This window comes from Canis aureus, chromosome 1 (assembly GCF_053574225.1).
Source record: "Canis aureus isolate CA01 chromosome 1, VMU_Caureus_v.1.0, whole genome shotgun sequence".
Taxonomy (NCBI): domain Eukaryota; kingdom Metazoa; phylum Chordata; class Mammalia; order Carnivora; family Canidae; genus Canis; species Canis aureus.
This window is the reverse complement of record NC_135611.1, coordinates 59593451-59830374: the sequence shown is the minus strand read 5'-3', so window position 1 is coordinate 59830374 and position 236924 is coordinate 59593451. Positions and strand designations below refer to the sequence as shown.

The 236924-nt window shown below is 38.2% G+C and overlaps 1 protein-coding gene, 3 long non-coding RNA genes and 1 pseudogene across 14 annotated transcripts; 2 read left to right on the top strand and 3 right to left on the bottom strand.

Moving 5' to 3' along the window:
- Positions 1-22111: 22111 nt before the first annotated feature.
- Positions 22112-63435, bottom strand: LOC144315977 (uncharacterized). Of its 3 annotated transcripts, XR_013381719.1 has the most exons (4): positions 63195-63435; positions 40233-40424; positions 23843-23896; positions 22112-22411 (listed from the first exon to the last, which is right to left on the bottom strand). It is a non-coding gene; the product is annotated as an uncharacterized LOC144315977 (long non-coding RNA). The 3 variants fall into 3 exon arrangements; XR_013381713.1 differs by lacking the exons at positions 22112-22411; positions 23843-23896 and adding an exon at positions 33940-39110 and having other exon boundaries at positions 63195-63434; XR_013381726.1 differs by lacking the exons at positions 22112-22411; positions 23843-23896 and adding an exon at positions 33940-39107 and having other exon boundaries at positions 63195-63434.
- LOC144294826 (large ribosomal subunit protein uL6 pseudogene) lies at positions 43845-54369 on the top strand (annotated as a pseudogene).
- MAN1A1 (mannosidase alpha class 1A member 1) lies at positions 62335-236532 on the top strand. Its single transcript, XM_077901305.1, has 12 exons — positions 62335-62976; positions 101761-101857; positions 104392-104507; positions 123740-123820; positions 161215-161309; positions 208582-208705; positions 210632-210725; positions 217608-217723; positions 222933-223152; positions 223883-224055; positions 233255-233370; positions 233772-236532. Exons 1-12 carry the CDS (start codon positions 62350-62352, stop codon positions 233896-233898), a joined length of 1986 nt encoding a protein of 661 aa, XP_077757431.1. The 5' UTR covers positions 62335-62349; the 3' UTR covers positions 233899-236532.
- Positions 147688-160927, bottom strand: LOC144315960 (uncharacterized). Of its 8 annotated transcripts, none has more exons than XR_013381708.1 (6): positions 160837-160927; positions 157909-158118; positions 154817-155033; positions 154387-154586; positions 151776-151983; positions 147688-147984 (listed from the first exon to the last, which is right to left on the bottom strand). It is a non-coding gene; the product is annotated as an uncharacterized LOC144315960 (long non-coding RNA). The 8 variants fall into 8 exon arrangements; XR_013381709.1 differs by lacking the exon at positions 147688-147984 and adding an exon at positions 151241-151514; XR_013381698.1 differs by lacking the exon at positions 151776-151983 and having other exon boundaries at positions 147692-147984.
- LOC144315981 (uncharacterized) lies at positions 206490-216014 on the bottom strand. 2 transcript variants are annotated; one of them, XR_013381728.1, is made up of 4 exons: positions 215805-216014; positions 215403-215552; positions 214092-214267; positions 206490-206666 (listed from the first exon to the last, which is right to left on the bottom strand). It is a non-coding gene; the product is annotated as an uncharacterized LOC144315981 (long non-coding RNA). The 2 variants fall into 2 exon arrangements; XR_013381727.1 differs by having other exon boundaries at positions 215444-215552.
- Positions 236533-236924: the final 392 nt, after the last annotated feature.

Here is a 236924-nt window from a genome sequence, read left to right as displayed (position 1 = left end):
ATTCATGCAGAAACCACTGTATATGCATCATGGTGTTTTCATAAAGACTCTCTTATTTACTCTAAACAGTGTTATGACTTTCACTGTACGGCCACATAGTAACTGTTTAACCTTCTTAAGTCTTTTCAAGAAACCTTAAAGGAGAAAAAGGAGAGCTTGGCCTCAAAAATACATTTTCTGTTCTTATAAAAATCGGCTCCTCTCTGAATAGCTGAAATGAGGCAAAGCTTCAAAGCGGCAGCCTAGAGTGCCATAAGTACTGTTCTGTAGAGACGGCTCTCCAACCATGTCTGAGTGGGCAAAGAAAGGAACTTTCTGCCAGCTGAATGTATGTTTCCCAACGTCTTCCCCTCATGCAGATCTAAGAAGGATGCTGGACTAGAATCCCTAGTCGGTTTCCTACTTCAGGCTTGTTAGCAAGGGATTCCCACAGTAAAATCCGGATGCACACACACACACCCCATCCCACTCCTTTGCTCACTCAGGATTATCAGGACTTAGCCCTAGGCCAGCTCTGCTATCTGTGCTGCCAAGACTTCTAGAGACAAAAGAAGTTCAAATGAGCCGATCATCTGATTGAAAAGGCCTCCCTTTGCCCTTATTAAATGGGATCATGGTGGGCAAGACTCATCCACGCTGATCAAGCCTTTTGATCCTATAGACCAAACCACCTTCATCCTCTCCATACTGTGAACACACCTACCAGGCACCAACACACACAGGCGCACACGCTTATGCACACACATGCAGTGACAACGGGGGTGGCCGTCCTTTCTCCCACATGTCCACTTACCATATGACAGGGAGAGCAACAAGGGGAAAAAAAAAAATACTTCACCTCCCAAAACCAATCCCAGTGCTCTCTGTTTAGTGGAAATGGCACACATTTCTGCATGGGGGCTTCTCTGTAGGAGCCAGAAGCTCTGCGCTTCTCCAGACATGCTCATCTAGAAATAATGAGCACAACTGTACAGCGGAGAATACAGATAAACAATCACGGTACAGTTGAAAACTGCTCTGTGCAGCCTGATTATCCACAATGTACCACGCTCTACCAGGATCAGTGTGGCAGAGGGGAGCTGTCTCCCCTGTGCCATTCATCTAGGATCAGCTGTCCCAACTCATGTAGAAAACTTCTCATTAAAACCAGTTGGAAAGACTGATATTCCACCTGAGAAGACTAAGGACGTGCCATTGGTATGCTCACCCCTGGAGGTCTTTAGCACAGTTTGTCCATAACCTGCTTACCATACTCCTCAGGATGAATTTTGAAGTGTGATCAGGTTGTTTTAAACATTTCCCCTCATTTTAATTCTTCAAAATAAATTTAAAAATTTTTGTGACTATTCCTCCAATGTTTCTATAGATATATCTATGCAGGTTTTTTAAAGGATTTTATGTATTTATTTGAGAGAGAGAGAGCAGGGACAGTGGCAGAGAGAGGGGGAAAGAGAGACTCTCAGGGAGACTCTGCTCTGAGCACGGGGCCCGATGCAGGGTTCAATCTCGCAACATTGAGATCATGACCTGAGCCAAGATCAAGAGTCGGATGTTTAACCAACTGAACCACCCACACACTCCATAAGCACTTTTTTTATTAAGATCGAACTGCATAGACTTTTGTTAAACTTTTCACTTAAGCATTTTATTTTTTCATAAAATATTCTTTGGCAAGAATGGTTATAATTAAATACTCTGACACAACTTTTTTTTGACATTTATTAATTTAACATTAAACATTTAGATATAATTTATGGGTGAATTCACCTGTGGTATGGATCTGATATAAACATTTAGGTGTAATTTGGGGATGAATTCATCTGTAGTATGGATCTGATAAAGCCTGTGGAAGTCCAGACCCCATTGAATACCAAGAATTATTTTTCTGTTTTATAATCCATGTTTAAGAAATGAATTCTTCTTTTCTCACTGATTGTTTCCAAATCTTGAGAACTTATGTGTTGATCTTTATTAAGTCTAGGCATGATACTCACTGGCTAAGTGTAAAATATTATTATCTCACTTGCAAAAATAAACAATCCTTAACTCTCCACAACTACAACCAACCACATTTGTTCTTAGATACTCCGTATCACCCTAGTTACGATTTAATTCTACCTCTTACACTTAAAGAGCATGAGCAGAGCTGAGAATCTGCAGCATCCCCTCTCTCACCGAAGGACCTGTTACTCTCTAATCGTCTTGTGAAGACATTTGTCAAGACAAAAGTAAAACACAGTATTGGCCACATGAGCCATCATTTTAGCACAAATGAAAGATTGTTGACTGTCTTTGGCCTTTAATTCTGCAGGCCAGAAGCAGTTACAGGTTAAGCTGTACGTCCCCAAGCTGGTAATTCTTATATAAAATCTTCTCTTTAGCACCAGCATGAGACTGTAGATCTATAGGAAGGTCCCTATATGGTCAAATCATAATCCGAATTTTTCTTAAACATGTGCTTGAATAAAATAAAACTTCTTTAAGATGCTTTGAAGCACATTCTTCACTAAAGAGAGAAAAATATCCCTCCTCAGTGCTGAGGACATAGTTTTATTGTCATGAACTAACAGCAACAATAGACAATTAATTGGCTCAGCTGTCTACTGATTGTTAGAAAGAATTGGTTATGACCAATAATTCTGAAGGTAAAAATCATTATTTTTGGCAGCTATTCCCTGGCTCAATTAGTTTATATTTAATAATTCCATCTAACAAATCATTCATGTGGTTACTTAGGACCTTGGCAGTTTCACTGGGAAGCTCTGTTGCTCAGTTTCGCCAAACCAGATGTTTCTTGAACAAACTTAGAACTCTCTATGATTGTGACAGGCAATTGGCAACTCCTACTTTGAAAATGTTCCAGGATATATTATATCCACTGCATTCTATAGTATGCAGCTTTGAGACATTGACCATTCATGTGTTTTTGTTAGTGGTGCAGATACAATGGTGCAGAAAGAGGAACTTTCTATAGAAAATTATATACTCCCCCCATAGACCTTCTTTTGTGCCATTTCAGTGGAGTATTGACCGTTCATTCAGGCATAAGTTTTAGTTAGATTGCAGCAGGAGCATCAACAATGAAACTGGCTGATAATGGAGGAAAATAGGGTCCAGAAAGACTTCTAGAGAACGTGACCCCTGTTATGATCCGGAAGGACAAGTGGGCTGGGGCTGGTTGGGGGAAGGGGAGGAATGGCATTCCAGGCAGGGGGACTACTGTGTGGAAATAGCACTGCAGCGTGGAGCAGCATAATGTACTCAGGAACTTGCTTGTGGCTGAGCAGGAATGAGGGCCAGAGCTGGAGAGGGCACAGGAAACGGGGCAAACGCCTGGTCAGAAGACAAGCCATGAAGGACATTCTGCATTACACTGAAAGTTTGATCTTTATTTGAAGAATAGGAGAGCTCATTCAAGGATTTTCAAAGCAGGCACGTGACATGATATGATTTCCCTTTTAGCATGGTTACTCTGGCAACAGTGTGAAGGAGGGTGGGTAGGACTGGAGGCAGAGAGGGCAGTTTGGAAGCTATTGAAGTAATACCAGTGAGAAAGGGCACGGTAAGCTAGTGAAATGAGACCGAAGAGCAGGACAAGGATGTAAAATGATATTTGGGGAGCAAGGGTAACAGCATAAATTGAAGGTAAAAAAAAGAAGAGAGAGAGAGAGCGAGAGGGAGAAAGATATTGGAATTAAGAACAGTACTCAGGTTTCTGGCTTGGGAGATTATGCTGGATGTTGAATTTGAAGTGCAGATAGGACATCCAGTCCATCTTCCAGGCATTTGGGTTATCTGAACATAGAGTTAGGGAAAGAGGTCTGGGCTGTGGGTATAGATTTGAAAATCATGAACATCTAAGTGGTAGATAAAGGCCCTTGGGTTGAAGGAGGTCGCCCAGGACAAGTGACAAGGTCATGGATAAAGAGCATTGTCCCTTAGTGTTGTCAGTAACCTTAATGACAGCAATTGCTCTGGAGCAGGGGGCTCAGAACAGTGATTTCAAGGTGAATGGCAGGTAGAGAGGTTGTCAAGCTTTTGGACTTTGGTATAAACAACCAGAGCAGAAGCATGGGAACAAATGGGTTCCTTATCAGGGATTTCTGTCATCATTAAGAAAACTAGGAATCTAGAATGAAGTCAGTAAAATAACTGTTGTTATTCTAGGCTGGACTAAAGATGTGTTATGTCTGTGACAAAGAAATTGTCACATGTACATTGTTATACTCATTTCTGGGCATCATGCCTTAAATTCTAGCTTAATGGGGTTTTAAATTCAAGGATTCGCTCCTCTTTTTCAGCACTGTTGCAAAGGATGAAGACAAGATGTGAGGAATTAAGCCAAAGGAGAAACCAAAGAATTAGACTAATTACTTGTTATAACAAGTATTGGGCTCTCTAGATAAATGGGAGGAAATGGTGATGTCTCCTCCCTCTCATCCACTCTAACCTAAAAACAGCCGTGTTTTACAGAGCATGCCTGACCCGACCTACTCACCTGGAAAGCAGGGAACTTGAAAATTAAAGCAAAATAAAGGCATTTTTTAGCTGCCTCTAGAAGACAAGCTCTGTCCTGCTTCAGTGTGCTCACCGCCTAGAAGCAAGAGTGGGGAAGGAGGAAAAGTGGGTAGAGAAACAACAGAAGTGCTCCCACCCGTTGCCCCCCTACCCTGTTCCTCAGCCCTGCATGGAGAGGAAAGGAGGATTCCTCTCTTCTAGGGAAACATGTGGACAGAAATGAAAAGCTCCTTCCCCCCCAACAGAGGATAACACATTCTGAGGAGATCATGTGGAAAATACAGTATTTAGAGCTCTGCCAGCTGAGATTTTTTGGAGCAAGAGAAATGTACCTGAAATGTGTCAAAATGAATATCCTCCGAAGGAAATAATAGCACATCTTTGCATAGCCCAAGATGGAGCATAGGGCCAACAGATGGCAACTAAAGATGGAGTGACCAACCGTCCTGGTTTGCTCAGGACTGCAGGGTCCTCCAGGACACAATTTTCAGTTCCAACCAAGACATTGCTGGGCAAACAAGAACACTTGGTCACTTGGGATGACAGATTGCGATTCAATGAAGGGAAGACACTTTTAACAGTCAGGACTGTCCAACGGGAGGTAATGAGTTCACTGTTTGGAGATGCTCGCTCTCGGCTCAGCATGAGGCTGACACTAACTGAAAGGGAGGTGGGAATTGGTGACTTTCCAAGGCAACCCACCTCTGGAGTCTGGGACTTCATATATGCGGAAGGCCTATGTGAGATGAGGAGCTAAATTCTGTGAGCCACGGAGGAAAAGAGTTTCTTTAATTCCAAACAATGCATTATAGTCTCAGTAGTCATAGCTTTTCTTTCATGGGTTGACCGCTCACAACTTAAAGCCAACACAGAGAACAGTGCTGGTGCCCTTTCCCGGGGCCAGCCTCAGGGCCTCAGTTAAAGGTGAATAGCCAGTGTCGCTCATAGGGGTCACCCTAAAGGAGGGAGAGCATCCCAGTGCCCCTGCCTTTTAAAAATTGTATTGGAATATAAAATTAACAAAGTCATAATTGGTTTGCTTTTAGCATGGATATAATAACCTTTCTCTAAGAGATTTATTTTTTCATGCGTTTCATATATATATGTTTGTGCTAGAAACATATATATATATATAACACATATATATAAACATATATATCATACACACACACACACACACACACACACGTTTTGCTTCTGCTAGAAACTGCAAGTACATTGTAAGTACGATGCTCTCTGAAAAGGATTCGATTTGGGATCCCTGGGTGGCGCAGCGGTTTGGCACCTGCCTTTGGCCCAGGGCGTGATCCCGGAGACCCGGGATCGAATCCCACATCGGGCTCCCGGTGCATAGAGCCTGCTTCTCCCTCTCTGCCTGTGTCTCTGCCTCTCTCTCTCTGTAACTATCATAAATAAATAAAAATTAAAAAAAAATTAAAAAAAAAAAAAAGGATTCGATTTTACTTGCCATGGTAGCCTGTGTTGAATTACACAGTGGTTAGGCTGGTGAGAAGGAAGTTAGTTCATAGAAACCTCTCTCTCAGTTCCTTCTTTCTCAAAACTATGTAACAAGGGCCTGCTTTTTTTTTTTTTTTTTTTTTTTACAAGAGGTAGGGGAGGAAACACCAGAAAGGATATGGTCAGTGTCACCACAAACTTGGATTATTTAAATGCACTTGTAACAAGAAAGTCCCAAATCCATGAGTAACAGTTCCTGTATACCTTAAAGCCTGTGGACCTAGGGCAGCAATGACTTACAGCTGCAGGAGCCAAGGCCTCCATTTGGCTCACAGGGACTGGCCTGGTCCACAGTCATCATAGGAGCTTACGATTGGAATGACTACATGTTTCCATTTGCTCAGGACAGCCCTGGGTTGTTCATGTTATCCCAGCATAATTATTTTTTAATATTTTATTTATTTATTCATGTGAGACACACAGAGAGAAGCAGAGACATAGGCAGAGGGAGATCCTGGACTCTAGGATCATGCCCTGAGCCAAAGGTAGACGCTCAACCTCTGAGCCACCCAGGCATCCCTCCAGCATAATTATTAATAGTATTCCGGTTTGAGTGGTAAATTAAAGGAGCCCTGGATATGGCTCCTTTACTGGGGATGGTCAAAGTAGGAGCTGAAATTGGAATAGCCAATAGCACTTGATTGTCTCCTGGGACTTGTGTTTCTAGCACACATCCATGCTGAGTCCAGATCTCAGGGAGATGGTTATACCTGTGGGTATATGGCAATATTTTTATTATCATTAAATCTTGACTCAGAGGAATTTATGACCACTTGAAGAAAACATATAATAAAATTAAAATTCAAAATGTTACTCAGTAATACCTCTGTGGGCTTCATTTTGTTTTTATATTTGTTCAACAATAAGAGAAAAGAGAATAACACTGGCTGGAAGTCGGTGACTTTTTAACTGCATATTTTTTTGCACTGGTGATGCTTTCCCCTGTTGCATTGGCCCAACCTATCCTTGTAAAACATAAAGGTTGGACTTTCCTTCTAGCTTTCACTATCAGTATGCTTTACCCGGTGACCACAATTGCTACACAGTAGCTACACAAAAAAAGTCGAGTCTGCAAATAACTTTGACAGAGACACTTAGGATTTCAGACGACTAGAGACAAGTTCTGAGACTTATCTAGCTGGTCCCAAACAGGGAAGTTTTTCCAGACGTACAGAGCAAGTGTGGGACTGCAACATTCCAAACTGGCTCGAAGATGCCCACCAATCGCCACCGACACAGCAACCTGTAATTAGTGTTTAGGAAGAAGGAGGTTTTAAAACTGAGGATCTTATTGAAAAAGAAAAATGAGAGACTAGAAATGCGTGGCCAGAGTGGTATGGGTGTGTGGGAAGAGAAGGAGGAGGAGAAAAATGGAAAGCACAGACCCCAAATGAAGCTGGTCCCACATGGCTTCAGACTGATCTGGAATGAGGCGTCCCACCAGGAACTCTCTTTTTAGGGGCAAGACAGCTCCCCCAATATTAGAGAGAGTAGTCAGACAAACTTCATCCAGTTAACAAAAGCTTAGTTGTTAGAGGGAAGAGAAGATTCTAAGTACGGCATTGTGTCTATCACTCAACAAATCCTCATTGAGCATTTGTGATGTGCCAGGCACTGTTCTAGGTGAGGACATGAGATGCACAGTCAACAAATGAACAAATAAATGAACATGATCAATTCGGATAATAAATGCTATGAAGACAATAAAGCCGAGTGATGTACTGGCACCGTTATGGGGGAAGGGAGAAGTATTTCAGCTTGAGTCATCAGAGCAGGTCTCTCTAAGGAGATGCAATCTGAATAAAAACAACAGAGCCATCATGTGAGTGAGTCAACTCAAGAATGGATAGCATTCATTGGGTTTGACAGCGTGGAACTCGTTGGTGATCTTAGAAAAAGCAATTTCAGTGGAGAAGTGGAGATGGTGAGCAGCGGCATCCTGATGGGCGGGGATACAGGGGATGTGGGATGTGGAAGCAGAGATAAGGATTGCAGAGAGCGGTCCCCTTCAGATCTACACTTTCTAGAAATCGCAAGGGTTTGTGCAGCTATGGGAGGGTTCCATCGTGGAACATCACTGAGAGGGAATTAGCTATTCAGAAAATAGCATCAGGAGGAGGGAATTGGGTCTGACTGGTCCCTAACAATAGAAGGGACATTTTCTCTGTATTAGTAAGAAGGGACGAAAGGAAGAAACTAATGCTGGGGTGGTTTTATGGGTCTGACAATGGGAAGTTGGAGGAGTTCCCATCTTGTTATCTCTGTTTCCTTAATGAAGTAAGAAATGAGGTCCTCTGTGAGAGTGAGGGTAAAGAAAGGGGGTACAAGATGTGAAGTAAGGGGGGCGGGGGAGTATAAAATAAAAACTTTAAAAAGAAACTTAAAAATTGAAAAAAATAAAAAATAAAAATAAATAAAAATAAAAATTAAGTGACCTGGCTATTGATCTGTCTCCAGCCACCCACAATTGCTCACACGTAGGAAGAAAGGAGGAAGATAGCTGTGCTCAACCAGTGCCTAACTTCTGCCAAGTAAGCCTGGGGGCCAGAGAGCTGAGTAAGGAGTTGAGTCTCTACAAGGACATGGTTGTGATTTCAACCGAGAAAACTAAAATGGGCAAGAAAAAAAAGAAGTGAAGGCTCATTGATGAATAATAAAACTGTCGTGGCATTTATGGAGTAGGTGTCTCAGTGAGGATGCCCCAAAGGGGCACGCAGGGTGTGGCGGGATAGTGAAATACACTAGTAGTGACTGCAGAGGAAGTGAGAAACAGGATGTGTTGTGGCAGTGGGTGGCCAAGGTAATGTGAAGAATTAGATGCCAGAGATCTTATCTCTAGTCTTCTGAAATCCTAAGTATCTAGGTCAAAGTTATTTGTACACTTGACGTCTGTCATCTAGCCACTAAGATGTTGTGGTCACCTGGGGAAGCATCTTAAGAGTGAACATTAGGTGTGTCTCTGTGAGAAGCCCAACCTCTAGTTTGACAGAGCATAGTGTCACCAAATTTCCACCTCACTCTCACTGATGACCTCCTTTCTTATTTTATCAAGAAAATACAGATAACAGGATGGAAACTCTTTCAACGTCCCATTGTCAGATCCATAAAACCACCCCTACATCAGTTCCTTTTTTGCCTCCCTTCCTACTGCTACAGAGGAAATGCCCTTCTTGTAAGAGACCAGCCTCTCAATGTGTTCTGGATCTGATTCCCTGCTAGGAGTTGCAGCAGAGGAGACAGAGGAAATGGGAGCAAGCCCTTGCGCTATGAAAAAGCCCAGGGGAACTGAAGTGGATCTGGCTTTAAAGGCTGTGACCCAAAGATATCATCATTGGATGAGGAGAGGTCAGTAGAAGTCACCGGGCCATGCATAATGACTATGGATGTGTGTTCTGGAATAAGACTTTGAGGATCTGAATCCCTGTTCCCCCACTCTTTCACAGAGCCCCCTCGGGCAACAAAATAACGGAAAACACCTGCACGGTTATTTACTGAGCACCTTATAAATACTGATATCTCACAGTAACCCAGTGAATTAGGCACTCTTAGATGTGCATTATACAGATGAGAACAAGTTTCTTGGCCCCTAAAAACCTCATGATGGTAGGATAATGATAGCTTCTACCTAAATGGAATTATTAAATGGGATTATTGTGGGTTTTCAGGTAAATAATCTAGGCATGATTATTACACTCCCTGGCTCAATGGAAGTGTTCAATAAATGTTAACTGACAGGGTTAGATGAGAGGGAAAAGGTTGGCCTCAAAAGAGTAGGGTTTCATTTTCTTTTTAAGATTTTTATTTATTCATGAGAGACACAGGGAGAGAGAGAGAGAGAGAGGCAGAGACATAGGCAGAGGGAGAAGCAGGCTCCCATGGGGAGACTGATATGGGGCTTGATCCCAGGACCCCGGGATCAGGACCTGAGCCAAAGGCAGACTCTCAACCACTGACCCACCCAGGTGTCCCTAGAGTAGGGTTTTAATGGGAAGGAGTAGTGGCCTAAAAGCAACATTGAGAAGCAAAGAGGACACTGAGCCAACTTCTGGCCTTCGAGAACATGGAGCACGAAGCAAACAAACAAAGACTACATCAAAGTTAGAGAATTTCCTGTGAGTAATGTACTGTAACGTACAGAATTGTTAAAGCAGTATGTTGTATACCTGAAACTAATAAAATGTATAAAATAGTATAATGTTAATTTTACTCCAATTTAAAAAATACAATACAATATAATAAAAATCCTGACTCAGAGTTCCCAGCTGGGAGTTAGGCAAGGAAAGGAAGAAAAGAAAGAAAAAGCTACAAATATTGAAGAGTTTGTTATTCAAGAAAGAGGAGTTTGAAAGCATGGAGCAAGAGTGAGGGTAATGGGAAGTGTTGGGCTGAGCTGGACTAGAAGCCTGCAGAGGGTGGTAGGGCTGAGTCCAGTGGGGACTCATCTCACACACACACACACACACACACACACACACACACACACACTGATCTCAGGCTGACTTTAGATCCTAACCCTCCACTTAGGGGTCATAAGACCAATGCCCATGAATGTGACAGCTGCTCACAGAGGAAAAGCAACTTGGAAAAAAACAGGAAACAGGTGGCCTGTTTCCAAAGAACAGTGTATGCATTGATCTGACCAAGCAAGATTTAGCCTTGATTCCAACAAATATTTTTTTGAGCATTTACTATATGCCAGAGCCTGAACTAGGTACATTCATGTATATTATCTCCTTCAATCCTTACCACCACAAATCAAACCAGATGCGTATTAAGGTTGTAAAGGCCCAATATTGAAACATAGTGGATTCATCAGCAAATAAACTGGAACACTTCAGAAACCTCCACCTGTTTACCACCAGGGATGTAATTATTACCTTGAAGGAGACAAGTCAGATACACTTGTTTGTATTTTTCCCCTTTGTTCATTCCTTTAGTCTACCTCAGTGGTTCTCAAAAAATTGCCGTATGGAACTATATCCTCAAAACCGCAAAACTGTACCATCCTGTGTGGATAATTTAAAGGATTTTCAAAAGTAATTCTGGTTTTGCCTTAAACACTACCTTTATAACCCAACCCCCAAGTAAGATGTGAGTCCTCTGTTGCGGAGTCTGTTGATACATGGAGAGGCTTGCATTTTGAGTGATAACCCATATAACAAGGACAACAGGCAAAATGGAATTTTTTTCTAACCCCGTCTCCTATGGTCTAAGAGCTGGCTGCCCTAAAAGCCTCATTGAACTTTGGGACACAGGCAGTGGTAATTTAGCAACTTTCTAACAGAGTCTTACATCAAAATAAAGAAAGGATGTCTCCCCCAAACTGGCTTAAAGAAGACAAATCTTGGGGCAGCTGAGGTGGAGCAGTGAGGATGAGGCTACTTAGGAACCGATGAGTGTGTGTGTGTGTGTATAGGTCAGGACTTCCAGAAATTCTTGGGAAAAGGAATTTATAAGAGGCTAGCATCCTACATCAGCAAGTAGGATAGGGTTACCGGTGGAAATTCTCAAAAGCAAGAGACACATTTGGGTGGGGGATTTTAGAAGGATTTGTGGTGGCTACTTATATTTTTGTTGTTTACTTTTTTCACTTTTTAGATCAAATCATCATTAGGCATATCAGTCTATTCAACTATTCAGATTTACTTTGAATTATAAGAATTTTTTTAACCATTCCACAGAGATCCAATAATTTCTAAAGAACAGATGTGTGAATACATACAACTGCAACACCTAACAATACGTTTTTAGCCCTTAAAAAATTGCACAATATCAAAATTACTGGCTGATTTACTCGTGATTCCAAGTAATAGAGGCAAAAGTCAAACCCTTGTCTTACGTTAAGTAGACAAAACATTTGAGGGACTGAATTGGTTTCTCTTTTAACCATTACATTTGACAAAGGAGAGACAATATTAAGATTAGGACATCAATGAAAACTTGCTTGTGGTTGATAAACTTAAGGAATTTCAGAAAACTAAAAATAAAAAGAGGGAACTTTCTTCCTTTGGATTTTGAAACTATGTAGTTACAAAGATTATTTTGCTCGCTTTTACATGCAATACACCCCTCAAAATGCTTTAATAAGCAAGTATGGTTTCAAGAGTAATTATCAGAGAATCTTGCATCTTGTCTTTTAATAATATTTATACACTTGTATATTATTGGACATTATAAAACCTGAAGTGTGTGTGCTAGTAGACACAGTCTAAATTTTTAAAGCACATTCTTTTTTTTTTTTTAAGCACATTCTGATTCTAATATTCTATTCTTAGGAAAATCTATTGTCAAAACCTTTCAGAAGGAAAACTGGAAATCATCATCACAATAGATTCTATCTCCTAGATAACAAAATTGAGTGGCTCTCTCAAATCTCAATATAAGCTAGAACAGGATCTGAGTTCTTTATTTGGCTCTAACAAAACAGCTAATTTTCTTTCCATCTTCATTTATTCTTTTTCCATTTATTGAGCACCAACTCTATCACTTACTGTGTTTCCAGCCACTGAAATATCAGAGATAAAGGTCCCTGACCTCCAGGAGCTTGAAGAGGAAAATAATTTCAATATAAATGAAAAAGTGCTATGAGCTAAGCACAGGATTTAAAATAGCTCACAAGAGAGGCAACTGCACTGCTGGAAATTTTCTCTGAGGAGCCCATGTCCCGTCTGGGTTCTGAAAGATACATGCATGTCAAAGGAACAGGAGAGATGTACCAAATAGCAGTAAAAGGATTCACAAAGATCCAAAGAAAGGCTTTGGTAGAAGGACAAAGGCAAAGGTAGAAGGACACTTGGCCCTTTCACAAACAGGAAGTTGAACATGATTTGAGTGAAGGTTGCAAGAAATAAATGGCAGAATGTTTTAAGAGGTGAATTCAGAGTCAGGAGCCAAATAAAGGAACCTCTTTACTTTGCTAATAAGTCAGGATTTTTTTTCTACAGGTATTAAAGAACTATTGAAGATGTTAATGTGTGGGGTGCCTGGGTGGCTCAGTGGCATCTGCTCAGTGGCTTGGGTCATGATCTTGGGGTTCACTGGGATTGAGCTCCATATGGGCTCTATGCTCAGCAGGGAGCCTCCTCTCTCTCCCTGTGCGCCTCCCTTCCCTCTCACTTGTGCATGTGTGCGCTCTCTCTCTCTCTCTCTCAAATAAATAACATATTTAAAAAGATGTTAAAGTGAGAATGACATGATCTGATTTGTATATTGGAAAAATGACTATGTTTTAAGATAAAGAATGGATTTTTATGACATCAGGACTGGATTTAGAAAGAGTAGTAAGGTGACTGTCTCTACCTAAGGAGGAAAATGGTGAAAATTCATCCAGTGAGCAGAAAAGGGGATGAATTCAGAAGATTCTAAAAGCATAAAATTGACAAGACTCTGCCACTAATAAGCCATGACACAAAAGGAGGAGGTAAAACCTAGGCTGTGTCCCAGTTTATCTTGGGTGACTAGATATCTGCTGGTCCATTAAACAGGAGAGCACACAGATGGGAACAAAATTCAGAGGAGACTCCACTTTTGACCAAGTTAGATTTGAGGTGCCTGTGACACAGTCAAGGGCAAAAGTCCAGAAGAGAAATCGAGGATGTGATGTGGGTTTGAGATTCATCAGCATGCAGGTCACAGCTGAAGGCAGCAAAGTCAAGAAGGCTTTTCATAGAACGTGTGTAGATTAAGAAGCAAACAGGTCTGTGCATAGACTACTAGGGAGTACCAGTGTTTAGAGGAAAGATAAACAAAGAAAGATGCCAGAAAGATATGCTGAAAACCATGAACGTTTAATAGAATGGAAAACAAGATGAGAATTTTCATAGACAAAATGGACAATAATGCTGAACATGAAGGAGCAGTGAAGTAAGAAAAAGAAATGTCTCAAATTTAGCAGTGAGGACCCTGATGACTTGGAAAGGAATTGCAATTGCAATGAATTCAGCTGCAAAAAAAAAAAAAAAAAAAAAAAAGAAGAAGAAGAAGACATTTCTTGAGAAAATTTCAGCTATACATTAATTCGAAAAATAAGCTAGTAGATAGAGGAAATAGAGGATTTGGAGGAGAGGGTGGGGTGAATGTTTTTCCTTTGTTTGGTTTGATACTGAGACTTCAGTGTCTTTTCAGGCTGAGGAGGAGAAAAGGGAGAAGCTCGGTGTACAAGATATTTGAGTGCACATAGAGGAATGGGACTGAGGGAACAAATGGAGATTAAATTTCTGGAAAAATTTTAAAAGCAATTCCTCTAAGATGGAGGGAGTAAGTTATGTCCTGGTCTAGACAGAGCTATCTTAGTAGAAGGGGGTGAAGAAAGAAATTAAGAAGTTGAGGAAGTTGCCCCCACTAGACTCTCTGTGACTCAGGAAATAAGAAAATCACTTGTTGGGAGCAATGGGGAAGCCATGGGATCTGGCCCAAGGAAGAATGTTAAAGGTCTGAAATAGCTGAACAATACTATGGATGTGCTTGCCTGCTTATTGCAAATAGCAATGCGTGAAAAACAATAATTTCACATACACACACACACACACAAAATTGTCAAAAGGAAAGAGTTAAAAAGTATTCTTCTGCATATTTTCGTTCCCTAACTCTTGTACCTGAATTTCATTTGAGTCCTTATTTCCTGCCAGTAAGTGGCACCGGCACTATTAGGATACTCTATACAACCAGCTATAGTCTTTCTTTGAGGCAAATTGCAGCATTATTGGAGCAAACATTAAAAAATATTGTTTACATTTACTGTAAATTCCATTCTTCTCTAAGACAGTGGAATTCCCTTCTAATACTACTTGGTGGTGGGAGACGGCCCTAAGTCTATGGTAATAGGAAAACTGTATATTCAGTTTTTGCAGGAAGGGAATACAGTGTAACTGCAATATACCTAAATCCTTAACAAAGAGCTATATTATAATATACTTGCACTTGTAATTTTTTTCTGTTATCCTGTCATTCTGTTTTAATTCTACTTTAATTGCATTTTGATTATCTGAAAGGGAAGAATAAAATAAAATAAATGACACAGTGATTTAGACACAGCAGTAGTTTAGCTTGGATTGCAGATCGATGATACATAACTGAGGTCATTGAAATATGGTACATGAGTAAGATTTTAAGAGGAAAAAAAAACCTGTATTTTATATGTGGTTAATAGTTGAATTCTTATGGAGTCACATTCCTAAGCCAAAAGTAATGATCTAGATCTGAGCAAAACTTTTGGTGGAAGTCTCCCAATAATTCATTGGGAATGTAAATGCAATGAACTGTAAATTAATATCACCTACAAAGATTGAGCTGGGCATTTCTCAAAGTAATAAACTGGCTCAATACATTTTTTTAAAAAATCTGTTTCATTCCTATAAAAGACAAATGGCCACTGAGAATGACAAAAGAACAGTCAATCAGAGTAATACTGGTACAAAATAATATAGCTGTGCCATGTAAGCTTGCCGTTAGATAGACTAATTTGGTGTTACCCCTCCAAAGCAATTCTGTAATTGGACTATATCAACTTGAATTCAAACCATTTTCATTTGAAAACAGGCAAGGATTAGTCATTAGCAAATATTTTTAAACATTTAACCCACTGTCTCTTTCTAGTCTTTATAGGAACTGTACTAGGTTGGGGAACAGAAAGCCTACACAAACAATCCCCTAACGATAGTGCAGTGTCTGGTAATAGAAAATGAATTTGTCGTTATAAAATGGGCGATCCATTGGTGAACTTTACCTATTAAATACTAATGCACAGTGTAAGTAAAATAGTTAATTTCAACTAACATTCCCTTTTAATGCCCTAATTTTTATTATTTATAAATGTAAGATACTTTTTTTAAGTGTCGAAACAATCATTTGAAAAATTTTAAAGCAGAAATGAGAGGAGAATGGGGAGTTTTGTTGTGAGTTTTCTTAATCTTTACACTCAGGAAAATTAAATAGCTGTGCTTTTGGCATATTATATAGCACTAATTGTGAAGTGTTTAGCAAACGGGTTATCGTTTAGGTTTATAAAGCTGTCAAAAAGGTAATACCGTTTAAACGTTCAGCCCAGCAGCAGTGCTTGAAACATTGGGTAAACATCCAGAAAACAGGTGGCCAAACTCTACACTCTAACCCGTGTAGTATCAAGACATACAACAGAGGGAAAGCTAACTGGCCCAGAGAAAGACAAATAACTGTTTAAGTTTTGGATTGAAATTCTTTAAGGCCAGGGTCAAACTTTATCGCCTGCTCAACTAATTGCACTAATCAGCCATCATATAGTTTTTACTTTAAAAAAATGTTAAATTTAATTGTGGTTTAAAAAAACAATATTAAAAATTTAGCATTTTAATCATTTTTAAGTGTCCAGTTCAGCAGTGTTAAGAGTATTCACAGTATACAACAGATTGCTAGAACTTTTTCTTCTTGCAGACTGAAACTCTACCCACTGACTACCTCTTTCACACACCCCTCCTCCATCCCAGCCCCTGGCCACCACCACTCTACTCCATTTCTATGACTAGATATCTCATGTACATAGGAACCACATATTATCTGTCTTTTTGGGACAGGATCATTTCACTTAGCATGATGTCCTTCATGTTCACCCATTTTATATCGTGTAACACGACTTCCTTCTTCTTTAAGACTGAATCATATTCGATTTAATGCATATATCACATTTCCTTTATCTTCCATCCCTTGATAGACATTTGGGTTACTTCTACCTCTTGGCTATGGTAAATAATACTGCGATGAACCTGAGTACACAAATCTCTCTCCCAGATGGTGCTAGTGTTTACCTTTTCTTTTAACCAAATAACTATAAACTGCATAAAATCTGCTTAATAGAACTTTATATTTATTCTTTAATCACCAGGAATCAGGCAGACGTTTTACAGAAAAAAGGGCCCAAAGTTATAAATAACCACATCCATAAGCCATTAAACTGGGCCATAACGTCAAAAACAAAAAGTACATCTCAGATATTTGTGTAGTTTTGTTTGTTTGTAGCTCTTAGGCTTGTGTCCAGTTGTTTGATGCACTTTGTCAATAAGGATAATTAGTACGGTTCAATTTGTTTCTCTGGCCTGTGTCCTGGCAAAGCATCTGCCTGAATGCCATTCTGGGAGAGGTTTGAATGAAGCTTGCATTTAGGAAGAGGCTCTTTGCGAACAGCAGGACTGAGAGGCTGCCCACCACCCTGAACTTGAAAGCAAATCAATCAGGAGGGAAACACAGAAACATGCGAAGCTCCCAAAAAAGTCATTCATCACGTTTGTCTTTGGGGTCTGATTTACAGGGTTATGACTTATTTTCTCAATCCTCTTTAAAGAACTTACTGATCAAAAGACAGTATAAAGTTCAGGTTTAGGGACGCCTGGGTGGCTCAGCGGTTGAGCATCTGCCTTCGGCTCAGGACGTGATCCTGGAGTCCCAGGATGAGTTCCACATCGGGCTCCCCACAGGGAGCCTGCTTCTCCTTCCTCTGCCTATGTCTCTGTCTCTCTCTGTATCTCTCATGAATAAATAAATAAAATCTTAAAAAAATAAAATAAAATAAAAAATAAAGTTCGGGTTTAAAAGAATCTATTCCCAAAAAGAATGACCTCCATCCTAAAACATTTTCATTTTAAGTCTAACCTCATACAATGAGAGAAAATCAACAATGGTAAAGTGCCTCAATTAACAGTCTTGGTAATCAACTTCCAAAAATTATTATTCATATGTTTGAATCAAAGATGAAAGCCATCTATCATAAATCTAAATATTAATCAAAATGGATTCAGGAAAATATAACTTCAAAAGTCATCAAATGTTTGTCCAAAAACACATGGCTTTTTTTTTTCCCTCTAAGTTTTCTCCATGAAACTCTCTCATTTTCATAAGAAGGAAAAAACGTAATAGATGTTACTTTTATATACACAGGGAGTCAGTGAAAACTGTCTATTGACTCAGCAAGTGTCTAGGAATATGGATTAGAAAAATACTTCGTAGTCACAGCTTGAGCTTGCTTTGGCCGGAAAGAATGAAATTTCAAGCCTGGACCTCAAACAGCACTGCAATCAGATGAGTCAGGGGCTTTCTGGTGTCAGGTAGACTTTTCGTCACTAGAGCACTGGCTAAAAATGTGTTCTGTGTACTGTAATGAAAAGCTGTCTCTTTCCAATAGCTCTATGGTGAATTAGCCTAGATTAAATATTTAATGCTACAATCTTAGCACAACAAACACTAATTATCTTCATGTTTGCAGTCCCAAAAAGATCCACAAAAAGACAACAGTCCTATCACCCTCAATCCAGGGCTTGGACTTCGAGCCAGTTTATCATGTGTTGGTCAAGTTGTCTGGCAGGCTGAAGCTGTTTCCTATTTTAGAATTAGTCTGGAATAAAAACTAAATATATATGCCTGCAAGACTGTCAACTAGCACTTCTCAAAAACTTACAAGTCATGGATAAGGACTCCACCTTTCCTAATTTGTCAGGGTGGTGAGGGGATTGGAAGAAATTTTTGAAACCATTATCAGGGCAATATTACTCCCTGTAGTGGGTCTAATTAGTTAACAAATAGGGGATGCATTGCCCTGACTTAATGGGAGATGAATAAAAATAAACATAAATAATGCTAGATTGAACAAAGAACGTGAGAATCCTTAAATCCACAATTTAGGCATATTTCCAAATAATTAACTTGGCAATAAGACAAAACTGCCTAATATATTTTACATAAAATATTTTTAATTATGAATGCTTCTTTTTTTCCCCCTATTGAAATAAAAGCCAAGAATTCTGTTTTAAATCTTTCAGCAAGCAAAGCTGCCCAAGAACCTGATACCTTGACTCTCTCCCAGTGGTTCTCTGGCTTTGCAAACTTTGTGAAAGTATTAATTGGATATTTTTTTAAATGCTGATTCAGAGATCTTAGTCCTAGTGGGCCTCATACAGTAGGAATCTGATTTACATGCATATACTAGGTAATTCTGAGGCAAACAGTCTAGGGAGGAGATCCAGGTACATAATTTGTGGAGCCCAGGGCAGAATGAAAATATGAGCCCCTTGTTCAAAAATAATTAGAAATTTCAAGATGGCAACAGCAGAGGGTTAAACCCAGAGCTAGGCCCTTCTAAAGATGTAGAAGGGCCCATGTAACTACATGGGCTGCATGCCCATGAAGCTGGCCCTCCCTGCAGGGGAGTTTACAAACACTGTCCCAGGTGATGTCTAAACCTAATGTCTCCAGAGCCCTTAGAAACTGGAACAGAAACTACTCCCACTGCACCAAAACCAGGCCTTACTCAGAAGAGACAGGCCAAAATGGCTTTTCTTTCTCAAAAATCTTCAAGAAATGATAGCTTAGGACCTTCTAGAATGGAAAGATACCTTTTAAAATCCAGTTTGGGGGGAAATTCAAGAAAGAGCCAAATGTCATAGCCCCGTTAGGGACCACATCTGTTTATTTTCATTATTCTCTTTAATCGCTCTTTTCTAATTCTATCTCATCAATGAGACCATTATGCAGTATAAACAGACACAGAGGATTTGTGGGAAGCTTCTCTCCAGCTGTACACAGCCCTGGCCATGAGCCTCAGCATGGTTTCTATTCTCTGGGGTCCATGTGGAAAGGGGGAGAAAGCAGAAAGTTACTATGGACCAGGATGCCCAGGTTTCCTGAAGAACTGTCTGTCCAGAGGCCTTCTGCCTAGAGGCGGTTCCTCCCCACCCAAAGCCCAGGCACAGGGTAACGGCTCCTCTCTTTATGGTAAGAGGAGAGTCCATGTGCATTGCTGGATGCAGGTCACAGTAAAACACCACAGAAGAGTCTGAGCTAAAATGGTAGTGGCTGGCAACCGAATCAAGGAGGCCTCAGATTTGCTTTCTGAGCTCAAGAGGCCAAAGAGAACGTGCATACTTAGGTTACATAGCTCAGCACAAAACGAGCCTGAGAGAAACCAAGACCACACAGGGCTTGCAACACACAGCCCAGGAGCTCAGAACAGGAAGTAGCAGCAATGACAGCAGACAGTTTATTTGAGGGATGGTAGCAAGTCATCATACTAAACCAATCAGGAGGGGGAAGGGTCCACAGGAAAAGTAAAATTCTATGTCAACGGTGCAAAGCTTGTGAGGACCAAAGGAGAACAAAGAGGGCCTGTCTAGTACTCAGAATTGGCCTTCAGTCCTAGGACAAGGAAGGTGGAGGGGAATGGAGGGAGAGGGAGGGAGGGGAGAGGAAGGGAGATAGATGATAGATGGATGGATAGATAGATAGATAGATAGATAGATAGATAGATAGATGATAGAAAAAAATCTGCCTATCTTGAGGAGAAAATAATAATTAAATTAGACCTTCTCTGTTATATATATTGTACTGAGTTCTCAAATAGTTTCTTTTGTTTTCTGACGTCCTGAGTTTAAAAGAAAGAAAACCTCAAGCATTATAAATGAATATATTAGACCAAAATGGACCTCAAAGGCTATATCATGCTCTTGGTTCTGAATTGGGGAATTAAATTTTCCAGGTCACACACTGTACATAATCCCTGCTACACTGTTAATTAAGTCAAACCAGGTGTGGTCTGATTGAGCATTTCCAGATTATTTTGTTCTATACATTGTGTCAAAAGAAAACACTCCAATTGGGTTTTATCAAAGCAAGTCTTTTAGATATGGACATCAAAAAAAGTACATGGTTGAAAGAGCCTGCATGTGATACAAGTTAATTAGATGAAAAGAGAGGAAGTGGCAGATGGAAGAGAGGAGAGAACAAAGCATTAGAGTTACACTAGAATGTGGACAGAAAAAAAGAATTGCAATAGAAAAAAAAATCTCGTGTTTTTCTACTTGAACATAGACTTCAAAGACCCCATCTCACTGCTCTTCAGGAGAAGGAAGCATTTCATTAGAAGGAGGCACTTGGGGTTTTTTTCAAAAGATCACCATCAAGCCACTTAATTTTTCTGAATTTCTGTCTCACCAATAAAATGGGAATAACTTTTTGGAATTGTTAAGATTAAATTAAATAATACGTGCAGTCAGTTCTTTAGAGTTTTAGGGGGAAAGCCTACTCTGGTTGCTTCATCCTTGACAGCTTATGGCGCGAGGCCTCCTGGCCAGAGAAGCAGCTGACCTTCTCAAAAGCCAGAGCCCCTGCTCCCTCACTTAGCACCCACCTCTAGTAGTGACCTCTCCCAGCTTCTCTGTCTCGGCCTCCACAGCATTTTTCCCTCTGATCTGTGACTTTCTATCTTCTATTAGCCTCTATGCTCCAGGGCTCCTGCTTTCTCTTGTCTGGGTACACATGTGCTCTAAACTACTTCCACCTACCCTGGGAACCTACATCCAAGCTCTGTCCAGAGAGAGCTAGCTAGTGCGTGGGTCAGACAGCATCCAGAAAGAGCATTCTTGCTGGACAGGGTTCTCTTAGCCAGGCTCACTCAAGGCCACTGACATGTGCATGGATGGTGCCTGCAGATCAGTCCTTTGTCCAATCAGCTGCTGGGAAATTCATGAGACATCACCTGTAATAACTTTCCTTGGAAGGAGCAATCATTGGCCAGGCACTCAGAGCACCCAGTCCTGCCCCACAGGATGGGTACCCTCAGCACAGTAAGGAGCAGTGGGTGTGGATGCTGAGCTGGGCCAAACCCCTAAGTGAAGGCGTACTGAGGGAATCAGACACTCTGCTCTCTCCATTTTCAAACAGCACAAACCAGAGCTTGATAAATACCAATCTTGATGAATATTAGGACGCGAAGCACAGTGGCGCGGGTGGGCTCCGGGGGACAGGAGAGCGTGAACAAGAGTGAACAAGTGATGAAGGAGGAGGAAAGAGAAGTGTGTGTGAGCAGGGATGAGAAAGTCAAAGAAGAAAAACACCGCAGAAAACGTGAGCAAAGAAATGAAGTGGGGGCACGTGGGGGGCTCAGCAGTTGAGCCTTTGGCTCAGGTCATGATCCTGGGGTCCCTGGGATCGAGTCCCATGTCGGGCTCCCTGCAGGGAGCCTGCTTCTCCCTCTGCCTGTGTCTCTGCCTCTCTCTGTGTGTCTTTCATGAATAAATACATAAAATCTAAAAAAGAAAAGAAATGAAATGAAGGGATAGACCCAGAGAAAAGTGGAGAGGAGAACAGTCCGAGGGGAAGGGATGTGAAATAAGAATGCTTGACTCTAACATCCCAGAACACAGCTCACAGCATAAGGCCAGCCGCCTAGACGTCACAGGTGCTCCCTTTTCCATTATTATTTTTCCATTATTCCCGACCAGCCTCAGCATCACATGAAGGTATAGACCGAAGGCGAGAGTCCCAGGTGGCTCCTCTCTCCCAGGTGCTTCTCACCTCCTGCCACTTGAAATGCTGCTGCTCTTCTCAGCTGAATCTATTTCTCTGACGTTACAAACATCTCATAAAAAAAAAAAAAAAAAAAAAACTCATCAGCTGTGTGTTAATTAAAGGAAAACAAATAATTTCTTGCCTCTTTGCTATGCTCGGGAATCAAGGACATAAGGACACGGCTAACAGTGTAGACAGAGATCAAAAACCAAAGGCTACTTCTCGGGCGCTGAGTGGCTCAGTCTTTTAAGCACCTGCCTTGGGCTCTGGTCATGATCCCAGGGTCCTGGGATCGAGCCCCTCACCCGGCTCCCTGCCCAGCACGGAGGCTGTTTCTCCCTCTGCCTGCTGCTCACCCTGCTTGTACCTTCTCTTTCTCTCTGTCAAATAAATAAATAAAATCTAAGAAAAAAAAAGTCTACTTCTCTCTCCTACATTCCTTCCTTCTCACCTTCCTACTCCCACCTCAGTTCCCCCTAAATTTAGGGATTAGCAGAGCAAATAGGTGCATATACCAACTCCCTTGAGGGCAGACATAGGGATTACAGCTGCAAGAGAGCTGGGGTATCTTCATGCCACGTCCTTCAAGGACGGTTTCTGTACAGTGTCCCATTTGAGAGGTCAACCTACCGAACTTCCAAAGACAAATGAAAAGTAATTAAAACCTTTACTGTAGTCTTTCAAAGATGCCTAAGAGTCATTACATTTATAATATCCAGCAAAACTTCAAATGAACCCTCTTTCTCTCCTTCTCCCAAGGCTTCACGTAGCATGAAGAGTGCTTCTCTTCACCCCTAACTCCCAAATTCCCCGAAATAATACCCCCCAAAAAACTAGTCCCTGTTGATCTATTATTTCTCCTTTCTTTCCCAGTCCCAATCTTCTTTTATCCTGAAGAAATTTTCTGCTGTGTCCATTTTTAAATCAAGTAAATCTAGGTCACGTCTGTGTGTGACCTAGGACAATTACCTGTTGCCCCAATTCTGCACAAAGCCCCCAGGGTGACCTAGCCAAGGCCACATGGCAGAAAGGAAGGGAAGGAATTAGAGGGTATTCAGATATCAGTTATATTCTCCATCGTGGCCACCATATTATTCCATTTCTAATCCCTGACCTTACAACTTTAGATGGCTTAGAGCATGGAAAAGACTTTTGTTCTATCCCTTCAAGTGGTATAGGCTCAGAGAACAAAGGTCACCACTAGCAAGTGAGCTCAAAATAAGAATCTTCTTCAAAACCTGGTTTGGGAAGCATAGGTTTTATTTCCACTCCAGCTTCAGATTTATGCAGCCCAACAAAAATTATGGCTCAGGCTTTGTGTTTTGTTTATGTGTTTAAGAAATCTCATTGTGCAAGTAGTTTATTTGAGAAACTGTCGTCTTTCTAGTGCATTTGTCCTCTCTACAGAGGAAAAGTAGCAAACCTTGTCTCTCTGGTGTCTTTTACAAGAACAAATAAGTCAGGAAAATGTAACTGCTAGTCAGGTCTTTAGCAAGCTTACCAAACAACCAGCTGGCTCAACTAAAAATGTTGCCCAATTTTCAGAGAAGATCTACTAGATAAAGCAAAGCAAATAGGTTTAGTAAATACGCTGTAAATGATGATAAAAAACATTTCACGTTATTTTTTTATTTGAAAATGTAAATCTATGCTTAAAACTTTAAATTCACTATGCTTACATTCATCAATCCATAATCTTCATTTTTTACTTTTCTTTTTTATCATCTTCATTTTTCCAATAAAATAGGAAATTCCAAAATTTTCCCTCTATCCTATAGACCAAATTTGCTACTAATGAAAAACAAATCCATTATTATAAGAGAAATAAGAATGTAGAGTAAAATGAACATGTTTAAGTTAGTGAAAATCTACAGAGCTTTCCATATCCGCTCTTCTCTTTAGACAGGACAAGAAGTAAGCTCTCTACAGGCGTGTATGCAGGACCTTCTCCTCCTCCAGTTCATCAAATTATATTTTGTTGTCAGAATTCACAGGATTCACAGATTCCCAGGACAGGAGGACAGGAGGTATTATTCCATTCTCATCTTGTCCTGTGTACTAAGTACTGAAGAAACAGCAGTTCGAGGCTTCCTGGACTCTCAGATTGTAGTTCCCTATCACAGATGCACCACTTGCAGAAGCCAAGGTTGGTAGGGGGTCCCAGCAACCTTAAAATGTGCATCTAAGCCAAGGCTTTCCCATGGTGCAGATGCCAACAGCTGCCCCACTGCTGGGCAGCCACATCCACACCCTAAACTGGCCTCTGACCCTCGCACGCAGCAGGTCAGATCTGCCTGCCAGGTTGTGTGATTTTAAGGATGATGTTGCCATCATGCTTGCAACAGAGAAAGTGATTTTTTTTTATTGCTGATGATAATCAATCAGGATGATCTGAAAGTCTTTTTGATAGCTTGTTTTACCTTTTAAAAAGGAAAAAAAATTATAGTTTATTTTTAAAGTTTATCATTATAAATACAGCATACTCTTTTTTTAAGTTGAAATAGAAGGAGGAAAAAAATCCATATTGTTAACAAATAATGATAAAGCGTGAGGAAATCTTTGTGATCCAAATTAGGTTAATCGACTAAAACAGGAAATAAAGTCACTGATGCTGCTTTTGCTTCCTTCATTTCACATTCAAATGGACAGAAATCAGATGGAAAGTCACCCTTCAAGGACAACTGGTAACATTTTGGTATAATTCTAGCCTTCTCTGCTGTATGTTTTTAAAATCGAAGTAGCAATATGCCAAGCAAACAGTATTGCACCTCTACCATTTCTCTAGAAGTCCCTAGATAATGGTCTCCAATCACATCTTCCACCATTCCTCCTCAATTATGTGACTACGGTGTTCCTCATTCCTTACTGTTCTTGATAGTTTTGCCATATGGTAATTATCAGTAGACAATATTGCTCAATTTTGCCTCAATTTTGAAATCTATTTCATGAACTCATATTCCATATATTCTTTTGTGGCTTGTTTTCCCTCAATCCTTTCTTTCTGAGATTCACCCATGTTGGGACATGTTATTCTAATTCATCCTCACTGCTGGATAGCATTCCATCACACAAGTAATGCCCAGTCTATACTATCCATTCTAGCATTGATGGAATTGAGGTGGGCTGGTTTTTGCTACAGTGAACAATGCTGCTATGAATATCCTTATACATGTCCTCTTTTGTCACATATTCTTTTTTACTTTTTCCTTTATTTTTATTTTTTTGCAACTTTTAAAAATGTTGCAGACTGCACAAAACTGACCTCAGGGTAGATTTAGCACATGGACCTAGTGCACCAGCTCCAGCTGTACTGGCCATGGGTACCCAGCTTTTCTATACCCTCTTGAGTCAATTTGATAGGTGACATTTTTCTAGAAATGTGTTCATCTTTTTAAATTTTCAATATAGTAGGATGTTCATAATGTCCTCATTATGTTAATTCCTGGGGCCCTGAAGTTATGTCCCCCTTTTTATTTCTAATATTATTTATCTGCCTTTTTCCCATTTTTTTTTTCTGATCATACTTGCCATAAGTTTATCAATTTGATTAGGCTAACAAATATCCAGTTTTCGTCTTTGTTGATCCTTTCTAAGGAATGTTTGTTTGATACTCCACTAATTTCTTTTTTTGTTTTAAGATTTTATTATTTATTTGACAGAGAGAGAACAAGGACACGAGCAGAGTGAGAGGCAGAGGGAGAAGCAGATTCCTCACTGAGTAGAGAGCTCAAGGCAGGGCTCCATCCCAGAACTCTGGGATCATGACCTGAGTGGAAGGCAGACATTTAAGCAACTGAGCCACCCAGTGCCCTGGGACTTCATGATTTCTATTATTTTCATTATACATTTCCTTCTTTCTTGGGGTTTACTTAGTTCTTTTGCTAACTTCATCTTGATATAAATGCATAACTCAGTAGCTTTTAGCCTTTCTAATAAAAGTCCTTAAGGCTATGTATTTTCCTCCAGTAATGCTGTAGCCACTCCCATAAGTTTTTATAGACAGTGCTTTTGTTATTATTCAATTCTACATATTTTCTGATTTTCTTTATGATTTCTCCTTTAGTATATGAGTTATTTAGAAATAGGTTTCTTAGTTTCCTATCTAAAGGATTTTTTATTTGTCAGATAAGCTTTTTATTAGAATTCTCTAAATTAATTGTAATGTGGTCAAATAATATGGTCTACAAAATGCCAATTGTTAGAAAATTTTGACACTTACTTTGGGGCCCAGTATGTAGTCAATTTTTTAAATATTTCATGTGTGTTTTAAAAATTGATGATTTAGTTGTGAGACACCCTGATCATTTGTTTATAAATCCATTATTCAACTCTTCTATATCTTACTCTTTTTTTGCTATATTTGTCAGTCACTGAAACAGGTATATTAAAATCTCTCCTTTTTTATTTTTATGCTTTTTTGACTTAAAAATCTACTTTGTCTGATAAAAATAATAAAGCTATACTAGGTTTTTTTTTATTAGGTTTTGCCCAAAGTATGTTTCTCTTCTTTAACTTTTTTAAAATATTTTATTTATTTATTTATGTTGAGAGAAAGAGGGAGAGCACATGAGCAGAGGGGAGGGGCAGGGGGAGAGAAAGAAGCTGACTCCCAGCTGAGCAGGGAGCCAGCCCTCTGAACTCTATCCCAGGACCTAGGATCATGACCTGATCTGAAAGCAGATGCCTGACAGACTGAGCCTCCCAGGCACCCTTTCTTTCTTTACTTTTGAGCTTTTCTTTTTATTACTATTATGCTTTTAGTATGTCTCTTGTAAGCAGCCTATATCTCAATTTTACTTTGTAAAATTTCTTCATAATCCAGACTAATAATCTTTGACTTTTTAATGGGAGTATTTATCTACGGATACTTGAATCTCCTTCTACCCCCAAATTTTAAGATTTATCCTATCTTTTCTGTTTTCTTTTCCTTTTTTTGTCTTACTTTAGATTGCATAATGTTTTATCATACTATTAATTTGAAAATTATGTATACATTCTATGATAATTACTCTAGAAATTTTAATATGCATAGTTAGCTTAGCTACATTTAAAGTTAATCTTTTCTTTCCATTAGAACGATACAAGAGTCATAGTGTACTTCAATTCCATTTAATCCCCTCCAAATTTATATGCTATTACTATCTAGCATTTTATTTCTATCTTTAAATTTTTACTTAAATTTTTAGTTTTTTTAATACAATCAAATATGGTTTTAGAGGCTTAGATTTACTCTCTTATTCACCATTTTCTCTGCTTTTTTTTCTTGCATCGCAAATCTTCTATTTGTTTTCTGACCGAAATAAAATGTTTCCGGTATCCTTTAGTTAAGCTCTGTTGGATGCAAACTTTTTCAGTTCGTATTGTTCCCAAATGTCCCTATTATAGGACCCCCACCCAGAGGCAGCCCTTCATTGCCCCTGCTTAAGGGAGATGCTTTTGTGTTTAACGTCACATCATGGATAGGTCCTGAACATTTTTTCCTGGTTTCAGAGCCACAGTCCAAGATTATTACCCCAAAATGCAGATTAAAGTCCAAGTTCACCTGATTATACAAACACCCTGGCTTCAATTCTTTGCCCACTTTCCTGGGTTCCTGATCTTATTTTCCTTAAATTCTAGCTCATGGATTTTTTTTAAAGATTTAAAAATATATAGGTACTCCAGTATTTTTTGGAATGTCAGTCAAGTTATTGAGCGCTAAGTTTTCATTCACTCACATGATATGAATTAAAGAACATTTTCCCATGTTATTTCACAGCCTTTGTAAATATAGTTTACAACGAATTTATGTTACACAGAACAAATGTACTGTAGTTTACATATCATTCTTCTACTGTTGGTCTTTGGTTTCCATTTTTTATAACCATAAATAATACAAAATAGGAATCTCTCATAAAGCAATGAAAGATAAAAAGCAATGAACAAGATAAAAAGATATGAACATTTTTAAAGACTTTTTAAAAAAATTTTTTTATTGGATTTCAATTTGCCAACATTTAGCATAATACCCAGTGCTCATCCCACCAAGTGCCCCCCTCATTGCCCATCACCCAGTCACCCCATCCCCCCACCCACCTCCCCTTCCACTATCCCTTGTTCATTTCCCAGAGTTAGGAGTCTCTCATGTTTTGTCACTCTCACTGATATTTTCACTCATTTTCTCTCCTTTTCCTTTATTCCCTTTCACTAATTTTTATATTCCCCAAATGAATGAGACCATATAGAGTTTGTCCTTCTCCGATTGACTTACTTCACTCAGCATAATACCCTCCAGTTCCATACATGTCGAAGCAAATGGGGGGGGGGGTAATTTGTCATTTCTAATGGCTGAGTAATATTCCATTATGTACATAGACCACATCTTCTTTATCCATTCATCTTTCGATGGACACCGAGGCTCCTTCCACAGTTTGGCTATTGTGGACATCACTGCTATAAACATCGAGCACCTCCAGGTTATTAAAAAAGTTTTCAGTGAATCTGGTTGAATTCTCCATACCTTCCAGAATTGATTTCACCAGTGATTCTAAGGTTTGATATATCTACAAGAATTTTATGTTAAGCTCGCTTCCACTAAAGATAAAAAGAAATATAAGGAAATAGAATCCTTTCTAAAGAGTGAACAATGGGAAATTATATGCATAGCATCTTTGTTATCTGGATATAAAAGGTGGGATTATGGAAATCTCCCCTTCATCTTCTCTTCTAGAATAAAGAACCTGAATTCTTTCAAACCTTTTTTGACAGAACCAATTTTTCTTCCTTCCTGCCATGTTAGTGATTCTTCTACTTCTGTCCTTTCTCCCCATCTTTGTGATAACATGGCCGAAATTGGAGACTGGACCCAATAAGAGTCTTAGTAGGTCTATATGAGGCTCTCTTTGAAACCCTTTTCGTGCAGGCAGGTCCAGAGTCCCCCTAGATTTTAAAAGGCAATACCCACCCCTTCATAATCACTTATACTCCTGAATGTACCCCCTGTCCTTCTTCCAAGAGCTGGTTTTGGGGCCCCTTCTCCTCCCTGGCCCCTTCATCATTTTTCTTTCTTGCCAATTCTTCATCTATATGTTTTGCTTCAATTCTGTTCTCAATTTATTTCTGGTCCTGTCTTCCTTCTCTTCCCCTCAGGCCCTTATCATTACTCATTGAACATTGGGGTGCAGGTGTCCTGGCGTTTCACTGCATCTGTACGTTTGGGGTCAATCCCCAGCAGTGCAATTGCTGGGTCATAGGGCAGATCTATTTTTAACTCTTTGAGGGACCTCCACACAGTTTTCCAGAGTGGCTACACCAGTTTACATTCCCACCAACAGTGTAAGAGGGTTCCCCTTTCTCCACATCCTCTCCAACATTTGTGGTTTCCTGCCTTGTGAATTTTCCCCATTCTCACTGGTGTGAGATGGTATCTCATTGTGGTTTTGATTTGTGTTTCCCTGATGGCAAGTGATGCGGAGCATTTCCTCATGTGCTTGTTGGCCATGTCTATGTCTTCCTCTGTGAGATTTCTCTTCATGTCTTTTGCCCATTTCATGATTGGATTGTTTGTTTCTTTGCTGTTGAGTTTCATAAGTTCTTTATAGATCTTGGAAACTAGCCCTTTATCTGATACGTCATTTGCAAATATCTTCTCCCATTCTGTAGGTTGTCTTTTAGTTTTGTTGACTGTTTCTTTTGCTGTGCAGAAGTTTTTGATTTTGATGAAGTCCCAATAATTCATTTTTGCTTTTGTTTCCCTTGCCTTCATGGATGTATCTTGCAAGAATTTGCTGTGGCCAAGTTCAAAAAGGGTGTTGCCTGTGTTCTCCTCTAGGATTTTGATGGAATCTTGTCTCACATTTAGGTCTTTCATCCATTTTGAGTTTATCTTTGTGTATGGTGAAAGAGAATGATCCAGTTTCATTCTTTTGCATGTGGATGTCCAATTTTCCCAGCACCATTTATTGAAGAGACTGTCCTTTTACCAGTGGATAGTCTTTCTGGCTTTGTTGAATATTAGTTGACTATAAAGTTGAGGGTCCACTTCTGGATTCTCTATTCTGTTCCATTGATCTATGTGTCTATTTTTGTGCCAGTACCACACTGTCTTGATGACCACAGCTTTGTAGTACAACCTGAAATCTGGCATTGTGATGCCCCCAGATATGGTTTTCTTTTTTAATATTCCCCTGGCTATTCGGGGTCTTTTCTGATTCCACACAAATCTTAAGATGATTTGTTCCAACTCTCTGAAGAAAGTCCATGGTATTTTGATAGGGATTGCATTAAATGTGTAAATTGCCCTGGGTAACAATGACCTTTTCACAATATTAATTCTTCCAATCCATGAGCATGGAATATTTTTCCATCTCTTTGTGTCTTCCTCGATTTCTTTCAGAAGTGTTCTGTAGTTTTTAGGGTATAGATCCTTTACCTCTTTGGTTAGGTTTATTCCTAGGTATCTTATGCTTTTGGGTGCAATTGTAAATGGGATTTACTCCTTAATTTCTCTTTCTTCAGTCTCATTGTTAGTGTTTAGAAATGCCACTGACTTCTGGGCATTGATTTTGTATCCTGCCACACTACCAAATTGCTGTATGAGTTCTAGCAATCTTGGGGTGGAGTCTCTTGGGTTTTCTATGTACAGTATCATGTCATCTGCAAAGAGGGAGAGTTTGACTTCTTTGCCAATTTGAATGCCTTTTATTTCTTTTTGTTGTCTGATTGCTGAGGCTAGGACTTCCAGTACTATGTTGAATAGCAGTGGTGAGAGTGGACATCCCTGTCTTGTTCCTGATCTTAGAGGAAAGGCTCCAAGTGTTTCCCCATTGAGAATGATATTTGCTGTGGGCTTTTCATAGATGGCTTTTAAGATGCCCTCTATCCTTACACTCTGAAGAATTTTGATCAGGAATGGGTGCTGTATTTTGTCAAATGCTTTCTCTGCATCTATTGAGAGATCATATGGTTCTTGGTTTTTCTCTTGTTGATATGATCAATCACATTGATTGCTTTACAAGTGTTGAACCAGCCTTGCATCCGGGTCATGGTGAATAATTTTCTTAATGTATTGTTGGATCCTATTGGCTAGTATCTTGTTGAGAATTTTTGCACCTGTGTTCATCATGGATATTGGTCTATAATTCTCCTTTTTGGTGGGGTCTTTGTCTGGTTTTAGAATTAAGGTGATGCTGGCCTCATAGAATGAGTTTGGAAGTACTCCATCTCTTTCTGTCTTTCCAAACAGCTTTAGTAGAATAGGTATGGTTTCTTCTTTAAACGTTTGATAGAATTCCCCTGGGAAGCCATCTAGCCCCGGACTTTTGTGTCTTGGGAGGTTTTTGATGACTGCTTCAATTTCCTCCCTGGTTATTGGCCTGTTCAACGATTTTGATATGTATTACTTGATGCACTGGCTTTTCTTTGATTATTCAAAAATTGAACATTTTTCCATATGTTTCATTTCTTTTTTTTCTTTATGGATTTATCTATTAATGCCTCCTTTTTTTTCAAGGAATGAGTAGGAACTCCTTTTCAACATTATTATTTCTTGTAAAAAGATTGAATAAGAGCAAGCTGAATTCAAATGATTTGTGTGAAGCTGTTTGTTAAAGTTCAATTTCTATATTCATCCTACCACTTTACTCCTAAGCACAATGCAATGTGGGTGGCAGCATTGTCCTGAAGTATTTGTCACAGCTCTATGAATGGATGGGTGAGATTATCACCTTGTTTTTCATGGTTAGCTAAAACTGAAGGCTATGCATACAACAATTAAAAAAAAAAGGAACTGAATGTGCAGATGCCTCTATTTTTAGACATCTTATATTATCTTGTGTTAATTATTCTGTTCATATCTATAATAATCAATAAAATTATAATATTGGAAGAAACCTGGGTTACATTTTGTGGTCATGTATATATATAAATACATTGTTGTGTATGTATATAAATAAAACAATTAGAATTAATCAGTACCTGTCCTCCTAAATCTGTGCATTTCTAACATTACAACCAGCCTCTTGAAGTTGCAGTCACATACGATTAGCATCGGACGGTGCCTGGCTCACTTTGGGAGCCAAGCTAAAGATCAGTTTGCTACAGAAAACAGACCTTGGCCTCCTCTCAAGAGCTAGGGCCAGAAGAGACCATTGCAGGCAAAGAGGACATGTCTGGTAATCATAATGCCTTAGTTGGTCCCCAGTCTGAGCAGAAAGAACCTTAAAGAAGAGTTAATATCTGAATACAAAAGAAGAAAATGAAATGAAATGACTAAACCTAGTCACATACCTAGAACAGAATCGAGGTTTTCTGAGTGCTAGTCTAGGGACCTGCTCCACACCACTTGCTACCTTCTTAACCTTCTGTGAGCTATAAGATCTATAATATGCAGAGGTTTATAAATTGAAATCTGTCCCCTTATTTGGGATAGAGTAAGAATTATAAATTTACAAACCAACTACAATAAAGAGAAGTTGAAGAAATGACTTAAACCTGCTCAGCTCAAATCACTTTTATTAAAACCCTCCTTGTAGGGGCACCTGGGTGGCTCAGAAGGTTAAGAGTCTACCTTCGGCTCAGGTCATGATCTCAGGGTCCTGGGATCAAGCCCCATGTCAAGATCCCCGCTCAGCAGGGAGTCTGCTTCTCCCTCTGCCTCTTCCTCTGTATTCTCCTTCTCTTTCTCTTAAATAAATAGATAAAATCTTAAAAAAAAAAATAAACAACAACTGCAAATCCTCCTAGTAGTTGGTGACTTTCAAAATGTCTTTGAACGTAATATTATCCCTAGTGGATCCACAAATTATATTAAAAATGATAAAAGTTGGAGTACCTGGGTGGCTCAGTCAGTCAAGCATCTGACTTAGGCTCAGGTTATAATCTTAGGGTCTTGGGATTTGGGCCCAAGTCTGGCTCCATGCTCAGAGGAGAGTCTGCTTCTTCTTCTCCCTCTGGTCCTCCCCACCTTCATGCTTTCTCTCTCTCTCTGCTTCTCTCTCTCTCAAATTAATAAATAAGATCTTTTTTTTAAAAAAAAAAGAACATAAAAGTTAAAGGCACCTGGGTGGCTCAGTTGGTTAAGTATCTGACTCTTGATTTTGTATCAGGTCATGATCTCAGGGTTGTGAGATCGAGTCCTGCCTAGGGCTCCGTGCTGGGTGTGGCGCCTGCTTAAGATTCTCTATCTCCCCCTTGCTCTGCCCGTACCCCCACCTCTCTCTCTTTCTCAAGAAAAAAAGATAAAAGTTGTACATATTTGTGAACTGAGAAATAAGCATATATAAAAGGAAAATGATAGCTCTGTTCTACTAAAGACATTATGCTAATTTAAAATAACACCAGCCTAATAAACTAGTTAAATAGTTTCAAAACCAAACCTTGAGACAGCACCTTTAAAGATCTCTAAAAATTAATTTCTATATATATACTTCACAGGCTTCACAGTCATAATTGTAAAAATTTTAAAATAGGGCACTGTATTAGAAATGCAAAAGTATATTTATTAAAGTATAATATTTGATCAGAAAATTGTACCACAATTCATGTTAAATGGTTTAAAACAATAATTGATAAGTAATAATTCATGCAGATTTACCTGAAAATCCATAGGTACCATGACAGAAAAATCATCAAATGTTTCTTTTAATTTTGTAATTTATTGTTCTTATAGAAGTAATGGTCACTCATTATAACCAGTGAAATGATGAAAAAATAGACTTTTTCATTTCCATCAACAGTAATGTATGCTGACTGCTGGCGTCTTTCCACAACCTTCTCCCTGATCATATAAATATATAAACTAACTTATACATAAGGGTTTGTTGTTTGTTTTTACAGAAAATGGGATTCTATTATATTACCCTTGAATGTTCTTCTTTTGCAACATTACAGTATGGATATTCTTACAGGTCTATAACTTATAGTCCTAATTAATTCTTTTTAAGAATTGTGTGATAGTACATGGAATAAATGTATTGTAATTTATTCAGCTGACCTATTAGATTATTTCAAACCAAAATTGAAAAGTAAAATAATCTTCAAAATGAGAAATGCATGCAACAAAACAGACATGGATAGATGTAAAAGGAAGTAATAGCTCATGTTTTTTTTTAATAGCTCATGTTTTAACACTTCAGTGCAAAAATTATTAAGTATGTAACTCTGCTACTATATAATATTCAGGTAGAACAACTTATTTTACCCCCAAACAAACCAAAGGTACATTTATCACAGCTTTATTTAATTATATTTTTAATCACTATATTGAAGTATGATTAACATATAATAAACTGCACTAATTAAAATGAAGGTTGATAAGTTTTAACATGCACTAAAGACATCACCACAATAAAGATAATGAACAAAACCATTTCTCCCAGAAGTTTCCTCATCCCTTTTGTAATTCCTTCATCTCTCCAGATTTATCCCTAAGTAATTCACTTTTTTTTTATGCTATTATCAATGGCATTGTTTAATGTCAATTTCTGATTGTTCATTCCTGATATATAGAAATGCATTGATTTGTACACCAATCTTGTATTCTACAATCCTGCTAAGCTCGCTTATTACTCTCAGTATCTTTTTTGTAGACTTTATAGAATTTTTTTTTACAAGATGATCATGGTATCTATGAATAAAGACAGTTATTCTTCTTCGTTTCCAATCTAGATACTCTTGTCTTTCTTGCCTTATTGTCTGATTAGAACTCTAGGAGAATGTTGAATAAAAATGATTGGTAAGTACAATTCCTTGAGCTGTTAGGGGAAGGCAAGCAGTATTTCATCATTATGTATGATGTTAGCTAAGTGTTTTATGGATGCCCTTTATCACTTTGAGGACATCCCTTTTCTTTCCCAGTTTGCTGAGATCTTTTTATCAGGAATGGATGTTGAATTTTGTGAATTGCTTTTCTGCATCAATTAGGATAACTATATAGTTTTTTCCTTTTTAGTCTGTTTGTGTCCCCCAAAATTTATATGTCAGAGCCCTGCCTCCCCCAATGTGACTGCAGTTGGAGTTAGAGCCTGTAAGGAGGTGATAGAGGTTAAAAGAGCGCTTAAGAGTGGAGCCCTAATCTGATAGGACTGGTCCCCTTGTAAGAAAAGGAAGACATACAAGACCTCTCTTTTTTTGCTACATAAGGACACAGAGAAAGTGGCCATCTTCAAGCCGGAAGCAAAATTGGCTGGCAGCGTGATCTTGAACTTCCTAACCTCTGGAACTGTGAGAAATAAATTTCTGTTGTGTAAGCCACCCAATCTATAGTATTTTGTTACAGAAGTACAAGATGACTAAAACAGTGTGTTAATATATTGAATTTCCTTCTTTAATTTTTAAATGTTAAGGTTGCCTTAAACCTTGCTCTCCTGGGATAAATATCACTTGGCCATGATGCATTGTCATTTTTATATACTATATGATCAATTGGCTAAATTTTTCCTAAGAATATTTTCATCTCTGTTCATGATGGATATTAATCTATAATTTTCTTGCCTTGTAACACTTTTGCCTGCTTTTGGTTCAGAATATTAGCCTCATAGAATAAGATAGGAACTATTCCTTTCCCTCTGATTTTCTAAAACAATCTGTGTAGAATTTATATTATGCCTTCCTTAAATGTATAATTCATCAGTAAAGACATCTGGGCGAGGAATTTTCCTTATGGTAAGTTTTAAATTGCAAGTCCATTTTTATATCAAATTTAGGGGTATTGAGGTTATCTATTTTTTCTTGAGTGAATTTTGGTAGTTTGTATTATTCGAGGAATTTAAACATTTCATCTAAATGGTCAACTGTATTGTTAAAAGTTCTATCTGTAAAATCTGTAGTGATATCAATTCTCACATTCCTGGGGTTTATATTTTCTATCATTACCTTGGCCAATCTAGCTGGAGGTTTATCAATTTTACTGATCTCAAAAATTAGCCTGTAATACCATTGATTTTCTCTATTGACTCTATTTTCTAATTCATTGATTGCCTCTCTAATCTTTATTATTTTCTTTCTTCTACTTTATGTTTCATTTACTGTTAGCTGAGGCCCTTGACCCAAAACCTTTCTTTTGTCTAATACAAATATTTTATGTTAGAAATTTCCTTCTAATTAGTGGAATAGCTACATTCCACAATTGTTTTGATATTTTAGTTTTCATTCAGTTCAAAATATTCTATTTTCTTTTTTGACCTCTTCTTTGATCTATATGTTATATAGAAGAGTATTTTTTTTTCCAAATGTTTAGTGGTTTTCCTAGAGTCTTTTTGTTTTTACTTCTAACTTAATTCTACTGTGGTCAGAAAACATACTTTGTATGATTTGATTTCTTTTACATTTTTTTAATTTAGTTGTTCTGTGGTGCAGAATGTGGCCAATCTTAGAAAATTTTCTCTGTGTACTTGAAAACAATGTGTGTGCTGTTGTCTACTGGAATGCTATATGTATGTCAATTAGGTCAAGTTGATTGACAGTACTGTTCTAGTCGTTCTAATTCTCTATCGGTTGATGGAAGAGGAGTTAAAATATCTCTGAATATAATTGTGGATTTATATATTTTTTGTTGCCGTACTACCAGTTTTTGTTTTATGTATTTTGAAGTTTTGTCACTAGATGCATAAACATTGAGGATTGTTATGTCCTCTTGATGAATTAGCAGTTCTTTATTCTTCTTGTTATTTCTTGCTTTGAAATCTATCTGAATTAATATAATCATCCTAGCTTTCTTTTGATTAGTCCTAGCATAATTTATCTTTTCCCATCCTTTTCTGTGTAACCTATTTGTGTCTTTATATTTAAAATGGGTTTTTTATAAGCCACATGTAATTGGGTCTTGCTTTTTTATATGACAACCTCTTCCTTTTATTTTTTTTAAAGATTTTTTATTTATTTATTCACGAGAGACACAGAGAGAGAGAGAGAGGCAGAGACACAGGCAGAGGGAGAAGCAGGCTCCATGCAGGGAGCCCGGCATAGGACTCCATCCTGGGTCTCCAGTATCATGCCCGGGTTAAAGGCAGTGCTAAACCCCTGAGCCACCTGGGCTGCCCAACCTCTTCCTTTTAATTGGAATATTTAGACCATTTATATTTGATGATTATTGATATGGTTGGGTTTTGATATACCTTATTGCTCTTCATTTTCTATTTTTCACGTATGTTGCTTGTTCCCTTTCTCCTCTTTATCTTCTGAATTAATTGGGTTTTTTTTTTTTTTTGTGGTTCCATTTTATTTCCGTTGTTGCCTATTAGCTATAATTTGGTGGTTTTTTATTTTAGTTATTGTTCATGGCTTATCGTGTACATTTTTAAGTTATCAGTTTACCTTCAACTACTATTTTGCCACTTCACAGATAGTATAATAATCTTATAACAGCATACTTCCATTTTTCCTATCCCTATTTTAGTGCTGTTGTTGATGTATTTTTTCTTCTATATAAGTCATAAGCTCCAGAAAATATTTTGTTATATTTGCTTAAGTGAACTTTTTCAAAGTTTTCAATATTAAAAAAATAAAATATTTTATATGTAGTCATATAGATATCATTTCCGTGGCTCTTCACTTCTTTGCATAGATCCAAGCTTCTATCTGGTATAATTTTTTTCTGCCAGAAGGACTTCCTTTACAAGTATAAATCTGATTATGTCACTCTTCCACAAAAACTCTTCAATGGATTCCAATCACATTTAATATAAAACCCAAAATTCTAACCCATGACATATTGGATTCTACATGATCTGGTCCCAGGCTACCTTTCAGATTTAATTTCTCCTCTTACTCGTACCTTAAGTCTTCTTCAGTCACACTGGCCCCCTGCCAAGTACATGCTCCTCTCAAAGCTTTTATAGTTGCTCTACCATTTATCTGGAGCTTTCCCCAATTTATCACTTGTCCTGCTCTCTCATTCCATGGAATAAATCTCCTCCAATATCACCTCATCAGAAAGGACACACACACACACACACACACACACACACACACACACACACTTCATTTCTTATGCTTTATATTACTTTATTTCTTTTCAGAGCACATAATGCTACTTGAAGTCATATTATGTTTTTGTTGATTATCTCTTATCTCCATCATTAGAATTAGGTTCCACAAAGATAAGAATTTTGTTGTGTTCATCCACCTATCCCCAGTGCTTTGAAAGTGGTGCCTGACACATAGAATTGGCTTAGAAAAAAATTGCCCTTCAACAACTGCCGGAGTTGATTCTGATAACCATTATTATCTTATATCAAACAAATTAGGAAAAAGAGGATTTAGAGTAGGCTGGATTCTGGAAAGAATTCAAGAATAATACATAAGTTTGGCAATCTTGAACATGCAGTTCCTTTTCTATTAATCCAAATAAGCTAGCTTTTAATTTCAAAGCTGTAATTAAGTACCTCAGGGCAGTAGAGGGTAAAGAACAAAGGACAAGAGAGCCTTGTTTCTTCTTAATTGCCCCTTCATCTCCTCCAAACCCTACATATTTACTGAGTATACAGGGGCACTAGGAAAGAGGGAGGGTAGGGTGAGGGGGATGAAGTGCCAAACCTCCTTGGAAGAAGGAGGGAGCTGCCAACCTACCCACCCCCCACCATCATAACCTGACAGCTTCAAACAGATTTGAGTCCAAGGATTTTGGATGTGGATAAAGTTTGTAGAGCTGATTCATGCTTGAGAGGCTTGTTCAATTATTTTATCCACTCAACCGGCTATGAATTAAGTGATGACCCAGCTGAAGGACCCAGCACCAACATCTTCTGTAATATGGCATCTACACCCATCTTTTCTGTGCTCTGGGTCCCCTGCTAACACAAAGGAATATTATTTAGAGTTATATTATTAGTCCCTAACTTATGCTTTATACTTAATATTTTTTGGCTTACACCATTCTCAGTCATCATTTTCTATGACATACAGAGATGAGTTTATGCTGTATAAATTGTGTCTAATGCAAATAGCGTCCTATTTTATGTTTTTTTACCCACAAAAATATCCATACTTATAACCATTATAAAATACTATGTAGTAAATTTGGGGTAGGGTTCCATAAGCAAGAATTATCTCCCAAACTCCTTTTACTACATTATATTTTCATAATTTATATATTTCAGAAGTGTTATGCAAAATAACTACAAGACATAAAGATACCAGTTTTAGATTGGAATCCATTTTCTCTATGTTCCAGAAATATTCATGATTATAAGAGGAGTTAGATATTTTGATGACCCATTTTTGTTTATACAGAAATAGTCTAGAACTATTCCTATACAAACCAGTTTACTCATGAGATTATTTTGAAAATTAAAGATGTAAAGAATTTAAAGAATTTATGTAAAGAATTTAGCATATAATAGGCAGTAATAAATATTAGGTATCGTTGATTAATAAGTGATAGCAATCCATGTAGATAAACCTATCTTATGCAGATATTATAAAATGATTCTCAAGACACTCCTTCCAATTTCCACAAACCTAAATTACAAGGAATTGTCAGTCAAAACAATATACAATATACAATGGAGGACAATAGAATAAAGCAACTTTTTAGGTATAACAATAATTCTATTATTTCCTCAGTTTATTCTACAGTGTGAGATTAATAGAAACATCTTTCATTGATCTAACAAGAATGTACTGAGCATCTAAAATAGACCAGGTACTGAAACAGTATCAAACAACACAGGCAAGTTCCCTGTTCCCGCTGAGGTTCTAAATTATCATGAAATAAAAGTATTAAGTGCATGTCTTACAAATGTGATGAATATCAATAAGAAATATAAGCAAATAACTGGCTCTTAAACTAAATTTGATCTGGATCAAGAAAGGACTCACTGAGGAAATGACATGACTTGGTATTTTACCTAGATGTATAAAAGTGCATTTCTTTAGAGATTTTGAAATACGAGGAACTGAAATTTCAAACTTACATATGTGGTTATAAAAGTCATCTTAGGGACGCCTGGATGGCTCAGCAGTTGAGCGTCTGCCTTCAGCTCAGGGTGTGGTCCTGGAGTCCTGGGGTTGAGTCCCGTATTGGGCTTCCTGCGAGGAGTCTGCTTCTCCTTCTGCCTATGTCTCTGCCTCTCTCTCTGTATCTCTCATGAATAAATAAATAAAACCTTTAAAAAAAAAAAGTCATCTTAAGCAGTAGTTAGAAACTGCAGTTGCCACCTGATTATGGTACATAATTAAAATTACCTTGGGAAACTCCTTAAATTACCCCCTAAAATTCAGTATATTTTGTAATATTCATATGTTAGTGACAATATTGAATTTAACTGAGCTTTGTGCTTCTGAAAAACAGCAAAGGTTAAGAAATCACCTGTTCCTTTGTATTCTAGGAAATAGAAGGGTAAAGAAGGACCCTTCCCCACATGACTTAAATAAAAATTATAGGTGGCCCCCAGTTACCTGGAGTGAAACCAGACAATGTCCCCCCAAATTCCCATTCTTTGTTTCATAAATGATCAGCAGAACTGCTCATCCCCACTGATCAATGTGAACAGATGCTTCTTTTTTATTTTTAATATTTTATTTATTTATTTGAGGGAAAGAGTGCATGAGTGGAGGGGAGAGGCAGAGAGACAGGGAAAAGTAGGTTCCCCTGCTGATCAGAGATCCTGATATAGGAGCTCTATCCAAGGACCCTGGGATCATGACTTGAGCTGAAAGCAGTCGCTTAATGGACTGAGCCACTCAGGGGCCCCTGAACAAATGCTTCTTAAACTTTGGTTAAACCCTTCTTCTTTCCCAAGTTTCCTGAACTTGGGCTCACTCTCATCCTGAGCCAACAGACAACATTCCTCAAACAGGCTGGTCTCAGGGTAAAGCATTCTCTGAACTACCATCGGATCATGCCTCTCATCCACTTCTCTCCCCCTAATTCTTTCCAGCCCATTCCTCTTTAAAAAATAAAAACCAACCATTTTTTTTCTCACTCTTGAGATGCTTGCCTTCCCCAACTCAACAATAATCCTTTCAAATTAAGTCCTTATTAATCCAAATTTGTTTTTTTTTTATTTGACATTAAACACTGGAGCCCAATACAGAACCTCTCTTTTTTTTTGTTGTTGTTGTTTATTTTTTATTTTTTTTTAATTGGTGTTCAATTTACTAACATACAGAATAACACCCAGTGCCTCTCAATAAGTACAATACAATCAAGTTTTACTCCAGCATTTGAAGAGTTTAACATTTTCTCAGTTGTTCAACAGATAAAATATTTTGTTAGCAATGGGGCACAAAAACATACGTGCCTTCAGACACTGTAATCACAAAGCAAGATACTGGCATAATAAAAGCTCTGAAAGTAACTGAGATTGAAGTTACAGCATAAGCCTGTCTTCCCTCCCTGACTCCTGCCAAAATATGTGCTCACTGAGTGGGATGGCTGATGGAAATCCCACCTAGATCTTTTTTCCTCCTTTTCTTTCCTTTCTCTCTCTCTCTCTCTCTCCCTCTCCCTCTCTCTTGTCCTACATACATACATATAGTCAAATTCAGATAAGTGAAATATTAGTGGATATGTCTTTTCCATACTTTAAAACACTAAAAAATAGAAAGGGAGACAAAAGAAACAAAATGAAATGAAATCTCATCTATTAGGAACTCCTAAGAGGCTGCGTCACTCTGAAGTATTGAAGATTTGCTCTCTTAAATCTCTTTATAGAAATTTTTCTGAATCGCATTGCATATCTTATTGCTTTCTTCAACAAAGTAGTCTAAATATAACTTAACCTTTTCTTAAATGATGTACAATCATCATTGTTTGAAAATGAAATTCCACTCTAGTGTAAAGTAATGATGCCTGCATGGCCTACTGTGGTGCATAGGACTATGTACTGCTGAACTTCGGTGTTCTTTCTCCTCCTCCCCTCTCCCCTACACCCTCCTTCTCCTCCCACTCTTTCTCTCTTCCTTTCTTTCTCTTCCCTCTCCTCCCTCTCTCTTCTTTCTCCTTCTTCTTTAATGGCTACTGTCTCCTTTGAGTTGCAAGAGGCCCAAGATTTTTTTAACCTCTGTCATTTCATTTGCCTATGATAGGAAACTCTTCCTCTTTCAAATGCTGCTTTTTATATGCTTTAGATTCTGGAAGAGGTGGAGGAAAGAAAGAAATTTCCGTACTTCTAGGACCTGTTCCAGAGTGTTCCAACTCTCAGGGTAAGCTCCAGGAACTTCTCTCTGTGAGAGACTATTTATCTATGAGTAAATTGTGTAAATTTTGGCATTTTGATTTTGTTGTTCCCACCTTGGCTGTGCAGAGCTCTCTTTATTTCCTGACTTCCAGCCATGTTCCAAATGTCAAAAAAAAAAGTAAAATATACAGAAAAGAACATCTTAGAAGAGCATCGTGATGACACGGTGAAAGCTGTTTTTTAGAGAATTTGAAGGAGCAGGCTGACAAATCATATGAAATGATTTGACTGGAAAGAGCAATTCCCTATTAAATTTCCAAATCCATATTTTTTAATAAATAGAAAGATCTGGAAATGTCATTTAATGGAAAACAAACACCAGACTTGGAGCAAAGTACTTTGTTCAAACTAAGGACCTGTCATGTATTAGCTGTGTAACTTTAAATAAGTGATTTTTCTATACTAATTTCTAGTTTCTCAACTATAAAGTGGGAATAGGAATACTTGCTTTACACATGACAATGCTGCTGTCAAGATCAAAAGTAGTAACATATTTTCAAAGTGGCTTCTAAACTGTAACAGTATTAAAAGTAAATGGTCTATCTAGCTAACACCATCTGTCATGGACAAAATATCTATTTACAAGTTTTCTGTGACTCAAACCTAGCATATCCTCCATATCCATGTCCCTAAATTCCCTGATGATATAAGCACCTAGAGCAGCGGTTCTCAAATATTAATTGACACAAATCATGTTAACATGCATTATGAAATGCAGATTCAGATTTGGAGGCCTGGTGACCAAATGGAGATTTTCTTAACAAGCTTCCAAATGATGCAAACATAATCCACCTGGAGGCAGTTTGCAACTGGTCTGGTATTATGTTAGAACTGCAAAATCCTCAACCTTGCCCAGACCTATAGAAATAGAATTGACATTTAGCAAGATAACCTGGGATTTGCATGCAGCTTAAAGTTTAAGAAGCATTTTCATAGTTTATAATAGTGACGCTCAAAGTTAGACATGCAAATTCTCAAACCCTCCTCCACCTAGACTGCAGAGGTCTCAGAGGGAAATGAGGAACAGATTACTAGAAACTGGAAGAAAGGTGATCCTTCTTATAGAGTGGCAAAGAATTTGGCTGAATTATGTTCTAGTGTCTTGTGAATGATAGAACTTTTGAGCAGTAAAATTGGACATTAGTGGAGGAGATTTCTAAGCAGAGTCTTGAAGGTACAGCTTGGCTCCTCCTTACTGCTTTAATAAAATTTGAGCAGAGAAAGATGAATTGAAGAAGGAAGTGTTAAATATATAGGAACAAGAACTTGTAGATTTGAAATACTCTAAACCTACTCACATTGCAAAAGAATGAAAAAGCTTGTTCTGAAGAGAATGCTAAGGGTATGGCTGAGCAGCCACTTGATAAAGAGATCATAGATGTGGCTCATGGATTTAATCAGTCATCTCAGCAGAAGCCAGGAATAGAGATGGGATTATGCCAGCAGAGATACTGCCAGTTTGGACCAAAAGAACAAAGTAGAATAGAATGAAGGAAGTCTATCATACTTCTGGAATTCTATAAGGATGCAACCCTTGAGCTATTTGGCTATAAACATGCTTTATCCTTCAAGAAAAGAGAAAATTGGCGCTAATGGAGATTCAGAGATCGTCAGGGTCACTAACTCAATTTCAATAAGTCAAATGGCCTCTGCCCGATATAAAGATGTGACCCCTGATTAAGGTCCAGGAGGCAGAGCATCAAACTAGAGAGGATTATTCTCAAGATTTAAGATCTAATAGAATTTGCCCTGTGAGGTTTTGGACTTGCTTGGGATTCCTTCCTTCTTTTTCTACTTTTTGGAATGAGAATGTCTATCCTATGCTTCTCCTGTCACCATACTTTGGAAGGACATAACTTGTCTGGTTTCACAGGTTCACAGTGAGAGAGAAGAATTTTGCCACAGGATGAATCATACCTCACGTCTCACCCATATCTGATTTAGATGATATTTAGGTGAGACTTTAGAATTTGGAGTTGATGCTGGAATGAGTTAAGACTTTGAGGGCTGTTGGGATGGAATAAATATGTTTTGCATGTAATAAGGATATGAATTTGGGGGGTACCAGGGGAAGAATGCTGTGGACTAAATTGTGTCCCCCAAATTCATTTGTTGAAGTTAGTCAATGTGACTATATTTGGAGATAGGGTCTTTCAGAGGTGCTTAAGATTAAATGAAGTCTTAAGAAAGGGGCCTTAATCTAATAGGATTTGGAGTCAGAGGAAGAGATTTCCCCCCCACCTACAGGTATGTGCAACAAGGAAAACCATGTAAGAACATGATGAAAATTCAGCTATCTGAAAGCTAGGAAGAGGGCCCTCTCCAGGAAATGAATCAGCCAACACCTTGATCTTGGACTTCCCAGTCTCCAGAATTGTGAGAGGTAAATGTCTGTGTTTAAGCCATGCAGTCTGTGAAATTTTGTCATAGCAGCCTGAGCAGACTAAGTCAGCAATCAGGAGGGAGATATGATGAGGTGTGAAGGATGAATAGGAGTTAACTATGTGAAGGGAATAGAGGAAGAAGACAGTTCCAGAGGGAGGAAACAGCATATGCAGAGGCCTGGAGGTAGGAAGCAGCAAGGCACATTCTCAGGGGACTAAAAGAAAGAGGATTTAGCTGGGTAGTGGGGCAGTGTGCAACATGATCAAATTTTAATATTTAAATATTTAATTTATTTGGGGGGGGGGTATGTGCAAGCAGGTGGAGGGGCAGAGAGAGAGGGGGAGAAACAGAATGTGAAACAGACTCTGCTCTGAGCATAGAGCCAACACGGGCCTTGATTCCACAGACCTCAAGATCATGACCCCAGTCAGTTGGGTGTCTAAATGTTTAATTAAAAATTATAAAAATTAAAACACCCAGGTACAGGATCAGATTTTACATTTAGAGAAGAATGGGGAAAAGTGCAGGTAGACAAAATAGATTGTTGTGGTCTCAGTGAGATATAATGGTGACTTAGGCTAAGGTGTTGATGGTGATAGTGATAAAGCTGGAGAGAAGTGGATAGACTCAAGGGATATTTCAGAAGGAAAATCAATAACATTTAGTGGTAGATTAGATGTGGGGGAGAGAGAGAGGGATTATCAAGGATGTACCCTGGATTTTTGACTTGTTCAACTGGATAAATGATGCTGCCATTCACTGAGCATTTAAGTGCTGTGTCTGTTAAGATACAAGTAACATATGCAAGTTATATAAGTGAACTCTGACTAAGTGCAAGAAAATGGAGAAGAGATGCTGTGATGAACTCAACCAAATCAAAGGCTGCTGGAGCACAAGACCCAGAAGCCAGACAGGAATCAAACCACGTCCAGAAGTCCAAGAATCAGTGATAAGAAGAAGTGGCTTTTGACAAGAATCATCTGGCCAGAATACCCCGGACACTGCAAGAATCATCCCACCATAACCAAATATGAACTCTCATCCCATCTTTATTTATATGCTCCATTTTCAAATTTACACTCCAAGGTAGTAGTCTATCTGGAGAACTCCAGATAATGTCTCTTCCCACCTCTAGTTCCATTGTGATATATATTCTTTACCCCGAAAGCTAAATTTTAGGACTAACCATCACTGATAAGCCATATATATTAGACTGTAGTATAGAGTAGTATAGAGAGAAGAACTCTTCACCAAACCAGTAGATTTGGGCTGGAGAAATAAAATATGATCTTAAGGGACTGTTCTTCTATTTAAACACTGAGGATTCTGTGATCAATTATTCAACTGGCAAAGATTCCCATAGTCACCCCCATTTTATACCCTGCTGCCATTATAGTAGCAGGCATCATTCCTCTAGTGGTGAGTGACCTATCTGGCTTTTACCATCTTCGGGACTTACTGTTCCTACTGAAATCAGAAAACCCATTTCTATTTTAGCTACTCCCATAGCCTCTAAAGGATAACCTCTACACCCCTTTTGCGATATGCCAATGGATGTCTCAAAACCCTAGTAAGTGGAATGTCTTCTAGGATTGATTGAAGAATGTATTTAATGGATAGTTGAACAGGACACCTATGATAAATCGAATCCAGCATTCCAATCTCCCAATTATTTGAATTATTTTCTCTACATTATTCTAAGACATTTCTGACATCTCAAGTTCATTTTTAAGTCTAGTTTAGTGTTACCCAGACCAGCTTCTTTCCATCATACAGTGTCAGGAATTAGGAATCTCCTAAAAGTGAACTTGTATCAATAATTACATTCAGCCTAATTTAAAAATGTCCATTTTTGGTCATATACATTTAAATTATCTTATTATATATATTCTCCAAATTATTGCTGATGTGAATTGGTAATGTCCTCTAATATTTTGATGTCTAAGCCTTCTCTTTCTGGATTTCACTTTTATAATTGGTATCCTGGGGCTTTCTGTGTTCTAACTCTGAATACAAGTCTGCAAATAATTCTAATTCCCTCTAGCAGCATAACTGCCTCATTTAAGGGAATAACAGTAACACGTTGATTCCATAAACTCTTTGTATCTTTCTAACAAAGCTGTCCCTTCCCCTTTTGTTATTAGCTGAAGGAGACCAGTAATGCTTTCTATTATTTGCAATCAGAAGCATCTTATAAAACCAAAGAATTTAGAACCAGGAAATAGAGTATTATAGAAAAGCATGAAAGCCTCTTTTTTTTTTTTAGATTTTATTTATTTATTTATTATTTATTTGAGAGAGAGAGGGGCAGAATTAATGACAGAGATAGCAAGAGAGAGCATCAGTGGGAGGGAGAGGGAGAAGCAAGCTCCTCACTGAGCAGAGAACCCAATGTGGGGCTCAATTTCAGCACTCAGGGATTATGACCTGAGCCAAAGGTAGATGTTTAACCAACTCAGCCACCCAGGCACCACTGTATGAAAGCACCCTTGATGTTATCGGAAGATAATCTGAAAGCTCATGGTATACAATGACCAAAAGGTAATTAAATTATCATCTTTAGTCACTTGCCCTCTGGTACCCAATAGGGATAAAATCTGGGGGGACATTGTTGCCACTACCAGTGAAGGATTTGACCAAGTCAGTAACTATGGGTAGAAGTTAGGTTTTTTTAAATAGCATCATAAATCTTTAAAAAAGAAATAAATTCAAATACCTAAGTATTTGGCTCATGGTATGAACTAAAACCTGGGAACATCTGGTGACTGTTCTAGAAGTGACTATTCTAGTTTTGACTGAAATAACCTTTCATCTCTGGCAAAACCTAGGCCAAAATCAGACTTTCATCACTCCCAGCTTAATGTCAGAGCTTAATGTCCATCTATCTAGTTCTGACATGCAAATAAGATAGTGAACAAGTGGTATCAAAAGAATTTGGATGAGAGCATAAGGAAAGACCCCTCCCAAGTAAGTACCCTTGTCTTCAAAAGCAATCCCTACTTTTCTGACTAATCAAGCTTCAGAAACCAACAAGAACCAGATCATTCTGGAACTCCTAGTACCATAGAGGATCAAAAACATCTTTTAAGAGGAATAATTTGGCCAGAATCAGTTACTTGAGAGACAAAGAGGCAATAGGAAAGGCTATGTGCTATGAACTGGCTGTCTCGACATGGAAGAGGATGAGGATCAAACTCTTTTAGGTTCAATTATGGAAGGTGGAAAATTTCATCTTCTCAGGACCTGGAAAGGCAATGTTGGAAGGAGAAGAGTCTAAGAAAAGAGGCAGATGTCAATTAGAGATATGTTGAGATTGAAATGTTTGAGACATATGAAAAAAAGAAGCAGGTAACTAGATCTACAGATCTAAAACTGTGAGAGGCCCAGACCAGACGTATTAATTTAAAAATGTCTTATATATTGAGTTGCCCGAGTGGCTCAGCTCAGTGTCTGCCTTTGGCTCAGGTCATGGTCTCAGTGTCCCGGGATTGAGCCCTGTGTCAGGCTCCCTGCTCAGCCTGCTTCTCCCTCTTCCTCTGCCCTAACCCCCCACCCCTGCTCATGCTCTCTCTCTCTTTCTCTCTCTCTCAAGTAAATAAGTAAAATCTTTAAAACTATGTATCTTGCATATGTATGTTAAATGAAGCAATGGTTCTGAACGACAGTAAGTAGAAAGAGAGTGAAGATAAAGAAGATGTGGAATTCCAGCACTGAGCCTTAAGGAGATGCCTACATTTAAAGGCCAAGAAAAGGATGAATAAGCAAGAAACAAAAGAATTGATCAGAGGTGTTGAAAACCAAGAGATTGTTGTGTCACAGAAATCAAGGGAAGGATGTTTCAAAAAGCATTGTTGAATGCTTCTGAGATGTGAAGTCAAATGAAAATTTTAAATGATCTCAGGACTTTAGGATGTGGAGGACATCGGTGACCTTCATTAGAGCTTGTTTTCATGGAGTGACGAGCCTAGAAGCCAGACTGGAGTAGGTTGAGCAATGAGTGGGAGGTGAGGAACTGTAGACAGCTGGTGTCATTAACAACTACTTGAAGAAATGTGGCTGCAAAGAGAGAGGACAGAGTAATACCTGAAGGGAGGGGAGGGTTTTTGTGGATTTTTTGTTTTTTTTTTTGGTCTTTATAGTTGAAGAAACTTTATTGCATTTAAAATAAAAAAGGAAGCATGTAGAAAGCAAGATTGAATATACACAAGATAAAATGAATAATATGTAGTATAATATTATAGAGAAAAGAAAGAGGCTTTGAAGTCCAAAGCACAGGGGGTGGGTTAGTCTCAGCCAGGAGGAGATAGTCCCTCTGTTGGAAGAAGATGGGAGACCCTGTGCAGAAATGTATATTTTGTGTTTGAAATAGAAAAGATGAGAGAGTGCTGAAAAGTTGGCTGCTATTTTCTCTGTAAAGGAAGAATAGCATCTGCTGAGCATGAAGGTGCTAGAGTTGAGTTTTTCAGCCTCAACATTATTGACGTTTTGGACCAGATAATTCTGTGTTATGCGGGTCTTTCCCGTGTATTATTAGATGGTGAGCAGCACTACCCCACCCCTGTCCTTCCAGCTATGACAATCAAAACTGTCTTCAGATATTGACAAATATCCCCTAGGGGCTGGGGTTGGGGGGCAAAATCACCCCCAGTTGGGAATTACTGGGCTAGAGAGAGTAGAAGAAAATGGAAAAGGTCTGAAAGTGTTGTGTCAGGTGGGATAGTAAATTGACCAAGTAGATTCAGGAGGCTCGAAGGGCAGTCTCCAGGCCCAGTTGAAGTTGTATATGGATCCCGGTGCAATCAGTCCACCAAATTGTACTTTTTCTACTAAGGACTGGCAGCTGGGGCACAGGCACTGAAAAGGTAGAGATTTGTGTTTCCCAGGGATTGAGGTTTTTGCCAGAGAAATGTGACAAAAAGACAGAAGGACAAAAGGTTTATAAGATATTGGCAAAATATTTATTGAAATTATGAATTACAGAATCGAAGCAGGTTGAGGGGCAAAGGGCAAATGAAGAAATTATCTTTTTAAAGAAGAATGTTGCAGGGGGGCCCAGGTCGCTCAGTTAGTTAAGCATCTGCCTTTGGCTGAGGTCATGATCTCAGGGTCCTGGGATCGAGCCCCACACCTGTGGGCTCCCTGCTCAGTGGGAGTCTGCTTCTCTCTCTCCCTCTGCCCTTCCTTCCACTCATTCTCTTTCTCTCTCAAATAAATAAAATCTTTTTAAAAAGAAGATGTTGTAATAAGTTTAAAAGCTAGAAATGAAGTTTTGGCCTAAACACCTCTGACATCCACAGATAGACAGACATGTGTGCCTGCACACACACACACACACACACACACACATACATATTTATTTCAAAAAACAGTTTTACATCATCACTTTTTCCTGTGTTAAATTAAGGACATGAGAATAAATAAAAATAATGAGTTCCATTTACTTTGTATCCCAATTTCAACACATTGTTTCTGTGTTCAGTTTCTCCTGAACTTGATCTGAAAGCTGCTGCAATTTTACATTTGCATTTCAAATTTCCAAGTCCCTTATTTTGCTACAGGTAATGCATAAACAGCAAGGCACTCATGAAATGACAAAGGACTCTGTTTTTACTTAAGATTGGTCACTAAAATGTCTTGAAAGGCTGTTGTAGAACACTGCCCAGAATTAAATCTTTGTTTTTTAGAAAGACCAGTAACAGTGAAGAAGGAAATTAACCACAACAAAGTCTATTTTGAGGAGTAGAAAGAACCAATAAGCCAATTTCTTTTAACTGTAGATACCATGTGAGTGGTAAGGCAAAACAAAACAACAATAGCCAAAAAAAAAAAAAAAAAAAAAAAAAAAGCCAACAATCCTATTTTAAATTGAACTAAAAACTCCCAAAGAGGAAAGCAATTCATAACCAAAACTAAAAAGTAGGTACATCTTTTAATCAATCAAACCGGGTTTGGGTAACCTGAACCTGCAGAAAAAGAGCTGAAGCAGTATGGAGAACAGCTAATGCTAAGAAAAGTTCTCTTTGACCAGTTCAGATAATTCTTTCTACATGCCAAATTTCTGTAACTTGAAAAAGAAATTGTTTAACTGTTTTACATTTATGTGTTAAAAATTCTTTTGCCTTTAGATGTATGTTTTCTAACGACAAGGAAGATGTAAGATATATTAAATATGATTGTGAGGAGGGAAGAATTGGTTTCCTTTTTCCTTAATTTCTCCCCAAATTTTTGCAAAAAACATGTCTCTGCACTAAAATAGAAGTTACCACATTTTAATGATTTGGCATCAAGAGGAAGTAGAGAAATAGGTGGTCAGCATAAACAGAAAACTGTAGTGACTAGAAAGAGAGAATCAGTGATAAAACCTCTTCCATTTCCCATTGTTTTCATGTTAAGTAAGAAAATTTAGAGCTTTAGCAAATGCATTACACATCTGCTTTCAAGGTCAAGTGGGAAAGAGGGGTATTACTCACTACAAATAGTTTTTAAGGGCAAGACGGAGGAGAAGGGAAGAAAACCAGAAGAAAAAAAAAGTTTATTGGAACATACTGAAAGGGCACACTCTGCTGCTTTATGAGACATGAGCACACTGTTATTGTAAAAATTTTTGGTTTTTCTTCTTTTGTTGGTCCATATCTCCTAAGTTTTCTATAGTAAATATGTTTTATATTTGTGATAAGAATATAAAATTGTAAAAATATTAAAGGCAGAATCAATTTAAGAGGGAAAAATTTAAGTTTAATGGGAGTATGAATACTATAAGAAAGCAGAAAAATTTTAAATTTCTCAGGATGTCCTGATTTTTACTATTTCTTGAAGGCATACAGCATACTGGTTTTTATTTTGGTAGGATTAAATGAACACAGAAGAGCCATATATTGATTCTGCTATGAATTTGATACTAGGTCCTATTAAATATCCATAATTTCTTTACAAAATTGAATAGTCAGTTCTTCAAGATATTTTTCAGCCAAAGATATTGCTGATGACAGATAGGTAGATAGAATAAATACAAATTCTATCTCTCTCATCTTCCCAGTGATTCTTGCATTAGAATTCTCATCATAGGATCTCCAAGTACTTAATAATAATTAACTAATATTAGTAAATAATACTATTATATTAATACTCAATATTATTTTAATACACACATAGTATTTTATTGAATTTAATATAAGTTAATATTGAATTAATCATAACAAATATTTAAATATATGATATAATGATTAATACTATTGATTATTAATAGTTGTTATAATATGTTATAGTTGTGGAACATTTTCTGATATGCATATGATATATAATTTGATCTTCACAACAACCCTTTCAATTAGGAGTCCCCATGATTTTACAGAAGAAATTGAGGCTAAATGTTTGAATAATCCACAGAAATGAGAGCTACTTTTAAAAATAGGTCTTCTGATTCTTAATCTAACTCCTGTGCCCCTGAATCATTTTGCTTAGTTTAAGCTGCCTACTCTGAGCAGCTTAAATTCTCAATTCTCCTGTAAACATTTTGGTCACTACAGTGCTGTGAGGTACAGTTAACTTAATAGTAATTTTCCACACATCAAAAAATATGAAAGCTATTACTTGTCTATGTTTTACTTAATAGGAAAGAGTGTGGAGTATAGAAGTGATTCATAAGTTAAAAACATTCCCTTGGTTTGACTACTCAATAAAAGTATGTATTTCTCAAGCTGAGGAACTGTAGCATTTTCCTTGTGGTCTTGAAAATGTTTCCTGACTTTATACACTCTACTTGCTACTTTTTAAGCTTAAATATTTAATAGTACTATTTAATATGATGTCAACTTTATTTGTTATTTTTATTTATTTTTGCTTAAGCTATTCCATGGCTCTTGAAAAAAGATTTCTTATAAACTTGCTCTGAAAGGAAAACATTATTTTTTTAGTAGTTTTATTTAAATATAATTCACATACTATAAAATCCATACCATAAAAATCACTCATTGAGAGTGTACAATTCAGTATTTTTTAACATATTCACAGAGCCATGCAACTGTCATGACAATTAATCTTAGAACATTTTTTTCATCTCCCAAAAGAAATCTCTCACCCTTTAGTGGTGACCTTCCATTCCCATAGGACCCCAGCTCAAGACAATCACTAATTTACTTTCTGTTCCTATGGATTAGCTATTCTGGACACTTCTTTAAATGGAACCATAGCATATGTGGTCTTTTGTGATTGCAATCTTTAACTTAGCATAAAGTTTTCAAGGTTCTTCCATGTTGCGGTTTGTGTCAGTAGTTCATGCCTTTTTATTGCTAAATCATATTTCATTGTATGGATGTACCATATTTTATCAGTTGATAGACATTTATGTCGTTTGCACCATTGGCTGTTATAAATAATGCTGCTTTGTGTGATGAATAGTGCTATTATGAATAGTCATGGACAGATTTTTATGTACACAGATATTTTCATTTCTCTTGGGTATATACTTAGCACTGAATTGCTGGTTCATTTGGTAACTCTATATTTACCCTTTTAAAAAACTGCCAGACTATTTTCCAAAGCAGCCACACCATTTTACATTCCCACCAGCTGTGTATGTGAACTTAAAACACTTTTGCAAGGAGAGGGAAATGATGATGCTACACACACTTAATAAAAGGTACTTAAGGGAACATTATATACAGCCTATTAGTTAATTGAAAAGTTTCACAAATTTACATTTATTTCCTAACTTTCTTCTTATAGTCATTTATTCTACCTTATGAACTCCCATGGAATAAAAGAAATTAGCTCTAGGATTACTTAAGTAAACTAAATTCCTTATAATGGCTACTTACTTTTAAGAATATTGAAATTAATTTCTTGATAGGGATATATGTGAATTTCAATTTTAAGAATATAAAATGGTCTCTCTTTGCCACATCTACTGCAAGAATAAAGTCCATTCTCAGCAATTAGACTGTTGACATTCCAGAAGATGTTGACATCACTCTGAAGGGACGCACTGTTATCGTGAAGGGCCCCAGAGGAACTCTGCAAGAGGACTTCAATCACATCAATGTAGACTCAGTCTCCTTGGAAAGATAAAGAAGAGACTAAGTTGACCAATGGTGGGAAATGCAAAAGAACTGGATGCTGTTCCCACTATTGTAGTCATATGCAAATTATGGTCAACGTGTTACACTGGCCTTCCATTATAAGATAAGGTCTTTGTGCACTCACTTCCCCATCAACACTGTTATTCAGGAGAGTGGTTCTCTTGTTGAAATCCAAAATTTCTTGCATGAAAAATACATCCACAGGGTTTGGATGAGGCCAGGTGTTGCTTGTTCAATATCTTAAGCCCAGAAAGATGAGTTAATGCTTGAAGGAAATGACACTGAACTTGTATCAAATTCAGTTGCCTTGATTCAGCAAGCCAACAGTTAAAAACAAGGACATAAGAAAATTTGGGGATGGTGTCTAGGTTTCTGAAAAAAGAACAATTCAGCAGGCTGATGAATAAGATCTAAGTTGTCCAGCCAGAGAAACAGCAAGATGCCAGATGATTTTTCAGACTTATTTGTGATATTTTAAAGATGCAATAACAGCTGGATTGATTTGGGGCTTTTTCTTAAACGAATATTCTTTCCAATTTGGAAAGTCAGCCATTCAGAAGTCATTTGTAGTGTGCCAAGAACAGTAACAGAAATAATAGAACAGGAGTTTTTTTTTTTTTTTTTTCAGTAAAACTTCATGAGAGAAGTGCTTTTAATTTGTTTGTTTTTTTTTTTTTTTTTTTTGATGGAATATTAAGGGTATTTCAGCAAGAGAAATATGGTACCAGCAACAGGCAATACCATGTGGCCGTTCATCATTGGATGTAGAACTTTTGGGGGTGATTTTGAAGGTATCTAACTTTGCAGAGGCGTGGATTTGAATATTTGTGAGGTCAGTGTGCCTGGGTCATTTGTCTATATACCAGTAGCTTTCTGTGAAAAACAGGTGAGGAGTGGAACAAAGTGATAAGCCTTAGTAAGGTTAATTTATGTTCATGATAAACGTGGTTGTTGTGTCCAAGATCCTCTCAATCTTAGTCTCTACCCTCCCTCAGCCATTTATTCCCATATGCTAGCCCTTGATATTTTTAGAAACTGACAACCTTTCCATAATCTCCTAATTCCATGTGTCATTTTTAATTTTTTTTATTTTTTATTTTATTTATTTTTATTTATTTATGATAGTCACAGAGAGAGAAAGAGAGGCAGAGACACAGGCAGAGAGAAGCAGGCTCCATGCACCGGGAGCCCGACTTGGGAATCGATCCTGGGTCTCCAGGATCGCGCCGTAGGCCAAAGGCAGGCGCCAAACCGCTGCGCCACCCAGGGATCCCCATGTGTCATTTTTTAAATATGTTACCATGCTACAGTAATTTAGCAGTGGTTCCCCTCTCCACCCCCCCCCCCCGCCACCCCACTTCCTGCAGTTTTCCCCATCTCACTTGATGGAAACTCCAACCTTCCAATTTCTCAGGCAAAATAACAACATTCAACCTTGATTTCTTTTACACACCACACATTCAATCCATCAGTAAGGTGCAGGCTTTGCCTTCAAAGTAAGGTGTGTTTAAAGACTTAAAGAAATTAAGAAAAAGAGCAACCACCTAGAATATATAGAGAGAACTTGATTTAAAGTGAACCAACTGGATTTTTTTTTTAAGGAGTTAATCGGTATTTGTTGAAACTGGAAAAAATAAAGAAAGAATATAAAATGGATGACAAGTTTAGGCACTTGATATTTCATTTCTTGTTCATTACTGTTCAAGCTATGATAGCATCATAATAGTGAAATAAATTATACACATTTCATATGTAGGAGAAACTGGAAACCTAACAATCTCAGTGGATGTTGGAAAACTATTTATAATCTAAGAGCCAGATTAAGTATCTCAAACTCAACACATTTTAAGTTTAGTAATTTGTAGAAACCCTACCTGCCAGTTCCAGACCATTAAATCCACCAGATTTGTGGGTCATTAGTTTGGAATTCTTCCCTTCACTTTTCCTATGTTAATTTCAAAATGTCCCTCTCTTTCCCACAGTCCAGACCAGTATTCATTGTACTAAACAAATAGACTACTGGTTAAAAAAATTCAGCAGATACAATTTGTTCAGGAACAATCTGCAACATAGATCTGCTTTAACCTTAGCCCCCAGTGAATTTACCTATTGCAGAATGCTCCAAGTGAACTTGAAAAATAAGCTCAGTGGACAAAGAACCATAGCTGAATTCCTAACCATTTACAGAAACCCAGGCCTAAGACAAAGTTCTGCCTGGAAGGACAATGTGCAAGTCCGAATATGTAGTGCAAACAGCACAATTATTTTGCAATGAGATTGGGAAGCCAAGTGCTGTTGTGTCATAGTTGTAGATCATTTCTCCAAAACAGGAACAAGCACATGTGGTTTCATTTCATTTTATTTCATGAAAAAAAATTTCAGTTGGGCAGAATAATGTGTTGTGACTTTTCTCTTCTGGAGTTTACTTGGTCTTTCTGGAACACTGTATGATCTTTTAAGGGACAGAGAATGAATGAAGAGGGGGTTTTGTTTTGTAAGAAAAAGAGATTTCTTTTAAAATGTATCTAATGAATTTAAAACTGAGGAAACATTTTATACTTTTCTCTGGCCATGGAAAGAAACTTTTTCCTTTCCTTTCACTCAGTTGAAATAATATACTCCCCTCAAGTCATAAAATTCAAAGGTTTTTATATACAAGGGCTCTTTTTGCCCTGAATCCTTGGTTTCCTGATTCTTCGTGCACTGAGCAGTAATATCATTCTTCTCAGTTTGAGACTTTGCCATCGTTCACATTTTCTAAAGGCTTAAAGGACTATCAAGTCGGTTAGTTGGCAAACTTTTGGGTCCTATTTATATAAAGATTGGAGACACTTGTAGGACTCTCTGCCTACCAAATCTGAGGCTGTTCCTCTGACTTTTCTCACGGATTTTACTTAAACAGAGTACAGAAGTTGGTAAGTGACAACCATGTGAAGAACCACATAATCCTAAATTTCTTGCTTACCACACTTTTCTGGTTCTTCCTTTTAAGAATCCTCTAGACACGGTTCTTTGACTACACCAGACACTAAGTCCCTTTTTAGGAAAGGAGAAAAATTGAATTAAATTTCTTGAATGCCTATTGTGCCAGACACATCAGTTATATCATTTAATCTAAGAGCCATAGCAATGCTACAGATGAAGAATGGGAGATGTAGAAGGTCAGTGACTTATCACCCATGGTCACACAGCCAAGGACATGCATGTCCTCTATAATAAATCACTCTCTCATTCAAACTTTTGCCCACTTCACTCAGAAAAATCTCTCCTTGTACTTCTCTCTTTTAGTCCTTTTGTTAATCAAGTCAAAGCAAAACAAAGCAAAAACATCCTAAAAGTAATTCTAGTGATAGACTTGAAACCAAAAGAAAACTTTATGTAATGAAGGAAAACTATACCTAAGAACTTCCATGAACCTTTCTGACCTTGAAAGCAGGTTTAGAATCTTTCTGAAATAATCATTCTATCTCCTTTTCTTTCAAATAAATGTTTGTCCTTAGGCTCCAACATTCAAGATAAATAAAACACTTTCTAATTTAATGCTACTTTGATTACTACTAGCATTGCAACAGTGTTTTTCCAACATTTTTTTATTCCCTAGAGTATTAGATCTTTGTAGAGTAGACTACAACCCAAAAGCACCATTTATAACTTTGTTTCTATGGAGAGGAGCACTCTGAAAGTTCCAAAGAGCTAATGTACAAATACTCAGTGGAACACAATGTTTTTAAGTTGGGGACTGCTCATATTTATGAAATGAGTGTTTAAAACAAAAACAAATATTTTAACAGGGACATGTAGGGACAGAGGGGTCTCACTGATTCAGCCTCTTACCGCCCCCTCCCACACATACACAAAGATGATTGGAGTCCTATAAAAATAATCTATTATACAGCCAGTTCCAAAGTAAATTGAGGAATGGGAGAAAAGAACCAGAGATGTAACTGTAGCTCGTGAAATGACCACAAATATTACTGATAGTTTATTTAGTAACTTTGGTTAATTCCTATCTTAATAAACTTCATGTAAAATTCAGAGTTGCCCAATTGGGGGGAAAAAAAAGAACTATTTTTTTTTTTACATATTACATTTCTTTAAATTTTTTTTTACATTTTTTTAAATAAAGGCCAAAACCAAAAAAAAATTTTTAAAAATAAATAAATAAATAAATAAAGGCCAAAACCTATTCTGATCTGAAATTTGAAGACAATTAGAAAATCAGCAACAGGAAAATGTTATCAGAAATCTGATGCGTCGGGTAATTTCAGTAGTTACACGTGTATGTTAAGTGTGTTTCTTTTGTTATACTAGTCTTTATTTTAAAGTAAAAGAAAAATTCTCAAAAGTATTCTTCTGAAAACTTCTACCTAAGACCTTCTAGAAACTTCCTATTTAGAAATATTTTTGCACTTTAATTTTTTGGAATTTACAACTTTATAAAAATATTCATTCACCGTACTTTTTATAAAAACACTGTCACTTCCCCCGCCCCCGTAACTCTGTTTATAATTATTATTGTATTTAGTCTATGGCCATACCACCCTGAACGCGCCGGATCTCATCTAATTGTTACTATATTTACTTTTCTGCATGTTAATATAAAAGATAAATGAAATATTATTTTAAAAGCACAGAAGTCCAAGCAACCAAATGACTTGGGAATTTTTGGTTGGATATCTCTAACCAAAACCAGCTTTAAAAAACTTAGTTGACTCTAAAGATTTTATCTTGAAACACAAAAATTCACAAATTCTGAAAAAAAGATACAGAGATGTAAGCATTGGAAAAGAAAAAAGTAAGAATTAGGTTTGCAGGCAAACTTGCAAAAGGTGCAAGGAAGTCATACGTCAGGACTAGCTGGCCAACTTAGAAGACACAGCAAGTATTTAAACAGAAAAACCACACAGAACTACTAAAGTTGCTAAATTTGCATTGGATTATTCGTAATGAAAAAACAGCAGCTCTGTCACCATCATTGTATTCACAAAGATCATGACATATCTTCAAGTAGATGTGGTGGGTGAGTATGGATTTATGGGACACAGTCAAGGTTTATTATTTGGGGACCAGAATGGTCACCTGTACTTTTGCTTTATCTCAAGATATAGAACATCATTTTCCCATCTGTGGAACGAGAAGTGCTTATGGTATTAAAATCAGGGCAAAGTGTCGGATTTCACTTCAACAAAATGCAATTTCTAATTTATTGACCATCCGGTATTCCTCCTCTACCATGAATATACAGGATTTTGTGTGGTTATTTTAAAAGTTTTTACATGGTTAATTTAGTTGGTATGTCTCTTTAAATACCTTTTCTCTTATTATTATTATTATTTTTTTAATTTGCTGTAGTCCATATATGAGCACTCCCACATATTTCTCATCCTACCTAACACAGACGACTGTCCCCATGTAAAATATATCCTATAATCAGCCACCCATGCTATTCTCTTGTTTAACAAATCATTAAAGCCAGGCTTCATTCACATTAAATCTCTGTTTTATAAGAAACATAAGTATTAATAAAGTAATCTTAAAGTAACCTTCATAAATGGGAGCAGAAAGAAACAGCAGTTACTTTAAAAGATGTAAAAACTATAGATAAATCCAATTTGAAGTTTTTAGGGGAAAAATGGTCTTTAAGACTATATGCTAGATTTTTAATATTTCCACTACAGATGTTGGGTTAAATGTCCACACTGGTCTGGTATCAAAATTCAAGAGTGCCGGAAGTAGAACTAGGTCTATACCCGCCCCCCCTTCAACACCCTTTTAACATTGGCTTAAAAGTAGTTTTTATTGCCTTTCTGGAATACTAGTATACTATTTTTAAATTAAAGTTGTAAAATATTTCTGTGGGTGTAAGAAATAATTCCTTTCCTAAAACATAATAATTAAAGTAATAAGTCATTAGGGGAAAGATGATCATAAAGGGATTACCTTTTAGGGCATTAACCCTAATTATTACCTAACTAGCCATGAGGTAACTGAATTTTAAAGCTGTTGAAAGTTAACACTATTATTTCACACCGATCCAGACTTTTCAGCCTATCCACAACTTGCAAATGTATTTTGGGAAAAAAAAAATTACCATTTAATTTTTTAAAAATCGTTTTCCTTTTTGGTCCTTCTAAACTTTGTTACCCTGCTTGGATATGCTGCACTCTTCTGGGCAGAGAATTTCATAGCAGTTATCAGAATAACCGAGCCCTAAGACCAGTCTCCTCAAACAATCTCCCTTTACCAGAAACGTTGGAGGTGTAAGTCCTCTTACACAAAACAGATGCACAACAAACAATGACGATTTAAGTGAAAACTGTAATAATGACTTCTGATTTAATTTTGCGTCTTCTCGCACAGTCTACACCTGAAACAACTGTACCGGAGGCACCGTCCTGGAAACTGCCAGCTGCTTCCTTTGTTTTAAAAATGGCAAGCAGACACAGAGCTAAAAATCAACGTTTCCAGAGAAGGTTGGGGGGGGGGGGGGAGGAGGAGGAGGAGGAGGAGGAGGAGGAGGAGGAGGAGGAGGAGGAGGCGGCATAGACGACTTCTAACAGACCAGCTTTCAGAAACGAGAAGTCGGTAGTCAACTTTTTCCTGATAACGGGGGGAAAAAAAAATCACAAACACATTTTAGAAAATAATGCTGTCTTGAAAACCATCTCTGTTGGACCGGGTCCTTACTTCCCTGGAAGTAATCACACCCATAGACTTCATTTCAGCACAGGGTTCTAATTCTTTTTTTTTTTTTTTTAAATTTTTATTTATTTATGATAGTCGAGAGAGAGAGAGAGAGAGAGAGGCAGAGACACAGGCAGAGGGAGAAGCAGGCTCCATGCAGGGAGCCCGACGTGGGATTCGATCCTGGGACTCCAGGATCGCGCCCTGGGCCAAAGGCAGGCGCTAAACCGCTGCACCACCCAGGGATCCCTCAGCACAGGGTTCAAATGTATCACTCGAAGCTATGGGCATAAAGCTGCCTCCTTCAAATGGAAAATTTGACCAACCCCTAGGAGATAAGTGAATTTTGAAAGTGGGAGTGGGTGGGGGAGGTACACAACTTTTTTTTTTTTTTTCTTCAAGTGGGTGGGGAGAGGATGCAGAGGAAGCATCCTAAGCAACCACAGAACGATGAGTATCTTAGGGCATAAAAGGATGTCAGCCCGGAGAGCTCAGATGCTCTCGCCTCGCAGCTTCTCGACGGGGGACTTTTGCTCGGACCGCTGCCGGGCCCCCGGGGAACCCCCGCCCTGGGTAACAGGCGGGAAGGCGCGGGAGAAGACACACGTTCGGAGCGACCCCGCGCCGGAGGCTCCCGCGGGCCCCAGGGGCGGGGAGGGGTGGGGAGGGGGTGCGGGTGCGGGTGCGGGTGCGGGGAGGGCGCCTCCGCGGCCAGCCAAGGCCAACGAGCCCCCCTTGCCCCGGGGTCGCGGGCCGCGCGGGACACGCTGCAGCACCGCCAGCCTCGCCGGGCCCCGCGCGCCTGCACGGCCTCCCCGCCCCCGCCCCCGCCCCCGCCCCGGCCCCCGCCCGGGCCCCGCGGGGGCTGCGCTTCCCGTCAGCTCCCCGCCCCCGCCCCCCCCCGCGCGGCCCCCTCCCCGCCTCGGCCCCGCCCCCGCGGGCCCCCGAGCGGCGCGCGATTGGCCGGGCCGCGCCGTCACTCTCCGGCCGCGTCACCGCCCCCGTCTCCCGACGCCCGGCGGCCGGCGGCGCTCCCAGTGCGCGCGGGGCGGCGGCGGAGGGCGGAGGGCGGCGTGCGGCCCGGCTCGCTGCCACTCGCCCGCGGGTCGGCGCGCTAGCCCGGGCGCAGCGGCCGGAGGGGCTGCCCGGGAAGCCGCGGCCGAGCCGGTCCCCAGCTCCGACATGCGGGGCGGGCGGAGTTGAGCAGCCTCCCCTCCCCGGGACCCGCGTGCGCCCCTCCTGCCCCGGAGGCGCGCTGCTCCCCCGCGGAGGCGCGGCTCCAGGTGCGCGCAGGACACCCCCGCGCCCCGGGGCCCGGAAACTTCGCCCCAAGTCCAAAGCGTGAGCTCGGAGGGCGGGGCCCGGGAGAGCCGTGCCGGGGCAGCTGTCCCGGCGGCTCGGCCGGCGCGGCCGCGGGAGGGCGGGGACCCGCGGGAAACTTTACGCGCCCCGCTCGCGATGACATTTCTCCGTTTGTGTCCCCGCAGGGGCCGCGGCCGGCCGTGTGCCGCGCCTGCCTGCTCGCCGGAGGAGCTGCCCCTGGGCGGAGACCCGGAGAAGAGCCGCTGCCCCGGGGCGTACCTGCGGCGCAGCCCGGGGGCTCGGGCGGCCTGGATGCGCAGGACGCAGCCCCGCGGCCGCTGACGCCGCGCGGCGCCGAAGTTTGGCTGCTGAGCGGCGCGGGCGCCCCGGCGGCTGCGGGGATGCCGGTGGGCGGGCTCCTGCCGCTCTTCAGCGGCCCCGCGGGCGGCGGCCTGGGCGGGGGGCTCGGCGGCGGGCTCGGCGGCGGGCTCGGCGGCGGGCTCGGCGGCGGCGGCAGGAAGGGCTCGGGCCCCGCCGCCTTCCGCCTGACGGAGAAGTTCGTGCTGCTGCTGGTGTTCAGCGCCTTCATCACGCTCTGCTTCGGGGCGATCTTCTTCCTGCCGGACTCGTCCAAGCTGCTGAGCGGGGTCCTGTTCCACTCCAGCCCCGCCCTGCCGCCCGCCGCCGACCGCAAGCCCGGGCCCGGGGCGCGCGCCGAGGACGCGGAGGCGGAGGGGCGAGCCCGGCGCGGCGACGGGGACCCCGCGGCCGCCCTGGAGGACAACTTGGCCCGGATCCGCGAGAACCACGAGCGGGCTCTCCGGGAAGCCAAGGAGACCCTGCAGAAGCTGCCCGAGGAGATCCAGAGGGACATCCTGCTGGAGAAGGAGAAGGTGGCCCAGGACCAGCTGCGCGACAAGGCGCTGGCGAGGCGGCTGCCGCCGCTGGACTTCGTGCCCCCGGTCGGCGCGGTGGCCCGGGAGCCGGCCGACGCCGCCGTCCGCGACAAGAGGGCAAAGATCCGGGAGGTGAGTGCCCCGTGCCGCAAACCCGCCTTTCCGGGAGGGAAAGGCAAACCCTTGAAACTCCAAAGACTAACGTTGCGGTGTCTGGGGACGCGGAGGTAGGTGTTGCGCTTCCTCCAGGTGCGGTGGCAAAGGCTCCTTCCTTTTCCTTCCCCTCCCCCTCCCACTATCCTAGTAGATGTGGCCAGTTACGAGCTGAGGTCGGACCCCCATGCTTTTACCTGCGTGCCCTGGTAAGCGTGAACCGCGAGAGCAGGTAGTAAGTACGTGGGCAGGTGAGGCGCTGCGCAGACCTCCGCTTTCGCGGGCCGCTGCGCGCCGAATCGCCCCTGAGGACGTTGGCAGTGACGGTCCCAAACCGCCCCCTGTGAAGGCTTGGACGCGCCTGGAAAGGGAAGGATGAGTGCAAAGGCAAAGCATTAATCACGCGGGATAGAAAGGTGCTAACAGCGAGCCAGCACGCCCCGGCCTTGGGTCACGTGGCCTCGTCCTGCCAGGTGACCTCCTGTGTGCACTTACACATTATAGAGGTGAAACTTGAGAACTTCCTATCAGAAGGGGGCACACTGTTGTTGGCATTCTTAAAAAACGAAAAATTCAGAATGCCGGACCTCCTGTCTCTTGCAGTCAGGGGAAAAAAAAAAAAAAAAGAGTATTTTATGGGATGCAACAGGTTGGCCTCCATGCGGCACAGAGATGACGAACTTTAATCCAAGACAAACGTGGACTTTGATAAGCCTTCCATCATTTAGTGCTTGTAATTTACAAGGTGGCACCTGGAGCATAAGGCTACTTCCCCGGCTTAAAGCTGAGGGGGACCTGGGAGGTCATTTAAGAGTGTCAGTTTAAAGATGACATTTGAGGAGCCCAAAGCTCCAGAATCCGTTAGTGACCAAGTCAGGACTTGAAGCCAGAACTTCCTCCCTGTCACCTGTCACCAGTCCCCAAGGCTCTTTGTGGACACGCTTCCTTCCACAGCTAGTGTCCTGTGTGAAACTCCGCCAGCCTGGATTTTTAACACGATTCAAGAGCTGTAGGAAACGTATTAAGAAGCACTTCTTCCCAAGTCCCCTTGCTTCCGATTTCTGAAATGCATTATAAAGTGGAAGTAGTATTTTGGCATTAAAAAAAAAATTCAGAGTCTCCGTGAAAATACATTTTGTGTTTTGCCATTGGGTAGGTAATCAGAAGAGGAAGCGTTCTCCTTCTCCCGTTTTCAGAGAGTAAACAGAATTTTGAGTTGGCGAAGAGGTGTTTAGCTTGAGTAGCTGCAGAATGGAGGCAGCTTGATTGTTAGAGGATTTGTGACTCTAGTATAAGACTAGATGAATTTGGTTAAGCTGTAATTGAGCAACTTAAAGTGGATTTGGGTCCCTTTCAGTTTGCCCTAGACCCACAGAGGTGCCTTCATCCTCCTGTGCAGATAGCTTCCTTCCAGTCCATCAGCTTTTCTGCGTTGGGACCCTCCCTCAAGGCATAGAAGCCCAGACTTGGAGGAGTGGATTTTATGCCCTCAGACAACTCTGTCTAGGAGATTCCCTTCTCCATGAAATCCTGTCAGGGATACCAAACCAGGAAAGTGGATAAAAAGCTCAGTTTCTCACCAGTTTCCCTCACCTCTTCATCTCCCATCCTCCTTAAAAAGATCCAAACAGAACCCATAGGTAAATTAACCCCAAATCTCTATGTTCATGTTTTCCTTACATTTAAAACAGTGTCATTGACACATTTCATGCCTCTAAATTCCTATGAAGCTGCCAGTTAGGGCGGATTACAGTTGTCCGAGGAAATTATTTTAAATACTAAAGATGCAAGAATGTTGAAAAGCTATCGGTACCAACCAATAGTGATTAAAAGTGCATTTAGAGCAGAAGCAGTGGGAATTCAGGACAGCACATTCACAGTATGCCTATCTGCCCCTATTAGATCCGTGTTATCTGTCTCCGTAAATCAAAAGGTCTTAATTAGCCATGTAAAGAAAATTTATGTAGCCTTCTGTATCTGTGTGGTGCTAACATCTTAGCACTTAGATGTTTTGAAACTGCCCAGTCTTGCATAAAGTGGTGGAACTAAATGTGTTCTTTAAAATTCCATGTTGCCGTGAGAACCCAAAAAAGCTAGCATTAATTAGCTTCAGTATTTAGTCAAAAGCTAATGGGAAGAAATGGATTATGGTTTTTCATCAGATTAGTTCAGGCAGATGTGTTCCTTTGTAAACCAAAAAAAAAAAAAAAAAAAAGTAACTAACTCCTGCTACTCTAAACTGTGCTGAAAATGCTCAGTTTTAGAAAGGAAAGAGTGGTTACCTATTGTGACTAGAGCACAGCACTTTTAACTTCACACTTTTATATTTAGTTTCTGGTACCACCATGGACTTTTTGTCATGGACCAGTGGGTCTTTGCCTTGTTTTTGATCTTTATTATTCCTGTATTTTCTAGTTCTCTCTATATACTTAGGTTCTCTATCACACTTGAATGTACTAACAGTTTTATACCTAAAATTTAGAAAGTATGGGCAAGTCTAACATGTTGAGAGCCTAGACTATAATTTTTGAGCCAAACATTTATTTTGTAAATTTGGTTTAAAGACAGCTAATACTATTTTTATATTGCCAACACAATTGTGTTACTGGTACTTTGGTAAATTTTTAATAAATTTGTGCCTAGAGAAGACAGTCATAATTTCAAATAGGATATTACCTAGCTCCTTTCACAAAAAGGTATTACGTGCTTTCCAGTACTAATTTGATGGATGGTAAATCTTTGACGTAAAACTTAAAATTGAAATCAAGAATCCCCCCGCCCCCATAAAAACTTGTAAATAAATCAACTCCGGAATTTCCCTGAATTTTTGTTTTCACAAGTTTAATCTTTTTAAAACTGTATTCAGGTTATCTTTAGCATTAAAAAGCAGTGTTAAAAATAATGAAGGACAGAAGTTAAAATAGCACGATGAAACTTTTAAAAGAATAGTCTAGTTTCTCTTCTATCTTAACCCTTTTTTAAAATCAGGAAGCTTTTTACTTTTTTTGTGTGTGTTTTGTGTTTTGTTTTGTTTGGAGCCTGTACAAAGAACTTGGCGCTGTCCTTTAGCATTAGAGCCGTAATATTAATTTAGAGGATGAATAATTTTGGTTTTCATCTCCTGGAATTATGGGGAGTCATAGGGGCTGAAGACAAGTTGTCAGAGGCGATTCCTCCCTCCTCAAGCTGGAATCTCTTACCAACCTAAATGGGGTAGGAGTGAAAGGGCTGACAGTCAGCTTTGGGTCTCTCAGGTAAGGCTTTAGACTTGGTCAGCCATGGAGGTCACGGTTGTCTTTAGGTTTCTCAAAGCATTCTTTAGTTTCTTATTCCGGACCTATTTATATGATCATAAGTTTAAAGAAAATGTTCGTATTGATGGCTAAAGGTTAAAATATATTTTTATGCCTTACACTAGCCTTACGTGGTTCTTGCGTCTGTCATTTATGTCAACCATTGGTGATTAACCCTTTTATTTAAGGTTAGGAATAATCTACCATGACACACTAATATTTTTATTTTGAAAACTTTCAATTTATTTGTATGGATAGTTCTGGCATGGAAAATCATATTTGCAAAATAATAAAAGCCAGAATTTGAAGATCTGGCTCCAGAGGAACTTAAATACCCTTGGGTTACCTTACCTGTTCTGCTCATCCTACTCTGTAACATACCTGATGTTGACAATAGGCAAATGCAAGATTCCCCCGCTCTTAGGTCTTTACCCAGAACATGTAGGTCGAGTATTTCTAAAAATTTTTTCTCTTTAGTGAGTAAAGGAATAAGTTAAGATTTCAACAGTGTGAGTGCTAGAATAGATGCTGACCGTTGAACTTTAATACATGAAAGCATGAAAAGATTGTTAATGGATCAATTTCGTTCAACTTAATTTTTTCTAAGCTATTGATAATTTGAGGGGAATATTCTCTTTCCCTCTTATCAGGTAACTTAAGATTCATAGGCCTTAGAACCTAGTTAAGGCATGAAAAGTGGTAAAAAAAAAAAAAGTGCATTTTCAAGTCAATGCTTCTGTATTTTTTAGGGGAGCTGGTAAATAAACCATCCTGAGGAATTTATCTTAGTATTTCACATGTAGAATAAGTGCCTTTGTATGAAATCTGAGTTTGTTGGAATTCAGTTGAAAATATTCAATATCTATATTGAATTATTCTATAAAGCTGTAGTAGCACAAATTCTTCAATAGAGTTTAAAGTATGTGTCTCAAGGTCAGAGGGGAGGAATATCAGCAGATCAGTGAGTGATGAGAGAGAAATAAATATACGTGGGTAGGTCAGAACTATGCTGGAACCTGCTTCTACTCCAAAGTCCAATAGAGAACCCGTGACCTGTTAAGTTCTTTATAACCTACAAAACCATAAAAATGTATGTGTTTGTCAAAGATAAGTTCTGATTGGTCAAAACAGGATCATCTACCCCATGGATTCCAGAGATACTACGAAATGCTTTTCCCCTAAGCAGACAAAAATGGTAAAGGAGTAATCAGTATTTGGTAGTTTAAGGAAGAGATTCTTTCTTTGGCAAAATTAAGTCATGACTTCTTTCAGTTCTTAGCCTAGTGTCTTGTTTAGTGTTACGTAATTGAACCACCTCTAATCAACACCCCCTTAACCCTCCCTCCCAAACATGTTTAAAAATCCTTTACACAATCTATACAGATTTTTTCTGTTACCAACCATATTCCATAAAAATTATAACCCTCTGAATTTTAAGAGTTAATAATGTACACTCTAAGTCATAAAGTATTGTAACTGTATGCGTCCTTAGAGATAGTTCAGCTTGCTCATTTTACGGGAGATGCAACTGAGGCAGAGATTATTCTGGAAATCACATTAGAGTTGAGTTGAGGATGGAAGCCCAATCCTTGGTGAGTGTTGCTCACAATCTTAACATGGCTTGCCTCCTAAATAAAATGCCACAGAAGTATATAAATGGACTGGCCATATTCATTATTTGCAGACTCCAATGTAGAATGAGTACAGAACACAACTCTGCAGTATTATCTGACCTTATATTAGTTAAGTTATATTAACTCTAGTCATTCATTTTAAAATCTCATTAGTGGCATGATTTAGAAGACCTCTTCGTTTTGAAGCCACCCAGGAAAAGTTTGATATGACATTTTTTTTCCGTTTATAAAGATCTCGGCAAGAAGCAGAGGCATTTGCAATCATTCAGTTGGACATTCTTTACAAAAAGAGGTGGGGAAGCAAAAGGGAAGAAGAAGAGAAGAGAGCTTAGGGAAGAGGAGTGTGACAGCATGGGGGGAGCTCTTTAAACCATAAACGTTCATAGTCTTTTGACATTGCGTGATGTATGATAGAGGAATTGACAGCTAGCCTGGAGGACTATATTTTTTAAAAAGTAGACATACGTTTAAAAATTACAACAAGCTATGGGCTCTTTATAGTAGGAGCACAGGTCTCCCAAGTAGGTCCTAGAGAGTCTTGGGATGCCCTTGACTGTTTGGGCCTCATCCACTTGCTTGCAGCACCGTGGTGTAGTGTGGTGTGGTGTGGTGTGAGAAGGGCTGGTGTGGAGGCAGGTGACCAGGACCTGAATCTCTTCCATTTACAAGCTTTGTGACCTTAGGCAAGTTGCAATTGAATCTTTCAGAGCTTCAGTTTTCTCATTTGTAAAATAAATACGGTAATGGGCACCCGTTTTTGAATGTGATCCGTCCACAATGGAGCACTTAGAATGGTATCAGGCAGGCCCTGAATGTAGGATAAATGCTACTTGCTGTTATTACTGTTATTAGTCACTACCTAAAGCCATCAACCTAAGATTACTTTGTTTTATAACCTTTGGTAAATCAGGAAGTGGATAATGAATTTTCAAAAAGTTACCAAAAACAGTTCCAATTCCATTTGGTGCTTAAAAGGATACATTTCCAGTTCATCAAGATGATCTTTCCAGACAGCTATGATTTTATTGTGTCACTGTCAACTCTGATTTTCTCGGATTCCTTCCCAATTCCAAAAAAATTGTAGGTACCTTGAAAAAGATATACCTCTTCAGCTTCTCCACTTCAAGGATTTGATAATTTGTCTCTCTGATAGTCAGAGGTTCTTGTTCCTAAAGTGCTACCTTCTCATACTAATCCCAGTGCTTGACTTACTTCCTTGGACATTGAAACCGCTCCCCGAAATAGAAAGAGAAGTCGAGTAAAGTGCATTTTAACCGGTTTTATCCCTGGAGGAATGTTTTTAAGAAGTGAGAGGAAAATTATTTCAGACTTGACAGAAGTTTACTTAATTATGATCAATGCTGTACTCAGAGCTCAGTCGATCACCTAAGAATCAAAAGTCACGTACGTCAGTTGTACTTTGTAACTCAAAGATGTTGCCCATCTTTGAGAGCCGTGAATGGAGATTTATTAGGGTTTCCAGCCCACAAAGACCTCTGAGATCCTGAAGCCCAGTACTCATTTTCCACGTGAGAGACGGGGCCCAGCGAGCTGTGACTTTCTGAGATTTCCCCCAGTGCACCGGCCACGTCAGAGTGGGAACTACCTCTTAGCCTGAAGGCCGCACTCCGCCTGTGATTTTTTGACTCTAATGAGAACATATGTTTTGGAGGCTGGCTGGCTGGCCCTCCCTCCCTCCTCAGCCCTGAGTGGCAGGCCAACCATCCTAAGAGAGAGGAACCTCTCCTCTAGGTGAGGACTGCCTGAGAGAGCAGTGACCCCCCCCTTCCCCCACGGGTCCCTGATCAGGACTTGTGTGATCATTAGGTACTTGAAAGGAAACGAAATGAGATTAAGGCTTAAGAGCATTTAAAAGGCGCAGACAGCCCTCCTTTCCATCCTGAATGCCTGGCAGTTGCTTTAGGTACATTAGAGCCCAGCAGTCCTGCAGATAATCCAGAACAGAGATAATAAAATTAAAAAGCTCGCCATCCTTTGTATTCACTTGTCTTTTGTAACTAGAGCGCGTCGCTCACTTCCTCTTTCCTGTCAGTCCATTTGTCTCCCTGGTTATTAAGCTCATCAAAGGGCCAGGCCCGAAACTGCCCCCCTGCCTTCCCATCACTCTCCCACTGTAGCCTCCGCTTTAGCAAGCGCGGGCCTTATTATAGTAACTCTTATTTGCACTTCTTCATGCTTTTGTGTGGGGGCCCCCCCTGTGTGTGGATTGTCCCGTCCTCAGTCCTTACTGTGAGGGCGCTGGGTGTGAGAGGAAGCATGGAAGAGAGAGGTGAGAACCCGAGGAAGGACGCCAGCCTGCACAGGGGCAGTCTAAGAACGGCACAGCGTGCGCTCACAGCGTTTTTGCTGCCTGTTTGCTGAGGCTGCGGGTTATGAGGAAGGGTGTGGCCGTGGGGCACGTTCACAGGCCTGTGGTGGAGAGTGAACTCAGACCGTGCAAAGGCCATGCGCTCCTGCGGGAATCTCCATCTACCAGCCCTTTCTCACTGAATGGTCTTTTCAAAGTCCTGTGAGGGATGCCTGGGTGGCTCAGTGGTTGAGCGTCTACCTTTGGCTCAGACGTGATCCCTGGTACCGGGATGGAGTCCCACATCGGGCTCCCTGCATGGAGCCTGCTTCTCCCTCTGCCTGTGTCTTTGCCTCTCTCTCTCTCTCTCTCTCTCTCTCTCTCTGTGTGTGTGTGTGTCCCTCATGAATAAATAAAATCTTAAAAAAAAAAGAAAAGTCCTGTGAGGAGCAATTGATTCTTCTAAGGGACCAAGATGGCCCATGGATAGGAGGTGAGGGCTTGTGGTCCATGCGGGGGTGGCCATGTCCAGCTTTCCTGAGCTCATGTTTGGGCATGACTGTCTGACCCTAGCTCCCCTTTCACAAGAATATGTGCTGGCACTGCTAAAATGGTGGTTTCCTCACTGTATCTCTCTCCGGGCCTAATGCAAAAGGACAGCCCTGTAGAATGATTAAGGAAGCACAGGGGTGTGTTCCCAGTCTCAAAAATCTCATTCCCAGCTGCCTGAAATTTCACCACCAGTGCCTCCCTTTTGTTGATGTATTGCTTCTTAAAGGCTGCTGTTAAAAGTATATCACTCAAGTTGCCCAGCAGAAATTATTATACTTTGGGATTTGTCATAGCAAGGGTGAGAATAGGTTTCTAGAAGAAGGAAGTGTCTTTCATTGCCTTATTTCATTACAAACCAATGCTGGCTTAGGAAAAAATATTTTGAAAGTACACAGGAATAGAAAAAGGAAAAATATATCCTTCACATTCCTACCACTTAGTCATAGGTAATACCAACACTACTCTGCCCCAAAAGGCTTTTTTCCCCCACGGTTATAACCACACTTTATATACGTGTTTTTTTTTTTTTTTTTTCTTCCATTTTCTTTGAAGTGTCATTTTATGATAATATATGAAATAGATGCATCATAGTTTATTTAACCATTCCCTTTGACCTGCACATCTAGATAATTTCTGTTTTTTTTTTTGTTTTCATAAAAATATGCTGAGATAAACACCCTTGTCCATTAGGTGTCCGTCTCATTTTTCATTGCCCCTACCCCTGTAAGTAGGATGTCCTCTTAAATTCCTAAAAGAGGAAATGAGTGAGTCAAAGGATCATAGTGCATTTTGAGTATAATTGGTTTCCAAAACCAATTTATACTTCCACTTGGAATATAGTGAATGTAGTCTGTTGAATCTTTGCAAATTTCATAGGTGATGAATTTTGTATATTTAATTTACCTTTCTTTGAGCAACATTTTTTCTGTGTTGGTTGACTTCCTTATTGTGAGTTGGATACAACAAGGAAGTTATTAAAGGGGCAGGATTTGGGGAAAAGGCAAAGCGTGGAAGCCTAAGGAGTGGGGTGTCCATTGGAGAAGGTGGCTCTAACATATCAGGTTAGTCGGTTATGGGCTCCCAAAGGAGGCAAGGTCTTATAAGGTGATAGCATTTTATTTTTAAAAAGCTTATAACAACAAAATTTGCTTCTTCCCTGGGTTGGACACTTATGATAAAAAGTACCCTTTATTGATAGGAGTATTTACAAAGCAACTTAGAACAGTCCACTTTTCCTCAGCTAAGACCCAGCCCAGCTCCCATCAACTCATCCTCATTGTTAGGTTATAGTTGGGCTTTTGCATCAGATATCTGAGGAAAGTATTGGTCTCTCTGAAGATCTGGGGAAGGAGGATGGGATCCTTCCTTTTTTTTTTTTTTTAGAATTCACCAGGATGGTTTCCTAATATTTTAAGATCATAGTTGAAGATCAGAAATGGTCCAAATAGAATTTTAGAAGTGGTTTTAGTGATGCCAGAAAATGGCAAGTCTTACAAAGCTGAATTCTTACAGAAGAAAAATTATGTTATGTATCATATGTTAGAGGCCTTTAGTGTTTTAAATATGGTAAATATACATTTTGTTTAAGGTATTTTGAGAATAAAAGAATAGCATAATTTGTTTATGAGATATGGGCTTTTTTTTTTCCTACTCCTTCAAATAATGTGTTTTTAGTCATGCATTAAGATAGTGAGGAACTACACGTTTCAAAATGTATTTTTATTCTGACCTTGGTTAATTCATAAAAGTCTGCCAAATGCCAGAACTGTTTAAATTTGGCTTTGAGACTGTGTTAACACGGTGAATAACGATTGACATAAATGTACTATATTATTTTTATAAATTGTGGCTTGAGATGATAGTAATTTTAGAATATTTAGGATGCTGTTCTCTGAGACATGTTATTTTTGGAGTCAACTAGCAGTGTTGAATGTTATAATGCATCTAGTCAACTACAGGTTTTCATCTCATAATTAGAAATGCTTCAACAGTCCATACTGTGTGTTCAGGAGTTATTAGTCTGAGTCAGCAATTTTTAAGACATTCTTATTAAATGTAAAAAAAACTTTATGTAGTAATTGGTGTTTATTTAATACATTGTATACATTTACTCATTAAGCATTTTGTTTAACCCTCATTATTTATGCCTCCCAGGGGTTATTAGAATGTGTGGTGAAGAACTCAGTAGCTCAAAAACACCACCACAAAAAGAAAGCTGGTTGGGTTGGGCAATTTGAGAAGCATAAAAAATGAAGCTGATTTATTAACTACCACTTTAAGCTGCTTTAGCAGTTAGGGTGAATAAAAATTATGAAGTGTTCTATCAGTGATAAGATAAAGCCATAGCATAAGTTAGACATACTTGTTTTCTCTCCCTCCAAGAGTGTAGAATCTCTGTGATATTGACTCTTCATAGTCCTGAATCTGTTCCAGGATTACCATGCTGAGAGCAGATAAAGAGCTTCCCCTTTATGTACCCAACAGGTCAGCTAACCCTAGGCCTTAACCAGAATAGGACTCAGTAAATATTTGATGAATGAATATGCTTATTTAAGCAAATATACCAAGAGGAGTTATTACACAGGTTATGTGTGACACACATATCCCCACTTTGTATAATCACATAATCGAAAAATGGTGTCCACTCCTCTTTGGAGCCCCTCCACGTATCCTCATAGGCTACAAGCCATTGTCTTTTGAGGGAAAGCCTGATATTTCATAACAGTCAAAAGTCATTCAGAACCAGATCTAGTGAATAGAGATTAATCAATGTAGGAAACATCTTTTCCCATTTTATAGTTGTTTTCACAGTGATTTATAAAATGAAAAACTATTCATTTTCTTATGTGACTCATAAACTGGCTGTGCAGGTTGTTCATAAGAGAATCTCAGGCAGTTGTAACATTGCTGGAATAAATGTAGACAATTGAGATATTCCTTTGAAAGTCAACACTTAATTGAATATGAAAGGTTGTTTTGTTTAAAAGTTAGCCTGGGGGCAGCCCCCGGTGGCGCAGCGCTAACGCGCCACCTGCAGCTTGGGGTGTGATTCTGGAGACCTGGGATCAAGTCCCACATCAGGCTCCCTGCATGGAGCCTGCTTTTCCTCTGCCTGTGTCTCTGCCTCTCTCTTCACTCTCTCTGAATGAATAAATAAATAAATCTTAAAAAAAAAAAAAAAAAGTTAGCCTGCCTTTTTTTTTTTTTTAAGCCTGCTTCTTATTTACACTATTTTCTTTCTTAGGTATCTGATTTTGTTTTTTTTTTTTTTTTTTTTTTTTTTTTTTTTTTTATAAAAGCAACTTTTTTTTTTTTAATATTTTTTTTAATTTTTATTTATTTATGATAGTCACAGAGAGAGAAAGAGAGGCAGAGACACAGGCAGAGAGAAGCAGGCTCCATGTACCGGGAGCCCGATGTGGGAATCGATCCTGGGTCTCCAGGATCGTGCCCTAGGCCAAAGGCAGGCGCCAACCCGCTGCGCCACCCAGGGATCCCTGGGTATCTGATTTTGAAATCAGGTAGAGTTCTCATTCATTTCTGTTTATTATTATGTAGAGTTGTGGACTACATTTGAAAAGAGTTGTCATTTTTCTTAGAATTCAATTTTATATGGGAGATACCTAATTAAAGTTGGTTTGGCTTCCCCCCCCCCACCCCCCAGCAAATATTTTTGAGACAATGTTGTTTTTATAAGTAATGTTTACAGTACCACACAGAAATGAAAAGTAATAGGTTAAGGGTTATTTTCCACTCAAGAAATTAGAATTTAATAAAAATTTTTTCTGTAAGTGTGATATATTGAGAAAGAATCTTGGTCTTCTGTTTCCCAATTAAATATCTTGTAGCTCCTGAGAAGGGCTGTTTCATATAAATAATGGGTAGAAGCTCTGAATTTTATGAATTTGAAAATGGTGCCTTTTCCGATTCATTCTGTAGATCACTATTAGATTAATTTTTCAAAAATATCACTTCTCTCAAAGCCCCTGTCTCAGAGGTTTTAGTGGGCCTCCATTTCCTATGGAGTAGTGTTTCAAACTTCAGCCAGTTTCAGAATCCCTTGGAGGACAAGTTAACGCACACAGATTGCTGGGCTCTGCCCCCAGAGTTTCTGATTCAGCAGATCTGAGTGGGCCCCAGAATTTGTATTTTTAACATTCCCGGTAACTGATACGGCTGGTCCAGTGACTGAAGTGTGAAAAACATTGCTGCAGAATGAAGTCTCCATTCCTTAGGCTGGCATTCATGGTCTTCTATAAATCTGCCTCAGTTTGCCTCTTGAGTCATGGCTCTTAAATTAGGAGGGACTTTAGATTTGGTTATACTAAACCCAAACTGCTTTTGCTAAGCTTTCAGAGTTACCATCTCGAAAACACACCTAATTAAGGGCTTCGCCTTGTTTATTTTATTCCTATCATTTGGAATGTCCTCTTACCTGCTCAATATCCATGTCCATGGAGCCCTTTCTCACATTCCCAGCATTTACTGATCTCTCTCCCTTCTCCAAATTTCCATGGCATTTGTTATGTCCATCTTTGCCCTGTTGGTTGCTAACTTCATGGTCATGTATGTTATCTTCCAACTAAATGTTAGACACCCAAAGTGTGGAGACACCTTTTTCTATCCCATAGGTTCACAGCCCAGAATATAACAATGAAAGGCAATTTGTCTTTTTTTTTTTTTTTTAAGATTTTATTAATTTATTCATGAGAGACCCAAAGAGAGAGGCAGTTTCCCATAAGAAGCCTGATGCGGGGACTCGATCCCAGGACCCCCGGATGACCTGAGTCAAAGGCAGACACCCAACCACTGAGCCACCCAGGCATCCCAGTTTGTTTTAAATGTAACCAAGTTGAGAAACGATTTAAAAGTACCTCACCAAAATTGTAGTCAGACTATGAAGTACCGTTGGCAGAGTATAAACCCTCTGAGCCTCCCTTTCCTCGCCTGTGAAATGGGGCTAACATTTCTCTGTGCAGAGTCGTTGTGAGAATTGAAGTAGAAAATACGTATGAATCTCTCAGCGCGATGCCTGGCACATAGCATTCATTATTCATTATTCGATAAGTAGTATTTATTTATTAGTAACTAGGGATTGGTTGGAGTAACCAGCTTCGACTTTTGTTGAGAAAGGGGTTGTCGATAAGTAACTGAGTCATTTGAGAAGTCATTTCCAGGAAAGAAAAGGAAGCTTTGGCTGCAGTATTGTTGCATTAACCAATACTAGCTTGTATTTTCTGCTGTTACCTCCTACTCAGTTGTTGTTGCCAAAATTCCCACTTCCTGTGGCAGGAAAGTAAGCATTCTTTTGCCTTGTTTCAATTGTTATCTCGTAGAAGTGATGCTCATCCTTGAGAAGATCATAGAGAGAGTGACCATTCATCAGTGTCCAGCTTGCCTCTGGCTTCCCTGGCCTGGTGTGTCACACAATGCTCAGCTTGAGGGAGAGGGAAAAAAGGAGAAGAATGAAATCTGGAGAAATACCTTAAGGGCATGCAAAGAAATATTTTGTGAGCCGAAAGGCTGAACATGTTTCATTCAGAGATAGCTACGTGTATAAATTTAGCTCAATAATTAGGCATATGGTGCTTTCATTTGGGAAGTATCTACACCCTTTGTGATAAGATCCGTTGATTATTAGAGCTGCTGCAGCTTTAACTACGTCTGCAGCAGAGATTCCTAGTGCATTTAAAACAAGAATTGAAGAGTGAAATGGAAAACAGAATTAATAATTTGTTCTTGGTTGGTTTTAATCTGCTCTTTATTAACTTTGTAGTTTATGCCTGGAGGATTACATTTGGAAACAGAACATCAACCAATGTTCTAAAAGTTTACTTCTTTTTATTGGAGCATTATATTCCTAAAGACTTTCTGAAGAACATTTTGGCTGAATTTAGTCTTAAGTTCTTATGATTCAACCTAAAAGAATAGAAAGCTTTTGACCTACGGTATTTTTAATTTTTAAGTTTTTTCATGTGAGATTTCAGAGTAGGATTTATTTAATAAAAACTGATGGATGTGGAGAAGTAAAGGTATCCTTTGCTGGTCACAAGTATGTTTTAGTCTCCTTTTTTTCTAGCTCTTTCTTTTATGCCCCTCCCAATCTATTTTTTTAGTCTTAGAATTTTAAATCTACTTGCCATTGGTGGTCAGGAAAATAGGAATAGTTAAAATCAAAAGATACCTGTATTTCCCAAATCTTGTCCATGTTTCTAAAATTGAAATCGAATAGACAGTCATTTCATAAGTAGGAAAGAATCCTATTCCGAGATATAGCATAGTGTGATGAACTAAAATACAGAGGTTTAAAAACAGTTGCCCTTGGGAGAGATGCTGTTCATCTATTTCTTTCTTAATGCTTCTTTAATGGAGTTCCAATAGAATATGCCTGTAAATCTGGGATTCTGTGTAGTTGCTTCTGTGGCTGTAGGTCTCCACCCACCTGTTATCTGGAGAATTACACTCCAGGTTTTCCTAAGGTAAAAGTCACTAAAATTTAGGCATTTCGAAAGGGACTTTGAGGACCAGAAGTTTAACAAACTGTAATACCAGGTTTGAGCTAACTGGTTTGATCTCTCACGAGGAAAGCAAATCTGGATATATGTTCTCAATAAGTAAAAGCTTTGACCTAATTCTTCTACTTTGGCTTTGATGTGGAAATAGAGGTTTAGGGTTTTTATAGCCAAACATGCCACAGGTGATCAAGTATTAGTTTTAGCGTCTTAATATCACTGTCTTTTTTTTTTTTTTCATATTTTTTACCCATGCTGTTAATCATCTTCCATCCTTTTTGTGTTTTCTCTCACAGAGAGGTGGAGCGAATGACCCAAAGGTAGATAGCAGAAGAGGAGCAGGAGTGGGACTGTAGGTTACACTAGTCCCCTTAATCATCAAGAAGTGACCATGCTTATCAGCAGGAACTAAGAACACTCTCGGCTTTCCTGGAAGCTTGAGCAGTGAACTCCAGACATTAGCACCAGTGCACAGACAGATCACCTTTTCCCTGACCTGTGGGGCCCTTGCTGCTAGGTTTTAGAATTCCTAAGGGAGAGAACTGGTTACATGATTGGTTAGCATATCTGTGGGCCTTTGGCTCTCTGCAGAATTGCTGGAAGGCTAGCTCAGGAAGGAATGCCTTTGATTGATTTGAAATCTCAGGCATCACCATAGAACTGTTGGAACTTTCCAAGGCACTGGGGGATTTTTGCCAACAGCACTTTCAAGAGCTGATCTGAAGGTAGTAAACTAAACTGGCAGGGAGGGAAGGTTCTTCCTCCATCTCCAGATGAGACACTGCTCCTGTAGGGCACTCTGGAGTACCCTGTCTTCACAAATCCCAGGGGCACAGAGCACATGAGTGGTCATAAAAGAGAATGTGCTTATAATGCTTCCTAGAGTTTTCCATCCTTATATAAGAGCCCAGTTAGGGCAGCCCAGGTGGCTCAGCAGTTTAGTGCCACCTTCAGCCCAGGGCATGGTCCTGGAGTCCCGGAATCGAGTCCCACATAGGGCTCCCTGCATGGAGCCAGCTTCTCCCCCTGCCTATGTCTCTGCCTCTCTCTCTGTCTCTCTGTGTCTCAAATAAATAAATTAATTAATTAATTAATAAAATCTTTAAAAAAAAGAGACCAGTTAGATATCTCTCCCTGAAACAGATTTTTGCTTGAATATTTATAAAAAAAAAAAAACTTATTTATTCTTTAATTGACTCTTGAACTTCAGCTGTTAGTTTGCTGGAGAACAACAACAATAACAATACCTGATAATTTTCTCTTCTACCCTAGGTTTAAAATAGCGGGAGCAGTTAAGACCACATATTTAATAAAAAATACTGTTTCCCAGTTACACTCTATAATATGCTTCTTTCTTTCTCCTAGTGGAATACATGTTATTCTTCTTGTTCTGAGAATAGTCTCTTTAAGTGATTTTCCGTGTAGCTTGATCTATATATAATTAAAACAACCAATAACTAGATTTTTACAATCTTATCTTTGCATAGATTTTGTCTCTTTTATCTGTAATTTTAATTCTAGAGTGGTGAAAAATATGAAAGTAATTACAGCATACCATTGTTGAGTGTCTGTTTCTTGTTAGGCACTATGCTAACCACTTTACATAAACTCACTTAATTCTCAGAAGAGGCCTGTGAATTCGGTATTATTTTCCCCATTTTACACATAGGAAATTGAGGCCAGGCAGGGTCATCAAGTTGCCTGGGGTTCCAAAGGTCCTGTGTACCTCACCTGGGATTTGACATTGGGTCTGACAAGCCCTGGCACACATCCTCCTCCCATGACTGCATTCACTTCCAGCAAATGCACCCACCGCCCCTTGCCTTGGCATCCTTGAGGATCTTTCCTATTTTGACTAAAGAACTGGGCGTCACAAAGCCCCTCTCCTTTGCCTGAGAGGAAAAGGGGAGTCAGGAGCATGAGGGCTGATGATACTCCATCTCAATTTGTGGCAGACAACATGCTGGGTTTTTGTTTTTGTTTGTTTTCATTTTGGTTTTTAGTTCTTGTTTTGGTGTGTTTTTCTACTTACTCTGAAAGTAAAATCCATGATCAGTTTGTTTGGAAAAGCTTCTCTTAATAATACTGTGTTCACCATTAAGCACATGTTTATTATTAAGGTTTATTAGTGTATATTAATGTATGTGTATATACTTTAATGATATGTTTATATTTAATATACACTGATTATGTGTGTATATAATTATCTAAAATAATACTTAAAGCATTAATGAAAATAATTAGAAGTTCTGGAAAATTGTTTAAGTCAAGATGGAGAGAAAGAGGACAGTCTCTGAAAGAAAGTCTAAATGTGCTTGCTTTTCACCCCTTAGTCTTAGGGCAACTATGACTCTTAAATTTTAGAATAAATATTCTTTTTAAATTTTTTATTTAAATTCTGCTTGCCAACATATAGTATAACACCAAGTGCTCATCCCATCAAGTGCTCTTCTCAGAGCCCATCACCCAGTCACCCCATTCCCTCACCCACCTCCCCTTCCACAACCCTTTGTTTGTTGCCCAGAGTTAGGAGTCTCTCATGGTTTGTCTTCCTCTCTGATTTTTCCCCCCACTCAGTTTCCCTCCTTGCCTTTTAGTCCCTTTCACTATTTCTTATATTCCACATATGAGTGAAACCATAGGATAATTGTCCTTCTCCGATTGACTTATTTCACTCAGCATAATACCCTCCAGTTCCATCCACATCAAAGCAAATGGTGGGTATTCATCCTTTCTGATGGCTGAGTAATATTCCATTGTATATACATACCATATCTTATTTATCCTAGAATAAATATTCTTGCAGTTATTTAATTCTTAAGGAAGACATTTCATAAAGTATGGCCATAGTAAACACAAGTGAAATATTAACTTTAAATTCCTAATGAGGTATATTACCAGAAAAGATTTGTGAGTCAAAGTAAGCGTTGTTACTGACCTGGCACTCAGATTCTGTGTAGAAGTAACAACAAAGCAAGTTTACTTGGTCCTAAGTGATGATATACTGGACAGTGTAACTCTTTCTGAAGTGTATGCAAATGGAGCAATGTCTAAATGTTTTGAAAAAAAATAACTTTAATATTATTTTCCTATAAAAAGCCAAAGTAAGAAAACATTTCCAGCAGTGCTCTTTCCAGAAAGATTTAGGAGTACCACCCTGTACAAAGCACTAGAGAGAAAATAGTGAGCAAGACATGTGTAACCACTGCCAGCGTGGAATCCAAAGAGATAGGAAAGAAAGGAGTAAAACAGTGTAATGAGTTTTAGTAGGGGAGCTGTGGGGTATAGTGGGAGAGGGACAGTTAGCTAAGACTTAGGGGTGTCAAGAATTCTTTCTAAAAGTGGTAAAGTATGAGTAGAAGGGTAGGAATAGGGAATGGCATGTATGAAAGCCCTGAAGGTAAGCCAAAATCTGACCCAGCAAAATGCAGTTGAGAAGCAAGTGTTAAGAAATGAACCAGAGAATTAAAGCAAAGAATGGATCTCACAGGGTATTTGGATTTTATCTTGAGATCATTGGGAGCAATAAGAGGGTTTAATATTGGGGAAATAATATCAAATTTGCATTTTTGGATAAGATTGAAATCAGGCTTTGCAGTAATCCAGGTGAGAGGCAGTGATGGCTTATTTAACATAAGGGTGGTGGGGAGAGCCAAAGTGAACAGATCCTTGATATTTAAAAGATAACATTTCAGAACTTTGTGAATACCTATAAGGAGGTGGGCCGAGGAATTAGTGCTTGGATTCCTTGGTTTTGATGGGATAAGGTTGGGGTGGGGAGTTACCCAGGCAAAGTAGAAGAGGGGAAAGGTGTGATGGCTTTGGTTTGGGGGTTTTGCATTAAATGAGAAAGATGTCTAAGTGTAGAAGGTCTCTCACAGGCAGTTGGAAATACATGGTAAAAACTGAAAAGACAGTACTGAACTAGATATACTGACCTTAAGACCATTAGGCAAGGGATGCCTGGGTGGCTCAGTGGTTTAGCGCCTGCCTTCTGCCCGGGCCATGATCTCGGAGTCCTGGGATTGAGTCCCACATCAGGCTCCCTGCTTGGAGCCTGCTTCTCCCTCTGCCTATGTCTCTACCTCTCTCTCTCTCTATCTCTCATGAATAAATAAGTAAAATCTTTAAAAAAAAAAAAAAAAAAAAGACCATTAGGCCAGGGAAGTAGATAAGCTCCCTCAGGGATGGAGTATCCTATTATAAGAGTCCAGGCCCTAAAGCCTGAGAAGCATCAACATTTAAGGGATGGACAGAGTAAGAGACAACAGGCAAAGATATCAGAAGCACAGACAGAAAAAACTAGCAGAGCATGGCAGCACCCTGGGGCTTTTCTAGATATTTAACAATTTAAGTTGTATGTCTCAGCAGTGTCAAATGATACTGAGAAACAAAGTAAGGACCAAGAATTGGCCTTTGGATTTGGTAACAAGCAGGCAGAAATCAACCCCGGACTAGAGCAGGTTCAGTGGCATGTTTGTAGAGGACTCTGTATGGCAGGGGAGGTAAGGAGGTACAGAAACAGTTCTTTCAAGAAGGCCACTGTGGTTGGGACCAGAGGATGGGGTGGTAGGTGCAAGATGACTAGAGGCAATGAGAGGGTTGAGTAGAGAAAGAGACAGCTTGCTGGGCACTGCCCAACACACAGTTGGGGCTGGCAGCTGAAGAGCTCTGATGGCCCCATCTGCTCGGTTGTTTGATCTTCTTTAGCAGGTTGCAGCCACTCCGACATATTTGAAGAAGGCAGATAGGTAGAATGACCTAGTCTTGGGGTTTTCCCAAGTGTTTGGAACAAAGAAAAGACCTGTGGCCCCAAGTCCTTTTTTTTTTTTTTTTTATTGAGAATTTGATGAAAGGATCATTTGTTTGTAAGACTATAAATCCACTCAATTCAGGTTAAAATAAGTGGGGAGGGATATTTATTATAAAGAGAAGATATCTCATGGACCCAAGTCAAGAAATGCAGCAAGACATCACAGGGCCCAGAATGAGGAGGCATCTGGAAGCCACCTGGCTCCAGGTTTTATCCTGGGCAACTTGATCTTTGATCTATAGACATATCTGTTTTATTCTGTCCTCTACAAACAAGCTCTTTATGGCTTAGTCCTTTAGTTTACATGGCCAATGAGTTTAAATATTAATATTCCAAAAAGTGTCTCAGAGACTCAATTCCAAATTCCCAGAATGGAGACTCTGACCTGGCTGTAGTTAGGTGTCTAATCAGCTGTGGCCAAGGGGTAGAGTATTGATTTTTAGTACCAATATAGCCATGACATGGAGCCTCCTGAATGTTGGAGAAGACGGGGTTGCCTGGCTGCACAGAGGTCTCCCTCCATCTCTGCTGCATCTAGCTGCATTTATCTTCTTGGAAGTGTTTTTGTCATAGGACCCCACATTAGAGGCAGATTGTCTGGGGTTCTGCTATATATTCACTACAGAAAATTCTGTGTCCTTGAGATGACAATTCACCAGCACTTTCATGTTGTTCTATTAACTATGACAAAAACATACCTGCAAAAATCTAGTCCATTAATCAAATGTTCCTACCCAGAATGTTCTCTATTTAACAACCTCTCCTAGTGCTGCTTCATAATGAGATAAAGCTCAAACACTTTTACCTTAATGGTCACTAATTAAAACACAGAAACAGGCATACCAGAATTTGATTCCGTGGTCCCCCACCAAAAATCACATCTTAGCATTCATCTTTGGAAATCCTACCTGTTCATCCAGACCCAACTCAAATCTTATTAGTCCCACAAATTCTTACCTGTTTCCCTTCAGCAGACAATCATTTGTCTTTCTGTACTTCTATGCCTTGCTTTGTGTAATCCTCTATATTTATTACATTTTTACTGTTAAAGGCAGAACATGCAAAGGCAAAGAGATAAAAGAGCTTATGGCTTTGTCACTCATTAACAGTGCAACCCAATGTAAGTACACAATGCCTTCCTCATCTATAAACTGCTTTCATGGCTGTTGTGAGGAGCCAGTGAGTAAACGGATGTAAAACCATCTGCTTCCAGGATGGTGCAGATATTTATTACTTAAAGAAATAGTTTGGAGGTTGAAAGACCGGGTTTCTAAACCCTTGTCTACCACTTGGTGATTCATGGTGTGGCGGTGGGTGAGTTACTGTTCCTCCTTGTTCGTGCGTGTTGTGTGCTGTGTTGGTTTTCTGTAGCTGCTGGAACAAATTATCACAAACCCTAAGCTTAAAACAATAGAAATTAATGTCTCAGCACTCTGTAGGTCAGATTGAGTGGGCTTGTTTGCTTTCTCTGCACTGGGTTTCATAAGGCCAACATGAAGGTGGCCTGGGCTCTTCCCCGAAGGCTCTGGAGAATAATCCACTTAGAGGTTCATTGAGGTTGGTGGCAAAATTCAGGGCTGAGGTCCCGATCTCCTTGCTGGCTGTCAGCTAGGAGCCTCTCAGCTCCTCAAGGCTGCCTGTGTTCATATTCCCATCGCCTCTCCATTTTCAGACTGACAGCGGCACACTGAGGGCCACTCAGCCAAATCTCTGACTTTCTCTTCTGCTGCATCTTGAGTCTGCCTCCAGCTGAAGAACATCCTCTGTTTCCAAGGCCTCAGATGCCTATAGATTGGCTCCACCTAGATAATCCAGGTTTACCTTTGTGTTTTAAGGTTACTTTAATTATCCTTAGATAATTAGGTGTGACTTTCATTACATCTGCAAACTCTCCTTTTGCTTTGCAAAATTACATTTCACAGGTCCAGAGATTAGGAAGTGGACATCTTGGGGGGGTGGGGAGTAGGGGTTTCTACTTACTCTATGTGGATACCATGTGTGGTGCCATCTGTGAGGCCCCCACGCAGCCCATCTACTAGACTACTCAGCAGCCATTGGCAGATTGTGTGGCCTGTGGCTGTGGTTTGCAGTCAGCTGAGCTGTACACCAGGCAGTGCTCTCGGCTTGAGGTTACCGGGAGGGGTAACCCAAAGCAGAAGCAGCCAGGTTTTATAGTAGTTTCTTTGTATGACCGGTTCTAATTACTATATGCTGGTAAATAGGGAAGAGAAGCCAAAGACATATCCACATGTAAAGAGTAGGGATAAACAAGAATATTCTATTCATTATTCTTAGAACTTTTTTTTTTGAGGCATTACTAAATACTTTTGATAAAGTATTGTATTTTAATCTCATTATTGTTCCTGCCTTACCAAGGACTCTTCTGAATTCACTAGGGATATATCAGATGCCCAGTGTTATAAGACTACTGAAAATCTTGAATAAAAAAAAATTCTGTTATGTATTTATTCTGCCTTTGTCATAGTAAGTATCATGTAGAAGTTAGGAGCATATACTCTGGAGCCAGATCCCTTGTGTTTGACTTCCCTCTCTGCCGTTTATGTGTCCATTGGCCTTGGGCAAGTAATTCAACCTCTGTACCTCCATTTCTTCATCTGTAAAATGGGGTCTAAAATAGAGTTATCATAAGGGTTATCATTGAGGCTTAAATTGAATTGTGCCTAGTACATAATGCTATAAAAGTATTAGGATTATTATTCTAGTGGAACTGTTTGTTTCTCTCCTGGGGCTATTTAGCCCCCACCACCCCCCACCCCTGGACATTTGGCAATGTCTGGAGACATTGGCTGTCACATCTGAGGGTGTGTGCTACAGAAACTAGGGATACTGGTAAACATCCCTCAGAAGACAGGACAGCCCCTACAACAAAGAATTATCCACCTAAAATGTCAGTAGTGCTGAGGTTGAGAAATTGTGTTTTAAACCAGTGGCCTTTTCTACTTTTAGGAACAACTTAATAAGATAATCATGTTTCCTTAGTGACTTTTAACACCAAAGATATTCATGCCTGACAGCCACGGGGCTCTTGAGTTTTACCATAAAATAAAAAGAAAAAACATTTTCTGATGTTGAACAAACTTTTGTGTATCTATTTGTCTATGTTTGTATGTAACACAATTATAGAATACATAATTAGGGATTAGAAATACTCTGTTACTGTGAAAAATTGAGTGGAATTTTTAATTTTCTTAATTTCCTAGTTTTCCAGTGAGCTTTCTTCTGGAGATCATAGGAAAGAAATTACTTGAATCTGGGGACTTGCTGTTGCTGTGTACATTGAAACACAGTAATAATCGAGATAAGTACCCATTGTAGTTACCTGTTTTGAATTTACCTACATTATAGTGTAGGGTTTGGAAGCCCTGAAATGTTTTTGCCAGTGTCATTTTTATTTCTCTTATGTAAGGTTTGTGTGTGTGCTGTTTTCAATCCCTCCCATCCCCTTCTTTTTTTTTTTTCAAAGATTTCATTTATTCATGATCTATATATATATATATAGAGAGAGAGAGAGAGGGGGGCAGAGACACAGGCAGAGGGAGAAGCAGACTCCATGCAGGGAGCCCGACGTGGGACTCGATCCTGGGACTCCAGGATCGCGCCCTGGGTCAAAGGCAGGCGCCAAACTGCTGAGCCACCCAGGGATTCCCCCCTCCCATCCCCTTCTTATATGTAACTACCAACTTAGAATATTCTCCAACTAATCTTTTCCTTTCACCACCCCGTCACCTCCACCTCAAGTTGAGCTATTTCTTTTTTTTTTTTTTTTTTAAGATTTTATTTATTTACTCAAGAGAGACACAGAGAGAAAGAGAGGCAGAGACACAGGCAGAGGGAGAAGCAGGCTCCCTGCAGGGAGCCCGATGTGGGACTCGATACCGGGTCTCCAAGTTGAGCTATTTGAGTTGTCTTTCCTCACTATCCCACAATTTCTCCTGATGATTGGGTCAGTCATCAACACCTGCATTACCACTGGGTACAGAGAGCTGGTTAGCCTGACATCCTGGGAAGGAAAGGAAAGAATCCGGGTGCATTCCCACACTTTCCACTCTGTTGTCTACCTGGAGAAACATAACCACAAGACACAAACCCAGCAACAGCCTGCCAATGTGAATTATTATGGATTAAAGCAGGAGGAAACTGACATGCTGGGCATCAATTAGGTGCTCAAAAATACTTGATAACTGATTTCATGTTACATGATACAGTTGCTAAGTATTGGCAAAATATATAATTGTGATCATATTATAATAGAAATACATTTTCTTGTAGTAGCTAACAAATTCTTGGTTTATATAAATGTCAGCAAAAGGAAAGTTTTTACCGAAGTGAGGATGACAATTGCTCTATCCTTTGGGTCGTTATATTACAACTTCGAATCTACAAAGAGAAACCCCCAGGCACTTCACTTAAAAGGAGCAAACAAAACATTTTCCGTACATACTAGGTATCTGCCATACTTTGTCATCCTGGCCAGAAACTGGGAAAAGCGGTTTACAACAGAATTACATTTTTTTAAATGTGGTCTTCTGTTAAACTTCACGGTTTGTTTTTGTGACACTTTCTAGAAGTGGTGCAACAGTGATAACTACTTCTTCACAGACTTCATGATTAAGAGGGATTAAGTGTAATTGGCATCCTTCAAGGCTTTGGACAAAGTCCAGCTTGTTTCCTCTGATCTCAGGCTGTTAGAATAGAGAACCTTATCTGTCAGCAGCCACCTCGCTCTGGACTTGGTTATACCCTTGAGTACCATGCTAAAGATCAAGCTAATATAATAGCTGAAAAGTAGTTAATGCTTTCCTTCAATTTTGAAATGACCGTTATCCAAATCTTATATTGCCACTTCAATGTTTAGAGCCTTGTGTTGAAGACATTTTGGGAAAACTCTCAGAAAAACATGGAGGAATGCCTAAGTTTCTCTATCAAGAATTACTTGATTTAGGAGAGGGTACCTTGAATTCTTAGGAATCAGCATCTATATAGGTTACTGTGTAAAAAAAAAAAAAAAAAAAAAAAAAGCTTGTAAGTGGGATTAGCTCAGTATCAAACATCACAGCACTGCGTTTCTTGCCTTGTGGAAGTAGACATACATGTAAGCATGTATACTGGCAATTTGTTTGATGTACTAGGCCAGTAGCTAACCAAAGGCTAGAGACCATGCTAGAAAGGCAGTTCTTCTTCAAGAGCTAAGTTACCAGTAATCCTGAGAATAGAGTTGAGGTGTGAGTTTGGGTTTCACAGAATACCACCATGGTGTATCATGGTAGTCATGGGTAGAAGCTGAACAAAGCCTGGTACCCAGAGATCCAAGTCAGAGAGAAAAGAAGCAAAAGTAGAACCAGAATTGAAGTACTTGGAAGCACTCATGAAGACTTACAGATATACAGCTGTGCAAAGGTTAGCCCCTGGTGGACAGGAATTGAAGGTAGTGTGGGTCATGTAGCTGTAGATGCTCAGCTGTTTGGGGAAGGAATGAATGGTTCAGCGAGGCACCAAGGAACATGTGGGAATGGAGTTGGAATTGGGGCCCGTAGAGTCCAATATGGAACAGGCAGGCAGTTGCACCCCACTGCTAATTGAATTTGTTCTGGAATTTTCTCTCTACCTGACTGGCAAAAGTTTGGTCTGCTTCCTGTTGTGAGAGCATGTTCTACAGGAGCCGGCCAGTGTGATGGAGGGCTGAGGCTACTCTAACACCCTCACCTTTGCCCAGCCTGTTTCCTGGGCAAACATGTATAAATATTTGCAGGCTATGCATTTGATCCACTAGATTCCAGGACCTCAGATCTTTGTCAGAAAATTCAAAGGTGAGTAATTACTTGCTGGAAGGGCATCCTTTTTCTAAGACAGGACTAAGGAAGTGGGTAGGATGGACAGATTCCTCATAAATCCTGACAGAGCATCCTGGGAGCAGGCAAACTATCCTCCTCGTTCTGAGGAGCATTTTAAACAAGGATATTTTAAATCAAGTTAAAGAGTCCTAAGCCAAGGACAGTATTTTATATTCAGTACTTGGAAGGTATTTTCTGTCAAGTGTAGAAGGGCATACTTCTCTATTTGGAACAACAGTCTCGTTTCCAGAAACGAAGGATATGGAATTCTAATATTGTTCAAACAAATGAGAAGAAAATACATAGTATAAGAGGGTCAGTTTCATATGGAAATTGATAGTTGAAGATCACAAGTATACTGACCTTTTAAAACAAGATTTGAGGTAGTTGTAATAAAACATAGGAAATATATTCTTTTACATATAAATATATATATATATATGCATATTTAAAGGAGAGAAATTTTACATTTGAGAAAAAAAATTGTAACTCAGCTATGTAGCTCCATAAAAGCAGATAACAAACTTTTCAACTAGTGTTATTAGTTTAACTAACTTGAAGCATAGTATTAAATAAAAATAGCTTTCTGCATATTCTTTTAACCAGAGGCCTTTTCAGATAGCTTAAGCTATGTAATATAGCTCATAAGAATGGGATGCACGTATTAGAGTAATTCAGTTTTTACCAGTGCTGTGGATAAATTATATTATAGAGGATATCTTAACTAACATTTGAGATTTTCACCCAAAAATATAACATAGTCCTCTTCTTCAATAACAATGTTTTCTTGAATACTTTAACCTACTCTGAAGAAGTATTTTACTTTTTTCAAGCAAGGTGGAGGAAGGAAACTTAAATTCTTCCATAAAGTTACTGTGTTCTAGGTGAATCTAGGAACCCTGATTACATACCTCTTCTTTTGTTAACCATTCATGTCCCTCCCCATAATCCCTGCAACACATCAGCCATTAAAGCTTGGACAGAGGAGTCAGCTACCATAATTTCTGTGATAAATCCTACAATTTATTATTATGCAGCAATTTAGAGTAATATTAGCTACCAAACAATACTATGAAAATAAGTAATCCAAAGAAAATCTTCCTATTTCCCTTCATTGGGAGTATGGTATAAGTCCAATTTTGATTTGATCGCTCAAAAAACACCTTTAGATAGGGACTTAAATGTTAAATTCATTGGTGGTTGATAGTCTATGAGTTAAGCAACAATAATTTTAGTATTTCCTTTTTAATTTCAAGTTTTTATTTAAATTTCAATTAGTTAACATACAGTGTAATATTAGTTTCAGGGGTAGAATTTAGTGATTCATCACTTACATATAACACCAAATAGTCATCACAGCAAGCGCCCTCCCTAGTACCCATCACCGGCTTAGCCCATCCCCCTGCCCACCTCTCCTCCAGGATCCTCACTTTGTTCTCTATAGTTAAGAGTCTGTGTTATTATGGTTTGGGGCACATTTTTTTTTTGACCAAACATTAAATGCACATGCACTCACATACACACACACTCAAGTCCCAAAGTAAAAATTAATTCAGTTATCCAGTTAATATGAGCTTGTGTTCCCAAACTCTGCTCCTTTCCTCAGTTCATCATTGGGTCCATTTTTAGGATAGTCTAGACAGAAAAAAAAAAGTTTTTGGCCATCTTCTTAAAGGTGATAGGCTCATTTCCCCTCCCTCACATCGGCAGAGCCCCAGGGTGCTTAGGCAAGGTGACTGACAGACTCAGTGTCACCTCTCCTTTCCCTGATGAAGATGATCCTCCTTTCCATGCTTAGCAAAATAACCTGAGTTTGAACTTAAAATATAATTGGGGGGCAGGCCCAATTGTGGTTGTCCACTCCATCAGGATGATGCCTCTGCAGTGCTCCCTGAGTTTACCCTCATTTATCGTAGCAGAATATCCACTCTGACAGCTCATCTAACCCACATCATGCCCCATTCAAGGCAGAAAGGAGAGGGTAAGCAGAGCTACCAGCATATGTTGGCAAATGTCTCATTGGCCAGAACTTTGTCACATAGCCACCTCTGGCTGCAGAGAAGCTAGGAAAGCATACATTTGGCTTTCATATCTCATGTTCTGGAGACAAATGAGAGGAGATTTGGGTATGGGTTAAATCAACCTATATTATCTACAGTAGATTGAATAGATAATCATTTTTCCCATTTTTATTACTGTTTTGTGTCATCTTTTTGAGTAGTAAAATAATTTGACTTCTGCTGATAAACTTGGCATCTTTTTTTCCCTTCTCCTTAAATTTATAAAGGCATTTTGCCTGATTTTTAAGCTGTAAAATAGCTGAAGAAAATTGGAAGTCATTTGTACCCAAAGCTAATACTACGTAATGCAGTCTGCTTTAACAGGTCACTGAATTTGGCATATATTTAATGCTGGGCACTTGCCATCCAGCAACAGAATGAATGATGATTATCTTTTTCTACCATTTGAAAAAAAAAAATCAGGCTTTATCAGATTTTCAAAGCTCTAACAGAGTGGTTAGAGTAATGCGTTTTCAAGTCTAGGAAATACTTGTCACATACAAAACATCTCAGGTGATCTTCAGTCCATAGAGAATCTTAGTTTATAGGGTGGTAATGATATAAGCATATTAAATGTTAATGCTTACCTTAAAAATCATATCACATATAGTCCAAGGTAATTATTTTCCATCTTTAGTGATAACCTTAGTAACATAGTGAAAGTGTAAAGGAATGTGTAGTAGAAAGAGCATTGAAAAATGATCAATATCCCTGTACTTTTTTTTTAATGCAGGTATTTAGTGAGAAATCTGATGCTACCAATTTAGGGGCAATTTATAGTGTGCTATTGACATTTAAACTCATATTGAGTAATATGTCTTTTTTTTTTTTAATATGTCTTTTTTTCAGTGCTCACAAAACAAAATTATTAGGGTGTTTCATTGGGATAAAATGTTATCTACTGTGAACCTAAGAATAAAATTATGAGCTAACACTGTAGGATATCCAAGTAGAGATGAACTAACATCTTTTAAAGGAAGGAACTTTTAGGTTAAAATTAATGTAAAGCATTACATTACATTTCATATGTTAACTTCATATGTTGCTTTACATTACATTTCATATGTTAACTTCAGGACAGTGTACAAGACAGTATGTCATAGGCTTCAGAGTCCACCTGAATGCAGAGCTAACCTCCACTGCTTGCCTAGAGGTCTGACCCTGAGAAAATTGCATAACCTCTTGATTTCTTCATCTGTGCAATGGGAATCTCAGTGGGGAAGACTGCCTTCCTTTGCAGGGTTGTTGTGAGGGACTGAGAGAGTATGTAAATGCTTTACATATTCCTGGCACGTTAATGTTCAATAAATGCTGGCTTTATTATTAAAGATGATAAGAAAGTGCCTTATATGATACACCAATTATGGACTGTAAGCCTTGTAGAATTACTGGCTGTTACTCCAAGATTACACTCAGGAACCATCATTTCTGGTATTCAGTATACATAAATATTGCTTTTCACAAGTAATTTTTAAAATACCACCTTTTAATGCAACATTTTTATTATTGCTATGCCCAGATAATGTCTAAAACTGTTACCTCTGGTATACAAAAGGATTACTTTAAGAATCATATAAAATCATAGATTCTAGAATGATCATGGGCATCCCAACTACTCATTAATAATGGGCAATTTTAAGGGTAATCATTTCAGAAGGTTTAAAAATTATTTTCCTATACTGTGTGACATTTATAACTAATACATTCTACCTTTAAATAATAACTTATAAAATTACAATTTATAATCCTTTAACTGGTTTAATTTTTTAAAAAATATTTTATCTATTTATTTGAGAGAGAGAGCACACAAGCCAGGGAAAGGGGCAGAGAGAGGAGCAGACTGCCTGCTAATTAGGGAGCCCGATGCAAGGCTTGATTCCAGGACCCTGAGATCATGACGGTTAACCTACTGAGCCACCCAGGTACCCTTAACTGGTTGTTTGTTTGTTTTTTTTTAATTTATTTTATTTTATTTATTTGTTCATGAGAGAATCAGAGAGATAGGCAAATACATAGGCAGAGGGAGGAGCAGGTCCCTGCAGGGGAGCCTGATGTGGGACTTGATCTCAGAACCCTTGGATCACTCCCTGAGCCAAAGGCAGAAAGAAGCTCAACCACTGAACCACCCAGGTGCCCCCCCACCCTTAACTGGTTTTAATTTGAAAAGAAAGCAGTTGTGTCCTGCCACTTCCTTTTTGTTAGCAACTTTATTCATAATTACCAAAACTTGGAAGCAATCAAGATATCTTTCAGAAGGTGAATGGGTAAATAAACTGTGGTACATCCAGACAATGGAATATTATTCACTCTAAAATGAAATGAGTTATGAAGCCATGCAAATTCAGGCACAGAGGAGCCTCAAATGCATATTTACTAAGTAAAAGAAGCCAATATGAAAAGGCTATGTAGTATATACTTCTAACTATATGAAAATTCTAGACAAGGCAAAACTGGGGAGACAGTAAAAAGATCATTGGTTTCAGGAGTGCGGTGGGGCTAGGGATGAATAGCTGGAGCACAGAGGGCTTTTACAGCAGTGAAACTCTTCTATATTATACTACAGTGGTGAATACAGGTCATTATATCTTTGTCAAAACCCATGGAAAATGTACAGCAACAGTGAACCCGAATGTAAATTGTGGACTTGGGTGATTATGATGCATCATATAGGTTCGTTGATCTAACAAATGTACCCTGCTGGCACATGATATTGATAGTGGAGGTGGTCGTATGGTGTTCAGGCAGGGGTATATGGGAAATCTCTGTACTTGTGCTCAGTCTCACTGTGAACCTAAAACTGCTCTAAAAAATAAAGCCTACTTTAAAGAATATACACACAAAAGAGAGAGAAAAAAAGAAACACTTGTGCCCTGGGACCCTTTGGCTAACTACAGCAGAATAGGGTTTGATTATCTAGGGCTAGTTTGTTTACTTAAAAAAACAGTGATAAAATAATATAGTTTTTTAAATATCTGATTTTTGCCCATTTTTATACATACATTTCAAGCTAATTTTTTTTCATTTCTCATTTCCTAACTCACAGTATTTGTAAAGTTTTAAAAAGGAATATTTAAAAAGTTATCTGTCTTTACCAACTTGACAAATCTGTAAACAAATCCCTTCAAGAGAGCATATTTCTGTTCTGAAAAAACCATTGTGTCACCAGTGCAGAAAGATAAATGTAGTGAAAATTTGAGGCTGTGGAATGACATGCATGAGTTAAAAGAATGTTTGGACTTACTTTTTTATTACAAATATTAAACCTTAAAGAAATCTTTTCAGATGAGACCCTCCATAAGAGTAGAATTTGTTTTCTATAGAAAAATACTTTTAGATCTCCTTCTTAGAATAAAGAGTTTCATGATATCCCAACAAGGGATACCAGTTTGTCTCAATTGCTAGCAAAGATCTGTAGATGCTGATGCTCCCCAGTTTGGAAAAGCCTTACCAGCCCATTGCCTGGGGACCACAGAGGTCTTAGCAGGATAATCTAATGAATGCAGTTTTAATCTAATGAATGCAATTAAAAACCATCAGAAAGACTCAAAACCCAGAGATTGAACCTTTGAACTCGAGTGACAGTTTCTATATAAAAAGAACCATAGTTATTAACCACAAGGCTGATATTTTTGATGAGGAAATAACTGCAAGTGATAGATTCTCAGCTACTGCAGAGCTTGTCAATGTATAAAACATTCTCAGTAATAGTACTTCTTCCCCAAAAAGGATGTGCTAGGTACTCACACATCAACAGACCTTTTTCTAACCTCTCACTTTTGAGATGCTAAGTTACTGTCCTTTAGAATTATTTTAGAGATATGTATTTGAACATTTTAGTCAAGTTTGGGGGTGGTTGTTTTGGTTTGGAGGTTTTTGTTTGTATGTTTGTTTTTTGCCCTGTACCCTCTTCCACTTGGTAACAGCACAGAAGTTTTAGAAGTAATGTCAGAATTTGGACACAAAGGAAAGAGAAGCATTAAATAGCATATGATCCAGTTCCTTGAGCTGGATCTAGAAAAACTGGCTCCCTCTTAGGGAATAAGATACTTCTTAAAAACAGGACAGTCTGTCCTCACAAGTGGATATTAACTAGAATCCTCATTTTTTAAAACTGGCTTGATCAGGCATTCTCATGCTTTTTCCAAAGATTTTGCTACTGCTAACCACTCTTTCAATTCACTGGGGAATTAATCCTTAGTGGCCCATTGGGTTCATACAATAGCCTTAAATAATTACTCCTTTGTGTATTTCCTACTTCTTAAAAAAAAAAAAAAGGTATACTAAAATTGACTGTGGAAGAATTCAGGACATCTGACTGAAGAAGTCATGCACACATACGTGGCCACTCAGTGGTTAAGAGGCAGCTTCAAGTACCTGGTAACAAACAAATTGCTCACACAGGGACAAGAAAAAAAGAGTAGTGGTGAGGAGGAAAGAAGAACTGGCCAAAGGTGGCCCAGGTGGGGGTGATAAAGCTCAGGACCTGGCACAGCTGAAGACAGCAGCTGGGGGTGAAGGAGGGGGATCCACAGTTCTCCATAAATCCAGGGGTGAGCAGGGCCGCCATCTTCCCTGCGCAGGTAGCCTCCAGGGCCAGGAGGTGAGGAGCTGGGGCTAGAGCTGGCGGGAGCGCTGAAGTGGAGGGGAAGGAAGGCCATGAAGGATGCAAAGCAGGCAGGGGAAGGCAGTGCTGCAAGCTGTTTCCTTTGAGCTGTCTCACAAGCTTGTGTGGTGAGTGCCATGATGTGGTGCCAGGCCTGGCTGTCTCCTTGGAGCCTATGGTAGGGCCGCCCTGTGTACACAGAATGGTGGGAAGGCTCGGAGACTGGGGTTGACTATCTTAAGGTTGACAAGAAGCGAGGGCACCTAAGTGGCTCCATGGTTAAGCATGCGCCTCCTGGTTTCAGCTCAGGTCATGATCTCAGGGCTGTGAGATGGAGCCCACATCTGGCTCCAAGGAGTCTGCTTGAGATTCTCTCCCACCCTCTCCCCTCCCCATGCATAAATAAATAAAGTCTTTTTAAAAGCGACTAGCAGCAAAAAAAAAAAAAAAGAAAAGAAAAGAAAAGTGGGGGCTCTCTTATACTCTTATAGTGGCAAGAATCAGAACCAGTGAGTTTGCAGCCTTGCTCTTCCTCTGCACTATGCCTGGCCTCAGATTTCTCATCTGTAAAATGGAGTAATAATACCTCACAGAGGTGTTGTGAGGCATCAGTATGTGGTAAATTGTTATCAAGTTCCCCTTACGGTGACTTGTGGTAGATGATTGACACCGTTCAGTCACTTTCTCCTTTTCAACGCCTGCAGTTTGATTTATAAAACAGAGCATTGAAAATTCTAAATGCATCCTAAAATGTGAAATTCAACAGAAGAGAATTGCTGAGAAGTGTGTGCACAATGCTTTATACATCTCCGGTCTGGAGGACCTTGCTAATTCCACTAATTTTTGGCCAAGAGACAGCACCGATGGTAGGGCCAGGACAGCCCAAGAGCAGGCAGTGAGGGCAGCCTGTGGCAGAGGTGGGCCAAGCCCTGCCAGCTGAGTGCATGTGGGTAAGCGATGTGCCCACAGATCTAAACACAGAGTGGTCAGGTCTAGACATGTACCTATAAACCGGGGATTGCGTTGCAGACTGCTGGTCTGTGGGCTATCTGTGGCTCACAGATCTATTTTTTTTTCCTTAGCTAGCAGACTTTTTTTTTCCCCCCAGCACTCTGGAAAACCTGGCTCAAAAACCTTAAACGCAAGCTTAGTATTTTTCATAAATGGCATTAGTCAGAGCCTCCACTCTTGTTTTACCATATGCCCTGTCATTTCCAGTTGCTCTGGACCTGGCCATTCTGTTTCTGTCTGGCTCTGGAGTTTTCATCCCTCTTTCAGGCCCAAGGCAGAGCAGGACACAAGCCAGGGAGCTGGCCCTGGACAGGGAAGCAGGCACTGAACGTGTTTTGTCCTTGTGTCCTAGGGGGGCTGGCTGAAATACAGGACTGTATTAGAATTTGCACGTCAGACAAACATATTTTACATATGTCACACGGAGTCCTCTTATTCCCCAAATCTGGCATCCTACTCTGTCCTCATTTATAATTCACATCGTGCCACCAGTAGGTGCTCAAAAAGTAGCAGTTGGCATTGTAACATTAGGAAAAATGATCTTGGAAACAGGACACCTTAGCAGCCTTGGAGGAAGGGACAGAGAACTCATCTATTTCAGCATTTGAAGGAGATAAATTGAGCAAGGCTCCTGAATGAATGTTTTAATTTGATCTGGGGTAAAATTGGGAACTGTCACTGCTGGGCAGGTTTTCCTTGGTGCTCGGCCCTGAGAGAGAGCAGGGTGCTGGGCTCGGGGCCTTGCTCCGCGAGGAACTGCGTCAGGAGGAGCATCGTCCCCAGGTCTGTCTTGATCCCTATTAGTGAGAGGATGCTAGACGCTGTAATCGGGGTAGACTCCGGGCCTGCAGTCTCGGTGGGTGGATGCGGTCACACCAAGCTCTGCGTTGTCACCTTTGGGTGACATTGGCCTCTTTCCTTTTCTCTCCTGCTAATTCACTTTTCCCTGAATTGCCTTGCCTGCTCTGAGTGTAGCTAAGTGTCCTCCTTTTTCTCAGGCTCTTCTCTCTTATCTCTGCTGCTTAATCCTTGGGCCCAGGAGGGCAGTGAGGAGGTAGGGTGCATGGAGGCCCGCAGTATTCATTGGAGGTCTTCCCCAGCCAGGCGCATTCTCCGATTGGATCGCATGACCGCATGACCGTGCCGTGAGGACGGTGATGTTACTCTTCTTTAAATATATACTTTTATTTGTTTAGAGCAGTTTTAGGTTCATAGCAAAATAGAGGGGAAAGTACAGTGTGTTCCCATTTACCCCGGCACCTACACAGCCCAGCGCCTACACAGCCCACTGTTAACATCGTGCACCTTTGTTACAATTGATTGTTGTTTTTTAAAAATGAGAAAACTAAGAGTGTAGGAGAGGAGAGCCAGGCAACAGGGCTCGGTCATCCCCAGGGAAGCTGCTGGCTTTGCTCCCTCCGACAGCTGTCCCCAGCCCTGGGTCTCTCCCTGGCCTGACACTCCTTCCACTTCTCTCAGCCTTCCTTCCAAAGTGGTGCAGCTTCAGATAAGAAGGCGGCGTGCCTAGATTGTCGCCTTGTGTTCACACATCTAGAAATTCTTCCCCTATGCATAATTGAGGTTTTGGAGAAGCTGCAACCTGATTCCCTGAAATCACTTTTTATTTTTCCTGTCTGCCACTTCCCAGTTCACCAAAGATTAAAAAAAGGAAGATGGATACAGTGATCCTAAAAATGTTTTTGAGATTTTATCTGAAAGTTCTGGGAGGTACTTTCATGGGACAAACAAATCATTTCAGGCAAAGTTTGATAGAATCTACTGTCTGGCTTTTAAAATTCATATTTTTTCAAAGCATCAACTAAGTATAGTTTTAAGAGCTAAGGCTATCCATTTCTTCTTGAATGGGTAGGTGGATTGACCTCACACCCTAGATCTCACCTGAACCAGACACATACACAGCCCTTCATCTCTAGAACAGGGGGGAGTGTGAATGTCACTGAACTATAGTTTCTTCCTCTTAGTGCCAAATGTCAAGCTATTGACAAGCCAAAAGTGGCCTCTATCTTTTGGCCCTTGAGTTGCTAGTGTACATAGGCCAGAATGTTGTTATATATTGTTATATTAGTATTGATATTAGTATCAATAGCCCACTGATACTAAATTCAAATTTTTACACATCCAATTATTTTTTTAAATCAGCATTTTAGCCATTTAGAGCCTGCCTGCTTTACATACTCTGTGAAACCTTACCCAGCATCTGTTGACCGTTGATAAGACCCTGTGGTTTTAATATCCCAGGCTGCTACCGCCTTCTGGAGTTCTCTTTGTGTGTTTGTACTTCTCTGCTTCTACCTCACTCTGGCCTCTGGATCCTTTGTGAATATCTCTGTTATACTTCCATAGGTAGAGGATTAGGTTGGTCCATCCAGTAGACAGAGCTTCACATCCAGACACCTCATCTTCAGGGCTACTGGCTGGCTCTTAGTTGTCTACCTTTGGGTCAGACACCAGACCCTAGATCAGTCCACAGGTGCCAGGGACTTACTCTGATCACACTGTATAAATGATGAAAATCTTGTGTAAGTCCACACAGAATGGGGCTACAAGTGGGACTTGAGCTTGTAGCCTTTTTTTAAAGGGGCAAAGAAAGTTCAAGCCTTCATAAGATCTGTCTGGCAAAAACAGATTTTCAGAAAGCTTTTTAATGTATCGTGAATAACCTAAGATCATATAATTAAAGCATCAGCAAATAAAAATATTTGTAAGGGGGAGGTGTCTGGGTGGCACAGTCGGTTAGGCATCCGACTCTTGGTTTCAGCTTAAGTCATGATTTCAAGGTCTTGGAATCAAGCCTCACATCAGGTTTCATGTTCATCATGGAGTCTGCTTGAGATTCTCTTCTCTTTCTCTCTTTTCTCCCCTCCTTCCCTCCCCTCTTCACCCTCTGCCCCTCCTGCTCATGGTGTCTCTCTCTCTCTAAAATAAGTAAAATCTTTAAAAAAAAAAAAAAAACAACTCTCTAAGGCAACAAAAATGTAGGTTATGAACTCTATACATACCTGGGGAAATTCAAGCATATTTTGTTTATTTGTGGCTTCTCCCATCCTTGATTAGGTCAGGACATAAAATTGAAAGCAAATCATTAGGTACAATAGTAGAGTTGGGCACAACATTAGTTTTCTTATTCTGCTATATTTATAAATATTTATGAGTATGTAAGAACAGACAATGTTAAGCTTCCATACACTACGAGTTTATAAGCATGATAGAGTCATGTACACTTTCTTTTTAATCCTTCGGTATCTTATTCATAGTGTAGCAGACACTCAATAAATGACTGCCTAATTACTTAGCCTTGATGCCAATTGAAAAGAAAGTGCTAGTGGAGGAATCTTTGAGTACAGAGTCAAGGAGAAATAATGCTATTTTGGGGATATTTACGTTTTAATTTAAGTTTCTCTGGGTGAATATAATGGATTGCTATTTTAGAGTTTTGTATCATTTTCTTCTCTTTGTTTCCATTCACACTGTGTTAGCTATACCTCTCACTCATACAAACATAGGCATTCAGGAAAATACAAATCTTATGCTTTCAGAGTTTTTTTGTTTTTTGCTTTTTTCACACGTGGGTTTCACAACTGTGTTTGAAGTCCTAATCAACCTCTAGTTGTTTAGGGCTATTTTAATCCTTCTACTTGGGATGTAAGGCTCTACAACTCTAATAAAATTGATGAAATACTACAAAACAAAATTAAGGAGCATGTGAAGATGGAGATTAATCCTATCCGTGGACTTCTTTGTTAGTAGTTGAACTTTGAAAGTGACCTTTGTAGCCTGTCAGCTCATAAGCACACTGAGTCTAAAGACATTAAATACCTCCATCCCCATGGTCCCTTAGCTGGCTAGTGGCTTAATACTGTAAAATCAGAAGCTAGTACCGTTTCAGTGTTTTCAGGTATTTGTAAAGTCATAAATCTTAGTTACAAAGCTGAGCTTACATATAACTTGTGAGTTCATTCTCACTGTTACTCTACACACACATACACATTATGTCTTCTGTTTGGCTTTAACTTGGTAAATCATTTCCAGAGGTCATCGACCACTGGAATCATTTAACAACATGGCTGTTCTTTTGACAAGTTCCTGGAGAAACCACTCTTTATGCTCCATTCAAGGTATTTTGACCACACGGTTTTCTTTTTCTTTTCTCTCTCTAACCCCTAGAAATATCATGGGATGAGGAACCCATTTTGTGAAATGTGCCACAGCAACTTTTAAAATGTAGGAAGCCAAGCAATTAGTGCCAGATTTTCCCTTGGGGAAAAAAAAAGATGAAAAAAGTTAATATATACTACAGATGCAACTCAAGTTCTGTACTAGTAGTACATGGTATAAATGATAATGTTTGATAAAGCAGCAGTCTTCTGTGGGAGAGATTTATGCCATCTTTGAGTCATTAATAGTATATGACACTGGTTTCCACTCAGACTTAGGGCTAAAACACATCATCATAAAATTTTATTGTTATTGTTCTTGTGTCAGGTATATTTCAAAAGCTTTTGAATTTATAAAGTGTCTTTGGAAATTTACAGGAATGAAGTTTACCAAATGTAGTCCATTAACAGGAAAACCAAATCAAACTCAGATGTAATCTCAAGGTGTTTTTGTGGATTTCCTATCCCTAGTCTTTTCACAAGCTCATCAGTTTCTTTTTCTGTGATGTGAATTTAATTGGTTTCAACATAGGTTCACATTCAATAAACATGTGATTACCCACCATGTGGAAGCAGTACACTAAGTGCAGTCATATGCTATGTTCATGTAATCCTTACATACACCCCGTGCGGAATTACCCCATTTTTTTCAGATAAAGAAAATCTCGTAAAAACTATGACTCATCCGTGATATGTGACTAATCAGGGGTATTATAGGAGTTATAAGTCAGGTTATTTTATCCTTAAATCTATTATACTTTCCAATAAAATTATAAAGAGAAAATCTTGAAAATGCTATCTTGTCCACGTTCTGTGGACTGGGGGGAAAATCAACAATCTGATTCATCAAAGGAAGATTCTGTTGCTGACTCATTAAAGGAAGATGATGCAACATATTGGTTAATGCCATGGCTTTGGAGTCAGGCCAACACAGGGATGAACCCTGGCTCTTCAGCTGTGAAGAAATAGCAGGACCCTGACTAAAGTTCCTTGGGTTTTAACTTCCAAGCCTCAAGTTTCTTTATCTACCAAACAATAGTAATACAACATTTCATAGAGTTGTAATGAGAATTGAGTATGATACTGAATGTAGAGCATGTAGCAGAGTACCCAGCAAATTGTACAGATTTTTGTAGTTATTATTCATAGTAATAGTGAAGATAATATTCAAATTGGCTAAAGAAAGATGTTTATTACTGTGTTCAGGGACATATGAAGATTTAAGAAAATTATATTGATCTCACTGAAGATTTTTAGAAATAAACAGCCCTTGTGTTTGTAACTTTAGCTGATGCTTTTTAAAGGTATTTTAAAATATGGAGCCAGATTAGGACATTTTCAGATTATGTTCATATTTTGGTGACATTGCTAATGGATTGGGAATAGCAGCATGAATGAGACATGTGAAGAGTCTCCTGCCCTCTTTAAAAAAGGGATACAAAAATAATTATATTCCTTGAGTCCTAAAAAAAAATTCAACAACTGTTATACAGTGATTATACAACTATTTTGACAGGCTCTTAAAGTGATAACCCTGAATATTTGTATATTATGAGGTTGACAAAATACAAAGAACCTTGTGAAAAAACCAGTACCTTAAATATAGACTCTTTGCAGATAAATCTTTCATGAGATTGAAATAGATAAATGTAAGAATGGTTCATCCTTTTTAGAATAAGCTAAATATCTGTTACTGGGAACTGACTTGAAAATAGTATGTGCTCTTTTAAACAAGAAATCTCCATTTGTAAATATAAAGGGGCAACGTGTGTGTGCGGGCACACGTGTGTGCCAGTTTATTCATATCATTGTCACCCTTTTAAATAATCATCCTTTTAACTAAGCAGTGAATTTTAAGGCTTTAACTTTTAGGTCTTCAATATATGATCTGTTTTGTAGCAAAAACCTCTTAAATTCAAATTATAATCCTGTTTTCACTTCTTTTCTCAGATGATGAAACATGCTTGGAATAATTATAAGCGTTATGCCTGGGGATTAAATGAACTGAAACCTATATCAAAAGAAGGCCATTCTAGCAGTTTGTTTGGTGAGTAGAATGTGCTTTGGTTTCTTAGTGACAGTAATTTTTCTCCAGTTGACAGAACCTGTGAGAGGTGACGTTTGAGTGCCCCTCCAGTCCATGTAGGAAACTTGCATACCTGATGGAAGTTATCTGCGAGGACTGTGCATAGTATGTCCTTCAGACTGAGCACTGTATGTTAGAATCACTTACCTACCTTGAAAAAGTGATGCCTGAGGCACACTTCCAAAGATTCTCATTTAATGGACATAGGTTCAGCATCATGATTTTTAGCTCCTGGGGTGATACCCAGCAGAGGAGCATTTGGTCCACTGCATTAACTGCTTCCTATCAGGTAAAAGTTGTGTCTTTATTGATAAGCTGGCCAAGGCAGCCTGCCATGGTGATCTTCACCGTATCTTGGTGACTCCCAACAGTAGCTCTGGGTTTCTCCTGTTTGTGCCATGGAAGAGAAAGTGCAAATAGATTACGTCAGTTATTTAAACTTTCATTTGTCTACTTTGGCATGCTTTATTGCATTTGGTCCTCCCAGCAGCCCTTGGTGATTGGTACTGTGGATGTTAATAACATTCTCATTGTGGAGGTGAGGAAGCTAGGTAACAGAAAAGTTGGATTCCTTGGGTCACAGAGGTACCCAGTGCCCTTTTCATTGCACTGGATTCTTCTTTAACCTACACAATTTTGCCCATAAGTCCCAGGATGAAGGGAGTAGAGTCTTATTCTGACACTTCTTAATTCCCCATAGAAAATGTGACTTTTTATACTGTAACTGAAGGTGTTAAATAGTATCAAATCATACAACAAGCAACAGTGTCAGCTGACACTCATGACATGCCAAGTGCCATTTTTCCGACATCTCACTTAACCTCATTATCATAGGCACTTTATAGATGAGAAAAAGGCAGCTCAGAACAGCTTACCACGTATTAGCCACGTACTAACTAGCCATGCTGGGGCCAGACCCAGGTGTGGTTAAGGTCAGAGTCCGTGGTCCTAATCACCACACTATGCTTCTCTCCATTTATTCAGGATCTTCCGTGTGGTGGGCTCTCCTTCTAGCACTGGTTTAATCACCGCAGTACAAGTCTTTGCAGAGTTCCTGGCCTCCTACAGAAGAGTTGTGTGTAAATAGTTGTCAAATCATTAGAGGGTTCAGGAGATATTCATCTGAAGTTCAGATATTCATATGAAGCAGGAACTCAGGTAGGGAGAAGGGAATTGTGAGAGCAGTGAGGGAGAGCTGGAAGAGGGGCAGAAAGGCTGGTTGGCCTATTACAGTGAAACAGTTTAGAGATGAAGAGAGTCCAACAAACTTGGAGTAGTGACAGTAGAAGCGATTTCAGGTGTATTTATAAAGTAGTGCTTTCACGACACAGTTATCAGCAGGGATGATGAATTGCAGGAATTGAACACAAATTCGGAAACTTCATGATGACTCAGAGGACTTTATTTTTTTCATTGTTTACTATGACTTTTAACATCTAGTTCTGTTTTTGTTTTTATCCCTATGAAAGTTGCTCACATCATTGATAAATCAGTTTTGTGTAAATTTGTCATAATGTTTATCAAAGAGATTATTTGGTTCTCTGTTAATACAGTGATGATTTATTTTAAATTATTATGAAGCATTGAAACCTAGTAAGTCTCTTAATATGGAATGTGCAGATGAAGAAGACAGGACTTCTCAATGAGTGAAAATATCAGTGAGGGTGACAAAACATGAGAGACCTAACTCTGGGAAATGAACGAGGGGTAGTGGAAGGGGAGGTGGGCGGGGGGTTGGGGTGACTGGGTGATGGGCACTGAGGGGGCACTTGGGATGAGCACTGGGTGTTGTGCTATATGTTGGCAAATTGAACTCCAATTAAAAAAAAAAAAAAGACATGACTTCTCCATTCTGAGGAAGTTTATAGACTAAAAGAGATGTACACAAATAATTATAAATGGAAGGCAGAAAGTGATGAGTGCAAGACCAACGTAAAGCCTTCATGTCAAGGGAGTTCAGAGGAAATGAATCATCGAGTCGAGATGGGCTGGGTGGGTGGGAGGGGAGGTTAGGATCAGGCCTTCAAAGAGGGGGTGAAAAAAAAAAAAAAAACAAAGAGGGGGTGAAATTCCATTTTCGAATAATCACTTATTAGAGCTATCATAATTTTAGATTTAATTATATTTAAAAGTTTTGCACAGGTGTACTTTTACATGATTACGTTAAAATTAATATGTGTGTTGCTCCTCTGTTTCAGATCTACTTTTTTCTTGCTAGAGAATGCAGTCACAAATGAAATTCTAAGAGATTATTTTCTACAACTCAGAAGAAACTTTAAAGATTAGTGTATCAATCCATACCCTGTGATAATGATTAGTTGGGTTTTAATGCAGCTTTAAAATTTTCTTTCGTGATAGGAATTTTAGATTATGTTCAGTATTACCTTTTATTAATAAATTCAGTATTATCCTCTCCCTCTCCCTCTCCAGGTTTGGTCAATTTGCTTGTATGTATCTGTCAAATATTTTAATAGTTATTTTTCTGATATTTTCAGGTAGTATTAAAGGAGCAACAATAGTAGATGCCCTGGATACTCTTTTTATAATGGAAATGAAAGATGAATTTGAAGAGGCAAAATCATGGGTTGAAGAAAATCTAGATTTTAATGTGGTGAGTTAAACAAAAGTTGTCAATTCAGTTCTTAAATCTCAGTTTAACATGGACAAATTCTGTTGGGGGCAAATTATGGTGTTATATGACCTAGCGGAAACAATGCAATTTTAAATAGTACCATACTATATTCTTGTCCTCCGTTACTACACAAGTACATGTCTTTGTTTTTTGGCAAATAAAATGTAAAGAAAAGGAAATGAAAAAATGAAAATTTATGGAGACCTACATATGCCAAACATTCATGTTCAAGTCCCACAACCATCCTATGAGATAGGCATTATTTTCATACCTGTACAGTTTAGAAATTAGAACTTTAGAGACTCATCCAGATCACAGCTAGTTGCGTGTCAGAGCCTCAGTGAGGCCAACACAGATCTGTGTGGCTCCGTGCTTGTGTTTGGCACTGGGGCAATTTCACTACATATAGATGCAGTCTGCCTTTTATTCCATATAACCATCCTGCTTTCCTATATCTACGCTATTCAGTCGGTTCCTGTGTCAAATCTTACATACATGTGGAGCAAAAAAGATAAAAGAATGTACTGCTTTGTATTCTTAATGGGGTGATGTTGATACATCAGCGGACCTGGGGTGCATAACCTTCTTTCATTAAACCTTCGTAGTCCGTCTGGCAGAGGATCATGTTATTCTTTGGGAAAAAATTTGTCTCCAACACAAAATCTTTGATTACAAAGCTGACATGCAAAGCAGTCCAGGTGGTAAACATTGTCCTTGGCGCACATCACCATCTCAAAGGCCCTGGCACATTGTTTTGATTTTGTTAAATTAACTTTTGTTAATCAGAGCACAGGGTGCCAGATGAGTGAGCTCTGCAGTTCAACAAAGACCACAAGAGAAATTAAAACAGAGTTTATTACTCACAGGTCCTGAGGAGGTGCACAGCAGGCCTCTAGGGGCCACAACGGGGAGGTCAAGGCAGAGGACAGATAGACAGGACCTGGGGCACATGCCTTTATTAGAGTGGGTATAGTCCTTTGGGGTCTAGGCTAAAGCCAATTTGGTCAATGCAAACCAAAAAAGAGCTAGGGTTTGGTAAGCTCCGCAAACAAAAAAAGGGGTCTTTTCTGAGGAGTGCACAAGGGGACGGCCCTGGGAGCTGAGGGAGACTGTTGATCACAAGGACGACTGGGGGAGTCATATCAGGAACTTGCATTTGCTTGTGCCTCTGCGGGCTGTTATCCAAGGCATGCGCTTGCATGAGAGGCTGGCATTGCTTGAGGTCCCCCACAGGCCGCCTGAACGCTGAGGCAGCAATACCATAGAGATGCTCGGCTAAACTCTCAACGTACATCCAACAGCAGCTCTGTCTCCTCTTGCACAAGTACAGTTTCCAGCTTTATTCGTTGTATGCCCTTATCTGAATAAAGTTTTGTCAATATGAATTTGAAGTCCTTTAAAAAATCTTGTTTGCATACTCTCATTCTTAACAAATACTTCGAAACCCATTATACACCAAGGAAAAAGTTCAGAATTAAGGAGAATGGACACTTCCAGTCCTTCTTGATAATTTTTATTTGGGAGGACACCATCATGTCAGAGCTAATCTCATTCCATAGTCACTGTTTTACCTCACATAATGAGGTTGACAAAACATTTGTTTTAAGAGGAGTGTTGGCCCAGCTTTTTTTAGTCATTCACTCATTTGGCATTATTGGTATTATTTTTAATCTGAGATTGTTCTGCAGAAAGCATAGCAAACCTCTTGTCCATCTGGTATTCATGCAGTAATTGTCTGTAAATCCCCATAACCAGGCCCAAGCAACATGCTCTGTGTTGACAATGGGCAAAGAAAGATTGTTTCCCTGTCAACATCTCCACTTTGTGGAGCTCTTATTCTCCCACAGACCCAGTGAGGATACCAATGGCAGAGTGTTAAAGATTAGTAAAACTAAATCTTTTTCCTAACTCTGCATTAAAAACCTATGTAAATTAAAACTTCAAATATTTTGTCCCAACCCTCTTATTAATTGCCTTATATGCCCCATTTTGAAGATCACTGCCTTAAAGAACAATTAGATAAGTCTATGTTTAATCTGCCTTATAATTGAATTGAGAATATAAAGAAGACATATGCCAATATAAAGGGACCTTGGAGATCAATGTGTTCAGCTCTTTCATTTTAAAAATGAGAAAACAGACCCAGGGAGCTGGTGATTTGCTCAAGGTTCTACAGCTATTTGATTGGAATGACTTGTGGTAGCTCTAATATTATTAATGGAGTATGAAAAATTAAAGCAGTGAAAAAGGAAATTCTGTTTCTTTTTGAGGGTTTGTTGTCTCTTACTAGCATTACTGCCCCACCTTGTTATTTATAAATTCAGCTACCCACCTTTAAATAGGGCTTGTCTTGAGCTATCTATGGGAGAGAAAATGGATAGTGTGTTCCCTTCCTGCAACCCTCTCAAGAAAGGTTCGGAGAATAGGAACTGAATCCTTCCAAAATCAAGTATTGTTTTTTCCTACTGTTACCCAGTATTTTTTTCTTTGTTTATTTCTCTAATTCAAGTACAATTAACATAGTTAGTTTTGGGTATACAACATAGTGATTCAACAATTCTATATATTATTCAGTGCTCATCAAGATAAAAATACTCTTAATCCCCTTTACTATTTCTCACACACACACACACACACACACACACACACACACACACAAACCCTTGTGTTAACACCAGTTCCCTGTATTTAAGAATCTAGTTTAGGGGGATTTTTCCTCTCAGTTTCTTTTTTGTTTTGTTTCTAAAATTTCCATATATGAGTGAGATCATACGGTATTTGTCCTCCTCTGACTAATTTATTTCACTTAGCATTTTACTCTCTAGGTCCATCCATATTGTTGCAAATGGCGAGATTTCATTTTTTCATGGCTGAGTCATATTCCAAATATATATCTCACATCTTCATTCATCTGTTGATGGACACTTGGGTTGTTTCCATATCTTGGATATTGTAAATCATGCTACAATAAACATAAGGGTACATGTATCTTTTCAAATCAGTGTTACCATTTTCTTTGGATAAATACCCAGGAGTGGAATTATTGGATCAAATGGTATTTCTCTTTTTAAGTTTTAGAGGAAGCTTCCTACTATTTTCCACTGTAGCTGCATCAATTTGGATTCCCACAAGTGTTCCCTATTCTCCACATCTTTGCCACCACTTGTTATTTCTTGTGTATTGTGACATTCTGACAGGTGTAAGGGGATATCCCACATGATTTTAATTTGCATTTTCCTGATGATCAGTGATGTTGAACATCTTTTCATGTGTCTGTTGGTCAGCTGTATGTTTTCTTTGGAAAAATGTCTATTCAGGTCCTCTGCCCATTTTTTAATCAGATTTCTTTTTTGGTCTTAAATGCTAAAATTTTTTGTATATTTTGGATGGTAACCCCTTATTAGAAATATCAATTGCAAATGTCTTTTCCCATTCAGTAGATTGCTTTTTTGTTTTGTTGATGGTTCCTTTGCTGTGCAAAAGCTTTTTACTTTATATAGTCCCAATCCTTTCACTTTGCTTTTGTTTCCTTCTCCTGAGGGAATGTTTCTACCATGTCAAGGAAATTACTCCCTGTGTTTTCTTCTAGGAATTTTTTGGTTTCAGATCTCACATTTAGGACTTTAATCCAGTTTAAGTTTATTTTTGTGTATGGTCCAAGAACGTGGTCTAGTTTGATTCTTTTGGATGTGCCTGTCCACTTTTCCCAACACCACGTGTTGAAGAGGCTGTCTTTTTCCCCATTGTATATTCTTGCCTTGTCATAGATTAATTGCCCAAACAAGTGTGTGTTTATTTCTGGATTCTCCATTCTGTTCTATTGATCTACATGTCTGTTTCTGTGCTAGTACCAGACTGTTTTGATTACTACAGCTTTGTGTAGTATATCTTGAAATCTGGAATTGTGATGCCACCAGCTTTGTTGTTTTTCAAGATTACTTTGGCTATTTGGGGGCCTTTGTGTTTTCATACAAATTTTAGGATTATTTGTGCTAGTTCTGTGAAAAATGATGATATTTTGATAGAGATTGCATTAAATCTATAGATTGTTTTGGGTAGTATGGATATTTTAGCAGTATTGGCTCTTCTAATCCATGAGCATGGAATATTGTTCCATTTGTTTGTGTCACCTTTAGTTTCTTTCATCATTGTTTTAGTTTTCAGAGTACTCCTCCTTGGTTAGGTTTATTCCTAGGCATTTTATTATTTTTGGTGCTGTTGTAAGTGGGATTGTTTTCTTAATTTCTCTTTCTGCTGCTGCTTTGTTAATGTATAGAATTACAACAGATTTCTGTATATTAATTTGTATCCTACATCTTTACTGAACTCATTTATCTAAAATTGAATGATTGAAGACAGGAAAGTAGATGTTAGTGCTACTAGACCTGAATAGTATCTGATAATTAAAGAATTGCTTCCCTAGACCTTCCCAAATAATGCCACAATTCTTTGCTTTCATGACTGGCAGTAGTCTGAGAAACCTAAGAATCATTTATTTAAAAGAACTAAGTACAAAGGCCTCTCAAGCTAACAGACAAGATAACAGAAAGCAGTTGGCTGACCTCAGACCACTACCAGGTGACATGAATGTGTTCTATGGACCGTGGGGACTGTGCGGAAGCAAAGGGAAGGAATCTAATAGAGGTTATCAGACTGTGGAGAAGAGCCAAATTTTTTGTTTCCTTACTTGTAACATAAAGCAATTGGACTATTGTTAAGTGATTGCTAAGCTACTGACCTTTAATGTTGTTTTTTTTTTTATTGTATTTTTGTTTTTTAATAAGATTTTATCCTATTAATTGACAGACTTGTGAAAAGTAAGTACCATGTTAGAACTGTTATTGATAATCTTGGTCTGTATCTTTCAAAATATACTTTAAAAATCATACCCATGGGTCTCAAATTTCTGTTGATTATACTATTGCGAATGTGAGAGGTTTTCAAATGTTTGTTATAGTTCTCTTTTTGGGCATTGTCATATTTTCCTTTAAAAGAAAGTTTATAAAAAAAAAAAGTTTATCAATAGCAGCCAAGTGATAGTACTTCTTACATTAAAATTAGTAAATAAAATTCAGGGAACTTATACTGTTTTACTCTCTGAATCATTATTTTATAATCTTCTTCAGCTTACAGTTTTGTAGTTGGTTTTAATGTCTTATATGAGAATGTGCTTTCTAATGACTCAGGTTACCCAGAGATTCGGGTGACTATCAACAATTACACACTTTTCTTTCTGAAAACACAAACTTTTCCCATTTATCTGAAGGGTGAAGAAATTGGAAAAGCTTAAGCAAAGAGAGAAAATGTGTTTTATTTTTATGGATAAAATGTAATGTTATTCCAGCATAGATAAATTATTGCTTGTTTTTAAATTCACACTTTTTCCTGAGAAAGCATTATAATTGACAATGTGAGGGTATTGCAAAAAAGTTAATGCATCCAAATTTATTACAAGGGAAAAAAAGAAGAAGGAAACAGAAACACTGATATTGAGCATTGGTTTATCCTGTGGTGCTCCTGAGTATAAACCAATCTTTCAGTCAAGGATAAATTTGTTTGTATGTGAAATATTCAATTTGTATCACTTAAAGGTATAAAGTAAATGTTTTTTATTGGTTTATACAGTCATTAAAATTCATTTAATTAAGGCATAGCAAGTTGATTCAATTTGCATACTTGGTAGCACAAAGTTCAAATGGCTTTAATAACAGACTTAAAATAAATCACTGGGATAATTTGTAGGAACATGGGCCTCCTAGGTGGAGCTTTGTATTCCATTCAAGTATCTGTGGAGGCACATGGGTCTGGGCAGACCTCTAAGGGTAGACTCCAATGGATGAGTTTTCGGTTTTAATTCAAAGTAATCCTAAAACAAAGAATGTAAAACAGATTCTTGATTGCTCATTATTATTCATTACTTCATTCATGTACCATTCACCAAATACCCTTTAAGGATCAGTTACTTACCCTCATGGAGTTTATAGTCTAGAAGGAAAAATAGAATACTTAGCTAGAACTAGGTTTTCTTAGGAAGAAATGACGGAAAGAGGAAAATACCATCTAAAGAGTGCTGAGACATGCCAAGTATTATGCTAGGTGATTTTTTCCAATAGGTTATCTCATTTAGCGTTTGTGACAACGATACAGAGTAAGTGGTATTTTCCCTGTTTTTATAGATGAAGAGGCGATTAATTAACCTGCCCCAAATCATGCAGCAAGTAAAAGCCGTGAGTGAACAAGGGCTGCCCAACTCAGTGACCCTGTTTTTATTGCAGAGGAAATACGAAGAATTGAGAAATATATAGGCAGCCAGAGAAGGAGTCCTCCAAGGTTAGGCATATACTCTTAATATCACAGCACTCATTAAAGTGCATTTTTCCATAGGTATTCAATAAATTCTAATTAAATGAATGAGAAGTTACGCTCTCTTGCCCCACTTCCCAATAGACTGTGCTAGACTCAGCTAGAAGACAGGCTGACAGGGTGTACAGGTAACTGTACTGTGCCATATTTGAAATAGTTAGAAATAATCTGGAGTTCAAGTGCAGTTGATCTACCTGTTTTTACCTAGCCTACTTTCAGAAGGGATTTGTGATAGCTCCTGGTACAGGAAAATCATTAAAGCAAGGACAAATGCTCAAGAGTTTCATCTCTGGGCATTTTTAAATTCAGTTCTGAGCTTCCTATTCTTTACTGTCACCTCAAAGAAGTATTGATCCCCTACATCCTCACATGGGAAATGTTGAAAACTGTCTTCAGTATGAATTTTATAGAATATGTAGAAATTTTCTCCAGAGGATAATTTCTTGTATAAAACCTCAGTGAAAGCCAAATTTATGTTAAAATTACTATTAAAAAGCAATTTTCTTCATTGAGGTCAAGTGAGACCTTTGTATGAGAGGCCGAGCTTTGAGAATGATTAGCCTGTTCCAGACACTTACCTAGGAACACATTGAGAATGGTGGTCTTGAGCAAGCACCTGGATTGTACTTTTGATTGTAATGAATACTGTATGCTTTAGAAATCAGATACAAGGGGATTCCTGGGTGGCCCAGGGGTTTAGCGCCTGCCTTTGGCCCAGGGTGTGATCCTGGAGTCCCGGGATCAAGTCCCACATCAGGCTCCCTGCATGGAGCCTGCTTCTCCCTCTGCCTGTGTCTCTGCCTCTCTCTCTCTCTCTCTCTGTCTCTCTCTCTCGAATAATAAATAAAATATTAAAAAAGATATCAGATACAGTTGACATATAATATTAGTTTCAAGTGTACAACATAGTGATTTCACAATTCTATTCACTATGTAATGCTGATGACATTAAGTATACTCGCCCTCTGTCACCATACAGTGTTCTTACAATATTATTGACTAATTGAATATTTCCTATTCTGTACTTTTCATTCCTGTGACTTTATTTTATAGCTGGAAGTTTGTACTTCTTAATCATCTTCATCTATTATCCCCACCTCCTCACCTGTAGCAATGACCGGACTGTTACCTGTATTTATGAATATGTTTGTTTTTCTTCATTTGTTTTGTCTTTTAGATTCCACATATAAATGAAATCATATGATATTTGTAAAGATTTATGGTATTCATCTGACTTGTTTTACTTAGTATAATAACCTCTAGGTCCATCCATATTGTCACAAATGGCAAGATTTTATCCTTTTTCCTTGCTGAGTAGTATTTGTGTGTGTGTATGCATGCATACCATATATCTTTTTGAATTAGTGTTTTCATTTTTCTTTAAGTAAATACCCAAAAGTGGAATTAATAGCTCATATGGTATTTTGTTTTTTTGAGGCACACCCATACTGTTTTCCATGGTGGCTGCACCAGTTTATATTCCCACCAACAGTTTAATGACCCAGATTGTTCTTTTTTTTTTTTTTTTTTTTTTTTTTTCCAGATTGTTCTTTTATCCAGACAGAATGTCATCCTACTTTCCAGGAAAATAAGCTATAAGGTTCCCTGTTAGAAAGATGTAAATAAATTGACCTCAAAAAACAATTTTGTATCTTCTCAAATGCATGAATGAGTACTTGACTAAGGTCCAGAGTTCTATGCCATAGACCATGAAAGAAGTGACTTTTGCCTTAGCATTTGCCTTAGTCTGTTTTAGAGCAGCATTATATCCTCATGAGTACAGATAAGTTAATTATCTTGTTGAATAGAGTTATTCAGTATTTTCTATCTGAATGCTAATCAGAGCCTGCCAAGGGTGATGATTTGGGTTTTGACTTTAAAAGGATACTGAGTTGTTCTCTCTGACAGTAATTAGTGATAGATTGGACTGCTATTTGAGGGCTCTTCTGGGTCTGCATAGTAAAACCAATCTATTCACATAGAGAAGATGGTTGTTTGCCTATCTTTGTGGCCTAAAGAACTTGCACTTTGTTCACCTTCACAGGTAGATCATATTACTTAAATATGAAACTAAAAGTTTCTAGGACATATGTTACACTAGTTTACATTGTTTAATACCGCAATTTAATCTGTTAAAAGGAGTTTATGCTTTTTTTTTTTAATTTATTTTTATTGGTGTTCAATTTACCAACATACAGAATAACCCCCAGTACCCGTGACCCATTCACTCCCACCACCCGCCCTCCTCCCCTTCCACCACCCCTAGTTCGTTTCCCAGAGTTAGGAGTCGTCATGTTCTGTCTCCCTTTCTGATATTTCCCACACATTTCTTCTCCCTTCCCTTATATTCCCTTTGACTATTATTTATATTCCCCAAATGAATGAGAACATACACTGTTTGTCCTTCTCCGATTGACTTACTTCACTCAGCATAATACCCTCCAGTTCCATCCACGTTGAAGCAAATGGTGGGTATTTGTCATTTCTAATGGCTGAGGAATATTCCATTTTATACATAGACCACAGCTTCTTTATCCATTCATCTTTTGATGGACACCGAGGCTCCTTCCACAGTTTGGCTATTGTGGACATTGCTGCTAGAAACATCGGGGTGCAGGTGTCCCGGCGTTTCATTGCATCTGTATCTTTGGGGTAAATCCCCAACAGTGCAATTGCTGGGTCGTAGGGCAGGTCTATTTTTAACTCTTTGAGGAACCTCCACACAGTTTTCCAGAGTGGCTGCACCAGTTCACATTCCCACCAACAATGTAAGAGGGTTCCCTTTTCTCCACATCCTCTCCAACATTTGTGGTTTCCTGCCTTGTGAATTTTCCCCATTCTCACTGGTGTGAGGCGGTATCTCATCGTGGTTTTGATTTGTATTTCCCTGATGGCAAGTGATGCAGAGCATTTTCTCATGTGCATGTTGGCCACGTCTGTGTGTTCCTCTGTGAGATTTCACTTCATGTCTTTTGCCCATTTCCTGATTGGATTGTTTTTCTTTGCTGTTGAGTTTAATAAGTTCTTTATAGATCTTGGAAACTAGCCCTTTATCTGATATGTCATTTGCAAATATCTTCTCCCATTCTGTAGGTTGTCTTTTAGTTTTGTTGACTGTATCCTTTGCTGTGCAAAAGCTTCTTATCTTGATGAAGTCCCAATAGTTCATTTTTGCTTTTGTTTCTTTTGCCTTCGTGGATGTATCTTGCAAGAAGTTACTGCGGCCGAGTTAAAAAAAGGTGTTGCCTGTGTTCTCCTCTAGGATTTTGATGGAATCTTGTCTCACATTTAGATCTTTCATCCATTTTGAGTTTATCTTTGGTATATAGTGTAAGAGAGTGGTCTAGTTTCATTCTTCTGCATGTGGATGTCCAATTTTCCCAGCACCATTTATTGAAGAGGAGACTGTCTTTCTTCCAATGGATAGTCTTTCCTCCTTTATCGAATATTAGTTGACCATAAAGTTCAGGATCCACTTCTGGGTTCTCTGTTCTGTTCCATTGATCTATGTGTCTGTTTTTGTGCCAGTACCACACTGTCTTGATGACCACAGCTTTGTAGTACAACCTGAAATCTGGCATTGTGATGCCCCCAGCTATGGTTTTCTTTTTTAAAATTCCCCTGGCTATTCGGGGTCTTTTCTGATTCCACACAAATCTTAAAATAATTTGTTCTAACTCTCTGAAGAAAGTCCATGGTATTTTGATAGGGATTGCATTAAACGTGTATATTGCCCTGGGTAACATTGACATTTTCACAATATTAATTCTGCCAATCCATGAGCATGGAATATTTTTCCATCTCTTTCTGTCTTCCTCAATTTCTTTCAGAAGTGTTCTATAGTTTTTAGGGTGTAGATCCTTTACCTCTTTGGTTAGGTTTATTCCTAGGTATCTTATGCTTTTGGTGCAATTGTAAATGGGATTGACTCCTTAATTTCTCTTTCTTCAGTCTCATTGTTAGTGTATAGAAATGCCACTGATTTCTGGGCATTGATTTTGTATCCTGCCACGCTACCAAATTGCTGTATGAGTTCTAGCAATCTTGGGGTGGTTTTCTATGTAGAGTATCATGTCATCGGCGAAGAGGGAGAGTTTGACTTCTTCTTTGCCAATTTGAATGCCTTTAATGTCTTTTTGTTGCCTGATTGCTGAGGCTAGGACTTCCAGTACTATGTTGAATAGCAGTGGTGAGAGTGGACATCCCTGTCTTGTTCCTGATCTTAGGGGAAAGGCTCCCAGTGCTTCCCCATTGAGAATGATATTTGCTGTGGGCTTTTCGTAGATGGCTTTTAAGATGTTGAGGAATGTTCCCTCTATCCCTACACTCTGAAGAGTTTTGATCAGGAATGGATGCTGTATTTTGTCAAATGCTTTCTCTGCATCTAATGAGAGGATCATATGGTTCTTGGTTTTTCTCTTGCTGATATGATGAATCACATTGATTGTTTTATGGGTGTTGAACCAGCCTTGTGTCCCGGGGATAAATCCTACTTGGTCATGGTGAATAATTTTCTTAATGTATTGTTGGATCCTATTGGCTAGTGTATCTTATTGAGAATTTTTGCATCCATGTTCATCAGGGATATTGGTCTGTAATTCTCCTTTTCGGTGGGGTCTTTGGTTTTGGAATTAAGGTGATGCTGGCCTCATAGAACGAATTTGGAAGTACTCCATCTCTTTCTATCTTTCCAAACAGCTTTAGGAGAATAGGTATGGTTTCTTCTTTAAACGTTTGATAGAATTCCCCTGAGAAGCCATCTGGCCCTGGACTTTTGTGTCTTGGGAGGTTTTTGATGACTGCTTCAATTTCCTCCCTGGTTATTGTCCTGTTCAGGTTTTCTATTTCTTCCTGTTCCAGTTTTGGTAGTTTGTGGCTTTCCAGGAATGCATCCATTTCTCCTAGATTGCCTAATTTATTGGTGTATAGCTGTTCATAATATGTTTTTAAAATCGTTTGTATTTCCTTGGTGTTGGTAGTGATCTCTCCTTTCTCATTCATGATTTTATTAATTTGAGTCTTCTCTCTCTTCTTTTTAATAAGGCTGGCTAATGGTTTATCTGTCTTATTAATTCTTTTAAAGAACCAACTCCTGGTTCTGTTGATCTGTTCCACAGTTCTTCTGGTCTCGATTTCGTTGAGTTCTGCTCAAACATAATTAACTCTCTTCTTCTGCTGGGTGTAGGATCTATCTGCTGTTTTTTCTCTAGCTCCTTTATGTGTAAGGTTAGCCTTTGTATTTGAGTTCTTTCCAGCTTTTGAATGGATGCTTGCATTGTGATGTATTTCCCTCTTAGGACTGCTTTTGCTGCATCCCAAAGATTTTGAATGGTTGTATCTTCATTCTCCTTAGTTTCCATGAATCTTTTTAATTCTTCCTTAATTTCCTGGTTGACCCTTTCATCTTTTAGCAGGATGGTCCTTAACCTCCACGTGTTTGAGGTCCTTCCAAACTTCTTGTTGTGATTTAGTTCTAATTTCAAGGCATTATGGTCTGAGAATATGCAGGGGACGATCCCAATCTTTTGGTATCGGTTCAGACCCGATTTGTGACCCAGTATGTGGTCTATTCTGGAGAAAGTTCCATGTGCACTTGAGAAGAATGTGTATTCAGTTGAGTTTGGATGTAAAGTTCTGTAGATATCTGTGAAATCCATCTGGTCCAGTGTATCATTTAAAGCTCTCATTTCTTTGGAGATGTTGTGCTTAGAAGACCTATCGAGGGTAGAAAGAGCTAGATTGAAATCACCAAGTATAAGTGTATTATTATCTAAGTATTTCTTCACTTTGGTTATTAATTGATTTATATATTTGGCAGCTCCCACATTCGGGGCATATATATTGAGGATTGTTACGTCCTCTTGTTGGATAGATCCTTTAAGTATGATATAGTGTCCCTCTTCATCTCTCACTACAGTCTTCGGGGTAAATTTTAGTTCATCTGATATAAGGATGGCTACCCCTGTTTTCTTTTGAGGACCATTTGAATGGTAAATGGTTCTCCAACCTTTTATTTTCAGGCTGTAGGTGTCCTTCTGTCTAAAATGAGTCTCTTGTAGACAGCAAATAGATGGGTCCTGCTTTTTTATCCAGTCTGAAACCCTGCACCTTTTGATGGGGTCATTAAGCCCATTCACGTTCAGAGTTACTATTGAGAGATATGAGTTTAGTGTCATCATGATATCTATTCAGTCCTTGTTTTTGTGGACTGTTCCACTGAACTTCTTCTTAAAGGGGAATTTTAAGAGTCTCCCTTAAAATTTCTTGCAGAGCTGGTTTGGAGGTCACATATTCTTTCAGTTGCTGCCTGTCTTGGAAGCTCTTTATCTCTCCTTCCATTTTGAATGGGAGCCTTGCTGGATAAAGTATTCTTGGTTGCATGTTCTTCTCATTTAGGACCCTGAATATATCCTGCCTGCCCTTTCTGGCCTGCCAGGTCTCTGTGGAGAGGTCTGCTGTTACCCTAATACTCCTTCCTCCCCATAAAAGTCAGGGATTTCTTGTCTCTTGCTGCTTTAAGGATCTTCTCTTTATCTTTGGAATTTGCAAGCTTCACTATTAAATGTCGAGGTGTTGAACGGTTTTTAATGATTTTAGGGGGGGGAATCTCTCTATTTCCTGGATCTGAATGCCTGTTTCCCTTCCCAGATTAGTTTTCAGCTAGAATTTGTTCAAATACATATTCTGGCCCTCTGGCCCTTTCGGCGCCCTCGGGAACACCAATTAAACGTAGGTTTTTCTTCCTCAGGCTGTCGTTTATTTCCCTTAATCTATCTTCATGGTCTTTTAATTGTTTGTCTCTTTTTTCCTCAGTTTCCCTCTTTGCTATCAACTTGTCTTCTATGTCACTCACTCCTTCTTCCACCTCGTTAACCCTGGTCGTTAGGACTTCTAGTTTGGATTGCATCTCATTCAATTGATTTTTAATTTCTGCCTGATTAGCTCTAAATTCTGCAGTCATGAAGTCTCTTGAGTCCTTTATGCTTTTTTCTAGAGCCACCAGTAGGTGTATAATAGTGCTTCTGAATTGGCTTTCTGACATTGAATTGTAATCCAGATTTTGTAACTCTGTGGGAGAGAGGACTGTTTCTGATTCTTTCTTTTGAGGTGAGGTTTTCCTTCTAGTCATCTTGCTCAGTGCAGAGTGGCCAACAGCAAGTTGTATTGGGAAAAGGAGAAAAAGAGAGGAGAAAAAGAAGGAAAGAAAAGAGAAAGAGAAAAAAAGGAAGAAAAAAAGAAAAGAAAAAGAGAAAGGAAAAAAAGGAAAATAAGGGTGGGGGAGGGAAACAAATCAAAAAGAAAAACAAAACAAAACAAAAACAGCAACAACAACAAAAACGGGGGAGTATCTTCTGATTCTGTGTACTTTAAGTCCCTTGGCTTCCCCTGGAACTTGTCCGTCCCGCTGGTCTTCTGGGGGAGGGGCCTGTTGTGCTGATTTTCAGGTGTTAGCACTTGGGGGAGCTGCTGTGCCCCTGCCTGGTGCAGGGCTCAGTGGGGGTTGTTTACCCCGTGAGGCCGCAGGAGGAACAGCCCCAGTGGCGGGGCAGCTCTGGAAACCTGGATTCAGCTCCGGCAGGAACTCCGTCTGCAGGGCCTGGAGGCTCCGGGGCGGGGCCGCTGATCTGCTCAGCTCGGGGCAGGAGCGTCCTCGCTGTCCTGGGCCCTCCCGGCCTCTGCCTGTCCCGGGGGAGGCCGATCCTGGGCTGTGTCCCGGCGCCCTGTGCTCCGCGGCCTGCGCTGTTGGATTCGCGCTCCCGGCCCGCAGCCCCCTCCGCGGAGCCGCCCCCGAGCCCCTCCGAGCTGCTCCTGGAACCGCGCAGGCCCCTCCGCACGGAGCCTCTTCCTCTGCCCGAGCCCCTCCGAGCTGCTCCCGCCCCGCAGCCCCCTCCGCGGAGCCTCTTCCTCCGCCCGAGCCCCCCCCGAGCTGCTCCGGGTCCCGCCGTGCGCGCTGCAGCCCTTAGGGAGCTCGGCGCACTCTCCCGGGGCGCAGGTGCCTGTTACTGTCCCGGGGAACCCGAGGGCACCCCCTCCCTCCCGGGTCCTGCTCCAACTCCCCGCGAGCCCCTTTCCGCCCGGGAAGGTCGGTGCAGCTCCTGCTCCTCCGGGACGGGGCTCTCCTGTCCTGGGGACACTCGCCCCGGCCTCAGCCCGGCTCCTCGCGGGGCCCCTCCCCCTTGGAGGCCTTTTGTTCCTTTATTTCTTTTTCCCCGTCTTCCTACCTTGATAGATGCGCGAACTCTTCTCACTGTAGCATTCCAGCTGGTCTCTCTTTAAATCTCAGGCCGAATTCATAGATTTTCAGGATAATTTGAAAGTTTTCTAGGTAATTTGGTGGGGACAGGTGACTTGGGGACCCTACTCTTCCACCATCTTGCCCCTTCTCACAGGAGTTTATACTTTTAATCCCCAAAATATTAATACAACATGTACTTTGAAATACTATTTATAAAGATCCCTTATAAGCTTGAAAATAGACAAGTTGTATAGCCAGCTAACTGCTCTTTAATCAGTGGCTTTGAAAAGTCTTATCCTGGGGTGCCTGGGTGGCTTAGTCAGTTAAGCATCTGATGACTCCTGGTTTCTACTCAGGTCATGATCTCAGAGTCGTGGGATCAAGCCCTGCATTGGGCTCTGGGCTCAGCTTGGAATCTGCTTCAGATTCTCTCTCCCCTCCCTCCTTCTCGCGGTTTGTTACTCTCTCAAATAAATCTTTAAAAAAGAAAAAGAAAGAGAGAAAGAGAGAGAGAGAGAGAAAGAAAGAAAGAAAGAAAGAAAGAAAGAAAGAAAGAAAGAAAGAAAGAAAGAAAGAAAGAAAGAAAGAAGAAAGAAAGAGGACAGGCTGACAGTTCATCTCACAGTTCATATATATGTAGTGAACCAAAGGCCAGAAATATTCAGGAATAAACTTATTATTATAAGTCTAAGACACCCAAGACAATATAAGAGATTAGTACTGAGGCCTAATTTTTCCATGATTTGTTACTCCTTGAGTCTAGATGTGTCCTTATTTATACCATATATTTTATTAAATTTACACATGAATGCGGTTAAGTGTATCCTTCGATTCAAGGCTGTTGGTGGTGGAAAGTCAAAATGAAAGAACAGTTTCTCCAGTCCAGATTTTTTGTGGTTAGGCCTTCAGGCAAAATTTTCAGCTTCCACTTGTTTATCAATTGTGATTTTAACTAATAGGTGCATGCAATTTAGCCAGAAGCCTGAATCTTCTCAAACTGGGACTCACATATTGACAGTGCACTAGGAGCTACAGAATACATGGAGCATATTCTTGTAATGTAAACTTACTTAAAGATTTAAGGAATTAAATTTTGTTTTAAAATAAACACAGATTAAGGAAACTACAAAACTCACATTAATTATTGGAAAAAAATCACAAAATATTTTAGTATTACAGGCTGTTTGGGGCTCCCCTTCATGACATACTATCCTTTCCCTGCCCTAACCCCTCTGTCTTTAGGTTAAGTCACAGGAAAAGTTTTAGAAAATCTTAAAAGCCACTGCATGAATATTAATGACATGAATATATTCACTTAAATTTAACAAAATTATTTTAATGGAAATCATAATCAGAAATTTATAAAAATAGCCTAAGACCATGATTATAGAAATTCCCTTTTGAAAATCCAGGTATCCTATAAAGTATATCAAACCCAAAAGGAAGTTTGGTTATATTTCAAAAGAAGAGTTTTAGCCATTGAGAAATAGTACTCCCATGAGGGTTAGAGAAGATGTGTCAGTTTGCATTCTGAAATTTAGAATGTTAGGATTCTAGAGTTTCTGATTAACCCCTGAGGAAATAAAGTAACTAAGCTGAGTTACTGTGCAGTGGGTAATGGTGGCGGCTGTCCACTGAGCATACTGTGCCAAGTGCCATGCGCAGTGCTTTACATTCACAGACTCATAACGTCTTGTAAAGAATGCCTTTTCCCTTTTTACAAATGAGAAAACAGAGACTCAAAGAGAGTAAGTGACTTGTCTGGGATCTTACACTCAGCTAGTTCCAGAAGCAGCCTTCAATCTCAGGTCTTTCTGACTCTAGGGTAGTGTTTTTATGGTCTGTTGCCAATGTAGAATACCAATTTGCTCCGGTGGGATAATTTTCATTTTTTTGGTCCTTTTTATCTAAGGATCTGTAAAGAGTGACCAAAAGTGTCTAAACCTCAGTCTTCTGCCCTATAACATAAAACAGCCAGGAATGTTGAAAGATCTCTCAAGCTAAGGTTTCTAAATAATTTAGATTTAACTTTGATAAAAAGACATAGAAAAAATAATATGTTGAGAATTCTAATGTCATTCCAGTTTTCACAAGGAGGAAAATGTGATGACTCTTGAGTATTACTAATGGTGATATGACATTCCAGAGCAAGACTTTAGACGACAAGGACATAGCAAACACTGGATAGCTGTATGAATTCACCAGCAAGCCAGATTTGCTTCTTAGGCTCACCAGACTGCTACATCCATGAAATTCAAAAGCAAAGCAACTGACCTGGAGCATGGTACTTGGCAAGGTCATTTCTCAATATTTTACAGACAGAGCAGGATAAACAGAATTTAGGTTCTAGAATACATTGTTAGATCAATAGCTGATTGAACAGCTGTAACCAATAGGTGATTGATATCTAGCTGAAGATACAGTTCTGATGATATTTGACATGACTCAGTCTTCTGCCTTGCAATAATTTTTATCAGATGTCTATATAAAGGTCCTGATTATCCAAAATTTTCATAGGAGGAAGAGAATGCATATCTAGTGTATCCATGGCCAGAATAAGAATATGAAAATCACCTTAACAGGCTTTAGTAGGCAGAAATGTAGAGGACTGTTCTCAGTTTTTAAAACTGAAAAATACAAGTAAAAATAGAGTCATAGGATTTGAGGGTTTAAATCCATTAGATTTTATTGTAAGACATTGCTACCTTTAGACATAAGAAATACAGCTATGTGAACCAAAATAAATTAATGAATTACCTTCCTTTTTCCTTATTAGCAATTTTGTGGAATAAAAAATCTTTTACCAATATTTATACAATGCTCATTCAGAATGGTACACCTCATTGGTAAATTCTACCTATATAGAGTGATTTTAGTCAAATTATATCAGATGCATATTGCAGATTATGAAATACTGTTAAACTCACCAAGGAGTCTTATATTATGCTTTTGTGTAGCTCTGGCTCAGTAATTCTCTCCTTAAAAAAAAAAAAAAAAACATTTATTTACTTGAGAGAAAGGATGTGTATGAGCAGAGTGCAGAGAGGCAGAGAGAGAGGGAGAGAATCCTCAAGCAGACTCCCTGCTAAGCACATAGCCCTACATGGGGCTCAATCCAAAGATCCTAAGACCATGACCTAAGCTGAAAATGAACTACCCACTTTAACCAACTGAGCCACCCAGCCACCCTGTAATTCTCTCTTCTAAGTTGTTTTATAATCTTCCCTTGCAGGAAAGCTTTTGAAAAAATTTTTAACTTAAGCAGCTGCTTAGCTTTGTTAGATCCTTATAACTTGTTTAGAGAGAGTGGGAATTAATGAAAATATATGGAAGGAATAATTCTCTGGAATTATTTCCTCCCACTGAAGTATAGATTCCATGAGTTTGAGGACCATGTCAGTCTTCATTACCATGACCCTAGAGCCTACGCCAGTGCCTGGCACATGGTAGTTATGTGTTAAATATTTGGTAAAGGAAATAATATCGTGAGTAATTTTAACTAAGCTCATCTGCCGGATATTGACTCCATAGAGTATAGTTTGCTGTTAGTGCCCATGGTTATCTGTGAATGATTTGACCTTATTGCAAAAGTGAACATCTACTCAGGAGGCTATTCAACATGAAAAGACACTAACTTGTATCTTACACCTATTGTAGGTTGGGTCTGTTAAATTGTCTAGTAACAGCACGTGGGACAGACAGATCCATTTAGTAGTCAAGTATTATAAGATGACACAAGTACTGGTAGTAACTACTAATTATATGCCACAATGATATGACCATTAATAAAGAGACGATGCATTTTTCTGTAAGGTGATATAGGAGTCAGGATAACAGAGCCATGGGTCAGGAATCGGAGCACTCTGGTCAAATTCTGATTCAACTACTCACAGTAACTACCGTAAGTCTCAGTGTCTCTATTTGTACAATAGACATTAGACCAGGAATTATTTCACAGAGTTGATGTGAGGATTGAAGGACATAGTCCATGTAAACATATTAGTACAGGATCTGGCACATGGTGAATAATAAAAGCAAACTCCTTTATGCAGATGAAATTTCTTCTCAGAAAGATGTGACCATCTTAGGCCACAGGCAGGAATGTGGGAGCCAGCACCTGGAACCCAGGTCCCTCTAACTTCAAATTCTATTTGCATTCTAGCTGTATGCTACTTTAACATGATGTGAGAAGAATGCTAGAATGTTCAACTACCAACCAAAGTACAAAGGGTCTGCATGGCCTTTCAGGAAGGAAAAGCAGGCAAAAGAATGAAATAAAAGGAAAACACAGAATAGAAAAATAAAATGTCCTAGCCTTGTTGATGTCTGCACAAATAGAGAATGCTAAATCCAGGATCTGTTGTTGTACAGAGGGAGGAAATAATTTTATAAATATTTTATAATTGTTACTTTAAGAAAGTCAAAATTATTTCATCTGTTTACATATATTTTGACACTGTTAAAAGACAGAACTTTTTCCTTTTGTATATAAATTGCTCTGGGCAAGCATATAAGATAGAGCAAAATTTAAATATTTATTGGACTTCATCGTGATGGCATTTTTCTCAATTGTGTACTATCATTTATGTATGAATCTCCTTTGTTTCCACAGAATGCTGAAGTTTCTGTCTTTGAAGTAAACATACGCTTTGTTGGTGGACTACTCTCAGCCTACTATCTATCTGGAGAAGAGGTAAGGTGAAACTATAAAATTACATTTTGGGGGTAAAATGTGCTTTTTGTGGTATCTGTTTTCATATTTTGATGGTCCTCTAGCATACACTGAATCTCATTTAATATATACTAATTAAACGAGCATGCTGGGAAAGGTGGGCACAACATGTTCTGAGGATATGGTAAGCAATGCCTTTTAAAAAGCCTGGCTCCATTCTGTTAGGTGTGATGTGACTATACCTATAAATGGGATATGCCTGTGGACAAATTAGAGAGGTTTAGTGCAGTGGCAGGTTTGTGGATAAATTGTTTTTCTTTAAAAATTATGTTAACGTTTGTATAATGTTAGCTTAACAAAAACTTTTTTGAAGGTGAAGAAAGTTTGACAGGTAAGATGTGACCTTACCTGACAGGTAAGATCTAAAAATTACAATATTTAAGAAATTGAAGGGGTAACTGAGGTACTCAGCCTTCCAGTGAGAAGTCCTGTAGGCCGGTGTCCCTGTGTAAAGTACTTTGGAGCTCTTCCTAGAGTGAGGCTTAGTTCATTATCTGCTCTGAGGAAAGCAGGAATCTGTAATTCAGCTGTCTTTTATTGATAGATTAAGAAAAGATTTTTGTATCATGCTTCTAAAGAGCACGGATGCTATTTTCTTGAAAGGTTTTGGACAACTTTATGAATATCCTAAGTGTCCACTAAGAGTTGTTGGAATGGACTTTGCCTTTAATGTTGACAGTATTAAAAGCTGACGTCAAGGAAAAACAGTCACATATTTCAATTGCATGTCAGTCAGATTTGTGTGAGCCTCAGCATTCTGGCTGGGGAGGAGCGGATCTTACCTAGGGTAGTATTTCATGTATTTCTGTGCTCCTTCAAAACAGATTTAAGCAGAGCAATAAATGTTTAATGAGAAAAGCTGCTTTACTTGGTTGCTGTCTCCCGGGCACTATCTGAGCCATAACAAAACAGCCTGCACAATCTTCACGTTCTGTCTTTAGATTTTATTCCACCATAGATATTTTTAAAGTATATAAATGGCTCTGTATTCCCCTCTATCCGTCCTGCTTAAGTGTTAAATTCTTTTCCTCATTATGGACTCTGTCACCTTCTCAGCATCAGTCCTCTTCTTCCCTTTCTCCAGGCCCGCATAACTTCATTTGTTCAGTTTGCTTTAGGATGTTCCAAACTTTAAGCCAGGGCATCCATATTTTGAAAAAGTCTTACGGAAAATTAATGTTGTTTTAGTTAGCAAGTTCCTGCTTTTAGAATATTTGTCTTGGAGTATCCAGTGCCTGGTGTTCTCATTGTTTTTGACGTGAATACTTAGGATGAACTTGGTTTTTAACTTTTTTCATCATTTATATGAAGGTGAGACAATTTGAAGAATATAAGAACTGCATCCTTTTGGGCACCTGAGTGGCTCAGTAGTTGAGCGTCTGCCTTTGGTTCAGGTGTTGATCCTGAGGTCCTGGGATCGAGTCCCACATCAGGCTCCCCAGAGGCCTGCTCCTCCCTCTGCCTATGTCTCTGCCTCTCTCTGTGTCTCTCATGAATAAATAAATAAAATCTTTAAAAAAAAAAACTTCATCCTTTTATATCTGGGCTCAATTAGGATAGTCGAATATACAAAGATAAACAACACATTTCTTTTAAATATGCATCATATTTAATTAGGATTTTTTTCACTTATAGTAATGTCTTATTTATATACACATGTGTTTTATGTATGTGCATGCTTATTATAAACCTATAGTTAAATATGTTATATAAATATGATATCCATAGATATTTTGCCTACAGATAAAATCATTTGCCACAGATCTTGTAAAGGTACTTTTTTATTTCATACTTAGCTAACTTTAGTAAACAAAGTACTACAAAGAAAACCTCCACTGAAAGTATTCTTTTCGTGTATTTGCTTTGTCCTCACCCCCATTCAAAACATTGTTTTTATTACATCTAGATTTTCTATATTGTAATTTTATAAAAATTACTTATGGTTGTTCCCTTCTTACATACTCTTCTGTTTCTGTAAAATACACTTTTGGTTCATAAAGGTTCATCATCTCAGCATAATATTTGTATAGCCAGTCCCTAAATGTTGAGTAGTTATTTCCAGTGTTCCTGTATTTTGGATAATGTAGCCATAATCAGCTGATAAATATTTATTCTCTAAAGTGGGCTTGCTGGATGAGAAGTGATTAGTAGATGACTGCTTTAACATCATTTCCTTTCTTAGCCACCTCATCACTGACAATTTCATTTGACCTATGTACTTGGGGGAGTTGGCTATCAGGAATGTGGTCAAGAAAAAACATTTTACCCCCAAGTCTGTACTTGAGCTACTTGTCTCCATATCTAAATGAAAAAAATTGAACATGTTATTTCTTAATAGAAAGAACATCAACGTGGCCAAATTATGAGTTAGTTGGTTTCAGATTGTTGGTAAAGTTCTATATTATACATTTTTATGTAAATCAAAGTATTTACTAAGATAGTCTAGGCAAGTTTGTCTTCCTAAAGTATCTCATAGAGGGCCTACTAAATCACCATAATTTGAGATGCTCATTTCATTGCTGAGGCTCAGGAGTAATTTGAGAACATCATATAAATCACCATCAGAACCATATAGCCCCACATTGATATAAGCTCAAAATTCTTAAATTTATATTGCAAAAACAGAAGAGGAAGTACCACTGGCTTATGTTACATGCTTCTAAATTACAATTAGATAGTAATCAAGAATGCCAGCAGAACTCTAAAACCTACCAAAATTATGATGGGAACATGGCATACCCGTTGATAAGTACTTTGACTATAGGGACATATTCAAAAAATTCTAAAACACCCTAGCTCACTTAAAACGTTTTGTAGTGCCATTAAAAACAGTCAAACTACAAGATTTTCAGTTCGTATAAGAAATGCAAACAATCACAAGAATTACAAACGTTTAGGATAGAGATAAGATGCATACTAAATAGGAATTAGTATTAAATATAGATAAAAGAGATAGTATTGCTGTATTATAAACTCAAGGGAAACTAAAGTCCTCATTGGAGACAGTAAATAGCAGCATCTAGGATATTATTACCCAAAATATGTTCTACAGAGCTCTAGTTTCTTTAGATATGTCAGGATAAGTCTGGTTCTGTATGCATACTAAAAATAAGTTCAGAAAAAGCTACATCTTATATTCTTAGAAATTCACAATGTACAGAAAAAGAAACTAATTGAATTTTATTTATCCCTGGGTTTTCCATATTTCCTTAACTGTAACCTTCCTTCCTTTTCCTTAATATAACATTTGCTAACATTGAGTTACAATACTGTTTCCTAGAAAAAATTTTGAGAAACCTCACTGTACAATGGGAGTAACCTAAGCAAAAATGATATTAAAAATTGGCAAATGAAAAAAAAATTGGCAAATGAAAAACAAGACATTGCAAGGGAAGATATATATGGAAAGGAGCATGTATGAATATACTACATATTATTTGTTGTACAGTAGTAACCAATGGCTTTATTGAGCAGAAAGTGAATTGAACAGGATTTAATGGTGCCACAGACTCATAGTGAGAGCTGAAAAACAAGTTGGAAGTAAGTTTTGAGTGGCCACAGAGGTGGCTCAACAGTCACACTGGGACATCCTAGAATTAATAAACATGCCCTATTTTTTTCCTACCCTTGTCAGGACACAAAGGCCCAGAAGAAAGAGATCAGTTGGCAGTTTTATTTACATGTGAGGAATGAATGAGAGAATATGATAGAAGAAGTCTTCTATAGGATTTGAATTCAGTATTCTTTGAGGACCAAGTATAGATAATTCCTGAACAGGAAATTGAGGCCTTATTAGAAGGGTGAGAAGAATAAATGTTTGGAAACCAAAAAACAAACAAACAAAACCAACAATACAATGTCAGTATGGTGAGTAAGGGTATCAGAGGAAACAGACAAGCCATATGGAAATTGATAATTTAATGATATGCTTGACAAAACTTTTCCTGATTTGCAAAACTACTTTATTCTGTAAATTAAGAGAGAACATTTGGAACTACTAAGATATTTACTTCTTAGAGGAGATATTTGACTAGTGTGTTTTATGTATGTGAACTAGAAAAACAAAACATCAACTCCTGAATGCTAAAATGATGGAAGAACTAGCTTTCAATGAAAAAAGGTACCAAGACATCTGATCTAACACTGGGGAAACACACATAATGGATTCTTATATTAGATCAGTTTACTCCACCAGACATCCTTCATTGCAAAGGGAGCAAAAAATATTTCTCCCCAAATTCACCAAAAGAAATCCGCTGCTCCAAACACCAATACAAAAGATCGCTAAAGGACTTCCTGCAAAGAGAAGCAGATAATGCCACTAAGTTTAGGAATGTCAAGGAAGAAAATGTATAGGGAGGGGATAGGATTGTGGAGTAGGGAAGAGAGAAATAAGATTAGAAAAATGAGTTTACTGGTGGATAGATCTACCATTTTCTCATAATAGGATCCAGATATTTGGGGTTTCTTACAAGAAATGTGCATAATATACACAGAGCTGTTAAAAACAGAGAATAAAGTCAGACTATATGTTTTTAATTTTTAATTCCATGTAGTTAACATACAGCGTTATATTAGTTTCAGGTGTACAATATAGCATCCCTCAGTGCTCATCGTAAGTGCACTCCTTAATTCCCCATCACCTATTTCATCATGGATGGAACACCATCTCTCCTCTGGTAACCATCACTTTGTTCCTTAGAATTTAGAGTCTGTTTGTTGCTTTGTCTCTCTCTTATTTTTTTCCTTTTCTTTTTTTTTTTTTTTAATTCCACATATGAGTGAAATCATATGGTATTTGTCTTTCTCTGACTGATAGAGAATATTAAAATCACAGGTAAAATTAACAAACAGCTGGTATACCCAACTAGGCTATGGGCAGAAATTTGTCTATGGGTTTCCTAGCAGCCAGACCAAAAAAGGGTAGAGAATTAACGGTAATTTGGTTTTCCTTTTTTACAAATGCTAAAAAGTGAATAACATAAAATGACCCACATATAATATCACTTTATACTATACTAAATTTTCCATAAAATGTATAACTATTATAAATAGGGAAAAAAAAAAAGATCCACCAGAAATAGATTAATACCCCTGTCTCCAAATCCTGCCTAAATTGTAAAAATCAGGCTTAGATTTCTCCTCTTATCTGGATAGTAGTTTAATTATGGTCTCTAATAAAGTTGATTTGAGTCTAGGAAGCAAAGATATCAATAGAGGGCATAATTGCAAAACACACAAAGAAAAAAAAATTGAAAAAAAGTGTGATCATAATACCCTAAGAGCAATATATTATTAAGCCCAGGGGCACCTGAGTGGCTCAGTTGGTTAAGCGTAGGACTCTTGACTTCAGCTCAGGTCATGATCTCAGGGTTGTGAGATTGAGCCCTCTTCTGGTTCCATGCTGAGCATGGAACCTGCTTAAGATTCTTTCCTTCCCTCTCCTTTTACTCTTCCCCCAAACCCCCTCACTGTGATGTGCAAGTACTGTCTCAGAAAAAACAACAACAAAAACATTTGGGGCATCTGGGTGGCTCATCTGGCTAAGCAGCTAACTCCTGATTTCAGCTCAGGTCATGATCTCAGGGTCATGGAATCTGCTTGAGATTCTCTCTCCCTCTGTCCATATACCCGTGCCCCCACTCATTTTTTTTTTTTTTTTTTGAGTAATGCAGTTAAAATGGAGGCTTGAAATAATGGCATAATAGAAAAATTAGGTAACCAAATTCTTGACCAATATTTATTGTATGTTACAGACAATGAAATTTTTTTAGTAAAATTTATGTATAATGCCACAATCAAAATAAAACATTGGGTATAAAAGATACACATATTTTAAATGGTGAGACCACATGAAATTTTTTAAATAACCTCTTAAATAATTGGATCAGGGAGTGAATCTATAATATTAAAATAGGATATTCAACAAACAACTAAAATATAAGCATTTATTTATATTTAAAATCTGTGGAAAGGGGCACCTGGGTGGCTCAGGGATTGAGCATCTGCATTTGGCTCAGGTCGTGATCCTGGGGTGCTAGGATCAAGTCCCACATCAAGCTCCCTGCATGGAGCCTGCTTCTTCCTCTGCATGTGTCTGTGCGCCCCCCATCTCATGAATGAATGAATAAATAAATAAATAAATAAATAAATAAATAAATAAATCTTTTAAAAAACTGTAGAAAGTAGCCAAAGTTATTCTTAGAGAAATACATCATTTTAAATGTCTATATTATGAAAATACTATATGGTTAACTAAATCTATATTAATTAGAAGAAAAGATTCAAGAAGAAAGGGAAATAATAAAAATTAGAGCATTAAATACATTGCAAAATGAGGAAAGGGCTAGGTTTACAAAGCTTTTTGTCCCTCCTTTTCATCAATATTCTCTCTCTCTCTCTCTCTCTCTCTCTCTCTCATTTTTTTTTTTTAAGAGAGAGAGAGAGAGGGAAGGGGAGGAGAAAAGGGAGAGGGAAGGAGGGAACCTCAAACAGACTTCCCACTGATTCAAGATCAAGAGTCAAATGCTTCACCAACTGGGCCGTCTAGGCGCCCCTCATCAATATTCTTACTGAGATTTGTCTGGGAAAGGACGTGGTGACGGGAAGAATGTATCAGCTGAGGTGAGTTAGAGGGGCTCAGTGGGCAGGAAACCCCCTCGGGGAGGTGTGCTCTTGGGCAGAGCAGCACGTTGTCCTGGAGGTGAGATTGGGCAGCCGTGCACACACAACAGTGAGTCACAACCTCAGAGAAGTCACAGAGCTCTTCAGTGATGCTGGTTACACTCCTGCCACATGCTGGACACCGTTCTTTGCCTTGAGACATACCTGAGAACCAGAGCCCCTCAAATCCCTGCCCTGTGGATTTTAGCTTCTAGTGAGGAAAGGTAATTCTCATCAACCCAAACTGGGAAACGTGAAGGGACCCATAAGAAAAAAAGGTTTGGTTTGCGTTTTGGTTTGTAAGTTTTGCTTTTGCTGCAATAGGATAATAGGGCAGCAAAGTGGCTTAGAGCACAGCTGACCCAACCCTATCTCCAGTGTCTCAGCCCTTCAGCGAGTTCAGCACCTGAACACAAAGGAAGCTTGTAATTGGGCCACACAGCCCTTCTTGCAAACCTCCACTGGTCCCTGTGCCTTTCTAGATTGAATCTTCTGGATTTGACCCATGGAGAAGGCCATTTTAGTCCAGACTCTTGCTTCTCCTTTCTGGATTTGTTCACGGTGCCTCTCACACACCTTCCTCTCTAACTACAGTGTGCCTTTTTTCCCCTAAAATACTGCAAGCACATATGTGTGGATTCTATAGCCACATTCACTTCCCCTAGAGTGGCTTTCATGCTGCTCCCCCCTGCCCCCACCTAGGTAGCACCCTGCAGTGAGGCCTTCCAGAGCTGAGCCTGGCTCCAGTCCTACGAGGAGGCAGTCAGGGACTTCCTTCCCTGCATTCTCTGCATATGCTGTCACTCTGCATTGTTGACGGCCTTCTTCAATACTTCTTTCCCCAGTAGAATCTGTACAACTCAAAAATAAGGATTCAGCTTCTACTGTTTTTAGAGCCCTTTGCTTAGTTAGCACTGTATGCCTAACACTAGAAATATTTAGTGTTTGTGACTAAACTTTTATTAGGCTTTCTGTGACCTTAGTTTTTTAAGACTCCAACAGAAAATTCTTCCTTTAAAGCAAAATCTGTACATTGATAACACAAACAAGCAAATGGCCTGGAAGATCCTGTGTAAACTTTTTAAAGCTCCACCCCACTCCCTGCCTTAACCCCTCCCACTAACTGGCAAAACTTCTTCCTTTTTATTTTTTTTAAGATTTTATTTATTTATTCATGAGACAGAGGGGGTGGGCAGAGACACAGGCAGAGGGGGAAGCAGGCTCCCTGAAGGAAACCTGATGTAGGACTCGATCCCAGGACCCCAGGATCATAATCTGAGGCAAAGGCAGATGCTTAACCACTGAGCCACCAGGTGCCCCACATCTTACTTTTTAGAATCTATTCTAAAAATGCTGGTTCTGTGAAAGTTTTGAAAGCCGGTGAGCTAGAGACTACATCAAAATTTAATTAATTACCAAATATTATTGGTCATTTATAGTGGGGTTTTTTTTTTGTTGTTTTGGGGGGGGGTGTTTTTTTGTTTTGTTTTGTTTTGTTTTTTTAGAGGATAGGAGGGCCCAAGGGAGAGGGAGAGAGAGAATCTTATTCAGGCTCCACATCCAGTACTGGGCTCTGATCTCAGGACCCTAAGATCACGACCTGAGCCAAAATCAAGAGTTGGCTGCTCAACAGACTGAGCCACCGAGGTGCCCCTGTAGTGGACCTTTTAAATAGAATTGACGTTAGAGCACTTTGTGAAATTGTAAACCTAAGATGAAATTATAAAAGGTAAATGGGAAAGGGAATATTCAATGTATATTTGCTTCAATTTGAGGAAACTATTCAGCTAAAACTTTATTAGCCATTTAATGATACACTTATGCCATACAGAGCAATTTTAATCATGTTTACTAACTGGTATTGATTGTCTCCTTATGTTGTTTTCTACTAATGTGTTTGACCCTGATTTCTTAGAAATTTAGATTGATCCTTCTGTATACCTTAGGTATTAAATTTACTATTTAGCATTTATTATTTAAATTTTTATAAAAGAAAGAAATATGATATACGGAATAAATATTTTCACTTGAAAGGTTCAAAGTGATACTAGATTATAGTAATTTTGTTAATTAGATTTCCATGGTTAATGAGTTCCAACTGTCTCTCATTGAATGTACCATTAGAAGTTTAATTTGTACTTTAAAAGATCTAGGAATATATGGAATTGATTATAAATAATATATATTTTAGTCAAATGAAATGACTACATTTTTCTTGTCCTAGAGTGAATTACTAAATCATATCTACTCCTTAATCCAAGTTTGCAATATGTGTTTCTCTGTTTATAAAAATCTATCCTGTATTTATAATTGTTTTCAAAGACACGGAAGTTTTATCAGCTGTAAGAACTTTATCTCTACAATTCACAAAAGCAGTTCTACAGTTTGCTAGTAATTCTATTTCTAAAACTTTTTCATGTTAATGTATAATAGCAGAAGCTGTTCTGATTTCTATCTGATTATAAACCAAATAAGAGTGCTTGGCACGCAAAAGAAAAGGAAAGTCAGAAAAGTAACTTTTTCATTTCTTTCTTTTTTTTTTTTTTTTAAAGTAAACTCTACCTCCAGTGGGGGGCTTGAACTCACAACCCCGAGATCAAAAGTTGCATGCTCTACCAACTGAGCCAGCCAGGCACCTCTAACTTGTTTCCTAATGAAATATTTGTGTCCCTTTTAGTTTAGCACAGTGCCTTGCACATAGTAAGCAAACAACAGATTCACATCGGTAAGTGTTGACCTAGGTGATGAAGTGACAACTTCAAAATCTCGGTGATTTAAGACAATATGCTCTGTACATTCTATGTGCTCTGCCCATGACTGCTTCTCATGATCGTCCATCCAGGGCCCAGACTGATGGAGTGGCTGACACCTGAACCATTTCCATTTGTCAAGATGGGAGTCAGAGAGTTGGAGGGTGGAGGTAGTAAAAAGAGAATCTAGAAAATGCACACTGGCTTATAATGCCTATGTCACAAAGACACCTGTTACTTGAACCCACATCTCACTGGCTAGAGCAAGACACATGGCTGCTATAATTTAAAAGTTGGGGGAGGGGATTCATTGTACCACCCTATCCCTGAGAGAAAAATTTAGTGGACAATGTTAATGACTGCCACCATGGCCACTAACTTGGATTAAAATGTATAGCCTTCCCAACCACCAGGAATTGCAGCAGATAGGAATTTGTGAAAAGAGACAAAATTTTCCAAGGATCTCCAAACTGGAATCCATCTATACCACTTCCTTCCTATGGCACCAAGATAGTAAGTGGAGTGTTGTGCCTTGGGATAATTGTTTTCAGTAACTTTTCAAGTAAAAGGCTACTCCTCTAGCACTTGTCTGCTAACATCTGCTTCTCCAAGAAATACCTTCTATTCTAGGGACACCTAGATGGCTCAGTGGTTGAGCATCTGCCTTTGGCTCAGGGAGTGATCCCAGGGTCCTGGGAACAAATCCCACATCAGACTCCGTGTGAGGAGCCTGCTCTCCCTCTCCCTGTGTCTCTGCCTCTCTTTCTGTGTCTGTCATGAATAAATAATACAATTTAAAAAAAATAGACAAGAAATACTTTCTATTCTAGACTTCTCCCATAACTTTCCAAATTTTAAACAGTAAAGTTGACAGACATAAACTACCCTGTACAAAAGTAATGACTGTTACCACCATTGCTGTTGTCTGATGTGGGAGTTAATCGCTGCTTTCTGGCAGCACCCAATTGTGTTGATCAGATATTGAGGACCTGGTGCTTCTCTTTCAACCACTTTCTCTTTGATTTAAGTGCTTCCCCAGGCCAGTCATTTCTCATTTTACAAAAGTCTAATGAAAGAGATGAGGTAATAGATTTAGATTTACGTTGAATCATTTCATAATTTACAATGTCTGTTAAAACCAATACTCCAAAATCGTTTTTTACTGCCTGAATCCTATTGACATGGATTTCTAATGCTAGGTATGTCTGTTTTAAACAAGCTGTATTTTTCCAGGAATATTCCTATGTGTTCTTTTTCTTTGAAATTGTGGTGCCCACCAGAAAGATACCAAGCAGTAGCTATCGCAAGGAATTTAAAATTTGATAGGGCTAGTAGAAAATTCCTCAGAATTGTGATAATTTGCCATCTGCTAAGTTCACTTATTTAGTGAATCAGCAGATGTTTATGGAATACCTGCTTTGAGCCACTGCACTTGATGCTGCAGAAACAACAAACAAAAGGAAGACAGTCTCCGCTGACAAACCGTAATTCATTTAGATTTCACAACAACCCTATAAAATAAGAATAGGTATTTTTATCCTTATTTGATGGAGGAAGAAACAGAGCAGATTATTAGGGAACTTGACCAAAGGCATGCAGAGTGGTGGAGCTGGGCTTCCAATTCAGGCATTCTGGCTAAACAGCTAGAAATTAGGGATGTCAAACATACCACATAGATGTAGTAGGCTATAGCCTGAACTCATGAGTCATCAATAGCTAAATGATAATTGAAGAAGTGGAAGGGAAAGGGGTTCCCCAGAGTATATAACATACGGAGAAAAGAGAGCCTTAACATGTCAGCATTAGGGAGAAGAGGGGACTAGAAAAGAAGACCGAGATGTGGTGGTCCCAGAAGTTAGAGGAAAACCAATAGAATGTGATTAGCCGAAAGAAAACATTTTGAAAAATTAAGAAGTATTCAGCTGTGCCAAGGGCTTCTGCTAAGGCAAGTTGTAAAAAAGACTGAAAAGTATCTTCGGGACATTGCAAAACAGAGGTCGGGTGACTTTACCAAGAATACTTTTGATTTGAGTAATAGCAGAGAATGTAAATTGTTTTTGATTGACAAGAAGGTCTTTAAGAAGGTGGAGAAAGGGGGATCCCTGGGTGGCTCAGCGGTTTGGCGCCTACTTTTGGCCCAGGGTGCGATCCTGGAGACCCGGGATCGAGTCCCACATCAGGCTCCCGGCATGGAGCCTGCTTCTCCCTCCTCCTGTGTCTCTGCCTCTCCCTCTGTCTGTGTCTATCATAAAAAAATTAAAAAAAATAAAAGGTGGAGAAAGATGGGATTCAGAGGACAGATGGCCTCAGGAAGGGATCCTTCCTCCATTGCAGAATGAGAGTGAAGAAGAAAATTGGCATGTCAGTGACTTGGTAGATTTGGTGGTGGAGATGTGAGATAATTATCATCTGATGACCCCTGTTAGCTGTATGAAGAAGTAGAAGACAAGGACATCTGCCAGGACTCAGAGAGCAAACAGACATTGAGATGAGTGTGTATAATATAGAATTATCATTCTAGAAAGGGTTGACTGGAGAAACATGGTAGAGTTTCTGGCCAGTATCTAGGTTGGTGACCGTGATATGGTGGTATCGGTCCTCCTAGGTGTATATTGCTCAGGAGTTCATATACAAGTATGGAGAAGGTAGGTGGTTGGTGGTAGTTGTGTTTTGCTAGCTAGATGTGACAGAGACAAAGGAATGCATGGATTTGGAGATACTGGCAAAAATACTGTTGGAATTACAGGCCATGATGTCCAAAACGAGTGTAAGTCTGAAGAACAGCAGATGAGTATGGAGAGAAAATGGGACTGGTTAAATGGCCTAAAGTTTAGTTAAAGTAGCACAAGAGTGGTAGCATTCATTTACAGGTGGCTGGAAGCTCTGGAAATAAAGGCTATATAGTGGGATATATGAATAAAAGATTGGACTTTCTGAATTTTTTTAATTATTTAAATTTGATTAACATATAGTGTATTATTAGTTTCAGAGATAGAGTTTAGTGATTAATCAGTTGTATATAACGCCCCATGCTGGTTACATCAAGTGCCCTCCCTAATGCTCATCACCCAACTAACTACCCCATCCCCCTGCTTACCTCCTCTCCAGTGACCCTCAGTTTGTTTTCCACAGAGAAGAGTCTTGTGGTTTGGCTCCCTCTCTGATTTTATCTGATTTTATTCTTCCCTCCCTTCCCCTGTGATCCTTTGTCTTGTTTCTTCTACATATGAGTGAAATCGTATGATTGTCTTTCTCCAATGGGCTTATTTCACTTAGCACAATAGTTCCATCCATATCATGGAAAATGGTAAGATTTCATTTTTTTTGATGGCTGAATAATATCCCATTGTATATATGCACCACATCTTCTTTATCCATCCATCTGTCAAAGGACATCTGGGCTTTTTCCATAGTTTGGCTCTTGTGGACATTGCTGCTGCAAACATTGCGGTTGCAAGTGCCCCTTTGGATCACTATGTTTGTATCCTTTGGTTAAATACCTAGTAGTGCAATTGGTGAGTTGTAAGGTAGCTCTATTTTTAACTTTGTGAGGATCCTCCATACTGTTTTCCAGAGTAGCTGTACCTGTCTGCATTCCCACCGACAGTGTAAGGGGGTTCCCCTTTCTCTGAATCCTTGCCAACATCTGTCATGTGCTGAGTTATTAATTTTAGCCATTCTGACGGGTGTGAGGTGGTATCTCATTGTGGTTTTGATTTGTGTTTCCCTGATGCTGAGTGATGTTGAGCATTTTTTCATGTGTCTGTTGGTCATGTGTAGGTCTTTGGAGAATGTCTATTCATGGATAAGATATTTTAAAAACGAGAGCTTTGAATGATGTCATGATCAGGATAACATCAGGCGACTAAGTAGTTAAGGAGGGATTTACCAGAATCTGTCTGCATGGCTGACTGTGTAATATATTTTAATTGAAAAAAACTACAATGTAAAAATTAGTCTTTTTAAGAAAAGTGCCAAGTATCAGTGAACTTATTTTTAAACTTGATTAGGTATAATGTTTACATTCTATTCATAAATGTGTGTGAAAATATGTACTGAACACAGGTTGCTGTTTAAACAAAAAGAATTATTCACATAATATGAAATTTACATATAAGATTGTTGGACAAACAATCATGACTCTAGATGTTAGTACAGATGATTATAGTTGACATTAGACATGTCAACAACACATAGCTAATTAGATTTAATGCATCTCTATACCTATGCAGAGCAGTTTCTTTTAAACTACAACTAGATTTTATCTATGATAAATGTAGTAAATTTGATCATGCTGATGTGAATTTATTTTGGATTTTCTTTAAGAATTATATCTTACCTACTGTATGAAACTGTTTGATTTCCAAAAATTTGCTTTGGCAAAATTGTTATGATTTGGGATTTAGGTATTATTATTCTAGTCCATTTGGGCTGCTACAACTGAATAGCATAGACAGATGGCTTACAAACAACAAACATTTATTTCTCCAAATTCTGGAGACTGGAAAGTCCAGGCCAAGGTCCTAGAATATTTACTGTCTGGTTAGAACCAATTTTCAGGTTCGTGGATGGCCATCTTTTCCATGTGCCGCCTTTAAGTCCTCTAAAGATTTCATGTATAAAGCTTTCTAGTGTTACCTTCTTATGATGTAGATTTACAGTTTACATTTTTTTTTTAATTTTTCCCTTTAAAACAGTTTAGAAATGTTGGCAAATCCTAGGGTTAACCATTGTAGTAACTGAATCCATTTCTACTACATTATGAAGTGCTTCTAAGAGATCTGCTGATATACCTGAATATGCTACCATTAATTGTACGTTTGAAAGCAAACAGTTCATCTTATAACTTAAATGAAAATTCTTTTACATTGATGATAAAATAAATGTAAGGCTTGAGGGTAATGTTTTTAACTTAATAATTGATCTTTATTTTAATTTGAGGTATACAATTCCTCTAAAGCAGTACAAATAGTGATTAATTCCAGGGTCCTGCAAAATGTGGACATCCAAGAGCTTTAATGGTAAAGGCATAGAATACAAGAATTTTTTCACAGCTCACTATTCTAAGCACTTCCTTTCTTTTTTTTAAATTTTATTTATTTATTTTTTATTTAAATTCGATTTGTCAACAATTAGGTGGAAGGTTAGGGTTAGACCAGATAAGCACAGTGGATTGTCACGTTTGTCTCTTAAGTTCCATATGGTTGAGGCATTTACTTGTTTGATCTTATTTTAATAGATTTTTTTTAAGTTTTTGATAGTCACAGTTCTAATTTGTAATCACTGTTAACCTCTGTGTCTCAATTCTTACAACTAACATGTTATATAATTATTAAATAGGGACTTCTTACTTTAGTCTTCTATCATATCACAGACTTCCTTTGTTTAATAGAAAGTATGCTTATTACTCAGTTTAGGTTTAACTATTTCAGATAACTGTAGCATTCATTTTGCATTTCTGCTATCTAAACTTTATGACCATCTAATGCTTTCTGACTAGGCTTAGAAGAATACTAACCCAGAATTACCTGGCTTGTAGTGGACCTTAAGCTCTCTCATCTCATCAGGCACGCAACTATTGACACATTTATGATTCACACCTTTATTCGGCAAATATTACATGCCATCTATGATTATTTTGAGCATCTTTTATGTGCCAGGTCATGTTCCTGTCTCTGGAGGATTTAGCAATGAGCAAATTCAACAGAGTCTCAGCTTGCATGAAATGTACATGATAGTGAGATAATATGATAAATCAGTTCACAGGATAATTTCAGATAGCAATAAGTACTATGAAGAAAATACAAGACAATTGTGGGATAAAAAGTGATAGAGGAGTGGGAAGATGAGATGTCCCTTAGGTTGAATTAGAACCAGGACCTAAGTGACACCACTGAAGATTTGGAGAAAAGAACATTCCAGAGGAACTTGAGAGTTGATTGATAATAGATTCTTCTCTTAACTTTGGGATGAAGAGGAAGAGGAGGGCGGCAGTGGTGGTGATGATAATGGTGGTTATAAGACTGTTTTTTGATTATCATGTGCCAGTATCAATACCGGAGAAATTACATAATCTCTGTGTTGTGGATACACTGAAGCTGTGAGCACCTGATTCCTGAGTCCCACAGGAGCTGTTGGAACTGGGTTTAGATCCTACTGTCTGCTCCATGACCCGGCCCACATAGTATTCTCAAACCAGAGTTAGTACCACAATCTTTTTTCCTTATTCACTTGCTCATCTTCTCAACATCTAAACTTCATATAATGAGCTAGCAACCATCTTCTATTACCTGTGAAATCTTTCACTTCCTGAACAACGAAGAATAATTGAAGTATGAAAACTAAATCATGTGATAGATTTATAGCACTTGTTACATTCATAACACCTGTGAGACTATAACAGATTTTTATTCAAATTGTGTTTGAAATGATTTATTCATTGCATTCATGTCATTTTCCTAGAGACAACGTTCTTGAATTTTTTTCCAAATAGTTCTTTAATCACATTCTTATTTTCCTTCTCCATGTTTACATTCCCTCACCTTCCTCATCAGTAGAATAAAATGCTTCTCATTGACCAGTGAATTCATGAAGCAGAAACCTTCATATATAATATATAATAATATATATTATTATATATACCTTAATATATAAAAATATATAATATATAAAAACATATTTTAAGTAAAATTTATAATACATAAAAATATATATACCTTAATATATAAAAAATATCTATGTGATTTTAGCATCAATCTCTTTTTACTCTGAATTAGTATCAGATACAATTCAGAATGATGATAAAATTTATATTTCATTGTGACACTGTAATGAGTAAGGTATACATTCACTTTTTCTTTATAAGTAAGGCACACACTGAGGATGTTAGTATTTATTTGAGAACACTGAATAATGTAGATATACATAATTTAGAAAAAGGAATAGTATTTTAAATGTTTGAATCCTATTTTCTGAAAAATAGCAAGGAGAAAAATAGTACCTTATCTTTTCAAATGAAACTAAAATATTTTGGTTTTATTAACAGACATAAATTGTGAAGGTTTACCAATACAATTGGAATGCTTTTATGTAATTAGAGAATTCCAAAAAGGATTTAAAAATAGCTGGTAAATCTGCCATATGTTGACAGCACTTGAATAAATTTCTCCTGACTATGAATAAAAATTTGGAATTCTATTGCCTATTTGCTTTTTCTATTGTATTCACTAAACAAAGAGAGGAAGGAAAACTCAGATTTATTGTCATATATCAGAAAAGTGACTGCCAAAAATGATTAACATACCTACTTATCATAATCATTAAAGATTTGCAGTGAACCAGCATTTAATGGAATGTTTTCCTTTAATTCTGTTAACTATGATCAAAAGGACTCAAAACTGGAGGCCCCTAAGGATTAACTAAGTTTACATCTCATGACCTAGCATTCTGCTAGTTTTTCCTAGGTGTTTAGGGATTTCCTGGTGCCGCCTCTCAAATAATAGAGTTTAATCAGCATGCAGATAAATGAGCAGTCCTCACACTTCTAGGTAATGCCAGTCTCACTTCTCTGCTGTCTCGTGTTGCCCTTCTCGCTAGTTTTACTTCAGTGTTTTTCTTCCATGTTCAGACAGATACAGAATAATAACTTAATTTATAAATACTCAATGTAAAATACCAACACATCAACTCCCCTGCCCCCACCCCTTACTATCAAATTAACAAAAAACGAAAGACTCTGTTAATACCCAGTTTGGTGAGAGTAGAGCAACAATTCACTCAGGCTGAAAGGAATGTAATTTGATATAATTGCTCTGAAAAGCTATCAAGTATATGCATATAAGGAGATCCTTAATAAAGATATTTATTTAGCTTCAGTTATTCCACATTGGGGAATCTATCCAAAGGAAATAATCCAAAACATAATCTTATTATGTCTAAAGCAGCTAAGAGATATGTTTTATGTACTCATTGAATAGGAGGAGACATCTTTAAAAAGAGAATGATGGAACAGATCGTGAAATGCCCACACAACTGCATACTGTGCAGCCATTAAGATTTATTCTTGCTCATTTTTTTAGTTTTTTAGTGACATGGACAGTTATTGATATCAATAAAGCAAAATATAAAATTTCATGTATAATATGATTTCAGCTATGGAAAACAATAATTACATAAGAAACTTCTTAAATATAAATAGTATTTTCTTCTGATTGGTATATGATTTTTCCTCTGCCCTTTTGTTTTTCTATACAAAAGAAACTAGTTAGTTTCTATACATTAGAAACTATACTATACATTAGAAACTAGTTAGTAATAATCTTACAATCAGAAAAGCATTAAAGAAAAATTATAATAGAGTTGGGAAAATAAACTCATTACCAAATTTTTGCTCCTAAACATACTCAGGATTCAGTTGTTCTAGACTCTTCTAAAATTTAAATTTTTTTGACTTTTTTTTACAAGAATCTAGCCTGTAGAGTCTTGAAAGTCACCTTTTTCTCTTTCTGACATCTGTTTCATAAAGAAAATGACTTTACTCAGTGATAATTGAATTTCGCTCTTTATAGTCAATTTATAGATTTCCATTTCAGATGGTGGTTTATTTACAACAACATCAATTCAATGTTAATATTGTCCTCAGTTCACACAGAGATAGAGGTGACACAAAGCTTAAGTAAACAGATTGGTCATAAACTCTTGCAGTCTCACATCCAGCTCCCTCGTCTTTGAATTACCAAGAGCAGTTTAAAAAGACAAGGGCTAATTATAGTAACAAGACTTTTTTGTTACACATACACACACACACATAATTCAACCTAATGTGTGATACAAAATACTATATAGAGTATCTCATATTCTAAAAAAATATATGTGAATGAGAAATTTCTCTGCATTTTCCATCAACCATTTAAAAAGCAAAAGAATAGAATTATTTTTGTTAAGTGTATAGATTAAATAAAGTTTATGTTCATTACTAACATAGAAATCTAGAAACAGTGAGGCACTTGGCACAATCTGTGACTTTTCCTCTACAGGATCTAATTGCAAAAAGGTATTAGGGAAGACATAGCAGAAAGCCTTTCTCCTGTTGTTACAGCAGTAAATATCCCTTAAGAAACTTCAAAAGCAGTGCATGCTTGTTTGAGGAAGAAGAAAGAGAAAAGCTGTTGAGTAATAAGCCAGGGAAAAAAAGAAAACCTTGTCTGAGAGATAAAGGAGGTGACTATAAAGAAGGGAGCAAACAGTCTACCAGACACTCAGAGGCTTCTCAAATCAAAATCTAGATTCACTTTATGATGGAAACCCAAGGTAATTAGCAACCATATTTTTAAGACTTGAATTATTTTGCTTTATTTTTTAAAGTCTAAAACAATTATGATTTTATGACTATATGATATGAATCGATAGAGCTTAGTTATGGGCGTACAAGTATTAGAAGTTTCTAAATTTTTGAAATACGACTTTTAAAAATATTTGGGGTATCTATAGATGTGATAAAAAGTCAACAATGTCTTTTCTTTCTGGATTCTCTACTCACCTGAAAACGCTGCCTTTCCTTCCAGTTATGGGCTATTTACTTGTCTGAGATGCTGTAATGGGAGTAGACTTTTCTATAGTGATCCTGAGCCTCTCACTACTTAAAAGTGTATTTGTAAGAGAAATTGCCAAATTTTGATTAAACAATTTGTAAATGGGCTACTTGAAATATTCATTGTATGGAGTTGTCCGTCTAATAAACTTAAGAAGTAGCACTTAGGAATGTAAAGAACCTTGTTTTTAGAATCTGGAATCTTGTTTGCATGTTGACTTTACCTTGAGCAAGCCCTTTTATGACTTTCAAATTTTTTCATTGATTTCAAATAAATGTATACTGTCTTTTAAGCATCCTGTAAATCCAGTGTTCTAAAACTATGATACATTTATTTTCAAGTTTACAGAATGTTGTAAGTTGAAAGAGGGCTGTGGTGGGAGAAATTTTCTCCCCATATCTCAGATCTTCTTAACTCATTCTCGAGTGTAAACACAATGACTGCTTCTGGTGTAATGTACTTAGGCTTTGTGTTGTACAATGCTTAGGCAGCCCAAGTATGTAAATCCCTGGGAATGAAAAAGCAGCAGCAAAGTTGGACATCTTCATGCCCTGGAAAAACTTTGTGTTCTGTGGAAAGGAAATGCTAAAAAGCAGAGAAGCACTGCAAAGAAAACAATAAACTGCTATCAACACAGACAATTAGGAGCACGCACGGATTCTTATGGAATAGATACAGTCTTAACTCCTTTCCAACCTGAAATTTGAATGCAGATTGCTTTCCATTATTAATAGATAGAAACTCAAAGGGAACTCTGGCAGCTGTAACAAAAATGAGAAACAAGACTTTTATATTTTGTAAAACGGACTTTCAGGTGCAGAGGATACAGGCAAACTCTTATCAGCATGCAAGAAATTAGAGAATATTGTTTCCAGGAGTCTTTCCTAATAAATTCACTGAAGAACAAGCTTGAGTCAACCAAAATACCACATCGTACGATTCCATTTTTATGAAATGTCCTAAATAGGCAAATCTGTAGAGACAGAAAGTAGATTAGAGATTGCCTAGGACTGAAGAGGCTGGGGGGAAATGGGGAGTGACTGCTAATGGATATGGTGTTTCTTTATTAGGGGTGATAAAAATGTTCTAAAATTTATTGTGGGGAATCAATTTAGTGTGACTATACTAAAACCACTGAAACGTACACTCTAAATGGGCAGATTGTATGATAAAAGTGTTAAAAACATTGTAGTTCTGAATTTTAATTGGAAATATTAGTATGAACCTATGAGCTATTTTGTCTTAAGCATACATAAATATGCATTTATGTGGGTATATGTCTATCTGTATAACCACATCTTTTAGGCATGAAGAAGCCTAAAAACAATGATGAATTCAGTGGTCATGAACATCCCCAGCACCCAGACTAGGTCTTAAATTCCTATTTCTTACTAGCCAGTGCTTCTTGCAGAAATGCCTAAAATAGAAAATGTGCAAGACTAGCTTGAAACAACTCATTAAACCAGATAGCAAGGACTACAAAGTAATGTCAAAAGGACTCAGGAGCCAACTTAAAAGAGGCTTCCACCAGCAAATACGAGAATTTTATTTTAGTAAAAATTAGAAATGTAACAGATTAAAACCCATTTAGTATGTTTAAATGGATAAGTTCATAATGATATTAAAAAACAAAAATAGTTGATCACCTTCAAAACAATGACAGGGACAACTTTTGACCTTGAAAATCGATAAAGGAAAAGAAAGCATTTATCTTCCCCTTTCTGTATGAACTGTGTTACTGGTAACCAAGTAGTAGATAAACAGTGTCTCTTAATAAAATTATTTCTGTTAAATGAAAATAAAATGATCAAAGTAGAAAATCACCCATTTTTTTACAACCCCTGAGGATTAATGGATGTAGGCCATGATGACCAACAGCTTCTAAGTTCTCAAAAGGAGAGCAAACCACATATGTGCCTCCTGATAAAAGAATATATCACCTTGAGTCTTACCAAAGGGATCAGGTCTCTGGATCCAGCTTTTAATTTGTCAAAAATACGAAGAAAAGAATGTTGAACTATACTACACATGTGTGTGCATAATGTGGTTCCTATTGTTCAAATAACTCAAATTTGTCCAGATAAATTTGAAGGAAAAGAAAGGGGAAAAGAGAGAGTCTGTGCTTTAGAAGAGGCTTAAGGAACACCTGGGTAGCTCAGTTGGTTGGGCTGCCAGCTCTGAATTTTGGCTCAGGTCATGATCTTGGGGTCCTAGGTTTGAGCCCTCCATGTTCCGTGGGGCATCTGCTTGGGGATTCTCTCTCCCTCTGTACCATTCCCATCATGCTTGCTCTTACTTGCATGCTCGCTCTCTCTCTCTCTCTCTCTCTCTCCCTCCCTCCCTCCCTCGCTCAAATAAATAAATCTTTAAAAATGTATAAATAAAAATAAAAGTTAAGGTTTAAAAATTGTAGTTTTTTTTAAGTCTAAGGATGAACCACTTGGTTGATAAAGAAATAGAAGAGAGTACATACCAGGATGTGGTTATTTTTGGAGAGAAGGAAGGAGCAGTGACTGAGATGGAACACATGGAAGGCCTCTAGTAGGGCTGGAAAAATCCTGTCTCTTGACCTGGATGGTAATTACTAGGATATATGTCTTAGGATATTACACTAGACTATACATTTTGTATGTGTGTATGTATGTAGGGGGTGTCTGAATCTCTGTGTGTCTTTAGAATTTAAGTTTTTAAATAAATTAATAACAAAACAATTGCCCAGAAAGATATTTATGCTTGGTGGAATCAATTTGAGATCTTGAGATCTATTTTGGGTCTCTTTCTCTCTCTAAAAGAATGTTTAATATATTTGAATTAACTTGACCCATATAAATTATAGGTTATATTTCAGACATAAAACAAGCAGAGTTCAAAGATAAAGTGTATGTAAATATTCTACATGTCTTAAAGTGCTGGTTGAAGCAGTGTTTTGATAAACAGCATTCATCTTTTTACTTTTTAAAACGAGTCACCCAAGGAACTGGAAACAGTTTTTTATTTACCACTTTTGGGTGTGATAGTAGTAAATGTCCAAGTCATTTCAAGCAACTGTCTACTCAATAGTATGCACTATGACTAACATGTATAGAGAACACTAAGCAGTCTTTTCATTTATTCATTGTCATAACACATGCTACATTTGGTCAGTTATTCTGAAACTTGGTTTCAGTAGCATGTAGTAATGATGGTCAAGACCATGGACTCTGGCACCAGATTTGGGCATTCAAATCCCAGCTCTACCTTTTTCTAGTTTTGTGTGAACGTATTGAGGGATGATAACCTTTCCTACCTAAGAGGTTTGTTTAAAGGATTAAATGACTTAGATGTAGGCATGCAGAAAAGTCACTGGAATATATTGAATCCTATATAAGCATCAGCTATTACTAGTTGGCTCAGATCATTTATGCAGTTTTCACAGAGGTCGTCATCCTAGTGTGGACAGTAATAGAAACAAAGGATGTTCAGATTTTATGGTTTATGTATGATTATTCACATTTAATATAGTTAGCATGTTAGAGATAACTTGGAGTGAAATCTCTTTACATTCTTTATGTCTTGAAATTTTATCAGTTCACGGTATAAGGGTGCATTATTGCAAGACCTATAAAAGAGAAAGATGTTGAGTAAAGAGGGAGGAAGGCAAGAAAGCAAAGAAGGAAAGAAAAGAAAGGAGGGAAGGAAAAAAGGAAACTCACGGGGAGAAAAGGAGTTGCCTCAAAATACTTGATTTGCGGTTCACTTTCCAGAAATGCATATATGTACTGTGATTGTAATTAGTTGTGTGATTACTTTATTTAAATACATTTGCATTCCTCAGTGGAAAGTCTTCTTCAGGATTTTTTTAAGTGTAAAACTTATTCAATGAGCACAAAACTAATATGTTAATTTTACCACCTCCCCTCCCAATTTGGAATTCTAATCAGTCATTGATAAATGAAGTTTATCCTGCCCAAAGAGTTTGGAAAGGCCCGGGAAAGTTTTTAAAGGTTTATGTATTTAAATTTTTCAAGTTTCCTGAGGGATCTAGACATCAAGAAATATTTACAAACATCCACTAGTTTCCACTTCTTTCCTGCTGATTTCCTTGTTAAGAACTTTAATGAAAAGAAGTCCAAAATACATCTTAAGAAAGCTGTACATACATCTTCTTCCCACCATTAACATAAGACACGCCTCATTTTACAAATGTTTCTCAATTACATTATTCCTGATATAACATTGCCATAGCTCTTACTGTCAAAAATAATTGTGGTTCTTTTATGTTTTCAACCTTGTATGATCAGTCCTCTAACCCTGCTAAAACAGGGTTATTTTACCTGTGAACTACCACAAATAGATACAAGAGCTACTTTACATATAAATGTCCCTTCAAAACTGAATACTATTGTGTGCTGATTTGCAACCGAGTCTGTATGAAGGGAGAAAAACTGATAAATGCTGTGTTGTGAACCAGTAATTAGATTCTCAATGTGGTATAAAGTACTCACAGGAGGTTTGTTCTCAGCCTCATAAATTTGACCATATCTTTCCATTCTAATGCTATTAAGTGACTTAGAGACATGACTAACACTAAAGTAAGCTCCTAAACCACTGCGGCAAGCGCATATACTGAAATTATGCAGTGATGACTGCCATTCATTTAGGAATTGGCTGTCCCATTTGCTCTTAATATCAGGCAAACAGCAAATGGAGAGTTAGCTGTTAAACTGTGAATTCAGGGTTATGTGGCTTAATATCTCTTGTGCAATTTGCTAAACTTAAAGATTATTAAAGATTTTCACTTGGTTCATTGCAGAAACCGTGTAATACCTGTGGTGTTATATAAATATTTGGATGAAAGTTTTGTTTCCAATCAATTTATTTCTCATTCTTATTGAATTACCTGAGTCCACTTACATTCAGTGCTTTTCAAACTAGCGTATATCCAAAGCCCCAGGAAGGCTTATTAAATACAGATTTATGGACCCCCCTCTGAGTGTTTCTGTTTCTGTATTCTGGATGGGAATCTGGTATTTGCACTTCCTGCAAGTCCCCAAGTGATGCTGATGCTGCTTGCCTGAAATCCATCCACACTTTGAGAACCACTGACCTCATACCATGAAATCGCTTGCAATCAAGAGGATTCCTTAAAAAAAAAAAATAATAATAAAATAACTAAGAAAATAGACATCCAGATTTGGCTGTCACCATTGTTTAGGAAAGCCTGTCCTAATTTATGACATCAAGTATATTGAGGGAAACATTTCCTCTTTTGGGAGTCCTGATGAAGCTCCTTTCCTAAAATCTAACAAACATTGTATCAAATGGAGTATAAGTAATTTGGGGTTTCATTTATATGAAGTAAAACTCTATAGTTAAATAAAGCAAATAGAAGAGCCCTCTCATAATCCCAGAAGAATGTGTGCACGAATTTCTGTCATTACTCTCTAATATTTAATGAAGATTTTTAAAGCCTTTTGAAATCTTATTTCATCCGAAGTCCAAGATCCAGGTTGGAATTTGTCAGAATTTTTGTTTTTATTCTTCTGTCACAGCCCCTAAAAATAAGATAGTTGCTACTTCCCATGGATTTCTGTTATTTATCCTCAACAGTAGTGTCTTGTAGTCCTTTAAATTAGGGCCAAAGTTACAGTACTCCACTCTCTATTTTGCTAACAGATGAAATTTTCAGCATTCGTACCAAGTTTTTATCCAGGGCATCACCCTTGTTTTATATTAGAAGAGCTTGACTCCATTTCTTTTTCACCTTGATTCTGTGGGCCTGCTGCTTGGTCCTTAGACTGGACTTAGGACTGCCAGGCATCTTCTATCACTTCTGTTGGACTCCTTTTTTATCCTTGAATGCCATGTTTTCTCCACTTTGCTTCACCTCAGAACTGTGAGTCCTACTGTCTGCCTCCCCCTCAGCTTTACTGAGATATAACTGACTTACAACAGTGTGTAAGTAAGATTTACAGCATGATGATTCAATGCACCTATTTATTGTGAAATGAGTACTGCAGTAGCATTAGTTAGCACCTCCATCACCTCACATAGTTTCCATTTCTTTTTTGTGGGGAGAACATTTGAGATCTACTCTTAGCAGCTTTCAAGTATATAATACACTGTTGTTAACTACAGTCACCGTGCTGTACATTAGGTAGCCAAAACTTATTCATCTTATAACTGAAAGTATGCATGTACCCTTTGACCAACATCTCATTTTCCGTACCCCTTTTCCCTCGTAGCCCCCAGATCAACCTCCATTCTGCTGTTTCTATGAGTTCAGCCTTTATAGATTCCACATACAATGGTATCATATAGTACTTGTCTTTCCTTGTGGGTTTTATTTTTTTAAACACGCAGTGCTACTATCTCAATCTTTCCATTAAAGCTAGTTCTTCTGAACAGATCTAATCAGTTCCTTAGCTTACTAAGGGTGATTCCCATTTGAATGATAACCTTCAAGATGTTGACCAGGCACAGAAGAAAAGATGTATTTATGTACATAGATATAAAAAAAAAAAAACCCACGTGAATTAAAAATCTTCAAAAACACGTAAATGAGAACTTTCTCAGTAGAAAGTATACAGATGTCTTTCTACATATCTCTGATGCTTTTACTGATTTTATGTGGTTAGGCTGATGGCAAGAATTTGTCTACTATCTTGTGTAGTACTCACAGCAATATTTGTTTCTTCTTCATTTTCTTTTTGGAGAAGAAATGGAAGTTATTACTTGATCCTTCATCAAATACTACTCTGTATCATCAAATATCACACTACTCTGGACATTTTTCCAGAGTTACACTTCAAAAACAAGTGTTATTATGAGTCATTGACCACAGCTGTCTTATTTACTTATGTATTCCAAGTGCCTCATGCAACTCCGCGTGTACTACATAGGTACTCAATAAATATTTGTTGAATAAATGAATTGACATTTTTTAAAGGTCAGAATTATAGAAGAGGTCTCTTTCTGAACGTTCCTAACTTGGAAAGTTTCCACTATGTTGAAGTGTGTGTATGTGTTTGCGTGTGTGTATGTAATAGCTTTTAAATAGCTTTGGATAGTACAAGAGTGGCCACAATGGACAAGATAAATTATGTTTCCTATTAGTTATTATGTTTGTGTTGTAAAGAGGAAATGCTTCCAAGATCATTTCAGTTTGTTATTTTTTAAGCTCTTCTAGTAGAAAAATAATGAATAGCATAACATTTTGATATCCTGATAATGATTGTTATTAATACAAGAATTGAATTATTGATGGTAGTATAAGAATAGAACACTGGTCTATTAAAATATGTAGTGTTGTCATGAAATAGGAGATACGAAAATATTTTAGGACATCTTACTGTAAATGAAAAATATTTAAGGCACTCAGTAAAGTGAACATAATACAGGGATGGCAAACTGCAGACACACCCATTCATTTACGTTTTGTCTGTGCCTGATCTGATTCTACCTCTCTTGTTAGTGAGTGAATGAATAAGTGAATGCCTTCTGAGCAGAAATTCTGCTTTCAAACACTTAAAACCTGAGGAATTAGACATGTACAGTTATTTATACAAATAAACATGTACAGAGATGTTCATGCTACTGCTGTTTATAATATCAAGACAATGGAAACCTAAGTGTCAAGTAACAGGAGTCTGGCTAAGTTCTTGTGTATCTATACACTGGGATACTATGTAGCTTTTTTAAAGAAAAATGTTACAAGAATGTATGCATTTATATAAAACAGGGATCAGCAAATTACAGCACTCTAGCCAAATTCATCTGAGACCTGTTTTTTTTACTACCAGAGCTAAGAATGGTTTTTACATTTTAAAGGATTAGAAAAGAAGAAAAATCAAAACCCAAGAGAGAGAGCAAGAGAATATATATCTGACACTTAACTATCTGACCCTCTACAGAAAATGTTTGCTAACTTCTGATGCAGTGTTTGATGTAGATTAAGCTGCTGCGGATGGATTTAAAACATTACAAAATATTATATATGGAAAAATGCCATTTTTCAAAAACAATCCCATTTAGAAGGATAGACACTTAAGATGTTAACAATCATTATACGTAGGTAGGTAGGATTAATGGGACTCTCTTTTTTCTGTTTGTCTATGATTTTTCAATAATGAGAATATATTCACTGTATAATAAAAAAGAAAAATTTATTTTTTTAATACAAACTTTATTAATTTAAGTATTTTTTAAAATTTTTTATTTATTTATGATAGTCACAGAGAGAGAGAGAGAGAGAGAGAGAGAGAGAGGCAGAGACATAGGCAGAGGGAGAAGCAGGCTCCATGCACTGGGAGCCCGACGTGGGATTCGATCCCAGGTCTCCAGGATCGCGCCCTGGGCCAAAGGCAGGCGCTAAACCGCTGCGCCACCCAGGGTTCCCAAAAAAAGAAAAATTTAATTTGGATGTTTGGTTTAAAAGAATGGGAGATGAGCAGGAATTTCTCAGATGCAAAGATACAGTTTCCCATTTTGCAGATGAGGCAGCTGAGGCTCAGAAGTTAAATCCGCTTGCTCAGGGAGGCACAAAAGTAAAACAAAAGTAGCACTGCTGCTGAATTTTTTGTTCACCATCACCATTTGGTAACTTAAAATGTTCATCCATCAGCTGACATTGTTAATTTTGAACTATGTGCCCGAAAGCAATTTAGAAGTGTCCTTTATAGGATAAAAGAGGGTTATACAGAAATCAAAACTGCCAGATTAATGGAATTAGATTTAGAATCAGATGGGTTTACATTTACTTAGAAGGAAAAAGGAGTAGCTTACACTCTGCATTTTTTTTTAAATAAGCAAACAAAACCTTTGTAGATGTAGGTATTTAGTTCACTTTGCAAATTTGTAAACTATTACTACTAAATAATGTCCTAAATCACTGCTTTTTCATACCTATAGAGATAATAATACAAATTCAGTCACCTGACACAAAAAAGGGCACATTTCCTGAAGCTCATACCCTTCACCATAAGATAAGCATGGAAGAGACATTTGACTTCTCCTCGGGCTCTGGTACAGACAACTGTCTACAAAATTAGTCGGCAGTTTAGAAGGAGAATAAATATACTGCAACGTTGAGGAGTGTTCACTGTAATGCACGGATAGCCAATCACAGAAGGAAGCAGTATGGCTGTAGAAAGCAGACATAAAAGCTCAGCAGTTTTTGGACCATTTAGTGTATGGACAAAAAAGCCTAATATCCTTCAATTATTCCTGAGGGAACTACCGTCTTATCGCAAAGAGCAATGATGATAGTAACTATCATCGCTCTTTAAGAAGCATGTGTGCATTTAATCACATTTAATCATCTTGTGATTTGGGAAAATGATTCCCTGTTCACATATTTAGAAACTGAGGCACAGGGCAGCCCCTGTGGCGCAGCAGTTTAGCACGGCCTGCAGCCTGGGGTGTGATCCTAGAGGCCCGGGATCGAGACCCACGTTGGGCTCCCTGCGTGGAGCCTTCTTCTCCCTCTGCCTGTGTCTCTGCCTCTCTCTCTCTCTGTGTCTCTATGAATAAATAAATAAAAATCTTAAAAAAAAAAAAAAAGAAGAAACTGAGGCACAGAGTGGGTTAAGTGAGTGCTCCAGATCTACTGCTCTGTCAGCAGATGGCAGGGACCTGGATCTCTTCATCCCAACCCCGTGTCTGCATGTGATGCAGATGCTGAGTCAGCAAGACAGGATCTCCCTGCACATTTCGCTAAATCAAAAGAACAGATAAACGTGTTTAAAACCAGTACAAATACAAAGGTTATAAGCTATAAATATTTTGATGTGTTTTAGAAGTGAGATTTGGTATCTGGAAAAATTCCTATCGTAGAATGTCTCAGAACTAAAAAATGCCAAGGAATCATAATATATTTGGAGAGACGAGGCTGTCATTTTCTTATCTTTCTATTGGGCAAAGGTTACCAAACCAAGATTTTGTATATTTCTAATGGTTTGTGATATTCAAATGGTTTGGGAAAGAACAGTCCCTGTTTGAACACTATGATAGCACATATTAACAACCGTTATGGATTCCACAAATTCTGTTAGAAATCATAGCCAGATAGGGTACAATGCTTTTCTCATTTCCTGTCTCCTTAGCAGGCACTATGTTTTCTCAAAAAGAGTATTTTCTTTTTGATGTGAAATGTGTGTTCAGGCAGTATGTGGCTCACTTAACTAATATGAAATATTATTAGCAATATACTGCACGTTTTTCAACACTTCATGTTGGTGAATTGCCCATTTTTTAAACCTAAATTGAGATAGAACGAGCAGCTCAACAGCCCATCTTTGAGCACTGTCAAGGCTTGAACTGTTATGCTGTCACTTATTATTCATCGATGTTTCAGAAGTTAGAACATCTAAGGTAACAGGGTGCTGGTATACCTACGTGCCACAGCTGTTAGAACTTCCATGTTGAGTGAATGTTATGAGAGGGACACTTTCTATCGTCATCCTGTTTACTTTCTCCAGCCCCTGTACTGTCCCCCTTACCTGCACACTAAATATACTTTCTTCTTGAGAAGCAGGTTTTTTGGGGGGTTTTGGGTTGGGTTTGTTTTGTGTTTGTTTTTTGTTTTTGTTTTGTTTTGTTTTGTTTTGTTTTTGAAAAACAGTTTTGTAAAGGACCTGAATTATTTCTCAGGATCTTTCCTCTATCACACTGCCAGCATAATGTTTCTTGGTGTTGTCATTTATGTATCTTTGCCCCTTACAACTCAGAAAATTTTTTTCCATAACCAGTGAGAATTCCTGCCTTCCTCCCTGCTGCATTCCTCAGGACCCTGATTCAGAAATTCTTCCACTTGTAAATGGGAGGCACTGAGGTGATGAGCGTTGGGACTTCCTTGACCCAGTGATATGCTCTTCTAACCAACACTTTAACTTCTTGTCCCTGCAAGAGTAATGAACCTCTGTGACTTCATCCACCATTTTCTAGGTCCCCTTCATCTAGCTCTCTACCCTGTTCTCTGTCAGGTTCCTTCCTCTCCCCTTCTGCTTGATCTACTGTCCACACAATGACACAGGCTGTGTACAAACAGGTACGTACCTACCCCCAAATACACACCCACCTGCACCCACGTAAGTGCCACGTCTCCAATCTTACCTCACCTGCGGGACCTAACTCGATTTCTTGCTATGTTTTATTCCCATAGTTACAGCCTGTATCAGTGTAGCCTCTACCTAGATGTTCATATTATTGTTTTATGGTGTGCATTTTATGTGTCTATAGTTTTATACACCTGGCTCGCCTTCCTGGTTGTAAGTTCCTTGAGACCAAGGATCTTTTCTTTTCTTGTGTGTCTCTCTTATAGCCTTTATTACATTGGGAAACATGTAGTAAGTGCTTCTTAAGTCTTAAAATCAGTTTCTGTGGAGCAGAAAAGTACCTCAGAGAGTATCTTGTCTACTGCCCTCGTTGTGCATAACAGAAAATTAGAGAAGTGAAATGATTCATCTTCACTGTGACAAAACTGAAAAGTAGCAGATCCTGAACTAAAACCCAGGTCTCCTGATTGCCTCTTCAGTGGGCCTCTTACCTCTTACCGGGCCACTTGACTCTGCCATATGTTCAGGGAAAATACAGGACCAATTCCAGGAGTAGGTAGGTGGCAGTGGTTTCTGCCCACATGGATACTGGCAATGTCTACTTTAAACAACAGCCTAAAATTCTCCCTCGTATTCCTCCTCAGTTTTCCTCTTGCTGTCTTAACTTTATAATATCTTTCCTCTTCAGGAGCTAGGGAATGAAATTAGAGCCCTCAGGAAAAAATCGGTACCAAGATGCGATTTTATTAATTCATTTACCAACATTTATTCATTTTGACTAGGGGATACTATAAAAGCAAACTTTTAAAAAAAATTCACTGTTAATTTTTTCATAAGAATAAATATTTTTGACAAGCTGGCTAAGCCAAAAATGCCTCTTCACAAGGGTATTCTATATCCATATTTTAAAATTATACTTACTGGAAGTTTTTTTTTCCTTTCACTTAAACTCTGTACTTCCATACAGTAGAAAATCCAGTCTAAGGTACAGTTACATTGATTCTTCTTCATTGTAACTCATGGTTACTGGCAGATTAGCATGCATAACGTTTTTATTTTGAATAATCCAGTTGAGAGCTCTTGGTGTTTTATTTTTCAGGAAAATGAAGATTACTCTCTTCATCTAATTGCCTAAAGACTAAAAATTGAATTATACTGAGTCATAGAGAAGAAAAACAAAACAATTGACAAAAGCATTCATCTAATTTATAAATTCAAAAAATGAAGTTCATAATGCAATTCAACAAATAAAACAAAATTATTCTTATTTAGAAAAACTTTAGTTTGGGGTTTTCATTCGTTACAGTGATAATGCAAAGATTAGAAAAAGGCAGTGAAAGAGGCGTGCACACATACATACAAGAGACACACAGAGGAGAGTTTTTCTGGATCAGAAGAATTACTCGTCTCTGGGGTGGCATGAAGCTGGCATTCTCTTGTCTACAGCTATTATGGAAGTATCCCACATCAGAGCATTTAATTAGGGGACTAGGGCCTCTGTAAACCTCAGTTCAAGATTATCGAACTAGATGACTTCTGATTTCCCTGCCAGCTCTAAATTTCTGCTGAATTAACCATTCTTATGTATCTTTATTCAAATATTTAAACCTTTAGTAGTTCCACTCTAAATTAAAAAGCCAGAGTAGTAGCTCAATAAGTACTTATTGGTTGAATGATTAAATCTGGCCCATATAATGTGTGTTAATCAACTCAGCTAACAATATAGGTTATTTCAGTTATTTTCAGCCAAAGATATTTATCATATCTATGGCATCTTGTGCTGAAAGCTTTATGTAGTGAAAATGAGTAATAGGTAAATGCTGCTTATACTAATGGGGAATTATTATTTGATCTTTTAACAGTGAAGTTTTCAGCATAAGCATTTGAAGAAAGGCTTTGATATTGATTGTGTGCTTCAAACTGAAGCATGTCTGAACTGAAACGAGTTCTTCCAGAGCCAGAGCCGTCTGTTCTTATCCATTTCCTCTTTCCTTACTCTTTGGCATGTAAATATTTCTGTACAGTTCTTCAGGGATCTGCAAACTAGAAAGGCAAAAAAAAAAAAAAAAAAAAAAACCATACATCTTGTTTACAGCCTTGTCTAATCCTATCTGTGAGGGTAAAGAAAAAAGAGAAATGTTCTTATTTGATAGATTCTAAAAGCTGAAGTTTTTTAAACATTGATCAAAAACAGCAATAAGGCTGTTATGATGTTCCTTAAATGTAATGAAAAGATATAGTTTTGGTGCTGTTATCTTGAAATTCTTAAGTTGAGACCATAAAAGTTTTTTTTATTATTTAAACCTATTTGTTAGCTACGTGCTTGAGAGATTATTTTAGAAGCTATGTCATCATATTTTACCACCTCATATTTTACCACCGTTTTTTCAGCAAATCATATTAGTTTTGATTTTTTTGCTATGGATATAATCAGAATCTCTATGATGCAGGATCTTTTTGAAGATTTCTTCATAAATCTGAAGATGGGTCATAAGATGTCTGCTCATCTCAAATTGATTGGTGCAAGTTGCATGAAAACTTTAATTTTAATGGTCGTTTTTTTAAAAAAGAAAATATCTTCTGTTATCAGCATGGATTGCATTTTATTAACTGTCATTTTTCTTCTTGCTCTCATTATAAAATCCTCCCCATCAAACATAAACACTAGTAAACCCTGGAAACCAAGATTGACTAAGAATTTAGTGGCAAATTAACATTTCCTATCTTTATAAAAAGGATAATAGTTTTTGGGGTTTTGCCAGTTTCATTTTAGTACTAGCTTTGTGACTTCTGAGTACTAGTTTGTCTATAAATCAAAAATAAAAATCACCAGCCCCCATCTCCCATTTCACTGGGGAAACTGAGAACCAGAAAAGTTAAGTGATGCCCCCAGGTCTCACTTTGAAACAATAGCAGATTCAATCCTAGTATCCAAGTGATACCCAGGTCTAGTATTACCTTCATCTTGCCGGTGCCATTGGAAGGAGCACTGACGTACCATTGAAGTGTGCTTTTTGTGATGATTTTCCTTTCAGCACATTGTCTAGAATGTGCTAGTTAAAACTTAACTGTTCTTTAGAATGATTTGTGACTCTCCTCCTTTTCTTTTAACAGGATTAACTTTACAGGCTAATTGGGAATTCTATTACGTAGAAGGATGTTCTCTTTGAGAATCTAGATTTCTATCTCCTCTCTTCATGTCTCGGGAGGAGATATCAAACATTAAGAATTGGGATCGACTCAGGCTCACATATGATTTCATTTAAAGTATCATCATGTTAATGATTTCACCCAAAACTCTTGCTGTTGTGCCCAAGGTTGTGACTCCACAGTATTTGACATAATTAATTACTTGCCTGCATTAGAAACTAATAGAATATGATGCAGTATTTTGCAAGCACTAAAATATCAGTGGTTTCTCATTACAGTGCCCTGTATATTTATTAATATTGGATTGATTCATTCGTTTATTAAATGAACATTTAATGAGTACCAGCTACTTTCCTAGATACTAGATATATGTCTATAGCAACAAAGAAGACAGTCAATGCCCTCGTGAAGCTTACATCTAGTAGGATTGCCAAACAATAAACAGTAAACTAATTAGGGATGTGATAAATAGAGGAACAGAAATATATAAGATGGTATGATGAATAGGCAATGAGAATGACTAATTTTATGTGGGGTTAAGAAAGACCTCTCATAAAAGGGGACACGAAAGCAGATTCCTGAGGCTAAGATTGAACTAGGCATTCAGAGAGCTAGGGAACCTGCAAAGGCAGTCTAGGGAGCCTCAAGATAGAAGGGTCACTGTTCCCTATCTATTAACTGAAAATATAAAGATCCTACTATACACTACTCGTGGGAATACTGTGGTGACAGCAATAAATTTAAATACAAAATGGCCTAATGGGGTGTGGAGGGGAGGCCTAACCTGAGTTGGATATGTATAATAGGCAATGAAGGAGAAATGGAAGTCTTTTTCTCTACTTTTAGAAAGAAAAGAAAATTACCTGGGTGTACAGGCAGTCACACAAGCATTTAGAGATCTGTATCTTGCTTTCTGTAATTAGAGGCTATGTTGTGTGATGCCAGTTGTCAATGTAAGGAGATCACAGAAGGCAAAGATTTTGGCCTGGAGTTGGGAGTTGGCTTGGGCCTTGAGGTATGGACGAATTTGGATTGGCCAACAGGAGGCAGAAGAGGGTGTTTCAGGCTGAGAACTAAACAAATAAGTGCAGTAAGGTGGCGCCACCAAACATTTTTTTAAAAAGTATGCAGAAAGAGATGTTAACTAAGCTTAATGTGGTAATCATTTCATAGTATATACATGAATCAGATCATAATGTTACATGTCAGTTATATCCCAATAAAGCTGGGAGGAAAATCATTTTTTTCAAAAAAGATAACTAAACAGGACTGAACTTCAATGAGCTTGAGACCATGAAGACTCAAGCTGGAGCCAGAGTGGTATTTGAGAGAATAAAAGATAATAGATTGGTCTGATTCATAGAAGTCATTGAAAAGTTAGTGCACCTATTTTATCCTGATGTTTTAGACAAGAGGGAATAATAATGATTGTTTCTTGAACAAGAAAATCATAAAAAGAGAAATTTGGTGATATAGTTACAGGTTAATAGGGACAGGAGGGAAAATCCTGGAGGATGGGAGACTAGGTAGGAAGAGGACCTTCTTTTTTTATCCTGCCATTTCATGGTACCCGGTGATGAAAATGTGGACCATGCTCATATCATAGAAAGGGAATGAGCTGTATATGAGACTTTTTGGGGAAATGAACACTGACACTTGATGCCTAAAGAGCGATAAATCAATAGTCAATATGCCTGCTCTCCTGAGCCCCAGGGACTGGCTGACCAGTGTCATTGATGGAACTGGAGAAGTTTGCCTGGAATGTTAAGTGTCACTTTGGACATGTTAAGTTTCAGAAGACAGCAAGACACCCAGATTGTGATGTGAGCACACAAGTAGAAGTACAGAACTAGAGCTAATGTGGAAAGTCAAATTAAGAAATGCAAACAGGTGATGAGAACTGAGGACTTAGCTCTTGAGAATGAGTGCTTATGATAAGGGTATGCGTTATGGGGTCACAGTACACAAACAGCCTGAGTAGAAGGTACCAAACAGCAGTGGGATAAAAGCCAACACAAGAATTTCAGGCAGCAAAATAGGGAAAGTTCTTAGGGAAATGCCATTATCATTATCGCGATAATGATATAAGGAACCTTTTAATGTGATTACTACGGGTCCTAAGGTCTTTCAACATAAAAACACGTTCCTCCCCACAACCTTTAAAATAGCAAACGCTATTGTTATCCCTACTTTATAGATGAGAAAGCTTGGCACGGAGGGTTAAGCAATTTATCCAAGATTACACAATTTGAAGAAGTTGGAACTGAGATTCAAACACAAGCATTGTGTTTTCAAAGCCTGCATCCTTAACCTCCCACGCCATATGGTTATAATATCCACGATGGTGTTTTAATTGCATCGTTTGACTTCCATCTTATGTAAGTTTCTTGAAAAGGAGTTAATTAATTAACAGTTTAAAAAGTGGAAACTAGGAAGTCAACAGATGGCTGGACAGTGATTGGATAATCCCTTTCAGCAGACAAGAACATGGAATTCTCTAGGGTAAGGCAGAGAAAAGGAAGAATAGAGCTTCTGGTCTATTTTTTCTTTCTCCTCTCTCTCCATATACTGTTAGCTGTTGAAATGGGAAAATCGTCCACTTTAAAGAGAGTGGGGGAATTTTCTAGTGCTTTCTCTATACTGTAAATGTCTGTGTCCTTATTTTTATACCAGGAAAGATAGTTTATCTGAATTGTCAATCAAAAATTTGTATTAAAAATCATTGCTTTCTTCATTTTCGTTAATAAATGAGAGATTGCAAAAGAGTAGGGTTTCTGAAATAGCATCAACATGGGCATTACTAGAGTATATTCAGTCCGGGAGCCCAAGGTCCTGCATTTCTCTCTGGAGAGACTCAGGTCTTAGAGCAGGAGTTATGGACTGGAACCCTTCCCTCTGGAGAAGATACACAAGACTTCTTTGACACTGGGTTTAAAGAATGCTTTCCCATTGCCTGGGAGAGGACTTTGTTCCCATTTTCCATACTTTTCCGGGTTCCCCCAGCCTTTCTGACATCTCCATTGTTTAAGGAAAAGGCAGAAGAAAATAGTTCCCAGCCCTCCAGTATAAGAAGGGTAAGGCACCTGCTAGCTGCCTCATCTGTCCTGGGGAAAGCTGGAGCAGGTCTTCCTTTAGAGACTGTGAATGGATGTCATCTAATTACTCTTCTTGAAGCACAATCTTCTCAAGTGAAGTGGCTGCTTAAAAACTTTCAATATTTTCCCATTTTAACAGAGTAAAATTCTTAGCCTTATATTTAGGACCCTCCATGATTTGGGCCCATGCAGTGTATGTCCGACCTTGTTACCTGTATGCTCCCTTTTTTGGTTGGGCAAGCTGACCTATTCCATTTCTACTCCATGCCACCGCTTGCCTGTGGCTATGTTTTACCCTGATGCCTACGGGGGTGCCTCCTCCACTTTCTAATCTCTAGTATCACTGCCCCCCCCTTACGTGCTGCAGACAGTGTTCATCCAAATACTGTCTCCACTGTGAAGCCTTACTGAGCTCATCTGAACTCCCAGATGATTTTATCACCAGTTCTCATTTTATCTATATTCTAGATATTTGTGTGCATATATTATCTTCCTTATACATTCTGGGCAGAATTTGTACCTAATTTAACTCTGTATCATCCATTTCACCTACTCTTAACATCAGAGGAAGTTAAAACATAAAGGTCACTTGCAATAATATGTCTTTTTTAAAAAAACTTCTCCTTTCTCCGTGCCCTGGTAAATAAATGAAGCTAGAACAGGACCAGGTCTCCCAATTTTCAGCCCAGGACTTACCCTCCAACAGCAGTGGTTCTCCCCCTGGCTTGTGTTTTAGAATCATGGGACATCACCCATGGTGCTTTTAGAAATAATTCTGATCTGGAAGCCTCAGACTATAGAATTTAGAACCTCAGGAGTACAGCCCAGACATCAGCATTATTCAGGTCTCCCAACATGATTCTAATTGTACAACCAAGATTAGTAATAAATTCCCCACAGCATGATGGCCCTTGGACCATTCTTGCTTTGCTAGGTAATTCTGTTAATTTGAGAAACTTGTATTTTTTCACATAAAGAAAATTTTAAAGTAGAAAAGTGCTAAATGTGCGATGATAGTAGAGCACTTTTTGTTTTGCTTACAACAGTAGCTTATGTAATTGTTTAACTTTTCAGATATTTCGAAAGAAAGCAGTGGAACTTGGGGTGAAATTGTTACCTGCATTTCATACTCCATCTGGAATACCTTGGGCATTGCTGAATATAAAAAGGTAAAACTCTTCATTTTAACAACATATATTTTTTTTAAGTTGGAACATGCAATACCGTGATTTAACTGAATGGATAATTACTTGTATGATGTCAATGACTGGCAGTGGAAGCTATTAGTTTTCCAGTGCTCCTTGGCCTTACGGGGGTCCCTGTCACAAGATGGCATGACCCCACAGGGTCATCCAAGCCAAACATGATTTGAGATCTTTGTTATTTCATGGTGATAGTACATTTCGTTTCTCTATAGATACCAAGAGCATCCCTTCATCTTTAAAATTGTCCAAAGCATTTAACTTCCAAAGAGTCCATCCAGTTCCTAAGAGCACTTACTTCAGTTAGGCCTCTGGCAGAGTAATTGCAGAGCTTAGAGCCTTGGACTGATCAGATCTCCCCTGTAAGGGGTGACAAAAGGGGAGCACCTGGGGCTGCCCTGCCCACATCTGTAAAGGAGAGAAGGGAACTGCCCTGCCGACCCAGATTAGCCAGACCTGCTCATGCTTGGGTGGAGAATCTTGTTATGCTAAGTCCATGGGAATTTTGCTCTCAGAAAACCGGGATTAAACGGACTTTCTGGTACTTTCCCAAGGAGTAGTTTGAATTTTCACAATAGCTTCAACATTTTGTCAATCAACAGTTTTATCTTAAACTTCCTTCTTAACTCCTTCATCCCCATAAGTAATTCATTGCTTATGTAACTCTTTGTGGTGATGGTGATAATGATGATAACTATAGCTATTTTATCATCATGAAATATGAAGCTTTGTTTTAGGCTCTGGGCATGCATTGCGACATTCAATCCCACAATAACCCAATAAGGTCCATACTGTTGTTATCTCCATTTTACTAACGGAAACTAATAAGGAACTTGTGTTGCAAAGAAATTAAGTAACTTGCCCAACATCATACTGTCTGTTACTGGTAGAGATAAAATATGTGCTTAGACGTTTATACACACATTGATGCATAGGCACGAACGAAAGGGCTTCCTTGGTTTAGAAATGCCAAGAGGATGTACAGGGTGGTTTGGCAGGATTAATGCACACTTATTCTTAATTATTTCTTTTAGTGACTTTCCTAAAATTAATCTTAAAAATCATGAAATTAATTATTTGGTTAATAAATCAGTTAAATGCCATGCTTTGTTTTCATTTGTAGGTTAAGTATCTGTCCCTTGAAATCACCCTGTACCTGTGTATAAGTGTGTGTGTGCTCGCCTGTGTGTGTAAGTGTGTGTGTGTTTGGGGCTGGGGTATTGTAGAGCAGTGAGACAGGGAGAGAACACACAGCTAGGCCATGTACTCTATTATATATTGTGATGTCTCAGGATCCATTTATCCCTTTAGGGGTCTTAGGGTTTTCTCTGTCACCTTGAGATCATAGCATCTGCTACAGGGACTTTAAAGCAAGAGTGGGTATATGCTTGGCCTGGAGGCAGGATGGTGTTTGTTTGGAGGACCATGAGTTTTTTATTTAGCTCATATAGATCACCTATAATAACCTTCCATATCTTTGGACTTTGTATTTATAGATAGTATTCTGACCTAGAAACTAATCTCCATGAAATAAGACCTGGTTACAAAAACACTGCACATTTAACACTTTTTTTGTCCTATTTACCCTCTGAAAAAAATGACATGAGAATAATAATACATTGATTTCAATGATTATCAGGAGACCTGGTTCTAAATCCAGGTGTCTTTAGAGCAGTCATTTCAACCCTCCAGGATTATTTGTAAACGGAAGTTAGGCTACTTCGGTAGTTGTTTTGTGAACCTTTACAGGCTTATAGGCGCCTTTGAAATTCAGATGAAACATGGCTCTCTCTTCATAAAATGCACATTCCTGAGTACACATATTTTTACAAAATTTCCAAAAGCAAACAGTACCATTGGAGCCCACCTAGAACCTAAGAACCCCAAGCTTAAAATTCTGGAGTGAATGATCACTCCAACCTTCTACTCTAAGATTCTGTGGAGCTAGTTCATAATACTTCCTGGAAAGTATTGAAATTAAGTAAGTCCCAACTAAAACTTGCAGAGAGAGGTGTGCATCTACATCTTTGCAGAAGTTCAGCCAATTATTGTAGGGTGCTGATATCATTCAGTTAGTTCTAGCCTCTCTTAAGAAAAGCATAAGAAATTAGATTATTTTAAAGCCTATTTAATTTTACTTAGTGTTTATTTCTAACAGCCAAGATGATTTTCCTTCAGTTAAATCTATCCTTAGTGTAGAAAAATATGGAGACATTTTTCAGTACATAAAGAAATACTTCTAAAAACTATTAATCCTCTGTTGACTTTCATATCTATACCTCTTAGAAACTCATTAACTGGGGCATTATGCTTTTTTAATAAAACATTATTTTGAATATATAGTATCTTACATTAGATTTTTTTAATTTCGGGGATTACATTGGGATCCCTGGGTGGCGCAGCGGTTTGGCGCCTGCCTTTGGCCCAGGGCGTGATCCTGGAGACCCGGGATCGAATCCCACGTCGGGTTCCCGGTGCATGGAGCCTGCTTCTCCCTCTGCCTATGTCTCTGCCTATCTCTCTCTCTCTCTCTCTCTCTCTCTGACTATCATAAATAAATAAAAATTAAAAAAAATTTTTTCGGGGATTACAGGATAATTATATATGGTAAAAATGAATGTGCCATTTTATTTATGTATTCTCTAATATTTTCATGTCAAACAAGAGGAAATTAGGTGACCCTTTGACAGTTGATGGGAACACTTAAATTCTTCCTGGCGATCTGTATGAATTTTCTTTTTTTAATTTATTTATGATAGTCACACACAGAGAGAGAGAGAGAGAGAGAGGCAGAGACACAGGCAGAGGGAGAAGCAGGCTCCATGCACCGGGAGCCCGACATGGGATTCGATCCCGGGTCTCCAGGATCGTGCCCTGGGCCAAAGGCAGGCGCTAAACCGCTGCACCACCCAGGGATCCCTGTATGAATTTTTTGATCATACATTTTATCTATTCTCAATCCCATTTATGAAATAGCGGTAACTTACCCAAATGCAGAGAATAAGCCATGGCAAAATTAATAGTACGATTAATACACTAAAATGCCTTGTATCCCTTTGCCCAATCAAGTGTACTCATTGAATCCATTCTCCTTCCAGCTGTGAGGTTTGTTTATCATCTTAGAGAATATCCTCTAGGAGAAGAAGACAGAGTTTCATATTTATCTGCAATAACTACATTTCAGGATGTGCTGTTCCTGTCAGCTTGTACATATATGCTGTTTCCTCTGAATATCTATATTTTTACAGTATGGGCTAGAGGATAAAGGACAGCTGGCAGGGAACTTCTTTTCTAGTTTTTTAAAGACTGTCACCAGTAGAATTTTCAAAAGAGAGGAGAAAAAAATATGTCTGGCAAAAGCAGATTTTCTTAATTATCTTCTCAGAATAAGGGAGTGTCTGTGGAATGATGCCCCCAAGAAAAAAGTGCTTGAGGATGCTTTTTAGAAGAGCTACATACTCACTGTTGACTGGCTTTGAGAATTTGGGCAATAATTAAAATGGGAGAGGTATAGAATATGCTGTCTGTAATATCATAGTCGTCTTCTCTCTCAATTCTGAAAATATGGATGCTGTCCTTTGCCAACACCTATATGTTAACAAAAAAAAATGTGAACATGTTGGTGTTATCCATTCTCATCCCTCTAGTATTCAGATCATTGCCTGAAGATAATTGGTTTCTTTACCTTCTCTTTGTAAGAAATAAACATTTATTTTAGTCGCTGCTGTGATGAAGTTTCCATGCTAGGTCCTGGGAAGATTTTCCTGTTTCTCTTCACTTTATTTAAAAAGATAACAGACATGGTCTTTCCCTCAGGGTATTCAGAGCCTGGTTGGTAAAGCACAATATATATTTTATATGTTACTATATTATACACTCATGTAATTGACAAACGTAAGATTGTGCCAAGGAGAGATACTAAGTCCTCACTGAGTTGAGTTTAAAGCAAGCAGTTAGTTTGAATTGGGGAGGTTGATGCATTTGGAGCCAAAACACCAATAAGCCAAATTGGATTTCAGCATTTGTACAAACTGAGAAGAGCAGAACTTCTAAATTATTTACTCATATTCTACCTTAGGAATTCTGTCCCAAAATCTGTTCAGGAAAAAAAAAAAGTAATTATCTCTTTTGCTACATCTGTAATAATTCTTAGTTTCATAGCTGCTATATTTAAGTTGTAAAGTTAATCGGAATTGTGACTTAGTGGTAATTTGAACAGATACCTAGTGTTATTATACACAGGACCTGTTTGGACCAACATACTGGCTTCACCAGTACGATAGTAGAATGAAGATACAGGAGTTTATATCGCACCTCTGCTAAAAGGAAAGCGTTGCCTTTTCAGTAGATTAGATTTTTGGTAGAACTCAATTTCTCTAATGTGAAAAATGTCAAAATTTGATGTCTGATTTTATTATTACCGTGAACAGGAGGCCCTCTGCATTCTTTTCCTCTACCCTACAGAAGAAAAATCGCCTCTTTGGTTTGTGAAATCAGGCATTTCACCATTTCCATATTCCTAGGTGTAAGTCAAGCGTAGGTAGAGTAAACTTATTAAATTTGGGGGTTTTCTCCAGTGTGTTCTTAATTTAAAATAATATAGCTAATGTTCCCATTATTCATTTCTATCACAGGGCATGCAGTCTAGGCATTCCTAATAATTATTCTGTCTTTCTTGATAAATGAGTTACTTTTAGCTATATACTATTTTATCACTTGTTTCTCTCTTGGTGGATTTTTCTAAAAACTGACACTCGCAACACTTGCCTGGTGGTTATATTAGGTTGGTGGAATGTCTACAGTGTGCGCTTTTGTGGCGCACATCAAGGAATGTGCTGGGAAATGACTGATCTCCTTTCCAGCTCTCATTAGGCAGCAAGGTGATGAATGAGCAGAACTCTCTCACCTGTTTTTATTTCCTGCTTTGTAAAGCCTTATTTACTGACTACTCTAATTACCAACACAAATGCATACTCTATCATTAGTTACATTGCAATTTGTATTATTATTATAATTAAATTGCAAATTGCTTTACTTTAACTGAAATGGGACCTTAATTAAGAATAGTACATAGCTTAATGTTTTCTAATAGTGAAAGATTATCCTGTGTGATGCACGTGTACCATGTATATTGTAACAAAAGGCGGTAGCCCCTTTATTGCATTCTATTTTGGTGGGGTAAAGTGCTTAAATATTGATTGTAGTTGGTTTTAATAGACACAGACTATGAAAGACGGTCTAATTAGACCAAATATCTTCTAAAATATTTTCCATACATCTCCCTGTGTTTTATTTTGGACAGTTGAAATATGGATGTCCACATTATTAAATTTATAAAAGCAGAATACGGTTTCATACTTCAACATCATAAGAATAATATTTTTTAAAAAATCAAGAAACACATTTTTAGCATGAGTATGACAAACTTATATTTAAGGATTTGCTAATATTCTGAAGCAAAATAGCAATTATGCTAAAAAAGGTTCTGCAGAAGTGATACAGCCTGAGTGTAAAATCAGAGTTGTGTCTTATTCTCTTTTATTTATATGTTTTATGGATCTATTAAGAATTCAAAGAGGAGTCCAGCCAACTTTAGGAAAGAAAGAAGTTCTGGTCTTTCTAAGCATCTTAAGCTAACCTCCTCTGTGTCTTTATTTTTTCTGATTGAATGTTTTATTAAATTGGACTTCCCTCTTTTATCTATTTTAATTCTTTCGGCCATTTGTACTTTTTTGGAAATAGTAGTAACCATATCTTAAGGTTTTAATACTGACATGTACAAAGTAATTAATAGGAGACATTAGAATATTAGTACCATAGTTAAAGCTGCTATTTATTAATATTGTCGATATAGCTCTTGGTCTTGGATTATTCATTAAACTGAGTTTGTCTTCTCATAAATTAAATTAAAATAATGGCAATTATCATACTTATTCTGATGACCTCATAAAGCTTTCGTGAAAATCTAATGAATTAATTGCAAGAAGAGATTTATCATTTTAAAGTGATAAGAAATAAAGGTAAATTGAAATTATTATTAATTTATGGTCTTGTTCTCAGTTTTCATTATAAAATTATTTCATTATAAAATTATATATCATTATATATATATACACACACACACACACATATGATAATATATAGCTAAAACTAATTTGGTTTTGATGCCTCTTTAAGACAGTATGACAGCCATTCAATCTTTCTAACCCATTCTCAAGTCCCATTTTCCAGGTCAGGAAGAGAGATGGTATTGGTAGAACCAGCTGGGAGTATGGAGAGAATGTCTCCATGTAGTACATACAGGATTCTGGTAGCTCCATACTGTATTTCCTTAAGGACTTACTATTTTTTTAGATAATTTTGGAATTCGCCTGTAGGACCAAAACTCATTTTTCTAAAATTGTACTTATTGGTGAATTATCTCCTCTAGAAATAAGAACTGCTCCATCCATAAGATTTAAGAAGAGTGTGAGGCAATAAAATGCAATGTTCTTTTGACAAGTCCCACATATTAATTAGTATTCTATTAATATGGCACAAACCTTGTCTGTTTGGAAAATATGTATGTATTCTTGCTGTAAACATCCACACAGCCCTCTTTCCTAATTCTTAAGCTGCCCAACTTGTGTTGAGAGCCCAACTGCTGTGGTTACCTTCTATCAATGATTCTCAGCCTTTCCAGTGCTTGAGAATAACTAGGGCATTTAAAAGTATATATTATTGCTGCCTCCCTCTCTACCAGTCTGTTTCATTTGGCTTGGAATGAGGTCCTGGCATTTTTCAAGCCTTCCTCAGCCATTCCAATATTCCGCTGGGGTTGAGAATCACTGCTTTAAGTCTAGTATATATGTATATCCTGAGGATTCCAGCTTCATTCCTCTTCTCACTTAACTTTGAAAACACTTCTCTGTCCATTGATGGTCAATTTAACATTGAAATATAGAAATATTAGAAAATTGGTTTGAAAATATCCAGCATTAATAGAACAATAGTTCTCAAATTTTAGAGTATGTAAGAATTGCCTAGAGGGTTTCTTAAAAACACATATAGCTGGACTCCACCCACAGAGTTTCTGTGGACAGGTTTTTGGTAAAGGCTCAATAATTTGCATTCCTCATGGGATCCCAGCCAATGCAGAAGCGAATGCTTCAACCACACTTTAAGAACCATTGTAATATAAGAAATGAGCCGTCAGAGCTATTTAGATTCTTAAATCTCAGAGCTGCTCAGTGAAGCCCCCAATTCCAAACATCCTTTGGGGGGGTGGGGTGAGGAGTGTGGGGGTTTCTGTTTCTATGACTAGTTTACTTTTGTTATTACCCAACACTTTCACTTAACTCTAAGCAGTTTGTTGCTGCTTCTGAAAAGCCGCTAATTCCAGACAATTACCCAAAAAGAATTTACATGTTCCTTTTTCCCATGTACTCTTAATTTTTTTTTAAACCGATAAGACTAGAAAGCAAATGTTGGTGCATTTTAGCATAGAGGGAGGAAAAAAGGCATTTTTAATTAAGGACTTCGGGGTAACTTAGAAAGGAGAATCATTTCTGTAAAGTCATGCCATGGCTCAGGCAAAGCAACTTTATTTTAAGCAGCTGGTGACCTGCCCCTGTACCTGAGGGCGTTCCAGAGCTAAAGAGGCTGTGATCATCTTCCCAGAGGAAGGGGGCGGGGAACCTAGGCTTCTTCTGGATCATTTAATTCTCTCACCAAGCTTCATATCACTACATCTATGCCAGGCACTCAGTAGCTTGACCAAACTAAAGGCTTTTATTTATTCCAAGTGGACAATAAAGGTAGCAGTGCTTAATTTAAATGTCCTTTGTGTATATCCTCCTTTTTTGAGACTTAAGAGACAAGCAGTTCTGAACAAAGGATGCTTTGCTATTTCTTAGTCATTGTGAGGCAGTAAGAATTTGAAGAACCTAAAGGTACCTGAACTGTTCCATTTCTTCCCACTCCCCTGGCTGTAATTGAAGTTAATACCCAGGTAAATGAGATTTTCCATGTCTTTTATTCCCTGGAGGAGGAAGCAGACCACATCTGTCTTTGAACACAGGCTTTCACAGTCCTCATTACTTCTCTACACCACCCCACCCTCTTGCTTCATGAATGCCCATCTGCCACAGATCACTTCAGTTGTGCTTCTGGTAGGGAATGGGAGAAAATTGACATGTGAATGGAATAAAGCGGCTAATGTTCTATTCAACCATGGATTAGATGCTGAAATTTTTTTTTTCTGTATTTCCTTAAGGACCTACAGTTAAGGTTAAATTACAGCATATGAGTAATTAAAGTGCAGAAATTTATCAAAGGTGATGTGTAGGCAATTGAAAGACAATCTATCCCAAGAGGGCTCCTTAAATCTCTTTAAAAATGACTTGTGGTATGTGGGAAGTCTGTTAAGAGGCCTTCCTCACTTTTCAGTTTTTAGCAGATAGATCCTTAATACAAAATCCATGAGACTGGTTGTTAAATATGACCACTGCTTTCCCCACAGCATTCCCACTGTTTAAGCAGTTAACTCACCAGGGCAATTTTAAGGACAATTATAGTTATTTGAATGCAACAAACTCAGTGGCTTTCATCTCAAGTTTTTCAAAGGCGCAGAACTAGTATTTTACAGATTCGGCTTTGTTTGCTATATTCACACAATCGGTGGCAAATCAGACTTGGCAATTTGAAATGTATTCGGTGTCCAGGACTTAAATTAGGAACAAGTCAGAACACATAATTCATACAATGACTTTACAGGTCAGCAGTGGAATAATCTTTTCAAGGAGCTTGCTATCCTGGGTTTTTAATGAAGCAGCAATCAATTTTTCCTGTGATTAATCTCAAGACCAGGCTCATGTTTTTAGTGTGGGGCAAACCTTTCAAATATCTAATTAATAAAGTTTAATCTAAAAGTTTATGAAATCGTTTGATTAGATGTTTGGAAATCAGCCTAGGTATCAAAGCACTTTCTCAGCCCTTATTATTGTTAATCACTATAAATATTCAATGAACTACTTTGAATCTTTGGGAATTGGAAGATCAATATAAAGTATTTATACTACAGCCAATAGTTTTTAAAGGCTTTATAATCTCTGTGGGTACATTAACCACTCCATGTTTCCTGCTCATGCAGTAATAGTTGTAGTTGATCTGTTCTAAAAATGGGATGAACAATAATTGATTACAGTCTTTTATTAACTAGAAAAAATGATGGAGCAATAATAAGAATTAATTGTAATTTACTAATTTGGAAATTAATGTGCAGCTGGGCATGAGTACAGGCAATGCAATTTGGTGATTTAGCAATCATGACAAACTATCTTCATCTCTAAGGTAGAGAGCTGCTGGCTTTCCTTTATTTGATTTTTAGTAACAGACCTAGTTTTGGGAAGACTTTATATGAATGCTCATGTTGCCCTTTTATCCTGGAAATGTCAATTGAAGTTTAGCATTATTAATTAGATCTTACCTTCCCTCTTTGTCATGTCATGCTATAGTTTTTATGGAACATTTGTACAAAACAGTGATTACTGGTAATTGACCTGCATATGTTGAATAATCTTAAGATGCTACTGAGAGTTTAATGTACCTTGTAAATTGAGAGGCTTCCAATTAAGTCAAGTTCTTAAGATAATCACTTTCAAAACTAATCAAGTAATAGGACATTAGTAAAGCTCTTATTGACTTAATTGTGACAAATTAATAAACAGATCCAGTGCAATTACTATAATGGTCCTATCAGTGAAAACTTTTCCAAAATTTGAACATAAATCTATCCTACCCTCTGGAAGTATAATAAAAGTTACATAAACCATTTTAAAGGTGGGTATCATTCTTAATAACTGTGTGTGAGTACATCGTACAAATCCCTTGGATTTGTTGTGTTTCTTTCTTTTTAAGTATGACTACATTTATTTCAAAGGTCAGTGAATCTACTTGCTAAACTCTTAAAGCATATTTTATAAGAGATCTTCTGTATGCCATGGACAAAATGATTCAAACACATTTTTGGGTTCTCTCATCTCTGTTTTTCTATGCCTGTGACCTGGAGGTTGGTGCCCTCTCTCCTCAGACTACAGAATGTCCTGTCCCACTCTTGGTCCCAAAGAGCTGTCAGCATAGTGCCTTTTTATACCTCATAGACACTCTGCAAATGGGCTTTGGGAAATAAATGAATTATGAATTACAGATTTGCCATAATTTTTTAATATCTGACAGTGCCAATTTCTATCACTTTGCTGATTATGTTAAAGAAAATGGCAGCAGGAAGAACAAGAATATAAGTCCTGCTTTCACTACCTTAAAAACAGTATGACAAACATAAATATTTCTCAAAACACATCAAACCATGCGTTTAAGATGCTGTGTTTTACAGATAGAATTCTATTAAAAATTAACATGATCACATCTCTTCTTTGGTTTTCTCATTTGTTGAAGTGGGACTAATAAATTGTATCAATTTTATCGGGGTAATGTCTGTGACAGAACCCTGAAATTCAAAAAGCCTAGTCTTTTAGATCCAAAAGACACTGGAATTTCAGGATCCTGAAATCATCATGGCAGCTCTCCATACCGTCCATCCCTACCACCTGTGTTAAAATTAGACTTCACAAAAGAGGGGATTTTCATGTAAAGAAGTGTGCACACACGCACGCATGTATGTGTATATGTGTGTGATAGGTATACACACATCTGTGATTCTAACAAGCCTCCCATGTACTCAGTTTATAACTCATAGGCTTCCTCAAGGGAAGCATTGTAGGATCCTCATAGCAATTGTCCTCATCTGGAAAGACAAAGGGAAATAAAGTACACAATTGAACTGCCCAGCTGAAGAAGGGTTATTTTTAAACTATTGGAATAAACTAAAGTAAGGACTGCAATAAGGACTAAAATTGTGGTGATTTCATTAATTGTGAGGCATTAAAATTGTGGGTCTTGAAAATTTTATGTTAACACTGTACAAAGGCAGCACTTTTAGCCACTGATTTACATGTAATTACTGTAGCTAGCCACACAAAGGAATTTGCACCCCACTATTCTATCAGGACCATAAGCTCATGGTTTTTAAGTTTTTTTGCCCTCTTATCAGTAAAATATTTTTGAGCACTTACTCTAGAACATGCACTTTTATTTGTAAATTATATATACATATACCACTGTATTAATATGTGCTATGCATTTAAAAACACTCAAAAGTAAATTTGTAAAGGATAAGAAACAGATGAGGAAAGGAAATATTTTATTAGGAATAAATAATTTTAATCAGAGCGGTGTGTGTTTTTTTTAATTTTTTATTTTTTTTAGTGTAAGGCTTGTGATACAATAAGTAGTAGTCAAAGGTCTTATTCTGCATTACTACATATTTCAAAATTTGATTCTGATGCTGCCCAGAAAAGATTACGAAGTTGTGTTAGTGAGAGAAGAGTGGTACTGGCTGACCTTCCTAAACGTGATGTTTGTTTTAAATCCCATCCTTTGATTATGCAAAGAATATTCTTGTAATTCTATCAGAAAATGTCAGTCTTTCCTGATACCATCCTTTGTTCTTGCAAACGAATAGAAAGATAGAAAAACCTCTGGAACTCTTCCTTTAGATTTTAAAGCAGAATAGAAACTTTCATTCTCACGATACAGATATGAGTTGTAATATGATCCACTTTCATAAATATTTTTATAAATGTCCAGTTTCTAAATGATCTTTCCTTAGAGTTCTTTACAAATTCAGATTCTTTTTCCATGTTAAACTGTTACATTTTTTTTTTCAAGTTGTAGATTAAGTGTGTTGTTTTCTTCCTGTTTCTTCTCTTCCTCCTCTCTCTCCTCCTAACTTGTAGGGTAGCATACTACGGACAACCACCTGTCCCAGAAAACTTCAGCAAATAAAGACACTTTTCTTTTTCTGAAATAGCAACTCTTGACTAAATACTTTGCCTCAAGACAATGAGAAAATCTCTGTTGCAAAATATTTTCATGGTCACTGTCCATCTCTTTACAAAATACTGTAATACCACAATTACTGCGAAAGGTCTTGGGTTTTAAAATTAACTGTATCAATGACATTCTATAGCTCATAAACCACAACATATCAAAAGTCACTGACAGCTGTAGAACAAGTGAGGTCCCCTGCTGACCTCTGCTCACTGTGTAATCTCTGCAGGAACATCGTGGGAGTATCTTGTATGAAGCCTTTTACATAAGCACCAAGGGAGGGGAGCGTGAATATCTGAATATTTAATTTGATAAAGCCTTCTTTTTTTCCTTCCAGATAAAAAATTTAGGAATAGCAGCTTTGATAGTTTCTTCCTGCACTCTAATTAAGAGTCTTGCATTCTGCTTCAAAGGCTGCTGCCATAAACAATAAATATCCAAATGTCATTTACCTTTGTCAAGCCCAGACCAATGTCTTATCACTTGGCAGTTTATAATGGGCATATTGTCTCGTTATATTAAGTGGACTTTGATCCTGTTTAGATTACTCTTGAGAATATTTTTTAAATTGGTTTCAAGGGAAGTTCTAAATTACTTTTAACCAGCTCTAAATATTATAAGACTAAATAATCTTGTGGCACACTCTCTGTTATTTGTATTAATTTTCTCCACTTTAAAATGGGTCAGCTGCAGAGGCATGCCTGAAAAGATCATCAATTAGATCAAGAAATTTTCTAAGGTGAATTATTGGTTTTAATATGAAATATATCAGAAAGTGCTTGAAGACATTAATATTTAATATTGATTGGGTAAACACTAAAATGGCTGCAGGTATCCATCTATCCTGGAAGTGTGATATTTTTTTAAATGAACAGCATATTTTGTGCAAGTATGCAAAGTTTTTGCTAGATTCGAAGGGTTTCAAGTTACAGAATTGGCTAATCTGAGTTTCTGAGGCCTATGACTAAGAGTAATTATTTCATATTTATATTTGAAAATGAGATTTCAAAAACTGGAATTTGTAGAGTAAGTGTTGGCTCTATATAGAATTTATAAAGATAATAGGTTTACTTTTTGAGTTTTTCTAAAGACAGTAAAACCTAGGTCTCTTTTCAAACAAAAGGCGCTGCAAAATTTATTTATTCTTATGTTTATCCTAAAGGAAAAGGGTGTAAAAGGAAGGAGATGGGAAGCAAGAGGAATTATGAGTGTATAAGCTATAGGCAGCCAGACAGCTCATATTAATGCCTTATGTGTCTGCCATTCTCTGTAGTCTATGAAGTTCCAAATATATGTGTATTTTTAAAGTTTCATTAATTTGATTGAATCTAATCTGGCGCAGACATAAATATCCAATTCTGTAATTTGAATTCCCTTTTGAAATCATTTGGAACTATTTGAACTACATATATATATTTTTTTTTTTTTTTAATTTAAAAGCATATATATCTACTTGGTACCTGGTAGAAAGACAGAGGGAGATGTCTAGGTATTTTACTGCCCCTATAGGCTAGTATGGTGCTTCTCTGTTTGTACTCTATTGATGACGATGAAACAATTCCAAGTTGTTGTTTTTTTAAGGGATTAATTTTTTTTATTGGAGTCCAATTTGCCAACATTTAGCATAACACCCAGTGCTCATCCTGCCAAGTGCCCTCCTCAGTGCCTGTCACCCAGTCACCCCAACCCCCCGCCCACCTCCTGTTCTACTACCCCTTGTTCATTTCCCAGAGTTAGGTGTCTCTCATGTTTTGTCACCCTCACTGATATTTTCACTCATATTCTCTCCTTTTCCTTTATTCCCTTTCACTAATTTTTATATTCCCCAAATGAATGAGACCATATAGAGTTTGTCCTTCTCCGATTGACTTACTTCACTCAGCATAATACCCTCCAGTTCCATACATGTCGAAGCAAATGGGGGGGGGGGGTAATTTGTCATTTCTAATGGCTGAGTAATATTCCATTATGTACATAGACCACATCTTCTTTATCCATTCATCTTTCGATGGACACCGAGGCTCCTTCCACAGTTTGGCTATTGTGGACATTGCTGCTATAAACTTCGAGCACCTCCAGGTTATTAAAAAAGTTTTCAGTGAGTCTGGTTGAATTCTCCATACCTTCCAGAACTGAATTTCACCAGTAATTCTAGGGTTTGATATATCTACAAGAATTTTATGTTAAGCTCGCTTCCACTAAAGATAAAAAGAAATATAAGGAAATAGAATCCTTTCTAAAGAGTGAACAATGGGAAATTATATGCATAGCATCTTTGTTATCTGGATATAAAAGGTGGGATTATGGAAATCTCCCCTTCATCTTCTCTTCTAGAATAAAGAACCTGAATTCTTTCAAACCTTTTTTGATAGAACCAATTTTTCTTCCTTCCTGCCACCTTAGTGATTCTTCTTCTACTTCTGTCCTTTCTCCCCATCTTTGTGATAACATGGCCAAAATTGGAGACTGGACCCAATAAGAGTCTTAGTAGGTCTATATGAGGCTCTCTTTGAAACCCTTTTCGTGCAGGCAGGTCCAGAGTCCCCCTAGATTTTAAAAGGCAATACCCACCCCTTCATACATCACTTATACTCCTGAATGTACCCCCTGTCCTTCTTCCAGGAGCTGGTTTTGGGGCCCCTTCTCCTCCCTGGCCCCTCCATCATTTTTGTTTCTTGCCAATTCTTCATCTATAATGTTTCGCTTCAATTCTGTTCTCTATTTATTTCTGGTCCTGTCTTCCTTCTCTTCCACTCAGGCCCTTATCACTCATTTCAACCATTGCCATAACCTTTAACGGATCTTCCTACTGCCAGTTTCCCAAGACGTCTTTCAAAGTTCTGCACTGTGGAAGTGTTTTTTACATGGAAACTTTATCATCTCACTTCCTTGTGTCTTCTTCTTTCATGGTGACTCATTACCTTTAAAAAAAAAAATCAAAATTAGTCAGGCAAAAAGATGCTCTGTATTTCTGTTGTACAAAGCTGTATAATTTCTCAGTTATGTCATGGTTTCTCTTTCCTCCTTGCATTTATATTATTTCTGGCTGGAACAAGATCCCCTCTCTCCCATCCCCTTCAAGACATGGCATAGCCAGCACCACTCCCAGGAAGCTTTCCTACTTCCCCTGCATCTGCGGTCCTTCCCTGGTTGCTCATCGAGGGGCCTCCCTTATCTCAATCCTCCCAGGCTGGGAATGCTCTTGCAGGGACAAATGAGCGGCAAGTGTCCAGGTCCTTCTTTAGGGCATAGATGAAGAGGCCTCCCCAAAATGCTGAAAAACATAGTTACCTTTAGCCATCTGTAAAGGCTGTGGCTACAAGCAAGGCAAGGGTGCTAGGCACACATTTTGGTGTGATCCTGACGCCATGACACAGTTACACAAGGAGGAGCTGTTTCATTTCTGCCTTCTAGTCTTCACTGTCTGCACAAAGGTAGGCGTAGGTCTATATGAGTGAATCAACATCTGAGGCTCTCTTTCAAACCCTTTACATGCAAGCACATCCAAAGTCCTCCTAGACTTTAAAAGGCAGTAGCCACCCTTTAATCCAGATCTCCAGCCCAGCCCTCACTACAGAATTTAATCCCAATATCCTACTGAGTGCCAGATAGCTCCTCAACTTCATTTGTCAAAAGTCATGTGCAGTATTTTAATCCCCAATTGAGTTTCCCTTCCAGACCTTTTGTTATACCAGTAACCTCAATTCAAACATCCTGAGGTCTTTAAATACTTCTCCCTGACAGCTAGTCTGTCATCAGATCCTATCTATTTCATCTCCATAGTATTTTTGACACCTCTCACAGCCAAGCTTCTTTCCCATTCTCATTTATCACCCAGTCCTAGATCCCCCTTTGGTTCTGTTCTGAGCTAGAACAGTAGCTTTGGAAATAGTCTCCCTGCTGCCAATTTCTCTCCCCTCCAATTCCACTGTATTTATATAGATATATAGTTGTGAGATATATAGAGAGAGTTATCTCAAAACATATCATCCTTCTGCTCTCCACACATTCTCCCTTTAGTCTAGAATCTTTTTTTTTTTTTTAAGATTTCATTTATTTATTTTTGAGAAAGAGAATGGTGGGGGGGGCGGGTCAGAGAGAAAAGCAGACTCCCTACTGAGCAGGCCTGATGTGGGACTCGATCCCAGGACTCTGGGATCATGACCTGAGCCGAAGGCAGACACTTAACTGCCTGAGTCACCCAGGTACCCCAGTCTCAAATCTTTAATAGCTTTACCAAAGCTCTAGTGGTTTTCTTCAAATTGGCACTGTGCATTCAAACCCCCGTGTTCAGGTATATAGAGCCCCTTGGCCTAGGCAGACCCTTTAACTGCCAAAAAATACCTGCTACTTTTGAAGGTCGAATTATACTACTTATTCTCAAAGATTTCTTCAATCTCTTTCACTCTACCTTGTTCCTTCCCCACCCTGGACAAGTTTAATCATCTTCCTTTCCTTGTTCTTCTGGCACTTTGTTTACCTACAGATAAGACCTATTCCATTAAGTTGTGGGATTTCAAAAAGTTCTGTGTAACTGAGTGTTGAATCCATGGAGATAAAAACTTCTGGGTGAATTAAAAAGTAATATGATCAGGGCACCTGGGTGGCTCCATTGGCTAAACATCTGCCTTCAGCTCAGGTCATGATCACAGGGTCCTGGGATCGACCCCCCCTGAATCGGGCTTACTGCTCAGCAGGGAGTCTGCTTCTCCCTCTGCCTCTGCCCTTTCCCCTGCTTGCACGCGCGCTCTCTCTCGCTCTCTCTCTCTCTCAAATGAATAAAGAAAATCTTTTTTTTTAAAGTATATCAATTATTTTTCCCCTACAACAAAAAAACTGTGCATTGCAGTATAACTGGAAAAAGTACTTTGTTGGTAAATCTCTATTCTGTAAATATGTGTTAATTATTTAGTGAAAATAATGTGTCTTTTTATAAATCGGTATTTCACTGTTTGCTTTCTTTTCTGTTTTACATAGCTAGATAAGAGACTAAGGCTTCCCCATAACCTAAACCTTAAAATCTGATGGTCCAAGTCCTGTGATTTGTCTAAATACTGTCTAGAGTCTCTTATTCTGGCATGATAAGAAAACAAGACTTATAAACATATGAATCGTAAGAAAGATTTAAATTACATTTTGATACTCTAAGGGATGGAAGAGGATGTTCTGTTCAGGTAGGCTGATTTTCAAAGTAGAGATAGCATTTGGGGAAACATTCTTCATAATTTTCTCATATGAAAGCATTGTAATTAGAGGATGAGGGGGAAAGTAAGTCCGATTAAGAGTGTATACACATGATCTTTATAGTCCAGTATGTCTGGAATGTTGAAAGTGGACTATCACAGTGCCATGTGGCAAATCTTAATGTGCCATTAATCCCTGACCTGCTGCCCAGACAGTGGCCCAGCAGGGCAGTGCTCTTCTCTTTGCCTTTTAAAATCTAGGTAAATACCTTTGTGTGAAGATTTTTAAAGATTCAGGATTATGGTTCTAACACTTGGGGAACTCTATCCAATCATAATCTATTTTCCTTAGCATTTTGATAAGCAGTTTCAAGGGTTAATGACAGGGTGAAAAAAGTTTCAGTAATTCTTTGGCAAGACAAAAAAGCAGCATGCTCAGGTATAGAGCAAGCATAGGATGGTATAATCAGTGGAAAGACCATGTAGTCCAAGATACATTCTTGCAATTATTACCTGAGGTCCAGTTTTACATTTTATGTCTATAACTGTAGTTGCTACAGTTATATTAAACTGAGATGAGCCCTGGCACAGAGAAGCTATTCAGGGAAAGTAGTTGGTTAGTTGGTAAGCTAGACCAGTGCTCTGATTAGGAGAAGCTGAGGAAACCAGCTCATTTATTAAAGGAACCTGTTCATTTAGTCAGCAAACATCAGATAGCCACCGTCCTCCTAAACACCTCCCTGTGCCAGGGGCAAAGGATAAACTGGTAAAAAACAAATCAACAAATACTTTACTCTCGTGGAATTTATAGTCTACGGGAGCAGACATTAATTAATCACAAAAATATACCAATATACCAAATTGCAGGGGAGTCACAGAAAACTCTCCTGAAAAAGTGATTTCAGACTGAGACCAAGCAGATGTATAGATGAGATCTAGGTAAAGAGAGAGTGGTCCATCCAGGCAGTAGGGCATATGGGAAATTCTGTGTCCAAAAAGAGAAGGGTGAGGGTAAGGCAAAAATGCATATTTGAATGTCAAGACTAGTTGGCTTTTCTCATTAAAAAAAATATGTTCTAGGAATCATTTAAAAATGTTTAAGAATTATTAATATACAGTTGACCCTTGAACAACACAGATTAGAATTGTGCAAGTCCACTTCTATGTAGACTTTTTTTGATAAATACAGTACTGTAAGTATGTTTTCTCTGATTTTCTTTATAATGTTTTCTCTAGCTTTGCTTTATTGTAAGAATACAGTATATAATACAAAAATATACAAAATATGTGTTAACCAATTCTTTATGTTATCAGTAAGGCTTCCAGTCAGCAGTTTAAGTTTTTGAGGAGTCAAAAGTTATACGAGGATTTTCAACTGACAGGAGGTTGGCATGCCTAACCACCATGTTGCTCAAGGGTCAGCTATATAATAAAGAAAAACCATAAGTCAATATCACAATATCATGATATTTTTGGAGTGTGACCTTTTTTTTTTCTTTTGACCAAAGCTTTGTAAACACATGAAACAGCTATAGGGTTAAAATGAAATTAATCAAATTCTTCACTCTTGAACTAAAGATAAAACTTTCTTCAATGAAGTTATCAAGGAGGAAATATGCGGGGAAAGAATCAATAATTACCAGAAAGCTGTATTGCAAGGGTCTCTCTAAACTATGTCACTTTCACAAGTCTGATAAGTTTGATATTCCAACATTGCTTAAATTTCTATTGAATATGTTAAATGAAGAGCTAGAAAATCAAGCACTTTTTCTAGTCTCCTTTTTCACTCCAATACGTATTTTCAATATCTAGAAAAATTTTGGTTTTCTAAGGATTTAAAAGTGTATAGCAATGAATACTACAGGTGTATTTCTCTATAAGGACAAATTTTCTTATAATTTTAATGAATACATTTTAGTAAATATTATTTTAAACACGTTTTAGTTTTTTCTGATTATAGAATTTTAATCTAGTGTAAAGACTTAATTCTCAGTTTTAAAGAGACACCAATGAAATACACTTTTGTGCCATTTTTCACTTTCATTGAGTTTATTGAGGTATAATTTACATGCAAAAATACATCAATTTTCAAGTTAAATTTCAGCAAATTTTGACAAACATAGACCATTTAACCATAGACCTATTATTTTAGCAGTGGTTAAATAATCAAGATCTACAACATTTCATCACTCACAAAACTTCCATGTGACCCTTGCAATCATTCACCCCCCTTCATCTGACCCCAGGCAATCACTGATATGTTGCTGTCACTATAAGTGAGTTTGGCCCTTCCTAGAATTTTATTCAAAGGGAATCATACAGTATGTGGTTTTATCTGACTGGTTTCTTTTGTACAGCATGGTGCTTGAGGCTCATTAATCTTATCCTGTGTATAATAGTTCATTCTTTTAAAAAATATTTATTTATTTATTCATAAGAGAGAGAGAGAGAGTGGCAGAGACATAGGCAGAGGGAGAAGCAGGCTCCATGCAGGGACCCTGATGCAGGACTCGATCCCAGGACTCCAGGATCACCACCTGAGCCAAAGGCAGATGTTCAACTGCTGAGCCACCCAGGCATCCCTAGTTTATTCTTTTTATTGCTGAGTAGTATTTCATCATATGGATGTACCATCACTTTTCCATTCTCTTGTTTATGAACATTTGTGTTATTTTCGATTTTTGGTGATCATGAATAAAGCTGCTTATGAAAGTTCATGTTCAAGTCTTTCTGTGAACATCTTATGTATTCCTTTCTCTTAGATTAATACTTAGAGGTAGAATTTTTGAAACTCACCAACTTTTTTCCTATCTTTTCAAAGATGTTTTATTTATTTTTTTTTTTAAAGATTTTTTTTTTATTGGTGTTCAATTTACTAACATACAGAGTAACACCCAGTGCCCGTCACCCATTCACTCCCACCCCCCGCCCTCTTCCCCTTCTACCACCCCTAGTTCGTTTCCCAGAGTTAGCAGTCTTTACGTTCTGTCTCCCTTTCTGATATTTCCCACACATTTCTTCTCCCTTCCCTTCAATTCCCTTTCACTATTATTTATATTCCCCAAATGAATGAGAACATATAATGTTTGTCCTTCTCCGACTGACTTACTTCACTCAGCATAATACCCTCCAGTTCCATCCACGTTGAAGCAAATGGTGGGTATTTGTCATTTCTAATGGCTGAGGAATATTCCATTTTATACATAGACCACAGCTTCTTTATCCATTCATCTTTTGATGGACACCGAGGCTCCTTCCACAGTTTGGCTATTGTGGACATTGCTGCTAGAAACATCGGGGTGCAGGTGTCCCGGCGTTTCATTGCATCTGTATCTTTGGGGTAAATCCCCAACAGTGCAATTGCTGGGTCGTAGGGCAGGTCTATTTTTAACTCTTTGAGGAACCTCCACACAGTTTTCCAGAGTGGCTGCACCAGTTCACATTCCCACCAACAGTGTAAGAGGGTTCCCTTTTCTCCGCATCCTCTCCAACATTTGTTGTTTCCTGCCTTGTTAATTTTCCCCATTCTCACTGGTGTGAGGTGGTATCTCATTGTAGTTTTGATTTGTATTTCCCTGATGGCAAGTGATGCAGAGCATTTTCTCATATGCATGTTGGCCATGTCTATGTCTTCCTCTGTGAGATTTCTGTTCATGTCTTTTGCCCATTTCATGATTGGATTGTTTGTTTCTTTGGTGTTGAGTTTAAGAAGTTCTTTATAGATCTTGGAAACTAGCCCTTTATCTGATATGTCATTTGCAAATATCTTCTCCCATTCTGTAGGTTGTCTTTGAGTTTTGTTGACTGTATCTTTTGCTGTGCAAAAGCTTCTTATCTTGATGAAGTCCCAATAGTTCATTTTTGCTTTTGTTTCTTTTGCCTTCGTGGATGTATCTTGCAAGAAGTTACTATGGCCGAGTTCAAAAAGGGTGTTGCCTGTGTTCTTCTCTAGGATTTTGATGGAATCTTGTCTCACATTTAGATCTTTCATCCATTTTGAGTTTATCTTTGTGTATGGTGAAAGAGAGTGGTCTAGTTTCATTCTTCTGCATGTGGATGTCCAATTTTCCCAGCACCATTTATTGAAGAGACTGTCTTTCTTCCAATGGATAGTCTTTCCTCCTTTATCGAATATTAGTTGACCATAAAGTTCAGGGTCCACTTCTGGATTCTCTATTCTGTTCCACTGATCTATGTGTCTGTTTTTGTGCCAGTACCACACTGTCTTGATGACCACAGCTTTGTAGTACAACCTGAAATCTGGCATTGTGATGCCCCCAGCTATGGTTTTCTTTTTTAAAATTCCCCTGGCTATTCGGGGTCTTTTCTGATTCCACACAAATCTTAAAATAATTTGTTCTAACTCTCTGAAGAAAGTCCATGGTATTTTGATAGGGATTGCATTAAACGTGTATATTGCCCTGGGTAACATTGACATTTTCACAATATTAATTCTGCCAATCCATGAGCATGGAATATTTTTCCATCTCTTTGTGTCTTCCTCAATTTCTTTCAGAAGTGTTCTATAGTTTTGAGGGTATAGATCCTTTACATCTTTGGTGAGGTTTATTCCTAGGTATCTTATGCTTTTGGGTGCAATTGTAAATGGGATTGACTCCTTAATTTCTCTTTCTTCAGTCTCATTGTTAGTGTATAGAAATGCCACTGACTTCTGGACATTGATTTTGTATCCTGCCACGCTACCGAATTGCTGTATGAGTTCTAGCAATCTTGGGGTGGAGACTTTTGGGTTTTCTATGTAGAGTATCATGTCATCGGCGAAGAGGGAGAGTTTGACTTCTTCTTTGCCAATTTGAATGCCTTTAATGTCTTTTTGTTGTCTGATTGCTGAGGCTAGGACTTCCAGTACTATGTTGAATAGCAGTGGTGAGAGTGGACATCCCTGTCTTGTTCCTGATCTTAGGGGAAAGGCTCCCAGTGCTTCCCCATTGAGAATGATATTTGCTGTGGGCTTTTCATAGATGGCTTTTAAGATGTCGAGGAATGTTCCCTCTATCCCTACACTCTGAAGAGTTTTGATCAGGAATGGATGCTGTATTTTGTCAGATGCTTTCTCTGCATCCAATGAGAGGATCATATGGTTCTTGGTTTTTCTCTTGCTGATATGATGAATCACATTGATTGTTTTACGGGTGTTGAACCAGCCTTGTGTCCCAGGGATAAATCCTACTTGGTCATGGTGAATAATTTTCTTAATGTACTGTTGGATCCTATTGGCCAGTATCTTGTTGAGAATTTTTGCATCCATGTTCATCAGGGATATTGGTCTGTAATTCTCCTTTTTGGCGGGGTCTTTGTCTGGCTTTGGAATTAAGGTGATGCTGGCTTCATAGAACGAATTTGGAAGTACTCCATCTCTTTCTATCTTTCCAAACAGCTTTAGGAGAATAGGTATGATTTCTTCTTTAAACGTTTGATAAAATTCTCCTGGGAAGCCATCTGGCCCTGGACTCTTGTGTCTTGGGAGGTTTTTGATGACTGCTTCAACTTCCTCCCTGGTTATTGGCCTGTTCAGGTTTTCTATTTCTTCCTGTTCCAGTTTTGGTAGTTTGTGGCTTTCCAGGAATGCGTCCATTTCTTCTAGATTGCCTAATTTATTGGCGTATAGCTGTTCATAATATGTTTTTAAAATCGTTTGTATTTCCTTGGTGTTGGTAGTGATCTCTCCTTTCTCATTCATGATTTTATTAATTTGAGTCTTCTCTCTCTTCTTTTTAATAAGGCTGGCTAATGGTTTATCTATCTTATTAATTCTTTCAAAGAACCAACTCCTGGTTCTGTTGATCTGTTCCACAGTTCTTCTGGTCTCGATTTCGTTGAGTTCTGCTCGAATCTTTATTAACTCCCTTCTTCTCTTGGGTGTAGGATCTATTTGCTGTTTTTTCTCTAGCTCCTTTATGTGTAAGGTTAGCTTTTGTATTTGAGTTCTTTCCAGTTTTTGAATGGATGCTTGTATTGCGATGTATTTCCCCCTTAGGACTGCTTTTGCTGCATCCCAAAGATTTTGAACGGTTGTATCTTCATTCTCATTAGTTTCCATGAATCTTTTTAATTCTTCCTTAATTTCCTGGTTGACCCTTTTATCTTTTAGCAGGATGGTCCTTAACCTCCATGTGTTTGAGGTCCTTCCAAACTTCTTGTTGTGATTTAGTTCTAATTTCAAGGCATTATGGTCCGAGAATATGCAGGGGACAATCCCAATCTTTTGGTATCGGTTCAGACCCGATTTGTGACCCAATATGTGGTCTATTCTGGAGAAAGTTCCATGTGCGCTTGAGAAGAATGTGTATTCAGTTGAGTTTGGATGTAAAGTTCTGTAGATATCTGTGAAATCCATCTGGTCCAGTGTATCATTTAAAGCTCTCGTTTCTTTGGAGATGTTTTGCTTAGAAGACCTATCGAGTATAGAAAGAGCTAGATTGAAGTCACCAAGTATAAGTGTATTATTATCTAAGTATTTCTTCACTTTGGTTAATAATTGATTTATATATTTGGCAGCTCCCACATTCGGAGCATGTATATTGAGGATTGTTAAGTCCTCTTGTTGAATAGATCCTTTAAGTATGATATAGTGTCCCTCTTCATCTCTCACTACAGTCTTTGGGGTAAATTTTAGTTTATCTGATATAAGGATGGCTACCCCTGCTTTCTTTTGAGGACCATTCGAATGGTAAATGGTTCTCCAACCTTTTATTTTCAGGCTGTAGGTGTCCTTCTGTCTAAAATGAGTCTCTTGTAGACAGCAAATAGATGGGTCCTGCTTTTTTATCCAGTCTGAAACCCTGCGCCTTTTGATGGGGTCATTAAGCCCGTTCACGTTCAGAGTTACTATTGAGAGATATGAGTTTAGTGTCATCATGATATCTATTCAGTCTTTGTTTTCGTGGACTGTTCCACTGAACTTCTTCTTAAAGGGGAATTTTAAGAGGCCCCCTTAAAATTTCTTGCAGAGCTGGTTTGGAGGTCACATATTCTTTCAGTTGCTGCCTGTCTTGGAAGCTCTTTATCTCTCCTTCCATTTTGAATGAGAGCCTTGCTGGATAAAGTATTCTTGGTTGCATGTTCTTCTCATTTAGGACCCTGAATATATCCTGCCAGCCCTTTCTGGCCTGCCAGGTCTCTGTGGAGAGGTCTGCTGTTACCCTAATACTCCTCCCCATAAAAGTCAGGGATTTCTTGTCTCTTGCTGCTTTAAGGATCTTCTCTTTATCTTTGGAATTTGCAAGCTTCACAATTAAATGTCGAGGTGTTGAACGGTTTTTATTGATTTTAGGGGGGGATCTCTCTATTTCCTGGATCTGAATGCCTGTTTCCCTTCCCAGATTAGGAAAGTTTTCAGCTAGAATTTGTTCAAATACATATTCTGGCCCTCTGTCCCTTTCGGCGCCCTCGGGAACCCCAATTAAACGTAGGTTTTTCTTCCTCAGGCTGTCGTTTATTTCCCTTAATCTATCTTCATGGTCTTTTAATTGTTTGTCTCTTTTTTCCTCAGTTTCCCTCTTTGCTATCAACTTGTCTTCTAGGTCACTCACTCGTTCTTCCACCTCGTTAACCCTCGTCGTTAGGACTTCTAGTTTGGATTGCATCTCATTCAATTGATTTTTAATTTCTGCCTGATTAGCTCTAAATTCTGCAGTCATGAAGTCTCTTGAGTCCTTTATACTTTTTTCTAGAGCCACCAGTAGCTGTATAATAGTGCTTCTGAATTGGCTTCCTGACATTGAATTGTAATCCAGATTTTGTAACTCTGTGGGAGAGAGGACTGTTTATGTTTCTTTCTTTTGAGGTGAGGTTTTCCTTCTAGTCATTTTGCTCAGTGCAGAGTGGCCAAAAGCAAGTTGTATTGGGAAAAAGAGAAAAAGAGAGGAGAGAAAGAAGGAAAGAAAAGAGAAAGAGAAAAAAAAAGGGAAGAAAAAGAAAAAAAAACGAAAAAAAAAAGAAAAAGAGAAAGAAAAAGAAAGGAGAAAAAAAGGGGGTGGGGGAAGGAAACAAATCAAAAAGCAAAACAAAACAAAAACAAAAACAAACAAAAAAAGAACCACCGGGGAGTATCTTCTGATTCTGTGTAGTTTAAGTCCCTTGGCTTCTCCTGGAAGTTGTCCGTCTAGCTGGTGTTCTGGGGGAGGGGCCTGTTGTGCTGATTTTCAGGTGTTAGCAGTTGGAGCTGCTGTGCCCCTGCCTGGTGCAGGGCTCGGTGGGGGTTGTTTACCCCGTGAGGCCGCAGGAGGAACAGCCCCAGTGGCGGGGCAGCTCTGGAAACCTGGATTCAGCTCCGGCAGGAACTCCGTCTGCAGGGCCTGGAGGCTCCGGGGCGGGGCCGCTGATCTGCTCAGCTGGGGCAGGAGCGTCCTCGCTGTCCTGGGCCCTCCCGGCCTCTGCCTGTCCCGGGGGAGGCGGATCCTGGGCTGTGTCCGGGCGCCCTGTGCTCGGGGCCTGCGCTGGTGGATTCGCGCTCCCGGGCCGCGCAACCCCCTCCGCGGAGCTGCCGCCCGAGCCCCTCCGAGCTGCTCCTGGAACCGCGCAGCCCCCTCCGCGGAGCCGCCGCCCGAGCCCCTCCGAGCTGCTCCTGGAACCGCGCAGCCCCCTCCGCACGGAGCCTCTTCCTCTGCCCGAGCCCGGCCGAGCTGCTCCCGGGGCCGCGCAGCCCCCTCCGCGGAGCCGCCGCCCGAGCCCCTTCAGCTGCTCCGGGTCCCGCAGTGCGCGCTGCAGCCCTTAGGGAGCTCGGCGCACTCTCCTGGGCGCGCAGTTGCTGTTACTGTCCCCGGGAGCTCGAGGGCATCCCCGCCCTCCTGGGTCCTGCTCCACCTCCCCGCGAGCCCCTTTCCGCCCGGGAAGGTCGGTGCAGCTCCTGCTCCTCCGGGACGGGGCTCTCCTGTCCTGGGGACACTCGCCCCGGCCTCAGCCCGGCTCCTCGCGGGGCCCCTCCCCCTTGGAGGCCTTTGTTCCTTTATTTCTTTTTCCCCGTCTTCCTACCTTGATAGATGCGCGAACTCTTCTCACTGTAGCATTCCAGCTGTTCTCTCTTTAAATCTCAGGCCGAATTCATAGATTTTCAGGATAATTTGAAGGTTTTCTAGGTAGTTTGGTGGAGACAGGTGATTTGGGGACCCTACTCTTCCGCCATCTTGCTCCTCCCCCCTCAAAGATGTTTTATACAGCCTCAGAAGGTAAAGTATCTAACATGTCTTTTTTTTTTTTTTTTTTCCTAACATGTCTTTGTTTTGTATTTTGTTTTGTCTTGTTGCTGTTCAGGGTAAAAAAGATAATATCCCCTTCTGGAGCAATAGTTGGGCAACTTTGTCAGCAGTTCCTTTAAAAGATTAAGGTTTCCTCAACTATAATGCAAACCAGCTACCTGTGCAGTGTCTACATAGGCCACTGTACCTCACCCCTGTGTGATATCAGGAAAAGGAGAACTGATGCAAATACGGAGCTGATGTTGCCTGCTGTCCTCTTTTTCTCCTTTTCTGTATTATTACAGAATTTTCTCTTTAATTTTAATCTAGTTAACATGAAGTGTTATATTAGATTCAGGTGTGCATACAACACAGTGTTACATATATATCTATATATTTTATGTATTTAGATATGCATATAGATTTACTCTAGGGATTATAGTCTACTTAGAATTTATATTGCATTTCAGATAAAATACAGGAACTTTTCAAAAGTATCATTCCTTTGACCTCCCTATCCTTTGGAAAAGAAAAAATTCAGATATATAGGCAAACAGCTAAATAGACAGACATAGACAGGCTTTATATTTACCCCCATAGTTTGCCATTTCCAGTGCCCTTAATTCTTTCCTCTAGATCTGAGTTTCCACCCACAGTCATTCCCTTCAACCTGAGTAGATTCTTCTAGTATTTCTTTTACTGCAGGTCTTCTGACAGCAACTGAAGTCAGTTTTTTGCTCATCCAAAAATATATTTCCCTTTCATCTTTGGAGGAAGGTTTAATCAGATGTGGAATTTTTAATTTTCAGATTTTTTATCAGCATTTTGAATATGTAATTCCTGTAAATTGTGGCCTTGATTGTTTCTGTAGGAAGTCAGCCATTGTGTTATCATTGTTTCCTTGCATGTAATTTGCTGTTTATATCCTGCCTGCTTTCAAAATTTTCTTTGTCTTTGGCTAACAGAAGTTTCACTCTGATGTACCTAGTGAGGAATAGTTTTCCTTGTATTTATCCCCCTTGGGTTAACTGAGTTTTTAAGACTAGTACCTTCCTATTTTTTTCACAAAATGTGGGAAGTTTTCAGCTATTATTTGTTCAGATTTTTTTCTGCCTCTTTCTCCTTCTCTCTTTCTAGGACTACGTTACATTATTTTTGACTTCCAAATGTTACTCTACTGGTCTCCAAAGCTCTGTTCTTTTATATTCAGTCCATTTTTGCTCTGTTCTTCAGATATGATCATTTTATTGGTATCTTCAAGTGTGCTGTTCCTTCAGCCCATTTCTTTGGCAAGTTTCCCTTTAATTTTTTGAATGTATTTGAATAGTTGCTTTGAAGACATTGCTAAATCCAGCATCTAGACCCACTTAGAGTCAGTTTCTTTTAACTGCCCTTCCTGAGTAAGGGTCACATTTTCCTGTTTCTTTGCATATCTAGTAATTTTTTACTAAAAACTGGATACTGTGGATATGTTTAGCAACCTTGATGTGTTATGTTCTGAAAATTATTTTGTTGTTGCTTAGCAAGCTATGAGCTCTCTTAATTCAAACCATAAACTGTCTCCCCTGCAGTGTGCAACAACTGAGATTTCTGTTCAGTTTTTCAGTTTCCAGCTGTTGCTGGCTTTTTAATCTGGCCTTCTGGGGACCTTCCCTATACCTGTGCAATTTAGCATTCAGTCAAGGCAAAGTTTATGGTAAACCATCATCGGGCTCTGTTCTCCAACATGAAATCATTTAGGTTTTTGCTTTCTGCCTCATGAGTTAGGCGTGGATATAGGACTACCTGAATCAGAAAAAGCAGTACACCCACAGGGTTCTTCTGGTTTCTGCCAGCTGGTTTCCTGGTGATCCACCAGAACCTTATTTAGTGATCCTCCAGGATTTGGACAGAGCTTATACCCAGATTTTTGGTCCTTACCCCTCTATGGCTCAGAAGTTTCCAGGACCTCTCCCACTCCTCCCACTCCATCTCCCTCCCCTCACTAAATTGTCAGCTGCTCTGCCAATCTTTAACTCTGTCTGAAGTAAGCCTGCAATTTTGTGAGATCAGAAAAAACGGAGACTAACTCAAATCTAACCCATTGCAACTGCTGCCTTTCAGGGCTTAACACTGCTTAATTTGTGCATGCTCTTGGTCACTCTCTGGTGCCTTTAAAACACTTGCATTAAATATACAGATCACAGAGAAGTGGGGAGCAGTCAGATTTTATAAGTGTAACTTATTGGAGTGCTTGCCAACCAAGACCCTTCATCATTACTGGAAGCCACAAATCCCTCCACTTCTACAAAAATATTATAAAGAATTATTCATGTTATTAAGCACTTTCTTACAATATGATTTTTAATGGCTGCATACTATTGGATCTTCTAAGTGGGCATAAGTTTTCAACCTTTCTCTTATTAGAGAGCCAAGTAATGGGATGCCTAGGTGGCTCAGCGGTTGAACATCTACTTCAGCTCAGGGCATCTACCTCCAGGATCCAGGATCGAGTCCCACATCGGGCTCCTTGCGGGGAGCCTGCTTCTCCCTCTGCTTCTGTCTCTGCCTCTCTCTCTGTATCTCTCATAAATAAATATTTTAAAAAAAGAGAGAGAGAGAGAGAGCCAAGTACTTTTTATAGTCTTAGACTAGTATATATAGGACTTGAATGCACAAGCCAGGTATTTACTTGGGGATGTAAATATTTATACTTGGGGATAAACTTATAATTACTTCTTTAGGATGAATTTCTGGAATTGGAATTTTTAAATTACCTTATGTGACTATTATTAATATTTTTGATCCATTTTGCCAAACTTCCCTACAGAATGCTTGTACTAGCTGTCAGTGCTACCTGTAAAATGAGATTACTTACTTCCCTTCAAGTCACGTAACTTTTCTTTTTGCTTCTTAAAAGAGTTATCTGGTTTTTATAAAGCAGAAAGAGGTTATTTCTGATTTATCCTTTTGTCTCCATATACTGTGCTTATATTAGCAAAAGTCAGAATTGTAGTATGGTTACATAATCAAAAAAGTAGAATGAGTAGGAGCTTTCATTTATTTAATTTAATTATTGGGCTTTTATTTTATTAGCAAGAATACAAAGAAAACTTTTAAATTCTACTTTAGGAAACTAATTTTGTTAGATCACATTTTAGAATGAGTTTTTGTTCCCTCCCTCCTCTTTTTTTAAAAACTGCTTTATTAAGATATAATTCACATACCATACCATTTACCCACTTACAGTGTAAAACTCAGTGGTTTTAGTGTATTCACAGAGTTGTGCAACCATCACCACACTGATTTCCCTTCCTTTTGAATAATAAGATGAGGGGAGAATCCTGGCAATTCTGTGCATGTGGAGGGTGAGTCATGGTAAAAAAAAAAGGGGGGGGAGGTTCCTAGGCAAATGTCAAAATGAAGCTTATTTAGGCAGTTGTTATTTCTTCTTTGTTTTTGCTTTTGGATAGAGGTGAAAGGCACTAATACAAATAAGATGACAACACCACCACAATTTAAAAATAAATACTGTAAACTTTCCATATTAGATAAAAGCTATAATATTTCTCTTATGCTGGCAGTACTGTAGCCAAAAGAGCTCTGTAAAAAGTAATGGTTCTTCACATTTTGAGGTTAGTTGGTGAAACTTGAGCAGTAGACAGTAGATGATTTGAAGAAATTATTAATTTCCTTTGGCATCAAAGGATATTATGGTCATATAAGAAAATGTCTCTACTTTTTAGAGATGAATGCTGAAATATTTCATAGCTTAATGTCTATGATTTTATTATAATAATTCCCCAAAAGAATACTAATATGCTTACAAATAGAGAGGTGAAGTAAATATGGCGATATAAATATTAATAGTAGTTAAATCTAGGTGGTGAATATATGAGTAAATCTAGATGCTTACTGAACTTTTGCTGTATCTTACATGTTTTAATTTTTCTATTAGAAATAAGGTTTTAAAAGATGAGTCTGAACATTCTATTTTTTTTTAATTTTTTATTTTATTTATGATAGTCACACAGAGAGAGAGAGAGAGAGAGGCAGAGACATAGGCAGAGGGAGAAGCAGGCTCCATGCACCGGGAGCCTGACGTGGGATTCGATCCCGGGTCTCCAGGATCGCACCCTGGGCCAAAGGCAGGCGCTAAACTGCTGCGCCACCCGGGGGTCCCGAGTCTGAACATTCTAGACCTGAAATAAGAATATAGTTTTAACACTGTTTAGTCTGCTATTTATGTAAAAAGAGTTTATTTGATATTTATTCATATTTGTAGTATACATAAAAAATTATCTTTGGAATGAGAATAAACAAATGATAATGGTTATCTGTGAAAAAGAAAGAATAGGAAAAGAAAGGATAGGACAGGAATTGGAGTAAAACTTGATTTTTATGCTTTTTAATATTTTGAGATATTTTATGTACAATAAAAATATATATGTTGAGAGAGAGAAAATATGGCCTTTAAGAATTGGATCCTTGGGGATCCCTGGGTGGCGCAGCGGTTTAGCGCCTGCCTTTGGCCCAGGGCGCGATCCTGGAGACCCGGGATCAAATCCCACGTCGGGCTTCCGGTGCATGGAGCCTGCTTCTCCCTCTGCCTGTGTCTCTTCCTCTCTCTCTCTTTCTCTCTCTCTCTCTCTCTCTCTGACTATCATAAATAAATAAAAATATTTAAAAAAAATTGGATCCTTAAAAAGTAGAAATTTTTTTTATGTTCAGAAGACTCTGATTTTGATAAAGTGTTGGGCTTGTGGCTCTAGTAACTACTACTGACCTGGACATTTAGAGTTCATTGTTGGGGCATTAAAAAACAGAACTTGTTTTAGTTACAACATATCAGAATTATTTTTCTTTTTATCCCTTTGTATCATGTTTGCCCTGGGGATTTTTATCTTAAAGAAAAAAGTATATTTTGAATTTATTCTGTATATATTATTCTTTTAAAAAATATGTTGTTTCAAATAAGACTGGTAATATCTCAGGTGCACTGCTAATAAATTCTTTTTGCTCTCCTAGCCTCCTAGAATCCAGAAATTAGTTAACCCCTAACATATATAGGAGCATGAAAAATAACGTGATATAGTATATGAAATGAGTGACCCATACACTATAAAAATAATCAGACCTAATATGGAATTATCCTGTCTCTGTCCCTAAACTGAAAACCTTAGGCAAGTCACTGACCCTTGCTGAATCTCAGTTTCTTCTGGTAAACAGATAATACTACCCACATGGTTATTGTAAGGATCAAGTGCATTATATATAAACACTGCCTATCTGCCATGCCTCATTTAAAGGAGGTACCAAATGGGTATTTTTTAAAGATTGATTGATGATTGATTGATTGATTGATTGATTGGTTTATGACAGATGCACAGGGGGAGGGGCAGAGAAAGAGAATCTCAAGCAGACTCCTCACTGAGCAAGAGCCTGACCTGGGGCTCACAACCTATGAGACCACAACCTGAGCTGAAACCAAGAATTGGTTGCCCAACTGACTGAGCCACCCAGGCACCCCCTCATGAGTATTTTTAAAGTATGAAATACTAATAAGTCTATGAAGAACTATTATTTTTGACATTGGTTACATTGCTTCATTTATTTATAGGTAATTCTAACAAAAATGAAATTTAAACCTTTTTGCCTGCAAACAAGACATTATGTGAAACTAATTTTAATTAAAGTTCAGATTAGTTTTTGTTTTGTTTTGTTTTTTTCTGAGAGAGCGCACACATGTGTCTTTGCACAAGTGTACTCGGGGTGGTGGGAGAGGAGAGAATCTTAAGTAGGCTTCATGCTCTGGGAGATGGAACCCATCACAGGCTGTATCTCATGACTGAGAGAGAGATCATGACCTGAGCCCAAACCAAGAGTCAATTAATCACTTAACCAACTGAGCCACCCAGGCACCCAAAGTTTAGATTAATTTTTTTAAATGTATATTACACATCTCTTCAAACTTCCTGATTTATCAAATCTTTACCCTTTAGAATAAAGCTTTAAACTTTCTTTGGGTTTAACAACCCATTGATGCACAGTTGATTGGATCAGCAGCTAAGGAAATCACAATATCCTTTATAAGCATTACATATTATCTATAGTAAGGTAATTGCATTATGAGCAAGTCTGGCCCAAGAAAGATTCCTGTAGTAGGCTTTTAAAAATCATCCTAAATGAGTTTTGTGGCAAAAGTCCTGTTTTGGCAGAAGATAATTTGAGAGAAGAATCTTTGCTGATTTCCTATGCATATGAATATTCATAAGTAGATGGATTTTTAAATGATGATTCATTAAGGACTCATAATTAATTATTTAGCTACCTTGCAGAAAGGATATACTGCACCTGTCCAGAACAGATTAAGATTTTGTACCTGTGGACAGGAAAAAAAAGTCACTGGACAGGATTTTCATACTCTTCCTAATTAATGCATATTAAATGTCATTGGTCTATGCAGCTGTCTCTTACTACTAGAAATATTTTTTAAACTACCTTTTTCTAGACTGCTTGTAAGACTTGTAAGAGATTCTTGAAGTGCTACATATTTGATAGTTGAACAGCAATTAAATTGCTATAAGAAAGTTGGCTGTTAACAGTAGCAATTTGTTGTATTTTTAACTCTTGGGAATGCCTTACGTTGTTTCATTATTACTTGTGTTATAATTTCTATCTCCAAGTGAACATTTGGTGAATTTATTTTTATTGAATAGACATCTCTAAAATTGAAGAGAAAAACCCCAAACCAGATTTCTTTTGGTTAGCTAAATGTCAGTTGCTTAATGCAAAGATAAAAATACTTTCTTCGGCTAACCTCTTTATAGTTTCAAAGCATTTTCATGTGTATTATCCCATTTGATCTGTGAAAATCCCATGAGGTTCGTTGTACAAGTATTAGTTTGTTTTAAAGATCAAAAGATTGCTGCCTTAGAGAGTTTAAGGGACTTGCCCAAGGTCACACCTCAAAATTCTCTAAATGCGTAAATAATGTTTAAAGATGATCTGGCCCATTCTTTCATTTACCTATAGCCTCTCTGTTGTCAGAATTCTTCAAAGTGTTGTCAATTGTTGACTAAATGCAATCTTTTTTCTCCTCTTTTAATTAGGAGATGTTAATGAAACTACTAAATCTCTATAGGGAAGAAATAAATCAGTAAAGTTTTGCAGTAAGATCAAAAAGAGACAGAGAGAGAGAGAGAAATCCTAATGGAATGCCTGGCTGGCTGAGTCAGTAACGTGCCACTCTAGATCTCAGGGTTAAGAGTTCAATTCCCATACTGGGTGTAGAGGTTACTTGAAAATAAGATCTTAAAAAAAAAAAAAAAAAGAAAGAAAGAAAAAGAAATACTAAGAGAGGGATCCCTGGGTGGCGCAGTGGTTTAGCGCCTGCCTTTGGCCCAGGGCGCGATCCCAGAGACCCGGGATCAGGTCCCACGTCGGGCTCCCGGTGCATGGAGCCTGCTTCTCCCTCTGCCTCTGTCTCTGCCTGTCTCTCTCACTGTGTGCCTATCATAAATAAATTTTAAAAAATTAAAAAAAAAAAAAAAGAAATACTAAGAGAGAACTTAAGTTTAGAATACTCAGGTATTCATTAGCTGAATGAACTGAGCTACTAAATAGGAGAGCCTATATAATTTTTTTTAAAGTGATAAATGATATTTGAAACAAAAATATTTATAGTTTAGAAATACAAAATACTAAAAATAATAATGTGATTTTCACTGTTAAATCCATTTAAAGAAGATACTGCTCAGATTTTCACAATTTTTAAAACATACTCTTGGGTTAAGGGAGAAGACTTTCCAAATAGAGCACGGAACCCAGGACATATATAGGGAAAAAATGGAAATTTCTAACAAGTAAAAATTAGTAGACATAAAAAAAAAAAGAAGAAGAAAAAAAAGAAAAAAATGGCTAAAATTAAAAGACAGTAACTTGGAAAAAATTGCAAAACACATGATGGATAAAAGGTGGCAAGTTTTCTTAATGTATAAAAGCCTCTTTCTAAGAGCTTTACTATAAGTATGGTTAATGTAGCATGATTATAGTATTTAAAAATTAGAGAGGTCTACCTGTTTGTCAATAGAGGACTGATTTAATTAAATGTGATTATCCATTTTATGGAATATTATTATGCAGCTGTTAAAAATTATTATCCTAGAAAGATGTCTGTGATGAGCTACTAATTGAGGCAAGTGCCTTGCAAAGTAAGGTACATAATGCAATCCTGTCTTACTGAAAAGAACAAATCCTCGATATATGCACATACCTATATGTTTGTTTGTATGCATGTAATTGAGAACAGTGGCTAACTAGGATTGGCAAGTGGGAGACCTTATAGGGGAGTAGGAATATAAAATTAGCTTTTTCTCACTGCCTGTTTCCATTGTTTCTTTTTTTTTATTGAAGTTCTATTTGCCAACATATAGTATAACACCCAGTGCTCATCCCATCAAGTGCCCTCCTCAGTACCCGTCACCCAGTCACTCCAAACCCCGCCCACCTCCCCTTCCACTACCCCTTGTTCGTTTCCCAGAGTTAGGAGTCTCGTATTTTGTCACCCTCTCTAATTTTTCCCACTCATTTTCCCTCATGATAGTATGCACTTTTTAAAATTCATTTTTAAATTTGTATAAATTTCATGTATTTTTTAATTTATAGAAAAATAATAGAGTGGGAGAGACAATAACACCAATACATAAATGAGACAAGTTCATAAACATGCTTCCCAGAAAAAGATCTGCATTGGCCATTGAACATCAGAAGCTCACAAAGAAAAATGCAAATTAAAATAGCATTGAGATGTTATTTTTTACCTAGCAGATTACCAAGTTTTTAAAAACTTTTTGTGTTACATAGTATTTGTTTATTGAAGTATAACTAACATGCAATGTTATATTAGTTTTAGGTGTATAATATAATGATTCAACAATTCTATACATTTCTCAGTGCTCATCTTGGCTTATATAGTTATCTGTCACCAAACGATGTTTTTACAGTCCTATTGACTGCATTCCCTAGGCTGTACTTCTCGTCTCTATGACTTATTTATTTTGTAAGTGGGACTTTGTATCTCTTAATCCCCTTCAGTTATTTCACTCATCACCCTGCCCCCAAGTTTTAAAATTTGATAAATACCCAGAGTTAGCAGCTAGGATATTCTCACACATAATTGGAAGGAATATGTATTGGGGCAAACCCTTTAGAAGGTAATTGAGAGATGTTTATTCAATTTAAATGCATACTTTATCACCTGGAAATTCCTCTTGTAGGATTTACTCTGGAAACCAACTCATGAATGTGCACCATTGTTTTTAATAGTAAAACTTGAAACCCAAAAAATGATTAAGTCACTGTACCCCCACACACACTGGGATACTGTGCAACTAGAATGAGGCAAAACAACTAAATACTTTACTTTTTTCATGAAACACAGGATACAGTACCATGTAGAGTATACTTCTGTTTATGTTTTTAAAAATTTCATCTAGCAATCATGCACTAGGAAGTTTCGGGAGAGAGTCCAGTAAATTATTGATGATGTTTATTCAGAAATAATAGTAGGATCTGGAGGAAGAGATAGATTCATTTATATCGCATGATCTTTTGTATTTTTTTCACATTTTTGCAATTCACGTTATTTTCATAACCTTAAAATAATTTCAGAAAAGCCATTGCAAAAGAAAAGTTTCTCATAGAGAATAAACTGATCTTTCTAAAAAGCTATGGAAAAGGAAAATTAAAATGATCAGATCTGTCTTTTTCCTTGTAATCATGAACGATGGCTACTCTAGCCAAATCAGAAAAACATAACCCCTGCTTTACTTTGTCATGCCTTCTCCTACCTCTTTCCCATCTTCTTAAATGGCACCAGTACCCACCCAGCTGCGAAAGCCAAGAAAACTAAAAATCATCCTTGATTCCTGTCTTCCTTCATCCCCAAATCAGTTCTTCTGACAGTTCTTACCTCCAGACAGAGACCAAATCCCTCCTCATCTGTCCGTCTATTAGCACCTAGTCCGGGCCACCATCATCTGTTTCTTGTCTGAATACCTGTTTGCTTGCTTACTTCCAGTCTTGATCTCATCTCATACTTGTTCTTCCCATGGTGTCCAGTGTGAACTCTAAAAATGCAAATCAGATATCATCATCTTCAACTGTAAAACCCTAGAGAACTTTCCATTGTACTTAAATCCAAACGTTTGCCCTGGCCTTACAGATGCCTTTATCAGCTTGCTAGTGTCCCCGACTAGAGTCCCCTCACTGACTGTCCCTCAGCCACACAGCCAGCCTCCTGTGTGCATATCTTGCAGAGTTCTGCCTAACTTAGGGCACTTTCAAGGGCCACTCCCAGGTCTTTATGGATGGGCTCATTTTATCTTGCTGTTGTCAGCTTGAAAATTTCTTAGCCTTTCCAATGAGCCCATCTTAAGAAACTCTGTGTCAGATTCATCACATCATACTGTTTTATTTTCTTCTTAGCGCTTCACATTACAGGATAATCATGCCATTTTTCACACTGGCATTCTACTATTAACTGAAGTAGGTAATCTTAAATTCCAAGAATGTTCATTTTCCCCAAGGGAACATTTTCATTTTGAATGGAGGGTGGGCAGAGCCCAGGAACGTTGTTATTGTTCTTATATTGGCATTCAAGGAACAAGACAGCACTCATCAAAGCTGTGAGATTTATTTTGCACCAAGAGTGGCCTCAATCCATAAAACCTTGGAATCCTCTTTCCAGTTCATTGCTTTATTTCACAACAATTCATTTCAGACCAGGTCTATCTGGAAAGTCTGGTCTTACTTGGTCGTGCTTAGGCTTAGACTAATTTGTCCTAAGTGAAGCCTCTCCCTTTCCATCCCAGATTCCTCTGCTCTCAGAGATTCTTTTAATGACACCAAATGTCACCAAACCCCATCTTCAATAAGTTTAAGAACACCAATGTTTGGGGCCGAATTACTACACAAAATTTTCTGGGCCAGCACCAGACCCACTGCAGTGTAAAACCCCAGAGTCCATTAGCCAGAAGGTAAAGAAGGTTTTTTTTTTTCTCTTCCTTTTTCTTACAGGTAAAATGGATGATTATCACTTCCAATTTCAAAGTACTATTTTGACATTTTCATTTTTGCATTTTACCTAGCTAACACACATTAAAGATTTTTAAAAAGCTATAGTTAATATCTGCCAATACTCTTACATTTTGAATATTTCTTCCAGATAATAGGTAGTTTTACTACTGAAGTTCCTCGAACCATTTACTTAATATTTTAAAACGTTGCTAAATGTTAATATCAACAATAGGAGGCTACCCCAAAGTTCAGATTATGTAAACTGTCCATTTTGATTATTCTCACTTCATAAAAATTAGTTCAGTTATATTTTTCAGTATCTTTTTTCTATAATATAAAGAATCTTAATTGCTCAAGATATATAAACATGCAAGTTAAAGTTAAACATAAAAGTATGACTACATATAAAATAATTTATGAGTTATAAACCTTGCTTAGAGTAATAACCGAATTTTATAGAAAATATATGGATTACAGTAATGTTAGAAATGGATTTGTTGCTGAGCCATATAAATGCAACAATCATCAAATTATAATACCTGTGTAACTATCTTGGGAGTGGGGGCGGCAATAAAGAAACAGAATTATATCTCTGCCTTTACATCTTATTCTCCAGTTAAGGAAATAAGCTAAAGCATATAAGAAGTTAAATAACAGAGAAGATGTCACAAGGCAACAGATAGCTAATTATACACAGACAATCCTTTAGCATTGACTATATTTATGTAAAGATGTCACCAAGGGCCAAACAGAAGAGTTGCTGATTTCAACTGCAGTGGCCCATGCTCTGTTGAGAAGGATACCTATCTCTACTGCTGGGTCTTCCTCAACATTGGTACTCTTCCTCTCTATTCTCACTGACCTATTCAGTCTCTTGTCATGACTTTTTCTTCTTTATATTCTTAAGACTTTAGTTGCCAGACTGTTTCCTAACACCGTATTCCACAGCCTCTAAACCATAAGTTGCAGGCAGAAGGCAGGAAAATGAGAATGAAGTAGTTGGATAGCTTTATTCTCCAGCATCCATTCAGAGTAATCCCTGAATCTATTTGTTCTTACAAGCTATGCACATATCTTTGTTTGTGTGATACTTCTTACGTAAAAAATCAAAACCAAGAAAAGCTACCATTTTAAATTATAAGGTGGTTTACTCAACCAGAATTTCTTTTGGTTGGTTAGAGTTGCATTACATGTTCAAAGAAACATCTGAATTTACATAATGGAGCCTAAAAGAACACACTAATTATTGGCCCTGATCACCTGAACATCATCTATTTTCTTGAACTTTCTCCCTGTTAATTCATCATTTGGAATTTGAATAGCATTTGTAGCATTTAGCTACATTTTCCCACTACAGGTTCCTTAATTAAGCAATTTTTTTTTTTTTTTTGCTTTAAAAACAATCTATTGCCCACTCTGTAGTGATAACTAATTTATGAAGTAAGCATCAGGGAATGAATCTTTCCCAGTTACTCCCCAGTAATTTAATATCTGGAAAAGACCTACAATGAGGATCTGTGGAGCTTGGTAATGAAATATCAATGTACTTCATATACCAGTCAGATGAAGCTCACATTCTTTCATAAAAATTTAATTAGACCCACTTGATTTCTTTGCTGAAGACTTCTGAATAATGCCCAAAGGAAAAACAGAAATGGTTCTCCAGAAAATTGTTTTGCTTCTACTCAGGTGTGTAAACAAAAACTTAACTGAGTTGCAGTTGATATCCCAACCCTCCAAAATTTCAGAGCAAGCCGTCCTGACCAGTATGATGCTGCAAGGATAAGATTTAAGCAATCTCTAGGTACTCCACACATACTCACTGAAAAATCCCATTGATTATTTCAACTCCAAAGTCAGGTGGTTCTTTAGTAAATTGAGGATTTTTATTTCTTTTTTTATTTTATTTTATTTATTTATTCATGAGACACACATACAGAGAGAGAAAGAGAAAGAGGCAGAGACACAGGCAGAGGGAGAAGCAGGCTCCATGCAGGGAGCCCGACGTGGGACTAGATCCCAGTTTCCAGTATCAGGCCCTGGGCTGAAGGCGGCGCTAAACCGCTGAGCCACCCAGGCTGCCCCAGAATTTTTATTTCAGTGTTCCTTTTCTAAACCTGTATTCCAGATGAAATCATTATCACCCCCAGAACTCTTATTTATATATACTATGCCTTCAGAGAAAAGTTATGTGAAATTTGATAATAAGGCAAAAAGGTGAGTATGCTATCAAGTCATGTTACAGTAAAAGATTATCTAGGGAATTGGATTTAATTCAAATCCTTATATACTGTTGATTAAAGGTCCTAGAACTAGTGAGGTTACGTGTTAAATTGTGGAATTTTGATGAAATATAGATTTTATAGAGTTGCGAATAATTTGTCTGGTGGTAAAGATAATCCAAAAGTTACAATTTGTGATGCTGTTGGACATGACTTAGTGTTATAGCTGGCTAGAAAGGTATTCCTAGCATTGCCTAAAACAACTAATTTCTCAATGCTCTTTGATTGTTTTATTAGCTTACTAGTTCCTTTCTTAATTGAGTTCAATAAAATATTTGACATCTAAAAAAACTTTAGTGTGTTTCCTATAGTGTTTGATGTTTGCATTGCACAGTATCTGGCACATGGAAAGCGCTGAATAAATTATGGTTAACTGACTGGCTCAATCTTACTGGACTTTGGCAAGTTGTACCCCCAGAGTACTTATGTTTTAACCTGTTGAACAAAGTCATTTAATATTATCCTCTTATACTGCAGAATTTCTGCCAAAAACTAACATTAGTTTTGGCATAATTGATAGTGAACTGTTCTTTCCAATAGTAATTGTTGTATAGCTTCAGCTGTGTCTTAAGACCAATGGTGCCAGGCTTTTAGCTTTCATGGGCCACATAAAATTGCCCTAATTATTGTGAGGCTGGCTTTAGATTACCAATGTTTTCATTTTATCAAAAAAGCAAAACAAAACAGTACCCTACCTATTAGCATCATTATTTTATTTAAAAAGGAAAACCTTAACATCGCAAAACTAGGAAGGAAGTAAATTGGAATCAAAGATGATCATTTAAATTGAATAAAATTTAGCCTTCGTAATTGTTTACCACCCTGTTCTTCTTTTCCTCATTTCACCATATCTCAACTAGAAATCACAACTTCAGAATACTTCAAGTTTGTGATAGAAAACTAGTTATCAGCCTAGAAAGGAAGTTTTTCTTAGATTGGCTATAAAAAGGCTTGTGTATGGTAATGCTAAATATAAGGATTATATTATTGAGCTATAAATTAAGGGTAGGAGCCAATGACATAGACCTTTCATTATTTTTTTAATTTTATGAAATGAAGATGTGTTAAACACTTTTTTTTTTCTTAGTACCAACTTAGACTTTGGGATTAGACTTTTAGTGTATAAAGCAGAATCTTTGTCCGTGAGGATCTTAGAATCTAGAAGGAAACAATCCTGGCCATTCTGGTTACAGAAAGAGACTGAAGAGCAGAATTTGAAGAATTAAAAGCCTGGAATCTGTACTGATTTCATTTATCTTGATCCATAGATGACCCATGGACCCATAGACCCATAGAATGAAAGTCAAAGGGATAAATAAACATAGCCAAATTTCACTGTAATCTCAGGTCTAAAGTCATGTCTTAGAGTGATGATATATGTTAAAGTAATGAAACAATTGTGTCTAAAATGTCTGACAAATTAATATTAATGAGTTACCATTTCTGAAGATGGAATACAGTGTGCTCCTATTCCATCCTAAGGTTTATTAGAAAAGTGTCTGGATATAAATGCTTGTTTGTGGTTTCTCCTTCCTCAGTTTTAAAGGACTTAATGCAATGATTTATAGTAGATGAAATGCAGATATCCTAAGTTTCTAGAGGCTACCAAATGTGGCAAGATATAATAGGTCCACACCATTAAGAAATAACTCTATAAACAGTAGACATTTATGCCTCCAATACACATTCCCAAATCCATCCTCATTATTAGTTTAGACAATTAAATTAACATCTTCCAGCTGAAATCTAGACATGTTTGCATGAAAATTAGTTAGCTTTAAAAAAAAAGGTAGACTTACCCCCAAATTGTTTACAGTGGCAAAGAGTAAATGAAAAATAAATTGGTTTCAATGTCTATCAATAAATGTACATTTAAATAAATAGAATACAGTTGACTCTTGAACAACATAGGTTTGAACTGTGTGGGTCTCTGTATGTGTGGAGCTTTTTCCAGTATATACAGTATAGTACTATAAATGTATTTTCTCCTCCTAATGGTTTTCTTGACATTTTCTTTTCTCTAGCTTACTTTATCATAAGAATACAGTATATAATACATATAACACACAAAATATGTATTAGTTATTTATGTTATTGATAAGGCTTCCAGTCAATAGTCAATACTAATAGTGCACTATTAGTATTTAAGTTTTACAGGAATCAAAAGTTATACATGAATTTTCAACAGCATAGGAAGTCAACACCCTTAACCCCTATATTGTTCAAGGGTCACCTCAACATCCATTCAGTCAGGTATCTTCACTCAACAACAATGATGTACATTGATCAGTATGGGAAATGTCCATGAAAAATATGATATACGTTTAAAAGAAGATGTAGAATATAATTCCTTTTTTTTTCTTAATACAATAGAGTAAATGTGTGTGCATGCCCACAAATTTTAAATGCATTCTAATGCTTTCTAATCAGTACTACTAGCCTCTTCGGAGTGTTCCCCAAACTTAATAGGATATCCCAGTTTGCCCAATAACTAGGCAGAAACTGCACTCAACTTATTTGCAGTCTGTTGATAATGGCTAGCAAGGAAATCTTACCCAAAGGACAGCTGGAAAACAGAATTTTAGCATCTTTGGACCTGTGGAGCAGATTATTTATGGAATTAGAGAGGGCTTCTCACCATTTATATTTTTGCAAACCCCAACTTCTCCTCTAATCCTAGTAGATAGTTAAGTACAGGGACTGCAGTATTGTCAGAATAACTAAAATAATGAGTATTTAGTTTCAATTCTGTCTAAAATAACTACCCATAAGGCAAAGCAAGGTAGCTAATTTTAAAATATTATTTTAGCCTTTGGTTCAAAAAATTAAGTGTGGAAATTCTTTAGAGATTTAACCCACATGCTGCTGTTCAGAAGCAGTAAACCATGGCTTGTGAATTAATCAAATGACTCCCCTCAGCACCATTTCCCTGTAGATGGCTCTTGGGGAAGTAGTCCTCCCCAGTGGAATCTTCTATAGTTGAGCTATAATAGAATCTTGACTCGTCCTAGAATGCCAGCCCCTGAAATTATTAGTCCCACTCTCACTGAAGTCTTAGACTACAAACTTGAAAGATTAGCATTGTGTGAATCTGTTCAGGAAGGAGGCATTGGTAGTAAGTGAAGCTGAAATTGCTTAATCTCAAAATCAACTCACTTGGGAAATACAGTTAAAATGAAACAGTCGTTCATGAACTTTGTAATTATTCTTTCCTAATTTGTGCTAAAATCCAAAAGGAATAATATTGGATTATCTGCTCTTTTGAATTAAATATCCCTATGAGCCCCTAATTTGCATATGTAAGTAAGGTTTTACCATAATATACAGAATGTTGGGAATTTTTTTCTCCCAAAACTTGTTAACTCCATAGCCCCAAGGAGTAACCTGTGTTTTGAACTTTGAACTTGAAAGGCGTTTGTTTACTGATCAGCTCTTCAGAAATTACTCAGACAAGAATCCTCAAGAAAATTGTTTATTGGCCCATTTCCCATTTTGCATAAAGAAGCAAGCAGCAAGAAAGAATAAACTGAAAATCATAGCTAATCAAGACTATATAACTGTTTAATGCTTTGTTTACATATTCATCTGACAATTTTTTAGAATTGTTTCAGTTCTGTAAATTCTTTATTTGTTGTGTTTGATTATGCTAAATGGCCAAACGTTATTTCTTAATGATCCAAATTGTATCTGGACAGCGTCTATAACCTTTCATTGTGGGTACCTTGGTTTAAGATTATTTTGAAGGAATATACCATCAATCCTGAATAACTTTCCAGCTACTTGATTATTAGAAGCTCTAGGAGGAGGTAGCAGCTCTCCTATGAGATTTAAACATGAGTAGAATAGCAATGTTAGTAAGGTAATTCCTTTCTCTGGTGTCACTAACCATTCCTAGGAAAAGGAAAAAAAAAAAAGCATAATGCCCATTGCTTATCAGAGCTATGAGGTCAGTAAATAATTATATCTTCTTGTTTTTGAGTGTAGTAGGATGTGGAAGTATATTACTACTGCTAAAGAACTACATTCAAGTTATATTCTCTAAAGCAACAAAATAGTATTTTTCAAAAGAATCATAGTGACTCAGTCTTTTAAAGACATGTTTCTAGTTGCACTTGCCAAAACCAGTTATTTGTTGTTGTGATGTTTTATCTTCAAAGAATTATTACCTTTGTAGAATACTGAAAATTTAAATTAAAAGTTGAAAGATATGTATTAAATAATACTCCAATTTAAAATGGAAGAACTGAGGATTGGAGGAAACAGAAATAAGTGAAATTAGAGTGATACAAAAGTTTGAAGTTCTGCTTCAGGATCCTTTGAACCACACACTTGGCAGTTTTCCAAATCATGTTAATTGCCTTTTTGTGTATACATTTCCATATGCTGACTCATCATTTTGGCTTAAAAAGCAATCATTGTAACAAGACTGGGAATATTTAAATATTCTTCCCTTTTATGCCTGCCTGATGGAACTAATGGTTTCTGAACACAAACTGTTATTTTTAAAATATTTTTCTAAAGTATTATTAGTGTTTGTAAAATAGATAAAGAAAAAATAAAGAACACCATGACTACCTTTAAAATATCATGATAACAGAACTGAAGTTGAAAACGATTTAAATCCCCTACTCTCTCAAATGAGATTGATTTTGACCCAGAGGTCTAGAAACCTTTAGCATTTGGTATCATGGGATGCCAAGGGCATCCTGACCCCCAGACCAAAGGAGCAGAACTCTGTTCCGTACTCACTTACCATCATTTTGATGTCAGATGCCCAGTGTCTGTATGTATCAGTTTAGAAATTAGAGCCACACAAATATATGGGTTCCTCAATAGACTTTTAGAATTTAGAGACAAAAAGACCATAGAAATCATTCTATGAGTGTCCAAAACTGGTTCTGATACAGTGCCGTGCAAACAGATAGCCATTTCCCCTAATACACACGTAATTTAGCTGGCATGGCCTATGGCGTGTGCCCCAAGCCCTCCCCAGACTAACCTCTAGTCATTGCACCTTTGCCTAAGAAAAGGATAATGACCTTATTAAATATCTAGATATAACAGTGGCCTCTCTGACTTCTTGGAACCCTTCTCTCATTTCTGTTTGAGAGCTAGCACAACTATCGATCTTACACTTTTACTGAAATACATTAATTCTGTAGGTTGCAAAAATGGTAACCAAAGCTGTTCTTTCATATAAACATACCATGCATTCTAAACTCAGCTTTCTGTTAGCAGGATATATCCTTTGCTAGTGCATTTACTGTTCTTGCTCCCTATGTAATTAAACAGTGATAGAAAAGTATGCTGTTTTCCTTCTGATACGAATGGGTCCAAAGGAGAAAGAAAGAATACATATATAACCCTTTTAAATCTTAATTTTTTAACATATTGAAATTTTTTCCAGTGTATCTCTGGTTTTCTCTTAATTAACCACATTAATAGCAAGGAACAAATGCATGAATACAAAAGTAATTTGAATTTTATTTTGGTACATTATATTACTTGAGTTTCTCATCTCAGTGTGCCACCACACTCTCATACCCTGAATTGAAAAGAACTGGTCTTTGAAGATCTGGAAACTGGGTGGGTTCTTAGCACACCGTCCTCTTCCTTCTTCAGGACAAAGTCATTGCCTCTTACTTTGGTATTGTGACTTTGATTTTAGTAGCTTCTCTAGAACACAGAAATTTTTAGTTTTGCTTAATTAGGTTTATTGACTTTGGTCAGTGAGAGAATGGTTGGAACAAAAAGAAATGTGTCTTGACAACAAATTGATGACCAATTACCATGTGCACTTGCCATATGTTAATAAAATTTGAAAGTAGTTGTTCATCCTATTTGGATGATTGGCTATTCCTTTCATCTAAGCCAACCATGAAAATAAATCCTAATTAACCTTCCCAGAATGGAAGAAATACAAGACATTTTTAAAGACAAATGAATATGTGATTTTCAAATCTCCTTTATTTCTGTTTACTTTTTTATTACTACAAATCTATGTTTGAAGATAAAAATCTAGGTTTTGCTCTCAAAAGCAACAGAAGAGTGAGGCCAATCTAGATTTTTAGAGACCAGTTGTCCTTGTTGTTTTCCTTCTCTTACACATTCCTGAGCAGAAGTTAGGACAGCTGAAAAGAGTTGTGAATGATCTAATGCAAAAAACAAACAGGGAAGAAAATCGAGGGACACCAAGAGCAGTGTTCAAAGGGAGCCAACTTGGAAAGGGAAGAAAGTGAGAAATCCACAAGCCTCCAAGACCTGCCCCCAATTGATCCTTAGAGTCTTCTCTCCCGCCACCCTGCGTTCCCTCCACTCAGCAGTATCAGGAGGTTCTTCTAGATCCTGGCTGTCCCTTCTGTGTACTCTCAATATCCAGATGCTCCCTCTCATCATTCTTCCCTCACTAATTCATATTCATTCTTCAACAATCAACTCAGGAGTCTGCTCCTTGCAGAAGCCTTCTGTGCCCTCCACCGTGTAGGATTACATGTCCTGGCCCTAGGTGCTCAGAGACCCTTTCACATGTTTACTTATCTTGGCACTTAACCATATTTAATTGGAATTATCTCTGCTTAGGTTACTCTCTCACATTGCACTATAAGTCTTTAAGAAAAGAGTGATTTGTTCATTGTAATCATCCTTGGAACCCAGAGCTATGCAGGGTCCCTGGCAAATGAGAGGAATGCAATAAATGAGCATCTGAAATAAAACCAAAATGTTGGTTTTCAGCTTTCTGCAAGGGAACTTACCAGTCACATCCTTGACTTTATTCTTTATTTCAGTTATCACGTTAATTCCTGACGTTTTAAGTGGCTCTCCAAAAGTAAACTGAACCCAAGAGTATGACTGTGGCTCAAAAGCCACTTTATGTGTAGTTGTGTGTGTGGACATGTAGGACCAACTCTTTAAAAACCATTTCTCTGTGATGAGGCAATAATTTTTGCAGCTCATGCCTTTTGATCCCTTTCAGATTTGAATCATATAGTTCTGTTAAAATTCTTGAACATAGATTAAATGGGTCACAGGATAAGTGAGTGCCCTGGATAATATACTTAGAAAATTGTGTGAAGGAAAACAAAAGAAAGCCTAGTAAGTGGAGAGAAGGCTTGGGGACAGAGGGAATGAGTATATAACCAAGGAATCTTTGAAATTTATCTTATATCAAAGAAAAATTATAAATATAATATGAATGTCTATAATAGTGCATGGACTCTCAGGTTGAAATTAATTAAAATATTGGAGGGCTTTATGGGGGATTTGGGGCAGGGGAGGTGTGTGTTTTATATTCTATTTGGAATGGGTGTGCATCTCTATATGGCACCTGTACTTTCCAAAGTATTTGTTCATCAACATCAAGCACATAGAAACTTTTTTCTGACTTATGTCAACACTGATTTTCAGTTTATAGGTAAGGGTCAAAGCCTGAAACCAGTAGCCAAAGACAACAATGCTGGACATTTTTTAATAACCAGAGTAGACTATTAGCTGAGATGCCATTATTCGGAACAGGTCTCTTTCACTTCTATTTAAGCCTGCAAAAATCAGAATTGTTCTGACCCATAACTCTTGACTCTCTTCTCTTCTTTAGTGGAATTGGAAGGAACTGGCCCTGGGCCTCAGGAGGCAGCAGTATTTTGGCAGAATTTGGAACTCTGCATTTGGAGTTTCTCCACCTGAGCCACTTATCAGGAAACCCCATCTTTGCCGAAAAGGTGAGATCCCCCAATACACCTTGCATTGCAATGCTGTACTTAATGAGAAACAATATCCTCTCCTGGAAGATTTAGTAATATTAGATATGGAAAAGAATAACCAAGTTTAATAGAGTTCTTCAGGAAGTTTTGTTACATGCAGCATTTCATTTTACCGAACTGTAACCCCGCAGTCTTTCCATGGCTCTAACTCAGCATGAGACAGTGTGGTGTACACGTCTGATTCTCTAGACCTCGAGCAAGTCACTTTCCCTCTCTGATATTTTTTTTCCTGATCTAAAAATACATAGTGTTGTATGGACCATGTGAAAGACTTTTTAAACTCAAAGTATACAAATTCGAGTATAATACAAATTGAATCTGTTTCTAATTTTCAAGAAACAACCCGTAGATATGTGAGTAAATCTATATTTCGCCCACCACTCTGCTCTCAGCTTTTGTCCCACTTGCATTTCCTCTTCATAGCAAAATTCCCTGAGAGAATTGTCTCTGTTACCCCCTCTTCTTGTGTCCCCCACTCTTGAACACTTTCCAGTCAGGCTTTTCTGCCCACCACACCTGTCTCGGTGACCAGTGAGTTTTGTGTTGCCAGGTCCGGTGATCATTCTCAGCTCTCATTGTCCTCACCCTCTCAGCATCTGAAGCATGTAGTCACTTCCTTCTCCATGAGGTGCTGCACAGGGCTGCAGGCGTACGGTACTTCCCTGGTTTGCCTCCTTCCTCAGTGGAGTGCTCCTTCGAAGCCTTCTTTGTTGGTTCTTCCCCAATGCCCCAAGCTCTAAATATCACAAAGCCTCAGGACTCAAACTTGAGCCTCTTCTTTTTGTGGTCAGTCTCGACATGATTTCATTCAGTGTCATGGTTCCACATACTGTTTATGTGCTGTTGACTCCAAATTTATCGTTCCAGTCCCAACCTGTCCCCCATTCTGTATCTGACCTTTCCACTAAGAGGTCTGAATGACAGCTGCTGCTCAAAATGCCTCAGACTCAACCCCCAGACCTTTTTCTACTGCAGTCTTCACTGTATTGATAAATTCCACCTCAGTTTACCCAGTAGCTCAGACCACAGATCTTGAGGTCATCCTGGTTCCTCTCTTTTTGGTAAACCTGAGGTTGACTCCATCAGGAAATGCTTTGGCTCTATCCTGTTACCCTGCTGCCACCCTTTCCCGGGACCCACTGTCTCTTGCCTGGACTCTGCTGTACCCACCTGAATCCTGCTTCCTCTCCTGTCCCCTTCAGTCACACCGATCCCGCAAAAACACAAAACTTCAGTGACTTCCCATCACACGTGGAATAAAATAAGCCCTCATTTTGGCCCATGAGGCTTGCATGATGTGGGCCCTGGCTACCTGTCTCCTCTCTGACATTTTCTCCTTTTCTTCCTTACCTCTAGCCTCAGCAGTCTTGCCAAACCTTCTCTCAGGGCACCTCTGCTTGCACCTCCCTCTGCCCCGGTTGCTCTTCCTCCAGCTTTCTGCATGGTTATTCCTTTGCCTCTTTAAGTTTCTGCTCAAACCTCTCCCATCAGGCTCCCCTGACCTCCCTGACTGAGAATGTAACCTCACAACCTCACATCACTTGTCCCACTGTTCTCTATAACCTTTTCATAGATTTATCACCATCTGATATATTTATGTGCTTATTATCTGTCTCCTCCCACTAGAAAGTAAATTCCAAGAGGATAATGACTTTGTTTATCCACTGATAGATCCCCACTTCCTTCTGCAGCGTGTGGCAGATCCGTGTGACCTATATTCACTTACTGCGAATATTCTTGTAAGCTGGTGGCAACCCTCGTAGTTCTAATTCTTTTAAATCAATCTTCTTCCCTAACATGGAGAAATGTAATGGAGAAAGAGAGGAGAATGGCCCCAAAATTGTTTTGTAGATTTTCATAGTAACATTTCATTTTCTGTTGTAGGTAATGAATATTCGAACAGTACTGAACAACCTGGAAAAACCACAAGGCCTTTATCCTAACTATCTGAATCCCAGTAGTGGACAGTGGGGTCAATGTAAGTCAAAAGATTAGTATGGTTTTAGCTCTTTATGGTACCCAGCACTGTTCTAGTAACAGAGAGGAGGAACACAAAAAAAGCACAAATTGTTTTGGGGAATGTTTCAGGAAGAGGAAAGTGGGCATGGTTCCTTTAATAAACAGGCCTGTCGTGAGAGAGACTATAAATGTTACCATGGGTCTTGATTGTTTATTTTTCGTGCATAACTGTGAGCATGATGACATGTAAGCACATTTAAATTTTTAATCAAGAGGGGAAGATCTGGTCAGGTTGTTTGGGCATGTTAGCCCATAACAAGCTGGTCATGTGGATAGAAGGGAAAATTGTTCCTTTATGCTATTGGCTATCATAGTTTTGCACGGAGTAACTAGATCATTCTACTTCATAGCATTTTCTCTTTCTTCTTGGCTCCAAGATGAGAGAGGAACCTGAATCTTTAAGGGTTAGGAAATTGAAAGAGCAAACAGGATGTTTTCTTGACTTAATTTTAAGCCACCAGATAAAGGTTGCCTCCCAGGAGAATTATCTACAGATTAGGAGAAAGTATTATACAAGGAGCCCTCACTTCAGATCCCTTAGGGACCTTAGGGATATGAAGATCCAGAGTAGTTGAAATAAATGTTCTCAAGTTGATTGGAAAAACAGTGGTAGATTAACCCAGCAACAGAGAGTCAAGTCCAGAATATTAAGTGAGGTGCCTGTCTGTGCTGGGGATATTAGCAATGCCTTACAATTTTATTCTAATTTGAGTATTTTCTTTATATGTAACATTATATTCTTAGATGAACATGCCTCCCTGTTACTTTAGAAGAAGTACTTTTCATAAAGAATAATTTAATAGAAAAAAATTGTGCTAAAATCTATGTTTGTTGCCATTTAGCCAAGTGTGGTCTGCAGGTCGCTGGATATCCCTGAGACCATTCAGGGAGTCCACAAGGTCAAAGCTATTTTTACTTCTGCCTTTTTGCTGTGTTGATGTTTGCACTTCTGTTGCAAAAGCAGTGGTGGGTAAAACTACTGAAGTCACAGTGAGAACCGTGGCAGGGGAGCCAGATAGTACTAATAATTGTATTCTTCATTGACAATAAGAAATAAAAAGATGCCAGTTTCACTTATGAATATTTTTAATGAAAAAACTTATTGAGTCTAGTAGATCTCAACCATTGATTATGCTTCTTTGCTGTATAATAGGAAATAGTGTCTACCTCATAGAAAAGCACTTGTGTGATTGAGTCAAAAGCTGAGCCACTCACATACTGCTTCATGGATTAGCATTTTTGCTTGAAAGAACAACTGAACACCATCTTTGGTTATTTAGACTTGGGTAATTGGTACATGTTCTCAAAAAACAAGCCTGCCAATTCAAAGAAAACTGACAGTATCTTTGCCAATGATAGAATTTTAATTTCTAAATGAAAATTAGAATTTTGAGAAATGTATATATGCTACCATGACCTTAATGCCTTTAACTAATACTTAAAGACTTTTCTAGGGCACCTGAGTGGCTCAGTTGGTTAAAGCGTCTGACTCTTGATTTCAGCTCAGGTCATGATCTCTGGGGCATGAGGTGGAGCCCCATGTCGAGCTCCACACTGGTCATGGAGCCTACTTTACTTAAGACTCTCTCTCTCTCTCTTTCTCTGTCTCTCTCCTTCTTCCTCTGCCCCTCCCACCCTCTCTAGAAAAACTTTTCTGATGAGATTAGTGTGATATTAACAAAGGCAATTTATAGGAACCCGTGGGTGGCTCAGCAGTTGAGCGTCTGCCTTCGCCTCAGGGTGTGATCTGGAGTCCCAGGATCGAGTCCCACATCAAGCTCTCTGCAGGGAGCCTGCTTCTCCTCCTATCTATTCTCTGCCTCTCTCTCTCTCTCTCTCTCTCATGAATAAATAAAAATCTTTTTAAAAATGCAGTTTTTTATATTATGTACTGAACTATGTCACCATTTGGAAGATCTGTATAATTCAGTGAACCAGTATTTTCCAAATGACCACTTCATGCTATTACAAAATCATGTGAGGAAAAAGATCCATGCAAAGTGCAAGATGGACCAATGGATTCTAATGTAACAGTACAAAAATTCATTGATGTAATTTCTAATTCCACATTACAACCAACCTTTAAGAAATTTTAACCTTTAAAAAACTATTTGTCAAGTTTTGTTTTAGTATCAGAGAAAAACATCCACAATTATCTGAAAAGGCTCTTTAAATACTTCCCTTTCCAACTGTGTAACAGTGTGAGGCTGAATTTTCTTCATGTATTCCACCAAAATGATATATATCAATGGATTTGAATATACAGATATGAAAACCCAGCTATCTTCTAGTACAGCAAAAATGTAAGATTTGCAAAACTGTAAATCAGTGTCAGTCTTTTAGCTAATCTTTTTAGTTTATAAAATATAACATGTTTATATGAAAAATGTGTTAACGTAATGCTTGTATTATTTTTTTAATTAATAAAATATTTTAATTCAATTTAAATATTTTAAATTTAATTTTCAATATGGTAAATACTTATAGATATTACATAAACAAGTTATTTGGGGGCATTTATTCATTTTTAAGAGTGTAGAAGGTGCTCAGACTAAAAGTTTGAGAACTATTTGGGTATTTGAGAGAAAATAGTAGCTTTCTGAGTACAAGGACCAGATAAGATTCTCTGAAAGGACAGGCATTTGTAGCATTTTCCTTCTCATGAATGACTTTAAAAATTGAAAAAAAATTCTCTATGATTGACTGTTTTCTTCTTGTGACTTAGGATTTAGAAGTCACTGTGAAGAGGGACAAAAAGTGTCAGTTATACTGGAACTGGAAATCCAGTTTTGCCTTCTGGATTGCCAATATGTTGTGTATTTGGCCATGTTTCCTGATGCAGAGGGCCCTTTCTATTTGGATTGCACATGGGCCAGTTTTATAATGGCCAACAAATAGGGTTGATGACTCTCATGTCTGCTCCTCCACCCTCAACCCCACCACCACCCTGTGTTCCAGCCACGAGGGAAACACTTATTTTTTCATTCTTTAGTTAAGGCCCGTTGGTCATATCCAGGTCTTAGTTTGTGCTGTTTCCTCAGCCCTTTTACCTCTCTTCTGACTCTGCCAAGGTCCAGCTGAATTGCTCTTTCTTCTAGGAAGACTCTCTTCTTCAAGACAGTGGTTGGCACCCATTCATCCTCTACTCACCCTCGTCCTCCCTTGCCCCAATACTTTGGGTGTTTTCCTATCCTTACCTTTTTCAAAATGATTCATATACATCCCCATCTTCTAGGGATTCAAAATGTTTGAGGCCAGTGACTTTGTCTTAGTGACATTTGTTAACCTTACTCACTGTATCTTGCACTAGTAGGTGTTTACTTACTTGAATTTTGTGAGTATTCATGCACTCTGTATCCAATCTGTCTTTCCTCCTCTGCTTTTAATAATGGTTCTGTTTATTCTCTGCTCCTCAGTTGTGGCTGAGAGGCAGCATCAGATCCTGGTAACTGATGATATAAAGAGATCTTGCAACTGGAAGCCAGATGTGGGACTCCGTGTCTATAGACAGAACAATTATCATTCTTCCTTGATTAATATAACAACATTAATATACATATAGTGTCACTAGCATCATTGGGGGAATGCTTTGAGAGGTTTAGGTTCAGATGAAATATACAAAATAATAAAAAATAAAGATACTGAGTTTTTAATCCTTTTTGTCTTGATTCTTTTGCTATTTGTTTTCTCTCTTAAGTATTAGGAATTCCTCTCGGGAAGGAAAGAGTAAATTGCCTTCTATAAAGAAGAGCATAATATTTGAGTGACTGCAATACACATTACCTTTGGAACCTTTGGGAATAAAAATACCATATATGTTCTTTGTAGAAGTAGGAGGTCCCTTCCTGCTGATAAAATCAGGCATGTTCTCTCCCACACCCACTAAATATTTACACAGGATTCTGTTGCCAACACAAATAGTCCTTCAGCCATAAGGAAGCATAGTGAGTGATATGCTAAGTTATCAAAAAGGCTTGCTCTTGTTCCTCCTCCATGTTCCTTTATTTTGATTCTTTCCAAATATGAAAAATTCATAGGCAAGAAATAAAAATATGGAATATTAACCTGCATTCACCAAAATAAATTAAACCAAATGTATTATTATGTAACCTTTTTCCTTTTTTAAAGGAAATGCCCAAACTTGCTTCTTCCATCCATTATAGAATCATAACCCAAGGGGAAAGAAAATGAAGCTGCTTCTGGCTGTTAGCGTTCAATTCTCATTGCTTAACTCTGAAGGGCATGTCTGGATCACGGCCATCATTTCCTATTACTTCATTTAGTCCTTGTTGTTTTGACAGTAACCGGACAGTGATTTGCTTTACCATGCTCACTTGCATTTGTCTCCTGCAATCATGTTTATAACAACAGGGCTTGTTATTGATGAGATAGTACTTAGTGTATTTAGTTTGTAAATGTCAGAGGTTTCTGTGGTAATTTCTTGAGGAAATTGCAAAGGTCACTTCAAGCACTGCTGTTTTAAGAATCAAACTTAAAATTATAAAACACTAATTTTACATTAAAATTAAAACCGTACATCTGGACTTTCTGCAATAATAAAAGTCACATATTTCACTACTTAAAAATATAGCCCTTCTCGCTTGAATGGGAATAGTCCTTTTTAAGGTTGACTTACGAGATTTTTCTTTGTTCATCAATTATTTGCTGAGTACCTACTTATATGCAGGCTACTTGGAAGAGCTGATGTGGACCAGGAAACATGATGGGTCTCCTGGATTGTGATCCTTCCGGATTGTGATCCTCTGGAGAAGATGAGACAAATCCTCTGGAGAAGACAGAGAAAAAATTCTATCATTTTAGGAAATTGCAGAGTATAGTAGACATGGGCTATCCCAAAGTGTATAATGAGGGAACCCAGTGGGTGGGGGTCAGGAAAAGCATCTTTGAGGAAGCAACATTTAATCCTAGATAAAAAGTATGAGTAAGAATTACTAAATGAAAGGGAAAGGAGGCAGGGAATGTATATCATGCAGAGAGAACAAGGCCTTTAGAATTCCTGTGGTAGAATGGAGCCTACTGGTTTTGAGGGACCAAAAGAAGAGCCATATGACAAGGGAACAGAGAGCAAATAGATCAGAACCGATGGTGATACAGGGAAGGTGGAGACCACGCAGGGCCTCCCACTCTCCAAAGACCCAAGATTTGAGTCTTTGCCATTAAAGGCTTCCAATTCCGGAGGATCCAGTTCACATGTTAAAAGAGTTGCTGGTATAAATGAGGGAATAGATTGCAGTGGCATTGCCATTAGAACTTTGTGTGATGATGGAAATGTTCTAGATCTTCCCTGTCAGTGAAGTAACCAAGGGCCACTTGTAGCTCCTGAGCACTAGTATGGCCAAGGAACTGAATTATGTTTATTTTATTTTAATTAATTAAATGTAAATAGCTACACAATATCAGAGTGCAGAAGGCCAGATAATTGGCCACTGCAGACTCAGAAACAGGAGATACAGAAACTTCCACCAGGATTGGATTGGCGAGGACGCAGGAGTGGATAGATTCAAGAGATGTATAGGAGGTACAATTAGTAGGGTGCAGTAGCTCATTGGATATGGGGGCAAGGGAGAAAAGTAGTAAAAAATAACTCTCTAGTGTCTAACTTGCACAATTGGGAGGATGGTGGTGCCACTTAGTGAGACAGGAACCAACGGCAGAAGGTAAGATTGAGAAGGAAAAGAGAATGAATTCAGTTTTAACCTGTTCAATGTAGAAGTCCCCACATAAAGCTCCGAGTGGAGTTGTTGGGCAAGTGTCAGGAGAAAATTGTCTTGATGGCTGTATAAAAACAGATTTACTTTTATGTGGCAGAGTCAACAAAAGCCTTATTTGTAAAAAAAAAAAAAAAAAGATACATGAAATTCACTTTGAATTATGAAACTTAAAATACGGATTTCCAGAATCAAGCTGTCTTATTAGTGCTCAAATTCTCCATGAATTCTAGGAATGATATTTCAAATAGATTATGTCTCTGTTTTCGTAGGTAGATGTGCTTTAAAAATTGAAGTATTGATTCAAGCAGTAGGCAAAAGAATACGTTTAGTGTTACATGGTAGAGAGCAAGCAGTTCCAAGTGTGAGATCCCGAGTGGGCTATGGTGTCAGGTGGCCCTTATCACTGTTGTGATCTCCTTTAGCCTCACTCATCATTCTTTTTTTTTTTTTTTTTTTCACTTTTAATGAGGATGCCTACCCTATAAACTCTAAGGTTGTTAGCACTATATGTCATGGATCTGGTATAATAAATAGCAGTGGGGGAGGATTGTAGGAATAGAGTATTAGGAAGGATATGTCCCACCCCACCTTCTTTCTTCCTGGCCTCTCCTGAAAGGATCTTGACCCTACAGATTGATAACACTAGAAAACTCATCAAATAATAATAGTAATCATAAAAAGCTGAGGAGCTTCTTGTTTTATTGCAAGCCAATTCTTTTTAAGGTTTGTTAAGACTTACAGTATTTGACGTAGTTTATGTTATTGAGAGCTAAAGCAATTAAAAACTTGTATAAATATATACTGTGAAACATTTTAATTTGGTGGTTTTAACTAGAGAACTGATTTTTGGAATTACAGTTGATTATATATTTTTTATCTCTGTGTTGACAAAACTACCCTGGTAATTATTTAGAGTATATCACATTAGTTAATAGCACATCTGCTCATTTCAGAATATCTTTCTGAAAACAAGAGATTTGTTGGAATTTAAATGTAATGTTGAGTTGCAGTTGACGTAGGGTTTTGCATCCTAGTTGCTAATGTGATTTTGCTGCATTATCTGAATTAAAGCCTCAATCACTCTGAAATTCATTTTCCTCTCTTTGCAGATCATGTATCAGTTGGAGGGCTCGGAGATAGCTTTTATGAATATTTGCTAAAGGCGTGGTTAATGTCTGACAAGACAGATCTAGAAGCTAAGAAGATGTATTTTGATGCTGTTCAGGTAAACCCAATATTTAAATCATCTTTGCCATTAAACTAACATACAACTTGCAATATTAATCATCCTTTAGTGGGAAACAGAGTACTATATAAGTGGGTTACAAAATATTTCCAGTTAGGCTGAGTTCAGTGTCTGCCAATATAATTATAACAATAGTAATCCCACTTGATGTGTTTAGTTCTAACAGGGCAGTTGAAGTGTTTTATGTGGTTCACATCTCAGTAATGATTCACATACCTGAAAAAGAGGTATTTTTCTTTGAAGTAGTAGGAATTCCATGCTTAGAGTCACAATTATAATCATAGGGAGGAAAAAAAAAAAAACCTAAATTTATATTCTGAAAAGTGACAAAGTTAACACTGCCCAAGATTACAGACATTCCTAATGGCTATCTCTCCATTTGAAGTAAACTTATCTCCAGAGATAGACAATGCTCTCAAATAAAAATCTGAACTAATGGTTTCCTGTGATCCTTTATAATGGAGGAGGAATGAGAGGGAACAAATATTTGTTGCATTGTCTACTGTGAGCTAAGTATGTTAGGCAGATACTTTAAATGAAGTGTTTGTCTCCTCACAATAGCTTAGATACTATTTACCTAGTTTTACAGATATCTCTGAACAGAACCTCAGAAAGGTTGAATATGGAACCAAAATTCAAACTAAAATTTGTGTCACCACTATTCTCTTTTTACCTCATCACTATGGATTTATTTGTGAATAAGAATTTCCATATTACACTTAAATGTTCTTTGCATTCATTAAGTTAGTAAAAATAAGTTAGAAACTGCTTAGCAGGGATCCCTGGGTGGCGCAGCGGTTTAGCGCCTGCCTTTGGCCCGGGGCGTGATCCTGGAGACTCGGGATCGAATCCCACGTCGGGCTCCCGGTGCATGGAGCCTGCTTCTCCCTCTGCCTATGTCTCTGCCTCTCTCTCTCTCTGTGTGTGTGACTATCATAAATAAATAAAAATTTTTAAAAAAAAGTTTTATAAAAAAAAAAGAAACTGCTTAGCAAAGTATATATGAGGTGACCAGTGTAAGAGTAAACTAAGCCTCAAGCAAATGTAAGCCCCATCAAAAATGAAAATAAAATTTGAAAGTAAATAAAGTAAAAGAAGGTTATTTTATGTAAAACACTTGATCTCACACCCAACTTTTCAGAAACAAATTTTTTAGCAGAACCTTTGTGATTGTTAAGCATTTTATATGGTAACTCATATTTCTTAAAAATTATTATCAAGGCATCACAATAAACCACATTATCACAAATAATGTTTTAAAATTGTGGCTAAATAATCAGGAAAATGACTTTTTATTGACTATTTAGAATTTTTTTTATAATCGAGAGTATTAATTTACGGGGGGGGGTGGAAATTTGCAACTCTAATAATGTAGCCACTGTTCTAAAATTAGTCTTCATGAGAGGCGGTCAAAGTAATTTAGACATAGTCCAATTTATTCATTTAAATATATGGGGCGCCTCGGTGGCTCAGTTGGTTAAACATCTGCCTTCAGCTCAAGTCATGATCCCAGAGTCCTGGGATCGAGCCCTACATTCGGCCCCCTGCTCAGCGGAGAGTCTGCCTCTCTCTCTCAAATAAATAAAATCTTTAAAATAAATAATTAAATAAATACACATGCAACTTGCTTTGTTCTGGTTGGCCAGATTGAATATTACTGTGGTTCCCTCCCAAAGGTCAATTAGAAGCATCACTAAGCACAACAGGTATGACTCTTAACTACTCCACCTATAGGAACCAGGACACCTTAGTTAGTATGCTGGCTTTCACTTAGCACAGCCTTAATTAAGGCACACGATGAACATAAAAAGCAAACTAGAATATGGTCCACATGGCCTCTTCCAGGTCTGTTTTTCTTCATTCCTATGAGGTGTCAAGTTTGAAGCTAGGGAATTCTCCATACAGTATGGTTTCTGCTGTGTCGTTTTTTCATTGCTATCCTGGCAGATATTTCAATTATTCTAATCATAAAGTGGCCCCCTAAGATCTTGATGTTTAGGAAAGGCAACTTTAAAATGTTCCGTGAAATATTTTCCTCCAGTTTCTAGAACTATACCCACACAGCTTTTAATATACTGTATTTAGCCAAACCATTGACAGGAAAATCCATTAAGAATAAATGAAGGAAAATGTTTCCTGCTTCTCTTAATAGTGAAAACATTTTCAAGCCATTGTGTTTTCAACTTAGAAAGCAAAGCTAGAACAATTAAATTTCTGATTTGAGAAGTAACCATGTCTTAGAGCGAAGTTTCTTTCTGCTTTAAAAAAAAAAAAAAATCTTACTAATAAGAGAAGATACTGTATATTATTGTCCTGGACAGTTGAGTTACTGGGGATACGGCTCTTCAGTTTTAGCTTCAAGTCGATTTTGGAAAGCATTTAATTCCAGCATGGTCTATTTTCTTTGATTGTTTTAATAACAAAATACTTTGAACTTTCAACTGGCTGTTGTGTTCTCTAGAGACCACACAAAGAATCCACCAGAGTGAACGGGTACATGATGTATTAGACATTTAGGTTTCTAAAAGTTTCATCAAACTAATTTTCTTTTTCAAATATGAAAGGCTAAAATCACAAAATACATGATATTCTTTTTACCTAATCAATTCTCAGATTTAACACCTCTTTTTAGAACCACTAACAACTGTTTTTTCCTCCTTTATATTTATTTACATTTTCCCACGGTTACACAAACATTACTTTGAAGGTCTTGGAACTTCATTGTAGTTTATTTTAAGAGGTAGCAGCTTGGTCAGAATCATGCCAAAAATAATACAGTTCTTTATTCAGGATCCATCTCTAGTCCATGCTCAAAAGCTGTAACTTTTGCCATGTAGAAAGAATAATTTCTTGGGTGGTGAACAGGTATCTGCTTGAAGAACTTTATTGTAGTTGGTGCTATGAGAAGTATAAATAGTTAAGGTGTTCAGTTGCATTAAATAAGAATGAAATATTAATAGAATAAGTCCATCAACAAAATTAGCTAACCACAGTTACTGAGCACAGTAGTGTGTTAATTTATTTCTTACCACCTTGTTTCATCTGTTTATTTCCAGTAAAGGTAGGAAAGGTATTATCTGTGTATTCATTTTCATTCATTCTTCTCTATCACAAGTTTTGTCTGTGTCTACTAGTCCCAAATGGGCATCCTAAAAAACTCAGTTTCTTTTTTTTTTTTTTTTATAATAGCGTAACAGGTATAGACATAGTTATAGCTCTTTTTCTTCTAGGAAGTCATTGGGAGGGAAAAAACATTTCCTCTGACAGTAACTAGGAGTTAATAATTCCAAACAGTTACACTTCATTTTTGCTTTTTAAATATAAGGCTTATTTTATGTTTTCTAGCTATTGTAAAAGAATATCAACAGTCCTAGGGCAAAAACAAAAGAAATTTTACGACTCATTTTTGTAAACATCACTTCTCCCCAATTTTCAGACCTTTATTCTTTTTTTAAGTTTTAATTTTAACTCCAGTTAGTTAACATACAGTGTTATATTAGGTTCAGGTATACAATATAATGACTCAACACTTGCACGCATCACCTGGTGCTCATCACAAGTGCCCTCCTTCATCCCCATCACCTATTTCATCCACCTACTTCCCCTCAGGTAACCATCAGTTTGTTCTCTATAAGTAAGAGCTTGTTTTTTGATTTGTATCTCTCCCATTTTTACCGCTGTACCTTGTTTGTTTTGTCTTTTAAATTCTACGCATGAGTGAAATCATACGGTATTTGTCTTTCTCTGACTTATTTTGCACGACATTATACTCTCTATACTTCCATCCATGTTATTGCAATGGCAAGATTTCATTCCTTTTTATGGCTGGATAATATTCTGTTATTGCCACATCTTCTTTATCTATTGATGAATCAGTGGACACCAGGGCTGCTTCCATGTCTTGGCTATTGTAAATAATGCTGCTATAAACGTTAGGGGTGCACGTATCCCTTTGAATTAGTGTTCTTGTATTCTTCAGATAAACATGCAGTAGTGTGCTTGCTGGATCCTAAGGCAGTTCTATTTTTAACTTTTTGAGGAACCTCCATATTGTTTTCTACCGCTGCACTGGTTTGCATTCCTACTGACAGTGCAAGAGGGTTCCTTTTTCTCCACATCCTCACCACCCCCTGTTGTCTCTTGTGTTGTTTTTAGGCATTCTGACAGGTGTGAGGTGATATCTCATTATAGGTTTGTTTTGTGCATTTCCCTGATGATAAGTGATGATGAGCATCTTTTCATGTGTCTTTTAAAAATTTTTTTCATTGTATGCTAATGTGCTTTTTACTAGAATTCCTAGGGAGAAATTTTTTTTAAGATTATATTTATTTATTCATGAGAGAGACAGAGAAAGAGAGAGAGGGGGAGAGACATAGGCAGAGGGAGAAGCAGGCTGGATCCCAGGACCCTGGCATCATGACCTGAGCCAAAGGGAGACGCTCAACCACTGAGTCACCCAGATGCCCCTCCTAGGGAAGAATTTAATTCAAATGTTATCACACTGGAGATGTGAGGGATGATAAATAAACCTTATCAAGTGCTAGGCACACTACTGACTGCTTCATAAAATAAATGTTGCAGAGTTTTCTCCATAGATACTACTATTCCCATTTTATAGATGAGGATTCTGAGATTTAGGGATACAGCAAGCAAATTACCCACTAAGTCCATAGATAGCAAGTGTCAGAGTTGGAATTTGAGGCCAAGCAATCTGTTTCAAGAACAGCACATCTTTCCTACTCAGTTTACTACCCTCTGAGCTAAGATAACCAAAGGCAGCCTGGATTTTATACTCCAGTATGCTCTATTCCTCATCCCCAGAAGAGCTTGTGCTTTGTGTTGTCCATTGTGAACATGGGAATGCATTAACTGTTACCTCTACACCAGTGGCCTACCTTTGAGAAGGGGATAGCTTTTGAGGTATGAGGACTATGTTTGGTCATGGAATCAGGCAAAACCAACTGGGCTGGCGCGATAGCAATAGTCCTAACTAACCAAACTAATAAGGCATAGACTAGAGGAAGAATACAGAAAGCAGTAACATAACATTGCAGGTGAGTGGGATTTATGACGCCAAACCCAAAACTGGGAGTGAGGTTTTATCCTTTTTCTCTCTTAGTGTTGAGAATGTTTTTAATATAAATTTGGAAGGGGATTTAAAAATGTTGAAAATAAGTATTATTTACAGGCAATCGAGACTCACTTGATCCGCAAGTCTAGTACGGGCCTGACTTACATCGCGGAGTGGAAGGGGGGCCTCTTGGAACACAAGATGGGCCACCTGACCTGCTTTGCTGGAGGCATGTTTGCACTAGGGGCTGATGACGCTCCTGCAGGCCTAACCCAACACTACCTTCAGCTCGGGGCTGAAATTGCCCGGACCTGTTACGAATCTTACAATCGCACATGTGAGTCCATGTTATTCTTCATTTTCAATCTATCCCCATATCCTTTTATTCTATTCAATAAGGAACTTTGTCACTGTTACCACCAGAAGAATGTCCACTGTGCCTCATGAGACTGGAAGCTCATGATAAATATGTTAAAGGAATGTCTGTTTTTTACTTTAAGAAGCACTGTTTTTCTACATAAAAATATCTACCCTTGGTTTACCAAGCAACAAAAATGGAAACCATAAAGCATTAAGCCAGTCGAATTTGTTGATCCTGCTTTAGGTAAATCACATGGGGTAAGAATGTCCCAGGTGCAAAAGAAACTTAGTATTGCATTATTAAGCTTTTCAGTATCTCCATGAATAGAGTCTGGCTCGCTTCTCGTAAAATGGGAGTTTGAAATTTAAATAACCTTTCATGACATAATGACTAACAATTCTCAACCAGCTAACTGGTTTTCCAGCTAACTGATGAGGGGTGTTGTGCCTGGTACCTACCTGGGGGGCACTCAGTAAATGATGGTTAAATTAAATAAAAGATCATTGTGATTTTCCAAAAAAAACTCTCAGATGACTGAATCTTAAAAGGATATTGAATATTAGTTATTATATGATGTTTATAACTGTTCCTTAAAATGATTTGGCATCTCTCTTGAATGTTGTAAAGTACTTTCTAGTTTAATTTGAGTTGTAGAACTGAGGGGTGTCCAAGACAGTAACCCTTGTCATCCCTGCATGCCCTTTAGATATGAAACTGGGACCAGAAGCTTTCAGATTCGATGGCGGTGTTGAAGCCATTGCTACAAGGCAAAATGAAAAATACTACATCCTACGGCCAGAGGTTGTTGAGACGTACATGTACATGTGGCGACTGACTCATGATCCAAAGTACAGGAAATGGGCCTGGGAAGCCGTAGAGGTGATGTTTTAATCTGCTTATATTTCTTATACATAAATGTTGTAGGAAAAAATGTTCAGTGATTTCTATAAATACAGCATATCAACCTTTCTATGATTTTTATAGCTTTTTTGGAGGGCGGCAGGGGGGTGGGGAGAAGGACAGAGAATCTTAAGCATGCTCCACACCCATTGCAGAGTCCAGCAGGGTCTCAGTCTCACAACTCCAATCATGACCAGAGCCAAAATCAAGAGTCAGCTGCTCAAATGACTGAGCCACCCAGGCACCCCTGGTTCTTAAAGCTTTAATCAGACTTCTTCCCAATTCAAGACTGAGTGCTTTCCGTTGTCATCCTATATCCCTGGCTTCAGCTTTGCTTTATGTAACAGTGATATTAATACTTTGATAAAGAAGGGGGTATCTAGAAAGGCATATTATAAAATTAAATTCTCATAGCCATAGAAGTGATGATCAGTTAAGTCCACAGTTACTGACAACTTGGGGATAATCACCCCTGCCTGTTGTCTGTTTCAAGAAGCCACTGTGGTTTTGTTTTTGTTTGGCGGAGGGCGGGTTATAGTCTTTGGGCATTGAAATGAAAATATATGCTTCTACTTAGAGTTTCAACCTAAATTAAAAGGTAAACTGAGGCAAACTCAAAACTGTCCAAAAAAAAAAGTTTATTCAGGAACAGCAGAGGAATTGCAATTCAGGTGAGTCAGTTGAGGATTCAAGGTAGGCTGTACTTACGGACAGGGAATGTAAAGAAGAGAGAATTCAGTTAGAGTCTGTTATAATAAAAAACGAATGGAGACCAGCTTTGGGAATTCCCTGAGCAAAGTCCGGTCATACAAATAAAGCTTAGTTGAACTACTTTGTGAGGCAGCCCGACCGAGGTCATTTCTAATTCATTTCTCTGAAATACCATAAGTAAAACTTCCCAAGTGGTTGATACAAGGCAACCCCCGGCCAACTCCTTACCATCCCAGCATTATTAGGTTTCCATAAATCCAGCGTGTACAGGAAATCAGTCTCTGAGTCCTTAAGTTTTGGTTTCCTGAGGGCACATGAGTAAGATTTTCTGTTTTCTGTCTTCTATTTCCATTTCCATTTTAGAATGAAATTCGTCCACAGAGTAAATTAGCTTAGATCTAACTTTTAGAAAGAACCTATAGAAGAACTACTTTGTGCAACAATATTCATTCACTGATCTCAGCTTTCCCTGGATATCTCTAAGCTTTCCGTCTGTCCAGTGTGCTGTCTGAATTGTCTTTGTCACCCTTTGGGTCTCTATCTACAAAACATGGCCTATCATCTTCCTAAACTAATCTAGTGAATTCTGTGTGCTGGTGCCAGGGGCTGTGCCCTCCAAAATGCATCAAACGATAATTTTAGGAGCTATCATTCTGGAAGGAGTTGTGGTGGAGCATTGAGGGGATAAGAAGAAGCTAACGCTTTAATTAAACTCACTGTTAGAGAGTTAGCCGTCTTTAAAACCTGACCGTTAGAAACCTTTTCTCGGGAAATCTAAAAAAAACATATTGCCTTTGTTTAAGTTATAACTAATCTCTTAGAAGCCGTTGTTGAATCTTGCTTATTACTCCCTTCGCGTAGTGTGTGTCTTATCACCAGTCATTAGTCATTTTAAGTAATAACGATTCTGTAGGCCCCTTTTTGTCTTTTTTTTTTCTTGCGAAGTTTTCTAATTATGTTTAGTCAGTGGTAATTCCAATTTCTTTAAATTTAGAGGTTTTGTTCTCTAAAAAAATGTATAAAAATTGAGGTTCATCTAAGCTTTGGCAATAGGAAATTATTTTGTTTTTCAATAGGCCAACAGAAGAATTCAGGCTAATAGTCACTTTGGAAATACCAGTTTAAATTGAAAATATCAGGAATAATGTATTTCATCCAATGTGAAACAACGTACTTGATAAGAAACATTATTTTATATCCCACTAAGAAAATACAACACTACTGGGTAAATTATGACACGCCAGTTTTGAAGATGTTAAAATGTGAAAAATGAATGGTAGAGAACTGACAAAACATGGAAATGAGGGGATCCCTGGGTGGCGCAGCGGTTTGGCGCCTGCCTTTGGCCCAGGGCGCAATCCTGGAGACCCGGGATCGAATCCCACGTCGGGCTCCTGGTGCATGGAGCCTGCTTCTCCCTCTGCCTGTGTCTCTGCCTCTCTCTCTCTCTCTGTGACTATCATAAATAAATAAAAATTTAAAAAATTAAAAAAAAAAAAAACATGGAAATGAGTAGACCTCTATTGCCATGTGGATGGGAAGCTTTGGTTTGCTTGGTTCTCCAGGGGAGCGTGTTCACGGGGTAATTTGGTTTTAGGGGTTGGGATTTTTGTCCATTGTTAATGTCTATGATGTAAGGTGGTCTCCCTGTGCACAACATAGGCACCCCCTGCCCCCCCTCCTCGCTTTTTGCCAACAGCATTTCTGCTAGAACTTGAGGTCTAGGGGAGGAAGGAGTGCTGGCACGCTTGCCTTTCTTAAAGTGCAAAATCATAGACACAGAGAGCGTGGTAGCGCTCTTTCCCTCGTGTGACATCCTCTTAGCCCTCCTTTGTTTGAGCCCCGCCTGCAGGGGCAGCATCCCCACAAGCTCCCCACAAGCTCCCCACAAGCTCCCCGCAAGCTATCACATCTGCCCTGGCTCTGAGCCTCTCCCCAGGCAGCTGGCTGTACTCTGGGAAGTAGGAGGGTTAAAGCCCCCAGGGGACCACCCTGAACCAACAAGATTTCAGAGTTGATGAGTAACCCTCTCAGTCTTCCCCCTTTGAGATGCATTCTACATGGTTCCTCAGAGGGTTTCCAGCGGGAGGGAGCCCTGTGGCCTACCGCTCAGTGCATTTCCATGGCTCTTCTCCCCTCCCCGTTTCACTTGCCCCACTCATTCCCTTCCTGATATCACCTCCCTTCAAAAGTTCCTGCATCCAACCCTTGTGTCATGCTCCATTTTTTAGGGGAACACAAACTAAAAAATAGGAGTATATCTTAAAAATCACATAGACTATCCTTCCACTCATAGAAAAGATCTTGTCATCTTTTTTTTTTTTTAAGATTTTATTTATTTATTCATGAGAGACATCAAAATAGAGGCAGAGACACGGGCAGAGGGAGAAGCAGGCTCCCCTCGGAGAGCCTGATGTGGGACTCAATCCCAGGACCTCAGGATCACGCCCTGAGCCAAAGGCAGATGCTCAACCGCTGAATCACCCAGGTGCCCCAGATCTTGTGGTCTTTGCCACATGGCTATTCCTCATCTAGTCAAGGACTTTGTAGTTAACAAGAACATACTACACGTAAAGTAATTCCATTTTTTACTGGCTGGAAGTTAGAAAGTTACCCCTTTAGATACCAGAATTTAGGGTGTTTTGCGGTCTGGAGGTCTGGGTGGGGGGGAATGCCTTCTCTTTTCACACTGCAGCTCCTCAGTTATCTGAAGACAGCACGTTCTGTCCACAGCTCCATCCTCCTCCATCACTTCCCTCCACCTCTTCGTGACATGTGTGGTCTCTCAGGACTGAGTGGTGTGACCCAATAACCTGTCTTCTGAGTGTTATTTCCCACAGCCTGTGGTCCCACTTGTTTTCTGAGTAGATTGTAAAACCCCTGGCTTATGTTGAAATTGTGGTCAAATGATACTAGCTACTATATTAGTTCTTATCAAGACATCTCTTTTGTTCCATGCTTGTTTTCACCCACGCTTGCTATTTCTAAAGTATTTGTCAGCCATCCTCCTATCTTCTCTTGAAGCACTCCCTTTGCAGCTTTCTTTCAGCAACACACTAGATAAACCTGCTCTCCATGTCTTAGCCAGATTTCTGAATAGTAACACTGAACACAATAATAATGTCAAACAAGATAGCAAACTATGCAATCCAGCATACAGCACTAGAAGCTTCTCCACAGGTTACCAATAGTCCATTAATCACAGATGTTCACACGATTGTGAATCTACATAGCAGAAATAACATTTACCTCCTTTCTTTTACTTATTCTCAATGATGTCATAAAAACTTCATTAAATTCCTCCCAATTACGTATAATATTCTGATGAGGTTTGGCTATAAGTTATGCTTATGTATTTATATGTGTGTTGGTAAATATAGATTTTACAATGTCTATAAACCTGTGTGTATAGATTATATGATGTCTCCCCTGGTTCACAGATAAGTCTTATATAGGGATTTTTTTTTTTCCTTCTTTTGCACATTTTTTTTCTGATCTCCTAAATCTAACCTTTTCCATATGGACATTCTGGCCCTGAAAAAAGTGATTTGTCTTCCCAGTCCCTGCTTCTCCCTCCCCAGGCTTGATCCCCGTTTCCAGGCTCTTTGATATGTCTGTTTTGCTAGGTTCTACCTTTGAGCTCAGACCAAACTCAACCATTCAGCCTTATTATTAGCACTATTCCCTAGAATCCACTCTTGGAAATCCCCATGGATCAGCTGTTTATCTAACCTGTTTAACCTAAAGATAAGAGAATGCTTTTCTATCCCTTTTGGACTTAAGATTTAACTCATGCTGCTCGCTATTCTCTTACCTTTCTTTCCCCTAAAAAGATATAGTCACTTAGGATCTGGGTTGTCCTTCATCCTTTATTTGGAGCTCTGATAACTGTAAATATTTTCCTATTTTTCTTTTCTCTGCTATTTGTACATCCCAGACACACATGGTCACTAATAATGTAAGAATTTACATAAAATCGAGGTGGTCCCGATGCCTAGAGTCTGAGAGCCCCAAGAACAGAGTATAGTAAAATGATGTTCTGATCCGACTATGCGACATAAATACACAGCTGCTTCCACTGTTGAGATACTATAATATTAGTAATGTCAGGGTCTGTTATGGGTGCCCAGGAGGGCTGCTTATCCCCAGCTTCATATCCCTAAAGTTTTAAAATTTAGATTTAACATGAAGGTTTTTCATTTTTTAAAAGTAAAAAAAAATAAAAAAATAAAAATAAAATAAATAATAATTTTTAAAAAATAAAGAAACAAAGCCTCTTTGGCATTTCCCTTTTTTTTTTTTTTTTAATTTGCCAAAAGCCTCATAAAAGGAAAATAGCTAGGCTTCTCTAAACCCCCAAAAGGTCCCTGTCACCATGCAAAGTGTATCTTCTTCTTGTTTTATTCTCACAACAACCCCATGTTGAACAAAGGGACACTGCCTGGGTCCAGGAACGTCTGTGGGCTCCCTTAGAGAGTCCAGGGCCAGGATCCAGCCCCCTCTTCTGAGATTTTAGAATGTGTTCCGGACAACTGTGGCTCGCCACATTAGGATGAGAAGAATGAGGGTGAACTGAAAAGAAGAAAAATGTTTGGGCACTGTCCACCCCACAAAACGACTCTTTCCCTATAATGAAAAAAGGAGCTTGTAGAAATTTCTGTGGGAGAGAGGAGTAGCAGTTTATCATGACTGGTTCTCTCATTAACTTATCACCAAAGAACTTCAAGGGTGGGGAAAAAAAACATCTAAAAGTTTTGTTGTTAAAATCTTCTTTAGGAACTGTCTGGAAGTAGGATTTAATTACGTTCCATAACAACAAACTTGTCCATTTCTTCTAAATCCTGTTTGGTTTTTTTTTCTTTTCTACAAATAATCTTGGGCCTACTCCAATGTATCTGGTATTTGACTTTTTAATCAAAAAGAACTTACAAAAGAGGAAGGAAGGAAAAAAATAATACAACCTGAAAGTTCCTTTCTGCAGGTTTTCCCCCTGCTTGGTTTGTTGTCTGCAGCAGAGACTATAATCAAAGCAGTTTTTTTCAGTTGATCTTATTTTCCCAGTGGCTTTTTAAAAGTACCAAATCAGGAGATATTTTCTTTGTTCATGGAACCTGCAAGTTGATAGGTTATTATCCAAATTTTCATTCCCATACTGCCCAACCCATCTCTTTCTCAAATACTCATTAGAGCCAGAGAACTTCAGGAATGTAGGATCATTTCTCTCCAGACAGTTAAGAAATGAATTCCTCCCATTTTCTTCCATCCCATACTAGAGAAAAGAAAAATATGTTTTAGAAATAAATATGAGCCACATTTTTTTTCACTGCTATCCATTTTCTTCTTTGCTACCTGTCACCAATATCACTAATACTCCACCATCGGTGTTTACAAAATAAGATGACCTGGGTCCAGTAGCAGCTGTTTTTGATCCAGTACCCTTTCTCAGTTCTTGGGTTTTTAATCCCAGTTGACATTCACAGTCTCTTTTGATCAGGGGTCAGCAAACTTTTCCGTAAGAGCCAGAGAGAACTAGGCTTGGAGGCCATATGCAAGCACAAGCATGCATTTTATTGTGCTCTGCAAATGCTGTGCTTTTTACAAATTGAAGGTTTGTAACAACCCTGTGCCCAGCAAGTCTAATCAGTGCCATTTTTCCAACAGCATTAGCTTGTTTCCTATCTCTGTCACATTTTGGTAATTCTCACAATATTTAAGTCTTTTTCATTCTTATTATATTTGTTGCAGTGATGTATGATCAGTGATCTTTGATGTTATTATTGTAACGGTTTTGATGTGCCACAAACTGCACCTTTATAAGACAGAGAACTTTATCAATAAATGTTGTGTGTTCTGATGGCTCTACTCCTCTCTCTCCCTCTCTTCGGGCCTTCCTATTTCCTGAGATATGACAATACTGGCAGTAGGCCAGTTAATAGCCCTACAGTGGCCTCTTAAGTGTTCGGGTGAAAGGAACAGTCATACATCTTCCAATTTAAAGCAAAAACTAGACACGGTTAAATTTAGTGAGGAGGGCGGGTCAGAAGCCAAGAAAGGCCAAGAGGTAGGCCTCTTCTGCCAAACAGTCACATTGTAAGTGCAAAGGAAAAACTTCTTGAGGGAAATTAAAAGTGCTACCTCAGTGAACACAGGAATGATAAGAAAGCAATATGCTGATAGGGAGAAAGTTGAGTGACCTGATAGAAGATCAGCCCAACCACAACATTCCCTTAAGCCACAGCCTAACCTCGAGCAAGGCCCTAACTCTCTTCAATTCCGTAAAGGCTGGGAGAGGTGAGGAAGCTGCAGAACAAAAGATATTTCATGAGGCTTAAGGAAAGAAGCCATCTCTGTAACATCAAAGGGCAAGGGGAAGCAGCAAGTGCTGATGGAGAAGCTGCCGCAAGTTATCCAGAAGACCTAGCCAAGATCGTTAATGAAGGTGGCTGCACTACACAACAGATTTTCATTGTGGTTGTAATGGCCTCCTACTGGAAGAAGATGCCATCTAGGACTTTCAAAACTGAAGAGGAGAAGTAAGTGCCTGGCTTCAAAGCTTCAAAGGACAGGCTGACTCCCTTGTTAGGGGCTGATGGAGCTGGTGACTTGAAGTTGAAGCCAATGCCCACTTACCATTTCAGAAATCCTAGGGGCTCTAATAATTATGTTAAATCTACTCTGTCTATACTCTATAAATAGAACAACAAAGCTCATGTGTCTCCAGCATGGTTTACTGAATATTTTAGGCCTGCTGCTGAGACCTACTGCTCAGGAAAAAAGATCCCTTTCACAATATTACCGCTCCTTGACAGTGTACCTGGTAGCCCAAGAGCTCGGACAGAGATATACAATGAGATTTCTGTTTTCATGCCTGCTAAGATAGCATCCATTCTGCATCCCATAGATCAAGGAGCATTTTGACTTTAAGCATTTAAGAAATACATTTCCTAAGGCTACAATTGCCACAGCTAGTAATTCCTCTGATGGATCCGGGCAAAGTCCATTGAAAACCTCCTGGTAAGAATTCACCATTCTGGATACTATTAAGAATATTCATCATTGGGATGCCTGGGTGGCTCAGCAGTTGGGTAACTGCCTTCAGCTCAGGTCACGATCCCAGGACCCAGGATCAAGTCCCGCATCGGGCTCCCTGCGGGGAACCTGCTTCTCCCTCTGCCTGTGTCTCTCATGAATAAATAAATAAATCTTAAAAAAAAAAAAAATATTCATCATTTTTGGAAGAGGTCACAGTATCAACATTAACAGGACTTTGAAAGAAGTTATCTACCCTCATGGGTGACTTGAGGGGTTCAAGACCTCAGGGGAGGAAGTACCCACAGAGGTGGTGGAAAATAGCAAGGGAACTAGAATTAGAAGCAGAAGCTAAAGATGTGACTGAATCGCCAAATCCCATGATAAAACTCAAACAGATGAAGAGTTGCTTCTCATGGACGAGCAAAGAAAGTGGTTTCTTGGGATGGAATCTACTCCTGATGAAGATCGTTGACCGCCAAGAGTTTAGAACATTACATAAACTTAGTTGATAATGCAGCAGCAAGGTTTGGGAGGATGGGCTCCCATTTTGAAAGAGGCTCTACTGCAGGTAGAGCCTCCATCAACTCAGCACCGTGTGCTGCAGAGAAATCATTTGTAAAAGATACGATCCCGACTTGGCAAACTTCATTGTTGCCTTATTTCAAGAATTTGCACAGCCACCCCTACTTTCAGCAGCCTGAGAAGGGCAGCAGCCACCAATATCAGAGAAAGACCCTCCAACAGCTCTAAAAAGAGGACAAGCCCACTGAACCCTCAGATGATGCTTAGCGTTTTTTTAGCAACAGTGTTTTTTAATTAAGGTATGTATATTGTTTTTCAGAAATAACGCTACCACACACTTAATAGACTCTAGTACAGTGGAAACATAACTTTCATATGCACTGGGAAATGAAAAAATTCACTTGACTCACTTTATCACAATATTCACTTAGTGTAGTGGCCTGGAGCCAAACCCACAATGTCTTCGAGGTTTGCCTGTACTCCTCTCTGCCGTTGTAATGGAAAAAAAAAACTAGCCACAGACAATATGTCAACAGATGAGCATGGCTATGGTTCAGTAACACTTTATTTACAAAATTAACAGTAAACTGGGTTAAGCCTGTGATCCATAGTATGATGAACTCGACTATGGACCACAAGAGGAAATGCTTAAAAAAAATAAATCACTGAAAAATTATTTCAAAATTAAATGTAGAAGTGTTTCTAATAGATATCTAGTCTATATACCCTTTAACTTTTTATACTTTATATGCCTTTGCATTTTGTGGGGGTTTTTTTTTAAATGTTCGCCTAAAACCCTTCCACATGTATTCAATTTGAATCCTTATTTTATTTGCATCTGGCAATTTCATAATAAAAACTGGCGACAAGCAGTTTATTGCAACATGACCGTTTCTCCCCTCTTCCTTGGTAGGCCCTGGAAAATCACTGCCGCGTGAACGGAGGCTATTCAGGCCTAAGGGATGTTTACCTCCGACACGAGAGTTATGACGATGTACAGCAGAGTTTCTTCTTGGCAGAGACACTGAAGTAAGTAAAACGTATTCCAAAAGTATGTGGCTGAGGCACCTGATCCGATCTTCTTTGTCGATGTCTTTATCATGAACACATTCAAACGGTAGCAAGTATGACGGCTTCCGAATGCCCCCTCCCCCTGTGTGGCAGTGACTGTGGGTAGGTTTCCAGTCGTTACCCAAGTCTGATGCCTTAGCGCTGCATTGTGGGATTTCACACACTCATCCCTAAGCACAGAGCAGCTGCTTTACTCCACATTAGTGAGTATATCGCCTTGGGGTTTTGCAATACTTGACTGTCGTCCGTGATTCTCCGTAAGACATACGGAGACATTGATGCGGTTTTTGCTGTGTCTTTATGCTTTCCCTGCCTGACACAGCCTCTCGGGCCTCATATACTCATGTTTTTCTCTCCAGATATTTGTACTTAATATTTTCTGATGATGATCTGCTTCCACTGGAACACTGGATCTTCAATACCGAGGCACATCTTCTCCCTGTACTCTGTACGAATAAAAAGGAAGTCGAAGTCAATGCAAAATAAAAAAGATCTTTTATATTTTACTGTGCTCCATTCCCTTCACTGCATACCTTAATAATTCCTTTTCTGGTATTCAGGCACATGATGAATTTTTATCAATAGGTCTGTGATTATTCTAAGTTCTAAAATTGTTTTGCAGTCTTTTATGTTTATTATCATAGGCATAGATGGACCTAAATTCCTTATCATATCCTTTATTACTCAGTCAGTGGATCATAGGTTTTTACTTTTTTTAAGTAATCTCTGGAGTTCATGAAGGTATATCATTTTTATTAAATTGAACAGAATGGTATACCAGTGACCTCTTAGTTATAATTTTGATTTGACTGCAAAACTTTTTCCTCCTCTATGAGGAGATGACGTCTGCTTTAAGCTGTAATGTTTTGCCATGTTGCAAAAAGCCATAATAATAAATTAAATATTAAAAAAAGCTTTTTCCTTTTCAATTTCATGTTAATCTGGTTTGTCTATCCACCAGAGACAGATCTTATAACTGTGACAGACAGCCTCTTTATGCGGGTCTATCATTATTTGATAGAATGTCTTCTAAAATCTTCACTCACATTGTAATTCAAATTAGAGTGTCATCCCAAAAGGATCATCTCGTGTTGACCTCATTTCATTGGAACCACAGTATATTTTTGTTGGTTAATTATATTAGTGTTTCCTAATTTGTGAATTAGTTCTCAAATTTTACTTTAAATGCCCTGTGTCATTTCTGGATCATGTCCTGGTTAATTTCTTCCATCCCCTACCACACGAGTGGAGCTTTCGAGTTTTGCAGAACTCTGCTATTACTGAATTACATTTTTTGAAAGACAACAGTATAACTTTTAGTGTGTTAGCTTTTGCTTTTAACTGAGTATATGAAGAAATTGAGTCTCTCCAAAGAAAGGGTGAGTATTTAACATGGTTTTTAGTTTGTATTTCACCTTTAAGGTTTTTTTTCTTGTTCTCAAAAAAAGCATTACATTTGGTTCAGATTTTTCAGATTTGAAAAGAGCCCTTTCTCAAATGTAGTAAACTATTTCATTTCAATTTATGACAGCAGGATTTAACTCTGAAAGAAGCTCTGCTAATGTGTCTATTCATGGTCAACTGAAGAAAATCTAATAAACTTTTAGGCTAAGTAAGAATATAGTACATTTTGTCAGGTTAAATTCAACACAGAGATCCCAGCTTAAAAGCAATATATAGGAATGGACATTCCTAATCCCCCACAGTCATATAGCAGATCAAAATAATTACATGATTCTTCATTAAGAATAAGCATCATTTTGAGATATGAGTGGCTTTCCCTACAACACGTTTGGTGGCAGCTTGTGCTTTCTCATATTAGTTCATATTTTATATATATTTCTTGAAAGGGCTAATATGATGATGCATATACTGAGGAGCAGAGACTTTGAGCCACCTGCATTTTCAACCGAGAGTGGTCGGATGGTTCAGTGCAACCCCATGAACTGGGCTGAAGTATATGAAATTGCTGCACTTGTAGTAGAGAAACTGCCCAATATCAGCAATTTCATATGCTTCAACATAATATTTTTTAATTATTTTCTTAGATCTCAATAGACTCAATTGTTTTCAGCTGTTTCAGCTTTTGAAAGTGTTTCAAAAGATTTCCTTTGTCTGAAAGGACCACCTGTGTGACCTGCTCTTTTTTAATACTGTACGTTGTTTTATGTCAAAGAATAAATTAATAAAATTAGTAAATGAAAAAGATCCTTTAGTGCATCATTATTGCCATGTTAATGAGTTCCTGTGACCCAGAATAACTCCTTCCACTCATATCTTCAGCTCACTTTATGAAATGAATGGTTTGTTGAGAGTCCTTTCTTCCAGAACTTAAAAGCAGTGTGTGAGATTATTGCAAAAATTGGGCCATATGTATTTAAATGATAATTTTCACGTGAATGTCCTTGGACTGGAAATTTAATTTATTTTCTTTAAATTTTCAGTTTGATTTGAAAGAGCACAAAGCTGATATGTATTTCTGCAGCAGATACTTTGAAATCAGGTTATGTGTACACACTGCACTATAACGTACCTTTTGTATCCTGATATAAATAGGCAAGATGATTGTACTATGTTTTGCTCTGCCAATGGCAAGGACAAAGTTTTTCAATTCTAGAACTTGGAGTTTTCAACCTAAATCCCAAAACACCAAAAATGTAAACATGATTAAGAGATTATTATTATTAGGGTGATGTAATTTAATTAAAGTTATATTTTGTGTTAATTATTTCGAACGACTGAAGTCCTTAGGTAGGCATTTTCATTCATTTTCAGCAAAACTGTGCAGTTAAGTTTACATATGTATTCACATCCTGAAAGGCAAATAATTAAAATAGCACTTCATTTTGTGTTTCTGCATATATTTTTGGTATACTGTGCACAATTACTATTACACCTATAAGTTGTATGAAATTTACAGAACTCGATGTTTGTCATGACTCTTCCATGTGTAGCACCCATTCTTTTCATTGGTTGTTTTTAATTTGTACATAAATCTATTCTGTCATTTCCAACTTTATATAAATCTCTAATGTTATGGGAAACATAATAGATTGACACATAATTTTTAAAAACTATATTTGTAAAATTTCTCTATTGTGAATAAAGCCTTTTAATATATCTCCTCATTTGTTATTGTTTCTCCTTTTAAATAAGCTTTTGTATATATAGGGGTGAAAACATACGATTGCAAATTGAGATAATAGTGATTATTATTAATCCTAATAGTGGGGACACCTGGGTGGCTCAGCAGTTGAGCATCTGCCTTTGGCTCAGGGCATGATCCCAGGATCTGGCATCAAATCCCATGTCAGACTCCTTGCAGGAAGCCTGCTTCTCCCTCTGCCTGTGTCTCTGCCTCTCTCTCTCTCTGTGTCTCTCATGAATAAATAAAATCTTTTAAAACATAATAATAATAATCCTAATAGTGATTCCATACCACGCCCAGAGGATCTTGACAAAGTTACATTTCTCATTAAAAACTTTAAATTGCAAAAAAAATTGCATATACA

What these genes read in the sequence shown, in the direction of transcription:
- MAN1A1 (XM_077901305.1), top strand. Translation starts at nt 62,350, where the DNA reads ATGCCGGTGGGCGGGCTCCTGCCGCTCTTCAGCGGCCCCGCGGGCGGC. An exon ending in AGAGGGCAAAGATCCGGGAG is followed by an intron (nt 62,977 to 101,760) that starts GTGAGTGCCCCG and finishes TTCTTTTCTCAG; the next exon opens with ATGATGAAACATGCTTGGAA. An exon ending in AAAATCTAGATTTTAATGTG is followed by an intron (nt 104,508 to 123,739) that starts GTGAGTTAAACA and finishes TTGTTTCCACAG; the next exon opens with AATGCTGAAGTTTCTGTCTT.